Consider the following 288,358-nt stretch of genomic DNA (forward strand, 5'->3'; position numbering starts at 1 on the left):
ACACATGCACTCAGACACACACTTTTATTTGACAGAGTTTTATAGTTGCATAGCTTGTAGGTAAAATTAATAATATGAGAAAAGTAGGAATTGAACATGGATGTCATATAGTATAGAAAATATATGTAACTGAATATATGTTTCCTAGAGCTTTATTTAAAAAGACCAAATGGGTAGCTTAAAACAGCATAAATTTATTTTCACAATTCTGGAGAATACAAGTTTGAAGTCAAGGTGTCAGCAGGGCCATGCTTTCTTTGCATGCTCTAGAAAAGAGTCTCTTCCTTGCCTCTACCTAGCTTCTGTTCATAAAGGACTATTCTCAACATCCCTTGGCTAGTAGCAGTTATCCTCCAATTTCTGCCTCTGTCTTCATATATTACAGCTGCCTTTCCTGTGTGTGTGTCTCTGTGTAAAAATTCCTCTCTTCTTATGAAAGCATCAGTCACTGGATTTAAGACCCACCCTAATCCAGTTAAGATGAGGTTATGTGCTTGTTTAAATGAGAGTACATTTATTTCCTTTAGGAAATGGACATGTAATAAAGAGTGAATCCTTACTTACTATCTTACTCTTCAGACTAGTGTTTATTTCAGTGAATTACACTTTGCCCAAAGGCACAGAAATATAATTTTTACATAATTTTATTTGTTTTCTTGCTTCCATTCTTCCATCCTTCATTCATTTCCTTCCCTCACTAAGCATTTATCAATTAAAAGAAATTATGTGAAAGTGATGGTAAATAAAACTTTTTCCTCAAAGAAAGTACAGACACGAAAATTAAAGAAATGCTTACAAATGTTAAGATAGAATGTAAGACTTGTGATACAATAGAAAACTAAGTGCTATGAGACTGCAGAAAGTGTACCTTAGGTGGTGAGATGGAAATATTCCTGCAGGAAGTGATAACAGCTGAGTTTAAAAGAAAATGGGTAAAGGAATCAGCATCTGGAAAGACATAAACTTGTGAAATCACATTAAACAGTCAATAAACTATTTAGGCATTTTATAGGAGGTGAAATTATTGTGGGAGGTAAAAATTAGGTAGGTGCCGGATTTGGAAAGACTGCATTAATACTGCAAATGTACACTTTTCCTTTACTTGTATTAATCCAACACATTTCTTGCGCTTAAATAAACCAAAAAAAAAAAACATAATAAATTGTAGGAAGGTATTTGCTAAAAAGTTGGATGTATTTTCACAAGTGTCTATTTGTTGTCTAGCTGGCCTAATATATTGTCTATACAAGTCTAACCAAATCAGCTGTTTTTACATATTTTCATCATCACCTAAAGTCTTTGTTTTTTATTTTTGACTATTCATATTCATTTTCAAAATCCCCAGCTTGTGTGTTTTTAATCAAATTTACATTTATTTTACTTTTTTATTATACTTTAAGTTCTGGGATACATGTCCAGAATGTGCAAGTTTGTTACATAGGTATGTATACGCGTGCCATGGTGGCTTGATGAATCTATCAACCTGTTACCTACATTAGGTATTTCCCCTAATGCTATGCCTTCGCTTGCCCCTCGCAACACCTGACAGGCTTCAGCGTGTGATATTCCCCTCCCTGTGTCCATGGGTTCTCATTGTTCAACTCCCACTTATGAGTGAGAACATGTGGTGTTTCGTGTTCTGTTCCTGTGTTATTTTGCTGAGAATGAAGGTTTCCACCTTCATCCATTTCTCTGCAAAGAACATGAACTCATTCTTTTTTATGGCTGCATAGTATTCCATGGTGTATATGTGCCACATTTTCTTTATTCAATCTATCATTGATGGGCATTTGGTCTTTGCTATGTGAATAGTGCTGCAATAAACATACATATGCCTGTGTCTTTATAGTAGAATGATTTACGATCCTTTGGATATATACCCAGTAACAGGATTACTGGGTCAAATGCTGTCTCTGGTTCTAGATCATTGAGGACTTGCCATACTCTCTTCCACAATGGTCAGACTAATTTACACTCCCACCAACAGTGTAAAAGTGTTCCTATTTCTCCATATCCTCTCCAGCATCTGTTGTTTCTTGACCTTTTAATGCTCACCATTCCAACTGGAGTGAGATGGTATCTTATTGTGGTTTCGATGTGCATTTCTCTAATGACCAGTGATGATGAGCTTTTCTTCATATGTTCATTGGCTGCATAAATGTCTTCTTTTGAGAAGTGTCTGTTCATATACTTTGCCCACTTTTTGATGAGGTTGTTTTATTCTTGTAAAATTGTTTAAGTTCCTTGTAGATTCTGGTTACTAGGTCTTTGTCAGATGTATAGATTGCAAACATTTTCTCTCATTCTTTAGGTTGCCTGTTCACTCTGATGATAGTTTCTTTTGCTGTGAAGGAGCTCCTTAGTTTAATTAGATCCCATTTGTCAATTTTGGCTTTTGCTGCAATTGCTTTTGGTGTTTTAGTCATGAAGTGTTTGCCCAAGCCTATGTCCTCAATGGTATTGCCTAGGTTTTCTCCTAGGGTTTTGTTTGTTTGTTTGTTTGTTTGTTTATGGTTTTATGTCTTACGTTGAAGTCTTTAATCCAACTTGAGTTAATTTTTGTATAAGGTGTAAGGATGGGGTCCAGTTTCAGTTTTCTGCATATGGCTAGCCAGTTTTCCCAACACTATTTATTAAATAGGGAATCCTTTCCCCATTGCTTGTTTTCATCAGGTTTCTCAAAATCAGATGGTTGTGGATGTGTGGTGTTACTTCTGAGGCCTCTGTTCTGTTCCATTGGTCTATATATCTGTTTTGGTACCAGTACCATGCTGTTTTGGTTACCGTAGCTTTGTAGTATAGTTAGCTATACAACTTTATCACATGATTCTGTGCATTTTTCTTCTGAACAAAAACACTTTTTAAAGAACAAAGTTCAGCAATAGTTTAATTTACGTGAAACTCATTACTTTTACAATGCTTTTTATCACCCAGAAGAAGCAGGTCTTACTACTGAAAACTTAGTGATCAAGTTGGGTGACAAAGCAGTGGCTCTATTTTACAATCTGGTATATGATTTTAAAGTGTCAAACAATATATGATGCTGTTTCTCCCATAACCAAAATACACCAGACAGTGAAAGCATGTTTTTGTTTATTATTTCTAGAAATATAAGGTTTTCCAGTTTAAAAGTGTTGATTAAAAAATAAAAGAAGGAATATTATAGATGTTGACAAAGAACAATTTTTATTAAATTGGAAATTGAAACTATAATAATTTGGATACATTGATGCTGTTTAACCAGCAAGAAAAGAGGGGTGTTTCTATACAGGTCAAAGTAATGGACCATACGACTGAGGTGGCTAATTGATATACTCAAAGTTTGAGGGAGACAAAGAAGAAAGGAAATAACCAGAAGCTAGCTAAGTTTCCTCTTAGTACTCAGAACTTCTATGTATAATAGTAACATTAAAAAAAAAAAAAAAAATATATATATATATATATATATATATATATATATAAATTAAAGTCTAGAAAATTTAGTAATGAAAGTTTGGGTTATTTCCAAAAATAAAAAGTTATTATAATTTAGTATTTTTATGTCTTTTTATCTTTTTTGACATTATCTTATAAAATACTACCTCTTTTTCAACCCCCTTCTGTACTCTGCTACTCAAGGTGAAAATATGTGTATGTCTCTTTATATGTTATGTCTAATAATTTCCTTATGTGGTTTTCAAATTTTTCCCTTCCTAGACTTCCTTTGAATTATTTATTTTGGTCATTCATCCATATCCAATTTACTAATTCTTTTATTTTGCTACAAAAATTATTATCTGAAGAGATGACTTCCAGAATGTCAATGTACAGCAAGAAAAGTGTCTTTGAAAGGGATCAGACATCAAACTTTATAGGCAAAGATTTTAAAGCATCTGTTATATATATGTTCAAATAACTAAGGAAATTTATGCTTTTAAAAGTAAAGGAAGGTATAATGACAATGACACTTGAAATAGAAAATAAATAAGAAAAGAGAGAAATTACAGGAAACACCAAATGTTTTCTAAAGGTGAAAAATACAACAATTGAAATTTAAAAATGACTGAATAGGCATCACAGTATATTTGAATTTGCAGAAGAAAGATCTAAACTTCGCAGCCAGATCAAATGAGATTATATAATTAAAAGAACAAAGAAAAATGATGAAGAAAAATGAACAAAAAGCCTTCAAAGTATAAGATACCATTAATACCAATGTATATGTTCAGTGGGAATGTCTGGTGGGAATATCAGAAGTAGAAGAAATAGACAAAGGAGCAGAAATATTTTTTAAATATAAAAGTTGATAAAAATAATTAAATGAAAAACAAAAGGAAACTACACATTCAAGAAGCTTATTAAGTTCCAAGTAGGATAAATACATACAAAGATATCCACACTCCAAAACATTATTTTTTAAAAGTTGATAGCCAAAAACAACAGAATAATCTTGAAAGTGGCAAGAGAAAATTGACCCATATAATGAAACTCCAAGATTAGCAGTCACGTCTCATTTTAAGTAATGGAATGTAGAAGGCAGAGGCAGTAGAGTTATTGTAGGAAAAAAAAAGGTTTTTTGTAGCACAACCAGGAAACATTAAGCAGGCAGGCACTTTGAAGGGTGAGGGGAATAGAATTTATTGGGTGAAAAGGAAACTAGAAAAAAACCTCTCAACAAAGTGAGACAAGTTCCTATTAACAGACCCCCAACTTACAGATTGAATCCCAGGTCACCACGCAGGAACAGGAGAGGACAGGTTCCTCGCGCTGCAAACGACATGAACTTCCTGTGGCTCCACCCTGTTCTCCCAGTGTGCAGACCAGTGGGAGATTCTCCAGGGACACTCCCCCTTATCTTCTTCCTGCATCTGTCAGAATGACACATTCAATGCATCAAAGGAAAAAAAGAAAAGTTCTATGAAGTAGAGTCTTATATGCAGCAAAATTGTCTTTCAAAAATGAAGCCTAAAAATCTAACAACAAGTACTTATTTATAATTTTAAGTAATTGTTACTAGCTGTTTTATTCATTGTCAATAACAATTAGTTGTTGCTAATATTTCTTTTTAATAACATAAATAGGAAGTTCTTCAGACTGAAAGCATGTGATCTCAAACAATAAGTTCACACAGTAAATAAAAATAATCATAAAGTTAATTACATAATTATGAAATACATTATTTATGCACATATTCTTTCCATTCTTTTCATAAGTGAAAAGTACTCTTTTAGGAATTATTGCATTAAGGCCCAGGACTGCTCACTTGAGATATGTGGTCTAAGCTTAGATCATCTTGTCCTCTCCTTTTAGCTTCTTAAGCCTACCTTTAAATTGTTCATTAAATGTTTTGACCACACTGTGGCTGGGGTGTGATATGAAACATGGAGAGTCCATGATTACATTCACTGCCTGTGCCACAAATATGGAACCATTGTTAGTCACAATCTGTTCAAGGAAGCCAAACAGGAAAACAAATGAGATATTTTAGGGCCTCAGTCGTGTAGCTAGGGTTAGTGGAAAGTATAGGGACCAAGTCAAATCAGCAGAAAGTGTCAACTCCAGTCAAGATCCAGCAGAACCCTCTGGATTGGATAAGGGACCCAGAATAATCCATCTGCCAAGAATGTCTTATGGGCCCAGAAGGCAACTTGTCACACATGTCCTTGCTCTGAGTGGAGAGCAATCCAGTCTCTGCATTTAGCTAAAAAGTATGATATTCTCATTTATTACCTTGCCCTTTCTTAGCACAGGAGACATTCTGATGATCATCTACATGGGTAAAAAGAAACTTATTAGAAGCACAACAGATTTTTATCCATATGTTTTGTTCCCATAAAAGTGCTTATTTTATATGCCAGTCCAAGGCTTGCTAATGGTCCAACCAAACAGATCAACCTTTAGTCACAGCTACGAGTCAGTAAAAATATTGTATGCTCATTTACTGCAGTACCCTGGATGGTAATATGACATGAAGAGTGGCCTGTTGTGCTGTGCATGCTTTATTATTCTTGGTAGGGACAGGTTTCTGAGGCTGGACGGTATTTGCATCCCATTCCATCTTGATAAAAGTTAACTGAAAGGAGCCATAAGTGATAGTCTCACTAGGTGCCTACATTCAGGTTGGTTTGCAGGATTTCACATGACCCAAAAGATGGTCTCAACTTCAAAGATTCCTGTCAGAGACTGGGGGCAAAGAAAATAAGAAATTCCCATAGACAATATGTATCAATGATGTGTTTGGTAATAAGAGCCATAACAATGGAGATTTGTAGGGGCCTAAATGGGCCCACCCGTAGTCTACCCTGGACAAAAATCCTGCTAATGGTAATCTCAGAACAAACACTGAAGAACATTAATTTCTTCCTCTCATCTTGGTACAAGGAGTTGTGGAAATTATGGTCACCTATGTACTGGTATTCAAAAGGCAAATTCAATTTCTCTCCATCTCCCCATTACATTCCTAGGAAAGTCCTTGTCATAGGACACATATCTCCCTGTGAGGAAAGAGGAACCATACCATAACCCATAGTCTTGCTTATTTTTGAAAATTTGCATGTTCAGGTCAGGGAAAGGTTGGTGGGGTTCTCCAATTTCTTTTCAGATTTGCTGAATGGGTGAAGGGGATAACCACTGTATCAGCCATAGTAGCTGTCATTGGAAGCTGTTTCAGGGCCTGATATCTGGAAATGAGTTTTTTGTGGGGGAGGGGAAAGGAGACAAACAAAGCCACAGGCCAAGGGTTAGCAGTTATCCCCCATCCAGGACTTATAGAGGTGGTGTTTTATTTTCAACTAATGTTTGGTAAATAAATACTTAAAACGTGAAGATAAAAACTAAAGATTACAATGAGTTAACTTCTTTAACCTTAAGAAAGGACAATAAGCTTGCAGCAATATATTTTTTTGTTTTATTTCTTTCAAATCCATTTTTTTGCCCTTTAGCAAAGAGCAGAGTATACCTTCCCTCACTGTGTGTTTTGACTTCCCAGGGCACCCATGAAGATTTCCTCCAAATGTGGCCAATGCTGAGATTCTTAAAATAGTCATAAATGCAAGCCATCAAATGATTATGTTTGAGAGTTGGAAATACTCCCATTTGACTCTCAGTTTCTTATTAAAATTGAACATTATATATATATATAAGTTATTACATATATCAATAATATGAAATATATAAATATATTCTTATTAAAATCAATTTTAATAAGAAACAACATTAACTAGAAATATTTATATATTATATATATTTTTTTTTCCAGGGCATGTGGTGTTTCAGCAGTACTGCTGTCTTGTTGAAATATAGCATAAATAAGTTTTTCTTACTTATAATACATTTAATATCATAAGCAATTTTAGTTATCTTAATAAATTGTTATATTATGCAATTTTAGTTACGTTAATAAAAGAAAAACCCAAACTCACATGTAATATCCAATTAAGTAGGTCATTAATAAAGTAATACTGTGTCATTTTTCTGAAGAAGGAAAACCTAAGAAAAATATTAGTTTATAAAAATTGAAATGATGTTTATTAACTTTAATGAGCATTTTTATATACCTTGAAAGAGTATTTATATGACTTTTACATAAGCCAATCCAATTTATTTTTTTGTTTCATACCTTTAAATATCTTACCCAGTAAAGAGATACAGAAAATAGATCTGACCAAATCTTCAGAATTAAAAATCTCCTTCTGTAAATATAAATCTCTTTTTACCTAATTTATTTTAATTGTGTATTATTTACAGTATGGGGAAAAATAATACAGGCCCAATTGACCAGGCTTGGGAAGTAAACCAAAAATGTGATTGTAAAGGTAGATAGGACCGATTGTGTAAAATGGTAGTGAAATTTTGTATTAGTGTGCCAGGGCTGCAATGACAAAATATCAAAGACTGGATGGCTTAAAAAACAGAAAGATATTTTCTCTGAATTCTGGGGTCTAGAAGTTCCACATCAAAGCTTTGGTAGGATTGGTTTCTCCTAAGGACTCTTGCTTTGACTTGAAAATGACCACCTATTTTCTGTGACATTTTATGGTCACCCTTTCGTGTGTGTTGTCTATGTCCTAAGTACCACTTTTTATAAGGACACCAGTCATATCGAATTAGGACCTATACATGTAGCTACATTTTACTTTAATTACCTCATTAATACTCCTACCTCCAAAAATAATCACATTCTGAGCTACTGGGAATAAAGACTTCAACATGTAAGTTTTGGAGGGATACAATTTAGTCAAAATGAAATTCTGAATAAAATTTAGAAAGTTATGTTGGTGGTAAATGTAGAAATATATGTACCAATCACTTTAAATGTAGTATTTTCCAATAATAAAATAAATACAGACTTTTGTATAAATTATACTAAAATAGACTAGTTAAAAAGACAAGATACTACTTATTTAATATTAAATATGAATTAAGAATAACTTTAATTCATGATGTTTTTATGAGCCATGTAATTACTCATGATGTTGGAAAATGCCTAACAAAGTAAAGTCATGAAGAAGAAAAGCTATCTTGAAATGGAAACTTAAGGACTGCAATTTTTTTTTTTTTTTGACATTTGATCCAGAACAAGTATCTCCATAAACTTCAAAACATTTATTTGTTTTTGATGGCTACTTTAAATCTATAATCAATAGACTCTGAGCTTCGAACAACTAATGAAACATACCCATCCCTGTCATAGCCAATTTGGGCCAAGGCATCAGGGCAGAGATGGAAGTTGCAGGAGTGGCAGGAGTTGATGAGCTCACCTGGGGCCTTTGCAGAGTAAGGAGAGAGCTCACAGCTGTGAACAAAGCTCCTGGGAAGTTGATTGACATGGTTTGGCCAGAGATAGGACATGCTATAACAGAAACTTCAGGCCTGGTAATCTACAAAATAATAAAAATAAAAATAAAATAAATGTATGGCTTGTAGTTCTGGGGGCTTGAAAATCCAAAATAAAAGCATTAATAGATTCAGTGTCTGTTGAGGACCTGTTTCTCACAGACGAGACCTTCTGTGTCCTCACATGGTAGAAGTGCAAACTGGCCCCCTTTTATAAGGGAATTAATACTATTCGTGAGATCTTCACTCTCATGATCTAATCGACTTCTAAATGTCCTGCCTCTTAATACTATTGCATGGGGGATTAAGTTTCAAGGTATAAATTTTGAGGGGGCACCAACAATTAAGCCATGCCTAAATAGAGCACCCTCTGTTTGTTATTTTAAAGACAATCTCTTCTTAAATAACATATTTTATTGATTAGTTACAGTAAGAATAGAAGAGAGAATAAAAACATTTTATACAACAATTAAGTTTTGATTTGTACATGCTTTGGGTTTGTTTGGAAAACTAATATTTTATACAATAAATAACAAACAAAAAATTCAGTGTTGTATATAAGCCATGTCTTAGTCCATTTCTGCTGCTATAAGAAAATACCAGTGACTGGGTAACAGAAATTAATTGGCTCACAGTTCTGGAGTCTGGAGAGTCAAAAATCAAGAGGTCAGCATCTGCTTAGAGTTTTCGTGATGCATCTTTCCAAAGGTGAAAGAGAAAATCCACTCCCAAAAGCTGTTTTATAAAAGCGTTAAATCGTCTCTTAAAGTGCCCCGTCATAATAATGTCATAATGGCAATCAAATTGCAACATGTGTTTCTGAGAGAAGACTCGTAAGTGGAAAGACAAAAAATTTGTAGAAAAACTGAAAGTGACAAGGGTTAGAATAGTAATAAATGTTGTTAGACTATAGGTGGAATTTGAATAAATCATAAGGGATATTCTTAAAAATTGGGGGTGACAGAATTCTCGAATGACCTAAAAGCATAAACCATCTTTGCTTAGCCTCTTGCCCATTGTGATTCAGGCTGTCCCTTTCGATAACAGACTGACTTGATTGTGACTGCTAAATATCATTGCTCTGCATGCAAAATTTTAAGCAATAAGCAATAACCTCATCTTATATGAAGACCATAGAATAAAACAAAGAATATTATGAGTTTTGAATTCTTGTACTTACATTTTATTGTTTAGTCCCATCGTGGACAGCAACTATCATAGTATCCAAATAGTTCATGTATTAATGATGAGACAAGTAATTTGAGTTTTAATTTGAGAGCTCCATTTCCACTGTAGCATATTGAAAGTAGTCACTCATTTTCAAATAGCAGCTGCTGACATCTCAGTAAGAATGTGAAAAATTTTATTTAGAAACCAACGTGCTTACACATAACTTATGTAAGTTGTTTCCCTCATTCTTTATTGCAGAGGATATCTGCATAAAAATGGAATACTTATTTCTTCGGAATTCATCTGTGATAGCAGTTTTGCCACCTAAAATGGTAATTTTCTCTCTGTGGCATCAAAACTGATAGCTTTGGAAAGATCGAGACTTGCAAAAATGCTTTTATTTTTACACAAATAATATATACTTTCTCATTATAAGTTTTTCCAAGATATTTTTGGAAGTAATACTGCCATGATAGTGTTATAACATTTCTCAATAATATTAATTTGGAGAAGTTTTATCTTTGTTTCTGCTCAACATTTAATTGTAATAGTTGATTTCCCTTATAACGTACATTATAACAGGTAATTAAATATGCCATAATTTTAGAAATATTACAGAACATTTGTCATGTATCTCTCTTTTGGTCTTCTCATAAACTTCATGTGAAAGGTGTTATTTCATTACTGATGAATAGATTAAGGTATTAACATCCATCTATTAATGGAAGTTAAACTTTGACCATCCCAAAGGAAATGTTAACATATGCAAGATATTGCTTCTTTGGACATTTTAAAATTAAAGAAATGTAATAAAAAAGACAAATGATGCAAAAAGCTATAGTCTTTTTTTTTTCACATTGGTTGCAATTTACTTGATGAAAGAAACTGTATTCATGGTGTGATGCACACTTCCTTTAATTAAATGTAAGTGTCATATGTGTTTTGTTTTTTAGAAGGTTTAGGGTATATGCTGTATAAACTGTTCTCAGATGATGATAGTCAAGTGTTATCAATATTAAATGATAAAAACTACAGTTCAATAAAAATATTCTATTCAATTTATAGTAAAATAATGCTGTTCTCAGATGATGATAATCAAGTGTCATCAATATTAAATGATAAAAACTACAGTTCAATAAAAATATTCTATTCAATTTATAATAAAATATTGTGTGTAAGTATAAGCTCAACTAAAATTGTGCTAAAAACAATGTAAAAATCAGGACTTGTAAATCTTCAATAGCAATGAAATCTAACACAAATGCTGCATATTACTCTTTCATTTTGTGCAACTTGTTAGGTAACTTTTAAGGAAACTATGATTGTGAATCAAACTACTATTTTTAAAGGTGTCTAATAGAGATATTCTCAAAATCCATAAAGTACATGTATTACATTAATTATTGAAATTCCTACTTAATGATAATTGAAATCATGGAATTTAATTATAGTGCCTTTTGCATGGAATAACATGAATAATGCTGAGCACCATGAGCTGGATATAATGCAGCAGGTGCTGAGTAACTGTGTGGTGTTACAAGCCCCTTGGGAACAGTGACTGTTACCATGGCTACTCTGTAAGTTGTTAGAATGATGCATTTTTTGATTTGGGTAAAGTTTTGTTAAAGTGTTAAATTTGCAACATTATTTTTCTGTGGAGTTAGGATTTATAAACATATATATTTGCAACCTAAATAAACAGAGAAAAACTCTCAAAAAGGAAATGATATTTATTCAGGAAAAGGGCATTGCAATGAAAATATGCATACCATAGTAAACTATGCACATATTTAAGAAGGTAAAGGAAGTCAAAGTTTTTAAAGAAAAAAAATTAGGAGGATTGCATTATAATTTTGAGATAATGATCCTTGCCTTCAAAGATCAATAACAAGGATAGCATCAGTCTAAGGTTGTGCTAGAACTTGCTGGGTAGATTATCTTGAAGTATTTTTTGTTTAAGATTGTAATGGCTTTTGTTTAAGGTTGTGGCTTTTAGAGTCTTTATGATAATTCTTACTGTCAGGCATTTGTGCATGAGAACTCTCTCTTCAAAGCCATCTCTGGGTTTATTAATCAGTTTTTGTTTTTTTGTTTTTTTTTTTCTCAACACCAGTGATATGGTTTTGCTCTGTGTCCTTATGCAAATCTCATGTAGAATTATAATCCCCACATCTCAGGGGAGGTGCCTGGTGGGGCTTAATTGGATCATGGGGACAGATTTCCCTATTGCTGTTCTCACGATAGTGAACAACTTCTCATGAGAGCTGATGGTTTAAAAGTGTATGACATTTCCCTTCAGTCTCACTCCCTCTCCTGCTCTGCCATCATAAATATGTCCTTGCTTCCCCTTTGCCTCCTGCCATGATTGTAAGTTTCCTGAGGCTTCTCAGTCATGCTTCTGCTATAGCCTATAGAACTGTGAATCAAACCTCTTTTCTTCATAAATTACCCAGTCTCAGGTAGTACTTTATGGCAGTGTGAGAATAAAGTAATACAACCAGTAACTCCTTTTGTTTTCTTCTTTTTATTACTTTAAATTTTCATGAGTATATAGTAGGTGTAAATATTTTAGGGATACACTAGATATTTTGATACAGGTATGCAATGTGTAATGATCACGTTAAGGTAAAAGGGGTATCTATGACCTCAAGCATTTATCCTTATTTATTTATTGTTTTTACAAACAATCCAATTACAATATTCAACTATTTTAAAATGTACAATAAATTATTGTTGACTGTAGTCACTCTCTTGTGCAATCAAATATTAGATCATATTGTTTCTGACTATAGTTTTGTACTCACTAAAAATCTCTACCCTTTCACCCCTAACCACCCAGGTACATTCTCTGTGTTTTATCATAAAAAGATGTTGAAATTTATCAAATGATATTCAGTAGCAATTGAAATGATCATATGGTGTGTGTAAATGCTCATTCTGTTGATATAATGTATCACATTGATTGATTCACACATATTGAACCACCCTTGCATTCCTGTGATAAATCCCACTTCGTAACAATGGGTGATCTTTTTAATATGTTGTTGGATTTGGTTTGCTTGTATTTTGTTGAGAATTTTTGAATCAATGTTCCTCAGGGATATTGGCATGCAGTTTTCTTTCTTTCTTTCTTTCTTACTTTTTTTTTTTTTTTTTTTTTTGTATCTTTGTCTGGTTTTGGCATCAGGATAATTCTAGCCTCATAGAATGGGTTTGGAACTATTCCCTCCTCTTCTATTTTTCAGAATAGTTTGAGTAGGATTGTTATTAGTTCTTTTTTTAAATGTTTGGTAAACTTCAGCATTAAAGCCATCAGTTCCCAATATTTTCTGTGCTAGGAGGTGTCTATTACCATTTCAATCTCATTTCTTGTTATATCTCTATTTATGTTTTGGATTTCTTCATGATTTAATCTTGGTAGGTTGCATGTGTCTAGGAATTTATCCATTTCTTCTAGGTTCTCCAGTTTTTTTTTTTGTTGTTGTTTGTTTGTTTGTTTTTTGGAAAATAGCTTTCAGAGTAGCCTCTATTGATCCTTCAAATTCTGTGGTATTAATTATAACGCCTACTTTTTAATCTCTGATTTTATTTTTTTGATCTTCATTGCATTTTTTCTTAATTAGGTTGGCTAAAGTTTTGTCTATTTTGTTTATCTTCTTAGAAAAAAAAATTTTTGCATTTCACTGATCTTTTGTATTATTTTCTTCATTTGAATTTCATTTAATTCTGCTCTGATGTTTATATGTTTTCTTCTACTGATTTTGAGGCTGATTTTGCTCCTGTTGTTCTAAGTCTTTAGGAGATATTGTTAAAATATGTATTTATTTGCCTATTTTTTTTCACTTTTTTGGTGTAGCTACTTACTGCTATAAACCTTTCTGTTAGTATTGCTATGGCTGTATCCCACATAATTTGGTATGTTATGTTTTTATTTTCATTTGTTTCAAGAAACTTCCAAATTATTTTCTTAATCTCTACATTTACCCACTGCTCATTCAGGACCATATTGTTTAATTTCCATATGTTTTTATAGTTTCTAAAGTTTCTTTAATTATTGGGTGCTAGGTTTATTCCACTGTGGTCAGAGAAGACACTGGATTTCTTTTTTTATTTGAATTTTTTAAAGCTTTATTTTATGGCCTTGCATATGGTCTTTCTTTGAGAATGATCCACATGCAGAGAAAAAAAATGTATATTCTGCAGTTGTTCGGTGAAATGTTGTGTAAATATTTATTTGGTTAATTTATCCTACAGTGCTGATTTAGTTTGATATTTATTTTGTTGATTTTCTGTCTGGATTATCTGTACCATGCTGAAAGATGGGTGTTGATGTCTCCATCTAGTATTGGGGTCTATACCAACACTATAGTGCTAACAATATTTGCTTTTTATATATTTGTGTGGCTCCAGTGTAGGTTGCCTACATGCACACACACATATACACACACAATACATATATCATAATAAATATACACAATACATAATAATAAATATTCTAATTCAGCATGAGGAGATAACACTTGTGTATGTACACAATAAAGGTCATATACACAAGTGATAATACCTCTGACTGAATTGGAATATTTATTATTATGTAATAAACCCCATTATCTCTTCTTATATTTTTGTCTTCAAAACTATTTTGTCTGATATACGTATAGCTCTGCTCTTTCTTGTTTTCCACTGGCATGAAATACCTTTTTTTCTCCCTTTGTTTTCAGTCTACGTGTGTATTTATAGGTAATGTGTGCTTCATGTAGGCAACAGATCATTGAATTTTTTATTATTATTATTATACTTTAAGTTCTAGGGTACATGTGCACAACGTGCAGGTTTGTTACATATGTATGCATGTGCCATGTTGGTGTGCTGCACTCATTAACTTGTCATTTACATTAGGTATATCTCCTAATGCTATCCCTCCTCCTCACCCCTCCCCAAAATAGGACCTGGTGTGTGATGTTACCCTTTCTGTGTCCAAGTGATCTCATTGTTCATGCATGAGTGAGAACATGTGGTATTTGGTTTTCTGTTCTTGTGATAGTTTGCTGAGAATGATGGTTTCCAGCTGCATCTATGTTCCTACAAAAGACACGAACTCATCCTTTTTTATGGTTGCATAGTATTCCGTGGTACATATGTGCCACATTTTCTTAATCCAGTCTGTCACTGATGGACTTTTTGGTTGATTCCAAGTCTTTCCTATTGTGAATAGTGCCTCAATAAACATACATGTGCATGTGTCTTTAAAGCAGCATGACTTATAATCCTTTTGGTATATCCCCAGTAAAGGGATGGCTGGGTCAAATGGTATTTCTAGTTCCAGATCCTTGAGGAATCACCACACTGTCTTCCACGATGGTTCAACTAGTTTACAGTCCCATCAACAGTATAAAAGTGTTCCTGTTTCTCCACATCTTCTCCAGCACCTGTTGTTTCCTGACTTGTTAATGATCACCATTCTAACTGGTGTGAGATGGTATCTCATTGTGGTTTTGATTTGTGTTTCTCTGATGGCGAGTGATGATGAGCATTGTTTCAGTGTCTGTTGCCTGCATAAATGCCTTCTTTTGAGAAGTGTCCGTTCATATACTTCACCCACTTTTTGATGGGGTTGTTTGTTTTATTCTTGTAAATTTGTTTGAGTTCTTTGTAGGTTCTCGATATTAGCCCTTTGTCAGATGAGTAGATTGATGACTGTAGTTGTGTGGTATGATTTCTGAGGGCTCTGTTCTGTTCCATTGGCCTATATCTCTGCTTTGGTACCAGTATCATGCTGTTTTGTTTACTGTAGCCTCGTAGTATAGTTTGAAATCAGGTAACGTGATGCCTCCAGCTTTGTTCTTTTGGCTTAGGATTGTCTTGGCAATGAGGGGGTCTTTTTTGCTTCCGTATGAACTTTAAAGCAGTTTTTTCCAAATCTGTGAAGAAAGTCATTGATAGGTTAATGGGGATGGCATTGAATCTATAAATTCCCTTGGGCAGTATGAACAGTTTCACAATATTGATTCTTCCTATCCATGAGCATGGTATGTTCTTCCATTTGTTTGTGTCCTCTTTGATTCCACTGAGCAGTGGTTTGTAGTTCTCCTTGAAGAGGTCCTTTACATCCCTTGTAAGTTGGATTCCTAGGTATTTTATTCTCTTTGAAGCAATTGGGATGGAAGTTCATTCATGATTTGGCTCTCTGTTTGTCTGTTACTGGTGTATAAGAATGCTTGTGATTTTTGCACATTAATTTTGTATCCTGAGACTTTGCTGAAGTTGCTTATCAGCTTAAGGAGATTTTAGGCTGAAACAATGGGGTTTTCTAAATATACAATCATGTCATCTGCAAACAGGGACAATTTGACTTCTTCTTTCCCTGACTGAATACCCTTTATTTCTTTGTCTTGCCTGATTTCCCTAGCCAGAACTTCCAACACTATGTTGAATAGGAGTGGTGAGAGAGGGCATCTCTGTCTTGTGCCAGTTTTCAAAGGGAATGCTTCCAGTTTTTGCCTATTCAATAAGATATTGGCTGTGGGTTTGTCATACATAGCTCTAATTATTTTGAGATATGTTCCATCAATACCAAATTTATTGAGGGTTTTTAGCATAAAGGGCTGTTGAATTTTGCCAAAGGCCTTTTCTGCATCTATTGAGATAATCATGTGTTTTTTGTCTTTGGTTCTATTTATATGCTGGATTACGTTTATTGATTTACGTATGTTGAACCAGCCTTGCATCCTAGGGATGAAGCCCACTTGATCATGGTGGATCAGCTTTTTGATGTGCTGCTGGATTCGGTTTGCCAGTATTTTATTGAAGATTTTTGCATCGATGTTCATGAGGAATATTGGTCTAAAATTCTCTTTTTGTGTTGTATCTCTGTCAGGCTTTGGTATCGGGATGATGTTGGCCTTGTAAAATGAGTTAGGGAGGATTCCCTCGTTTTCTATTGATTGGAATAGTTTCAGAAGGACTGGTACCAACTCCTCCTTGTACCTCTGGTAGAATTCAGCTGTGAATCCGTCTGTTCCTAGACTTTTTTTCGTTGGTAGGCTATTAAGTGTTGCCTCAATTTCAAAGCCTGCTATTGGTCTATTCAGGGATTCAACTTCTTCCTGGTGAAGTCTTGGGAGAGTGTAAGTGTTCAGGAAATTTTCCATTACTTCTAGGTTTTCTAGTTTATTTGTGTAGAGGTGTTTATAGTATTCTCTGATGGTAGTTTGTATTTCTGTGGCGTTGGTGGTGATATCCCCTTTATCATTTTTTATTGCATCTATTTAATTCTTCTCTCTTTTCTTCATTAGTCTTGCTAGTGGTCTATCAATTTTGTTGATCTTTTCAAGAAACCAGCTCCTGGATTCGTTGATTTTTTGGAGGAATTTTGTGTCTCTATCTCCTTCAGTTCTTCTCTGATCTTAGTTATTTCTTACCTTCTGCTAGCTTTTGAATGTGTTTGCTGTTGCTTCTCTAGTTCTTTTGATTGCGATGCTAGGGTGTCAATTTTAGATCTTTCCTGCTTTCTCTTGTGGGCATATAGTGCTATAAATTTCCCTCTACACACTACTTTAAATGTATCCCAGAGATTCTGTTATGTTATATCTTTGTTATCATTGGTTTCAAAGAACATCTTTATTTCTGCCTTCATTTTGTTGTATACCCAGTGGTCATTCAGGAGCAGGGTGTTCAATTTCCATGTAGTTGAGTGGTTTTGATTGAGTTTCCTAGTCCTGAGTTCTAGTTTGATTGCACTGTGGTCTGAGAGACAGTTTGTTATAATTTCTGTTCTTTTACATTTGTTGAGGAGTGCTTTACTTCCAACTATGTAGTCAATTTTCAAATAAGTGTGATGTGGTGCTGAGAAGAATGTATATTCTGTTGATTTGGGGTGGAGAGTTCTGTAGATGTCTATTAGGTCTGCTTGGTGCAGAGTTGAGTTGAATTCCTGGATACCCTTGTTGACCTGCTGTCTTGTTGATCTGTGTAATGTTGACAGTGGGGTGTTAAAGTCTCCCATTATCATTGTATGGGAGTCTAAGTCTCTTTGTAAGTCTCCAAGGACTTACTTTATGAATCTGGGTGCTCCTGTATTGGTTGCATATACATTTAGGTTAGCTCTTCCTGTTTGACCCCTTTACCATTACGTAATGGCCTTCTTTGTCTCTTTTGATCTTTGATGGTTTAAAGTCTGTTTTATCAGAGACTAGGAATGCAACCCTTGCTTTTGTTTTATTTTCCATTTGCTTGGTGGATCTTCCTACATCTCTTTATTTTGATCCTATGTGTGTCTCTGCATGTGAGATGGGTCTCCTGAATACAGCAAACTGATTGGTCTTGACTATCCATTTTGCCAGTCTGTGTCTTTTAATTGGACGATTGTGTCCATTTACATTTAAGGATAATATTGTTATGTGTGATCTTGATCCTGTCATTATGATATTAGCTGGTTATTTTGCTTGCTAGTTGATGCAGTTTCTTCCTAGCATTGATGGACTTTACATTTGACATGTTTTTGCAATAGCTGGTACCTGTTGTTCCTTTCCATGTTTAGTGCTTCCTTCAGGATCTCTGGTAGGGCCGGCCTGGTGGTGACAAAATCTCTAAGAATTTGCTTGTCTGTAGAGGATTTTATTTCTCCTTCACTTATGAAACTTAGTTTGGCTGGATATGAAATTCTGGGTTGAAAATTATTTTCTTCAAGAATGTTGAATATTGGCCCCCACTCTCTTCTGGTTTGGAGAGTTTCTGCCGAGATATCTGCTGTTATTCTGATGGGCTTCCTTTTGTGGGTAACCCGACCTTTCTCTCTGGCCGCTCTTTTTTTTTTTTTTTTTTTTATTATTATTATTATACTTTAAGTTCTAGGGTACATGTGCATAACGTGCAGGTTTGTTACATATGTATATTTGTGCCATGTTGGTGTGCTGCACCCATCAACTCGTCAGCACCCATCAATTCATCATTTATATCATGTATAACATTTCTCAAAAGAAGACATTCATACAGCCAACAGACACATGAAAAAATGCTCATCATCACTCGCCATCAGAGAAATGCAAATCAAAACCACAATGAGATACCATCTCACACCAGTTAGAATGGCAATCATTAAAAAATCAGGAAACAACAGGTGCTGGAGAGGATGTGGAGAAATAGGAACACTTTTACACTGTGGTGGGATTGTAAACTAGTTCAACCATTATGGACAACAGTATGGCGGTTCCTCAAGGATCTAGAACTAGATGTACCATATGACCCAGCCATCCCACTACTGGGTATATAACCAAAGGATTATAAATTATTCTACTACAAAGACACATGCACACGTATGTTTATTGCAGCACTATTCACAATAGCAAAGACTTGGAATCAACCCAAATGTCCATCTGTGACAGACTGGATTAAGAAAATGTGGCACATATACACCATGGAATACTATGCAGCCATAAAAAAGGATGAGTTTGCGTCCTTTGTAGGGACGTGGATGCAGCTGGAAACCATTGCTCTGGCTGCTCTTAACATTTTTTCCTTCATTTCAACTTTGTTGAAGCTGACAATTGTGTGTCTTGGAGTCACTCTTCTTGAGGAGTATCTTTGTGATATTCTCTGTATTTCCTGAATTTGAATGTTGGCCTGCCTTACTAGGTTGGGGAAGTTCTCCTGGATGATATCCTGCAGAATGTTTTCCAAGTTGATTCCATTTTCCTCGTCACTTTCAGGTACACCAGTCAGACGTAGATTTGGTCTTTTCACATAATGCCATGTTTCTTGGAGGCTTTGTTCATTTCTTTTTACTTTTTTTTCTCTACACTTAATTTCTCACTTCATTTCATTCAGTTGATCTTCAATCACTGATACTCTTTCTTCCAGATGATTGAGTTGGTTACTGAAGTTTGTGCATTTTTCACGTAGTTCTCGTGCTATGGTTTTCATCTCTATCGGTTCTTTTAAGGACTTCTCTACATTGATTATTCTAGTTAGCCATTTGTCAAATCTTTTTTCAAGGTTTTTAGTTTCTTTGAGCTGGTTACATAGTTCCTTCTTTAGCTCTGAGAAATTTGATCAACTGAAGCCTTCTTCTCTCGACTCATCAAAGTCATTCTCTATCCAGCTTTGTTCTGTTGCTGGCAATGAGCTGTGTTCATTTGGAGGGGGAGATGCACTCTGATTTTTTGAATTTCCAGCTTTTCTGCACTGCTTTTTCCCCATCTTTGTGGTTCTACCTTTGGTCTTTGATGATGGTGACATACTGATGGGGTTTTGGTGTGGGTGTCCTTTTTGGTTTTTAGTTTTCCTTCCAACAATCAGGAGCCTTAGCTGTAGGTCTGTTGGAGTTTGCTTGAGGTCCACTCCAGACCCTATTTGCCTGGGTATCAGCAGTGGTGGCTACAGAAGATATAATATTGCTGAACAGTGAGTGTTGCTGTCTGATTCTTGCTCTGGAAGCTTCATATCGGGGGTGTACCCTGCCGTGTGAGGTGTGAGGTGTCGGTCTGCATCTAATGGGGGATGTCTCCCAGTTAGGCTACTTAGGGGTCAGGGACCCACTTGAGCAGGCAGTCTGTCTGTTCTCTGATCTGAACCTCCATGCTGGGAGATCCATTGCTCCCTTCAAAGCTGTCAGACAGGGGAATTTACCTCTGCTGAGATTTCTGCTGCTTTTTGTTTAGCTGTGACCTGTCTCCAGAGGAGGAGTCTACAGAGGAAGGCCAGCCTCCTTGAGCTGTGGTGGGCTCCACCCAATTCGAGCTTCCCGGTGGCTTTGTTTACCTAGTTAAGCCTCAGCAATGGCAGCCCCCACCCCCCAGCCTCGCTGCCACCTTGCAGTTAGATCTCAGGCAGCTGTGCTAGCAATGAGGGAGGCTCCATGGGCGTGGGACCCTTTGGGTCAGGTGTGGGATATAATCTCCTGGTGCGCCATTTGCTCAGACCCTTGGTAAAGCACAGTATGAGGGTGGGAATTACCCAATTTTCCAAGTGTTGTATTTCTCAATATCCTTTGGCTAGGAAAAGGAATTCTCTTCCCCCTTGCCTTTCCCAGGTGAGGCAATGCCTCACCCTGCTTCATCTCTTGCTGGCTGGGCTGCACCTGCAGACCAGTGTCAACTGTGCAACACGCCCCAGTGAGATGAACCCAGTACCTCAGTTGAAAATGCAGAAATCACCTGTCTTCCGTGTCACTCATGCTGGGAGCTGGAAGCTGGAGTTGTTCCTATTTGGCCATCTTGGGCACGCCCCCCCCAGATTTTTGGTTTTATTCTTCAGCCATTCTATTTATTTTGACGTGACTGTTTAGTGCATTTACATACCATGTTTTTTAGAGATAAAGAAAGCATTATTCCTTCCATTTTGTCATGTTATTTTCTAGTGGATTTTTCAACTTCTTTTCACCCTTTTCTCCTTGCCTTTTACTTATGATGCATTTCACTGGTGGTATGCTTTGATTTTTTGCATTTTACTTTTTGTGGATCTGTTGTATGGTTTTTGGTTTGATGTTACCATGAGGATTGGGATAGAAATGTATCTTTCTACTCATAACTTTCTTCACATCTGTCTCTCTCTCCTACTTATTGGTTTCTTTTTGACTTGCTTCTATTTTCTTCATAAATCTATTCTTTGAAACAACTTTTAAATAACTTCTGAATTAGACAAATTATTACTTTTCTCAACAAAAAACACATTTTTATGTTTTTTATTATAGATTTTTAAGAACAGAAAACCAAACACCGCATGTTCTCACTCATAGGTGGGAACTGAACAATGAGATCACTTGGACTTGGGAAGGGGAACATCACACACCGGGGCCTATCATGGGGAGGGGGGAGGAGGGAGTGGGGAGGGATTGCATTGGGAGTTATACCTGATATAAATGATGAGTTGATGGGTGCTGACGAGTTGATGGGTGCAGCACACCAACATGGCACAAGTATACATATGTAACAAACCTGCATGTTATGCACATGTACCCTAGAACTTAAAGTATAACAATAATAATAAAAAATACAGCTTATATTTTTGGTACACTTTCTATATAAATTAGAACTTTAATTATTAGTAACCTTAATTTTTAGTAAAAACTGAGGAAGAAAGCAATTTTTAACATTTGTCAAACACCAGTATTTTATAGATAAAAATAATTTTATAATTTTAGAAATATGTTTCTTCATAACATGATTTGTAGATATACTAATAGTCTCAGATATATTTAGTATTTCTATAAAATGTTAAAAGTCAAGGAAAACATTTGCTTTCAACAATTTCTTTTAGTTTTCAACATCTTATGCATCTTATATGGAAATGATTCAGACATTAATGAATATTTATCACTTAATTTACCTTAAAATATACATGGAATTTCAAATTACATGAAAAGTTTACTTATAAATTTCAGTGTTATTTACCATACCCAGATTACTTATGAAAATTGAGACACTGGACAAATCTAGTCATCTTTTCAAGTTATTTCCCTAATAATCACTTTTACAGCCAGTGATGATCAATCGTTCATCTATGTAAGAACTCTACATTTAAATACATAGTTACTTTGCTGATAACTCAGTTTATACAGATATTTTTATTAAACAAATAATATTAAATTAATACTATGTGTGAAAGAGTTAAACAAAGATAATTTTATTTTAGCTGGGTTTATAGTTTTATACCTTTAAAATATCTATCAGAGACAAATACTATCTTATCTGAGCAGTAAATTCAGGCAAACATGTATGCTGACAATTTTTACGATATTTCTGTTTTTATTTTCTCAGTAATTTAAAAATCAGCATATTTATCAGAGATTCACTTAAGTCACATAAATTAAAATGCATTTGGGTTAATTAGTATATATTTTTATATGAGCATTTATTTACCTAAGCACATCTGAATCAAATTTCTTAATTACTTCTGGCTGGCTATACCAGATTTTACCCTGTAGACACAATATACAACATAATACACGCAAATATGTGTAAACATGCCTAAATTCATATGTGCACAAAAAATCTTATAGCTTTCAATTTAGGTTTTTAGTCATGACATAGTAGCACAAACATAATGGTTTATAAAAAGTAGGTGAATCCAAATTACAATTCTGACTAAATGAGACATCTGTTCACATCGCTACTGTTTTTTTTTTTTTTTTTTTTTTTTTCTTTTTTGCCCTGATAGGTAAGCTAATGAAGGTTGTGTATTAAAGTTTTGGGTAAAAGGGTTTGGCTTAAAAATCTCCTTCACATTTTATCCTCCTTTTTCAGTTTCAAATGAGTTTAAGGTTAAATTTTCAATTTTGACATTTTAGCTAGGACTGGCAGAATTCTATAAGAAAAAACAACATCTCCAAGTACCCTTGAACTAGTAATAAATCAATTTTTTGTTTGCCAAATAGTTGTTTGACTAGTTAATGCAGTCAGGAAAGCATTTTAGTTTTTTTACTTTGTTTTATTTTGCTTGTTGGTTTTTATGTGGCTTGCATGACAGAAAAACCAAAAGTTTTACGCTGAACACAGATATTTTAATTGTTGTTCTGGGCTTAAAATTTTAATCGGTTTCATCTGAGAAAACTTCTATAAGCATTTCTTTAGTTATTTTTAGTTTAGACTATTAACATTTCAATGAACTGTTCCCTCTCCCCCATATAATTATTAGCCAGGAAAACCTAAATATACCTTTCCAAAAGGTATTTAGGTTGTTACAATTTGGAACGTCATTGATTTGAAAATGCCTCAAAAATGCCCTTTTTTTATTTTTGTATATTGGCTGGAATGCCATGAGCAGTAAGTTTTATCTCAACATCTGGAGAAGAGTCAGCAAATTCAAAGTAAGCAGACAAATCAACAACAACAACAAAACAGAGAAAACTTAGAAGGCTCTACATATTAATTTATAGTTGTATTCTCTTAATTGGATAGTGAGAATAAAAAAGCTTGGGGAGTTGAAGTGATCCCCAAGATGGCCATTGACACAAAATGTACACAAGACAAATCTACATAGCTTGGCATATCTTCATGTTTTAAAATCTCATTACTTTTTTTTTTTTTTTTTTTGAGACGGAGTCCCGCTCTGTTGCCCAGGCTGGAGTGCGGTGGCCGGATCTCAGCTCACTGCAAACTCCGCCTCCAGGGTTTACGCCATTCTCCTGCCTCAGCCTCCAGAGTAGCTGGGACTACAGGCACCCGCCACCATGCCCCGCTACTTTTTTGTATTTTTTTTATTAGAGATGCGGTTTTACTGCGTTAGCCAGGCTGGTCTCCATCTCCTGAGCTCGTGATCCTCCCGTCTTGGCCTCCCAAAGTGCTGGGATTACAGGCTTGAGCCACCACACGTCTGGCCCTCATTACATTTTATATTAATTGCTTGAGAGCAAAGAAAATTATATAAACTCTGTCACCGAACTTCAGAAGTTTGAACCAGTTTGTAGATGATGGCACTGTCCTACTGGCTTTTAAGGAGCCAACCTGGGTCCACCAATTAGAATGCTCATTTTTGCTCTCAGATTTTCAGAAACTGGCAAGGAAAAAGAGCTGAATACTTTACAGATGCTTGCAGTCAGATCAAAATGAAACTAAAATCAGAGTGCTCACACAAAATGTAACCCGGACATAAAGATCAAACAAAATATTAAATTAAGCATGCAAAAAGAAGCACAAGTAAATTCACCACAAAAGATATGCCTCATAAAATGCAAATTCTGTGGAAACTAGAGTACTCAAACGAAAAGGACACTTGTCTTTACACAAGAAAGAACTTTCCAGGAAGGATAAAATATCTTTTATTATCTTAGGAGGGATGTAAGGTCCTTCATCAAAGGTAGCCTTATAATCAAAACAAATCCCGAACAAAGTTAAAAAAAAAAAAAAAAAAAAAAAATTCTAACAAAAAGAAGAAGTCTTTCTTTCCCTGAGAATAGACTCACCAGGGCAAAAAGGGCAATCTGTGGAAGTGGAGAGCTGTACGGGCTCATGTGGGCACTGCCCAAGAGCCCCAGTAATTGCTGATTCCTCTTGAGCATGATCGTGCTTCATGTCCTGCTTCTGTACACTATATACGTCAATCTAAATAACAAAGGGAAAGAAGCTCTCTAAGATAGGATAATATTTATTTGAGGATAGGGCATTTCAATAGGAATATGTGTGTCATAGTAAACTATGCATATAATCAGGGAGGTAAAGGAAGACAAAGATTTTTAACAATGAGGAGGATAACAATTGTTTTAGATAAAGAGCTTCAGTGATAGGTATCACTAATAAGTGTGGTGCTAATCTGAGGTTGGACCCACAGTTGTTGGGCAGATGTCTTTACAGAAGTACTTTTTGGTGTAAGACTGTGATGGCTTTTGTGCAAGGTGCAGTTTTTGAAATATTTTACGATCGCTTTTGTTATCAGGTATTTGTGCATGAGAACTCCTTTTTTTATCACCTTCCCAGCTCTATTTGTCAAGGATTTTGTTTTTACATTTTTTAAACACAAGCAACTCCATTTGGATTCTGATAACTTTCGCAATATGTTACATATCAATAAAAGTTTTCATAGTACTCATACATGTTACCATTTTTAAAGTTTGAAAAAATCACACAGTAAGTATCAAAACATTTGTCAGGATTTTTCATTAGATATTTGTGGTACTATTATTATTATATCTCCCATTTTTATATTTACTTTATTCTCCCATTTTGTTCCAGTATAATAAATAAGAATATTAAACTAAAATAAATACGTTTATTTTATGTTTTATTTGTAAAATATACTTTTTTTTTTTTTTACAAAATTAGCCCATAATTCATAATGAAATATAAACACATGTATATTTCCTTCTACTTTAGTAGGTTTTCCTTTTGTGGTCTTTCACTGAACTGTGAAAAGTTGGATATGAAAAAGCACAGATACATAGAGAGAAATATAATTATTTTTTGCTTCATGATCTTATGTTGTGATGTAACATTTAAAAAAAGGTTATGCTTAATCCTGAAAATTTCATTTTTTCTTTCCTTCAAAAATGTATTGCTTAAATGTTCTTGTTTATTGTCATTTTTGAGATGTAGTCTATTTGGTCACACTGAATGCATTGAATCTAGTATTCATCATAGTAAAAATGTCAGAAACTCACTGTTAGCAGAATCTTCCAACATTCAGCCATTTTCAGTTTTTACTGTTTAAGAAAAACAGAATCTGAATTAGTTCCCCAAATTTAAAAGTCAAGGGATTTGGTATACATATCTGGACTTGTTTTCTAAAACATTTTGAACATACCTTGACACTCCCAAATTTTGCTTAACCCGAATTATGTATGTTTTTCCCATTAAGCTGTGCTGTCATTATAGCCCTTGTCATGCACCAGTAACTATTTTGATTAACTTAATATTTCCCTTTGCTCATTTATATTAGTTCCCTACCTGTAAGAATATGACATTGTATGTCAGAGACTATACACATAATTACATTAATCTGCTTAGTCTTCCATAACAAAATACCAGGTGGCATAAGCAACAGAAATTTGTTTTCTCAATTCTGGAAGGTAGAAGTTCATGATGAAATTGCCAGAAAATTTGCTTTCTGGCAAGGACTCTCTTTTTGGCTTACAGATGGCTCTTTTTTTTCTGTGTCTTCATGTGGCCTTTCTTTTATGCATGTGGACAGAGTGATCCCTGACATCACTTCTTTTTTTATAAGGACACTGCTTCTGTGAAATCATATTCAAATCTTTATTACTTCATTTAGCTTAATTACCTCTAACAGATCTGATATGATTAGGCTTTGTGTCCTCACCCAAATCTCATCTTGAACCCTAATCCCCAGGTGTTGAGGGAGAGACCTGGTGGATGGTGATTGGATCATAGAGTTGGTTCCCCTCATACTGTTCTGTTGATAGTGAGTGTGTTCTCACAAGGTCTGATGGTTTGATAAGGCAGTTTTCCCTACTCTTGCACGCTTTCTCTTTCCTTCTACCATGTGAAGAAGGTCTTTGCTTCCCCTTCACATTCTGCCATGATTATGTTTCCTGAGGCCTCCCCAGTCATGTGGAACTATGAGTCAGTTAAACCTCCTTCCCTTATAAATTGTGGGGGTTGAAGTATTTCTTTATAGCAGTGTGAAAATGCACTAATATAATACCCTATCTACAAATGCAGTTATAGTGGGGGTTGAAGCTTCAACATATCAACATATAAATTGTGGGGGTTGGGGGGAACAATTTAGTACATAACATTTATATTTTGTTGTATAATTATAACAGAATTGATCCTTATTGAAGGACCACTTAGTATAGTCCCCCAGTGACCTCTTGGTTGAGTATATTCAATGCTCATTGGCATTTTACATAACATTTTCTAGACATCTCTTGGCTCAACAAATATTTATTGTACTGCTTAATGTTCAAGTACTATTCTGTAAGTTGAAAAATCTCATGAATAAAATGGGAGAAAAAGCCTGCTCAGAAATTTATTGCTTTCTGGTGAGTAGGTGGACACAATGAGTAAACTAAAAATAGTATATAACATGGTAAAGATAGTAAGTACTGTGGTAATAAATATATTATCAAAAATAAACGAAAGGGGTTAGAGAGTAAAAAACGAAGAGTCATAGAATGCAATTTAAAATAGAGCTACATGGAAAATTATCTTTGGAAATGTGGCCTTGAACAGAATTAAAGGAGGTGAAGGATTAAGTCATGTGGATATTTGGAGGAATAATATTTCAGACAGGGAATTGCAATGACAAAAGCTGTAATGCAGAAGCATTTCTGACATGCTTACAGAAAAGCTGAGTCCAGTGGGGTTGGAGCTAAATGAGTGGTTAAGAGGTAGTAGGAAAAATATTACAGAGGTATCACAAGGGCCATGTAGGCCATATGGGATTTATGTTTACTCCCTATTACTTTACTAGGACCTGAGAAAAAGAGTCAATGACTCTTATATGGTTAAAACTGATTTTGTCATGATAATTTTATTAAACCCAAGTGTTCCTAGGTATAAAATGATTTGGTAACACTTTTCTTCAAGATATTTGCAAATTTTATTTTATTATATTCCATTGTAGAATTTTCCTACAGAAAAGTTGGATGTTCCATTTCTTCACCTTTTGAATAGTTTATTTTACCAGATTTTTCCAAAAAAAAATTTTTATTTGTAAAATATACTTTTCTTTTAGATTTTAAAACACAATGTGCCATTTTAATGGTACATTAAGACTTCTATTTAAATTTGAATTTTTTAAATTTTATTTTTGTTTTGTTATTTTGACAGTTTCCTTTTGGGGCATATGTTGAAGCGTCTTTAGACATTTAAAATATAGATAGTTGGTTTCTAATTATTTTTAACTCCTCATTGAGACATCGTTTTGTTTAATTTACTCATTTGTATTTTTATAGTGCCTCATCTATTTGGAAAATTATTCTGCCTCTTTTAGCATATAATTTTACTTTCATTTGCATTATGACTCTTTTATTTGTATTATGACTATATTGTTTACCTGTTCTTGGAGCTCTTTTCATTTATACTAGATTTCCTCCTTTTTGCCATGAGATTTGTTACATGAGCTATTGTAACTTTGCTTTGTATGCTTGCCTCATAGAGGCAACTGCTTTACTGTGTGTTTGTGTATATGGGGATGAAGTGGTATGTGTCAGGGTGACTGTCTTTATGTTTTTGGACAATTATTTGGCTACAATATTTTCAAATTATTTGTAATTATTTTTCTAGTGATTGTCTTTGCTTTTAAATGTTCGCATGCATTTTTCAGCTTTTTATAGTTTTCAGGATTATCATAGGTCTCATAAATACTTCCATTTCTCAAAATAGTTATTTATAAATATAAATAGTTTATATGTAAGTTTCTGTTGCAGGAGTTGATTGCTGTGCAAGATATTTTGAGTCATTTAGAAAAATTTAAATATATAAAAAGGTTTGAGTATATATTCAATATTACCTTCAAAACATCTCAGCCAAGCATATAAAGATATTTGGGACACAGTGCAAATACCTCGTGCAACAACTAAGACCCAGAAAGTTTCACTTTCTGAAAAAATGGCTTGACTGTGATATTACTTGTTAAGCCTCTAATCCTTTGGTCATTAAAGCAAAAGTATGTATTTTCCTCTTTTGGAAACAAGGGATTTTGCCTTGTACCTGAGGAGGCGCCAGTTAAGTTTGAAATATGGGACTTAGATTTTGATACCTGTTGATATGGGTTCTTCTTTACTCTTCTCGAATTTATCTCAGCTCTATTTTATTGCTTTGAAAATTCTTTGTATCATTTTATAGTTTTGAGGGTTTTTGGGGATTGGTTTTTATATTTATCTCTGTTTTTGCCAAATGTAATTTTATGTATTTTTTTGCCCCCTGCTGCTGTTAGGTGATATATTTTTTTAAAAAACTAGTATGTGCCTGTGGGATGCAACATTTGATCTAAGTTATATTTTTTCAATATTTACTGCTCACTCTTTTAATTGGAGTTTTTTTTTTTTTTTCTTTTTTGACAAACAGTTTTTTGTTTGCTAACAATTTATTCTGGACAGGCTCATTGAAACTAGATTTTCTACATGTTGACATGTAGAAAATATGTGAATCTGTTGCCTTTCTATAAAAAGAAAGTTTGATAGGACTTAAACATTTAAAACCTTTGTTTTTTTTACCTCAAGGCCATGACAGACATTGCTACAGTATGTTCACACAGTGCACATCCTTGTAGAGACATTTCCCCTAGATTATTGCTGGGTCCTATTCAAGAGGATAACTTACAATAGATTATGATTCCCATTTTAATCACAATACACTTGATATTTTAGGAAGACTTATGTGTACAGTCAGTCACATGTGCAATATGTTTATAAACCAGAGTTTTACAGTATCTATTGCAAATAACAGAATAATAAAAATCAAATCCAGGAGTTACCATTTTTTTATACTATGTTTTTAATACTGATGCTTCTAAGCATCTTTTGCTTGATTTTCAGAAATTGTGTAAGTTTGTCATTCAATAAAACATTATTCAAAATTAAATTCCAAAATTTTAGATAGAATATATTAATGTTACTTATATTAGTAGCTCAAATTTCATCACATCAGAGTATTTCATTACATTTATTATTACTATGCTCTTAAGTTTATGTCTGTTTGGATGGTGAGAATACTACAACTATGATGCATCTATTCCAAATTGTGCATTCTATGATAATACATTGCTAACATGAAACCAGTCACAACTGGAATATTTGCACATTGAAATAGGGGAAACTAAAAAACAGGTCTTGGTTTATTTTGTTGTTTCTTTTGTACACACATAAGTGACACAGAATTTGTTAATATTGTAGATTAAATATCTGGTTCAGGAAATAAGTCACACATCAATAACAAATGACTGAAGTTTTGACAGAGAGCTAAAGCTGAAAGTTTTGAGTTTAATGAATTTAATCTGTATGATGGTGAGAAATAGCTTTAGAGTTCATCACATATCAATTTTAATGGGAATAACTTTATTGGGATATTGAAACTGGATGATTGACAAGGGAATATAAACATGATAATTTGATTCTCTGAACTTTAAAGAATTTCATTCAGAAGAAGAAAATATTCTTCTAACTGCCTCAGTAAATCATACTAATAAGCTGTGTGGTATTTAGTTTTTTTCTCTTTTCACTAATCCACCAATTACATCTCTTAAGGTATTTCAAGAAGTTCAGTTGTCCACATTTCATGTAATGGCTGCTATCATTGTTAAAAAAACATAAATTTTTATAAGAACTCAGTGAATACACTTAGCAAGACGACCATGCTTTTCAGTCAAGGGCTCTTATTTTCTCAATTTGGATTGGGAGATGGAGACATGAGGTAGATTTACTCAATCTAGTATTCTATTAGCAAATAGCCTCAAGGAATTAAATTCAGAAAGCCCTTTAACTCTTAAGATAAAAAAATTAAGAAGCAATTCAAGATTAATCTCGATTTGTGTGATACTTAAAGCATTTCATTTATATCACAAATAATAAATTGATTAAATAAAAAGAGATAAAATGTCTTAATTTTAAAACTATAAATGTTATCTTAAATGGAATCCACATAGTCAAATATTAGTAGAGGAACAAATATGAAAACAAAATTAAAAAATATATATGTATTTTATATATATATATATATATATATATATATATATATATATATATATATATGTTTCACTGATATCAGTTCAGCTTATTCGATACTCCCACATTCCCCCAAATCTGAAACGTCAATCTTTATAGATACATTTGAAAATACATTTATTATAGGAGTATAAAAGCTTCTCCCAAAATAAATACTGACTTAAATGCTGACAACCAACAATGTATTTTATTGTTTGTTGCTTGCTCTATGATGATATAAAGTGCAAAGGCCATTATATGTATTTTGTTCTTTCATATTTACAATGAGAGTAACATTTGATTACATTTCATATATCTTTTTAATACTTTCTAAAAGTTATTTTTATAATAATATATTAGTTCTTGTGTTGAAATATGTGTGTGTATGTGTACAACATTAACAATGCACATTAATATTGATGATAAAGGAACTTCTTACTTTGTGCATAGAAAAAAGATTAAGTCCTTATTTTATAATATTGCTTAAGACATGTTAATGATACTGAGTAAAGTTTTCATGAGGTGAACATTGCTAAAATTTACAAAGGATCTGGTGGTAGGAGTTATATATTTTAATCCAAAGCACCTTCTAACTAAAAACTGAAGTCATTGCACAAAATCGTTAAAATATACTTCCACAGATTCTGAGAATCAAATAAAAATTATTTCTTTAATTGTATATCTTCAGTATTTGTAATATTACCCTACTCCATAATTAATCAATAAATGTCAAAGAAAATATACACACAGAGTACTCAAATCTGAGTTTTTCTACTTTCTGCCCATCTCTACCCTCTATCCTTTATCATCATCTAGACACCCATCATTTAACTAGGGTAAAATAAAAATATATGTTTTCTTGGCCGGGCGCAGTGGCTCAAGCCTGTAATCCCAGCACTTTGGGAGGCTGAGACGGGCGGATCACGAGGTCAGGAGATCGAGACCATCCTGGCTAACACGGTGAAACCCCGTCTCCACTAAAAAAAAAATACATTTGCTCCAGTCAACGTAACGACTGAAGTAAAATCTGTCGAAATGCACCATGAAGCTTTGAGTGAAGCTCTTCCTGGGGACAACGTGGGCTTTAATGTCAAGAATGTGTCTGTCAAGGATGTTCGTCGTGGCAACGTTGCTGGTGACAGCAAAAACGACCCACCAATGGAAGCAGCTGGCTTCACTGCTCAGGTGATTATCCTGAACCATCCAGGCCAAATAAGTGCTGGCTATGCCCCTGTGTTGGATTGCCACATGGCTCACATTGCATGCAAGTTTGCTGAGCTGAAGGAAAAGATTGATCGCCGTTCTGGTAAAAAACTGGAAGATGGCCCTAAATTCTTGAAGTCTGGTGATGCTGCCATTGTTGATATGGTTCCTGGCAAGCCTATGTGTGTTGAGAGCTTCTCAGACTATCCACCTTTGGGTCACTTTGCTGTTCGTGATATGAGGCAGACAGTTGCGGTGGGTGTCATCAAAGCAGTGGACAAGAAGGCTGCTGGAGCTGGCAAGGTCACCAAGTCTGCCCAGAAAGCTCAGAAGGCTAAATGAATATTATCCCTAATACCTGCCACCCCACTCTTAATCAGTGGTGGAAGAACGGTCTCAGAACTGTTTGTTTCAATTGGCCATTTAAGTTTAGTAGTAAAAGACTGGTTAATGATAACAATGCATCGTAAAACCTTCAGAAGGAAAGGAGAATGTTTTGTGGACCACTTTGGTTTTCTTTTTTGCGTGTGGCAGTTTTAAGTTATTAGTTTTTAAAATCAGTACTTTTTAATGGAAACAACTTGACCAAAAATTTGTCACAGAATTTTGAGACCCATTAAAAAAGTTTAATGAGAAAAAAAAAAAAAAAAAAAATACAAAAAGCTAGCCAGGCGAGGTGGCGGGCGCCTGTAGTCACAGCTACTCGGGAGGCGGAGGCAGGAGAATGGCCTAACCCGGGAGGCGGAGCTTGCAGTGAGCAGAGATCCGGCCACTGCACTCCAGCCTGGGCGACAAAGCAAGACTCTGTCTCAAAAAAAAAAAAAATATATATATATATATATTAATATATATATATGTTTTCTTATTCATTATGGTAAATGTACTAAGTTATGCTTTAGTGAGCATGCAGTACTTAAACAGAAGAGAGCTTAAAATCCAAGACTGAGATATTAAAATCCAAACATTGCAGCCAGAAAGAATAATTAATAAGATTATCGATAATAGAGACACTCTATATCTGTTCATTATTTAAGCTATTTTCGGCTCAGGTTTCAATAAGAAAATTACTCTTCTTAGTAGAGCTTTTGAAATATAGCAGTTATTATTGGTGAAATGATGTTCAGTAGAGAACCTTCAACTATCAAACTTTGAACAAGAAGACTAACCAGGTCTCAGAAAACACAATCAGAAAAAGTCATCATTTACAGAGAAGGCAATTTTAAAAGGTATATGGGAAACAAAGCAAAACGACCTTTCACCAAATATCGATAGTGATACTTTTATTTGAAAACTGAAATAAAGCAAGCAATCGCAGAAATATTAGATAAATTTCATTGCAATTTTCATAACATGGAAAAAGGAGATTGTGGGAGAGACAAGCATGGGTTAAATACCTCACTAAATATAGAATGCAAGAGCATTATAATGTGGGCCATGAAAAGAGAACATTTGAAACCTAAGGCCTACCATTGTTGTGGCTGTTTTCACCACTTCCTTAGCAAAGAGTTACCGTATAGATAAAATAAAATACATTCGTAAAACTTTTACAGTCTGTTTTAATCAAATTTACCTCTACATAATCCTCATTCTATAAGTTCAGTTATCAACAAACTCCTTCATAAAAATCCCTTCCTGAATTCTTAGAGTGTATTGGTAGTGATTCTAGATTCAAGAATGAAAAATAAAACAAAACAAACAATTAGAAAGAGCCTTTTACAAAATATTTTATTTATAAGACCTATTTTTTGTTGGGGTTTTAGACTAATGCAATTATGGTAAATTAAAGTTTTCATGTTTTATATGTATATATTACAAGTCACATATTCTACAAACTCATTTTGAAATAGCAGAATGCTGTGCGCCGTGGCTCATGCCTGTAATACCAGCACTTTTGGAGGACAAGACAGGCAGATCATTTGAGCCCAGGAGTTTGAGACCAGCCTGGGCAATATGGTGAACTTCACTTCTACCAAAAATACAAAAAGAAAAAACAAATTAGCCAGTTATGGTGGTGAGTGTCTATAGTCCCAGCTACTAGGGAGGCTGAGGAAGTAGAATCCCTTGAACTCAGGAGGCGGAAGTTGCTGTGAGCCAAGGTGATACCACTTCACTCCAGTCTGGGTAACAGAGGGAGATCCTCTCTCAATAAGAAAAAAGAAAAAGTGTAAAACATCCAAACAATGTAAAGTGTTAAAATAGAAGCTGTTAAGACAGCAAATATGCACAGAGATAGACGGTAGATGCATTGTGTTATCAACCACAAAACTTTTAAAGAAATTTATAATTGACACATCATACAAATTTATGGGGTATAATATGATGGTTTAACACATTTATACATAGTATAATGGTTAAATAAGGGTAATTATTATATCCAACATTGAAAGCATGTATTTCTTTATGGTGAAAACATTCAAAATCTTCTCTTCTAACTATTTTGAAATATTCACTTGTTCTTAATTGGCATAGTCACCCTACTATGTAACAGAACATGTAAAGCAAATATCAAGTACACAAAATATCAAGTACATCTGTTTTCTCTTCCTTCAACATTCCAGTCAAATTTTAGCTATTTATTTATTACCTTGTTTTCTCTTGTGGCAGAGACTAAAGCAATGCATCTCTAGTCAGCCATCTTGCTGACATCACTCCTATATTGACTTTTTTTTTTGTTTTTTTTTGAGACGTAGTCTCGCTCTGTCGCCCAGGCTGGAGTGCAGTGGCCGGATCTCAGCTCACTGCAAGCTCCGCCTCCCGGGTTCATGCCATTCTCCTGCCTCAGCCTCCCGAGTAGCTGGGACTACAGGCGCCCGCCACCTCACCCGGCTAGATTTTTGTATTTTTTCGTAGAGACGGGGTTTCACCGTGTTAGCCAGGATGGTCTCGATCTCCTGACCTCGTGATCCGCCCGTCTCGGCCGCCCAAAGTGCTGGGATTACAGGCTTGAGCCACAGCGCCCGGCCCCTATATTGACTTTTAAACTGAATACTGACGAAAGTAATTATGGACGCTACTACTGTTCTTTACAATACAACCCTAACTGGTTACTGCTACCAAGGGCTATCTATTGCTTACATTATGACTAATTATATTTTGTTTAATTAGCAATCAGGGACATTAATGTAAACACAAGCACAACTACTAGAGGGCTCTTATAAAACATATAGAGGGCTCATATTGAACATAATATAATGTTCATAATGTGTGACCTGTAATAAAGTAGTAATAATGGCTATCATTTATTAACATGTTTTTATACATTATGAGAGCTTTAAACGAGGTATGTAATCAAAGTTATTTTAATAGCTTTTCAAAACAATTAGCAGTATCAAATTCAATCAAGAAGCTGCACCACATACTAAGATGTTTGTCTTCTACATTTAATTTGCTAAGATTGTTTTTTAATCATGTGTGTGGATATTGAATTTTTAATAAGCATTTATTTTGACAACACTGAGAAGACCCTATGCGTATTTTCCTATAATTAATTAAGATGATGAAACATGTTAGTCAAGTCTCTAATATTAACTTAGCACAGCTTTCCTGGAAATTTTTTAAATGATTCACTAAAATCTTATTATATATTCTAGTGTAATTTATTGAGTTGAAAATATATTTATATCTATATTTTGTCAGAGACTGATACTTTTCTCCCGGAATCTTTTCTCTCTTTCTTCCTTTGAGATATTAAAACATAAATTGTTTTCCCACAAGCTGTCCAACCTGGTAGAGTTTAATGGCTCTCTTGGCTACTTAGTAGACCACATAGCTTGGTTTTTCTTGATATTAGAAGTAAGATGTAGAATGTAAAGCAAACGATATATGCATTTTCCATGACCTGTACTTAAGAGCAGCTGCTTATCTAACAATTTGTTACTTTTTCTGTGAGTTAGTGTACAAATGTGATAGCAGTAAGCCAGATTAATCCATATTCATGAGATAAATGCCCTAGAAATGATGGAGCCTGAGTATTGGTTTCACCTTATAGGTCAGAGCTTCCAACCAGCCGTTCCTTATCTATTTTTATACTTTTATATGCAAGATAAATAAAATCGTATCTTACTGACACCACTGCCTTTGATGTTCCTCTGTTACGATAACTCAGTCTATGTCTTAACTAACACATATTGTCTCACATGAGATTAGTGTATAATATTTATTTTCTTTTAGAGCACACCTGGTTTAGTATCAATATTACACTAGCCTTCTAAAGTATACATAGCAGTGTTACCACAATTTCTATTTTCTTCAAGAGTTTCATTAAGATCCAAGATATCTATTCCTTTACTCTCTGCTTATGTTTATCTTTAAAGCTTTCTGGGCCTAATTTATTTATTGTAAAATATTATTAATTATACTTATATTTTGTTTAATGACCACAAGATTATTTGGATAGGGTGGTTATTTTATTTTATTTTATTTTTTTAAGTTCTCCCCAGTTTATTGCCATTAGAGCATACCTTTTGTCCTCCAATCATGCTTCTCCAGAACTGTCCACTCTTCATCAAACCTAAGCATAAAAATACACAAGCTTACCTGTTTCTTTGGGTCTTCATTTCCTTATGAAGGCTCCCATATCACGGAAATCTTAAATAAATTTGTATGCTTTTCTCTTGTTAATCTGTCTTTTGTTATAGGGGCCTCAGCCATAAACCTAACAATGGGTGAAGAAAGGAAATCATTCTTTCCCTATGCAGCATACTACAAACACATTTTGCATCTTGCTATCTTCACTTATATCTTGGAGGTCATTTCATATCAATACATAGAATGTTGCCTAGTTCTTAATAGCTTCATAGATTCCGTTATTGGACTATAATTTATTAATCTGTTCCTTATTAATGGATATTTACATATTTAGACTTTCAGTTTTTTGCTGTTACCAACAATGCTATAGTGAATATTCTGTATATGTATATGTTACTTTGCACAAATGTGAGCATGTGATAAGGCCCTGAACCAAAGCAGTGGCAAACGGAAGGGAGAGGAGGTGATGAGAGAGCATGAGGGAGACACAAGCATGCAAGGAGACAGAATTTATCAAATGTGGCAACTGATTGCATATAATAGATGGAGAGGGAGAAGTTTGTATTGCTGTGCATTTCCAGTCCCTAGCAGAGGGCAGGTGCGTAACAAATATTTTCAAAATGCACCCACAAGAATAGCTTAAAAGTTTCTAGTATAAATTATGGGTTGTGGTAAATGAACCATTCTCATACCCACACTTGTTATGATTTCCATGACCTCTTTCCCTTGGCATTCCTGGAGGACTTTGGCTTGACAGTTTACTGACAAGCCGTCAATGACTTTTATTGAACAATGCATTGTATGACTCTTGGTTCTTTGTGTTGTAGATTATGGGCAGTGCAGCAATTAATAAATAATTGCAAATCTGATTGTGGCATGTCAGTGTTCTTGAATAGAGTGAGTGTTTTATGAATCAGAACAAACATTATATTTAGGCTTCCATTTAATCTTGATGTTAATGATATTTAACAAAATTGAAAATTATACTACATAGTGCTTTTGATCAGTGTTAAGAAAAAATTTGCTGCTTTCTCCATCTCTTTATACCATGGAATATTTAGTATCTTGTCTCCCTTCAGGAACCTAAAATTGTTTCTTCTCAGAATTTCCTTAAAATATCTTTTTTCCCTAATTGAACTATGATTTAAAGGCATGGTAAGATTATAATTAAGATAGTTTTGACACCTACACAACACATACTCAGAATCTCAGTATATTCTTAATTTATGATGTGATTATTCAACATTAGTGATTGATATAATCAAATTACCATACTAACTATGATATTTGTGTTTAGGAAAATTTGCAACTGCAAACTTAAAAATTGTGGAGAGCCTTATTTCATGCTTATATTTGATTCTTTACACTCCCATAATCAGAAACAAATCTTATAGTGGTTAGTGTAAACTTGCCTATATGCACCTAAATGTCTGCTGTCTGTCTCTCTCTGTTTTCCATATTCTATCATCCAGTTGCTTTTGGCAGCAAAGTGTACAATTTCTACTTGTGTGGTTTTTATTAACCTCTCTTAGGCCTTTTGAAATTATTTGATTTAGACATGGTGAGCCAGATTTAATTTTATGAAAAATTGTCTTCCAGCAGCCTAGCAACTCTTTGGCTACTATGTAAGTAGAAATATAAGTGTTAGAGTTTTTATAGGTAAACCTTATGGTTAAGGAGATTTCCTGTTATAAGACATCTGAAGTAAAACTTTGAATAAAGAAATAAAATTGTCTTGCCTCCTGCCATACTGATTAGCACATTATGTATTTGAGTTGCCCAGAAACCTTTATTAATAGCTTGAAGTCATCAAAACAGTTCCTCAGGAAGCACTGCTGAAAATCCCCTGTAAACTGACTCAGGCTCCTTCACCTTTCCTTTCTCCTTTCCTTTAATAGATACTGTTAAGGCATTCTCACATAGAGTGTATAAATTTCTTTTTTTTTTTATTATAATTTAAGTTCTACGGTACATGTGCATAACGTGCAGGTTTGTTACATATGTATACTTATGCCATGTTGGTGTGCTGCACCCATCAACTCGTCAGCACCCATCAATTCATCATTTATATCATGTATAACTCCCCAATGGAATCCCTCCCCCCTCCCCCCTACCCCTCCCCATGATAGGCCCCAGTGCGTGATGATCCCCTTCCCGAGACCAAGTGATCTCATTGTTCAGTTCCCACCTATGAGTGAGAACATGCGGTGTTTGGTTTTCTGTTCTTGTGATAGTTCGCTAAGAATGATGGTTTCCAGCTGCATCCATGTCCCTACAAAGGACGCAAACTCATCCTTTGTTATGGCTGCATAGTATTCCATGGTGTATAGGTGCCACATTTTCTTAATCCAGTCTGTCACAGATGGACATTTGGGTTGATTCCAAGTCTTTGCTATTGTGAAGAGTGCCGCAATAAACATACGTGTACATGTGTCTTTGTAGTAGAATAATTTATAATCCTTTGGGTATATACCCAGTAGTGGGATGGCTGTGTCATATGGTACATCTAGTTCTAGATCCTTGAGGAATTGCCATACTGTTTTCCATAATGGTTGAACTAGTTTACAATCCCACCAACAGTGTAAAAGTGTTCCTATTTCTCCACATCCTCTCCAACACCTGTTGTTTCCTGACTTCTTAATGATTGCCATTCTAACTGGTGTGAGATGGTATCTCATTGTGGTTTTGATTTGCATTTCTCTGATGGCCAGTGATGATGAGCATATTTTCATGTGTCTGTTGGCTGTATGAATATCTTCTTTTGAGAAATGTCTGTTCATATCCTTTCCCCACTTTTTGATGAGGTTGTTTGTTTTTTTCTCGTATATTTGTTTGAGTTCTTTGTAGATTCTGGATATTAGCCCTTTGTCAGATGAGTAGGTTGCAAAAATTTTCTCCCATTCTGTAGGTTGCCTGTTCACTCTGATGGTAGTTTCTTTTGCTGTGCAAAAGCTCTTTAGTTTAATTAGATCCCATTTGTCAATTTTGGCTTTTGCTGCCATTGCTTTTGGTGTTTTAGACATGAAGTCCTTGCCCATGCCTATGTCCTGAATGGTACTACCTAGATTTTCTTCTAGGGTTTTTATGGTATTAGTTCTAACATTTAAGTCTCTAATCCATCTTGAATTAATCTTTGTATAAGGGGTAAGGAAAGGATCCAGTTTCAGCTTTCTACTTATGGCTAGCCAATTTTCCCAGCACCATTTATTAAATAGGGAATCCTTTCCCCATTTCTTGTTTCTCTCAGGTTTGTCAAAGATCAGATGGCTGTAGATGTGCGGTATTATTTCTGAGGACTCTGTTCTGTTCCATTGGTCTATATCTCTGTTTTGGTACCAGTACCATGCTGTTTTGGTTACTGTAGCCTTGCAGTATAGTTTGAAGTCAGGTAGCCTGACGCCTCCAGCTTTGTCCTTTTGACTTAGGATTCTCTTGGCAATGCGGGCTCTTTTTTGGTTCCATATGAACTTTAAAGCCGTTTTTTCCAATTCTGTGAAGAAACTCATTGGTAGCTTGATGGGGATGGCGTTGAATCTATAAATAACCTTGGGGAGTATGGCCATTTTCACGATATTGATTCTTCCTATCCATGAGCATGGTATGTTCTTCCATTTGTTTGTGTCCTCTTTTATTTCACTGAGCAGTGGTTTGTAGTTCTCCTTGAAGAGGTCCTTTACATCCCTTGTAAGCTGGATTCCTAGGTATTTTATTCTCTTTGAAGCAATTGTGAATGGAAGTTCATTCCTGATTTGGCTCTCTGCTTGTCTGTTGCTGGGGTATAAGAATGCTTGTGATTTTTGCACATTAATTTTGTATCCTGAGACTTTGCTGAAGTTGCTTATCAGCTTAAGGAGATTTTGGGCTGAGACGATGGGGTTTTCTAAATATACAATCATGTCATCTGCAAACAGGGACAATTTGACTTCTTCTTTTCCTAACTGGATACCCTTGATTTCTTTCTCTTTCCTGATTGCCCTAGCCAGAACTTCCAACACTGTGTTTAATAGGAGTGGTGAGAGAGGGCATCCCTGTCTTGTGCCAGTTTTCAAAGGGAATTTTTCCAGTTTTTGCCCATTCAGTATGATATTAGCTGTGGGTTTGTCATAAATAGCTCTTATTATTTTGAGGTACGTTCCATCAATACCGAATTTATTGAGCGTTTTTAGCATGAAGGGCTGTTGAATTTTGTCAAAAGCCTTTTCTGCATCTATTGAGACAATCATGTGGTTCTTGTCTTTGGTTCTGTTTATATGCTGGATTACGTTTATTGATTTGCGAATATTGAACCAGCCTTGCATCCCAGGGATGAAGCCCACTTGATCATGGTGGATAAGCTTTTTGATGTGCTGCTGAATCCGGTTTGCCAGTATTTTATTGAGAATTTTTGCATCAATGTTCATCAGGGATATTGGTCTAAAATTCTCTTTTTTTGTGTGTCTCTGCCAGGCTTTGGTATCAGGATGATGTTGGCCTCATAAAATGAGTTAGGGAGGATTCCCTCTTTTTCAATTGATTGGAATAGTTTCAGAAGGAATGGTACCAGCTCCTCCTTGTACCTCTGGTAGAATTCAGCTGTGAATCCATCTGGTCCTGGACTTTTTTTGGTGGGTAGGCTATTAATTGTTGCCTCAATTTCAGAGCCTGCTATTGGTCTATTCAGGGATTCAATTTCTTCCTGGTTTAGCCTTGGGAGAGTGTAAGTGTCCAGGAAATTATCCATTTCTTCTAGATTGTCTAGTTGATTTGCGTAGAGGCGTTTATAGTATTCTCTGATGGTAGTTTGTATTTCTGTGGGGTCAGTGGTGATATCCCCTTTATTATTTTTTATTGCATCTATTTGATTCCTCTCTCTTTTCTTCTTTATTAGCCTTGCTAGCGGTCTGTCAATTTTGTTGATCTTTTCAAAAAACCAACTCCTGGATTCATTGATTTTTGGGAGGGTTTTTTGTGTCTCTATCTCCTTCAGTTCGGCTCTGATCTTAGTTATTTCTTGCCTCCTGCTAGCTTTTGAATGTGATTGCTCTTGCCTCTCTAGTTCTTTCAATTGTGATGTTAGGGTATCAATTTTAGATCTTTCCTGCTTTCTCTTGTGGGCATTTAGTGCTATAAATTTCCCTCTACACACTGCTTTAAATGTGTCCCAGAGATTCTGGTATGTTTTATCTTTGTTCTCATTGGTTTCAAAGAACATCTTTATTTCCGCTTTCATTTCGTTATGTACCCAGTAGTCATTCAGGAGCAGGTTGTTCAGTTTCCATGTAGTTGAGCGGTTTTGATTGAGTTTCTTAGTCCTGAGTTCTAGTTTGATTGCACTGTGTTCTGAGAGACAGTTTGTTATAATTTCTGTTCTTTTACATTTGCTGAGGAGTGCTTTACTTCCAATTATGTGGTCAATTTTGGAATAAGTGCGATATGGTGCTGAGAAGAATGTATATTCTGTTGATTTGGGCTGGAGAGTTCTATAGATGTCTATTAGGTCCGCTTGGTGCAGAGATGAGTTCAATTCCTGGATATCCTTGTTAACTTTCTGTCTCATTGATCTGTCTAATGTTGACAGTGGAGTGTTGAAGTCTCCCATTATTATTGTATGGGAGTCTAAGTCTCTTTGTAAGTCTCTAAGGACTTGCTTTATGAATCTGGGTGCTCCTGTATTGGGTGCATATATATTTAGGAGAGTTAGCTCTTCCTGTTGAATTGATCCCTTTACCATTATGTAATGGCCTTCTTTGTCTCTTTTCATCTTTGATGGTTTAAAGTCTGTTTTATCAGAGACTAGGATTGCAACCCCTGCTTTTTTTTTTGTTCTCTATTTGCTTGGTAGATCTTCCTCCATCCCTTTATTTTGAGCCTATGTATGTCTCTGCATGTGAGATGGGTCTCCTGAATACAGCAGACTGATGGGTCTTGACTCTTTATTCAGTTTGCCAGTCTGTGTCTTTTAATTGGAGCATTTAGTCCATTAACATTTAAGGTTAATATTGTTATGTGTGAACTTGATCCTGCCATTATGATATTAACTGGTTATTTTGCTCGTTAGTTGATGCAGTTTCTTCCTAGCCTCGATGGTCTTTACATTTTGGCATGTTTTTGCGATGGCTGGTACTGGTTGTTCCTTTCCATGTTTAGGGCTTCCTTCAGGGTCTCTTGTAAGGCAGGCCTGGTGGTGACAAAATCTCTAAGCATTTGCTTATCTGTAAAGGATTTTATTTCTCCTTCACTTATGAAACTTAGTTTGGCTGGATATGAAATTCTGGGTTTAAAATTCTTTTCTTTAAGAACGTTGAATATTGTCCCCCACTCTCTTCTGGCTTGTAGAGTTTCTGCTGAGAGATCTGCTGTTAGTCTGATGGGCTTCCCTTTGTGGGTAACCCGACCTTTCTCTCTGGCTGCCCCTAAGATTTTTTCCTTCATTTCAACTTTGGTGAATCTGGCAATTATGTGTCTTGGAGTTGCTCTTCTGCAGGAGTATCTTTGTGGCGTTCTCTGTATTTCCTGAATTTGAATGTTGGCCTGCACTACTAGGTTGGGGAAGTTCTCCTGGATGATATCCTGAAGAGTGTTTTCCAACTTGGTTCCATTTTCCCCCTCACTTTCAGGCACCCCAATCAGACGTAGATTTGGTCTTTTTACGTAATCCCATACTTCTTGCAGGCTTTGCTCATTTCTTTTTCTTCTTTTTTCTTTTGGTTTCTCTTCTCGCTTCATTTCATTCATTTGATCTTCAATCGCTGATACTCTTTCTTCCAGTTGATCGAGTCGTTTACTGAAGCTTGTGCATTTGTCACGTAGTTCTCGTGTGATGGTTTTCATCTCTGTCATTTCGTTTATGATCTTCTCTGCATTAATTAGTCTAGCTGTCAATTCTTCCACTCTTTTTTCAAGATTTTTAGTTTCTTTGTGCTGGGTATGTAATTCCTCCTTTAGCTCTGATAAGTTTGATGGACTGAAGCCTTCTTCTCTCCTCTCGTCCAAGTCATTCTCTGACCAGCTTTGATCCGTTGCTGGCGATGGGCTGCGCTCCTTCGCAGGGGGAGATGCGCTCTTATTTTTTGAATTTCCAGCTTTTCTGACCTGCTTCTTCCCCATCTTTGTGGTTTTATCTGTCTCTGGTCTTTGATGGTGGTGATGTACTGATGGGGTTTTGGTATAGGTGTCCTTCCTGTTTGATAGTTTTCCTTCTGACAGTCAGAAGGACTGTCTGTTGGTCTGTTGGAGATTGCTTGAGGTCCACTCCAGACCCTGTTTGCCTGGGTATCAGCAGCAGAGGTTGCCGAAGATAGAATATTGCTGAACAGCGAGTGTACCTGTCTGATTCTTCCTTTGGAAGTTTCCTCTCAGGGGTGTACTCCACCCTGTGAGGTGTGGGGTGTCAGACTGCCCCTAGTGGGGGATTTCTCCCAGCTAGGCTACTCAGGGGTCAGGGACCCACCTGAGCAGGCAGTCTGTCCGTTCTCAGTTCTCAACCTCCGCGTTGGGAGATCCGCGGCTCTCCCCAAAGCTGTCAGACAGAGTCGTTCACGTCTGCACCAGCTCCCGCTTCTTCCCCTGTTGGTCTTCAGCTGTGCGCTGTCCCCAGAGGTGGAGACTACAGAGACAGGCAGGCTTCCTTGAGCTGCTGTGAGCTCCACCCAGTTCGAGCTTCCCAGCGGCTTTGTTTACCTACTTAAGCCTCAGCAATGGCGGGCGTCCCTCCCCCAGCCTCGCTGCTGCCTTGCGGATAGATCGTGGCAGACTGCTGTGTTAGCAGTGAGGGAGGCTTCGTGGGCGTGGGACCCTCCCGGCCAGGTGTGGGATATATTCTCCTGGTGTGCCTGTATGCTTACAGCGCAGTATTGGGGTGGGAGTTACCCGATTTTCCAGGTGTTGTGTGTCTCAGTTCCCCTGGCTAGGAAAACGGATCCCCTTCCCCCTTGCGCTTCCAGGTGAGGCGATGCCTCGCCCTGCTTCAGCTCTCGCTGGTCAGGCTGCAGCAGCTGACCAGCACCGATTGTCTGGCACTCCCTAGTGAGATGACCCCAGTACCTCAGTTGAAAATGCAGAAATCACCGGTCTTCTGTGTCGCTCGCGCTGGGAGTTGGAGACTGGAGCTGTTCCTATTCGGCCAAGGGTGGTTATTTTTATGCTGCTTTGACATTACTAGAATTTGTTTAACTGAGTTTTGAACTGAATGTTTTTAATACAATCCCTAACTAGATAATCTCTTACAGTATCCATACTTACGTAGCATCATTGCTTCTTAATATTGTTCAATGATGCCTTCTGATTTTCTTCAAGATTGCTCCTCTTAGAGATTTATTTTTATTCACTCTTCCAAAAAATGTTGCTTTTTGTCTTCAGGATTTTTCACTGCATGTATTTTTTCTTAAATTAACACTTTGTTAAACTTCATTGCTTTCTAGTATCTCTCTATGTATTTTTAAAGAAAAAACTTGGCTGTTAATTTGAACTACTTGTCGTTAGTAACAAAAGCACTTAAAATTATTAATGTCAATCTAATTATCACCTTAGCTGAATTCCATAGTTTTTACTCTATTAAATATTTTTTATATTTTGGTCAATTATTTGTTTGAGAGTATAAATAAACATTTTCAAATGTAGGAAGGACTTTTAGCTTATTTTGTCATTAATTTCCAGCTCAATTATGACCAGAGTGGTGTGAACAAAGTTCTTGAAATTTATTGTGTAGCATCTGATAAGTTTTCATAGATATTTGTACTTAAAAAGATGAAACATCCTCCACATTTAGAGTATAATTTACTACACATATCTGACGAATTAACTTTATTACGTATTTGTGTTAAGTATTATTCTTGTTTTGATGGCTAGCTGATCTACTGTTTAATGAGAGATCTATATTCAAATTTTTAGCTTGCTGTAATATTTTCTATTCTCTTTGTAGTTCCATTAATTTTTGTTATTAGTATTATTTATACTGTTATTAGGTATTTAGAATTAAAACATGTTTAAAATATGTGTGTGTATTTTTCTTAAATTGGATACTATATAGTTAGTAAGCAAAACTGCTTACTTTTTTGGGAGGGGTAGCCATCCCTTCAAGCATTTATCTTTTTTTTTTTTTTATTATTACAATCAGTCCCACTATACTCTTTTAGTTATTGCACAATGTATAATAAATTATCATTGACTGTAGTCATCCTGTTGTGCTATCAAATACTTTATTCATTCTAACTAACTATATTTTTGTACTTATTGATCCTCTCTATTTTCTCAACCCCTTATACCCTTTGCAACTCCTGGAAGCCATCCTTCCATACTCTATCTTTATAAGTAAAATTGTTTTAATTTTTTTAATTCCCACAAATGAGTGAGAATATGTGAAGTTTGTTTCTCTGTGGTGTGCTTATTTTACTTAACAATATGTTCCTCCAGTTCCATTCATGTTGCTGCAAATGGAATAATTTTATTTTCTTAATGCCTTCATAGCACTCCATTGTGTATATATACCACATTTTCTTTATTCATTCACCTGCTGATGAACACTTAGGTTGCCTCCAAATCTTGACATTTGGAAGCCAATCTTGGCATATTGTGAATAGTGCTGCATTAAATATAAAAGCATAAATATATCTTTGATACACTGATTTCTTTATTTTGGGTATATACCTAGCAATGTAATTCATGAATCATATAAAAGCTCTATTTTTAGTTTTTTGAGGAACCTCCAAACAGTTGTCTATAGTACTAATTTACATTCCCACCAACAGTGTATGAGGTTTCCCTTTTCTCCAGATCACCACCAGCATGTGTTACTGTCTGTCTTTCAGATACAAGCCATTACACCTGGGATAAAATGATACCATTGTAGTTTAGCTTGCATTTCTCTGATAATCAGCAATATTGAATACTTTTTTAGTATATATACTTGTCATTTGTTGGTCTTCTCCTCAGAAATGTCTACTTAGAGCATTTGCCCATTTGATAGAGTAGTAGATTTCTTCCCTACTGAGTTGTTTGACCTCCATATACATTCTGGTTACTAATCTCTTGTCAGATGTATAGTTTGCAAATATATTTTTCCATTCTGTGGGCTGTCCCTTCACTTTGTTGATTGTTTCCTTTAATATGACAAAGCTTTTTAACTTGATGTGACTTCATTTGTCCATTTTTGCTTTGGTTGCATGTGCTTGTGGGATATTGCTCAAGAAAGTTTTGCCCACACCAATGTCCTGGAGAGTTTCTCCAGGGTTTTCATTTAGTAGAGCCATAGTTTGAGGTGTTACATTTAAGTCTTTAATCCATTTTAATTTGATTATTATACATGACAAGAGATAAGGGTTTAATTTATTCTTCTTCATATAGATGCACAGTTTTCCCAGCATCGTTTATTGAAGACATTGTACTTCCCCGAATGTATGTTTTTGGCAACTTTGGAAAACATGAGTTCGCAGGTAGATGTATGGAGTTATTTCTGGGTTGTTTATTCTGTTCCATTTGTCTATGTGTATGTTTTTATGCCAACACCATGTTGTTTCAGTTACTATACATCTGTAATATAATCTGAAGTTATGTAATGTGTTCCCCCTTTTTTTTTTTTTTTTTTCTTTCTCTCTCTCTCAAGATAGCTTTGACTATGCTGGGTCTTTTGTGGATTCATATAAATTTTCAGATTGTCTTTTTCTATTTCTGTGAAGACTGTCATTGATATTTTTATAGGGTTTTCATTGAATCTATAGGGTTTTCATTGAATTGCTTTGGACAGTATGGACATTTTAACAATATTGACTCTTCCAATCCATGAACATGAATATCTTTCTTTTTTTTTATCCTCTTCAATTTCTTTTAATCACAGATATGTGGTTTTTATTGCAGAGATCTTACATTTCTTTGGTTAAGTTTATTCCCAGGTATTTTATTTTATTTTATTTTATTTTATTTGTAGCTATTGTAAATGGGATTACTTTCTTAATTTCTTTCTCAGATTATTCACTGTTGGCAGATAGAAATGTCACTGATTTTTGAATCTTATATTTTTACATCAGTTCTATTTTGTTTTGGGGGGTGAAGTCTTTAGGATTTTCCAAATGTTATGTTAGATCATCTGCAAAAAAGAGAATATTTTGACTTTTTCTTTTCCAGTTTGAATATCCTTTGTTTTATCCTCTTGTCTGATTGCTCTAGCTAAAATTTCCAGTACTATGTTGAATAACAATGATAAAATAGGACATCTTTGTCGTGTTTCAGATTTTAGAGAAAAGACTTTCATTTGTTTCCCATTCAGTATGATACCAGCTGTGAGTCTGTTGCATGCAACTTTTACTATAGTGTGATATGATCCTTCTATACCTAGTTTTATTTTTTTGAGAGTTTTTTTTTTTTTTTATCATGGAAAGACATAGAATTTTATTGGATGTCTTTTCAACATTAATTGTAATGATCATATGGTTTTTGTCTTTCATTCTGTTAATATGATTTTTCACATTGATTGACTTGTGTATGGCGAGCAATCCTTGAATCTCTGGAAAAAATCTCACTTAATCATGATGAAAGATGTTTAAAGTGTTGTTGGAAATTTTGCATCAATATTTATCAATGACATTGCCCTCTGGTTTTCTTTTTGTGTGTTACTTTTCCTGATTTTGCACTCACTGCAAAACTGGCCATGTAGAATGGGTTTGGAAGTATACTCTCTTCCTCTCTTTTTCAGAGAAATTTGAGTAGGATTGGAATTCACTCTCTTTAAGCACTTGGTAATTTTCAACAGCGAAGCCTTGGAGTACCGCATTTTTTTTGCTGGGAGATTTTTTTGTTACACCTTCAATCTCACAATTTATTGGTCTGTTCACGTTTTGAATTTCTTTTTAGTTCAATCTTAATAGGTTGTATGTGTCTAAAAGTTTATTCACTTCTAGATTTTCCTATTCATTGGCATATAGATGTGTATAGTAGCCTCTAATAACCCTTTGTGTGCACTATCGGTTGTAATATTTCTTTTTATATGTCTGATTTTATTTGTTGGGTTTCTATATCTTTTTCTTTATTAACCTGGCTAAAATTTTGTTTATGTTTTTAAAAAGTCTATTTTCTATTTTATTAATCTTTTTCATATTTCATTTTGATTTCATTTATTTCTGCTATGATATTTATTATTTTTTTTCTTCTACTAATTTTGGGTTTGACTTGCTCCTGCTTTTCCAATGTGTTAAGGTGCATCATTGAGTTGATTATTTGAAGGTTTTCTACTTTCTTAATGCAGGCACTTATTTTTATAAACTTCACTTAGTATTGCTTTTGCTGTATTTCACGGGTTTTTGTACACAGTATTTCCTTTGTCATTTATTTAAAGAAATTTTTCAATTTCCTTCTTATTTTCTTCATTGATCCACTGTTCTTTTTTTTTTTTTTTTTTTTTTTTTTTTTTTTTTGAGACGGAGTCTCGCTCTGTCGCCCGGGCTGGAGTGCAGTGGCCGGATCTCAGCTCACTGCAAGCTCCGCCTCCCGGGTTCACGCCATTCTCCTGCCTCAGCCTCCCGAGTAGCTGGGACTACAGGCGCCCGCCACCTCGCCCGGCTAGTTTTTTGTATTTTTTAGTAGAGACGGGGTTTCACCGTGTTAGCCAGGATGGTCTCGATCTCCTGACCTTGTGATCCGCCCGTCTCGGCCTCCCAAAGTGCTGGGATTACAGGCTTGAGCCACCGCGCCCGGCCTTGATCCACTGTTCTTAAAGCAACATATTCTTCAACGTCCATGTGTTTGTATAGCTTCCACTTGCTCATGTTCTGTTATACTTCTGAGAATATTTTGACTGATAGTATTATAATATATCAGCATTATATGGCTTAGTATTTCCAAAGTATAACTTTAGTAAAACTTTGACTTTCAAATATTTTGGGTGTTTATATTCCAGGTATATTGCATAAACTTCATATAACTGTTTTATTTATTAATCCATTCTGATAATTTTTGTCCCACAGTTACAAGTTTGAGTTATTTACATTTATTGAAATTAATGTTATTAGCCTTCACAGAAATTTGATGCTAGCTCTCTTAATTCTCCACATTGTATTAATTATTCATTTGAATTATTTTTATCTTAAAGACTATTAATTTGTTTATTTTCCAGTACCTTTGTATTTTAATAAGATTATTTACTGTAGGCCGGGCGCGGTGGCTCAAGCCTGTAATCCCAGCACTTTGGGAGGCCGAGACAGGCGGATCACAAGGTCAGGAGATCAAGACCATCCTGGCTAACACGGTGAAACCCTGTCTCTACTAAAAACTATAAAAAACTAGCCGGGCGAGGTGGCAGGCGCCTGTAGTCCCAGCTACTCGGGAGGCTGAGGCAGGAGAATGGCGTGAGCCCGGGAAGCAGAGCTTGCAGTGAGCTGAGATCCGGCCACTGCACTCCAGCCTGGGCGACAGAGCGAGACTCCGTCACCAAAAAAAAAAAAAAAAAAAAAAAAAAAAAAAAGATTATTTACTGTAGTTCGTCTTATAGAAGGGCTTAAATGTATCACTTTATTTTACACTTTCTATTTTTTCTTCCTGTTATGTTTTTTCTTTTTTAATCTTCCACATTTATTTTATTATTTCCCTCTGTGTTTTCATATTACATGTTGAGCATTCTTATACCAAACACATCTGATATCCAGGAAGCGCCAAAATCTGAAATTTTTGAGTGCCCACATGATTCTAGTAGTGGAACCTAACACTTTTGCTTTCTGATGGTTCAATGTATACAAGCTTTGTTTCACGCAGAAAATGATTTAAAATATTATATAAAATTATCCCCCAATTATGTGTATAAGATTTATTTGCAACATAAATTATCTATTTAAACCTGGATATTTTCTTCAAAATTTTTCATTTTCCATATGCAAATGTGTCTAAATCTAAAAAAGAAAAAATAGCATGTGAAACATTTCTGGTTTCAAGAATATTGAATAAAACGTACTCAACCTCTAGTACTTTGGAAGATACAATCATTTATTTTTTATTATTTTATAATTACGTATGAAATAATATTATTAATTATATTATCTAAAATCTAAAACTAATTAAACATTAACTGTCCTTATCAGTCTAAGCTAAGGACTACAAAGCACTGTAAGTCTATCTCCATACCTAAAACCTGTGCGTTAGTAATATTGTCTTATACAGTCTATGGTTATTTATATTTAATTTTGTTTTCCACTTGTTTTTCATCTTCTTGCTGCTCAGCCTTTGCATTTAGAAAATGTAATTTTGCCTGTAGTATTTTTAATACTTTAAACTGTTTACTCATGATAAACTCTCTCAATATTTTTTCTCCTTCTTTCTCTTGATTTTTTATCTTGCTCCTGCTATTCTCCTTCTTCTTCCTATTTTGTTTATTTATATTTTTTCTTATTTTAATGTGTCATTTTAAAATCTGCATTCTCTGGATATTGTATTTGAGGTTGGTGGTGATTTTTTTTTTTTGAAATTGTACCATCCAACATTCTTCTGTCATGGTTAGTGTTAATAATTTAGCTGTCCATCTAATTGCCAATATGTTTAAGGTAATCTGTATTTTCTCCCCCGCCATCTGAGTACGTTTTAGATTTCCTCCTATTTCTTGTTGTTCTACTGTTTCACCATGATGTATTAGAATTTCAAAATCATTTCTTCATCTTTCTTTATATTGATTTGAATTGATATTTTCATTATTTTAAAATAGCTGAATTTCTCAAAATTTGAGGTGAGAACAAAAAATCTACAGTTTTTATCAATTTTTAAGACTACAATGCATTGCTATAAACTAGTCACCATACTATACAATAGATACCTTAAAATTATTCTTTCTTTCTAACTTAAATCTAGTATTTTTGATCAACATAACCTAAATCCTTCTTGCCCCTCATCCCTATTAACCTCTATTCTACTCTCTACTTGTATGTGTTCAATTATTTTTAGATACTGCATGTCAAAGAGATCATGAAGTATTTGTGTTTCTTTGGCTTATTTCACCTAATGTAATGTCCTCCTGATTCAACCATGTTTTTGCAAATAACAACATTTCCGTCTATTATAAGGTTGAATAGTAAGTATGCCATTGTGTAGATATAACATGTTTTCTTCATTCATTTTATGATGGACACTTAGATTGATTCCATGTTCTAGCTATTGTGAATAATTTTCCAACGAATATGAGAGTACAGATATCTCTTCGACATATTGATTTTACTTTCTTTGAATATATTCTCAGTTGTGTAATTGATGAATAAAAAAATAGAGATTTTTTTTAGCATAGAATGTATTGTTGTGTATACTACGGTGAATAAGAACATACCTTTTACAAGCCTGTCACTAATGTTTGCTTCTTAATCATACTCTTTATTTTAACTTACTACCTGCTATGATTTCTCTTACTAATGATATAAGATCTAACATGTACATATTTTTATTTGTAATTACCTTTGTAATTTCATTATGCTTATTTAAATCTAAGTTCAAATTTTGAGGTAGCATAAATGGCCCTATTCGTGTGAATATCAGATGAAAATTCTTCAAAATAGCTCTTTATTATCTGGTTCATCAATCCCTGCATTTGTATAAATGTGTATTCTTATCTTAAATTTAAAGAAGAGTGCTTTATTAGTCTTCCCAAAAGTCAAGGGTCCTAGTTGTTTTATAGCCTGTGGTGAATCATAGCATACCTTTTATAAGAGGGATCTTGTAGACTTCTGCTTACCATGAGTAGTGCTTTTATTATAATTAGATTTGTGTTCCATGTTTATGAATTGAAAGAATCAATATTGTTAAAATTGCACCCAAAGCAATCTACAGATTCAATGCAATTCCTATAAAAATGCCAACGATATTCTTTTTCAGAAACACGAGGTCAGGAGATCGAGACCATCCTGGCTAATATGGTGAAACCCTGTCTCTACTAAAAAATACAAAAAACTAGCCGGGCGACGAGGCGAGCGCCTGTAGTCCCAGCTACTCCGGAGGCTGAGACAGGAGAATGGCTTGAACCCGGGAGGCGGAGCTTGCAGTGAGCTGAGAGCCGGCCACTGGACTCCATCCTGGGCGGCAGAGCAAGACTCCATCTCAAAAAAAAAAAAAAAAAAAAAAAAAAAATTCCTAAAATGTATGTGGAACCACAAAAGACTCAGAATAGCCACAGGTATCCTAAGCAAAAAGAACACTGAAGGAATCACATTACCTGACTTCCAATTATATTAGTAACTAAAATGACATGGTGCTGGTATAAAAACAAACACATAGGCCAATGGGACAGGATTGACAGTCCAGAAAAAAATCCAAGCAACTACAGCAGACTCAGTTTTGACAAAGGTGCGAAGACCTTATACAGAGGGAGAGAGTCCGTTCAATACATGGTTCTGGGAAAATTAGATATTCATATGGAGAAGAGTTAAACTAGACCCCTATCTCTCACCATGAACAAAAATCCAATGAAAATGTATTAAAGCCTTAAATGTAACATCTCAAATTATGAAACTACTAAAAGCAAACTTTGGTGAAAATCTGCAGAACATGGGTTTGGACAAAAAATTCATGAGCAATATCCCACAAGTACAGACAACAAAAGGCAAAAATGACAAATGTAATCACATCAAGTTAAAACATTTCTGCACAGCAAAAGAGTTTGAAGATTCCAGAAAAAACTAAAAGTTGAGTTACCATATGATCCAGCAATTCTACTGCTACAGTAGGTTTCTTTTGGTACATATTCCTCCCTCCCCCAAAAAATCAGTATGATGAAGACATACCTGCACTCTTATATTTGTTGCAGCACTGTTTACAATAGTAAAGATTTGGAAGCAACTTATGTGTTCTTCAATAGATGAAAAGATAAAGAAAATGTGATACATATACACAATGGAATATCATTTGGTGAAAAAAAGAATGAGATCCAGTCATTTGCAGCAACATAGATGAAACTGGAGATTGTCATGTTAAATGAAATAAACCAGGCATAGAAAGGCAAAGATCACATGTTCTCACTTATTTGTGGTATCTAAAAACCAAAATCATTGAATTCATGGACATAAGAAAGTAGAAGCATGTTTGCCAGAGGCTGGTAATGGTAGCAGGGAATTGGATTGGTGGGGAATTGAGATTAATTAATGGACCCACAAGAAAATGGAAAGAATGAATAAGACCTACTGTATAATAGCATGACAGGACAACTTCAGTCAATCGTAACTTAGTAGTACATTTTAAGATAATTTATAGAGTATAAATGAATTGTAAGTAACTCAAAGGTTAAGTGCTTGAGGGTATGGATATCCCATTCTCCATGGTGTGCTTATGTTACATTGCATGCCTGTTTCACAACATCTCATGTACCTCAGGAATACATACACTTACCATGTACTCAAAAATTAAAAATAAAAGGAGAAGAAAATTAACAGTATTAGATTTTGTTTACTAAATCTGAAAACCCTAAAATTCGAAACCATGTAGTATAGTTTGAAGTCAGGTAGCGTGACGCCTCCAGCTTTGTCCTTTTGACTTAGGATTGTCTTGGCAATGCGGGCTCTTTTTTGGTTCCATATGAACTTTAAAGCAGGTTTTTCCAAATTCTGTGAAGAAACTCATTGGTAGCTTGATGGGTATGGCATTGAATCTATAAATAACCTTGGGCAGTATGGCCATTTTCACGATATTGATTCTTCCTATCCATGAGCATGGTATGTTCTTCCATTTGTTTGTGTCCTCTTTTATTTCACCGAGCACTGGTTTGTAGTTCTCCTTGAAGAGGTCCTTTACATCCCTTGTAAGCTGGATTCCTAGGTATTTTATTCTCTTTGAAGCAATTGTGAATGGAAGTTCATTCCTGATTTGGCTCTCTGCTTGTCTGTTACTGGTGTATAAGAATGCTTGTGATTTTTGCACATTAATTTTGTATCCTGAGACTTTGCTGAACTGGTACCAAAACAGAGCTATAGACCAATGGAACAGAACAGAGTCCTCAGAAATAATACCGCACATCTACAGCCATCTGATCTTTGACAAACCTGAGAGAAACAAGAAATGGGGAAAGGATTCCCTATTTAATAAATGGTGCTGGGAAAATTGGCTAGCCGTAAGTAGAAAGCTGAAACTGGATCCTTTCCTTACCCCTTATACGAAGATTAATTCAAGATGGATTAGAGACTTAAATGTTAGACCTATTACCATAAAAACCCTAGAAGAAAATCTAGGTAGTACCATTCAGGACATAGGCATGGGCAAGGACTTCATGTCTAAAACACCAAAAGCAACGGCAGCAAAAGCAAAAATTGACAAATGGGATCTAATTAAACTAAAGAGCTTTTGCACAGCAAAAGAAACTACCATCAGAGTGAACAGGCAACCTACAGAATGGGAGAAAATTTTTGCAACCTACTCATCTGACAAAGGGCTAATATCCAGAATCTACAAAGAACTCAAACAAATATACGAGAAAAAAACAAACAACCCCATCAAAAAGTGGGGAAAGGATATGAACAGACATTTCTCAAAAGAAGATATTCATACAGCCAACAGACACATGAAAAAATGCTCATCGTCACTCGCCATCAGAGAAATGCAAATCAAAACCACAATGAGATACCATCTCACACCAGTTAGAATGGCAATCATTAAGAAGTCAGGAAACAACAGGTGTTGGAGAGGATGTGGAGAAATAGGAACACTTTTACACTGTTGGTGGGATTGTAAACTAGTTCAACCATTATGGAAAACAGTATGGCAATTCCTCAAGGATCTAGAACTAGATGTACCATATGACCCAGCCATCCCACTACTGGGTATATACCCAAAGGATTATAAATTATTCTACTACAAAGACACATGCACACGTATGTTTATTGCGGCACTATTCACAATAGCAAAGACTTGGAATCAACCCAAATGTCCATCTGTGACAGACTGGATTAAGAAAATGTGGCACATATACACCATGGAATACTATGCAGCCATAAAAAAGGATGAGTTTGCGTCCTTTGTAGGGACATGGATGCAGCTGGAAACCATCATTCTTAGCAAACTATCACAAGAAGAGAAAACCAAACACCGCATGTTCTCACTCATAGGTGGGAACTGAACAATGAGATCACTTGGACTCGGGAAGGGGAACATCACACACTGGGGCCTATCATGGGGAGGGGGGAGGGGGGAGGAGGGAGGGATTCCATTGGGGAGTTATACATGATATAAATGATGAATTGATGGGTGCTGACGAGTTGATGGGTGCAGCACACCAACATGGCATAAGTATACATATGTAACAAACCTGCACGTTATGCACATGTACCCTAGAACTTAAAGTATAATAAAAAAAAAAAAAAAAATTCGAAACCAGAAACCAAGTAAAAATTTATTTTCTCTTAATAAAATAAATCTTAATATTGGCAGTTCAGAGCAGTTATGATGCTCAAAGATACCAAAACAGGATTTTCATCCCATAGTTGATGCTTCATATAACATGGCATAATGTGTATTCAGAGAATTATTTTAAGACATTAATATTTTCTGGAGACCCTGCCATCATAACAGCTTCTTATAAATAAAGCATGACAACATAGAAAGTAGAAAAATGGCAGTAGCAGTCTCCATTCCTATATCTTTCTGGAGAGTCCATCTCCCAAACACTGTCTTGAACTTAGTCGTCTTATTACATAACTATTGCTAACCCTGAGGAATATCAGAAGAAAGTCTTTACCCAGGGTTAATGTCACCACCAATGACTTAGAGTTTCTATCAGAAAGGCGGTAACAAAGTTAGAGATGACTAGACATGTCTGCTACCAATAGTCTAAAGAAAAGCTCCTTTTTTACATTTTTTAATTGCTCTCGGGTTTGTCAAGATTGATAAAAAACTTCACAACTTTGAAATACAATTTTAATTACTTTTTTTTTCTTTTTCTTTGAGATGGAGTTTCACTCTGTCATCCAGGCTGGAGTGCAGTGATGCAATCTCTGCTCATTGCAACCTCCGCCTCCAGGGTTCAAGCAATTCTCCTGCCTCAGCCTCATGAGTAGCTGGAATTACAGGCACCTACCACCAGACCTGGCTAATTTATTTGTTTTAGTAGAGATGGGGTTTCACCATGTTAGCCAAGATGGTCTCAAACTCTTGGCCTCAAGTATCTGCCCATCTTGGCCTCCCAAATTGCTGGGATTACAGGTGTGACCTACCAGGCCAGGTCACATATTAAAAATATTTTAACTATTGTTTATAGATATATTTTAATGAATAATTAGAGATACATATCAATCAGTATTGGTTGTTAGTGGGTTAATAACTTTTCAATACTATGCACACTAATGATTTGAAAATTGCAAAGTTAGAAAATTATGCCTTAGGTAAAAATCTCATAGCCAGCTCAAGTTTTTCACCAAAAGTGCCAATTTAAAATGACTTACCTTGACAGGTGATGAATAAAATTGTATTAGAAAAAAATCAAATACGTCACTCCTGCATTATTCTGATCTGAGCTATACTTTTCTCATTATAGTGAATATTTCAAAAATGTGTCATAGAATCCTGAAAATTTTAAATAAATATGTAAGAAAACATCATTCTTCAACTTATAAAGCATTGTTGTCTTTACTATGGTGACATTTTTTGCAATGAAGTAATGGTCAGAGTTACTAAATCAGTTATTCTTCCTATTTTCATCATTTATACTTGCTTTCTTACAAAATAAGTGTGACTCAAGGATATCTTAAAAGTAATAGGTTTCTCTTTGACTCTCTCTGTTTTGATCTAGTAATGTTTTATAATTGAACATTGAGAGGTAAAAAAATTAAATTGAATCAATGATTGCAACTCAAAAAATAACAAAGCATTGTTACAGAATTGACCCAACCTTTTTGATGAAGTCATGTTTCTATATGGGGTAAATCTAAGGTATACTAATACTATTTCTCAATGAATATTATAATGTAGGAATGGTGATTACAATTCCCAAAGACCCATAAACTGAAAATATGCTACATTATGACATTTCATTGACAATTACATGATTAAATAATTTAATAAGAGAAGACATTAGGAAATATTAAAATTTGAATAAATGGGAATCTGTAATGATCAAATCAGAAAAACTGAGATATATATAACCTCAAACATTTATATTTTTGTGTATGAGGATCATTTCCATTTTTCTCTCATAGTTGTTTTGAAAAATAATGAATTATTGTCAACTATAATTTTCTACTGTACCGTCAAATACTAGAACTTATTCCTTCTATAAAACTGTATTTTTTTACACATTACCTAACTTCTCTTCTGTTCTTCACTTGCTTTTCTTCCATGGGATCCACTTTTAGCTCCCATATATGACTGACAACACTTGAAGGTTGTCTTTCTCTGCCTGGACTACTTTATTTAACATAATACCTCTACTTCTATCTATGTTACCTCAAATAACAGGATTTAATTCCTTTTTATGACCAAATAATAATCCATTACATATAAGTACCACTTTTTAAATCTATTCATCCATAATGGACACAAGTTGATTTCAAATCTTGGCTATTAATAATAGTGCTACAATAAATATGGGAGTGCAGATATCTTTTCAATATACTGATTTCCTTTCTTTTGTGTATGTATGTAACAGTGGGATTGTGGGATGACATGGTAGTTTTATTTTTCGTTTGTGAGGAACCTCCATATTGTTTTCCATGATGGTTGTACTACTTCACATTTCCACTAACAGTATGTAAGCATGTTTTTCTTTTTGATTAAAGTCATTTTGACTGGAGTGAGATAATAGCTCATTGTGGCTTCATTTGCATTTCCCTGATAATCAGTAAAATTGAATAATTTTAAGCATATCTGTTGGGCATTTGCATGTTGTTAGAGAAATGTCCATTCAATAATTTGCCCATTTTTGATCGATTATTTGTTTTATTTGCTAATGCTTTCATCATAAAAATGTTAAATATTTGAGATGATTAATATGTCAATTAGCTCAATTTAATCTTTGCACATTATCTTCAAAATAGTAACATTATTTCCCTATATAGCTACAGGTATAATTTGTCAATATGTAATTTATAAAACTAACTTGATTATGTTCATAAAGCTTTTAATTGTTAGAATCTGGACTCAAATACAGCCTGAATATCTGTAGGGTTCATATTGCTATATTAGATTTTAAAAATAAACAAAAAGTCATTCAATACCAAATATCATTTCCTTTAATTAGTATCATCCTAATTATGCTCAACACCCATTAATTTTTTAAAACGTGCAGTTTGGGGAGCAGAGAGTGAGAAAGAGAAAGGATGGGTAAGAAGGGTTAAGAGAAAGGGGAAGGGGGCATTATAATTAAGCATGATTTCATTAGACTTAGTCATCTTAATGCCTACATTGATAAATTACTTACTTTACAAACAAGACTTGACATCAAGTGATAGCTTCGGAGGATAAAAATTTACAGACATTAAAGAAGTGTGAAATTATCCTGTACATTAATCCCAAAAACAGTATTTGAAGCTGTTTGAATAATAATTTCTTGATTCTTCCAATTGTGTTATATCTCACTTTATATGGCTGTAAAGAAAAACTCTGCTTTGAATCTCTTTGTTGGAGCAATTTTAATTATTCATTTTATTTAATCTTGACACAACAGATATTCCCTACATATGAGCAATATATAAGTTAATAGCCTAAAGAGAATGATAGCCATAAGTCACATGAATACTAATAGGGTAGAATATAGGAATATAAACAATTATAAAGTAGATAACTTAAAATAAAGAAAAGCATATGAAAAGCTTATAACTGTATAATCTAAGTTATACACCATCCATAAATTTTACTTTATTTCTCTGCAAAATAGATCTCATTATAGCACTTAACACATAAGCTTATTATCAGGAAAAATGTCAGTATATAAAAAATGCATGGAACAGAGCACAGCACATAATATGTGCTTATATAGCAGAGACTATCTTCATTATTATACTCTAATAATGAAATTATAAGGTATATATTAATAGCAATTTGATCATGATAGTATGGGAAATGGATTGTGTAGAGGAATGGTGACTTTCCCTCTACTCTGAAAATTCAATAATTTGAGTCTATAAAAAATATTAGGCAGATTAGCAGGATAAAAAATTAGGAGTATTAGTATGTACACTGTATGTCATTAGGAAACCTCAATGAAAGGTAACTCAAAGTAATGGCATAGAATTCTGGCTTATATAACATCTTTAACAAAGAACAGTAAATTTTAGAGAAGTGATAAGACAAAGAAAAGTAGGTTTAGGATTCCAGATGCAGGAAACTATAGAAAGGTAAAATTATTTAAAAGGAAACAAATGGAGTAAAGTTTCTAGATTTCTCTGGTGCCATCTCTGAGCTGATAAAAGTTGTCTCATGCAAAGGATAATTAGTATTTTGATTTTTAAGCAGAAATGGGAGTTATAGAGATTTTTCTGCATTTACTGCTTCTCAGTTAGCCTTACCTAAAATATATTTATGTAAAAGAGGAATATTTTAGTATGACATATTCTGGTTTTCTTCAATACGAATGGATAAATGTTGAGTCACAGAAATGAATTAGGAGACATGGCAGTAATCCAGTCAATATATTGTATACAAGAAGTGGAGGATTTCTGAGAAACAAAGGTGAATATCAGAGTTGGTCTCAAGAAGAACAATAGAGATGTCCCAACCAATTGAGATAGAAGAGACTACTACCTGAGAGAGGTTTAGGATAGAAGATTATTGATAAATAAACTAGGAAGGAGAGTTTTTGCTGTGCCTGTGTTGTCCACCTTAAAGTCTGTTTACAGCTTCAGTGGCATCTAAAGAAAATATTGTTAATCATAGCCAAGTGGAAGGGCTTCATTTGTAGGGTTTGGTAAAAAGACTATAATTCATTTGATCAGTTGTGTGTACACAGCCCAAATTTTATGAACCATTATGAGATTTAAGACTTCCAGTCATTCTATACTGGTGAAGAGAAAAGACTACCTTGTAGTCTGTTGTCTCTTTGGTTATTTAGAGATATTGAATTAATTTAAAGTTATAATACCAAAGAACAACAGTCTTGACACAAAAGAAAAATAAATAAAATTTTCATTACATTAAACTCTTTTTTAACTATTTGAAATTATATAAAGTGTTTGATGAACAAAAAATTATACAGAAGTAGATATATGCATAATTCCTTTTATTGTACTACACTTTATTGCAGGTTGCAGATATTATGTGTTTTAAAATTGAAGGTTTGTGGTGATCTGCACCAAGCAAATTTATTGGCATTGTTTTTCCGAAAGCACGTATTCATTTCGTGTCTATCTGTCATGTCTTGATAATTATTACCAGTTTAAACCTTTTTATTATATTATATCTGTTATGGTAATCTGTGCTGAGTGATTTTTGATATCACTATAATAATTTTTGGGGGTTGCCACAAACCACACCCTTATAAGATGTTGAACTTAGTTGATAAGTGTTGTGTGTGTTCTAACTGCTCCAATGAACGGCTATAACCCAGTCTCTCTCCCTCTCCAGGTGCCTCCCAATTCCCTTTGACACAACAATATTTAAATTAGGTCAGTTCATAACCCTACTATGGTCTCTAAACATTTAAATGAAAGAAAGAGTCACAGTCACATTATCTGTCAGTTTAAATTAAAAACTGAAAAATGATTTAGCTTAGTGAAGAAGGCATGTAGAAAGCTGAGAGAGGCTGAAAGCTAGGCCTCCTGTACCCAACTTAGCCAGGTTGTGAATGCAAAAGAAAGGTTATTGAAGGACATTAAAAGTGTAATTCACTCCAGTGAACACATAAATGACAAGCAAGGAAAATAATAGAGTTGCTGATTTGAAAAACATTTTTAGTGGTCTGAAGCTCAAACCAGTCACAACTTTCCCTTAAGACAAAGTGTAATCAAAAACAAGGTTCTAACTCTCATTCTAGGAATATTCCAAAAAAATGAGAAAGCTGCAAAAGAAAAATCGGAAGCTAGCAGTTAGGTTTATGAGGATTAAGGGTAAAAAAAACAAAAACAAAAACCTTTCTCCATAACATAAAAGTGAACCAGCAAGTGCTAATGAGAAGCTACAGTACATAATCCCAATCTAGCGAAGATAACTGATTAATGTGTCTATAATCTAAATACCAGATGCAATACCCTTATATTGTAAGAAAATCCCATTTATGACTTTCATAACTATAAAGGAAACATCAATGCCTGGTTCCAAAGTTTCAAAGGGACAGGCTGACTCTCATAGAACTAGCTAATGCAGCTGATGTTAAGTTGAAGCCAAAGCTCATTACTATTCTGAAAATACCGGGGCCTTAAAAATTATGCTAAATCTACTCTATGTGTACTTGATAAGTAGAACAACAAAGCCTGGGTGACAGCACATCTGTTTATATGTTGGTTTACTGAATATTTAAAGCCCACTGTTGAGACCTACTGCTCATAAAGATTCCTTTCAAAATATTAATGCTTATTGACAATGTATCTTGTCATCCTAGACTTCTGATGGAAATATACAAGGAGATTAATGTTGTTTTGATGTTTTCTAATACAAAGAGTAATTTTTTTTCAAGTCTTATTATTTAAGAAACACATTTCCTAAAACTATAACTGTGATAGGTAGTGATTTCTCTGACAGATCTGGGCCAAGTAAATTTAAAATATTCTGGAAAAGATTCACCATTCTAGATGCCATTAAAAGGAATTGTGGTTCATCGGTGGAGGTTACAATGTCAACATTAACAAGAGTTTGGAAGAAGTTGATTCCAACCTGTTGGGTACAGACTCCCCAAAATCTGGCCATAAACTGGCCCCAAAACTGGCCATAAACAAAATATCTGCAGCACTGTGACATGTTCGTGATGGCCATCATGCCCACGTGGGAAGGTTGTGGGTTTACCAAAATGAGGGCAAGGAACACTTGGCCCACCAAGGGTGGTAAACCACTTTAAAGGTGTTCTTAAACCACAAACAATAGCATGAGTGATCTGTGCCTTAAGGACATTCTCCTGCTGCAGATAACTATCGATTTATTTCGGCCCATCCCTTTGTTTCCTATAAGGAATGCTTTTAGTTAATTGTATAATCTATAGAAACAATGCTTATCACTGGCTTGCTGTCAATAAATATGTAGTTAATCTCTGTTCAAGGATCTCAGCTCTGAAGGCTGTGAGACCCCTGATTTCCCACTCCACACCCGTATATTTCTGTGTGTGTGTCTGTAATTCCTCTAGTGCCACTGGGTTAGGATCTCCCCAACCAAGCTGGTCTTGGCATAACCCCAATGGAGACCTTTGAGAAGGTCAAGACTTCAGTGGAGGAAGCAACTGCAGATATGTTAGAAATAGCAAGACCACTAGAAATAGAATTGGAGAATAAAGAAGTGACTAAACTTCTACAATCTCATGACAAAACTTGAACCAGTGAAGACTTGCTTGCTTCTCATGTAAATGAGTAAAAAATGTGTGGGTTTTTTCCAATGCAATCTTCTCTTGGTGAAGATGCTGTGAACATTGTTGAAATGATAACAAAGTATTTAGAATAATACACAGACTTAGTTGATAAAGCAGCAGCAAACTTGAGAAAACTGATACAATTTTGAAAGAAGTTCTACACTGGGCAAAATACTATGTCAGCATTGAATTTTACAGAAAAAAAAATTTTATGAAAGAGTCAATTGGTGCAGCAAATGTTATTGTTGCCTTATTTTAAGAAATTGCCACACCCACCCCAATCTTTAGCAAATAAAATCCTGATAAGTCAGCAGCCATCAACATGAAGACAAAACCCTTCACCAACAAAAAGATTATAACTTGCTAATGGCTCAGATGATTGTTAACATTTTTAGCAATTAAGCACTTTTAAAACAACATTTGTACATTGTGTTATTAGATATAATACTATTGCATACTTAGACTAGAGTGTAAAAATAACTTTTATATGCACTGGGAAACTAAAATATTTTTATGACTCACTTCATTTCCGTAGTCTAAAATTAAACCCACAATACTTCCAAAGTCTGGATGCATAGATAGTTACAAAAGGAAGAAAACAAACCTAGGGCCTCTAAGCAAACTGTTTAAGACTAAGAACTTTGTTAATAATATTGAAAGCTCATGTATGTGATTAACTATTTTCTTACCTGCCACATATATACAGCCTATTGAATACAATCTGACTAAAGTCTTATTGATAGATTTGTTTCTGCAGCACCTAGAAGAGTACTTTATTTATGGATGATTTTCAGTATATATTTTTTAGTTGAACATAATCCAGGCAAAAGACGGCATGCAGTAATAAAAGAAAATACAAGAAAAGTTGTTTTTCAGGAACTGAAAATTAAGGTATGTGTATATTTGCTTTCTAAGTGTAAATATTTAATACAATTTATGAAACATTGGATTTCAAATGCTAGTGGTGATGGCATCAGCCACTCCAGATGGCCTGCCACTGCTATCATACCAGCTGTATCTGTTGAGATGTGCACAGGGCTGCACACTCCATGGAGCCAGTGGGAGCAGGGGACAAGCAGAAACCCTGCCCCTTCTGAGTTGGAGAGGGAGCTCCCTGGGTGATACTGCTGATGCCCAAACTGTGTCTGAAGACTCAGGCATCCCTGCACTCTCAAGGACACAGGAAGGACCCCCTTCCCTGGCAAGCTCAGAAGTGCCTGCTCCTGCTGCCTGGCTTCTCCCTGCTATCGGTGCCCACTCTGCTCTTGGATCAAAGCCGAGGCTGATCCTAGGTGCCATGATAGGCAGCAGGCGACAGACAGGCTTCTGTGTAAAAGGGGGCAAGTTTCTGATGAGACTCCACCTACAGGCCAGGGACGGCCTGAAGGTCGGGCTCTTAGTCCCACAGACTGAAGTGGGAACTTGTGGTGCCTTTTCTGGGGCCCACCCATGGCCACCCATGGACCAATCAGGGTGCATTTTCTCCCCTCTGAGGCCCATTAAAACCCTGGACTTAGCCAGAGTGAGCAGATGGCAGAACCACCAGCTGCAAAGAGGAGCTATCCTCTCTGCCAAGAGCTTCAGAGACCTGTAGAGAGATCGGTACTACCAGCTTCAAAGTGGAGCAACCCATTTCAGTGTCTCCTCTCTGCTAGGAGCTGGGCAGATATCAGGATGACCAGCTGCAGAGTGAAGCTACCCTCTCTAGGGCCTCCTCTCTGATGAGAGCTGCAGAGACAATGAGATGACCTGCCTGCAGAGAGGAGCTACCCACTCCTGGTCTCCTCTGAGCTGTTCTAACACTCAGTAAAGATCCTCTTTATTTTGCCTGCCACCCACTTGTCCACATACCTCATTCTTACCGGATGCAGGACAAGAACTCAGGCAAATGTGCAACCAGCCACAGAGGTATCCAGCCAGAAAAGTGACACCCCAAAGATCCCATAACAGTAGGTCAATAGAGGATTTAGGAATAAATCCTGCTGACCTCCTATGCATCCGTCTCTTTACCATTTTTCTCAATTCTTTTCTGATTGATTACTCTTGATTTGGTACAGAATTCTAATGTGAAAGTGTTGCTTCCTCTCCATTGTTTTTTGTTTGTTTGTTTGCTTGCTTGTTTGTTTTTTGAGATGTAGTCTTGCCCTGTCTCCCAGGCTGGAGTGCAGTGGCACCATCTCGGCTCACTGTAAGCTCCACCTCCTGGGTTCACACCATTCTCCTGCCTCAGCCTCCCAAGTAGCTGGGACTACAGGTGCCCACCACCAAGCCCGGATAATTTTTTTTTTTTTTTTTTGTATTTTTAGTAGAGACGGGGTTTCACCGTGTTGGCCAGGATGGTCTCGATCTCCTGACCTCCTAATCTGCCCGCCTCAACCTCCCAAAGTGCTGGGATTACAGGCGTGAGCCACCATGCCCGGCCACTTCCTCCCCATTGTTTAATGATGGACACAATTTTGTTGTTGTTGTTGTTCTTACATTATTTTTCAAAGTGCATCTTCCTTTAGCTGAAAAAAAAAAAAAAATTGCATAATTCCTCCTTTGCAGCTTGGCAATCAAACTAAAAAAATTGAAAGCAATATAGTCTCAGAAATGAGAAGACATTATTTCACTGTTTTCTTATGATCAATTGCTACTAAAAATGGGAAGATAAGTATATTCAGTACTGTAAATGTAATTATTTAAAAAAATAAATTTGGAGAATGGGGAGTGGAGGTAGGGAGTTGAGACATTACTAGAAAATATCCTTTGTAATGAACACTTGCACCTTACTTTTGTTTAGTGGAGGAATGATTAATAAACATGATAGATATGATAGAATTCACTAATTGAGTTGGGCTATTTCCTCTAGACAAATAAATAACCTAGAAAAACTAAATATATCCTCTGCACTGGAATAGGCACAAAATTGGTTACCCTTTTGTACCTTGGTCTTGTTGTTATCTGAAATAAGATGCCATTTCCATCTTGAAAGTCCAGATTATTATTTGTTTACAGGGTCTAGACACTGGAAAGAGAGTTTGTGGTCACTAGAATATTCTCACCTTTACAATACTTAAAGGTAATTTTATTTTTTTAACTCAAAATTGTATAATACCAACAGCAATATTAATTAAATATAATGCAACCAGTTTGAGGGAATGGAGAATAATCACATAGCAGAAATAGTCCCAAATAATTTTGAACCAAATAATTTTTGTTCTAAAATGCCATTGCTTATACTAGTATCCTCATTTTATTTATTTTTAATTTTAGAAATCTTTATCAATTTAATGCATTCACAAAGATCAAACTATATTAAATAATTCTGGAAATTTACAATAATAATAGTTTTAAAATACCCTGAAGTGTCATGTCTAACTCTCATAACTGCTCCCAAGAAATATGGACTTTTAACAATTTCAGGCTAGTTATTTATTCTGATAATTATGGTTACATAATGTGTTATAATATGCTCTTACAGCAGTATATATTAATTTTATTCTATGGCATTTGAGTATTTCACACTTATTTAAAAAAATTTGACTTCAACTTTTTCTTCTTCTCTGCACCCATCTTTCTAGTAGCAATGTATCACAGTATTTGTTTAAATTAGTGGGCACTACATTTCATTTTGAATACAAAATAATAAAAAAAGTATTATTTGCACATGACATTCTTACCTTTTATTTCTATTTTATAGATGTTATTCACCTCCTTAATTTTTACATTTTATTTTATATTTTCAAATGCTCACTAGATTTATCATATACCCAATGATAGCATTTCCAATATTGTGACATAAGATAATTTTTAAATTGTATTATGCTTTTCCTGGTGACCTTCTATGTATCCATCCTTTTACCATCTTTCTCAATTTTTTTTTTCCAATAACTCTACATTTGGTGAAATTCTACTAAAAAGTATCTCTTCCTCCCCATTTGTTAATGGATACCACACCATTTCTTTTTGTTCTTATGTTATTTTTCAAGGTGTATCTTCTATTTGTGGAAAAAAAAAAAAAAAAAAAACAGATGTATGGTTCCTCCTTCACAGCTTGGCAATCAAAATGCAAAATTAAAAGTAGTATAGTCTCAGAAGTGTACAGGCATTATTTTACTGTTTTCTTAAGATCGATTGCTACTGCTGAGAAATCTGATACCAGTCTCATTCAAATCTCACTTCATGTGATTTTTCTTTTTAACTCTGAAATCTCTGAGTTTCTACCTATTATTTCACACTGCAATTTTTAGTGTTGTAACCAATATGCATGTGTGTGTGGGGGGGGGAGGGTATGTGTGATATAAATATATGTGTGAGTAATTTTTTTGTTGTAGTGAACACTTGGTAGTTGTTTTTTAGTCTTGAAACTCAAATCATGTATATTCTGTGAAATTTGAATTATTCAAATAAAAATGAAGATGTTCCTATCCTTTCTCTTCTCTTTTTATGATAACATAATGTTTTCTATGAATATAGAACCCAATAATAAGCTAATTTAATGTTCTATATTTTTTAAAAAATGTATGTCATTTACCATCTCTTCTCTTCTCTGTGCTTTTCTCAACTTCGTGTTCTAATCTTCTTATTGAATTTTTGCATTTCCTTGTCATGCTTCTTATTTTCTAAAAGTTTTCTTTTTCAATCAATTCTTTTATTTTTGCATTATTTCAATTCTATAGCAATCTTTTGTTTTAGATGTAAACTCTTATAGATTCAGTGATAAGGGATCATGGCGTGGCTTCTCTGCCTTGTTTAAGTGGAAGCCTCCTTTATTATAGTGGTAAGATTATCATTCCCTATCTCATTATTCAATGATCATCTTGGGAATTTCAAGTCATTCGTGTTTAATTTCTAACAAAAATTTACTTCCTCTGGTTTTGTTTTTGCCAAGTTGTCTGCTATTACACAATTATTGCAAGAATTATCTCCTTATGAGAATGGGCAACATTATACAGCTAGCCAATTATTTTCAAATACATATTCCAAATTCCAATTGTAGGATGGATGGATAGCCACATTTTATATTATTTTATTCTTTTTTCTTCTTTCTATTTTTAATTAAAAAACAACAATTTCAATATAAAGGGCTAAATAAGAAAACAAAGATTACTATGAGAAATATATTGATTTTTTAACCTTTGTTTCTTGCATCTTGGAAAAAATGGTTTACAAGTCTAAAAAAAACATATATTTGTTAAAAAAAAAAACCGTAGTATTTCACCTCTTATAAGCTACCTATATTTGCTTTGCAAATAACATATTCAATTTTTTTTTATTTTTTGTTATTTAATGTAGTTATGGTATGAAATAATTTATTTAATAATTGACCTATACTGTATGAAACAAAACATACAACTTAAATTTTGAATTGGAAGTGTGACTTTTAATATGTAAAATAATAAAAGTTGTATATGAACATCATTGTTATGAGTAAGGAAAAGAATACACTTTCTTTATAGTCTCTTTTTTTTCTAACCACAAAGTTAAATATATTTGTTTTATTTATTTATTTTATTTGTTCTAAGATAATCATTAAGATAGAATTTCATAAAAATTGGAATTAGAAAAGAAAGAAGTGTAATTATTTTAATCTAATTTTCTAGGCTTCCTCAGTATTGAAGATTCTTAAGCAGTTTAGAAAGACTTGCTTTTACTTTGTTTAGTTTTAACTTTAAAAATGTCAGCAATCCAAGGAGTATGTCATTTTTTTCCATTATATCTTCCTTTTCAAAAATTAATTAAAAACTTCTTTCTAGGTCAGTATAAAAAAACTTTAACTTAATCTGAAATGCCTAATTGTATCTATATGTCTTTTCACAAGAAAGCAGACAGAATTCTGGCTCTTTGAAATGTTTGCCTTTAATGGTTTACTTTGTAGACCATGTCTACTTCTGTTTTAAAAACCCCTGGACATAGTTTTCATGGCCTACATAAACCATTATGTACAAAGGATCTTTCTATACCAGGTTCCCGCAGAAGATGTCTGAGCATAAATAAAGACTTCATTTCCATTTTAACTCTTCAAGAGAAAGGTTTGAAGGAATCCTGAGCTGGTAAAAGGCAAAATGAAGGAGGGAGTACAGCCCAAGTAGAACCTTGACATTGATATGAAAGTAGTTTTGATGGAAAGACCTTTAGATTGACATTCTTCTGATATCCAATGGATCTTGATTTCAGTATCTAAATAGCATACCTCATCATTCCATTGAAATGGAAGTTTTTTTTTTTTTTTTAATAAAGTGTACCGTTTACTCTATAATGAAAATGAGTGATATCTGAAGAACCAATATTTATACATTACAATATTTGAAAGGTTTCTAGATGGTAAAGTAAGACAAAAGTTTGAGAAATATTAATAAATTTGGGTTTGAAGCTTAGCTTCACCACTTGACAAAAGTGTAAACATGCAATTCATTTAGAGTAGATATCTACTTCCTTCTTTATCTATGACAAGGGGGCTTCTACTAGGTATCAGGGCTAAATATTAGGAGTGTATAAATTAGCTCAGCCTGCTAAAAAACACCAATCAAATGGTATGGCAAAGAGAGAGTGCTGGTCTCTCTCTTCTTCTTTGGGTAACGATATTCACCCTTGTCAGGGAAGTTCTACCTTCACAGCCTCATCTAAACCGAATTACTGGTGAAAACCCTACCTCCAAATATCATTATATTAAGGATTAGGGATTCAACATGTGAATTTTGGGAAGATACAAACATTTATTCCATAACTAAAGAAATATTGTATGGAACTACTTAGAGAGGGAACCAGGTGTAAAATGGAAATAAAGTCAGCTTCTTAGAAAGTACAAACATTCCTATACACCAGTAACAGACAAATAGAGAGCCAAATCATGAATGAACTTCCATTCCCAATTGCTTCAAAGAGAATAAAATACCTAGGAATCCAACTTACAAGGGATGTAAAGGACCTCTTCAAGGAGAACTACAAACCACTGCTCAGTGGAATAAAAGAGGACACAAACAAATGGAAGAACATACCATGCTCATGGATAGGAAGAATCACTATTGTGAAAATGGCCATACTGCCCAAGGTAATTTACAGATTCAATGCCATCTCCATCAAGCTACCAATGAGTTTCTTCACAGAATTGGAAAAAATGGCTTTAAAGTTCATATGGAACCAAAACAGAGCCTGCATTGCCAAGACAATCCTAAGTCAAAAGAACAAAGCTGGAGGCATCACACTCCCTGACTTCAAACTATACTACAAGGCTACAGTAAACAAAACAGCATGGTACTGGTACCAAAACAGAGATATAGACCAATGGAACAGAACAGAGTTCTCAGAAATAATACCACACATCTACAGCCATCTGATCTTTGATAAACCTGAGAGAAACAAGAAATGGGGAAAGGATTCCCTATTTAATAAATGGTGCTGGGAAAATTGGCTAGCCATAAGTAGAAAGCTGAAACTGGATCCTTTCCTTACTCCTTATATGAAAATTAATTCAAGATGGATTAGAGGCTAAAATGTTAGACTAATACCATAAAATCCCTAGAAGAAAACCTAGGTAATACCATTCAGGACATAGGCATGGGCAAGGACTTCATGTCTAAAACACCAAAAGCAATGGCAACAAAAGCCAAAATTGACAAATGGGATCTAATTAAGCTAAAGAGCTTCTGCACAGCAAAAGAAACTACCATCAGAGTGAACAGGCAACCTACAGAATGGAAGAACATTTTGGCAACCTACTCATCTGACAAAGGGCTAATATCCAGAACCTACAAAGAACTCAAACAAATTTACAAGAAAAAAACAAACAACCCCATCGAAAAGTGGGCAAAGGATATGAACAGACATTTCTCGAAAGAAGACATTCATACAGCCAACAGACACATGAAAAAATGCTCATCATCACTGGCCATCAGAGAAATGCAAATCAAAACCACAATGAGATACCATCTCACACCAGTTAGAATGGCAATCATTAAAAAGTGAGGAAACAACAGGTGTTGGAGAGGATGTGGAGAAATAGGAACACTTTTACACTATTGGTGGGATTGTAAACTAGTTCAACCATTATGGAAAACAGTATGGCAATTCCTCAAGGATCTAGAACTAGAAATACCATATGACCCAGCCACCCCATTACTGGGTATATACCCAAAGGATTATAAATCATGCTGCTGTAAAGACACATGCACACGTATGTTTATTGCGGCACTATTCACAATAGCAAAGACTTGGAATCAACCCAAATGTCCATCTGTGACAGACTGGATTAAGAAAATGTGGCACATATACACCATGGAATACTATGCAGCCATAACAAAGGATGAGTTTGTGTCCTTTGTAGGGACATGGATGCAGCTGGAAACCATCATTCTCAGCAAACTATTGCAAGAACAGAAAACCAAACACCGTGTGTTCTCACTCATAGGTGGGAACTGATCAATGAGCTCACTTGGACTCGGGAAGGGGAACATCACACACCGGGTCCTATTGTGGTGAGGGGGGAGGCGGGAGGGATTGCATTGGGAGTTATACCTGATGTAAATGATGAGTTGATGGGTGCTGACGAGTTGATGGGTACAGCACACCAAAATGGCAGAAGTGTACATATGTAACAAACCTGCATGTTATGCACATGTACCCTAGAACATAAATAATATAAATATATTAATATATAATATTATATATTATATAGTATAATAAATAAATAATAATAATAAATATATAAAGTATAATAAAAAAAGAAAGAAAGAAAGAAAGAAAGAAAGAAAGAAAGAAAGAAAGAAAGAAAGAAAGAAAGAAAGAAAGAAAGAAAGAAAGAAAGAAAGAAAGAAAGTACACTGCTGTGAACTGGGAAAGTGAAATAAAGGAACAATCAATTGACATACAGTTGATGTATGATTTCTGAGTTGGAGCTGGCTACAGAGCCCTGTTTATTATGTGTAGGAGGCAATAAAGAAATTCAGAAAACAATCATCGTGTTCTTCAAGTCCCAATAGCCCTAGGTAGTCCACTTTCTTCTGTCTACCTTCCCAAACTTTCCTATGCTTGTTTTTTTTTTTTTTTTTTTTTTTTCTTAGGTAAAGCACTTTATTCTTGCAAAACTTTAGAACATTGGTTTTGTATGTTCTTGGCCTCCATGGCTGCTTTACTAAAACCTGAAAATCTTCCTTGCTTCTTCTAAAGATTTTGCATCTGAGGGAGGTTTCCTTGGGCTGCCAGGCTGTAGAAACTTCTTCACCGTGGGCAGGTTGCTGATTCTGGTTTTCAGGGCCTTCAGCAGAGGGAAGCTGGACATAAGGCTGGAGTCAAGCTCTTCCACATAGTAGAGAAGTTCCACCAGGTGAATGTCAGCCCGGCTCAGCTTGTTGCCCACAGGGTAATCTTGTCCATGGCTCTTTAAGACTTTTTCAAAGGCAGAGAAATAGCGATTTTTTGTTTTCTCTTTGATCAAGGCAAGTTTGGCATCTTTTTCCTCAGGATGACAAAAGGGCAGAAGAAGGATCATTTCACCCAAATCTGCTATACCTTCTGTATACATATCAATCAGGGCTCTCTCCTTTATGTCTTTTCCGTAGAGTTTGTATTTGCTGGCAATGTAGTTGAGAATGGCTCTGGTCTGCACCAGCTTCATCACGTCAATCTCAACCATTGGCACTTGCTGGAACATCAAACATCCATCATTTCTTAACTTGTCCAAATCTTCTGCAGATTTTAGAAATTTCTCTTCAAACTCTACTCCAGCTGCAGCCAGGAGCCACCGGATGGACTCCATTCTGCCCCGTGCATTGTAGTAGTGGAGCTTGGGTTTCTCTCCCATGATAGCAGTCTTCTGGAGGTTTCTCTAAGCTTTCTCTAAGCTGTCACTGTCGTGGTTCGACAACTGAATTCCAGGTCCCAATGTATTCATAAGCTTGTTGTTCCTTTCGATAGTTCCCTCCCACTGAAAGAAGGGTCAAGTTATGGAAAAGTGTCTCCCACACATTTCATGGCCAAGGGGCCACCTACTGGATTCAACTCATCAGCACCCATCAATTCATCATTTATATCATGTATAACTCCCAAATGCAATCCCTCCCTCCTCCCCCCTCCCCATGATAGGCCCCAGTGTGTGATGCTCCCCTTCCCGAGTCCAAGTGATCTCACTGATCAGTTCCCACCTATGAGTGAGAACATGCAGTGTTTGGTTTTCTCTTCTTGTGATAGTTTGCTAAGAATGATGGTTTCCAGCTGCATCCATGTCCCTACAAAGGACGCAAACTCATCCCTTGTTATGGCTGCATAGTATTCCATGGTGTATATGTGCCACATTTTCTTAATCCAGTCTGTCACAGATGGACATTTGGGTTGATTCCAAGTGTTTGCTATTGTAAATAGTGCCACAATAAACATACGTGTGCATGTGTCTTTGTAGTAGAATAATTTATAATCCTTTGGGTATATACCCAGTAGTGGGATGGCTGGGTCATATGGTACATCTAGTTCTAGATCCTTGAGGAATTGCCATACTGTTTTCCATAATGGTTGAACTAGTTTACAATCCCACCAACAGTGTAAAAGTGTTCCTATTTCTCCACATCCTCTCCAACACCTGTTGTTTCCTGACTTCTTAATGATTGCCATTCTAACTGGTGTGAGATGGTATCTCATTGTGGTTTTGATTTGCATTTCTCTGATGGCGAGTGATAATGAGCATTTTTTCATGTGTCTGTTGGCTGTATGAATATCTTCTTTTGAGAAATGTCTGTTCATATCCTTTGCCCACTTTTTGATGGGGTTGTTTGTTTTTTTCTTGTATATTTGTTTGAGTTCTTTGTAGATTCTGGATATTAGCCCTTTGTCAGATGAGTAGGCTGCAAAAATTTTCTCCCATTCTGTAGGTTGCCTGTTCACTCTGATGGTAGTTTCTTTTGCTGTGCAAAAGCTCTTTAGTTTAATTAGATCCCATTTGTCAATTTTGGCTTTTGCTGCTGTTGCTTTTGGTGTTTTAGACATGAAGTCCTTGCCCATGCCTATGTCCTGAATGGTACTACCTAGATTTTCTTCTAGGGTTTTTATGGTATTAGGTCTAACATTTAAGTCTCTAATCCATCTTGAATTAATCTTCGTATAAGGGGTAAGGAAAGGATCCAGTTTCAGCTTTCTACTTATGGCTAGCCAATTTTCCCAGCACCATTTATTAAATAGGGAATCCTTTCCCCATTTCTTGTTTCTCTCAGGTTTGTCAAAGATCAGATGGCTGTAGATGTGCGGTATTATTTCTGAGGACTCTGTTCTGTTCCATTGGTCTATATCTCTGTTTTGGTACCAGCACCATGCTGTTTTGGTTACTGTAGCCTTGTAGTATAGTTTGAAGTCAGGTAGCCTGACGCCTCCAACTCTGTCCTTTTGACTTAGGATTGTCTTGGCAATGCGGGCTCTTTTTTGGTTCCATATGAACTTTAAAGCAGTTTTTTCCAATTCTGTGAAGAAACTCATTGGTAGCTTGATGCGGATGGCACTGAATCTATAAATAACCTTGGGGAGTATGGCCATTTTCACGATATTGATTCTTCCTATCCATGAGCATGGTATGTTCTTCCATTTGTTTGTGTCCTCTTTCATTTCACTGAGCAGTGGTTTGTAGTTCTCCTTGAAGAGGTCCTTTACATCCCTTGTAAGCTGGATTCCTAGGTATTTTATTGTCTTTGAAGCAATTGTGAATGGAAGTTCATTCCTGATTTGGCTCTCTGCTTGTCTGTTGCTGGTGTATAAGAATGCTTGTGATTTTTGCACATTAATTTTGTATCCTGAGACTTTGCTGAAGTTGCTTATCAGCTTAAGGAGATTTTGGGCTGAGACGATGGGGTTTTCTAAATATACAATCATGTCATCTGCAAACAGGGACAATTTGACTTCTTCTTTTCCTAACTGGATACCCTTGATTTCTTTCTCTTGTCTGATTGCCCTAGCCAGAACTTCCAACACTACGTTGAATAGGAGTGGTGAGAGAGGGCATCCCTGTCTTGTGCCAGTTTTCAAAGGGAATTTTTCCAGTTTTTGCCCCTTCAGAATGATATTAGCTGTGGGTTTGTCATAAATAGCTCTTATTATTTTGAGGTACGTTCCATCAATACCGAATTTATTGAGCGTTTTTAGCATGAAGGGCTGTTGAATTTTGTCAAAAGCCTTTTCTGCATCTATTGAGATAATCATGTGTTCTTGTCTTTGGTTCTGTTTATATGCTGGATTATGTTTATTGATTTGCGAATGTTGAACCAGCCTTGCATCCCAGGGACAAAGCCCACTTCATCATGGTGGATAAGCTTTTTGATGTGGTGCTGAATCCGGTTTGCCAGTATTTTATTGAGAATTTTTGCATCGATGTTCATCAGGGATGTTGGTCTAAAATTCTCTTTTTTTGTTGTGTCTCTGCCAGGCTTTGGTATCAGGATGATGTTGGCCTCATAAAATGAGTTAGGGAGGATTCCCTCTTTTTCAATTGATTGGAATAGTTTCAGAAGGAATGGTACCAGCTCCTCCTTGTACCTCTGGTAGAATTCAGCTGTGAATCCATCTGGTCCTGGACTTTTTTTGGTGGGTAGGCTATTAATTGTTGCCTCAATTTCAGAGCCTGCTATTGGTCTATTCAGGGATTCAACTTTTTCCTGGTTTAGCCTTGGGAGAGTGTAAGTGTCCAGGAAATTATCCATTTCTTCTAGATTTTCTAGTTGATTTGCGTAGAGGCGTTTATAGTATTCTCTGATGGTTGTTTGTATTTCTGTGGGGTCAGTGGTGATATCCCCTTTATCATTTTTTATTGCATCTATTTGATTCCTCTCTCTTTTCTTCTTTATTAGCCTTGCTAGCGGTCTGTCAATTTTGTTGATCTTTTCATAAAACCAACTCCTGAATTCATTGATTTGCTTGCTTGTTTTATTAGGTCAAGAGCTTTATAGTCGTAAGAGGGATGACCTTTAAGCAATAAGGCTATACCATCTGGTGAGAACCAAATATTTTAACTTATGTAATAACCAGATTTTTATTGGTTACTATGATGAAATATGTTGATCACCATTTAAAGTTACTTTATTAAGAATGGCATAATTTTAAAATGGGCATATCATGTGGAATATGCTTTTTGAATTCAATCTTTGTACATTAACAAACTTTTCAAGTTGGCCAATTTGTTTAGTTTATTTCATCGCTATTATTTTAATAAAAATGAGTAGCTTTAAATATTTTCATGCATTTTTCACACACACATTTTAAGATTACTGAACTCTTAGTCGAGATTAGAGTACAATCCAAGTCAATTCCAGATTTTTCACATAACTTCGTCTGACTGGTACTTCTAATTTTTAGTGTAATTCACCTCACATTTGAAAAAGAGAGAAAAGGCTTTTAGCCTGTAGTGGGAAGAGCACAGGCTGATTAAATTGAGAAACTATGAGAGACATTGAAGTAAAAGTATTAATTTTTAAATATTTCAGTTTAAGAATAACCTTTCGTTATTACATAAGTTTTTTGTTGTCCTATATGTGATAATATATATTCAGAAAATATATTTAGAAGTTAAATAAGAGGTATTTTCCTACATGCCTAGTTAGTATGGAAATACAATCTTGTCAGTGTTAATTTTCATTGGAAATACTAATTCATTTATTATAAGTGAGGCAAAATCTCAAATTATTAGATGTATTATTTTATGTAGTTCTCACAACAGTAGACTTTTAATGAATTTACTAAATTTATTTATGAATTTTGAACCAATTTTAAGCATTTATTCTAAGTAAAAAAAATAAAAAACTCATTGTTTAATTGTGGTTTTCAACTCAATTCTAATAAATGTATTGCAAAAATTAACTGGACACCCAATATTATTTGTAGAAATTATTTTGCACATTCCTGTTATGATCAGAAAAACAATTTAAGTACTTTTTAAAACTAAAGTATTTAATATAAAACTGTCAATTTTATGTAACTAAAATATAGAACACTTATTTCACTTATTAAAATGCACAATGTGACAGAAATTTAATATTAAAAATAATACATGTAGAATTATATAACGTTTATAAGATCACATAAACATATACAAACAACAAATTTTAATCCAGGCTATGGCATTAAAATTTTTAGATTTAATTTTCTCAGTGTATATCTACATGTAGTTTCTCATTTCTCTCTCTAGACTCTATTTGAGATAAATTTCTTAGTAGAAATATATAATATTCTAATTTTATTTTAAATGTGCTCATTAGAATTTGTGCAGTTTAGTTATAAGATTTTAAACTCTGATAACCAACTTTTAAGTTTCTCACCAATACCCTTCTTCATCTTTTCTCATTAACATTTCTGTTTTGTTTTACAATTTTGCATGTCTTTGAATGTCCTGTACATACATATTATAAAGTTTTCAGAAGATTATTCAATCAAATCATTGTCATAAGGGGGTAGTTTTAAAAATGTATTTCTGTATTTGTCTATACTTCTTCACTCATAATTTCTTAGTATACTTTAGGATATTAGTTTAAACTCTCAACTTATATGACAGCCTCTCTCTCTCTACTTTGCTCTCTCTTTCTCTTAGAGGAGTTAGAAGTTACTTGCTGATGTGGTCATGCATGGGATGTTACAGAGCCAGCCACAGAAATAATTGACAACTGAACCCAGTTCCTGTTTATAAGGTAAGACCTGCTCTTCCATTTTTCTTATTCTGTTTTCTAGAGTCTGTGGAGACTTCATTATTTGGGAAGAGTTTTTCAGAACTTTAATTTGTATCGTGAGAATGAGTTGGCAGGGAGAGTACGAGTCCCTGGATTGAAGCATCGGTTAGCCATGTGCAGAGCTCCTCAGAGGCACAACCCCAGCTGAAAGTTTCAGCTCTGGAGAAGGGCAGACCCATGGCTTTATCCAGAATCGATTTCCAATAAAATAGAAATATAAATTAGCTTGGATTTAGCACAGTTATACATTTATGTTACTTACTTTAAGAATTTGTTCCTTCACTTGGTAGACAATAGTCATTTATCAAAGCATAAACTCACTCATTTATCTTAATCTAGAAATAAATTTCTTTTGTAGTAAGGAGAAAGTTAAATAAAGTTAGAGATCAAAAGATCATTTTGAGACTTATCTACCATCATATTATTATGAAGTTTCAGATGTAATTTATTTTATGAAGCAAGGAATCCACTATTTACTTGCTTTCTTTGATTGCGCAAGAACTAATTATGTAAATGGTCACAGATCTGAAAATAATTACTGTCAACACATTTTTCAGAACTGTCACTTTGACAACACTGTATCTAATGATATACTAAGTCAAAGGATTATAAAATATAATAACTACAAAGATTATATTTTGATAATGCCATGCATAATTATAATTGATACAGTCTTTCCATAGAATGTTATCCAAGTAAAATACATCCAAAGGTAATATAAAATTAATTTCAAAATAAATATTTTTTTATTGACATTAAAGTCTGTTTAGATAAGGAATTGCTTCAACTTCAAATATCAGGGAAACATAGCAACATTGGTTTAAATGTATTTATAGTTCTTTTTTTTTTTTCAGTTTTAATTCAGAGGTATATGTGCAGGATGTGCAGATTTGTTACATAGGTCTAACGTATGTTATAGGGGTTTGTTGTACAGATTATTTTGTCACCCAGGTATTAAGCCTTGTATCCACTAGTTAGCTTCCCTGATCTCCCACCTCCAGTAGGCCCCAGTAGGCATTATTCCCCTTTATGTGTCCATGTATTCTCACAATTTACCTCCCTCTTATAAGTGAGAACACACAGTATTTGGTTTTCTGTTACTGCATTCGACTAACTAAGGATAATGGTCTCCAGTATCGTCTATTTCCCTACAGAGGACATGAACTCATTCTTTTTTATGGCTGCACAGTATTCCATGGTGTAGGTGTACCACATTTACTTTATCTAGTCTATTATTGATCGACATTTAGGTTGATTCCATGTAAAATATTTGCTATTGTTAACAGTGCTGCAATCAACATATGCATGCATGTGTCTTTATAACAGAATGATTTATATGCCTTGAAGTCTATATCCAGTAATGGGATTGGTGGGTCACATGATATTTCTTTTATTATTATTATTATTATACTTTAAGTTCTAAGGTACATGTATACAACTTGCAGGTTTGTTACATATGTATACATGTGCCATATTGGTGTGCTGCACCGATGAACTCATCATTTATATTAGGTATATCTCCTAATGCTATCCCTCCCACCTCCTTCCACTCCACAACAGGCCCAAGTTGTGATGTCCCCCTTCCTGTGTCCAAGTGTTCTCATTGTTCTATTCCCACCTGTGAGTGATAACATGCGGTGTTTGGTTTATTGTCCTTGCAATAGTTTGCTGAGAATGGTGGTTTCTAGGTTTATCCATGTCCCTACAAAGGACGTGAACTCATCTTTTTTTATGGCTGCATAGTATTCCATGGTGTATATGTGCCACATTTTCTTAATGCAGTCTTTCCTATTGTGAATAGTGCCACAATAAATATACGTATGCATGTGTTTTTATAGCAGCATAATTTATAATCCTTTGGGTATATACCCAGTAATGGGATGGCTGGGTCAAATAGTATTTCTAGTTCTAGATCCTTGAGGAACCACCACACTGTCTTCCACAATGGTTGAACTAGTTTACAGTCCCACCAACAGTGTAAAAGTGTTCCTATTTCTCCACATCCTCTCCAGCATCTGTTGTTTCCTGACTTTTTAATGATTGCCATTCTAACTGGTGTGAGATGGTATCTCATTGTGGTTTTGATTTCTTTCTTTAGGTCTTTGAGGAATCACCACAGAGTCTTCTGCAATGGTTAAACTAATTTGTACTCTCACCAACAGTGTAAGGGTGTTCCTTTTTCTCTACAACCTCACCAGCATCAGTTACTTTTTTACTTTTTAATATTAATCATTCTAACTGGTGTGAGTTGGTATCTCATTGTGGTTTTGATTTGCATTTCTCTAATGACCAGTGATATTGAGCTTTTTCCATATGATTATCAGCCACATGTATGTCTTCTTTTGAAAAGTGTCTTTCATTTCCTTTGCCCATTTTTTAAGAGTTGCCTATTTTCTTGTAATTTTGTTTAAGATCTTTATAGATGCTGTATATTAGACCTTTGCCGGTTGTATAGTTTGCAAAATTGTTCTTACATTCTATAGGTTATCTGTTTATTCTGTTGATAACTTTATTTGCTGTGCAGAAGCTTTTTGGTTTAATTAGATCCCATTTGTCAATTTTTGCTTTGGTTGGCATTTATGGTTCTTAAGAATATTTACAGCATCTAGTGCTCAATTAAATAACAGTAAATACAGGTTTATTATTAGCTTTACTATTACTTTTGCTCTATACACCTTAGAATGTCATTTTCTTGTTTCTACTCATATGTGTGTGTGTGTGTATCTTCTAACGAGTTTGTCTTCTAATGTCAAAGTCAAGGTAGACGGCAGAAATGAGGGCAAAAAAAACCTTTATTTTAAAAATTGTCTTGTTTGTCCCATTAATTAAGTATCAGCCGTTTCATTTTGTTTTAGAAGTCTTCAATTCTTACTTGCCAAAACTCAGTCAAATGTCTTTATTTGGCTATAAGTCAGACCATGATGATTTTACCATGTATCTGTAGCTGTTAAATGTAAAATAACTATGAGAATCAGATTTCTATCTAATTAAAATATTTCTTCCAACTAGTCATTGTCACAGTTTGTGACTAGTTTGACAGGCTACTATCTTTTCTGTATAGCAACTACACATATTTGTTTAACATTAAACTATGCTTTTGTGATTTTTTACATATTTGAGAGATTGAAAAGAATATAAAATTTCCAGTGAGGCTTTACTGAGGAGATAATTCAAAGTAATAAAAATCTTCTAACAATCTTTCAAATTGATTGTCAATTAATGAGTTGTTATTCCTGAAAAATAATCAACAACTTAATTTTTTAAACATCACTGACCATATCTTATCAATGCTATCAATCAGATATTAAAATTCAACAGGTTAAATAAAATATAAAGCCATTGCTATATAAATATGAATTAAGGTAGCATTTCTGAGATAATTTTTTTAAAACTAACAATATTGACATACAGATATAATTCTGTATAATGATTTGAAGATTCAGTGACAGTGTTTATTATAAAATAAACAGTTTTGTACAGGATTGTTGGAGTAATACACTAGCTATATTTTAAATATTGTAATTGAATGATCATTTTACCACGTAATTGTTATTCAGATGGGAAGTTGAGGATATAAAACAAACACAAGGGCAACACAGTATTAAAAATGATATTAATTTATGAATACCAAATGGTGTGTTTGTAATGGATCAAAAACAAGTACTCAGAAAATAAATAAACAAATCATTATTAAAAGTAATTTAGGCTGACTTCAGTATTTCACTACATATAATTCATTTGTGCATAAAATACACTTAAAATTATAAATTGAATATACAGTTATCAAAGTTCGATAAGGAAAACAACAAAAACAAAAGTTCAGATATTTTCAGCAGAAATATAGAGAAATAAGTACTCACCAATTGTTGGAAGTACAGGAGAAACAGATGTCAAGCAAGGATGTTACCTCCAAATAAGAAAACATCAGGAGGCTGCAGATGAACCCAGGGTGATCTACATATTTGAGACCAGATAATAAAAATGGATTATGAAATCTGAGGAACTTGTAAGAATCCTGGGTTAATTTGCAGCCAGTGTCTTCCAAATCCCACCCAAATACCTTTTAGTAGAGGCATCTAAAGAAGAGACACACTGGGAATGGATTGCAGAAAATGTATTTAGTCTTTCCATCACTTGAATACATGCAGGGGAATGTGAGGATAAACTGCATGACAATGTACCATAATTGGCACAAAAGCACGACATGTTTAAACTCATCAAGATACTGTATGACTTAAAGATTTGCTATGTGTTTTATTTCTTTTATTTTAAATTAACCTATAACCTAACTATAATATGCTAGGGCTTATTATAATATAATGTGGAGTGGCAAATCAAGTGAGTAAAATATTATTTTAAAAGCATAGCACATTTATTAAAATGTATAGCATATCAATCTTATAAATCTACAGAATCGTGAAACACAGATAATAGATGGAGGTTCCATGTGTAGAAAAGTATGTTTCTTAAATTGGGTTCTGGAAGAATGAACGTACCTTTCTATAAATTATGGTATAAATTGAAAGGACATTGTTAAAAATATTTTTATCTTGTTGAAACCTTGAATTTCCTTGAGCTTTTCAATTTTATATGAGAAAATATAACAATCTTGTGATAAAAATGTAAAATTCCTACAGGATATAAAGATATATCTGCTATCACAGTTTCAAAAGAGAGGTAAAAGAAAGTTGACAATAACTTTGAAAGGCATTTATTATTATAACACTGAGAATTGTAAAGCTCTTTAGCTGGCTGTGTTGAATTTAACGATGAAAGGAGTTACATGTTTGTTCTCTTTATCAGGGCCGAGGGAGTAGTATGTTTTAAAATAATATGTTATTTTGTGTAAGTAAAGGTTTGGGTAGAAGTTCTTCACATCTATTAAGGTGATGTTGACACATTTTTTTCTTTAGAGGAAGTGTAGCAATTCTGGGCTTCTTTTAAAGTATAAAATAAGTTGTAAAAACATCAAATCCCAACAAATCTTTAATCATACATACATCATTATATTTATATATTACATGTAATTATATAGCACATATAATCTATAAAATGTATATCATATAATAATATATAGTATTGCATATGAATATATATGCATATATATATATTAATATATATAATGATGACTTGTAAAACTTGCAAAACATGCTTTCTCCCCTTAGGCTTGTCAAAATAAAATGGAAATTATCAGTGTACAATACTATGCTCAGAAATATTATTTTTCATAGGCCATTTCAAAATCATAAAATGAAGTATGCATCTGGCAAGGAAGTATTAAGAGACACTCCAAAAACTCTCCCTGGTGCCAGACACAGTCCTCTTGCCCTCATTGTCTAGTAGCACCTGAATTTCCCCTTTGTAATTTGATCACTCTATCCCTTAGAGCCCCTCCTTTTTCTGTTTGTTGGTTTGGTGTTATAGGAGTGAAGAAATGCAAAAATTCTGCAAATATCTACCAGTGAGAAGAACCACTTCCTGTGTTATTAGATAGTAGCAGAATTCTACTCTTTGAGTTCCAGATCTACATATCCTGGATATGGTGGAGACAGCATCAATCACAGTAGTCCCTGCTTATAGGTAGGGAATGAATTCTAAGACACCCAGTGGATGACTGAAACCGTGGATTGTAACAAACCCTATATATGTCATTTTTCTTATGCCTACATACCTATGATAAAGTTAATTTATAAATTAGGCACAGTAAAAAATTTACAACAATAATAAATAATAAACAGTAATAAAATAGAAGAAGTATACATGGTCATGAAGAAGTATACATGGTCATGAAGGTTATGTGAATGTAGACTCTCTCTGAAAATGCTGTAATATTTTCAGACAATGTTTGATTGTGGATAACTGAAATTGTAGAAAGTGAAACCACAAATAAGGGGGACTACTGTAATAATGTTAATTACGTTATATATAATTATATATGTTAATTATATAAAAATAAAATTATATATTATAATTATATATATAATTACATATTATATATAATATTATATATTATATAATTACAATTTTACATTATATATATAGTGCAGCTACAAGACAATATCCCAGTTTTTTCAGGTAGTTATCTTCCAATTGGTACTGTAACTGAGTCTTCAGGAAGCAATTTCACCTTTCAATTAGGTAATTGAATGTCTATGTTGTTGAGGTCATGTGTAGCCTTCATGTCTGCCACCATGGCCAGTGTATTTATGCATCCATTGACCAAGCACAGGAATGACCAAGAAAAGACTTATGACATCCACAGAACATGGCATTTTGTCCACCTCATTATTAAAAACCTTCTCTATTATGGATCCTATGTGTCCCCAATCATATGTGACATAAACATCTTCACAGTGCAGGCTTATTCTGGAAGTTTCATTATAATACTTCTTTCACTTATAACTAATCTTCCAATCCTGTTTCATCCAAACAAACCATAGTACCTTCCCTAAATCAATGCAAATCTGTGTTTCCAGTCACCTATCACTTCATACGTAATAGGCCTCCAAATGTACTATTCAAAGTTCTGCTTACTAGAAGTTATGTTCTTTCATCACTATCCTTCAAGGTAACCTGTGAGAGTGTGTAGTGTTATATTTGTCCACTTTCAGATGGTTTCAGCATGTCAGACATAACCACATATAAATCAGGCTCAAGATTTTCTTTTCCCTCAATCAACTGTTCAAGAAGAGTACCCTAGCAGTACATAAACATGGATTTAGGGAGGGAGGGCAATGCAACAGGAGTTGCTGTTGATGTGGTCTGAGCCCCCTGCTTATGCAACTTACTTATACCTTCCAGATCTACCCCTGCTTAATATCTTATTTATCATTTTTATTTACTAATATATTGCTATTGCACATGCAGAAATGTATGGCTAGATTGTTGAGACAATATTAATTTTATTATGAGACCTTAAGCTGAATGGTCACCTGCTGCCCTGACTCCACAGGAGGATGTGCAAAGGGATAGAAGTGTTGGACATAGGGTTGGGGATTCATTAACAAAAAGTATTGGTCATATTCGATCAAATTATGGGAAATATTCTGGTGAAATGTTGATGGCTTTCAATATGTTATAGACATATAATGGTTACTGAGTAAATATTTCTTACTACATGATTCTGGCATATCAGCATGACTTTTATATATTAGGAAAAGTATACTTTTAAAAAATTATCAAAATGTTCAAATTTCAAGTTTACACAAAACCAAAAATATCAATATATCTTGGTTTTGTTTAAGGGCCAAATAATTAGGTCATTAACATATGAACACATCAGTTTCTCCCCAGATTAAACCCATAATATTCTCCAAAATTCAATGATAATTATATGTACTCTGAATAATTTTTAAAACATGGGTATTTATGGACTTGTTTAGTCATTGAATATGATGGACTAAGTAACAATCTATTGTTTGAATTGCTTTACTTAAATAGCTATGATATAGATATTACAATTTTATGTTATTTAAACAGCTATTGTAGATACTGAAATTTTTAATATTTGAAAGAATAAACTACAGTAAACTCAACCATTAATCTTTTTCAAAAATTTTAATTAAGAATTTCAAACAGAAAGTAAAAATGTCCATAAAACAATCTGATACAAATGGTCAGACTGGACCCTATAGCATAATGAATAAACTAGCACAAATAAGATTTATATAACGATGTGCAAATACTTCAAATATAATATAATTAAGGGAAAGGCTTCTGCAACCTCAATACAAAATAAGTTTTCTGCGAATTTCTGAACTCTGAGTAGTTTACTACCAAATGGTTTAGAAAGGTCAACTCAGGTGTGCAATTTCAAATTGTTTGGGAAAATAAAATAGATGGATGTTGCACTCTGTGCCATATATTTATATATATACATATATATGAAAAAAGCATCTCAGAAATTATAAAGTACTCAAAATAATTTTACCTCATTCTCTATGATTTATGGGCAATATAGGCATTCTTCTAATCAACAAGAATGCATGTGATATGGTTTGGCTGTTTCCTCATCCAACTCTCATCTTGACTTATAGTTCCCATAATCCTCACATGTCCTGGGATGGACCTGGTGAGAGGTCAGCGAATCTTGCTCATGCTGTTCTTGTGATACTGAATAAGCCTCACAAGATCTGTTGGTTTTATAAAGGGCAGTTCCCCTGCACATGCCCTCTTGCCTACTGGCATGTAAGACATGCCTTTGCTCCTCTTTCACCTTCTGTTGTGATTGTGAGGCTTCCTCAGTCACGTTGAACTGCGAGTCAACTAAACCTCTTTTCTTTTTAAATTACGCAGTCTGAGGAATGTTTGTATTAGCAGCATGAGAACGGACTGATACATCATGCCATATAAAAATTTAAACACTGTCAAAATACAACAGCAAACCTTACTATAAAGGATGCATTTTAGTAAGAAAATTTAACTAAACGTATAGTCATTTTGATTGAGGGAGAAAGGAAAGGAAGTTATCCAAGGACTTACATTTTTAACAAATGATTCCAAATGAAGAAAATAAAAATAGTAAGAATGTTATGTTTATCTTTGTAAATCAATGAATTTTGGAGTGATATGGCACATGGTTGACAACTAGAACCATTCCTCTCCTTTATCCCAGTATTTTAAATAATTTGGGATTTTATCTCAACACATGATCAGGTGTTGTCCGCAGGTTAACTGTTGTATTTAGTCAGCTCAGGTTTTCCTAACAAAATACCACACACAGGATGGCTTAAACATAGAAATTTACTGTCTCCCAGCTGTTGAGGTGTGATGTCCAAGATCAAGACGTTGACAGATTGGACAGTATTGGTGTCTTCCGAAGCCTCGAGCCTTGCGTTGCAGAGGAGTCCTTCTCTCTGTGTCTCACATGGTCTTTTCTCCATGTGTATGCATCTTGGTGTCTCTTTATGTGTCTTAATGTCTTCTTCATGTAAAGATACCAGTCAGATTGGTTCAAGGTCCAATCTAATGGCTTCATTTTTAACTTTATGGCCTCATTAAATAATTTATATACAAATACAATTTCAATCTGAGGTACTGGGGATTAGGGCTTCAACATACAAATTTTAGGAAGACACAATTCAGCTCATAAAATCTGTGAAATTTGAAACCTCCCTCAGAAGCAAGGCTGTGGGTTGTTTGAGATTTAAGACCCAGGCGTAGAGTTGAGGAAAGGGTCAGGTTTGAAAAAGACAGGAGAGAGTGAAAAATTTGTCACCACAAATCTTTCCTCATTTCCCCTTCCCTTTTATCTTTTTGTGGCAAAATTTTATCTATGTATCTTTCTATTTGTCTATCTACCATACTAAGTGTTAATATTTCTTCCCTTTCACTTTTTTCCTTCTATATCTTTTCTTCCTTATCCCTTGGTTTTGCCTACTTATGAATACAACATACAAACACACATTCAAGTCCTGTGTATACAAACATATGTTATCACTGGATGCCAAGTTTTTTGTCTCATTTTGTTTTTTGTTTTTTTGCTTCTTTTTTTGAATCAAACAAAGAGAAAACATGGCAGGCAATACTATTTAAACTGCCAAACTTTTAAAAAGCAGACTGAGATATATTCTAATAAGGAAATGTCTCATTATATTCTGGAATTGCAAAATGTGTGAGTAAAATAACTTAGGTTTAATTTTAACTTCCTTATACCAGAAGACTTTGAAGATGAAAAGCTTATTGTAGTCTGGATGAAGCTGGGTTACTTAAATTTATTTTGCAGAATATTGGAGGTTTTATGAATTGGGAGCACACATCTTGCTATAATCTCTAAAATATACAGGGAACCTCTGAAAATGTAGTTCATATGGACATCAAATGTTTAACCTTGATGGGTGATGCAAAGAAAAAGGTAGAATGTGAACTCTTAGTCATCCATTTGGCTGACAACATGCAGTATGTCTGAAAGAGGTCAGACAGCCTTTTCTAAGTCATAATTGTATAAGGGCTGATTCTTACTGAGTTGGTGGTTACTTTTCACCACATCTTAGTTGAAATTGGCAATTGGGGAGTATTCTCAGTTGATACATTAAACTTTAAAACTACTTAGAGAAATTGTTTACCTTGAGAATTTATTCAGACTCCTTTTATGGGAAGATGCAAAAACCTGCGCTATAGAATACTAAGGAAATATAGTTTGTTCTATAGTTTGTTGAACTTAAGCATATACTGAACAGGAAGGGTTTCCTCTGGGGAGATTTTTGTCTTGTGTCAGTTTAGTCAACATTAATTTTCCATATTGTTCAATATTAGTTAGACTGTAACCCAGTATATATAGTAGAGTACTAGAAATTAAAAAATGAAAAGCTAAACCTATTAAAAACAGTCAAATCTGGACAAGATTTAACTTTCTGATTTCCTAGTTCAAAGTTCTAAAAAAGGAACCCTTTGATTTCTCACTTATCAGTAGAATCGCAAGCATACCCTTACTTCTGTAGAACGGTTCTGCTTTTGTTGCTCTGATTTTTGCTCAGATTTATGTACATAATTTTTATAGCAGGGATGATCTCGTGATGCCCAGATTTTTGCAAGGAAAAGTAACCACAAGACTGACTCTAAACTCAAACGACTATTCTGTTACGCAGATATTCTAGAAATTATCTTAACTCCTGTTTGCATTTTCAATAACTTTCAAACTGCAGCTTGCCAGAATTTCACAATTTATCAAGCACATACTGTCTATGCAAAGTGTAAAGAGGCAGTGGAATACGTAGAATGCATTGCCACTTTATATCTCTGGTGATTTTCCCAGGAACCAGAAGAAATATGGGTTTGTCATTTTCACTTATCCCCAGTCCATTTTCATCAGCCCTTTTTTATTAAAAAATAAAAATAAATAAATATGGAACACTTCACGGATTTGCATGTTATCAGTCGCGGATCACGAGTTCAGGAGATCGAGACCATCCTGGTTAACCCAGTGAAACCCGGTCTCTACTAAAAAATACAAAAAACTAGCCGGGCGAGGTGGCGGTGCCTGTAGTCCCAGCTACTCGGAAGGCTGAGGCAGGAGAATGGCTTAAACCCGGGAGGCGGAGCTTGCAGTGAGCTGAGATCCGGCCACTGCACTCCATCCAGCCTGGGCCATAGAGCAAGACTCCATCTAAAAAAAAAAAAAAAAAAAAAAAAAAAAAAAAACTACCTGTATCCTTGAAGAATGCAGTTCAGTCACTGGAGATGTTGAGAATATTTTTCTTCAACAAAAGAAAATAATTGATTTATTTTGGGAAAATAATCTATGACTCATAATTTCTAATCATATTAAATCAATGGGTTAAAGTACACAAATAATATAGTCACACTTGTTTATTTTTCCATTCTTTTCCTTTCAAACATGTAAATACTAAATATAAAAACTGTTTTAGAATGTAATATTTATAAACCTTGCTACCTATTGGGATACGTAGAGTATTCAATTGATAACCAAAGCTGTGACACAAATATAAAAAAAAAAATATGTAAATTCTGGCAAACAATATGTTATTTACCAGATAGGCAAAAACATATATTAGGTCTGGACATTTACATTTTAATTTTACTTACATTTCCATTTCACATTTACACTTACACCTTGGTGAGAAGTGGAAAGTTAAATTTTTTTGCCATTTGGATAGAGGACTGGAGGTAAGGAAGAATGTTTCTGGAGATGGCTACTATTCAGTCTAAGATTTTCTGTATGGCTTAATGTTTTTGACATGTGTATTCTGATAAAAATAAAAGGAAATTGACAAACCACTGAAACATAAGCATTGAACAAATAAATATAAAATGAATAAAAAGCATAGATGTTCAAGCCATATATAATTTTGGAGAGAGTACATAGGCTTTTATGTCTGAAGTCAATTTTATTGTTGTTCAGATTGTTTACATCCTCTCCCTGGAGCCTCTTCCCTAAGCATGAGTATACCTTCTACTACACTGATGTCAATGTTGCCTGTCCAGTGAACTTTGTTCAGTAATATATGATGGGAAGTGATGTGAAGCATTTCTGTGCAGAATATTTAAGCCCAGATAATGTCTTCTTCTTCAGCCAGATTCCCCAGATGAGGACAAGACTAGGGCTTCAGCTAACTCAGAAAATATATGTATTGTGAACCAAAAAAAAGCATTGGCTTTTGTTAAATTACTGAGGTTCTGCAGTTATTGTTCTCCCAACACTGTAGCGAATAATCTGACTGTTGTATTCAGAGAGTACCTAGTTTATTTTTTTTTTCTGTTCTGCTATTTCACTTACTGTCTTTATACGTTGTAGGTAATCTTGTCTTTTCTATTATTTTACATACATTCACTGTCTCTAAATCCACATCTCTATCTCATACTTCTGTCCTATACATTACAATATTTTAGTTTGCCTACCTGTCATATCCATTTCATTGTCATATATGTGTCTGCTCCATGTACAGAGGGGGATTCTTGATTGTCCTCACTTTATCAGCCTCCTGCTCTTCTATCTCGTCTTTTTCATCAAAGGAAATTACACTACTATTTGTCAAGCCTTCCAAGCTACATCTGGAGATTACTCTTTGATCCCTCCCTTTCTTTTACCTAATAAATTCAAACTATCAACACATTCTATACATTTTAATTTGAAAATATTTTGCAAATCCATTGACTTCTCTTTATATTTATGGCTGCAACTCTAGTCCAGGCTTCACAATCTTTCACTTATACTTCAGTGACATTGTCTTCCTTTTTCCATTTTTGTTTTCCTAGATATTGTTTCCACAGTGAGCTTCTGAAATATAACCGATGAAATTACTTCTTGCTTAACAACAACAACAAACCCTCACTTTTATCTTTTATCTCTCTACATTTACACAGAACTCAAAAAGTCTCCCTCTTCCCCAAGGCTGTGCCTTATAGGACCCCTCTCAGCCCCACTTATGCTCCTTATATCCTTGGCTCACCATGATGCAGCCACACTGGATTTCTCGTGGTTCCTAGAACAGGCCTCCTGATTCTTTCCCAACTCAGAGCTCTGTGCAAACTGTTTTCAATTCCTGGAAGAATTTCTCTCTTTAGTTTATTTGAGCGACTCTTTCATTTTCAGGGATTCAAATTAAATAACAAATTCTTTAAGAGGTTTTAAACTACTCACCTAATTAAAGTAACTCACTCCCTCTATTTTTCCCTATCTCTTTTAAGAGATGGATAATACTTCTCTGCTCTGAGTATTTCCTTCATTGTAACTAACACAATTTGTTAAAGTTTATTTGTTTCCTTTGTTCCTTTGTTTCTCGATCCATGTCCTCCCCCACCCCAAAGACTGCAAGTCTATGGCAGCAGTTGTGACAGTGGTAGGGCTCATTAAATAGAGAAATGATATATTGTAGAGTCGAATGGTAGGAAAGATAACTGTACTGTTGTTTTAAAAATCATTTATTAATGTATGATTTAAATTATTTTCTTAATGTTGCCAAAAATCAATTTTGTATGGTGATTTTTGGAGTTAAAAAATTTTTTTAAAGTTAAATTAAATATTTGCTGAAACTTAATATTAATTTTAAAAAACAAATATTTAAGATAATTGTCAAGAAATACTTTTTCACCTACCGTAGTTACCTACATATAAAGATATATTATAATCCCATAAGATCCCTGGCTTTTAATGCTACAATATGGAATATGGCAATATTCCTACTGAAATAGTCCATCAAATTGAGACATTTAAATTTTAACTAAAGTTTGTTAGTTTTAGTGTGTTTATACATTATGTTATACATACATATATACATATGTAACAAATATATAAACACATTAAAGCACACATATTTTTATATATGTATATATGTATGTGTTTATATGTATATGTGTGTGTATATGTGTATATGTATGTGTGAGTGTGTTGTGTTCTCTTTGTTGTACCAAATAACATTTATACAGGGATTATTTCCTACTTCAAACAGTTTATTAATATTTTTCATTAAGTCAAATTGTATATGTGTCAGAGAGCTTTCGATAACTGTGGGAAGAGATAAACAAAAAATACATAGGGTCCTTAGGAATCTAACATTCATATTCTAATCATAGGAATAATTTGGAATCAAGTTGAGGTCTACATAGATTAAATTAATTACTCAAGTTCACAGAAATTGTCAGAAGTAAAACCAGAAATTTATAGAAAGGAAATGAAATAAAGGGTATTACAATTAATGAAGAATGTCTTGGTCAATGACTGTCTGAGACTAGCATGTGGGTGGTAAAGGGCTTTACCAAGACAGTAATGAGTTTAGAAAGATAAATTTATTTAGGGAAAAGGCAGAGATACGTTGCAAGAGAGCAAAAGGAATGACAGCAGAGGGAAGGCTGTCTGCTGTCTGCAAAGGGGCAGGGGCTGGAAGGGAGTTTTATAGGATTGTGCTGCTTAGTCTGAATGCTTGTAGACTGGGTAGGCTGTGAGTTAAGTGCCTGTAACCTTTTGTGGTGGACTCCATTTCTTGAAACATTCTCTCCTCTCTACCTCTGTTTATTTTCCTACTGGCTAAGTCCCTTTTTCAATTTTCTTTTAACTCATTAGACTTCACATTTTCCCCTGACAGAATAACAAAGACAAATCTTTGGCCTTTGAGTGGAGGTCTCATCTTTCAACTACTTCCTGCTGGCCTGGGTTATGGAACTGACCATAACTATGGTTGTCAGTTTGTAAGCAAATTTCTGAACATTATAGTACATAATATGGAAATATACATCTTGAAATATTCCATCAAATTGGCACGTTAAAGTTTTTGTTAAAAGTTTTTTAGTTTTAATGTGGTTATATGATACACACACACACACACACACACACACGGTGTATGTGTGTGTGTGTATTTCTGAGTGTGTGTTCTCTATATTGTACCTTATGGGCTGTGGGTCTTATATTATGGGACATAAAATGTTGGACACGGCTGAAGAATGGAACTTCAGGAGAAAGAGCATGTCCCTGCAGAACTGATGTCCAGTTGAGTCTAAACAAGATTTGTGGGGATCTCTGGGGACAATTGGCTGATCCCCTTGCATTCTTAGAAGCTTAGTGTGGAATTGCTGCATTCTGGGAGAAATAAATTTACCAGTAAGGTAAAGAGACGAGGGAATTAGTGTAGGAACTAAGACAGTCTGAATGGGGAGCCTGGCGACTGTTTTTGCTTATTTATCACCCCAGTTGTTCATGATAGAGATTTTACCATTGTTCCTCTGATGGGCTTTGCAATGAATGATAACTACATGTGTGGGAAGCATCATTGCCTCCAACAAGATCATAATTTCAGGAGCATTCTTAATTGGAATATTTGGGGTGGTTAAAAGTCCTCTTTCCTACCGAATGGCTGCATGGGCATGAACTACATGAAAGGCATAGGCTAACTCTTTGCTAGTGCTAAGCCTCATGCCTGCTTCCAATTGTAAGGTAAGAGCAGAGTTCTCTCTCTGGACTGAGGTGATGTTGCCTGGTAGAGGTTCTGATTCCGTTTCTTTAGTGAGGCTAATGATAGCGTACTTTGATAATCAGGTCATCTCTAGCATGAAGCTGCTGCCATATGTGTACCATGTGGACTCTGGATTTGTGAGGAGAGTATCCCAGAGATTTAGAGTGTGCTACAAGATAAATCTATGGGTTCTCAGCATAAGTATTCAAGTGATCCTTCTTCATTTGGTTCTAGTAACAGGGTGGCAGGATTGAGGGTATGGTATGGTTTGATACTTTATTGTGATGACTGTAGAAGGTGTGTTTGATAATTGCTAGTTTGGCTATTTGAGATCCAGTGGAAAGCCTTTGAGTTTTGGATATTCATTACCTCATCTAGGATGTATTCCGTGGCCAGAGTTAGCTGGGAGGCCTCCACAACCAAGAAGGCCACAGATTCTAGGCCCTAGAGGCATCCAGGCCATCACTGTGCTACCAGGTCAGGGATTTTTGATATGTAAGTGATAGGTCCCTGGGAGGGTTTTAATGGCTGGGCTAGGACTCTAATGATAATACCCCTTCTTTCATGTAGAAATAGATAAAAAGGTTTTCTAACATCTGGCAAGGCCAGAGCTGAGGCAGCAGTGAGGACTCATTTAAGGGTTTCTAGGGCATTGTCCATTTCAGAGTTTCAGTAAAGAGTCTCCTCCCCTGGTCCTTGTAGCACCTCATAAACAGGTTTTGCTATGAGTCCAAGTTGGGGCATCCAAGTGCAACCAAAACTTGCCATTCTTGGGAAAGAGTGTAACTGCTGTTTAGTGGATGGAGTGTCCATGTTCAGGATAAGATTTTTGCAGTTCTCAGAGAGACCTTTGAACCTGGTGGTGAGTGTGAATCCCAAAAATTGAAACTTCTGGGTGGGGATTTGAGCCTTAGGAGGACAAACTTTGCAGCTTATTTTTGGAGAGTTTTAACAGTATTTAAATCTGAAACATTTTCAGTTGGGCTGAAAATAAGCAATTATCAACATATTAAAGCAGTGCACTACAGGAGAGATTTGGAAGGAGGACAGGTGTATTAGTCCATTTTCACTGCTGATAAAGACATAACTGAGACTGGGTATTTTACAAAAGAAGGAGGTTTAATGGAACTTATACTTCCACATGGCTGGGGAAGCCTCACAATCACAGTGGAAGTCAAGGAGGTGCAAGTCACACCTTACATGGATGGCAGCAGACAGAAAGAGAGCTTGTGCAGGGGAACTACTCCTTATAAAGCCATCAGATCTCATGAGATTTATGCACTACCAGGAGAACAGCACAGGAAATACTGTCCCCATGATTCAATCACTTCCCACTGAGTCCCTCCCACAACACATGGGAATTCAAGATGAGATTTGGGTGGAGACACAGCCAAACCATATCAACAGGTCTTTAGTTGCTAAATCCCTGAGGGAAGACTGTTCAGGTTAATTATGAGAAACATGGATAGAGGGATTTTTGCCATTCAAAGGTAACTAAAAATTGGTAGTTTGGAGGTACTGGAATGCAAAAGAAGGCATCTTTAAATCTAATTATCTGAACCATAAGATACCAGAGGGAATCAGGCCTAAAAGGGTATAGGGATTGGGAATGATGGAGTATATAGGGATTACTGCCTTGTTGATAACCCTTATGTCTTAGACCATTCTGTACGTGCTGGTTGACTTTCTGATTGCTATGATTAGGAAGTAGCATGGTGATTTGCAAGGGCATAATAATCCCATGCTCAAGTACTTTTTCATTAAGCGTTCTAGGCCCATTTGGGCTTCAGGCTTTAAGGGATTTTGGGGCTGGGAATACCTTCAGGTTATCAAGATGGATTTTTACAGGATCTGCAAAGAAAGAACATCCTGCAATGGAGGTATCCCATACTTATAGAGGAACTTATTGTAAGATGTAGGATTTTAGGAGACTGTAGCTTTTGGTGGGAGGAGCTAGTAATGCTAATACTGGGCAGGCATGCTTAGGGAACTGAAAGCTAGTTTAGAGTTTTGTCACTTTACCTTTTCCAAGTAGGGAGATAGCACAGCTTGACAGAACCAGGAAATAGTAAGTAAAAACATTTTTTCTTCAGAGTGCACAGTAAAGAGGAGGTGAGGAGTTCCTGCTGTAGCTTCCTGCCTATGCCAATGAGGATGATTGAGAACCAATAGGTAGCTCTGGAAAAAGTAGTTAATGCTCAATAAGTAGCCTCTGTGTTGATGAAAAACTCAGTTTGATTCCCTGCCGCATGTAGAGTTATCCAAACCTCAGCTATAGAGATTGTAAATGAAGAAGCCTGGGTGGTTTCTCGTTTTGTCTGTGAGCAGAGTTAGGGGCATTTGCTGTTGTCATCCTCCCAAATTGGCCCATAATGGGAGCTGTTCCTCTCACATGAGGAAGAGGTCCCTTCTCCAATGCCCCACTTGTTTGCAGTGTGCACAGGGGCCACCTGGTGGCCTATGAGGAGCAGCAGATGTTTGGGGAGGGTTTGGGAAGTTCCAGCTAATATCTCCCGGTTGATTATAGCAATAGCAAATAGTGGGCTCCTTAGTGGTCATTAGGGTCCAACCTGATGGATGACTTGGGGTCCTTGGTATGGACAGAGAATTTGCAATGGCAGCAGCCTTGTAGTGAGCCTGCCACTCATCTCTTTCTCAATCCTTCCCACCTCGTTTCACCTGCAACATTTCCTCCAGATTATTAAAGACCTGAGGGCTGTGTCCAGCTGAGTGAGGAAAATAGTTTTTGTTTCTTGGTCTAGTTTCTGGAGTTTGTGCCTAACACCTGGAGAGGCTTGGCTGAGAAAATGAACAGCCAGAATATTGAGGGCTTCTTAGGTTTCATATTAGTATATTTTCTTATGGCTTTGGCCAGCCTGGAGCAAAATATAGTTGAGTTTTTATTTGACCACTATGTTACCTCTCTTAGTTTGGGGTAGTTGCCTGATTTATGACAGCCTTTTCCATGCCTTTAATTATAGAAGTAATCATATAATTACAACATTACCTGCCAGCATTTTACTCATGGTAACCCCATATAGGATTGACATCAGGGACTGTCATTCTCCCTGGGCCAGACTCCTGAGGGTTCTGGGTATGAACCTCATCTGCCCATTGTTGAGCTAGAGACAGAATTAAAGTCTTCTCTCATGTACACAATAGGTGGTAAGGTTAATATAAATGTCATGCCATTTGAGATTAAAGAAAATGTAAGTCCTCTGAATTCCTTTGTGAAATCAAAGAGTCCTGGTTACAGGAGCTAAACTTAGCTTCTTTCTGAGAGAGGACTCTGATGGTGCCTAGATCCCCATTTGCCCCTTCTCCGTGTAGCAGAACATTTTCTGGGCCCAAAATGTAATTATAACACCCTGACCTAGTATGTGAAGTGGAGAAGGGTCCCTTAATGAGGAGGCACTGGAAAATGACATACAAGTTTGAGATGATGAAGAGAAAGTGAGGGAGAAGGAGCAGGTAGAGTAGGTATAGTTGAACGTGTAGGTGACTTGTCAGGGGAAGAAGATGCAGGGGTGTTCTCAACTGGTCTATCTAGATGGAAAAAGTGGAAAAGGGGAAAGGAAGGGTCACCTAGAATGTAACAGGAGTCAGAGGGTTAGAAAATTTAGCTAAGCACATTCAATAGTTTTGGCAGAGATCAGGATCCTGAGAGAGAGTCATGAAAGCCTAGATATAATGAACTTCAGGTCATTTAGAAATGTTGTGACAGAGCACATCAAGTTGCAAAAGAGCATTATAATCCATAGTCTTTTTCAGAGACCAGGTTAATTGATCTGGGAGGCCAAACTACATAACTCAGAAAATTAGGCATTTTGAGAGTCTGGGGGCCAAATCTGTCCCAATGTTTTAGGTTGCAACCCAGAGGTGAGTCTGAAGGAATAGATGGAGTTTGCTCTATGCTGGGACTTAAAAATGTTCTGCTGCTTGGAGCTAATGTCGACTGGAGACACAAACTGCATTTTCACTTGGGCATCCTGCCAAGCAAAAGGGTTCCACTCACATCTGCTAAGGGACTCTGAGACACATTTTCCAAAGAGGAGTCTCAACTGTTGTAAGAATCTTCTGGCACTGGGGCCAGTGGCACTGGGGCATTTTGCTGGATGGCCAGTCCAGCATGAAGAATGAGGGGGAAGGGAGAACTCAGCCTGAAACCAGCTAAGGAGAGGGAACGACATTGGGAGATTCATTACTCTGAAGCCACTTGAGATCACATGATCTGAGAACCTCTGAAGCAGGCAGCAAGTTGTCTTCATGAGAGAATTAGACCAAGTGAAAAAGAGGGTCTAAGTCTCCTAAAATGTTTGTGGCTCCACGCAAAGGCATCGGGGACCTCTGACCAGAGAGGAAAAGAGAGTCTTCCTCCATTACGAGCAAGGCAGCCAGCCCTGTTTACCCCTTGGCCTTCAGGTAACACGAGGGGGTCGCCCTGGCCAGGTACCATCAACTACCAGAGAGCTGCTATAAGCTGACTGCTGGAAGGCTGAAAAAGAAAAATTAACCTAGGTCCCTCACCTGAGCAGGTGGTGGTGGTCACACATTTCTGCATGGAAACCCTTCAGTTTCATCAGAGTGTAGCCCTGACTAGACACCTTCAGTTGTCTCCATACTCAGACACTGACCTCCAAGGGTCTTGAGTAGAAGGGGAGAAAGGGAGAGGAGAGAGAGTCCCGCATATGGAGAGATTTCCCATAGAGAGAGAGTTTCGGTAGGGAGAAAGGTCCCCGTAGGGGCTACCAAAATGTTGTTGTCAAAAAATGCCTGAATCTGGTATGTGGGTTAATTAAGTGATGGAGTAAAGTGCAGAGATATGATGTAAGGGAGCAACAGGCAAGATGGCAGAGGGAAGCTTGTCTGCTGTCTGCAAAGAGGATATTTTCCTATCGTCTTATCTATAAGCCCCGTTCAAATCCTTTTCCAAATTTTCTATTAGATTGTCTGATAGATTTTAGTTTTGAAGTAATGTTGAATATAAGATCTTTATCATATGTGTGCATGTGTATATGTATATATGAAATAAATTTTAGTATTTTATTCTATTCTATGGTATAATTTTTTGCATTCTAAATAATATTTTAGATAATATAATTCATAATTTAACTATACTCCACATTATCAAATTTTTGATTTGATAATGCAGGGGTGGTTTATAAGGTCATGCTACCTAGGCTGAAAGATTGCAGAGAGGATGCTGGGTGCAGGTGGGCTGTGAGCTGAGCATCCATTAACAGGATGCTTGGGTGCTGGTGGACCTTTTGTGGTTGACTCCATTTGTTGGAATATTCTCCCTGTTTCTATTTTTGTCAGCTAAGCACATGTTTCAATTTCTTTTAACTCCTTAGATCTCCACAATGAGTAAATATAGGCTCATTTACTCATTGCAGAGTTTACGGAGGTTAATCAGTATGTGGTACCGTAGCAAGAAGTTCAAAAATATCTAATAGTCAAAGTCTGACTTCCTGATTGAGTATATATTCCTTTTGTATTTGTTCAACATGATGGTTTTCTCATATTTTCTGTTTTTCTTTTACTAAACTGTAAGTCAGTCTCTAAAATACACACATACAAAACACACATCTGTATGCATAGATCTACATACAAACATGTATTTTAAATCTAAATATACATTATCATGAGCAATGATAAAGTTTTATAATATAGCTTTACCCTTCATGAAATATTGAAGAGAGGAGAATAAAGGAGTTGATAACATCAACAGATAGATGTGCATGTGTTACATCAATGGGCTTCATGCTAAAGGTTTATATGATGGTAAGTTTTTACAAGCTCTAATTTGCTATACTTCTTGCAACAATCATAACTTTGAAAAACATTTCTGAATTTTTTTCTGTTTTTGGTAATATTGTTTTTGTTACAAATATAATAAAGATTGATTAGACAATCAAGTCATTATTCAAGACCATGAGGCATATGTTTAACATATTTGTCTTACTGAGTATGAATATATAAGTATGCTTGTATATATTTTTTGGATGTATGTATATCTGAAAGTACTAAACAAAGTTTTTTTTTTTTCATTTCATCCTCTTAAAATGTATTCTGCTGAAGCTGTTTTGACAACAGTTTGTTAAAGAATGGGTCTAAAGGAAAGTAGAGCTACCTTTAGAAGAAGAACCCATGCCATTTAATTCCAAACACCCACAGGTTGTGTGTGTGTGTGTGTGTGTGTGTATGTTCTGTGTATATTGGGTTGCAATATAAAATTTACTTCTATCTTCTTCTTGTAGTAAAAAAAGTTTGAAAGTCATTGTGGTAATTTACATAATCCTCTCTCCCTTCATCTTTTGGGGTAGAGAGCAATATACACTTATTTAAGCATTTTTTCAAAGGAAACTTGTATGGGCTGAAGAAAAGATTTAAATTGTCGAATTAACAAATTCACACATAGAGCCATCTGACTCCGGACAAAGTGACATTGTGGAATGGAGAAACTACAGTGGAATGCAGTGGAAGAATGGCCTTTTGAAAATGATGTTAGGTCAATTAAATATACAAAGAAGGAAAAAAGCTTCCTCACATTCTACACAAAAAACAATTTCAGAGAGAATGTATATAAATCTAAAAAGTACAAAAGTAAGTCTATCAGAATAAAATATAGGGAAATAATTGTCTTTCACTTCAGTAAAGATATCTGAAAAGGAGTGCAAAAATTGCTACTATAAAGGAAAAAATTGATAATGTGTAGTATATTTAAATTATAAATTATTAATCTAATATATTATTCAGTATGTGAAAAATGTGACATGGAATGGCAAAAATATTTTAAATTTAATTCATATGTACATATACATACACACATATATGATAAAGGTGTTACATTCAACCTTGCTTCAAAGCTAAAATCAGTAAGACAATCTAATAGAAAATTTGGAAAAAGATTTGAACAGGCCTTATAGATAAGAAGATATTAAAATATCCAAAAAATACGAGAAAAAAGTTCTAACTCATCAAGCAATAGTAAAATGCAAAACAAACTCAGAATGAGATGCTATACAACACAACACTCACCAGAAGAGCTAAATGAAAAATGCTGACAAGAACTATTATTGGCAAGAATGTAAAGAAAACAGACCTCTTACATTGCTGGTGGGAGTGTCAGTGTGTGTATCTATTTTGGTACTGTCTTTGGAAAACTCTTTCAGAATGTGTCTAAGAGCTCATGATAGGCATTCTCTATTAGCAACAATTCAGGTTTAAGGCATAAAGCCAATATAAACAGATAGAGTAACGTAGTCATGCTCGGCATAACCACACTTCAGTCAGTGATGGATCACATATTCAACAATGGTTCAGGAAGGATATAATGGAGCTATAAATTTTCTATTGACTAGTGACATAGTAACATTGTATCACAAGGCACTCCTCACGTTTGTGGTGATGTTGGTATAAACAAATCTACTGCTCTGCCAGTCATACAAAATGATAGAAAATACAATATGTACAATACAGAACATTTAATACATAATATAATATGTACAGTAGAGAATACACAATAATTAATGGTAATCAATAAACAGCAATGTTACTTGTTTATGTATTTACTATCCTACATTTTTATTGTTATTTTAGAGGATACTCCTCTAATTATATTTAAAAAGTTGACTGTAAAGCAACCTCAGGTAGGTCCTTCAGGAGATATTACAGAGGAAGCTATCGTTGTCATAGGAGATGACAGCTTCATGTGTGTTATTGCCTCTGGAGACTTTTCAGTGGGATAAGATGTGGAGGTGGAAGACAGTGATATTGATTATCCTGACCCTGTGTAGGCCAGGCTAATGTGTGTGGTTGGGTCTTTATTTTTAATAAAAATATTAAAACAATCAACAAGTTAGAAATATAAAAAAACTTGTAGAAGAAGGATATAAAGAAGGTAAATATTTTGTGCAGCTGCACACATATTTGTATTTTAAGCTGTTAGCACAAAAGGATCAACAGTTAAAAAATTAAATTTATAAAGTAAAAAAAAAAAAGTGACCATAAACTAAGATTAACTTATTGTAGAAAAAGTTTTTAATGACTTTAAAGTATACTAAGTTTGCAGTTTTATGAAGTCTAAAGTAGTGTACAATTATGTTCCGGACCTTCAGTTTTACTCACCACTCACTCAGTGACTCACACAGACTACGTCTAGGCCGGCAAGTTCTATTCATGGTAACTGCCTTAGACACACATACCATTTTTTATCTCTTATACCATACTGTATTGTGCTTTTTCTATGTTTAAATACACAAACATTTACCAAAGTGTTACAATTGCCTGCGTATTTAGTATAGTAACATATTGTTCAGGTTTTAGTGTACTTTACAGGCTGGCTACATCATATATCCCAGGTATGTAGTAAGGTTTGCGTAAGGTTTCTATGTATACACTGTGACATTTGCACAACAAGAAATTACCTAATGATGCATTTCTGAGAATATATCCCCATTATTAAGCAATACATGACTATAAAAATATGTTTACCAAAAGAAATATACAAGAATATTTATGGTGGCGAAATTGTAATACCCAAATCTTGGAAGCAGCCCAGATATATATCCAGGATAGAATGGATTAGGGATTTTGGTAGAATTGTACTTTTGTATGACAACAAGAATTCATGGGCTACAACTACACATAACTATTTAAATGACTCTTGCATACACAGTGCTAATCAAAAGAGATTTTATACTCTTTTAATTCTTTTTTTTTCCAGATGGAGTCTCACTCTTGTCAACCAGGTTGGAGTACAGTGATGTGATCTCAGCTCACTGCAACCTTCGTTTCCCAGGTTCAGGTGATTCTCTTGTCTCAGCCTCCCGAGCAGTTGGGATTACAGGTGGATGTTACCACTCCCAGCTAATTTTTGTATTTTTAGTAGAGATGGGGTTTCATCATGTTGGCCAGACTGGTCTCAAACCCCTGACCACAGGTGATCTACCCTCCTTGACCTCCCAAAATGCTGGGATTACAGGCGTGAGCCACGCCACCTGGTCTTTTAATTCATTTTTATATATTGTAGAATGGGCATAATTAAGCATAATTAATGGTAGTCAAAGTTGTACACTTTTTACCTCTGGACGAGGTGAGTAGTGAAGGATGTTGACACGTTAAGTCCCTTGTAGTGTGATAACACTTTATTTCTCTTTCTAAATTTTCACACAAATGTACTCAGTTTGTTAAAATTTATCAAAATGGATATTCAGGATTTGTGCATGCCTTTACTGTATATGTTTCAATAAAAAGTTTACTTAAAACATTCTTATTTTAAGTTACATTTAATTGATTGTATTGTTTAATTAAAGTTAATTTTCCCCAAACCAAGTGGTAGGGAATTTGTGGAGAATAACAGATCAGATATTGAAAATGTAGAAAGTGTAGTGTCATGTGTAATTTTTTTATAGTAATATATGCAAATATTCATAGGTAGCCGAAACCTGAAGAAAAAACATTGTATTAAGACTAACTGTATTGTGAATTCCAGCTTGATCAGTTACAAACCCTGTGACTGAAGGTGCACAAATTGTCAAAGTTCTATTTGTTCATCCTTAAAAAGGGGTACTACCTACCATAGATTTATGTGGGATTTTATTGAAATAGTATCACTGAAAGACAAGATGCATAGTAAGCCCTTTATAAATGCTATTTATCTTCCCTTTTGTTGTTTACAATTATTTGAGGTTGCTTATATTCTATTAATGCTCCCTTCCTAAATTTTCATTTGAATCAAATTGGATGAAAACATTATCAAATATTTTTCAAACCATTAAAATCCCCCATTATATACAAGGAAAAAGAAAACTCCTCTCTAATTATGTTGGCTACCAAGACACTGTTAATCAGCAGTTTGGTCCAGCTATCTCTGGCAGGGGAAGCAGTTGTGGTAACAACTGGGTCACCTTCTTAACAAATTTATTATACAGTAGTTCATGTATTTTCTTGTTGACAGATTTAGAGCACTTTGTGAAAGCAATAATTGTACTGGGACTACGGCTGACAGGTTTCCTTACTGAAAAAGAAGTCGAATGAAGTGGCTATACTTTTAACTGTTAAAAGGCAAATGAAGCACTCTGTGTAGTTTTATCAAGGAATTACACTGGCTCTAACATTGAAACTAATTAAAATTGTTTTGAATAGAAAATAGTGAATATGTGCAACGTCTTCCCGAGAATAAGTTCGTGAATTCCTCATAAAAGTGCTGTTTTGGGTTACCAGCACCAGAGGGATGTTTTGAACACAAGTAAAGGAGCCATAAAATGAATTGTTTGGGTGTGTTTAGTTCATTGAAATACGTCTTTCAAATAAAACAAGACAAAACTTCCAAAACTTTTATGTAAATGACATTAAAAGGTGTTTCATTTCTATTAGAAATGAATAGAAATATTCATTTCTAATATTTTTTTCTTACTGTAGTTAGTATACTGTAAATTGATCATTATTTTTAAATAAACATTATGTGCACAAAGATGCAAGGTCTCTTCTTACACAAATCTAGCTGGGTGTGTTTTGTGATGAATAAAACCTTATTCTCCACAACAATTATTTGTCACCTAGTCATGAATGATTTATCATTCTCTTCTTTAGGGAAATCCATGTACTGCATAATTCAATATTTATTTTTAAATGCTTACTTTCTTAAGAGAATGAAAATATGGTCAAATGTGCAAAAATTATACATATTTGAAATCCTATTCTTTCCTGAGAGGATATTGGTATAGAGGAAATGTCCGTATTCTCTAAAAGTATCAGGAGAGGAGAGAAGAAAATGCAAATATGACAGATTTGGCATAACAAAATTGACTAATTTCAGGAGTGGACCAGCAAATTTTATAAATTTTCTAAAAATTGACATGTCATAATAACATTTAATTTTCAAATGCAGTACATAGTATTTAATATGTATATGTTGAAAATACACTAAAAGACTGAATTGTCAAGACATTATGTTTAAATAATCTGTCATTTTATAATCTCCAGAGTGAAACTACATCAAACGAATGCAATAGGAACATGCTCTCCAAGAAGGTTTATTATAAATGTACACAAATAAAAAATACATTTTAAAATTTGACACACAAATTTATAGTTTTATTAACCACTAAGGCTTCCACAATACTAAAGCATTCAATCAATTTAGTGTGTATATGGGAGGATTCACTTTTATACTATTGCACTCTTTTGCATTTTTTTTTTTTTTTTTTTTGACACAGTGTCTCACTTTGTCACCCAGGTTGCAGTGCAGTGGCGCAATCTCAGCTCACTGCAGCCTTCGCCTCCTGAATTCAAGTGATTCTTATGCCTTAGCCTCCGGAGTGGCTGGAATTACAAGTGTGTACCATCACATCCGGGTAACTTTTTGTATTTTTAGTAGAGGCAGAGTTTCACTCTGTTGGCCAGGCTGGTGTGAAACTCTTGGTCTCAAGTGATCCACCTGCTTTGGCCTCACAAAGTGCTGGGATTACAGGAGTGAACTGCTACACCCGTCCCCTCTTTTGCATTTTAAATGTCCTGTATATTTTAAGGTTATTTGAAATCAATAACATTAGGTTTATCTCCCATGTTAAATTATGAAAAATGTTATGTTGTAGTATATTATATTGCAACAGATTTTTGTTGTTTGAGATAGTGCCCAGAGTTTTTTGTTTTACCTCCAAGAAAATTAAGGAGTGCAGACATAAAGGTGAAGTTGGAGTCAAAGTTTAATAAGCAAAAGAAGAAAGTTCTCTGCCAGCAGAGACAGGGTCCTGAATAAGAGTACCCCCTATGAGGTTGGGGTGCAGAGGTTTTATAGGCTGGGAAGGGGAAGGAACGTGCTTAGTTCACTGCGTGTCTTGGACAGCACGTGACTCAGTTTGGCACAGGGTCTTGGTCTAGAACCAGTCAGGGGTTGACTTGATGATTTATAGAAGATGCTTAGTTTGGCCCAGAACTTATCAGGGGCTGAAGTGAAAGCTTGGCCCAGGACCTTGGCCTAAAGATATATATATATATATATATATATATATATATATATATATATATATATCTCCTGAAGAAGACTGGACATCATTCTGGCAATTCTATGTACATCAACATGTTAAGTAATCTTGTTTATCTCTCTTCTGGATGCCCAAGGGACCCTCTGCATCACTCAAAACCAGACATCAGGAATGACAACCTTGAAACTGAAATTTGATTTGGGAAAGTTTGTTGAATATGTTAGAGGTTTAAAACACTTGATATTCTGAAATAGAATTTCAGATTACCTTAAGTCACCTGTTTTGCCAAAATGATGACTGGAAAATTTGAAAAAGCAAAACACTTTCATTAGGCCATATTATTATATGAAAATCCTATTCAAGAGAGAGAAAGCTAAATTTCACCCTTGCATTAGTTTTCTATTAATATTAACCACAATTTTAATGAAATTTTATAGACAATTTTACTTGATTTTAACAAGTTTTACCATGAGATGAGATTTTCACAAACTTTTTATAACCCTCTACAAATTTTGCTGGAAGAGTAAATTCTCATTGCAAGAAAACGTTGTGATGGAGCGAGACTCCATCTCAAACAAACAAACAGACAAAGAGATAGAAGATATGATATCTGGGAGAATAAAGAAGGAAATGCAGTATAAAAAGACTGGAAGTCCTTGTGCCAACACCCTGATTGGCTGTCAGTGACTGGAGTTAGTCTAAGGACATTCAGACAACACTGAGGGATAGCCCCAACCAGAATCTTCAGTTTCCCTGGACTTCCTTCCAATCCCACACAATGGCTAGGTTCTCCATGAAAGGAAACTAGATTGAAATAGACAAGAAGCCTCAGAAATGAAAGTGAAGCGTTAAAGATTCACTCTTACTTACCCTTCTGATGAGTTCCCTTCTTCCTGACCCAGGCACCAACATGTAACACCTGGAGATTTTTGTCCTACTGACAAAAAAATTAAGGAGCACAGACATAAAAGTGAAGTTGGAGTGAAAGTTTAATAAGCAAAAGAAGAAAGTTATTTGTCAGCAGAGAGGGGTTCCCAAACGGGAGTATTCCCTATGAGGCTTGAGTCCAGGGATTTTATGGACTGGGAAAGGGAAGAAATTTGGCCATGGGCTGTCTGGAGAATGCATTGCTAAGCTTGGCTCAAGTCCTTGGCCTGGTACCAATCAGGGGCTGAAGTGATGGTTCATAGGGGCCGGACTTACAGTCTAACAAAGGAAAATAGAGTGCCCACCAGAACCCACTGGAACCCACTGTGACCATGTCCTCAAATGGAGAAAAACCTTTTCCTGGGAGCCCACTGACTATACAAGGACAAATAGGCCAGGTCTTGTTTCTAGGTCAGGGCTCGTTCCTTTATCTGAGTGAGCTGGAGATTTGTGTAAGTTTTTATCCAAATGGGTTGGAGGATTTCTATCTGTGTAGCCGTGAGCATGTCTTCCGGCACAACAGCCTGTGCTAGTTCCCTTATCGATGCCTGCAGCTTAAATTTTTCCTCAGGCTGCTTATTATGTTATGTGACGATGAGGTACTGAGCAATGGGCCATGATTTCACAAGGAACCTTCCCTGGCTGTCCACCTAAGGCAAACTAACCAATTCCTTTCAATATTATATTAGTGTTGCCTAACAACTTTCAAAGCATATTTCTGCATATCCCAGAAATCTAGTACTGTTAAAGCAATATCATTTTCATTCAGATTTTTTTTTATATTTACCAATGTGAAAACATACTAGAAATACACATCTCTGGTAAATTTAGCTTGCTAAAAAAGAGACTTTTATAACTTTAAGGTGATAATGGAAGGAGGTTTGAACAAGTATTATTTTTTAAATACCTAAGGAGTCATTTCTGTGTTTTACAGACCATCTGAAAGACTAACTTAGATAAGAAGCATTAGCCAATTTTACAGTAGAATAGTGGTTATTTTTACATTAGTTAGTGTGTCTGCATAACAATTATAAGTCTCCTCTATAGATCACAAGAATATTCCTAAAAACATGTGATAACCTAAAGTGAAACAAGAGAACAGCTTTTCTAATGTCCTTATTTTATCTGATATATAAAAGTCATCAAAGTAAAATAGGATACATTCATATATTTAGATTCTGGATAATTATAGAATATGATAAATAACCACATTCTTTAATATAAGTGTATGATTTGTTTATGTATTATCAGTAATAAATGTACAAAATTTCACACTGAACCATAACTCTAGAGCTACTGCTGTACTGCAGATAATTGTAAAAAAGAAATAGCCCTAAGAGATTATGGTTCATGAAACGAGATGCAAACAGAAACTAATCTATAATATCATACATGTGAATTAACAGATTTTATAAATATTGATTTCACTAACTTGGAATGCATAATAATTCTGATTCTTTTTTAGAAAATTAATTTTATCTTTGGTTTGCTTAAAAAAAATCAATTAGGGAATTTCTTCTTCCACTCTAAATAAAGTAACAGGATTTATATTTTCCCTCTCAACTAAAACAACCAAAAATGAGAACAGATAAAATGTGTGAAACAGAAGTTGTCAAAACACTGGACTCAGAAAATGAAGGGCAGTGATTCATGAGAAAAAAAGAAAAGAAAAACAAGGTCATCCTTACAACCTTACAATTAACTTTTCTTACTGCTTTGAGGTAATTTTCAGCCTGTGGTTTACTGAGAGGGAACTCAGACAGAGCCCAATAGCCATAGTTCAGAGTACAGGAAGGCAAAAGTAACATAACTCAGAAGATCACTGTATTAGTCAGGGTTCTCTAGAGGAACAGAAATAATGGAATATATACATACATGTATGTGTGTGTGTGTGAGTGTGTGTGTGTATATATATGTATACACATATACATGCATATAATATATATATATACACACACACACACATATAGATATCAAAGGAATTCAGTGGAGAAAAGATAATCATTTCAACAACTGATGCTGCAACTATACACACACATACACACATATATATATATATATATACACATGCACACACACACACACACAGGATTTTATTATGTTAACTCACACAATCACAAGGTCACACAATAGGCCATCTGCAGGCTGAAGAGCAAGGAGAGCCAGTCCAAGTTCCAAAACTGAAGAACTTGGAATCCGATGTTTGAAGGCAGGAAGCATCCAGCAGAGGAAAAGGGTGTAAGCTGGGATGCTAGGCCAGTCTCTCATTTCACAATTTTCTGCCTGCTTATATTCTAGCCCTGTTGTGAGCTGATTAAATTGTGCCCACCCAGATTAAGGGTGGGTTTGCCTCTCCCAGCCCACTGACTCAAATGTTAATCTCCTTTGGCTACACCCTGACAGACACACCTAGGATGACTATTTTGTATTCTTCAATACACTCAGCATTAATTATCAGAATCACATATTGGAAAGAAGATATCACCAGTGACATGGAGAGCCCCTTCTCCCAAGGGTTTAGCCTTACCCCAAGACCAGGAAAAAGACAAGACTATCTACTTCCACCACTTCTGTTCATCATTGTATTAGTGGTTCCAGCCAGTACAATTAGGCAACAAGAAGAAATAAAATGTCTTACTTTAGAGAAATAAAATCTTTATAAACAAATGACATAATAGCTTATGCAGAAAATTCTATGGAATCTATAAAATAGTACTAGAACCAAGAAGTGAGGTTACTAAGGTTGTAGAATACACAATCAACATTTTTTTACAAAATTCTTTTTTATGTTAGTAATAAACACCAAAAACTTGAAATGAAATCTACCATAGCATCAAAAGTGTAAAATATTTACAGATAAATTTTACAAATATGAGAAAGACACACACCCAAATATAAAAAACATTGCCCAGAAAAAAATAAAAAAATTTAATTAATGGAGACATATATGATGTTCCTCGATAGGAAAATCAATATTTTTAAGATTTAACTCTTTCCAACTTGATTTTTACATTCAATAAATTGTATTCAAAATTCCAGTAGGCTTTTTTTTTAGAAACTGAAAATCTGACTCTAAAGTTGGTAAATAAATCTGAAACTTAAAATAACTGAAACAGCTTTGAAAAGAACACATCTGGAAGATTAATACAAAAAGATTTGAGACATAATCAAAATCATTTGGAACTAGATTACTATATAGAAATAATAAATAAATATAGAAAAATAGATAAATATAACTGATTAAAGAGTTGAGAAATAGACCCAAACATACCTGAACAATAGATTTTGGAGATTTTTCAAAGCAATTCAGTGGGGAAAAGATAATAATTTCAACAACTGATGCTGCAACAATTAGATATTGATATGCAAATAAGTTAATTTCAATCTGTAATTTACACCATATATGAAAATTATCTCAAAAAGGATCATAGTACTAATTGCAAAAAACTACAATTATAAAACTTCTAGAATAGTTGGGAAAAATTGTGGCTTTGGTTTACAAAGATATCTTAGATATAATTCAAAATAATTATCTGTGAAAAAATGAATAAAATTGAACGTCATCAAAATTAAAATCTCTATCTCATCAAAAGGTACTTTTAACAAAATTAAAAGAAAAACAATAAACTGTGAGAAAGTATTTGCAAAGCACATACTGGTTGCATTTAGAATATATAAGGAACTCTCAAAACTGAAAACAAATTGGAGGTAGAGGAACAAAGTAACACTACAAAAATGAGCAAAAATATTTTAGCAATAATTTTACCATAGAAAATACACAGATAACAAATAATTTCATAATTAAGTGTCAACATAATCAGTTGGAAAATAAAAGTTAAGGCTACAGTGAGATCTCTCTATGCCCATATTAAAATGTCTAAAATTAAAATGTTAAAACATACCAAGTATTGACAAAGATGTGGAAGAACTGGAATACTTATAAATTTTAGGTGTTGAAAATTTTTACTTATACAACCACTTTGAAAATATTTTGGCAAGGATAAACACAAATATATTATAAGATCCACGCATTTCACGTCTAGGAATTTGCCCAAAATAGAAGAAATTTTATAACTTACAATGATCAATTTGTGCATGAATGTTCACAGCAGCTTTATCTGTAGTAGCTCAAAACTTGAATTCACTGAAATATCAATTAACACATAAATGGATTCACGATTTGTAATATATCCAGAGACAATGATATAGTATATAGCAATACAGAGAAACTATTGATACACCAAACAAAATATATAGATCTTAAAAATCACTATAAATGAAAAGAATTAGATAAAAAGTATACATAACATAAGTCCCTTTTATATAAACCTACAGAAAATGTGAACATTCTAGAAGATCACTAACTAGAAGTAGTTAGTGTGCACCACTCTCATGGAAAGAAATAAAAGAGAGAAATGAATACCACATCTTCAACTGAAATATTCAGATGCACAAACTGGGATTTATCAAGAAAACAACATAACTCACGGAATGTAGAGAGGAGCAATACAGGATGGCTACCCACCTGGGAGCAACAGAGAGCCAGCAATAGCTTCCCCTTCCAGGGAAACAGTGAGTGAGAGACCCCAGGACCCACCCTTCTTCCATGGATCTTTGCAATCCTAGAGTCAGAAGATTCCCTTTGAATCCACTCCACCAGGGCCTTCAGTCTGACATACAGAGTTACCTGTAGTCCTGGGAGAGCTATCACCCAGATACACTCTGAGTCCCAGAAGCCTTTGATCCTTGGGCATCTTGGCAATAATGGCTGCAGCTCTATCAAAGGGGGAGATCAGCCTCCCTTACCCACCCATAGGAAAGGAACTGAGTCCAGGGGTCTGGGCAGCGATGGTTTGCAGTCTCGCTTCCATGGCACCTCACAGGACAAAACCCATTTAACTGGGATTCCAGCCTCCTATGGCCTGTACACTTTGACCAGCACCAATGCTCCAAATCTGTGATACTGGGATTCCAGATGGAAGGGCAGGCTACCATGTTTGCTGTTTTCCAGCCTTCCCTGATGCTGCCTTCAGGCTCTATAGAGTCTGAGGGGACTGAGAGCTGGAGTGGACCCTCAGTGCAGCATGACTTCCCTGTGGAGAAGTGGCTAGTTTTTTGCATGGGTCTCTACTGATCCCATTTCTTATCCCTTGACAAGACCTTCTGACTAGGAGCTCCAGCCACACCTGCTGCAGTTCACTGGCTAGCAAGGACTGCATCTCCCTGAAACAGAGTATCCAGAGAGAGGAGCAGGCCAGCATTTTGCTGTTTTGTAGCCTTCACAGCTACTGCCTTCAGGCTCTGGGGAGTCCAAGGTAACCAGTGCCTGAAGCAGATTGCCAGCACAGCACAGCCACCCTATGGAAAGACAGTCAGACCATTTTACACAGGTTCCCAATCCTATTTCTCCTCATTGGGCAGGACCCTAGAGCTGTGGTGTGCAGTGTCAAGCTTTGATCTGCAGCTCTCAAGTGGGAGAGGAACCAACATTTTCAGAACACTGAGAGGGAGCACAGCTACAACTGCGAGAAAAAAAAAAAAAAAAAAAAAAAAAGCATGTGACTAAACAATAGTCTACCTACTGACAATTAAACTTAGATACTTACTAGAATGAGAGCCCACCTACTGAGCCCTACTAACTGGCAATTACACTTAAACACTTACTAGAATGACAGCCCACCTAATGGAATGAGAGCCCACCTACTAACCTACTGTATTCTACCCACAAAATTCAACACCAAAAGTACTTTGCTAACATACCCTGCTGTGAAACAAAAGAAAAGAAGTCAGCTGCAAACAAAGATGCTGCATGAAACCTTGGACCTCTGGGAACATCCAGAAAAAAATTCTACTGACTGTACTCTGTCTACATCACAGTTAAAGAAACATTTACACACAGAGATGAGAAAGAACCAGTGCAATAATTCCAGTGACTCAAATGGTCAGAGTCTTCTGTCCTCCAAATGACTACACTAATTCTCTAATAAGGCCTCTTAACTCGGCTGAAATAGCTGAAATGACAAAAACAGAATTCAGAATATGGATAAAAATGAAGATCATTGAGATTGAGGAAAATGTCAAAACCCAATTATAGGAAGCTAAGATTCACAATAAAATGATATGAGAGGTGACAAATGACATAGCCAGCATACAAAAGAACCTAACTGAATTAATATAACTGAGAATCATACTACAAGAATTTGATAAAGCAATTGCAAGTATTAACAGCAAAATAGGCTGAGCTGAGAAAAGAATCTAAGAGCATGAAGGTTGTCCCTCTGAGATAGACAGTCAGACAAAAATAAAGATAATTAAAAGGAAGGAACAAAACCATCAGGAAACAGTGAATTATGTAAAAAGGTCAAATTAATGAATCATTGGTATCCCTGAAAGAAATGGGGAGAAAGCAAGCCACTTGGAAAACATATTTCAAAACATTATTCACGAAAATGTCCAAAAACTTGCTAGACAAGTGGCCATCCGCTGAATTTAAGAAATGCAAAGAATTCCCTGCAAGATAATACAATAGACCATCATACCCAGGAAACATAATTATCACATTTTCCAGGGTCCAAATGAAAGACAAGTATGTTAAAAGCAGCTAGAGAGAAAGGCCAGATAACCTGCCAAGAGAACCCCATCAGGCTAACAGCAGACTTTTCAGCAGAAACCCTATAGGCTAGAAGAGATTGGGTGCCAATATTCAACATTCTTAGAGCAAAATTTCTCAAACCAAGAATTTCATATTTAGTGAAACTAAACTTCAGAGGTGAAAGAGAAATAAGATCCTTCTCAGAGAAGCAAATGCTGAGAGAATTATTTATCACCCGACTTGCCTTGTAAGAGGTCCATAAAGGAACACTAAATATGGAAAGTAATGTCAATGACCAGCCAATACAAAAACATTCTTCAGTACATAGACCTGTGACACTATAATGCAACCACAGAAACAAGTCTGTACAACAATTACCTAACACAATGACAGGATAAAATCCACACATATTTATACTAACCTTGAATGAAAACACACTGAATGTCCCAATTAAAAGTCACAGAGTGTTATGTTGGATAAAGAAACAAGACACAATGTATTCTGTCTTCAAGAGGGCTATCTTGCATTCAATGACACCCATAATCTCAAAATAAAGGAATGGAGAAAAATGAACCTAGCAAGTGGAAAACAGAAAAAAACAAGGGTTGCAAACCTAACGTAGACAAAACTGGCTTTCAAACTATGAATACAAAAAAAAAAAAAAAAAAAAAAAAAAGACCTGAAAATGGCATTATGTATGGTAAAGGGGTCAATTCACTTTAAAATAAACTAACTATCCTAAATATATATGAACCCAACACAAGAACACCCAGATTCATAAATTAACTTCTTAGAGGCTTAGGAAGATACTTGGACTCCCATAAAATAATAGTGGGAGACTTCCACACCACACTTACTGTATTAGACTGACATCAAGGCAGACAATTAACAAAGATATTCAGGCCTTGAACTCAATACTTGACCAAACAGACCTAACAGGCATCTGCAGAATGCTCCATCTGTAAACAACAGAATATACAATTATCTCATTACCACATAGCATATACTCTAAAACTGACTGCAGAATCAGACATAAAACAATTGTCAGCAAATTAAAAAATAATAATACCATCTACACTCTTGTACCACAGTTTAATACAAATAGAATTTAATAAAAAGATAATTGCTCAAAACCATACTTTAACAAGGAAATTAAACAACCTGTGCCTAAACAACTTTTGGGCAAATAATGAAATTAAGGGAAAAATCAAGAAGTTCTTTGAAATTAATGAGAAGAAAGGTATAACATACCAGAATCTCTGGGACATAGCTAAGGGAATTTTAAGAGGGAAATTTATAACACCAATACCCCACATAAAAAAGTTAGGAATATCTCAAACTAACTACATAGCATTACAATTAGGAAAACAAAAGAAACAGGAGCAAACCAACCCCAAAACTAGCAGACTGCAGGAAATCACCAAAATCTGAGCTAAACTGCAGGAAATGGAGACACAAAATACTATTCAAAAGAATAACAAATCCAACAGTAGATTATTCGAAAAATCAATACTATTCTTAATTAATAAATAAGACTAGACTAATAAAGAAGAAGGGAGAGAAAATCCAAACAAACACAATTAGAAATGACTAAAGGGATGTTACCATTGACCCCGCTGGAATACAAATAATCATCAGCAACTATATGAAGATCTCTAGCCACACAAACTAGAAAATCTAGAAGAAATGGAAAAATTCCTGGACACATAAACCTTCCCAAGATTGAACCAGGAAGAAATGGAATCCCTGAATAGGCCAATTATTATTCAGAGATCGTTATTGAATGAGCTCTGAAATTGAATCAGTAGTGAACAGTCTATCAACCAGAAGCAGCCCAGGATCAGATGGATTCACAGCTGAATTCTACCATATATACAAAGAAGAGATGATACCATTCCTACTGATTTTTTTTTGTTTTCGGTTGAGGAGAAGGATCACCTCGCTAACTCATTCTATGAAGCAAGCATCATTCTGATACAAAAATTTGGTAGAGATGAAAATGAAAAATTAAGGTCACTATCCTTAATGAACAAAGATGCAAAAATCCTCAACAAACCATGAACAATATGAATCCAACAGCACATCAAAAAACTAATCCATCATGATCAAGTAGGATTTATCCCTGGGATGCAAGGTTGGTTCAATAACTGGAAACCAACACGTGTGATTCATCCCTTTAAAAAGTGGGCAAAGGACATGAACAGACACTTTTCAAAAGAAAATATACATGCAGTCAACAAGCATAAAAAAACAAAAAGCTAAATATCACTGATCATTAGAGAATTACAAATCAAAAGCACAATGAGGTACCATCTCACACAAGTTAGAATGGTTATTAATAAAACATCAAAAAATAACAGTTGTTGATGAGGTTGAGGAGAAAGGGAAATGCTTATACACTGATGATGGGGGTGTAAATTAGTTCAACCATTGTGGAAAGCAGAGTGGTGACTTTTCCAAGAACCAGAAACAGAACTACCATTTTAACCCAGCGATCTCAATACTGGATATATATCCAAAGGAATATTAATCATTCTACACAAAAGCACCTGCAAGCATATGTTCATTTTGGCACTATTCACAATAACCAATACATGGACTCAACCCAAATCCCCATCAATGACAGACTGGATAAAGAAAATCTGGTACATATATACTATGGAGTACAATGCAGACATAAAAAAAGAACAAGACGATGTCCTTTGTAGGAACATAGATGGAGCTGGAGGCCATTATTCTCAGCAAACTAACACAGAAATGGACAACAAAGCACCCCATGTTTGCAATGATAAATGGGAGCTAAATAATGTAAAATAATGGACATAAAAAGGGTGACTATAGACACTGGGATCTACTTGAGGGAGGAAGGTGGAAGAAGGAAAAACATCGGGAATAGTAACTATCAAGTGCCATGCTTAGTACCTAGTTGATGAAATGGCCTGTACACAAAACTCCCATGATATGAGTTTGACATTTTAACAAACCTGCACATGTACCTTCAAAGTTTAGTGAGGAGAAACAAATCAGAAGTTGAACACTCGGTCTGGGAGGGCCAGGGAGGAAGGATGTTAAAGGGGCATGAGGAAAATTTCAGAAGTAATAGATAAGCTTACTATTGTAACTTTTTTATTTCATTGATGTATACATACGTTAAAACTTATCAAATTGCACACTTCAAGTACATACAGTTTATTGTGTGATAATCATATCTGAAAACATCTGTTAAATACATTGATGAGTTAAGCAAGAGGAAGAAGCATTCACATGTACAAGAGGTCTAACTAGCTAATATCAGTATAAAAATATTTATTACCTGAGTGTTCACACAGTGACAAAAGACATGATTGTACCTTTTGATTAGTTTGTTTAATATGGTAACTATATGTAATGAAATAATGAAACAACATGAAAACAAAGTGTTCATCAGGTGACATTTTGTAGTCACATAATAAGTATATTTTAAAGTAACAATTTTAGAAATGTTGTTTCTAAAAAACTTGTTTCATTCTAAGAAACCTGATATTGTCTTCTCATCCAGTGGCATATGATGTATAACTTGACTATCGGTAAAAAAGAATATATGGGGAAATCATGAGGTTAAAAAATGGCTAGCTCTTTTTTCTTAGCAAATTCTATTATCTCTTGCAACCAGTTTCTGCTATCACCAGTGAAAATTAAATAATCTCTTTCTGGGGAAGGTTGTACTTTCATGTTTTGTGATCATAATGTACCAAAATATACATATAAAGGTAGAAATGTGCCTAAAGTGATTCCTTGTCTTTTTAGTCAACATTAAACAACATGGTAGACAAATGTCTACTCTGCTTCTTCCTTCTTTTTTTTAAGGTTGAATTTACTTTTTTATTTTTTTAATTTTTATTATATTATATTTTATTTTATTTTTTATTATACTTTAAGTTCTAGGGTACATGTGCACAATGTGCAGGTTTGTTACATATATATACATGTACCATGCTGATGTGCTGCACTCATTGACTCATCATTTACATTAGGTATATCTGCTAATGCTATCCCTCCCAACTACCCCCTCCCCACAATAGGACCCAGTGTGTGATGTTCCCCTTCCTGTGTCCAAGTGATCTCATTGTTCAATTCCCACCTATGAGTGAGAAAATGCTGTATTTGGTTTTCTGTTCTTGCGATAGTTTGCTGAGAATGATGGTTTCCAGCTGCATCCATCTCCCTACAAAGGACATAAACTCATCCTTTTTTATGGCTGCATAGTATTCTATGGTGTATATGTGTCACATTTTCTTAATCCAGTCTGTCACTGATGGATACTTGGGTTGATTTCAAGTCTTTGCTATTGTGAATAGTGCCGCAATAAACATATGTGTGCATGTGTCTTTACTTATAATCCTTTGGGTATATCCCCAGTAATGGGATGGCTGGGTCATATGGTATTTTCTACTTCTAGATCCTTGAGGAATCGTCACACTGTTTTCCACAATGGTTGAACTAGTTTGCAGTCCTACCAATAGTGTAAAAGTGTTCCTATTTCTCCACATCCTCTCCAGCACCTGTTGTTTCCTGACTTTTTAATGATTGCCATTCTAACTGGTGTGAGATGGTATCTCATTGTGTTTTTAATTTGCATTTCTCTGATGGTGAGTGATGACGAGCATTTTCTCATGTGTCTGTTGGCTGTATGAATGTCTTCTTTTGAGAAGTGTCTGTTCATATCCTTTGCCCACTTTTTGATGGGGTTATTTGCTTTTTTCTTATAAATTTGATTGAGTTCTTTATAGATTCTGGATATTAGCCCTTTGTTAGATGAGTAGATTGCAAAAACTTTCTCCCATTCTGTAGGTTGCTTGTTCACTCTGATGGTAGTTTCTTTTGCTGTGCAGAAGTCTTTAGTTTAATGAGATCCCATTTGTCAACTTTGGCTTTTGTTGCCATTGCTTTTGGTGTTTTAGACATGAAATCCTTGTCCGTGCCTTTGTCCTGAATGGTATTACCTAGGTTTTTTTCTAGGATTTTTATGGTTTTAGGTCTAACATTTAAGTCTCTAATCCATCTTGAATTAATTTTCATATAAGGAGTAAGGAAAGGATCCAGTTTCAGCTTTCTACTTATGGCTTGCCAATTTTCCCAGCACCATTTATTAAATAGGGAATCCTTTCTCCATTTCTTCTTTTTGTTAGGTTTGTCAAATATCAGATGGCTGTAGATGTGTGGTATTATTTCTGAGGGCTCTGGACTGTTCCATTGGTCTATATCTCTGTTTCAGTACCAGTATCATGCTGCTTTGGTTAGTCATCTTGTAGTATAGTTCGAAGTCAATATCCCTGATGAACATCGCTACAAAAATCCTCAACAAAATACTGGCAAACTGAATCCAGCAGCACATCAAAAAGCTTATCCACCATGATCAAATGGGCTTCATCCCTGGAATGCAAGGCTGGTTCAACATACACAAATCAATAAATGTAATCCAGCATATAAACAGAACCAAAGACAAAAAACACATGATTACCTCAATAGATGCAGAAAAGGCCTTTGACAAAATTCAACAGCCCTTTCATGTTAAAAACTCTCAATAAATTTGTTATTGATGGAACATATCTCAAAATAATAAGAGCTATTTATGACAAACCCACAACCAATATCATACTGAATGGGCAAAAACTAGAAGCATTCCCTTTGAAAACTGGCACAAGACAGGGATGCCCTCTCTCACCATTCCTATTCAACATAGTGTTAGAAGTTCTGGCTAGGGCAATCAGGAAAGAGAAAGAAATCAAGGGTATTCAGTTAGGAAAAGAAGAAGTCAAGTTGTCTCTGTTTGCAGATGACATGATTGTGTATTTAGAAAACCCCATTGTCTCAGCCCACAATCTACTTGAGCTGATAAGCAACTTCAGAAAAGCCTCAGGATACAAAATCAATGTGCAAAAATCACGAGCATTCTTATACACCAGTAATAGGCAAACAGAGAGTCAAATCATGAATGAACTCCCATTCACAATAGCTTCAAAGAGAATGAAATACCTAGGAATCCAACTTACAAGGGATGTCAAGGACCACTTCAAGGAGAACTACAAACCACTGCTCAGTGAAATGAAAGAGGACACAAACAAATGGAAGAACATACCATGCTCATGGATAGGAAGAATCAATATTGTGAAAATGGCCATACTGCCCAAGGTAATTTATAGATTCAATGCCATCCCCATCAAGCTACCAATGACTTACTTCACAGAATTGGAAAAAAAAAAACTGCTTTAAAGTTCATATGGAACCAAAAAAGAGCCTGCATTGCCAAGACAATCCTAAGCCAAAAGAACAAACCTGGAGGCATCATGCTTCTTCCTTCTTAATAGTAAATTGATTACTAGTCTGAATACTGTATATATATATATATAGCTTCCTGAGCAAAATACATGAAATTCAATGCAGACTTTTTTTGTTTTATTTTTGCCTATATATGCAGTTATTTTATTAAAATGTTTTAATCTAATGGATTTATAATTTATTATTAAAATATTATCTAAATTACCCTCTGTCAAAAAATAAATGTATTATAAAAAACAGACGCTCTCATTTATTCTTGATGAAAATGTAAATTTTTAAACTCTTTTTCAAGGCAATCTTTTAATACTTACTTAAATTTTCAGTAAGCAAACCCTGTAATTGTATATTATATACATGTGAGTTATACATATATAAAAAGACACAAATAATTATCTATTTATTTATTGACACATGTTTTGTAATTGCAATCCACATACCTTTTAATAGACAAATGGCTAAACAACATGGTCATAAAGTGTTAGCTATATGTTAGTTAAAACTAATTAGGCAGATTTAGCAGTTTAGCAATCTACCTCCCTCACTTTCAATAGATACACTTTTTTAATAGAATGAGCTCTTTCATAAGAAAGAATTAGGAAACAAATGATATACAAGGGTCTACATACTAACCTTTGTTTTATAAAAAGCTTAAGCACATTCACAAATAATATTTAGTGTAAAATATATAAAATAAGACAGATATTGTGGTTACTTTTGAAGAAAAAAACATTTGTGGAATTGAATTGGAGGACTTACTTTTAAATCTGCGTTATTTTGTACTCATTGAATTTCTTTTACCTTATGTGTGTATATGTATTTGTATAAATATGTGATTATGTGTGTGTTTGTATGTGTATACACGCATTTCCTAATTAATACCTCATAACTTACAAATCAAATAGAATTATTTGAGAAACATAAAGACATAAAAAATAAATTAAAGAAACTGAAAGTCAAATAAATAAAACCACTAAGAATTCCCACTCTAAAAATACTTTTCCTTAGTAGCTTGGTCAGCAAATTCACCTGTCATCAAGGATGAGTTCAATTTCAGAAGCTATAGACAACTGTTTAAGTAGAAAATATCAATCACTACAGAGGGAAATATAGTAAAAGATTACTTGTTGGTGTTACTTCGGGATTTATGTCTAAATGGAGAAAATATATGCATTACCTGTGTTCCAGATCTCAAGGGCCTATATAACCTCCTCATGCTAGGATCGAAATGCTCTTAAATAACCAGTTTAAAATTGAGTTTATTGTTTTGAAAGTACTGAATTCACTCAATAATTATCATAGCACGAGAACTATTTTTTTTTTTTTTTTTTTTTTTTTTTTTTTTTTTTTTTTTTTTTTTTTTTTTACTACCAAGGGAAACTTCTTAACTGAATTTGGTGTTCTTTAATTTTATATTTCTAAGCTAAGTTTGAAAATACACCTGAGATAATAGGGACAAGCAGGATTGTTAAGGACATTTTTTAATACAGTAACTCAGGTAGCAGCTCTGTCTGACCTTGGGCATATTTACCTGTTTTGTTCCTGCAGATGTTTATCTCACATAGGTCATAATTAACTGTCCATAGTCAGTAACTACACTTATTTTTTCCCCATAAGATATAAGAATTAAGTTTAGCCTAATAATAAGGTAAGAATGAAGATCAGCTTACCAGATGCTCTAGTCTTCCTGAGTGACTTGTCTCATTCTAAGAAACCTGATACTGTCTTCTCATCCAATGGCATGTGATGTATGACTTGACTATCGGTAAAAAAGAAAATATGGGGAAATCATGAGGTTAAAAAAATGGCTAGCTCTTTGTTCTTAGCAAATTCTATTATCTCTTGCAACCAGTTTCTGCTATCACTAGTGAAAATTAAATAATCTCTTCATGGGGAAGGTCGTACTTTAATGTTTTGTGATCATAATATACCAAAATATACATATAAAGGTAGAAATGTGCCTAAAGTGATTCCTTGTCTTTTTAGTCAACATTAAACAACATCGTAGACAAATGTCTACTCTGCTTCTTCCTTCTTAATAGTAAATTGATTACTACCATGAATAACCCAGGACATTACTGCAGATCATATGGCAGCATGTGCATTAAAAGAAATGATTGTCCACAATCTGCTAATGAGAGCTAATTCCAAATCAAAAAGTAAAAGCTGTTTAATCACTTTTATTTTGCTATTTGTCATAGAAATTTTTGGTTAATTGCAATATTTATCACATTCACTTATTTAGGACATCAAGATTATTATTATTGTTATTATTTTAAATATGTGAAAAATTAATGTTCACAATTTCTAAACAAATAATTATAATTGCAGAAGTTTTGTTTTTTCCTTTTTGCTAACATCCTTGGAACAGCACCATCATTTGCTCTGTTCTTCTTATGACAAACACTGTGTTATAACAGTGTTTTAATTATATAATTCATTAAACTTATTATATAAAAATAAACAACTGTACTCCCCCCTTATCCATAGTTTTACTTTTCACAGTTTTAGCTACTCATGGTCAATTTTGGTCTGAAAATGTTAAATGGAAAATTGCAGAAATAAACAATTTAGAAATTTTAATTTATGCATTATGCTGAAATAGTGTACTAAAATAATGAGCTGCCCTGTTCCATCCCAAACAGGACATAAATCTTCCTTTTGTCTATTATGCCCCTGCTGTCTACGCTACCCACTCCTTAATTCCTTAGTAGCCTTCTGGCTTATCAAATAGGCCACCATAGTATCACAGAGCTTGTTTTCAAGTAACTGTTATTTTTCTTAATAATGGCCCCAAGCACAAAGTAGTCATACCGACAATTCGCGTATGACCAAAAAATAACCTCATAAAGTGCTTTCCTAAAGTGAAAAAGTAAAATTTCTAGACTTAATGTAGAATGAAAAAATATTTTATGATGACATTTTATCACCATTATGGTTTAGGTGACAGAAGCCAAGGGTTGGAAATAATGTTAGTTCCATCTACAGAATTTGACATTTTATGCCAGAGAAAGAACTTGTAGTAAGAAGTCTCCTAGAGGCTCCCTACATCTTCATCTGTTGGTATTCACACCCTTGTTTAATATCCTTCCTTTAAGTATGAACTGGGCCAAGTAACTCACTTCTAATGACTAAAATAAGACAAAAATTACAAATGTCACTTCTAATGTTAGTGATAAAATGACAATGACTTTCAGCTTGGACTCTTATTGTATTGCTTGCTGACACTGAGGAAAGTAAGTTCCCCTTCAGTGAGTTGTTCTAAGAAGTAAACTATATGACAAGGATCTGATATCTCTGTCCCTCAGCCATATGAGTTAAACTGATGATGAATCATATCTGGAGTGAGCCCTGAGAGGAACACAGACTTGGCAATAACCTCAACTGTAGTCTTCTGAGAAATCCTAAGCTAGATGAATGCAGCTAAATTGCATCAGGATTTTTGATCCACAGAAACTACGAGGTAACAAACGTTTTCTGCTTTAAGCAGCTAGGTTTTGGGTAATTTGCTACTCAGGAACAGGAAACAAATGCTGATTTGTAGCTATTGATTTCCAGATAGAGACAGAAAAGTCTTGAGGAATCTATACAGAAAAAAAAAAATCTCTAAAAATTGCATATTCAATGTTTTATAATTTGCTGATCGTTTTAGTAAAAGTATTTCACTTATGAAATAAAGATATTTACAATTCACAGCTATAAATTATTAAAATTTAGAAATCTAAAGAAAATTTATAATCTCACATACAGAGTATGGTTTTTTAAATCTTTAACATACACTATTAAGAATAAGAGCCAAAGAAAATCATTTTGCTTTTTAGTGCAATTATAACTTTAGGAATTCCTGTGGAACAAATGCAGCCATAATGGAATAAAGATAGAATTGAGAAAATACTCTCATTCTGCAGTTTGCAGAATCACACCAAACTGAGACAAAGTAAAACCAACAAAACAAACAAAATAAAAAAACAAAAAATGATGAAATAGAAACATCACCAAACACTTTCTCCATATGAATTCTTACCACTGTCATTTATCAAGATTTAAAACCTGACTTTTCTATGCAATCTTATAAGAAATAATCCTCATATTGATTCCTCACATCAATTGGTCTTGAGTTTAGAATTTCCATTATTTATTCTTCAATTTGTTTTCCTTTAGCTATCAAAAATGTTTATTCCTTCAAAATGTGTGTGTTAGTTCATTAGAGATGTTTCAATTTTTATTCAGTTACATAGCATCTATTTAGTAAATCATTGTTTTATTAACTTTTTTGTGAAAATAGGCTTAAAAAGTGAACAAATACTTGTTTAAAATTCTTATGATTGTCAGATAATGCAAACAGAGTAAAATATTAGAGCAAACAAAATCAAGGTGATTAAAAATAATAATGGAAAAACCATTTGCATAAAAATTACCTAATATCCAGTATACTCAAAAGTACAAAACTGAAAATAATTGTAATCTTTTAAAGAAGGGCAACAGGTAACCTCAAGCCAAGCAACATACAATGTGTAAACAAAAAAATAAAAAGTAGTAATTAAATCATACTAACAGATAAAATTACCTTCACTAGAGGAAGACAAGAAGTAAAGAAAGAAGGAATAGAAGACCACAAAACAGCCAGAAAGCAAATGACAAAATGGAAAGAGTAAGTTCTTACTTATTAATAACAATGAATTTAAATGCACTAAACTCTCCAACCAAAAGACATACAGTGGCTGGGCACATTGGGACATGCCTGTAATCACTTTGGGAGGCCAAGATGGGAGGAACACTTGAGGTCAAGAGTTCAAGACCAGCCTGGCCAACATAGTGAATCCTTGTCTCTACTAAAAACACAAGAATTAGCTGGGTGTGGTAGTGTGTGCCTATAATCTCAGCTACTCAGGAGGCTGAGGCTTGAGAATCTCTTTAACTGGGAAGGTAGAGATTGCAGAAAGCCAAAATCATGCCACTGCACTCCAGCATGGATGCCAGAGTGAGATTCTATCTCAAACAACAATAAAAACAACAGCAACGACAAAAACCAAAAGAAACAAAACACTACCTGAATGGGTTAAAAAAAGAAAAAAACAAAAACAAACAAACAAACAAAATACCCATCTGATGGCAGCAGAGTCCATCTGGAGCAACCTGTGTGGAATTCTAGCTCCAGTGGGGGAGGTGTGTTAGAGGCTGCACACTCCACGTTGTCAATGGGGTCTAGGAACAGGCTAGAGCCTTGACCCCTAACAAGTTGGTGGGACAGGAGCTCTGTACTCCTGGGTGAAGCTGCAGCTGCCCAGCCACAGCTTTGTGCCTGTGGCCTGTGACTGGATCCCATGCTTGCTCACTCACATACCTCTTGCTGCTCTATGCCTAGCTTACCCTTGGCAAGCATGGGATCTGGGTCTGTAGTGAAAACCAAGCATAGCCTGCTGGGCTGAGTGGATGAAATGAGCCCAATGAGCACAAGCAAAACCCAAGAAGAGGAGCCAATGGCCACAGAGGTTTCTGGTTGGTGAAGCAATACCCTAAGAATCCCATGACACATTGATCTGTTGCCTATAAAACACACACTTCACCTATAACACACACAGACTGAAAATAAAGTGATGAAACATTCCATTCCAGGGGAAACAAACAACAACAACAACAACAAAAGCAGGAGTAACTATAGTTATAACAGAAAAAATATATATATTTCAATTCCAAAATTATAAGATGAGAAAAAGAAGGTCACTAGTATAATGATAAAGGGGTCAATTAAGAAAGACAATAGAGCAATTTTAAACATACATGCACCCAATGCTAGAGCACCCAGATATTTAAAAAATATATTATTAAAGCTAAAGACAGCAATATGCCCCAATGCAATAATAGCTGGAGACTTCAACAACCACTTTGAGCATTGGACAGATCTTCTAGACAGAAAATTGACAAAGAAGCATCAGACTTAGTCTGCCCTGGAGACTAAATGGATGTAATAGATGTTTACAGAATATTTCATCCAAGGTCTGCAGAATACCTTCTCTTCTTCAGCGTATAGATCATTCTCAAGAAGAGATCACATGTTAAGTCACAAAACAAGTCTTAAAGGTTAAAAAAATTGAAAAAATATCAAGCATCTTCTTTGATCACAATGGAATAAAACTGGAAATCAATAACAGGAGGAATTTTAGAATCTATACAAATACGTGAAAATTAAACAGTATGCTATTGAAAGACTAGTGAGTCAAAGAAGAAATTAAGAATGAAATTGAAACATTTATTTAAACAAATAATAATGGAAACACAACACACCAAAACCTGCTGGATAAAGCAAAAGCAGTACTCACAGGGAAGCATATAACTATAAGTGCCTACATTTAAAAAGAGAAAAAATCTTCAAATAAATAAACTAACAATGCATGCTAATGAGTTAGAAAGCAAGAGTAAACCAAACCCAGCATTATTAGAAACAAAAGAAATTATAAAGATCAGAGCAGAAATAAATGAAATTGAAATGAAAAAATGCAAACTAGCAATGAAACAAAAGTTTGCTTTTTGAAAAGTTAAACAAAATTGACAAATCTTTAGCCAGATTAACTATGAAAATGAAAGAAGATAGCCAAATAAATAAAATCAGAAATGAACAGGGTGACTTATTGGCTTATACTGAAGACGTTCAAAGGTTATTCATGGCTACCCTGAGCAGCTATGCTCACAGAAATCCAAGAAAATCTAGAAGATATGGACATATTCATAGATACATTTCACCTCCCAAAATTGAACCTGAAAGAAATCCAAATCTGACCAGTCTAATAACAAGTGAAGTGTTTGAAGGCATAATTAAAAGTCTCCCAGTAAAGAAAATCCCAGGAACTGATGACTTCATTGCTGATTTCTACGAAACATTTTAAGAAGAACTAATAGCAATCTTACTTAAACTTTTCAGAAAAACAGAAGAGGGAATACTTTCAAATCTATTCTGTGGTGACAACATTACTATAATTATCAAACCAGAGAAAGACACATTTAAAATAAAACTACAGGCCAATATCTCAGGTGAATATTGATGCAAAAACCCTCGACAAAATACTAGCAAACTGAATTCACCAGTACATTGGAAAGATTATTCATCCGGACCAAGTGGGATTTATCCCTGGGATGCAAGGATGGTTTAACACAAGAAAACCAATCTACATGATACATCAACAGAATGAAGAATAAAAGCACATGATAATTTCAACTGATGAGTAAAAGCATTTGATAAAATTAAACACATTTCCGTGATGGAAACTCACAAAAAAAAACCTGGGTTTATAAAGAATATGTCTCAACATAATAAAAGTAATATATAACAGACTCACAGCTAATATATTGAATAGGGGAAAACTGAAAGTGTTTCCCCTTCTAATATCTGAAATATAAAAAGGATGCCCACTGTCACCACTGTTATTCAATATAGGACTGGAATATAGCTAGAGCAAAAAGACAAGACAACATTATAAAGGGCATCTAAATAGGAAAGAAAAGTCAAATTATTGTTGTTTGCTGATTATATGATTTTATATTTGGAGAAAACCTAAAGACTCCACAAGGAAACTGTTAGAACTGATAAACAAATTCAATAAAGTTTCAGGGTACAAATCAACATACAAAAGTAAGTAGCATTTCCATATGCCAACAGTGCACAATATTTAAAATATCCCATTTACAGTAGCATCAGATAAAATTAAATACCTAGAAATTAATTTAATCAAAGAAGTTAAAGATCTCCAAAATTAAAACTATAAAACACTGATGAAGAAAATTGAAGAAGATTCCAAATTTCAGAGAATATTTTCTGCTCATGTATTGTAATAATCAATATTTTTAAAATGTCCATACTATCCAAATAAATGTACAGATTAAATGCAATCCTTATAAAAATGTCAAAGACTTCCTCACAGAAATAGAAAAAAAATAAATAAAAATTTGTATGCAACCACCAAAGACTCAGAATAGCCAAAGCTATTGTAAGCAAGAAAAACAAAAAATAAAATAAAAATAAATAAGCTGGAAGACTCACATTAACCAACTTCAAATTATACTACAGAGTTATACTAACCAAAACAGCATGGTGCTGGCATAAAAACAGCCACATAGACTAATGAAACATAGTAGAGACTCCAGAAACAAATCCAAACAATTACAGTAAGTTCATTTTTGAAAAAGTTGCCAAGAACATACAATGGAGAAAAGATAGCCTCTTCGGTAAATGTCTTCAGTAAATGGTGCTGGGAAAACTGGATATCTGAATGCAGAAGAATGAAACTAGAGCCCTGTCTCTTGCCATATAAAAAATCAAATAGAAATGGATTAAAGACTGAAATTTAGGACCTCAAACTATTAAACTACTACAAGAAAACATTGGGGAAACTCTCCAGAACATTGGACTGGGCAAAAATTACTTGAGCAACACTCCACAAACTCAGGCAACCAAAGCAAAAATGGACAAATGGGATTTCATAAAGTTACAAAGCTTCTGCATAGCAAAGGACACAGTCAATAAAGTAAAGAGACAACTCACAGAATGGTGGAAAATATTTACAAACTTCCCTTACGACAAGGGATTAATGACCAGAATATATAAGAAGCCCAAACCACTCTATAGGAAAGAGTATAATAATCTGATTTTAAAATGGGGAAATATTTGAATTGACATTCCTAAAAAGAAGACATACAAATGGTAAACAGCTATAATCAAAGATGTTCAACATCATTGATCATCAGGGAAATGCAAATCAAAAAGACAATGAGATATCAACTCACCCCAGTTAAAATGGCTTATATTCAAAACAGGCATTAACAAATGTTGGTGAGGATATGAGAATAGGGAACACCCATATTCTGTTGATGAGAATGGAAATTAATACAACCACTCTGGAGAACAGTTTGGAGGGTCCTCAGAAAACTAAAACTTGATCTACCATATGATCTGTCAATCTCAGTGCTGTGTATATACCTAAAAGAAAGGAAATTCATATATTGAAGAGATATCTACCTTCCTATATTTGCTGCACCACTGTTAACAATAGCTAAGATTTGGAAACAACCTAAGTGTCCACCAACAGATTAATGGATAAAGAAAATGTGGTACATATACAGAATGGGGTACTGTTAAGCCACGAAAAAGAATGAAATCCAGTCATTTGCAGCAACATGGATAGAACTGGAAATCATTATGTTAAGTGAAATAAGCAATGCACAGAAAGGGAAAGAATCTATGTTCTCACTTATCTGTGGAATCTAAAAATCAAATCTATTGAATTCAGGGACATGGAGATTAGAAGGAGGGTTACTAGAGTTTGGGAAGAGTTGTGGGGTGTAAGGGGACAGACAGGGATCATTAATGGGTACCAAAAAGATGAAAAATGAATAAAACCTACTATTTGATAGCATAATAGAGTAGCTATAGTCAATAATAACTTAACTGTGTATTTTACAATAACTTAAAAAATGTAAATGGATTCTTTCTAACTCAAAGGATAAATGCTTGAGGGCATAGATACCGCTTTCTTCATGATGTGATTATTTCACATTGTATATGTTCATCAAAACATCTGACATATCCCATGAATATACATATCTACTAGGTACCCAAAATATTTTATAAGAAAAAAACAAAAAAAAGGACAAAATAACAGAAAAATAAAACAAGGACAACTTTTAAAGATTACATGATAATCAATATTCCAATTGATTAATTTACATCTATTTAGAAATTATGAAGAGTCAAATACTATGGGAGATTCAAGAGTTTAACTTGCTTTATATATTTAACACTTATGTGGAACAATAAATATATATATTTATAAATGATACCTAAATTGCATACAATACATAAAATACAGTAATGAAGTCATTATATTCAGTACTGTTTACTTTCTTTAGTGCAATGCCAATTATAGTTTCCCTAGGGCTGCTGCACTTAAACCAGTTTATTTAAGTCTTTCAACCGACTGTGTAATATGCTACCATATTTTTAGCCTATTTTCTCCCTGTCATAAGTAAGCAAGCATACGCTGTCAAAAAGGGAATTTTTATCCAAGTCTAAAATGCCATAACTAATTATGAGATGAATAACAATTTCCTAAAATGTTGCCTGACACCACATTTTCCAGTGTAAATGAAAACAGAAAAAATCATATAGTCACTAAAGAAATTAAGAAATCTTGGATAAAGCCAGTCAGGTAAATGTATCCACCTCTTATACTGATTAAATTTGAAAGTGAGTAGACATCTAACTGGAACAAAAAAATTCTTCTCTCAATGGTTTATTTTGGTCCTTTTTGAGTCCTGTAAGGAGAAATAAAACACTTTACAGACAAGCAAATGCTTAGAGATTTTATCACCACCTGGCCTGCCCTACAAGAGACCCTGAAGGAAGCACTAAACATGGAAAGCAACAACCAGTACCAGCTATTGCAAAAACATGCCAAAATGTAAAGACCATCGATGCTAGGAAAAAACTGCGTCAACTAATGAGCAAAATAACCAGCTAATATCACAATGACAGGATCAAGTTCACACAAAACAATATTAACTTTAAATGCAAATGGACTAAATGGTCCAATTAAAAGTCACAGACTGGCAAACTGGATAAAGAGTCAAAACCAATCAGTTTGCTGTATTGAGGAGACCCATCTCACATTCAGAGCACACATAGGCTCAAAATAAAGGGATGGAGGAAGATCTACCAAGCAAATGGAGAACAAAAAAAAGCAGGGGTTGCAATCCTAGTCTCTGACAAAACAGACTGTAAGCCATCAAAGATCAAAAGAGACAAAGAAGACCATTACATAATTGTAAAGGGGTCAATTCAATAAGAAGAGCTAACTATCCTAAATATATATGCACCCAATACAGGAGCACCCAGATTCATAAAGCAAGTCCTTAGATACTTACAAAGAGACTTTGACTCACATACAATAATAATGGGAGATTTCAACACCCCACTGTCAACATTAGACAGATCATCGAGACAGAAAGTTAACAAGAATATTCAGGAATTGAACTCAACTATGCGCCGAGCGGACCTAATAGACATTTACAGAACTCTCCACCCCAAATCAACAGAATATACATTCTTCTCAGCATCACATCGCACTTATTCCAAAATGGACCATATAGTTTGAAGTAAAGCACTCCTCAGCAAATGTAAAAGAACAGAAATTATAACAAACTGTCTCTCAGACCACAGTGCAATCAAACTAGAACTCAGGACAAAGAAACTCAATCAAAACCGCTCAACTACATGGAAACTGAACAACCTGCTCCTAAATGACTACTGGGTACATAACAAAATGAAGACAGAAATAAAGATGTTCTTTGAAACCAATGAGAACAATGATACAACATACCAGAATCTCTGGCACACATTTAAAGCAGTGTGTAGAGGGAAATTTATAGCACTAAATGTCCACAAGAGAAAGCTAGAAAGATGTAAAATTGACACACTAGCATCATAATTAAAAGAACTAAAGTAGCAAGAGCAAACACATTCAAAAGCTAGCAGAAGGCAAGAAATAACTAAGATCAGAGTGGAACTGAAGGAGATAGAGACACAAAAAACCCTCCAAAAAATCAATGAATCCAGGAGCTGCTTTTCTGAAAAGCGCAACAAAATTGATAGACTGCTAGCAAGACTAAGAAAGAAGAAAAGAGAGAAGAATCAAATAGACGCAATAAAAAATGATAAAGGGGATATCACCACTGACCCTACAGAAATACAGACTACCATCAGAGAATACTATAAACACCTCTACACAAACTAGAAAACCTAGAAGAAATGGAAAATTTCCTGGACACTTACACTCTCCCAAGACTAAACCAGGAAGAAGTTGAATCCCTGAATAGACCAATAGTAGGCTCTGAAATTCAGGCAATAATTAATAGCCTATCAACCAAAAATAGTCCAGGACCAGACAGATTCACAGCCGAATTCCACCACAGGTACAATGAGGAGCTGGTACCATTCCTTCTGAAACTATTCCAATCAACAGAAAAAGAGGGAATCCTCCCTAACTCATTTTGAGAAGCCAACATCATCCTGATACCAAAACCTGGCAGAGACACAACAAAAAAAGAGAATTTTAGACCAATATCCCTGAAGAACATCGATGCAAAAATCCTCAATAAAACACTGGCAAACCGAATCCAGCAGCGCATCAAAAAGCTTATCCACCATGATCAAGTGGGCTTCATCCCTGGGATTCAAGGCTGGTTCAACATACGCAAACCAAAAAAAGTAATCCAGCATATAAACAGAACCAAAGACAAAAACCACATGATTATCTCAATAGATGCAGAAAAGGCTTTTGACAAAATTCAACAGCCCTTCATGCTAAAAACTCTCAGTAAATTAGGTTTTGATAGAAGGTATCTCAAAATAATAAGAGCTATTTATGACAAACCTACAGGCAATATCATACTGAATGGGCAAATACTGGAAGCATTCCCTTTGAAAACTGGCATAAGACAGGGATGCCATCTCTCACCACTCTTATTTAACATAGTGTTAGAAGTTCTGGCTAGGGAAATCAGGCAAGAGAAAGAAATAAAGGTATTCAGTTAGGAAAAGAAGAAGTCAAATTGTCTGTTTGCAGATGGCATGATTGCATATTTAGAAAATCCCATCATCTCAGCCCAAAATCTTCTTAAGCTGATAAACAACTTCAGAAAAGTCTCAGGATACAAAATTAATGTGCAAAAATCACAAGCATTCTTATACACCAGTAATAGACAAACAGAGAGCCAAATCATGAATGAACTTCCATTCACAATTGCTTCAAAGAGAATAAAATACCTAGGAATCCAACTTACAAGGGATGTAAAGGACCTCTTCAAGGAGAACTACAAACCACTGCTCAGTGAAATAAAAGAGGACACAAACAAATGGAAGAACATACCATGCTCATGGATAGGAAGAATCAATATCATGAAAATGGCCATATTGCCCAAGGTAATTTATAGATTCAATGTCATCCCCATCAAGCTACCAATGATTTTCTTCACAGAATTGGAATAAAACTACTTTAAAGCTCATATGGAACCAAAAAAGAGCCTGCATTGCCAAGACAATCCTAAGTCGAAAGAACAAAGTTGGAGACATCACACTACCTGACTTCAAAGTAATACTGCAAGGCTACAAAAAACAAAACAGCATGGTACTGGTACCAAAACAGAGATATAGACCAATGGAATATAGCAGAGCCCTTAGAAATAATACCACACATCTACAGTCATCCGATCTTTGACAAACCTGAGAAAAACAAGAAATGGAGAAAGGATTCCCTATTTAACAAGTGGTGCTGGGAAAATTGGCTAGCCATAAGCAGAAAGCTGAAACTGGATCTTTTCCTTACTCTTTATACAAAAATTAATTCAAGATGGATTAGAGACTTAAATGTTAGACCTAAAACCATAAAAACTCTAGAAGAAAACCTAGATAATACCATTCAGGACATAGGCATGGGTAAGGACTTCATGTCTAAAATACCAAAAGCAACGGCAACAAAAGCCAAAATTGACAAATGGGATCTCATTAAACTAAGGAGCTTCTGCACAGCAAAAGAAACTGTCATCAGAGTGAACAGGCAACCTACAGAATGGGAGAATATTTTTGCAATCTCCTCATCTGACAAAGGTCTGATATCCAGAACCTACAAAGAATTCAAACAAATTCACAAGAAAAAAAAAAAAACAAACAACTCCATCAAAAAGTGGGCAAAGGATATGAACAGACATTTCTCAAAAAAAGACATTCATACAGCCAACAGACACATGAAAAAAGGCTCGTCATCACTGGCCTTCAGAGAAATGCAAATCTAAACCACAATGAGATACCATCTCACACCAGTCAGAATGGCAATCATTAAAAAGTCAGTAAGCAACAGGTGCTGGAGACGATGTGGAGAAATGGGAGCACTTTTACACTGTTGGTGGGATTGTAAACTAGTTCAACCATTGTGGAAAACAGTATGGCGATTCCTCAAAGATCTAGAACTAGAAATACCATATGACCCAGCCATCCCATTACTGGGTATATACCCAAATGATTATAAATCATGCTACTATAAAGACACATGCACACGTATGTTTATGGTGGCACTATTCATAATAGCAAAGACCTGGAATCAACCCAAATGTCCATCAATGACAGACTGGTTTAAGAAAATGTGGCACAAACACACCATGGAATATTATGCAGCCATAAAAAAGGATGAGATCTTGTCCTTTGTAGGGACATGGGTGTAGCTGGAAACCATCATTGTCAGCAAACTTCCGCAAGAACAGAAAACCAAACGCCTCTTGTTCTCGCTCATAGGTGGGAACTGAACAATGAGATCACTTGGATGTGGGAAGGGGAACATTACACACCAGGGCCTATTATGGGGAGCAGGGAGGGGAGAAGGATGGCATTGGGAGTTATAACTGATGTAAATGATGAGTTGATGGGTGCTGACGAGTTGATGGGTGCAGCACACCAACAAAGCACATGTATACATATGTAACAAACCTGCACATTGTGCACATGTACCCTAGAACTTAAAGTATAATTTAAAGAAAAGAAGAGATCACCACTGATCCCACAGAAATACAAACTAACATCAGAGAATATTATAAACACCTCTATGCAAATAAACCAGAAAATCTAGAAGAAATGGATAAATTTATGGACACATACACTCTCCCAAGACTAAACCAGGAAGAAGTCAAATTCCTGAATAGACCAATTACAAGCTCTGAAATTGAGGCAGTAATTAATATCCCACCAACCAAAAAAAGCCCAGAATCAGGAGGATTCATAGCCAAATTCCACCAGAAGTCCAAGGAGGAGCTGGTACCATTCCTTCTGAAACTATTTCAAACACTAGCAAAAGAGGGGTGCCTCCCTAACTCATTTTATGAGGCCAGCATCATCCTGATACCAAAACATGGCAGAGATACAGCAACAGCAGAAAATTTCAGGCTAATATTCCTAATGAACATCAATGTGAAAATCCTCAATAAAATACTGGTAAATCAAATCCAGCAGCCCACTAAACAGCTTATCCACCACAATCACATCAGCTTCATCTATGGGATGCAAGGCTGCTTCAACATACACAAATCAATAAATGTAATCCATCATATAAATCAGAACTGGTGACAAAAACCACACGATTATCTCTATAGATGCAGACAAGGTATTCAGTAAAATTCAACACACCTTCATGCTAAAAACACTCAATAAACTAGGTATTGATGGACCGTATCTCAAAATTATAAAAGCTTTTCATGACAAACCCACAGTCAATATCAGAATGAATAGGCAGAAGCTGGAAGCATCCCCTTTGAAAACCGGCATAAGACAAGGATATTCTCTGTCACCACTCCTATTCAACGTAGTATTGGAAGTTTTGACTAGGGCAATCAGGCAAGAGAAAGAAATAAAGTGTATTCAAGTAAGAAGAGAGGAAGTCAAATTAACTCTGTTTGCAGATGACATGATTGTATATTTAGAAAATCCCATCGTCTTAGCCCCAAAACTTCTTAGGATGATAAGCAACTTCAGCAAAATCTCAGGATACAAAATCAGTGTCAAAAATCACAAGCATTCCTACACAGCAAAAATAGACAAACAGAAAGCCTAATCATGAATGAACTCCCGTTCACAATTGCTACACAGAGAGTAAAGTACCTAGGAATATAACTTACAAGGGATGTGAAGGACCACTTTAAGGAGTACTACAAACCACTGCTCAAGAAAAGTAAGAGAGAACACAAAAAAAAGGGAGAAACATTACATACTCATGGATAGGAACAATCAATATTGTGAAAATGGCCATACTGCCGAAAGTAATTTATAGATTAAATGTTATTCCCATCAAGATACCATTGACTTTCTTCACAGAATTAGAAAAAAACTACTGTAAACTTCATATGAAACTAAAAAGGAGCCAAGAAAATCCTAAGCAAAAGAATAAAGCTGGAGGCATCACATTACCTGACTTCAAATATAGTACAAGTAACAAAAACAACATGATACTGACACCAAAACAGATATATAGACCAATGGAATAGAACAGAGGCCTCAGAAAAATCACCACACATCTACAACCATCTGATCTTTGACAAACCTGACAAAAACAAGCAATAGGGAAAGGATTCTTTATTTAATATTGTGTTGGGAAAACTGGCTAGCCATATGCAGAAAACTGAAACTGGATCACTTCCTTACATCTCATACAAACATTAACTCAAGTTGGATTAAGAGTTAAAGGTACAATCTAAAGCCACAAAAACCTGAGAAGAAAGTCTAGGCAATACCATTCAGGACATAGGCATGATCAAAGACTTTATGACTAAAACACCAAAAGCAAGGGCAACAAAACCCAAAATTGGTAAATTGGATGTGATAAAACTAAAGAGCTTCTGCACAGCAAAACAAACTATCATCAGAGTTAACAGACAACCTACAGAATCACAGAAAATGTTTTCAGTCTATCCATCTGACAAAGGGCTAATATCCAGAATCTACTAAGAATTTAAACAAATTTACAAGAAAAAGCAAATGACCCTATAAAAAATGGGCAAAAGATATGAATAGACCCTTTTCAAAAGACATTTATGCAGCCAATAAACATGAAAAAAGTTTATCATCACTGGTAATTAGAGAAATGCAAATCAAAACCACAATGAGATACCATCTCACGCCAGTAGAATGGTAATCATTTACAAGTCAGGAACAACAGATGCTGTAGAGGATGTGGAAAGATAGGAATGCTTACACACTGTTGGTGGGGTTTGAATTAGCTCAACCATTGAGGAAGACAGTGTGGTAATTCCTCAAGGATCTAGAACTAGAAATGCTATTTGATCCAGCAATCCCATTACAGGTATATACACAAAGGATTATAAATCATTCTACTATAAAAACATGTGCACATACATGTTTATTGAAGCACTATTTACAATCTCTAAGACTTGGAGCCAATCAAAATGCCCATCAATGATAGAATGGATAAAGAAAATGTGGCACATATATACCATGGAATACTATGCAGCCATAAAAAAGAATAAGTTCATGTCCTTTGCAGGGACATGGATGAAGTTGGTAACCATCATTCTCAGCAAACGAACACAGGGACAGAAAACCAAACACTACATGTTCTCATTCATAAGTGATAGCTGAACAATTACAACATATGGGCACAGTGTGGGGAACATCACACACCAGAGCATGTCAGGAGTTGTGGGGGCAAGGGTAGGGATAGCATTAGGAGAAATACCTAATGTAGATGATGGTTTGATGAGTGCATCAAACCACCAATGCGCATGTATACCTATGTAACAAACCTGCACTTTCTGCACATGTATCCCAAGACTTAAAATATAAAGAAAATAAATAAATAACTATGATTAAAATAAATAAACTATTGCTTAAAAAAAGTTATAATTGTTGTTATCTATTAGATTTCATGGGATTTAGTGTGTAGAATAGTGGAAATAATTTTCTGTCCTATATTGTTTAATAAAATTTTGTTTGCCTTGTACAATTCTTTTTCTCTCATAGGCATTGGAAATTATGATATTAGCAAGGTTCCTTTTCCTCTCAACCATACTTTATTTGGCCACTTTAGAAAGCTTAGTGTAAAATCGCTTGTCCTGTATCTCTCACCCTGGCTTTACTCTCACCCAATGTTGTTTTCTTCACTCTAGCATCTAATTTACTGATGTTTTTCAAGTTGAAAATTGATAAAATGATGTCTCTCTGATGCTAATATACATTTCTTATTAACAGATACAGATGAACAACTTTTAATGTCTTAAAATTCATTAATGCTTCTTATTTATTGAAAAATTTATTTCAGTATTTCACAAATACAATTGTGGCTTCTTCCCCTATTTCTCTTAAAGATCTCTCATATATTAGATAAATTACTTGTCTCTTAGTCATATATATCAAAAATTATATTATTCTATTTTTCTTTTTATTCAATTTTCTTTAGCACATTTGTTGAATGTTTATCAAAGAAAATCTTATTAATAATGTGTAAATGTTATTAATATTTTTATTTTGTACCAAATATCTTTTCTTTTAATATTATTGCTTAATACTAATTTATTCCTGTATTTTCATTAGAATGTTTCTTTTGTTGACAACATAAAATTGGATTTTGTTTTTCTATGAATTCCAATAATCTTATTTTTATTGAAAGACCTTGTCCATTTAAATTTAATGTAAATATAGTATGATTAAATTTATCTGTGCTTTTTTTGCTATCTGTTTTATAATTCTCTCATCTAATTGTATTTGTCATAGTGGTTCTTCTTTTTTTTAAATTTCTATATTCCTGTCTTCTTTTCTGTTAAGTATGTTTAATATTCCATATCAATGCTTAAATTCACTTTCCAGTTACAATAATTGGCATTATTTTTAAATTGTTAATATCTTGATTAAAATATTCACTTTATCATTACAATTTATGTAAAGTTAGTATTGTTTAAATATATAAATTTAACAAGAATAGATATTTTTCTTTGGTGTCTTCATGATTTTCTTTTCATCCTTGACTCTCAGAAATGTTACTATAATAAGCTTAGTTATGTTTTATTTAATAATGGTTGATTATTTGGATTACTACAAGCTAATGCTAGCCATCTTATTTAAATGTTTTAGGTTATTATTTATGAAAATAAATTTTCTGTCTCTCAGCTCATTTTTGATCTTGGATTTATCTGAGACAAATTATGTGTTTGACAATTTATTTTTTTCTCTCATATCTCTCAGGCTCTGTTTATATATCTTCAAACATTTCTTTGTATTATTCAACATAAATGTTTATCTTAAGCAATTAACAAATTCTCTGATTTTTTCTTCTGTTATCAGCAATCCGCTTTTGTCAATATAATGAAGTTTTAAAAAAGGTAATTATTGTATATTTTAATGTTGGAATTTTTATTTGGCTATTTTTTTAAAGTTTGTATTTTTTTGTCTTTTTTTTCTGTCCACTTACTCATTAAGACTCTATTTTCCTTTAATGCTTTGAAAATATTTCTCTTTAGTTATTTAAATATAATCACAATAGCCAATTTAAGTTATTTGTCTGCCACAATAAGTACATGAAGTTAATTTCTATTTTGTTGCCCCCTTTCCTTTTTTTTTCCTGATTGTGGTTATATTTTCTGTTTGTATTCATGTACAACGAATTTTATTTGAAAACTGGACTCAGGGATTAATGTAATTTAATAGCTTTTAAATGTTCAGGTGTCCATTGTTTTGTTTTGTTTTGTTTTAGTAAGGTAATTTAGTACAAATTGCAAAATTGGTATCCTAATTGGTGACTAACAATTGATATGCCTGCTCAGTTATTTCAGTTTCCAGCCCCTATTTTCCTTTCATGACCTCCTTTACAATTTATGATCATTACCATGCTAGTTTAAGATATTAGAGAATGGAGTTTAAGGCTGATAGAGCCCCAGAATTAAAGTGGAAATTTAGCCATTTTAATTTTTTTGAATTACATGATTACAGAACAATGTTTAACACTTTTTAAAAAATTGTTTTTGGACTTAGCACATGCCTCAATAGTTTTATTCTGTCAAGTTCCTTCTGTGATTACTCTACTAACAAGAGTTACACAAGATCAATTTGTTCAATTTTGTTTTCCATTTTAAAAGACTGATATTTAAATTTTGTTTAAATCTACATTTATGTAATGCATCACCTCAATCTAAATCTATACAACAAAGTGCATTGAGAGAAATCCCTGGTGTCTGTCTTACTTTGTGGTTTATCTCTTCTTAAATGTTAATATTCATTGTATTATTTATTTAAAAATGAAATTATTTATGTATTATGGTCATTTTGGCACAGTACATTTACACATAAATAAACAGAAAATTAATGTTTTCATTTTGTTTTGAATCTGCAAAGAAAAGCCTCAACAACTCCCCCCAAATCTATATACTATTTTACATTAATTTTGTTTTAGTATAATAATATAATCAGAACTCAATGACTGATTCTAATTATATATTTTAAAATTGTTGAGTCTTGTGTAAAGGTCCAGAATGTAGTATATATTTGGCATGGCAAATATTTCATAATATCTTGAAAAATGCATATTATACTTTTCTGAATATGGTGCCCAATAAGTGTCAATTATATTCTATTGAGTGTTTTGCTTCACATATGTTAGTAGCTCTAGTGTTCGGTGCATACACATTTAGAATTGCTGCACCATCTTGGTTTACTGATCCTATAATTATTTCATATTGCTCTCTCTTTCTGTTAAGTTTATTTGCTCTGAACTCTACTTTATCAAATATTAATAAAATAAACCTTGCTTTCCTATGGTTAATGTTTACAAGACACCTCTCTTTTCATCCTTTGACTTTCAACATATTTATAAGATATTTGAAGCAAATTCATTGTGCACAGTATATAATGGTCCCACTAACGGACTCTGATAATATCCTCCCTTTAGTTGGTATATTTAGAGCTGTTATATTTAGTGTAATTATTAATATGCTAGTGCTAAAGTCTGCCCCTCTCTCTCTCTCTCTACATGTATATATATATACACACACACATATATGCCACCTCATTCATATATATATATATATTTATTTATTTATTTATTTATTTTTTGTTTTGCTGTTTTTATTTTTTCTGTTTTTTCTTGGGATATGATACTTGAACTCTGATTTTTATTTATCTGTAAGTATATTGAAGTATATTTCCATGTCTAAAGAATGTTGAATTTGAGTCATTTTCTTAAATTTGGTGCTGATTTTGTGTATTTTCTGTCTTCTTTTGACCAACATACTATGAAAAACATACTAAAAATTATTTACTTCATTAATGTTGAAAGAAAAGTAATATTTACCTATTTAAAATGCCATCTATCTATCATTTGTCTATCATCTATCTGTATATATGTATTATTATGTATTATATATGTATTATATTAATAGTTTTGCTGTCACATGTAGTATTTTTACATCATATCTTAATGTAACTGCATCTATTTTCTCATGTATAAACTTATTTTAGTTTTTGGTTAAAATATTTTTTGGCTTTATAAGCAAGGTATTTTTATATCTTTAAATTTGAGAATATACCTACTTTTTAAATGTTAGTAGAACACTTAAAAATGTTTACATATTAGGGCCAAGAGTGGTGACTCACACCTGTAATCCTAGTACTTTGAGAGTCCAATGTGGGTGGATTGCTTGAGCTCAGTAATTGAAAAACGGACTGGGCAACACAGCAATACCCCATATCTGCTAAAAATGCAAAAAATTTACCCTGATATAGTGATATGCATCTGTAGTCCCAGCTATTTGCAGGGCTGAGGTGGGAGGATGACTTAATCCCGGGAGGAGGAGGTTGCGGTGGGCCAAGATCATGCCACAGCACTCCAGTCTGAGTGATAGAGTAAGACCCTGTCTCAAAAATAAATAAATAAGCAAATAAATACAAATAAAAAATTGACATATTAAACTACTAAATCCTTAACAAATTTGGAAATAAGTTACATTTAACTTGATGTTAATACAGTAAACATAACAGTAAGTTTGAATTTATGTTAAAGCATAAAAACTAAGATAAAAACAGAAATATGCAGCATATTAAATTATTTGTAGAAATCACATAAACATATTATGTTAAAGAATGTTGGGTTAGCTTCAAAATATTAAAGACGAAAACATTTTTCTGAAGTCTTGAAATTTTGTTAAAGAAATAGCTTACATTAAAGATCATATAATTAAGGCTATGTTAATAAAAAAGATGAAATAAACTGAACATTTATGTAAACAATCTAATAAATGGGACTAAGAATGAGGATAGCATGCATAGAAGAAAATGACTTTACTCATACTATTTTTAATTTTACAATAAGTATTCTTCACATACTACTAAATACAAAAAAAAAAAAACAAGAAAGATACAACAATTCAATACAAAGGAAAGCAGTTCAATAAAGACAAATTTTAGAATGAGTAAATTAGAAAGCAGAAATGTAGTTGAGTTCTTTAATGAGCATAAAACATATTTTTAAAGAAAAATAAACAATTTGTTCTTCTAATCTAAAAGCTTATCAGTGACCATTATGTAAAATTTGAAATAAAGTTGGGAAAATTTTTTATTATGCAAAATTTTGCTTTATTTAAAACTTTTTATAGAAAATATCTAATAAAATAACTTATTTTGGGGGTGTTTAATTGTATAAATTTAAGGCAGTTCCTCAACATCTGTTTAAAATAATAATTTTTAAAAATCTGTAAATGATTCACACATGTTACTTGAGGACCATTAATATACATCACCTTATAAATTTTTGAACTTCCATCTGTGCTTAGTTTATATGGACCACCTTCATTTTTGTTTATTTTTACCACCTTCACTTTTGTTTATTTTTACACTAACTAGGAATCATGTAAATTCTAATCCTACAATACATTACTTTTTGCCCTGGAACAGACACGCACACACACACACACATGCACACACTCATATTAATACACACAGTCCTCTTCTCTTCAATTCTTCTTCTGCATAATATATATATTTGTGTATGATTACATTTTCTTTTTTTTGAAAAAAGTTTTGCAATGAGTAAAAACATTGAGGCAGCCTATCGAAGAAACTACAAGATATGAATTAAGATCTTTGATTTAGTGTGTGAAAGTAGTGTTCAGCAATCAAAATATGTGCATTTGATAAATGAGTTACTAGTACTATGCAAATAATTCTGCACCTTGTATGAGATGAGATTTCATTATGAATTGGATCTCTTTAGATGAGCACGCCTGCATCTTATTGCAGTGTTAGGTGAACACAAGTTTTATCAACTGCTTAAGGTGTTTTCCAATTTAGAATCAAAGCAGATTCTTGGAAACTTTCAAAATATACTGTCCAGCAATAGCTCATTGATACTGAATAACATCCAAAATGATTTATTCATCCTAATTCAGTTTGATTCCTTCTTGAAAGACCTTTACTATAGTCTCTGAAAAACTGAACAATTAAAAAAGTTAACTATCAGGTACATGAAAGCTCTCCTGGAAAGCATTCATCACCCTTTTTCACTGTGAATAAAAGCAATGTCTATTGTGACCTTTGAATGTGTTTTAGTAAAGAGAGAAAAATATGTTTTCTAGAGGAAGTAAGCGGTAACAAATTGTGCAAAGAAATATTATAAGATATCTTTAAAGAGTTCTCATGTGAAAGCCCATTCTACTTTAGTAAGGAGTTTGGTGGAAAGATGGAAAGCAAATGAGTACCATCAATAACATTAATTACCTACTGCCTCTGCAGATGTGTGTATTAAGACATCAGGCCAGACAGATTTTACTAAAGCAAGACAAACCCCTGAATCATATAGCCATGAAGGGCAAGTTGTGTTATAGAATCAGTTAAAGCTAACTTTATCACTGAAATAGACTTTTTATCAGTTTAAAAATGCAAAGGATGCCACCAAACCTTGAACACTAGACAAGACAATGCACAGTACCATAGAGAAGCAAATCTCTAGTTTGTAGAATGCTTCATGCATTTTGGAAACAATGCAGAGGACAATACAATTAATGATTGACAACTACTCATTTTATACTTTATCACACTCAGTGACACTGTATATCTAATAGATTTCCCAAAGGTTTTGCAATACTCTTCCTAACTTCTTTGCTACTCATGTTAATCATTTTTGTTGTTAAATTCAGTGGAAATACAAAGAGGCAATGCATTGTATTGACTTAGAGAAATACATCAATTTAGATAGAAAATACATTGGTTAAAAACTATTAGAATTTTGGAAAACATATTCATTCTTTCATGTAAAAACATAACAAACACATACAAACTAAGAACATGAAAAAAGTGATAGCATCGCATTTTGGGCATCTACCAAGGAGACAGCTGATTGGTTACTGCATAAGTAAACCAGCAAGAGTAGTATCAATCCGTTCATGGGGAAAATACATTAAGAAGCCTGAGGATATGTGCAGTTGCACCTTAGGATTCCATGTGCCATCTACCTTTGAAAGTATGGATACAGGTTGTCCTAAATAACAATGAATATTTAAAAAGCGTGAGTAGCAATTTAGTATCAGTCCATTCTTGGGGAAAATACATTAAGAAGCCTGAGGATATGTGCAGTTGCAGCTTAGGATTCCATGTGCCATCTACCTTTAAAAGTATGGATACAGGTTGTCCTAAATAACAATGAATATTTAAAAAGTGTGAGTAGCAATTTAGTGTAATGGTGAAGAGAAGTATCTTGGGCTAAACTTCTTGAGGTTTTCAAAAACTGTGTTACCTTAGACAAGTTGGTTAATCTGTCTCTACCTCAATTTTTTCAATAAGATTACCTAACACAAGGGTTTGTTGAGAGAATTAAAGGAATTAATAAGCATATGGTCCTTGAGCAAGTGGCATGTAGTAATGACTCTATAGGTGTTGATATGATTATTATTTATATAGGTTGCATACAAAACAGTTACTAAAACACTAGATTCAGTTTTTAATCCTGCCCCAACAAGGCAGCTGTGCCAGATGACATAAAGTTATATTCTTTCCAGAGAATGTGACATAGAAAGGCTCCCCCTAAAACATGTAATTGAAGGTGAAGAAATATGCCTTAATGAAAAGATGGGGATTAAGTAGAAGCCTACACAGTAAAGTAGATGACTTTAGCTATTTTAAATATCAGCTCCTTAAATACTAGCAATAAACTTTTTACTTCATAATCAGAAAAATGAAAAATTTATCTTTAGTTAAAACGATTCATTAAAAAGAAAAGGTCTAATAAAAGACTTGTTGGGAGAAGCTTGAAATACAAAGAAAAACAAACAAAAACACATTAATGGCTTTGTGATACAACAATATTCTAAACACCACACTATCATTTTTGGCTGATTTTGCCTTTCAATTTTAGTGAGTTTCAATGGTTAGTTGAGAATATGATGTGTTTTATCTCATGAACAGAAATTTTACAAATTTGGCAAGGAAGAAAAAAACTAAGTAATCAATAAAGCATGGCAATTAATGACTGCTGATACAACAAAGAATAATACATAAAAAATACATTTAGAGGATAATGCAGGTGCATGGCTTGTCCATACTAATATGTCCTCCCTCAAATCCCTAGGAACCCTGCCTTTTTTACTGTCTCTGTGGTTTTCCCTTTTCCAGAATGCCATACAGTAAGAATAGTACAATATAAAGCCCTCTCGGAGGGCTTTTCTTCCCCAATGTACCAATACACATGGAAGGGTTCTACATGTCTTTTGGCAATTTGGCAACTCATATAGTTTTATCATTAAATAATATTTCTATGTATAGATGTACCACAGAGTATCTATTTACATATCTGTGGACATAATTGTTTCCAGTTTTTGTCTATAATGAATAAAACTTCTGTAAACCTTGACGTGTGCATAATTCTGTGTGGACATATATTTTCAACTGAATCCGGTAAATACCTAGAAGTGTGATTGCTAGATATGTGATAAGACTGTGTTTAGCCTCAAAAGAAATTGCTAAACTGTGCTCCAAAGTTGCTGTATCATTATGAATTCCCACTAGAAATGGATTGGAGTTTCTAGGGCGTTGAATTCTCAATAGCATTTGGTGTTGTCAGTATTTTGGATTTTAGCCATTCTAACAAATATTCAGTGATATCTTGTTTTAATTGATAATTATCTAATGATGTGTGATCTTGAGTACCTTTTCAAATTTGTATTTGTCATCTTTATAACACCTTTGGTGAAATGCATGCTCAGATAATTGCCCCATTATATAATTGAGTTGTTTGTGTTATTACGGTTGAGACTAAAGAGTGTTTTGTATATTTTGGATATAAATCTTTTATTAGATATATGTGTAGCAAACATGTTAGCTTGCATTTTTATTCTCTCTCTACCATTCTTCGACTTTATTTCTCTGTATTCATAGGCCTATTCAGGTTTTGGGGTAGGAACTTGCCCTGCGACATCAACTCTCTGATAGATTTGAAAATAGTTGTTTATTTTCCGTTTGTTCAGCTCATTATTGTTTTGATGAATACTGTAGTGATTATTTCCAAGTTCTTTACTTGTCAGGACTAATACCATCTTGCAGATAACAGACTGTGGAACTTCTCAGCCTCCCTAATCATGTGACCCAATTCCTAAAAACAGATTATGTATATGAAAAATATATTTCCCATTGGTTCAGTTTCTCTGGAGAACCCTGACTAATACAGTAGACTTAATTACATTTGCAAGTCCCTCCATTGTGTAAAGTGACATTTTTATGGACATGAAAACTCATAATATTCAAAGTTTTTGGCAGTAGTGTGGAAAATTGTTTGTAGGAAGGAACATTCTCAGAATTTTGCCTAGAACACCTAAAAATGAGACATACTTATTTCTTTGAAACAATGGAATTCTAAGCAATATTCTAAAATCTGTTATCTATTCATAATTTATAAATCTATTTTGTTTATAACTTAATCTTTTATTTACTTATATATACAGATATATATTAAAATGTTTTCTAAATGTTAATAAAAATAACTTTAATTGAGAAATAAATTTAAATGTTTTTTCCTTCACCATGTATAAAGTATCTATTACTAGCATGTAAACACCTCCAATATTTAAGGATAACATCATTAGGAAGATAAAGAAGTTCAATTATTTTCCATAATAAGCAACTTCCAACTTAAAATTGAAGAGCAGAAAACTGATTACATAGCACTTTTTTAATTTTTTTTTGTTTTTGTAGAGTACTTATTTCACTACTTTTCAGTAAACGTTTATTTTTGGTCCCCACATGCCCGACCCTTGGTTTCTATATCAATCTCTAATTAAATTCCTGGAAGAAACTGTATATCCAGAGGTTGGATTATTATTGTATAGGATGGTACAGCACAAGAGCAGACACTCCAGCCAGGTTTGGGAATTTTGTTCCACTGGGAGATAGAAAATGCCTCTCTAGTTCATGTAACTTCCTCCTGGCAAGACTCTGAGTGAATGCTTGTATTGATTGATTGATTGATTGATTGTAGACAAGATCTCACTTTGTTGCCTACAGAGAAGTGCAGTGGTTCAATCACAGTTCATTGCAACGTCAAACCCCTGGCCTCATGTGATCCTCCCAAGGTAGGCTTCCCAAAGTGCTAGGATTACAGGTATGAGCCACTGCATGCAGCCGAATATTCATTAATGCTTTGTGCTTAACTTGCAACTGAGTACTTGCCCTAATTTACTTAATTAGACTTGGTTTCCTATTTTCTTTTTTCTTTTTTTTTTTTTTTTTTTAACAGGGAGCTATCAGAATCAGTTTTATTTTATTTTTTATTTTTTATTTATTTATTTTTTATTATACTTTAAGTTCTAGGGTACATGTGCATAACGTGCAGGTTTGTTACATATGTATACTTGTGCCATGTTGGTGTGCTGCACCCATCAACTCGTCAGCACCCATCAATTCGTCATTTATATCAGGTATAACTCCCAATGCAATCCCTCTCCCCTGCCCTCTCCCCATGATAGGCGCCGATGTGTGATGTTCCCCTTCCCGAGTCCAAGTGATCTCATTTTTCAGTTCCCACCTATGAGTGAGAACATGCGGTGTTTGGTTTTCTCTTCTTGTGATAGTTTGCTAAGAATGATGGTTTCCAGCTGCATCCATGTCCCTACAAAGGACACAAACTCATCCTTTTTTATGGCTGCATAATATTCCATGGTGTATATGTGCCACATTTTCTTAATCCAGTCTGTCACAGATGGACATTTGGGTTGATTCCAAGTCTTTGCTATTGTGAATAGTGCACGAGTTTGCCTTTCTTGATTATTATCATAGTGCACTTGCCATTGCTTGGTCTTAGGCCACAGCTTTTAGTTTTTAATTATTTGAATCAGAATTTCGCAAGGCTTTTGAACTTAAAGCACTGCTTTTTTAGATTTGCAGATTTTTTTTATTACACTTTAAGTTGTAGGGTACATGTGCACAACATGCAGGTTTGTTACATATGTATATGTGTGCCATGTTGGTGTGCTGCACCCATTAACTCGTCATTTACTTTAGGTATATCTCCTAATGTTATCCCTCCCCCGTCCTCGCACCCCGTGACAGGCCCCGGTGTGTGATGTTCCCCATCCTGTGTCCAAATGTTCTCATTGTTTACATTCAGTACCTTGAGCTATCAGCATGTTTCATTAGTGAAACATTTTGAAATTATTTTATTTCCAGTTGTTAGGATCCCAGTTTATTGACTGTCAGCAAACACCCTTCAACATGAATTAATATACTATGTCACTCAAGAGTAATTTCAAACCCATATCTGACTATTTTCTAGTTATTGTTACTTCAATACATATTTCAATTATTTTGTCTTTAATTCTCTACTGACAGTTATCTCCCTATACGACAGATATGCACAATATGAAGCACAACATTAACCTCTTGAACTATAAAAAATGATATTCTCAGTCTCCAGCTAAAACTGTAGAAGGTCCACATCCAAGCTGATTGAGGGAGAAACACAAATTTAATAGAAATAGCTGTTTTCCCTCATTTCCTTAGTCCTCTTCCCACTTTGGTCTGGGTATTAGAGACATGTAAGGCAGATAAATCATGAAGTTCATTGTCTAATCTCCAAGAAGGTTACAGCCAATGAAGAATGCTTAAGTCACTAAACTAGGTGGTGTAATTTTTCAGTATAAACCCAGTTAAAAATAGCAATGTATTTTAATATTCTTCACACAACTGTGATGACGAATATCTACTAGACATTTTGAGCTTTGAGTAGACATATTCATCTTAGGGCTGGGTGGTTTATATCAGATGACAAATATAAATGATAATGATCACTACCTGCAGCATCTAGCAGGGTCTATTAGATGAAAGATGTGGCAGCAGAAGGACTTGCCATGTGTTGTGGTAACACAGGATTAAGCAATTTTTGTGCTGATAAATGCTATTCAAGGTGCCCAATTGTTAAATGAAAAATGAAACTGTTTATTTTGTTTAGCTTTCAATTTATTATTATCAGAATATGTAGAAGATGGCCGAATAGGAACAGCTCCAGTCTCCAACTCCCAGCACGAGCGACACAGAAGACCGGTGATTTCATTTTCAACTGAGGTACTGGGGTCATCTCACTAGGGAGTGCCGGACAATCAGTGCTGGTCAGCTGCTGCAGCCTGACCAGCGAGAGCTGAAGCAGGGCGAGGCATCGCCTCACCTGGAAGTGCAAGGGGGAAGGGGATCCATTTTCCTAGCCAGGGGAACTGAGACACACAACACCTGGAAAATCGGGTAACTCCCACCCCAATACTGCGCTGTAAGCATAAAGGCACACCAGGAGAATATATCACATACCTGGCCGGGAGGGTCCCACGCCCACGAAGCCTCCCTCACTGCTAACACAGCAGTCTGCCGCGATCTCTCCGCAAGGCAGCAGTGAGGCTGGGGGAGGGGCGCCCGCCATTGCTGAGGCTTAAGTAGGTAAACAAAGCCGCTGGGAAGCTCGAACTGGGTGGAGCTCACAGCAGCTCAAGGAAGCCTGCCTGTCTCTGTAGTCTCCACCTCTGGGGACAGCGCACAGCTGAAGACCAGCAGGGGAAGTAGCGGGAGCCGGTGCAGACGCGAACGACTCTGTCTGACAGCTTTGGGGAGAGCCGTGGATCTCCCAACGCGGAGGTTGAGATCTGAGAACGGACAGACTGCCTGCTCAGGTGTGTCCCTGACCCCTGAGTAGCCTAGCTGGGAGAAATCCCCCACTAGGGGCAATCTGACACAAGCAGAGAGCCAAATCAGGAATGAACTTCCATTCACAATTGCTTCAAAGAGAATAAAATACCTAGGAATCCAGCTTACAAGGGATGTAAAGGACCTCTTCAAGGAGAACTACAAACCACTGCTCAGTGAAATAAAAGAGGACACAAACAAATGGAAGAACATACCATGCTCATGGATAGGAAGAATCAATATCGTGAAAATGGCCATACTGCCCAAGGTTATTTATAGATTCAATGCCATCCCCATCAAGCTACCAATGAGTTTCTTCACAGAATTGGAAAAAACGGCTTTAAAGTTCATATGGAACCAAAAAAGAGCCCGCATTGCCAAGACAATCCTAAGTCAAAAGGACAAAGCTGGAGGCGTCACGCTACCTGACTTCAAACTATACTACAAGGCTACAGTAACCAAAACAGCATGGTACTGGTACCAAAACAGAGATATAGACCAATGGAACAGAACAGAGTCCTCAGAAATAATACCGCACATCTACACCCATCTGATCTTTGACAAACCTGAGAGAAACAAGAAATGGGGAAAGGATTCCCTATTTAATAAATGGTGCTGGGAAAATTGGCTAGCCATAAGTAGAAAGCTGAAACTGGATCCTTTCCTTACCCCTTATACGAAGATTAATTCAAGATGGATTAGAGACTTAAATGTTAGACCTAATACCATAAAAACCCTAGAAGAAAATCTAGGTAGTACCATTCAGGACATAGGCATGGGCAAGGACTTCATGTCTAAAACACCAAAAGCAATGGCAGCAAAAGCCAAAATTGACAAATGGGATCTAATTAAACTAAAGAGCTTTCGCACAGCAAAAGAAACTACCATCAGAGTGAACAGGCAACCTACAGAATGGGAGAAAATTTTTGCAATCTACTCATCTGACAAAGGGCTAATATCCAGAATCTACAAAGAACTCAAACAAATATACAAGAAAAAAACAAACAACCCCATCAAAAAGTGGGGAAAGGATATGAACAGACATTTCTCAAAGGAAGATATTCATACAGCCAACAGACACATGAAAAAATGCTCATCATCACTCGCCATCAGAGAAATGCAAATCAAAACCACAATGAGATACCATCTCACACCAGTTAGAATGGCAATCATTAAGAAGTCAGGAAACAACAGGTGTTGGAGAGGATGTGGAGAAATAGGAACACTTTTACACTGTTGGTGGGGTTGTAAACTAGTTCAACCATTATGGAAAACAGTATGGCAATTCCTCAAGGATCTAGAACTAGATGTACCATATGACACAGCCATCCCACTACTGGGTATATACCCAAAGGATTATAAATTATTCTACTACAAAGACACATGCACACGTATGTTTATTGCGGCACTATTCACAATAGCAAAGAGTTGGAATCAACCCAAATGTCCATCTGTGACAGACTGGATTAAGAAAATGTGGCACATATACACCATGGAATACTATGCAGCCATAAAAAAGGATGAGTTTGCGTCCTTTGTAGGGACATGGATGCAGCTGGAAACCATCATTCTTAGCAAACTATCACAAGAAGAGAAAACCAAACACCGCATGTTCTCACTCATAGGTGGGAACTGAACAATGAGATCACTTGGACTCGGGAAGGGGAACATCACGCACTGGGGCCTATCATGGGGAGGGGGGAGGGGGGAGGAGGGAGGGATTGCGTTGGGGAGTTATACATGATATAAATGATGAATTGATGGGTGCTGACGAGTTGATGGGTGCAGCACACCAACATGGCATAAGTATACATATGTAACAAACCTGCACGTTATGCACATGTACCCTAGAACTTAAAGTATAATAATAAAAAAAAAGAATATGTATATACTTTTCATTTGAAATTTTTAAAGATGGAGAGAAAAAAAGATTAAGTAATGTGAACTAAATTTTTGTAGTAGGATTTGTGATAAGTTTTATATACAGTTTCTAATTTAATTGCAAAATATTTGCTTGTGAATAGCTTATCTAAATTTTATTTATAAAGAACTTCAGTTCGAAGAGGATTATATCATTTTCCCATAGTCCTTATTGGGGATAAATAGATACCTCATCAAATCTGAACAGAAGGTCTTTGAAACTATTTTATAATAAGAATCCACATTCAATTTCTGTTGAGTAAAATAAAAGTATTATAATTCAAATTCAACAGTGCATGCAAAAATAATATTTTGTATACTTGGTAAAGAATGAGAAAATGATTTCACTCTCTTAATATTTTCGTGTATTTTATTGAGTAAAACACATACCAAGAAAGTGTGAAATCCTGTAATTTAAGATGTTCACAAACTGAACATATCCGTTAAACTACATCCACAACAAGAAGTAGAACATAATCAGCAACTGAGAATCTCAATCATCTCTTCTTCCATTCACAATTCGTCCCATAAACTAACCACTATCTTGATTCTTACAACATAGATTAGTTTGTTGATTTTTAACTTTGTATAAATAAAATCATTTTGCATTTACCCTTTCACATGTGACAACTTTCACTCAAAATAATGCATGTGACAGTCATTCACGTTGTTGCTGTAGTTGTGATTTGTTCATTTTCATGGTCATATGCTTTAGATTATTTTATTATGCTATAATTTTATTCCCACTGCACAGCTAGAAAATATTTCTATTGTTTCTAATTTTTGACTTACAAATAGAGCTAGTCTTCATTCTTGTACTTTGGGCAGATATGTGTTAGCACTTCTCTTGGATAAATACCTTGGAGAAGAATTGCTGATTCATACGGAATGGTTCTCAGCTTTAGTAAATAGTATCAAACAATTTTACAAAAGAGCTGTTCATTGTAACAACTTATACTTCCATTAGCAATGTATGTGGGTTTTGTTTGCTTGACATTCTTGACAGTTACTGGTTTGCTTCCCCCTATTTTAATCACTATAATATATCTATTGTGTTCTTGCTTTGGTTTATATATGCATTTAGCTGATAAAAAATAAAGTTGACTATCTTAATGATTTTATTTCCTATTTTTAAATCATTTGTGATTTTTCCATTTGTATTAGTTTGTTCTCACGATGCTAAGAAACACATAGCTGAGACTGGGTAAGTTATAAAAGAAAGAGATGTAATGGACTCACAGCTCTAGGTGACTGGGAAGGCCTCACAATCATGGCAGAAGATAAAGGAAAAGGTAAGGAATCTTACATGACAGCACGCAATAGAGAGCATGTGCAGGGGAATTCCCCATTACAAAACCATCAGATTTCATGAGATTTATTCACTATCATAAGAACAGCACAGGAAAGACCCGCCCCCATGATTCAATTGCCTTCCACTGGGTCCCTCCCATGACTCATGAAAATTATGGGAGCTACAATTCAGGATGTGATTTGGGTGGGGACACAGCCAAACCATATCACCATTTAAATTATTTGTCAAATGTTATTGCCTGTTTGTTTGTTTGTTTGTTTGCTTTTTGAGATGGAGTCTCTGTTGCCCAGGCTGGAGTTCAATGGTGCAGAAATTTCTGTCTCCCGAGTTCAACCAATATTCCTGCCTCAGCCTCCCAAGTGGCTGGGATTAGATGTGCCAACCACCACGCCCAGCTAATTTTTGTATTTTTAGTAGAGACGGGGTTGCACCACGCTGGTCATGCTTATCCGGAACTCCTGACTTCAGGTGATCCACCCGCCTCGGCCTCCCAAAGTGTTGAGATTACAGGCATGAGCCACTGCTCTCGGCCTATTGTCTGTTTTTTCTTTCCAACTTTTCTTTTGGGTTCAGGAAGTACATGCACAGATTGGTTACATGGGTAAATTGCATGTATTGGGGGTTTGGTGTACATATTATTATTTCATCACCCAGATAATGAGCACAGTCCTCAGTAGGTATTCAATCCTTACCCTCCTCCTACTATCCACCATCAAGTAAGTACAAGTGTCTGTTGTTCCCTTCCCTGTTTCCATTTGCACTCAATGTCCAGCTTCCACTTAGAGGTAAGAACAGGCAGCATGTCACTTTCTGTTCCTGTGTTAATTCGTTTAGGATAATGGACTCTGGCTCCATCCACGTTGCTGCAAGGACATGATTTTTTTTTTTAATGCCTGCATAATATTCCACGGTGTATATATATATGCCTATCATATTTTCTTTATCCAGTCCACTGATGATGAGCATTTAGGTTGATTCCATATCTTTTCTATTGTGAATAGTGCTTTGATGAAAAAACATGCTTCTGTCTTTATGGTAGAACTATTTATATTCCTTGGGGTATATAACCAGTAATGGGATTACTGGGTCAAATGGCAGTTCTGAGTTCTTTGAGAAATCTCCAAACTGCTTTCCACAGTGGCTGAACTAACTGACATTCACATCAACAGTGTGTAAGCATTCCCTTTTCTCTGCTACCTCACCTGCATCTGCACATTTTTGACTGTTTAATAGGAGCCATTTTACTGGCAAGAGATGGTATCTCATTGTGGTTTCAATTTACATTTCTCTAATGACTAGTGATCTGAGCAGTTTTTATATGCCTGTTGGCTATGAGTATGTCTTCTTTACAGAAGCTTCTGTTCATGGTATTTGCCTATTCTTAATGGAGTTATTTGGGTTTTGTTTGTTAATTTGTTTAAGTTCCTAATATATTCTGGATATTAGACCTCTGTCATATGCATAAGTTGCAAGTATTTTCTCCTATTTTCTAGGTTGTCTGTTGACTCTGTTCATAGTTTCTTTTCATGTGCAGAAACTTATTAATTTGTAAGTCCCACCTGTCAATTCTCGTTTTTGTTGCAATTGCTTTTGGAGTCTTCATCATGAAATCTTTGACAGGGCCTATATTCAGCACAAAATGATAGTATTTTATAGGTTTTCTTCTAGAGATTTCACAGTTTAAGATTTTACCTTAGCAAACTATCACAAGAACAGAAAACCAAACACCGCATGTTCTCACTCATAGGTGGGAACTGAACAATGAGATCACTTGGACTCGGGAAGGGGAACATCACACACTGGGGCCTATGATGGGGAGCGGGGAGGGGGGAGGAGGGAGGGATTGCATTGGGGAGTTATACATGATATAAATGACGAATTGATGGGTGCTGACGAGTTGATGGGTGCAGCACACCAACATGGCACAAGTATACATATGTAACAAACCTGCACGTTAGGCACATGTACCCTAGAACTTAAAGTATAATAAAAATAAATAAATAAATAAATAAATAAATAAATAAATAAATAAATATAAAAATAAAAAAATAAAAAAAGGAAAAAAAAAAGATTTTACGCTTAAGCTCTTAACCCATCTCAAGTTGATTTTTGTGTATGGTGAAAGGAAGGTGCCCAGTTTCAATCTTCTACATATGGTTAGACAGTTATGCCAACACAATTTATTGAATAGGCAGTCCTGTCTCCATTGCTTTTTTTTGTCAATTTTGTTGAAGATCACATGGTTGTAGGTGTACAGCTTTATTTCTTGGTTTTCTAACTTGTTCCATTGGTCTATGTGTCTGTTTTTGTGCCAGTGCTATGCTATTTTGGTTACTGTAGCCCTTTAGTATAGTTTGAAATCAGGTAATGTGATGCCTCTAGCTTCATTTTCCTTTTTTCTTAGAATTACCTTGGCTATCCAAGCTCTTTTGGTTCCATATACATTTTAAAATAGTATTTTCAAGTTCTGTGAAGAATGTCATTAATCGTTTGATAGGAATATTATTGCATCTGTAAGTTGCTCTGAGCAGCATGGTCATTTGAACAATATTGGTTATTTCTATCCATGAGCATGGAATATTTTTTATTTGTTTCTGTCATCTCTTATTTCTTTGAGCAGTGTTTTGTAATTCCCATTGCAGAGATAATTTCACTTCCCTGCTTAGCTGTATGTCTAGGTATTTTATTATTATTTTTGGCTATGGCATTGCAGTTTTTTTTTTTTTTTTTTTTTTTTTGGCTTTCTGCATGGACATTGTTGGTGTATAGAAATGCTACTGACTTTTGTACATTGATTTTGTATACTGAAACTGCTGAAGTTGTTTATTAGATCAAGGAGCTTTCAGGCAGAGACTATAGAGTTTTCTAGGTATAGAATCTTATTATTTGTGAAAAAAGATAGTTTTACTTCCTTACTTCCTACTTGCATGTCTTTTATTTGTTTTTTTCTCTTGTCTGATTGCTCTGGCTAGGGCTTTCAATACTTTATTGAATAGGAGTGATGAGAGTGGGCAACCTCATTTTGTTCTGGTTCAAAAGAGAAATACTTGTAGCTTTTCCGTGTTTCATATGATGTTAGCTGTGGTTTTATCATAGATGACTCTTAATATTTTGATGCATGCGTCTTAGATGCCTAGTCATTTTAGAGTATTTAGCATGAAGAAATACTGAATTTTATCACAAGCCTTTTCTGCATCTATTGACAAGATCATGTGGATTTTCTTTTTTCTTTCTTAGTTTTGTTGATCTGATGAATCATATGTATTGATATTGATTTGTCTATGTTGGACCAACCTTGTATCCCAAGAATAAATCCTCCTTGATTGTGGTGTGTTAGCTTTTTAATGTGTGGCTGGATTTGTTTTGCTAGTATTTTGTTGAGTAATTTTGCATCGGTGTTCATCAGGGATTATCAAGGGAACACACCCCCAATGGTTAACGTGGGTTCTTTTCTATTCCCTAAGCATCTCGGCTGGTTTGAGATATAAAGGGAAAGAGCACAGGAGAGAGAAATTTTAAAGCTGAGTGTCCAGGGGAGACATCACATATTGGCAGGTTCCGTGATGCTCCCTGAGCCATAAAACCAGCAAGTTTTATTGGTGATTTTCAAAAGGGGAGGGAGTGCATGAGTAGGGTGTGGGTCACAGAGATCACATACTTCACAAGGTAATAAAATATCCCAAAGCAATGGAGGTAGGGCGAGATCACAGGACCACAGGATGGGACAAAATTAAAATTGCTAATGAAGTTTTAGGCACACATTGTCATTCATAACATATTATCAGGAGACAGAGTTTGAGAGCAGACAACCTGTGTAACCAAAATTTATTAGGCAGGAATTTCCTCATCCTAATAAGCCTGGGAGCGTTACTGGAGACTGGGGATTATTTCATCCCTTCAGCTTCGACTGTAAAAGGCAGCCACCTCAAGGGGGCCATTTATAGACCTACCCTCAGGGTGCACTCTCTTTCTCAGGGATGTTCCTTGCTGAGAAAAAGAGTTCAGTAATATTTCTCCTATTTGTTTTTGAAAGAAGAGAAATATGGCTCTGTTCCATCCGGCTCACCAGCAGTCAGACTCCAAGTCTGTTCCCTGAAGATTGCTGTTATCCTGTTCTTTTTTCAAGGTGCCCAGATTTCATATTGTTCAAACACACATGTTGTACAAACAACTTGTGCAGTTAATGCAATCATCACAGGGTACTGAGGTGGCATTCATCCTCCTCAGCTTATGAAGATGATGGGATTAGGAGATTAAAGTAAAGACAGGCATAGGAAATCATAAGGGTATTGATTGGGGAAGTGATAAGTGTCCAGGAAATTTTCACAATTTATGTTCAGAGATTACAGTAAAAACAGGCGTAAGAAATTATAAAAGTATTAATTTGGGGAACTAAGAAATGTCCATGAGATCTTCACAATTTATGTTCTTCTGCAGCGGCTTCAGCTGGTCCCTCCGTTCAGGGTCCCTGACTTCCCACAACAAGCGATAATGGCCTGAAGTTTTTAATTTTTTCTCCCATTGTATCTCTGCCAGGTTTTGGTATCAGAATGATGCTGGTCTCATATAATGAATTAGAAAGGAGGCCCTTCTTTTTTTTAATTTTTTTTTAAGTTTCAGTGGGATTTGTACCAGCTCTTCTCTATACTTCTCTAGAACTTGGCTGTGAATTTATCTGGTCTAGGGCTTCTTCTGGTTACTAGGCTTTTTACTATTGATTCAGTTTCAGAACTCATTATTGGTTTGTTCAGGGTTTCAATTTCTTCCTGGTTCAATCTTGGGGGGTGGTACATTTCCACATTTTTATGTTTGTGTACAGAAAAGTATTCATAATAATCTCTGAAGTTTTTGATTTATATTTTTGTGGGGTCGTCTAGAGTAATGTCTCCTTTATCAATCCTCATTGTGTTAATTTGGATTTTCTCTCTCTATTAGTGTAGCTTGTAGTCTGTTTATCTTATTTATTCTTTCAAAAAAAAAAAAAAACCCCGTTTTTTTCATTGACCTTTTGTACCTTTTTTCTTTGTCTCTGCTCTGCCCAGTTCAGTTACGATTTTGATTACTTATTTTATCCTGCTATTTTGGGGATTTATTTGCTAGGTTTACTAGTTACTCTAGGAGTGATGTTAAGTTGTTAATTTGAGATCTTTCTCACTTTTTTGATGTGGGTGTTTAGCTCTATAAACTTTCCTCTGAATACAGCTTTAGTTATGTCCCAAAAATTCTGGTGTGTTTAATGTTTGTTTTCATTAGTTTAAAATAATTTCTTAATTCCTGCCTTAATTTTATTGCTTTCCCAAAAGTCATACAGGAACAAGTTGCTTAATTACCATTTGATATTATGGTTTTGAGAGATCTTGGTACTGAGTTCTTTTATTGGACCATGTCCCAAGAATGTGGTTGGCATGATTTTGGTTTTCTTGAATTTGTTGAGAATTGCTTTATGGATGGGTGTGCTGTTGATTTTAAAATATGTGCTATGTAGAAATGAGAAGAATGTATATTCTGATTTTTTTTGAGTGGAGTGTTCTGTAGATATCTCTTAGATCCATTTTTTTCAGGTGTTGTGCTTAGGTCTCAGATATCTCTGTTAGTTTTCTGCCTTGATGATCTGTTTTATATTTTCAGTGGAATGTTGAATTCTCCCACTACTATTGTATGGTTTTACAAGTCTCTGAGAACTTATTTTATGAATCTGGGTGCTCTAGTTTTGGGTGCATATATATTTACAACAGTTATTAGAAAGTTTTTTTTTAAATATATAAATTGAATGTTTTGTCAGTATGTAATGTCCTTCTTTGTCCTTTTGAATTGTTATAAGTTTAAAGTCCATTTTATGAGAAAAAAGAATAGCAACTATAGCTTTTTTTTTTCCCCCATTTGCCTGATATATTGTCTTTTGTTTCTTTACTTTTGGCTTAAAGGTGTTTTCGCAAGTAAAATGGGTCTCTTGAAGACAGGATACCATTGGTTGTTGCTTCTTTATCCAACTTGCCACTCTGTGACTTTTAAGTATGGCATTTAGCCCATTGACATTCAAAGTTAATATTGCTATGTGAGTATTTTTTCCTGTCATCATGTGGTTAGCTACTTGTTTTGTGGACTTAATTTATAGTAGCTTTGCTGTGTCAATGATCTATGTACTGAAGTGCATTTTTATGGTGGCTTGCAGCAGTCTTTTATTTCCATATTTTTCACTCCCTTAAATACCTCTTGTAAGGCATGTCCAGTGGCAATGAATTGCCTTAGCATTTGCTTATCTGAAAAGTATTTTATTTCTCATTAGCTTAGGAAGCTTAGGTTGACGGTATATTAAATTCTTGATTGACATTTCTTTCTTTGAAAATGCTGAATAGAAGCCCATAATCTCTTCTGGCTTATAAGGTTTCTACTGAAAGGTCCAATGACAGCCTGATGTATTTCCCATTGTACATAACCTACTCTTTCTCTCATGCTAGCCTTGGAGAATCTCATGACTATGTGTCCCAGGGATGGTTGTCTTGTATTGTATCTTGCAAGGATTCTCTGAATTTCCTGAATTAGAATGTCAACCTCTCTAGTGAGGTCAAGGAAATTTTAATATATAATATACTCAAATATGTTTTCCAGTTTGCTTACTGTCTTTCCTGATGAGTCACAGGTTTGGTCTCTTCACATAATCCCATCATATTTCTTAGATTTTTTTCACTGCTTTTTATTATTTTTTCCTTATCTTTGTCTGAGTAAATTGATTCAAAGAACTCATTTTTGAGCTCTGAGATTCTTTCCTCCGCTTGGTCTATTCTGCTGTTAATACATCCAAGACCATCATGAAATTCTTATGATTAGTTTTTTTATCACAAGTTTTTATATTAGTTTTCTGTCTAGTTGGCTCTATTAGATAAGTTTGCTTTTTCTTAAAATAGCTATTTCATCTTTCAGCTCTCGTATCATTTTACTTGAAGGAATTCTTATATTCCTTTGTTTCAGTTTCAACCTTCTCTTGAATCTCAGTGATCTTCATTACTGTCTAGATTCTGGATTCCAAGTCTGTCATTTCAGTCACTTCAGCCTGGTTAAGATCCATTGCTGAGGACTAGTGTGGCAATTTGGAGGTAACAGGCCTTTCCATATCTTTCAGTTTCCTGAGTTCTTCTCCTTGTTCTTTCTCATCTGTGTGAACTGATTGTTATTTAATCTTTGATGCTGCTGTCTTTGGATGAGGATTTTTGCTTTTGTATACTTTGATTTCTTAGAGGTTTTGACTGTGGTATAAGTTGCAGTCAGTTGACTGGCTTTGTTTCTGTATTATTTCAGGGGGCCATAGCTCAACTCAGTGCTCCTGGACTATGTGCTATAACACAGGAAGCTAGGACCAGTCCCACTGCTTTGTTCTCGAGACCCTTGGGGTTAAACACCTGCTGCACTGGAGGAACCAATTCCCAGTTCACTAGCTACAGCACTCGATGTGGGGTGCCAACAAAAGTGCTTTATTAAGACAGTGGCAGTGAAGTCCACATGTGCACTCACAAGCAGCAGCACAGCAGTAAGGTCCACGTGTATGCACACAGAAAAAGCAATCAGTAGAGATCGCAGATGAATTTGTTCTGGTGGACATCTGTCTGCAGAAGTTATTTGATGGTTAGGAAGGGTCTGTTGGTGAAAGAGCTGTGGTGGCGGTCTCTAGGAGGCATTCTGTTTGGGTATCTGGGGCTACACTCCAAGTAGGTACATCCAGAAAGGGACACTGGGAGAGGCCAGCAGACAGTGGGGCCCTCAAATTAAGCTGACCCTGTCGACAGGCAAAACATACCTGATCTGTTCAGATTCAATAGTTAACATAGGCCAAAGCCACCTAAAGAAGTGTAGTGAGACTGAGGGGATGGGCATCCGTGGTCATGCTCCGCTGCTGCTCTTCCCAAACCAAAACCTCTGGATTCTGCACGGGCTGGACTTCTCTCCCTCCTAACTCCCCAAATAGTTTCTCCTGCCAGTCCAAATATCTGTGGGGGTTGTGAGGTCTCCTGCAGCTGTGATTCCAGAGGTCTGTGGTATGTGGGGGCCACTCTATAGCTATTTAACTTACTCTTTCCCCAGGAGTTTTTCATGGCCGGAAATAAGTTCTGGGATTCAGCAACATTGTGCAGTGTTCCCAACTTCCTCCACATTCAAACCAGGACCTGCATTCTTCCTCTGTCCATTCTCAACGCCTTTCTTCTGAAAATCTTCATGGACTGTGCCAGTCTTCTTGATGGTCTGGATCTCTCAGTGGGAATTCTTCATGTATTCTAGACTCAGATAGAATACATCAATTCCAAATATCTTTCTCCAGTCTATATATTTGCCTTTTGACTCTCTTAATAGTATCTTTGGAAAATAGCGTTTCTTAATTTTAATATTGTCTAAATTACACATTATTTTCCATTATGGTTTCCTTTTTTCTGGTCTTTTTCTTTCCTGCTAATGATCACAAAGATATTTAGATTTTTTCCAAAACCCGTGTTGTTTATCATTTCACATTTATTCCTGTGTTTTTTTCTGGGATAAACTTCCATGTATACTCTGAAGGTTATTATTGTTAAAATTGTTGAATTAAGATGATTTATTTGGATATATATCTATCACAGTACTGTTATTAAAATGACCATTCTCTCTTCACCCAAACTGCAAGTTTACCTTTGTCCTAAACTAATTCATTGCATGTGTAGGTCTGATTTGAGAATCTATACCCTGTCCAAAAATATCATTAAATGACACTTCTTTAGCATTTTTATGATTATAAATGTAATATATTTATAAAGCAAATACTAAAAATTATATACATTTTAATACTCAGTATTAATGTAACATATAGATATATTGCTTCTAATCAGCAAAATACAAATATGCACAATCACATACACACACACACACAACTTTTTTTCTCTAAACCTTTTGTAAGCTCTAAACCAAAATTAATTTGACACAATTTGATGTTTTTCATTAATATATTTATATTTTTTGACTTCCTAGTTTACCCTTTGATTTGAAAAAAAGAAGTATTATCACTTTTTTTAGTAAATGCTTTTCTTATAATTTTATTTTATTTATAATGGAATCTTGCTTATAAACCCTATTTCAAGGAAATTTGATGCGAGTTTAAGTATTTGAAAATATATAAAGAATGCTACAAAATTTTGGCATCAGGAAATCCAACCTGAATGGCGTTTAAAAGTGAAAACAGTAAACTGTACTTATACAGAAAATCTTATAAAGCACTATCTCTCAATTCTGGCACTAATGATATTTTGGCCAGAATAATTCTTAGCTGTGTGAGACTGTCTTGGACATTTTAGGGGATGTAGTAGAATCCCTGCCCTTTACCCACTAGATGCTAATAATACTCCCCAGTTGTGATAGCAAAAATTGTTTTAGACATTGTCGACTGTATCCCAGAAAAAGAGAAGAATTGTCCTAGCTTGAGAAACATTATTTTGATGAAAGTCTGTAAATTGCTTTGGTTATAGGATGATGCAGTCAGTCTTCCATGTATATCAGTTCTTATGGGTCAATTGAATGTTGCCAGCTGACAATCTGAAAAGGCATTGGAGGTTTTCTTAGGAGAGAACAGAGTGAGGCTTGCACACACATGATCTTTTTCTGAGACTTAAAGAATGTCTCTAATAAACCCATCAGTCCATAACCACTAAACATGACAAGAATATATGGTACATCCTAAAACTAGGTTGACAGTAATTTATAGTAGTAGATAGTACAATAAAATTTTGCATCTAAGTGAATTTCCAATTGTAGAGTGTCCTATATCCTGCCACTTTGAGAGACTTAATTAAAATTGTGTTAAAAGCCTCCATCATGGAGAAGTAATACATGAATATCTAGTGATCATACAGATGAATAGAGTGCTCGTATGGGCATACAACTGAAGATACTTGGGGAACACTGGTTTCTACTTGCCTGTCTCACTTCCCTTCAGCACATGAATACTGTCAGGGACTACTGACAGACCTGAGGGTAGGATGGAAATAATTGATTTTCACAATACGTATAACAATTGTTACAGGTTTTGCTGAGAAATCAGGTTTTATTGGTTACAGTATCCTGCAGAATCAGGGCTACATGGCCGGACTGCAAGTCTCAGCTGTCATCACACTTAGTATGAGAAAAACACCTTGCCTTATTCAGCTGCAGATCATAATTCTGGCAACAACACCATTGAGAAGTAGAAACACTCTGTGAAATGGGAAACAGGAACTTTCAGGGAACTGATGCTGCCAATTTAACTCTATGAAGCAACAATAATAAACATGAATAAGGTATCTTAGCTCAATAATCAACCTCCCAAGTTTTTGCTGAATGAAACAAGGTATTACAACTTGACTCTTTGCCTGGATTAAACCCTGGCATACTCTGTTTTTTCTAAGTGATGAAATTGTGTAGGGAGGTGTCAGTTGAGATATAATACAGGTTTCTTATAACTTATAAACTACGATTCCAGAATCATTTAATTTGCACTTTAAATTAAGTGAAAACACATTTGACTACTGAACTAATTGATGGGGTTGGATAAAACAGTTACACTAATATATGCCAGATAAAAATAATAAGGTGGTTAAACATTTACAGACTTTTCTCTACTTAAATCTCTAAATTCAAGTGGAAGAGATTTTTGAATTTATTTATGGTGAGGTTATAAAATACAATAAAATATGATGAAAGCATCCTCACTTTGCATAATCTTTACCCTTTCTCTTTTATAAGATTGCTTTATCCCTTTTAATAGCATTAGAGATTTCAAGTCAAATGCTATCTGTTATGTAATTCCTACCAGGACAGCCAGTTGCAGCATTTGGAATTCTCTGGTAATTAAGTGAAAGACCTTCTATCCTGGATTGGCCCATATATTTTTTGTTATAACTTTGCTGGTATTATCTGTCTCTCTCAGAATTGAATTTTGAAGTCTGGATAGATAGTATAGTGTTTGTTTTAGGTTGTGTTTCTGTCTGTAGGGGTGTATGTGTGCATATTTGCATGTGCATGTGTGTCTGATTTAATGATTATGAATCAATTTGCAACACAAAAATGAAATGAAGCATTGTTACTTCATTACCTCGAATAGTTCTACACACTACATTAGTGCCAGTTTTAGACTGGAGTTAGGCATATCTATTTTTGCTTCAGTTGAATTATCTTCTTTACCGCTGTTTTTTAAGTTTCAATTTTTTTCTTCGTCTTAATTGCAGAACTTCAAGTTGAAAATTTTAGCTCTACATTTTTAGATTTGGTTTCATATATTTCAGGTTCAGTTCATGGCTAACTATATCTGTAAAGATCAATCTATATGGACTGGATAATTATTGGCTGTTTTTCTCTATCAATTTATCTATTGTTTGTTGTATTAGAGTTCTCCAGAGAAATAGAAACATAGGATGTGGAGATGACAGATAGATAGATAGATAGATAGATAGATAGATAGATAGATAGATAATATCAGAGGGGATTTATTATGACAATTGGCTCACACAGTATATAGCCTATATTGCATACAGGCTATATACCTTGTATGCTATTGTTTATTTTGGATAAACATAGAAATTGACCTTTCTGATCTTAAAGCTTAAAACTGATATTTATTTTATCTGAGTTCCTTCCTTAGGAAATGACCTTCTGTCCTCTAAAAAAGAGTATCAAAGAACTGAAACTCATCAGATCACGACAACCAGACTACAAGATTTTGAACCCCTCATTCATCATGATTGCTCCCTTGACCGTCCACAGTTCCTTATTTCTTACACATTTTTACATGCCTTTCCTAGTACATAAACTGCTAGTTTTAGTCATCCATGGAGATGGAGTTGAGACTGAGCTCCCATCTCCTCAACTGCAGTACCCAATTAAAGCCTTCTTCCTGGGCAATACTCATCATCTCAGCGATTGGTTTTCTGTGAGATGAGCAGCAGGACTTAAACCAAACCCCTAGTGTTCTGGTCACAGTTCCACTATTGCCGTACTTATATTGCCTAATTGCTAGTTAAAAGTAGATCAGATTGGCTGGGTGCAGTGGCTCACGTCTGTAATCCTAGCAAGTTGGGAGACCAAGGTGGATGGATCACCTGCAGTCAGGAGTTCGAGACCAGCCTGGCCAACATGGTGACACCCCGTCTCTACTAAAAATATAAAAACTCGCTGGGTGTGGTGGTGGGCACCTGTAATCCCAGCTATTCAGGAGGCTGAGGCACGAGAATTGCTTGAACCTAGGAGATGGAGGTTGCAGTGAGCTGACAAGGGGCCACTGCATTCCAGCCTTGGTGACAGAGTGAGACTCCATCTCAAAAAACAAAAAACAAAAAACAACAACAAAAAAAGGTAGAACAAATTAATTCCAGGGTTGGAGTAACAGCAATTATAACTGAAAGAAACATAGAGAAGAAACTGTAGATGATGCTAACAAAAGGCACCGTAGATATGTCTCCTATAATATTGCTACCCCTTCTTCTTTCCATATGTAGTCCTTGCTTTAGACACAAATAAGAAACTACTTTTTTGATAAAGATGTATTTTTAAATTAATTCTTCTACACATAATTCTACCTGGCTTAATCACCTTTCTTTATGAAAAACTCACCTCCTGGTAATTAGCACCATACAATTTTAAAATTGTTTATCAGATTAAGAACTATTTGATTGTTAGAAAATGACTTAAACAGGCTTGATTAAGAAACATAATTTGTTAATCTATGTAACAAGAAAGTCCAGAGGTATAGTTAAATTTAAACATGGTTTGACTCCAACGTTATACATAACAAAGAATTCTAATTCTCTAGAACATTTCTAGATTTTCCACTTTCCACATATGGATCTGGCCTGAGGATGACCTCCCAAAAAATGGCAGAAGCAATTTCAGATATCTAATCAAAAATGAGTGTTTTTGCTTTTGTATGGATTATTTTGAAAGTATTACTTTCAAAGAAAAAAGCTTCCCCTTTTCCATTCTGATTATATACCCTGAGCTTTACTATGAACCAGTTTAGGTAAATTTCCTGTAAGGGTAATAGTGATTTTTATGAGTCAGTCAAGGTCTATCCTTATAGATCAGGGTGATTTTTAACTACATCAAAACCTACACAGCATTGTAGTAGAATAAACTAAAACAGAAAAATCTGGAAGTTCCGGGGAAAAGGCTGAACAACAACACTAACAAAAAACAAGCTCACTGAGTGTTCAGATTTAATTGGTTTCACTTGACTAGATTTTAAATTCAACACTAGGGAACTGTGATTTAATTGATAAAAAAAAGAAGCCTAAATTTATGTAAAAAAAAAGAATATACATGCAACCGAAATTGTCATATTATAAGACACTGTAAGTCAATTCTGAAATTTAAATTGGAATAATATGGAGTATGGAAGACTTAGAAACACTGGACAAACTATAAAATACTTTTTAACATGCTGCACATCTCTAAAGCTTATGATTCAAACAGATTTTGTAAATAATTTAACATTATTAATATTTTCCAGGATATATTTGCTACTTGAGGCTTGATGTGATTGTTTAAATGCTAAAAGGGGAAAAATGGCAGATAGGAGGCAGGACAAATGTACAACTTCCACTTGGAGGAACAGAAGAGCATGTGGAGACTCACACCATGAACTTTTGCCTTAAGAACCACTGCAGGAATGTGCCAGGAAGAGCACTTCACAGGTCTTGTGGAAGATGCAGTTTGCCTCCACAAGCTCTGTGAGACTGCTTCAAATTTGAGTTTCCAAAGTGTGAGAGGGAAAACCCTGCCTCCAAACACACATCCCTACTGAGGAACTTGAAAATCCGGATCACAGGAGAAGGATTTAAACTTACCTAGAGCTGAAACAGATTTGGGGAGCTGAACAAAATATTAAAGTAGGAGAAGCAGTGGAAGGAGTGCTGGAGGCACTCCTAGCCCTCAGCTCAAGCCCAGGGAAGCCATCCCTGACTTGATCTCACAGGGGTTTTTGGGGAAGGCAGCCAGCAGAACTAGGGAGGAGTCACAGGATAAATGAAGCTTACAACGGGACTTTGTAATAATTTCAACTGAGCATGAATTTTCTTGAATAGAATTTGGTGGCTCAGGGAAGCGCAGGAGCTGTGGCCAATGGCATTGGCAGGTAAGGAGGGCGAAGTCTGAAAGCCATGCTTGCTTTCTCAGTGAGGAGGTTTGTAGCCTGGAGCAAATTCTGAACCCTGCACACAGGCTGCTTGTCTATAAACTTGACACCGTTGGTGGTTCATAATGGAAATAAGACAGGCTTTGCTGGCCGCATGGGTGAGGTTGTCACTGCTGGCTTCCTCCCACCTTCCTGGTGACCTGTATGATGCAACACAAGAAACCATAATCCCCCTTTGAACATAATTATATTAGCCTGAGAACCACCCCTGCATTCCCCACAGTGTCTGCAGCAAGCCCTGCCCAAGGAACCCCTGAGCTCAGACTCTGCCCCGACCTGATGGTTTTTCACTGCCCACCCTGGTTGCCGAACACAAAAGACATATAAACACTTGAGGGTTTTATGTATCTGCCCATCACCTGAGAAACTCCAATACTTATCTTGGCCAACTTAGGGCAAACTTATATCCCCCTTCTGTTACCACAGCTGGTGCTCTCTTGTAAGTGCCACCTTCTGACTGGAGGCCAACCAACTCAAGCTATTATAGCAACTTATGACAGAATAACTCTGTTTTAAGGAAAGAGAAAATGACAGTTAACTCCACTGCCTGTAACATTTTGGCTAAGCAGAGGTCCTGAGTTCAGACTAGCCAACATGGTGAGATCCTATGTCTACTAAAAATACAAAAATTAGGTAAGCACGGTGTCACACACCTGTAAATCCCAGCTACTCTGGAGACTGAGGCACGAGAATCGCTTGAGCCCAGGAGGAGGAGGTTGTGGTGCACCGAGATCATGACCCTGCACTCCAGCCTGGGTGACAGAGTCAGACTCTGTCTCAGGAAAAAAATAAATAAACAAAAATAAAAATAAATTCAACAATGGACTTAAATTATTCCTTAGAACAAATGAATTTAACAAATATTTAAAGAACATTGTACCCAACCCAACAAACACAGAATATACATTATTTTCACCAACACATCAAACATTCTCCAAAATACAGCATATGATAGGCCACAAAACAAATATCAACAAATTTAAGAAAATAAAAGTTACATCAAGAACCCTCTCAGAACACAGTGAAATAAAATTGGAAATTAACTGCAAGGGGAACCCTCAAAATGATACAAATAGATGGACACTAAATAGTCTGCTCTGGAATGATCTTTGAGTGAACAATGAAATCAAGATGGAAATTAAAAACTACTTTAAACTGAATGACAATAGTGACGCAACCTACAAAAATCCTCTGGGATAAAACAAAAGTGGTGCTAAAAGTTCACAGCATTAAATGCCTACATATGAAAAGTTAGAAAGAGCACAAATGGACAATCTAAGGTCACACCTTGAGGAACTAGAGAAAGAAGAACAAACTAAACCCAAACCTGGCAGAAGAAAAGACATAGCAAATATCAGAAAAGAATTAAATAAAATTGAAACAAAAAAATAGAAAAGGTAAATGAAACAAAACAGGATTTTGAAAAGATAAATTTATAGACCATTCGCAAGATTAACCAAGAAGAGAGAAGATCCAAATAAGCTAGATTAGAAATGAAATGGGAGATATTACAACTGACACCACAGAAACAAAAAAGATCATTCAAAGTTACTACGAACACTTTCATACTCACAAACTAGAAAACCCACAGGAGATGGAAAAATTCCTGGAAATGTACAACCCTCTTAGGTTAAACAAAAAAGAAATAGACACCCCAAACAGGCCCACAGCAAGTAGAGAGATTAAAAGAGTAATAAAAAAAACCTACCAACAAAACAGTCCAGCTGAATTCTAAGAGATGTTCAAAAAACAATTAGTACCAATATTACTGAAACTATGTCAACAGATAGACAAAGAGATAATCTTTTCTAAATTATCCTATGGAGCAAGTATCACCCTAATACCAAAACCAAGAAAGAACAACTATAGGACAATATCCCTGTTGAACATAGATGCAAAAATCCTCAACAAAATATTAGATTCGTGCAAATGTAATTGCAGTTTTTGTCATTAAATGTAATGGCAAAATCTGAAATTACATTTGCACCAACATAATAGCAACCAACCAAATCCAACAGCATATCAAAAAAATAACCCACTATATCAAGTGGGTTTTATACCAGGGATACAGGGGTGGTTTAACATACACAATTTAATAAATGTGATGCATCACAAAAATATAATTAAAAACAAAAGTCATGTGATTATCTAAATAGACACAGCAAAAGCATTTGACAGAATCCAGCATTACTTTATCATTAAAACCCTCATAGAAATTAGCATAGAAGGGAAATACATTAAAGTAATAAAAGCCATCTATGCCAAACCCACAACCAACATTATACTGATGGGAAAAGGTTAAAAGCATTCCCCCTGAGACCTAGAACAAGACAAGGATGCCCACTCTCACCACTACTATGCAATACAGTACTGGAAGTCCTAGCCAAAGTGATCAGACAAGAGAAAGAAATAAAGGACATCCAAATTGGTAAAGAGGAAATCAAATTGTCTGTGTTTGTCAATCACATGATTGTATATTTTAAAAATCCTAAAGCCTTCGCCAAAAAGCTCTTAGAACTGGTAAATGAATTCAGTAAAGTTTCAGGATACAAAATTAATGTACACAAGTCAGTATCCATAGTCTAAATCAACAGAACCCAAGATGAGAATCAAATAAAAAACACAACTCCTTTTACAATAGCTGCAAAAACAGTAACAAAAACAAAAAATAAAAAGACACTTTGAAATACACATAACAAGGAGGTGAAAGACCTCTACAAGGAAAACTAAAAAAAAAAAAAAAATGCTGAAAGAAATGATAGAAAACACAAATTGAAAAACATCCCATACTCATAGATCGGTAGAATCAATATTGTGAAAAATGACCATACTGCCAAAAGCAATCTACAAATTCAATGCAATTCTTATCAAACTACTACCATCCTTCATCACAAAACTAGAAAAAAAAATTCTAAAATATATACAAACCAGTAAGGAGCCTGCATAACCAAAGTAAGACTAAGCAAAAAGAACAAATCTGGAGGCATCACATTACCTGACTTCAAACTATACTATAAGGGCCATAGTCACGAAAAAGAGCATAATGCTGGTATATAAAACAGGCATATCAACCAAGGTAACAGAATAGAAAACCCAGAAATAAAGCCAAATACTTTACAGTAAACTCACCTTTCACAGAGCAATTAAAAAAAAAAAAAAAAAAGAAAGAAAGAAAGAAAAAAAAAACATGATATGAGGAAAGGACACCCTATTCAACAACTGTTGTTGGGATAATTGGGAAGCCACATGTAGGAGGAAGAAAACTGGATCCTTATCTCTCAATTCACAAAAATCAACTCAAGATGAATCAAAGACTTAAATCTAAGGCCTGAAAACATAAAAATTAGGGAAGAAAACATCAGAAAAACCCTTTGAGACACTGGCTTAGGCAAAGAGTTCATGATCAAGAACCAAAAGGCAAATGCAAGAAAAACAAAGATAAAAAATGTGCTATAATTATACAAAAATGCTTCTGCACAACAACCAAAATAATCAGAAAAGTAAACAGGTAACACACAGAGTGGAGGAAAATATTCACAAAACATTCATCAAATGAAGATTATTAACCCAAATCTACAAGGAACTCAAAAAAGTCAGCAAAATAAAAACAAATAATCTCATCAAAAAGTGAGCCAAGGATATGAATAGACAATTCTCAAAAGAAAAATATACAAATGGCCAACAGACATATAAAGAATGCTTAACATCACTGATTATCGGGGAATGCAAATCAAGACCACAGTAAAATACCACCTTGCTCCTTAAGAATGGCCATAAATGCAAAATCATAAAACAGTAGATGTTTGTGTGGATATGGCATAAAGGGAACAAGTTTACAGTTTTGGTGAGAAGGCAAACCAGTACAACTACTATGAAAAACAGTAAGGAGATTTCTTAAAGAACTAAAAGTAGAATTACTATTTGATACAGTAGTCCTACCACTGGGTATCTACTCAGAGGAACAAAAGTTATTGTATTTAAAATACACTTGCACACACATGTTTATAGCAGAACAATTTGTAATTGCAAAAATATGGAACCAGCCTAAATGCCATCAACCAGAGTGGACAAAAAATGTGTTCTCTCTCTCTCTCTCTCTCTCTCTATATATATATATATATATGTATATATTATATGCATATGTATAATATATATAATATATGTATATATTATATGCATATATATAAAATATATACATACACACACATATTTACCATGGACTAATACTTAGCTATTAAAAGCAATGGTGGTAGTTGCACATTGTATGAGACCTCGAGAACAATAAAATACATTAGCTGTATTGAAAACCTCCATAAAAACTGCATGCAAAATGAATAAAAATTTTTAAGGATGGTTTAAAACTCTGCCAAGAACCTAGATAAATTTTAGGATCATGCACATAGTTATTATTCTGTGCAGTGATTATTTCCAAGATAAGTTTAAATTAGCTCATATCATAAATATACATATAGTAGAAAAACTATGAAAACCTGAAGAAAAGTTAATAATTCTAAATAGTTTTAAATTTATTTATATTCTTCAGTGATGATGGAATCATTATTTTTAAATACAATAGCTCTATAAATGCAGGAATGCACATAGGAACAAGAAGAGGGAAATAACAGCTTTAATAATAAAATATCTTAAAATTACTTAGTAGTACATAGAAGGTCCCTAAGTATTTACTCGAAAATCTAGGGCTCAAAGTTGAGAAGAAATAATAGAAACCTTCTGCTTTCTCCTAGGCACAAAGTAGGACAAAAGCTCATTGACTTTTACATGTATGACTGTTGAGAAAGCCAGAAAGAAAGAAATGAAAATTCTTGCAAAGCTTTTTATTTTTATTTTTATTTTTTTATTTTTTGGGGGCTCAAGTGAAAAACTGAAAAGGTTCTTGAGGACCTTGCTAGAATTTAAGTTCCTATATATGGTATTTACAAATATCACAGAGAATCTCAAGACTTGAAAAAATATTAGAAATTATTTACGTAATGTTTTATTCAATTCTGAAGTTATTTCATTTGATTAAATAAGCAAATTTTTAAATTATCTGCCAAACTGTTATATAATCTCTAACATTAAATTTCTTTGGTAGGTAAGATAATTTTAACCTTTTGAAGTACATCTGTTGTGTAAACACTATGAGCTAACAGTGGGAACACTTTGTGTCATTTAGTGAAATGAGTAATCAACAGCAAGATGTCAATGTTTTTATGAGACTAGTACTGTGAGTAATTACTGCTTGGCTATAATATCTTGAAAATATGAAGCATTTCATATACAAATAAAATTGCAAATTTTATATTCATTTACAGAATCTCTTTAACATTTTCAGCTCATGCTACAACAGATATCAGAGATGAAAGAATAGACAAAAAAGATAAAATAAAAAATCTTTCAAAACCTTTTCAAATGTCAAGTTCACTTGGACATGCTTAAGAAATTGTTTTGTTTTCTTAGTGGGATTGATCAGGGCAGTTCTATGTGGAACTAATAGATTCCAACCTATACAGTTATTTTTCTAAATAATATTTTTGTGTGTTTATGTAAAAATGTCTCCAATAATTTACAATGTACTAATTATGTTTTATAAAAAACATAGAATAAACTCTTCAGAAAAGGTTCATTTACTAATTGCTCTACATTACCATCAGATGGCTGAAAAGAGTTGATCAACACTATTCAAAGCATTTTACCTAAAACAAGTAACATTTTTCTAAGTAACACATACTGAAATTAATTTAGTTTTATTTTAAGCATGGTAAAGTATATTCATTTTTTAGGTATTTGCTGAATTACTAATTTCTACTTTTATAAAAAAGCCAATATCATTCAGATTATATAAAACAGCAAGGAAAAGTTCTAGAACTAAATGCTAAAACATAACAGTCATTTAGAAATGTTATTATACCCATTAATATTATTATTATTTTCAGGAGCTGCATTTATCCCTATCATAATACGGAAGCCAAAATTTTGCTATCTACTTGCCTATCAAGTGTTTCCTTTCTATAATCATGGAAAAATGTAGAAAATTTGCCCAATGTTTTATGTGCACATTAATTCAACACATATTTATTTCACATGCATGTATGTCAAGTGTCTACTTGCTATTAGTCCAAGATGAAGTAAATACAGTTTTTACCTTCAAATGACTCACAATTTAGTGGAACTAATACTGTGGAAAATTACAATTAAAATATAAGCAAAGTTACTTTGGGCAAGTGAAGGATGCTTTCAAAGCCCAGAGTGTAATTATCTTGAAGGCTTTCTGAAGGACTAAGAATTTAATTGAAAGATAAATAAAAATAGGAGTTAGACTAAACAAGAGGAATGAGGTAACATATCAAGTCACAGGTATGGGGCAGTTACAGTTAAAGCAAAGAGATGAGATAGATCATGAAACATTCAGAGATTTGTGAGTTACTATGTAGAGTTGGAATGTTGAAGCACTGAGGAAGGCAAGACTCACTATGCTGAAAGTCTTGTCACTTCAAAATTATGCCTTTTATATAATAAAAGCATGGTGAAGTGTTCTAAAAAATTGAGTTGTATATTAAGAGCATGCAGATGTATTAATATCTTGAAATAATGCTTATTTAGAAAAAGAATAATAATAATTAGTGGAAAAAAACTGTTGCGAAAATGACATTTAGGAAAATATGCTATTATTTGGTGCAAGAGGATGATGTCTTGAATTGGGGTTGGTTACCAGGTGGATATATACAATTAGATAATTTAGAAAGAAATAAAAGACAGAATTTACATGTCCTAGCAATACGATATCAACTCTCTAGTTTCTGTCATAAGCTAGGGAATGAATGTGGCTAATCGAGAACAATGCCCCCACCACCAAAAGAAGAAAAGATTTGTGGACAAAGATAAGGAGGTCATATTTATCATCTCTGCTTTTCTCAAAGTTACAATGAATGATCCTTTCTATGAATATTCCCTTTGCTATTATCTGCTTTCTCTTTCCATAACTGTTATTATTTGGATGTCATCTTCCTTGGCTGATTTTTAAATTTAATATCTGGCCTACTTCTTAATATTTTATATTTGTAACACTTTATGATAAGTATACAACCTATTCGATATAATAAAACAATATTTATTTGATGCTGTTTCTGGAAAAAAAACAAAAAGGACTGTATACTTCACATAAAGCCAACATAACTACATAAAATAATTTCTTGTTAGAAAGTGTTGTGCAAAGAATACTTACTGCTTGATCTTCAGATCATGGTTAAAATAATCTGATTTCATTATTTGTTATATTTTCCTTGGACGTAGTGTCTTTTATGGTTCATATCCAAAAAAGTATAAAGCATTTTATGTTATACAAACAAAATGGTAGTTTATAAGAATTGATAAAATAAAAATTACAACTCAACAAACTAAAACGTTAGATACTCTGCCTGAAAAATATTTTCAATTCCAAATTATTTACTCATTCAGAAATTAAAATAACATTTTAATTTTATTTTAAAATTTAAACAAAAATTTATCTACTATGAAACCTGACTAAATGTCCACTTTACCTCGTGTTGGGCTGCAGAAGAAATAAATAATTAAACTGTGAAATAAATCACAGAATTCAGGAATTGAAAGATAATTGTTCTAAACAGAGTTCTACAGGTTTCTACATAAATGGGAACCACAGTAAACCTTAGGATGAGATATCAAGGAATTTCCTTATGGCAGCTGAGCAGTGATCCAACAGGGTTGATACAAGCAGGTAGATGGAGCTTGCAAACTAAAGAGTCTCTGAAGAAAAAACAGAACTGATATGCCTATGAATACAGAAAATGTTATTGATAGAATTTATATTCAACAAAGAAGTAGAGAAGTTGCGGAGAAAATGAGATAATCTCTAAGATAATTTGACATATGGAACAAAAAGACAATTTAATGTTTTCAGTAAATCAATAAACTAAAATAGATAATAAAAATTAATTGACTAAACTTTAGCTTGCAAAGGGGAAGTATACATGATTATCAGTATTTTACCCAGTGACATCTCAATACAATCTTTCTTCTTATATTCTGCAGAAGGTAGTTATTTAGTTTTGGCCTTAGCTCCGCAGTTAGCAAACTGCTGTCTCTGGCAACCAGGTTCTGCTGTCTAACCTTTTCCCTTCCACAAATATAGATGTCTCAACTGAAATCAATATATCATCTAAAGAAGTCAATTTCCCTTTTTCTGAGAATTTGAGTGAGACCCAGAGAATGTAGAATTAAGTCTTGTATCAGATCAATGGCAGAACTTCTCAACTTTATAGCTATCTCTCAATTTCCCTGCATTTAAAAAAAATCCTATTTTCCAGAACACTATTTATTCCCTCACACTGAATAATAGAAGATACACCAGGATCCTTCCAATGTATTCTCATTTTTGCTTAAAATTTTTGGACGTTCTAGACAATAATACTCAGAATTGTTTCTTTCAAAGGATTCTGTCATTACTCAGAGGAACTGAAGAGGATTGAAAAGACAGCCTTGGGTAGAAAAGACCATCTTGTGTCATCGACACCACCCTTCTACCACCCCTGACAGCATCTGTGCAGAGAGAAAATCTGTGTATCTGTGGAAGAGAGAGAGAACAGTTATTATGGGACTTTTCTTTGGAACTCAGTGCTGTACTATTATAGTAGAAAGCAACATAGGGCAGAACTTACCCAGTAACCATGAAAGGAACACTTAGACCAGCCCTAGGCAGAGGGGAACCCTCCATTCTAGTTGTCAGAACCTGAGTATCAGCAAGCCACACCACCCTGGGCTAAAGTGCCATGGGGTTCTCAATCAACTTGACAGGCAGTCTAAACAACAAGGACTACAATTCCTGGGTAATTCCTAGTGCTGTGCTGGGGTCAGAGCCAATAGACTTAGGGTACACATGACCAAGTGAGATATCAACCAGGACAGATAAGCGAGTGCTTGCATCACACCTTCTCTAACCCCAGACAGTGAAGCTCAGAGTTCCAGAAGAGACTCATTCCATCTACTTGAGGAGAAGAGAGAAGGGGAGAGAAGACTAGAGGGGAGATTAAAGAGGATTTTGTCTTGCAAATTAGTTACAAGCTCAGCCATAGTAGAATAGCATACCAGGCAGAGTCCTGAGGTACCCATTCCAAACTTACCTCCTGAACAACATTTTTAAACATCTCTAGGCCAGAAGGGAACCCATTGCCTTGAAGGGAAGGACTTCATCCTGACAGAATGTATTACCTGCTGATTATAGAGCCCATGGACCCTCAATAATCAGCAGTGGTTGCCGGGCAGTACTGGTTGTAAGACTTTGGTAAGAATCAGAGCAGTGCTGGTTTCAGTGGTGATTCAGCACATTCCTAGCTGTGATGACTTCAGGAAAAGACCCCTTCTGATTCAGAAAAGGAGATGGAGGACTAAAATGAATTTTGTCTTGTAGTTTGAGTACCAACTCTCCCACAGTGGGTTTGAGCACCAAGTGAGCTCCTGGGGTCCTTGATTCCAGGTCTTTGCTTCTTAATGGCATTTTTAGACATGCCCTGGGTCAGAGGGAAGCCCAGTCCCCTAAAGGGAGGGAATCACGACTGGCAGCATTCACTACAAGCTGACTGAAGAACCACTGTGTCTTGAGCAAACATCGGCAGTAGCCAGGCAGTACTTACCATAGGCCTTGAGTATGGTGGCCACGGGGAAGACTTGTCTGCCTTAGGAAAGGGGAGGAATTATTGGGAAGAACTTTGTCTTGTGGTTTGAGTGCCAGCTTAGCCACAGTAGAATTGAGCACCAGGTAGATTCCTAAGGTTTTTGACTCCAAGCCTGGCTCCTGGACAGCATCTTCAGACCCTCCAGGCTGGTAGAATCTTGCTATACTAAAGGAAGGACAAAAGCATGATTTATTTAGCCACTTGCTGATTGTAGAGCCTTTAGAATTTGAGTAAACATAGGCAGTAGCCAGGCAGTGGTCACTGTGGACATTAGACATGACCCAGTGCTGTTCTGGCTTCAGGTATAACAACAGTCCTAGTGCTGATGGCCACAAGGGTGGTTGTGCCACCCATTTTCCCACTCTGGAGAGCTCAGAACACACAGCAGATCTGTCTGGGGGAAGGTAAGTAAAGGAAGAGAACAAGAATCTTTGCATGGCAATCAAGAGAATTATTTCATATTCTAACCGATACCACCTAGGTGGTACTTCTATGAATCTGCAATACAACATTACCAGACTTAGGGTAAAAACTAGAGAAAATGAACCTGTAGTGACTAAAAAATGAAATCACCCACTCAAGTCTCTTTGAATATTGGAAAGCCTTCCCAAGAAGAATGGATCCAAACAAGTCCAGACTGTGAAGACTACAGGTAATACCTAACTCCTCAATGCCCAGACACCAACAAACATCAAGACCATGCAGAAAAACATGACCTCACCATATGAATTTAATAATGTACAAATGACAAAATCTGGAGGGTGGGGGTCAGAAATATGTGACATTTCAGACAGAGAACTCAAGATAACTGATTTGAGGAAGCTCAATGAAATTCAAAATAATACTTTGAGCTGAAGCAGAAATTACCAAGCAGAAGAAAGAATTAAAGAGCTTGAAGATACACTGATGAAAAATACATAGTAAGAGGAAAGAAAAGTACTAAGGAGAAACAAAAGCATAAAGAAGTAAAAAGAGTGAAACATGCTTACTGTCTAGAAAATATCTTACACAGGGAAAATCTAAGAGGTACTGACCTTAAAGAGGAAGTAGAGATAGAAATTGAAGTATTAATACCTTGTTAAAAGAAAGGCAGAAAGAAAGGAAAATGGGAAGAAGAGACCACAAAACCCGGAAAACAAATAACAAAATGGTAGGAATGAGTCCTTGCTTATCAATAACAATGATTGTAAATAGACTAAGCTCTTTCATCAAAAGACATAGAGTGATTAAATGGATAAAAAACAAGACCCAGTGATATGTTACCTACAAGAAACACTTTATAAAGACACACATACACTGAAAATAAAGAGATAGAAAGAGATAGTCCATGCAAATGGAAACCAAAAGAGGGTAGGAGTATGTATACTTACATCAGACAAAATAGATTTCAAGACAGAAAATATAAAAACGGAAAAAACGTTATTGTGTAATTATAAAGTGGCAAATTCAGCAAGATAATATAACAATTGGAAGTACCTATGCTCTCAATGATGGAACACCCAGATACAGAAAACAAATATTATTAGAGTTAAAGAGAGAAATAGACACCAATTCAATAATAGCTGTAGATTTTAATCAGCAGGTACAGATCATCCAGACAGAAAATCAACAAAGACACATGGGACTTAGTCTACACTGCAGAACAAATGGACATAAGGAATATTTACAGAACATTTTTACCATTGGCTGCAAAATACACATTCTTCTCCTGAAGACATGAATCATTCTGAAGGATAGCCAAAATGTTAGACCAACAAACAAATCCTTAAAAAAATAAAATAATAAAATCACATCCAAATATCTTATCTGGTAATAATAAAATAAAGCTAGGAATAAATAACAAAGTAAGTTTGAAACTATACAAACAAATGGAAATTAAATGAGAAGTTCATGAATGACAATGGGCCTATGAGGAAATTAAGATAAAAATATAACATGCTTGAATCAAATGGTAGTATAAACAAACAAACAAACAAAAGAAACCCCTATGGAATACCTATGGAATATAGCAAAAGTCTATGGAATATAGAAAAAGCAGTACTAAGACGAAAGTTTATAGCTATAATTACCTACATCTAAAAGTACAGGAAAACATCAAATAATCTAATAATGCATCTAATAATGTAACTAGAAAAGTGAAAGAAATCCAAACCTAATGTTAGAAGAAAAGTAACTGTAAAGATCAGACCAGAAATAAACAAAATCAAAACGTAAATATTATAATACATAAGATCAATGAAATGAAAATATAAACAAAATCATGTTTTTTTGAAAAGATAAACAAAATCGACATGTCTTTACTAGACCAAAAAAAAAAAAAAAATAGTAAACCCAAATTAATAAAACTCAGAAATAAAAAAGGAGATATTACAACCAATACCACAGAAATTCAAAAGTTTATTAAAGGTACTATGAACAACAATATTTCAAAAAATTGTAAAACCTAGACAAAATAGATGAATTCCTAGTCATATACAATGTAACAATATTAAACCATGAAGAAATTTAAAAAAAGAAAATTGAACATATCAATAAAAGTAACAAGATCAAAGCTGTCAAAAAAAATTCCCAGTAAAAAAAAAAAAAAAAAGCAAAATAAAAAAATCAACATACAAAAATCAGTAGAATTTCTATATGCTACCAGTGAAAAAAATAACCAAATTTTAAAATTTCCATTTACAATGGCTACAAATAAAATAAAATATTTAGGAATAAATTTAACTAAAGTAAAAGATCTCCACAATAAAAGCACAAAACTCTGATACAAGAAATTGAAGAGGACACAAAAAATTGGAAAAGTATTCCATGTTAATATACTGAACAATTCAATATTGTTAAAATGTCTATACTACCTAAAGCAATCTACAGATTCTATGCCACTCCTATCAAAATATTAATGACAGCTTCACAGAAATACACAAAATATTCCTAAAATGTATATGGAACCACAAAAGGCCAAAAATAAGAAAAGTTATTCTGAGCAAAAAGAACAAACCTGGAGGAATCACATTACCTGACTTCAAATTGTACTACACAGCTATAGCAACCAAAGCAACATGGTTCTGGCATAATAGCAGGCAAACAGACCAATAGAGCAGAATAGAGAACCCCAAAATAACTCCATGCATTGAGAAAAAAAACAATCTTTTCAATAAAGGGTGCTGGGAAAACTGTATATCTGTATGAAAAAGAATGAAACAAATCCCCTATTTCCTGCAATAATCAAAAGTCAAGTCAAAATAGATTAAACACTTAAATCTAAGACCTCATACTATGAAATTACAACAAGAAAACTTTTGGAAAATTTTCCAGGATAGTGGTCTGTGCAAAGATTTCTTGAGCAACACCTTGCAAACATAGGAAACCAAAGCAAATATTGACAAGAGATTGCATCGAGTTAAAAAGCTTCTGCAGGGGGTGGAGCAAGATGGCTGAATAGGAACAGCTCCAGTCTCCAACTCCCAGCGCGAGCAACACAGAAGACCAGTGATTTCTGCATTTTCAACTGAGGTACTGGGGTCATCTCACTAGGGAGTGCCGAACAATCGGTGCTGGTCAGCTGCTGCAGCCTGACCAGCGAGAGCTGAAGCAGGGCGAGGCATCGCCTCACCTGGAAGTGCAAGGGGGAAGGGAATCCGTTTTCCTAGCCAGGGGAACTGAGACACACAACACCTGGAAAATCGGGTAACTCCCACCCCAATACTGCGCTTTAAGCAAACAGGCACACCAGGAGAATATATCCCACACCTGGCCGGGAGGGTCCCATGCCCACGGAGCCTCCCTCACTGCTAACACAGCAGTCTGCGGCGATCTATCAGCAAGGCAGCAGCGAGGCTGAGGGAAGGGGCGCCCGCCATTGCTGAGGCTTAGGTAGGTAAACAAAGCCGCTGGGAAGCTCGAACTGGGTGGAGCTCACAGCAGCTCAAGGAAGCCTGCCTGTCTCTATAGACTCCACTTCTCGGGACAGCGCACAGCTGAAGACCAACAGGGGAAGCAGCAGGGGCGGTGCAGACGCGAACGACTCTGTCTGACAGCTTTGGGGAGAGCCGTGGATCTCCCAGCGCGGAGGTTGAGATCTGAGAATGGACAGACTGCCTGCTCAGGTGGGTCCCTGACCACTGAGTAGCCTAGCTGGGAGACATCCCCCACTAGGGGCAGTCTGACACCCCACACCTCACAGGGTGAAGTACATCCCTGAGAGGAAACTTCCAAAGGAAGAATCAGACAGGTACACTAGCTGTTCAGCAATATTCTATCTTCGGCAACCTCTGCTGCTGATACCCAGGCAAACAGGGTCTGGAGTGGACCTCAAGCAATCTCCAACAAACCAACAGACAGTCCTTCTGACTGTCAGAAGGAAAACTATCAAACAGGAAGGACACCTATACCAAAACCCCATCAGTACATCACCATCATCAAAGACCAGAGGCAGATAAAACCACAAAGATGGGGAAGAAGCAGGGCAGAAAAGCTGGAAATTCAAAAAATAAGAGCGCATCTCCCCCTGCGAAGGAGCGCAGCCCGTCACCAGCAACGGATCAAAGCTGGTCAGAGAATGACTTTAACGAGATGAGAGAAGAAGGCTTCAGTCCATCAAACTTCTCAGAGCTAAAGGAGGAATTACGTACCCAGCGCAAAGAAACTAAAAATCTTGAAAAAAAAAGTGGAAGAATTGACAGCTAGACTAATTAATGCAGAGATGATCATAAACGAAATGACAGAGATGAAAACCATGACACGAGAAATACGTGACAAATGCACAAGCTTCAGTAACCGACTCAATCAACTGGAAGAAAGAGTATCAGCGATTGAAGATCAAATGAATGAAATGAAGTGAGAAGAGAAACCAAAAGAAAAAAGAAGAAAAAGAAATGAACAAAGCCTGCAAGAAGTATGGGATTACATAAAAAGACCAAATCTGCGTCTGATTGGGGTGCCTGAAAGTGAGGGGGAAAATGGAACCAAGTTGGAAAACACTCTTCAGGAAATCATCCAGGAGAACTTCCCCAACCTAGTAGGGCAGGCCAACATTCAAATTCAGGAAATACAGAGAACGCCACAAAGATATTCCTCCAGAAGAGCAACTCCAAGACACATAATTGTCAGATTCACCAAAGTTGAAATGAAGGAAAAAATCTTAAGGGCAGCCAGAGAGAAAGGTCGGGTTACCCACAAAGGGAAGCCCATCAGACTAACAGCAGATCTCTCGGCAGAAACTCTACAAGCCAGAAGAGAGTGGGGGCCAATATTCAAAGTTCTTGAAGAAAGGAATTTTAAACCCAGAATTTCATATCCAGCCAAACTAAGTTTCATAAGTGAAAGAGAAATAAAATCCTTTACAGATAAACAAATGCTTAGAGATTTTGTCACCACCAGGCCTGCCTTACAAGAGACCCTGAAGGAAGCCCTAAACATGGAAAGGAACAACCGGTACCAGCCATTGCAAAAACATGCCAAAATGTAAAGACCATCGAGGCTAGGAAGAAACTGCATCAACTGATGAGCAAAATAACCAGTTAATATCATAAAGGCAGGATCATGTTCACACATAACAATATTAACCTTAAATGTTAATGGACTAAATGCTCCAATTAAAAGACACAGACTGGCAAACTGGATAAAAAGTCAAGACCCATCAATCTGTTGCATTCAGGAGACCCATCTCACATGCAGGTACATACATAGGCTCAAAATAAAGGGATGGAGGAAGATCTACCAAGCAAATGGAGAACAAAAAAAAGCAGGGGTTGCAATCCTAGTCTCTGATAAAACAGACTTTAAACCATCAAAGGTCAAAAGCAACAAAGAAGGCCATTACATAATGGTAAAGGGATCAATTCAACAGGAAGAGCTAACTCTCCTAAATATATATGCACCCAATACAGGAGCACCCAGATTCATAAAGCAAGTCCTTAGAGACTTACAAAGAGACTTAGACTCCCATACAATAATAATGGGAGACTTCAACACTCCGCTGTCAACATTAGACAGATCAATGAGACAGAAAGTTAACAAGGATATCCAGGAATTGAACTCATCTCTGCACCAAGCGGACCTAATAGACATCTATAGAACTCTCCACCCCAAATCAACAGAATATACATTCTTCTCAGCACCACATAGCACTTATTCCAAAATTGACCACATAATTGGAAGTAAAGCACTCTTCAGCAAATGTAAAAGAACAGAAATTATAACAAACTCTCAGACCACAGTGCAATCAAACTAGAACTCAGGACTAAGAAACTCAATCAAAACCGCTCAACTACATGGAAACTGAACAACCTGCTCCTGAATGACTACTGGGTACATAACGAAATGAAAGCGGAAATAAAGATGTTCTTTGAAACCAATGAGAACAAAGATACAACATACCAGAATCTCTGGGACACATTTAAAGCAGTGTGTTGAGGGAAATTTATAGCTCTAAATGCCCACAAGAGAAAGCAGGAAAGATCTAAAATTGACACTCTAACATCACAATTAAAAGAACTAGAGAGGCAAGAGCAAACACATTCAAAAGCTAGCAGAAGGCAAGAAATAACTAAGATCAGAGCTGAACTGAAGGAGATAGAGACACAAAAAACCCTCCAAAAAATCAATGAATCCAGGAGTTGGTTTTTTGAAAAGATCAACAAAATTGACAGACCGCTCGCAAGACTAATAAAGAAGAAAAGAGAGAGGAATCAAATAGATGTAATAAAAAATGATAAAGGGGATATCACCACTGACCCCACAGAAATACAAACAACCATCAGAGAATACTATAAACACCTCTACGCAAATAAACTAGAAAATCTAGAAGAAATGGATAATTTCCTGGACACTTACACTCAACCAGGAAGAAGTTGAATCCCTGAATAGACCAATAGCAGGCTCTGAAATTGAGGCAACAATTAATAGCCTACCCACCAAAAAAAAGTCCAGGACCAGATGGATTCACAGCTGAATTCGACCAGAGGTACAAGGAGGAGCTGGTACCATTCCTTCTGAAACTATTCCAATCAATAGAAAAAGAGGGAATCCTCCCTAACTCATTTTATGAGGCCAACATCATCCTGATACCAAAGCCTGGCAGAGACACAACAAAAAAAGGGAATCTTAGACCAATATCCCTGATGAACATCAGTGCAAAAATCCTCAATAAAATACTGGCAAACCGGATTCAGCAGCACATCAAAAAGCTTATCCACCATGATCAAGTGGGCTTCATCCCTGGGATGCAAGGCTGGTTCAACATTCGCAAATCAATAAACATAATCCAGCATATAAACAGAACCAAAGACAAGAACCCCATGATTATCTCAATAGATGCAGAAAAGGCTTTTGACAAAATTCAACAGCCCTTCATGCTAAAAACGCTCAATAAATTTGGTATTGATGGAACGTACCTCAAAATAATAAGAGCTATTTATGACAAACCCACAGCTAATATCATTCTGAATGGGCAAAAACTGGAAAAATTCCCTTTGAAAACTGGCACAAGACAGGGATGCCCTCTCTCACCACTCCTATGCAACATAGTGTTGGAAGTTCTGGCTAGGGCAATCAGGCAAGGCAAAGAAATCAAGGGTATCCAGTTAGGAAAAGAAGAAGTCAAATTGTCCCTGTTTGCAGATGACATGATTGTATATTTAGAAATTCCCATCGTCTCAGCCCAAAATCTCCTTAAGCTGATAAGCAACTTCAGCAAAATCTCAGGATACAAAATTAATGTGCAAAAATCACAAGCATTCTTATGCACCAGTAACAGACAAGCAGAGAGCCAAATCAGGAATGAACTTCCATTCACAATTGCTTCAAAGAGAATAAAATACATAGGAATCCAGCTTACAAGGGATCTAAAGGACCTCTTCAAGGAGAACTACAAACCACTGCTCAGTGAAATAAAAGAGGACACAAACAAATGGAAGAACATACCATGCTCATGGATAGGAAGAATCAATATCGTGAAAATGGCCATACTGCCCAAGGTTATTTATAGATTCAATGCCATCCCCATCAAGCTACCAATGAGTTTCTTCACAGAATTGGATAAAACGGCTTTAAAGTTCATATGGAACCAAAAAAGAGCCCGCATTGCCAATACAATCTTAAGTCAAAAGGACAAAGCTGGAGGCGTCAGTCTACCTGACTTCAAACTATACTACAAGGCTTCAGTAACCAAAACAGCGTGGTACTGGTACCAAAACAGAGATATAGACCAATGGAACAGAACAGAGTCCTCAGAAATAATACCACACATCTACAGCCATCTGATCTTTGACAAACCTGAGAGAAACAAGAAATGGGGAAAGGATTCCCTATTTAATAAATGGTGCTGGGAAAATTGGCTAGCCATAAGTAGAAAGCTGAAACTGGATCCTTTCCTTACCCCTTATACGAGGATTAATTCAAGATGGATTAGAGACTTAAATGTTAGACCTAATACCATAAAAACCCTAGCAGAAAATCTAGGTAGTACCATTCAGGACATAGGCATGGGCAAGGACTTCATGTCTAAAACACCAAAAGCAACGGCAGCAAAAGCCAACATTGACAAATGGGATCTAATTAAACTAAAGAGCTTTTGCACAGCAAAAGAAACTACCATCAGAGTGAACAGGCAACCTACAGAATGGGAGAAAATTTTTGCAACCTACTCATCTGACAAAGGGCTAATATCCAGAATCTACAAAGAACTCAAACAAATATACAAGAAAAAAACAAACAACCCCATCAAAAAGTGGGGAAAGGATATGAACAGACATTTCTCAAAAGAAGATATTCATACAGCCAACAGACACATGAAAAAATGCTCATCACTCGCCATCAGAGAAATGCAAATCAAAACCATAATGAGATACCATCTCACACCAGTTAGAATGGCAATCATTAAGAAGTCAGGAAACAACAGGTGTTGGAGAGGATGTGGAGAAATAGGAACACTTTTACACTGTTGGTGGGGTTGTAAACTAGTTCAACCATTATGGAAAACAGTATGGCAATTCCTCAAGGATCTAGAACTAGATGTACCATATGACACAGCCATCCCACTATTGGGTATATACCCAAAGGATTATAAATTATTCTGCTACAAAGACACATGCACACGTATGTTTATTGCAGCACTATTCACAATAGCAAAGACTTGGAATCAACCCAAATGTCCATCTGTGACAGACTGGATTAAGAAAATGTGGCACCTATACACCATGGAATACTATGCAGCCATAACAAACGATGAGTTTGCGTCCTTTGTAGGGACATGGATGCAGCTGGAAACCATCATTCTTAGCAAACTATCACAAGAAGAGAAAACCAAACACCGCATGTTCTCACTCATAGGTGGGAACTGAACAATGAGATCACTTGGACTCGGGAAGGGGAACATCACACACTGGGGCCTATCATGGGGAGGGGGGAGGAGGGAGGGATTGCATTGGGGAGTTATACATGATATAAATGATGATTTGATGGGTGCTGACGAGTTGATGGGTGCAGCACACCAACATGGCACAAGTATACATATGTAACAAACCTGCACGTTATGCACATGTACGCTAGAACTTAAAGTATAATAAAAAAATAAATAAATAAAAATAAATAAATAAAAAAATAAAAATAAATAAAAATAAAAAATAATAAAATAATAAAAAAATTAAAAAAAAGCTTCTGCACAGTAAAGGATACAATTAACAAAGTGAAGAGAAAACCCACAGGAAGAGAAAATATATGCAAGTTACAAATCTTGACAAAATATTAATGTCTGAAATAAATAAGGAGCTCAAACAACTAGGCAAAATTCCAGTAATTCAATAAAAAATGGGCAAATCATTTGAATACGCATTTCTCAAAAGAAGATGTTACAAATGTCAAACTGGCATGTAAAAAGGTGCTCAACATCATTGATCAGACAGATGCAAATCAAAACTACATTGAGAGATGATCTCACACCATTTAAAATGGCTTTCATCCAAAAGACAGGCAATAACAAATGCTGACGAGGGTGTGGAGAAAAGAGAACCCTTGTACACTGTTGTTTGGGGTATAAATTAGTACAGCCATTATGGAGAAGAGTTTGGAGGTTTTTCAGAAAACTAAAAATAGAGCTACCATATAAGCCAGCAATCTCACTACTACACATAAGCTCAAAAAAAAAAAAAAAAAAAAAAAAAAAAACAGAAATCGGTGTATCAGTATGTAAAAGAGATATCTGCACTCCCATGCTATTGCAGCACTATTTTCAATGACCAAAATTTGGAATCACCCTAAGTTTCCTTCAACAGATGAATGGATAAAGAAAATATGGTATATATGCAGCCATTAAAAAAAAACGAAATACTGTCCTTTGCAACAACAAGGATAGAAATGGAGGATGTTATGTTAGGTGAAATAAGCCAGGTACAGAAAGACAAACTTTGCATGTTCTCACTTATTTGTGGGAGCTAAAAAAAAAAAAAAAAAAAAAAAAAAAAAAAAAAAAAAAAAAAAAAAAAAAAAAAAGGCAATTTTACTCATGAAGATATAAAGATGGAATGTAGAAGGATGGTTAACAGAGGCTGAAAAGAATGGTAGCGGGTGAGGAAATAGGGATGCTTAATTGGTATAATGATATAGTTATATTGAATGAATATGATCTGGTATTTGATAGTACAACAGGGTGACTACGGTCAACAATAATTTATTGTATATTTTTATTTATTTATTTAATTTATTTATTTATTTTACTTTAAGTTCTGAGATACATGTGAAGAATGTGCAGGTTTGTTACATAAGTATACATGTGCCATGGTGGTTTGCTGCACCCATCAACCCATCATCTAGATTTTAAGCCCCACATGCATTAGGTAATTTTCCTAATGCTCTCTCTTCTACTGTACACTTTGAAATAAACAATAGAGTAGAATTGGATTGGTTATAACACAAATAAAAAATATTTGAGGTGACGTATACCTTATTCTGTCTGTTATTTTTATGCATTGTATGTCTGTATCAAAATAATTCATGTAGCTCATAAATATATACACCTACTATGTACCCACAATAATGAAAAATATCAAAAAGAGGATCAAATAAAATAACATGTAGAATAATCCCACTTTAAATATAAACAACTTAAAAGTGAAAAATATCTATGCAAACAGTAAGCATAACACTACAGTGGTAAGCATGTTTGAAATGAGCATTGAAACAAAAGTTTCTAGTCAAGAAAGATACTAGTTTGTAAGGAGGGGTAGTATCTCTTATCACATTCATCTTGTTTTCTCATCCACATCACCCACAATTCAAGGGTAGATTTATCATGTAGGATTATTCACTGTGGTAAACTATTTAAGAACCACAATTTATATGTGTGTTCAGCCCACTAGGGAGTAGAGAAAAGAATGAACTTTAGATTTAATATGAAATATATTTTATAATATTAGATAATGTTTATATATAAATTAGTATATAATGCCTATATTAATAATAAATAATTTTTATACAAGTATTATGTAAACCTTACTATCACACCTATTCAGTAGAATGATTTTTAAACACTGAATGATTTTCATAATAAATTTACACTAACATTTTATAAATGATGAATTTTTAGGCTTTTTAAAAAATACATTGAACCTGGAATAAAGATCCTTGGGTGTCCTTTAATGTGAAAATTTTGTACTATTTTTCTGTAATAAATTTGTGGCACTAGAATTACAGGTTCAAAAAATATGAATATTTTAGGAGTTTTGATACATATCTATTTTTTCAAAAACTTGCTAACTCAATATTATCTACTTTTATTAGCCTATGATTTTTGAAATAGCATAATAAATATCTTTTAAAGTTTGTTTCTGTGCTTCTGTACATAAATAAAGTTGATTATTTTGGCACACACAAATTAGTAAATTTGGGAATTGATATTTCATGCCCAAATTTCTATTTTTTTAAACCAAAGTTTCAATTCAAGATTTTGGTTATATGTGAGTATACACTACCTTATGGATACATTTTGACTTTGTCATCAAATATTATTCTCAGGCTGTTTTCTGTCATTTAATTTTGCTTCTGTGTTCTTTGACTGAAGTATGTAAAAGTATATAATCAAGAATACAAATCACTTATGTGTATGTTATGTAACACTTTAAAAGACTATCCTCAAAATATGAATATGTACAAAATATCCATTCTTAAATTAAAAATTTCATCCAAGTTTTGAGAACTCTGCATTTTAGTCTCGATATTTTACTAGTTAACCATTTATTAAATAATCCGTAATTTCAAAACTAATTAAAAAGCTACTTTCACTCTTTAGTATTTAGAAAGAAAATACATTTCATATTAGGATATGTCATTGTATTTATAAATTATAATATCAATTACATATTTTTATCTATAACAGATTTATGGTATATATCAATATCTAATATAAAATTTACTATATTTATAAATATGTACAGTCATTTCCCATATAAAAATATTATTTCTTAGACCAAAATAAAATAAAACATATTAGGCATTGCATAAATTGTATAAAGTTCACAAATAAATTTGGAGAAATAACCATGATAAAATATATTTCTTTTTCAGACATTATGGATTCAAATAAATCAATATGTATTTAAATTTCTTTTATGGAGTTTACTAGATTTTTGTAATTTTCTTTAATAACATATTCAGACATCTTGTTAGGTGGATTCTCTTGATTTCTTGTATTTGTTTTTATATTATCCATGACATAGCTTTTCTGAATATATTTTAAACTTTTTTCTTCAATTTATATTTTTTATTATTTAGAAAAGCCCAATTTTTTTATGTTAGTCATAACATCTCATTTGATGACTTTTTGAACCTCAAAATCACATTACCTGAAAATGTTCAAAGTAATTGTCTTTAATTTGTATTCCTCCATTTTTTTCTTAACTAATTTATCTTCTAGAATGATAGTAAGTAAAATAAAATCAATTCTGCCTGTGCTGTTATTTATGGAAATATCGTTTGTGGAACTTTTATGGTATAAAGTTTAATAATGGTAAGAGACATAGGCAATTACAAATGAGAAATTACCAGTGACATGAATCTTGGTGTACCATGAACTGTGCCTTGTTTCTACAATTTAGGTATAATTTTTTGTGTAAATAAAGATAGAAAAAGTTTTTTGCTATTTTAGTGTCAACATGACACTATTATTAATTAAGGGAGTTTGTGTCATGCATGGTAAGTACCTTGCTATCTTCATCCCTTGTACACTAGGGTTTGAGATGACTATTGCAGTATCACAGAGCATGGGTTAAGCAGCATAATTTAATAGAAAAGGGAATTCATGGACCTTTCCTTTCTCCATCATTACTCAGAAAGCCTTGCCAGGGTCAGGAAATTCTGCAGGACTCCAACGTGTGTTTCTGTTTTTGCAGAGATGCTCCAATTCCTATTTTCCCTTGTATAGGGAAAATTTGTGAAAGCAGCTTAGTTAATTGAAAAATGCACACTTTCTTTGCCTTTCTGTAGTCTGTACTTGTGCTGTCAATTATTTCGATAAGTTATCCGAGAAGTTCAGCTACTCTTCCCTTGGTAACTCGGGGACTATGGATTGTTGCAATCTATTGTGTTTTAAGGATGGGGAAGGTTGAAGAGTACAAGTTGAGATGGCAAGCCACCAGCTCTAGAGAAAGCTAAACTTTACTCCCATTAAAAGGAAAACACATTTCTCTGGTCGCAACTGATTTGCTGTCTGGGAAAACCAAAATATATTACTTTAGAAAAAAGTTCTGCTCATGGCATTTCCAATAGAATTTGAACCAGGAAACCTACTCTTTGATTCATTAGATGTTAGCTTACAATGCCCCAAAAATAGTAATTAATAGATGGCAGAACCACTTGGCATAACTACTGCAGGATCCTGTAGCAGAATCTTTCGGGTGTTGCTTTTCCAGGCAGAAACCTCTGTGGCTGGTGGCGCCTTTGCTTGAATTTTGCTCATGACTGCTGTGCTCATTCTACCCACCCAGGCGGGCAGACTGCTCTCTGCTTGCTCTACTGGCTGGATCCTATACCTGCCAAAGATAATCTAGACACAGAGAGGCAAGAGTTGTGAGAGTGAGGGCAGGTCCAAACACTGCACACAGCCAGGCATGCTAGCTGTGGCAGGGCAAGGAGCTCCAGGCAATGGCACAGGTGCCAGCTCTGTGAGAGCCTGTAGCTGGACCAGGTGATGCACAAGCGGCTTCCACTCCAGTCAATGGGGAAATGTGGTGGCACCCAGAAGCTTGGAGACACCAGGTACCATAGAGACCCAAAGAGAGTATCACAAACTTGGCTTGGAGAGCCCCTAGTTCTGGGATTCCCAAAACGTCACAGCTCTCCTCTCCTTATTCCCCACAACATGGCAAGCAAGGGGTATGTTTCAGATCTGTTTATGTTACAGTTCTTTCAGTCCCATTATTTGGAGAGTCCTGAGTTCTTATTCTGTGTCCAGGAAGAATGAGGTACATGGACAACTGGAAGGTGAACAAGGAGGAGAGGTGCTTCATTGAGTGACAGAACAGCTCTCACTACTCACAAAGTGGGTAGTGCCTTTCAGCAGGCAGGTTGTTCCAAGTCAAGAAGATCTGAAGTGAATAGTTCCCTCGCACAGCTGATGGTCCCAACGAAAAGAACCATACATTCTCACTCCAGGATGCAGACTCCACCTGGAACTGACAGTTCAGTGTCCATACTTCAGGCAATCCCTGGCTTGAAGGTGGGGTTTCACTGGGAACCTGCTCATTTCTGCCCAGACCACCCTCTGCCTCCTGCTGCTATCAATCATGTAATCCATGGCACACAGACTGTTCATGTCAAGGGGTGCCTGCAGGCACACGCCAAACTGCCCTCAGACCCCTCAGCCTCTCTCCTGTGCTATCCCTAATCACCTTCCTATCCTTTCCCCTGAGTCCCCAAATTCCATTGCATTATTCTGATGCCTTTGTGTTGTCATAGTTTAGCACCCACATATGAGTGAGAACATATGACATACAATGTTTGGTTTTTCATTCCTAAATTGCTTCACTTAAAGTAATGCTCTCCAGTTCCTTCCAGGTTGCTGCAAATGCCATTATTTCCATCCTTTCAAATCCTTTCAATGGCTGAGAAGTATTTCATGATATATCATATATCTATATACATCATAGTTTTTAATCCACTCATTGATTGATGGACATTTGGGCTGGTTCAATAGTTTTGCAATTGAGAATTGGACTACTATAAACATGAGAGTGCAAGTATCTATTTTGTACAATAACTTATGTTCCTCTGGGTAGATTCCCAGGAGTGGGATTGCTGGATCAAATGGTAGTTATATGTTTAGTTCCTTAAGGAATGTTCACACTGTTTACCAAATGGTTGTACTATTTTACACTCCCACCAACAGTGTAAAAGTGTTCCTGTTTCAGCACATTCGTGCCAACATCTTATGTTTTTTTTATTTTTCAATTATAGCATTTCTTGCAGGAGGAAGATGGTATCGCATTGTGGTTTCAATTTGCCTTTCCTTGATCATTAGTGATATTGAAATTTTTTTCATATGTTTGTTGGCCATTTGTATAGAGAGCTGTCTATTCATATGCTCAGCCCAATTTTTGATGGGATTATTTGTTTTTTTCTTGCTGATTTGTTTTAGTTCCATGTAGATTCTGGATATTAGTTCTTTGTTGGATGTATAGATTGTGAAGATTTTCTCCTATACTATGGGTTGTCTGTTTACTCTGCTGATTATTTCTTTTGCTGTGCAGAGCTTTTTAGTTTAATTAAATCCCACCTACTTATCTTTGTTTTGATTGTGTTTGCTTTTGTGTCTTTAGTCATGAAGTCTTTGCCTAAGCCAATGTCTCCAAGGATTTTTCCAATGTTATCCTCCAGAATTTTTAAGTTTTCAGGTCTTATATTTAAGCATTTGATATGTTTTGAGTTTATTTTTGTATAAGGTGAGAGATGAGGATCCAGTTTCATTCTTCTACATGTGGCTTTCCAATAATCTCTACTCCATTTGTTGAATAGGATGTCCTTTCCCCACTTTATGTTTTTGTTTTTTTGGTCAAAGATCAGTTGATTGTAAGTACTTGGCTTTAATTATGGGTTCTCTAACCTATTTCATTGGTCTATATACCTGTTTTTATATACTATATACCAACAGTACCATGCTGTTTGGGTGACTATGGCTTTATAGTATAGTTTGAATTCAGGTGATGTGATGCCTCTAGATTTATTGATTTTACTTAGTCTTTCTTTGGCTATGTGGGCTACTTTTTGGTTCTGTATGAATTTTAGAATTTTTTTCTAGTTGTGTGAAGAATTATGGTAGTATTTGATAAGAATTGCATTGAATTTGTAGATTGCTTTTGGCAGTATTGTCTACCCAACCATGAGAATGGGATATTTTTGTATTTGTTTGTGTTTTCTATGATTTTTTTCAGCACTGTTTTTCAGTTTTCCTTGTAGAGGTCTTTCACCTCCTTGGTTATGAGTATTTCTAGGTATTTTATTTTATTTTATTTTTTGCAACTATTTTAAGAAGGGTTTGTAGGGAGCCAAAAACCTGTGGTTCATGAACAGCTCAGCATTTCACTGGAGGCTGCATGATCAAACAGCAAACTGTTTATCGTGAAAGCAGGATGTGGGCAAACTCACAGCTGCACCTGCCACCAGAACGTTTGCTATGGGCAATCACTCCCTCGTGCTGTGCTCCTTGAGGTTATCTACTGGAACATCTGGAGACTACTGTTCAAAGAATGCAGTCATGCAGGCCTGTACTGAGTCGAGCAGGTGACCACAACCACCCTCTTCTCCCTATCTCCTTTACTCAATAAATATGAAGAGCTATCAAAGTTCAGGGCCCTTGTTCACCAGAAGCAAGAAGCCCCCTGACTCCTTGTTCCAAATATACTCTTTTGTCTTTGTCTTTATTCCTGCATTTGTCCTCCTTTGTTCAGTCCAATAGGGTCCACAGCAGGGGTTGAGTTCTTGATTTGATTCTCATCTTAGTTGCTGTTGGTGTAGAGCAGGGCTACTTATTTGTGTACATTATTTTTGCATACTGAAACTTTACTGAATTCATTTACCAGCTTTAGAAGCTTTTGGACAAGTCTTTAGAATTTCTTAACTATACAATCAAGTCATCAGCAAACAATGACAGTTAGATTTCATTTTTACCAATCTGGATGTATTTATTTCTTTCTTTTGTCTGATTGCTTTGGCTAGGACTTCTAGTACTACGTTGAATATAAGTAGTGAGAGTGAGCATTCTTGTCTTAACATATGAACCTTCTCTGGCAATTTTGCTGAGCGTTTTAATAATAACGGAATACTGGGTTTTGTTAAATGCTTTTTCTGGGTCTATTGAGATGATCATGTGATTTTTGGTTTCAATTCTGTTTATGTGGTATATCACATTTGTTGACTTTTGAATGTTAAAACATCCCTACATTTCTGGTGTAAAACCCACTAAACAGGTGAATTATCTTTTTGATTTCCTGTTGGATTCAGTTAGCTAGTATTTTGTTGAGGATATTTGAATCTATGTTAATCAGGGATGTTGGTCTATAGTTTACTTTTTTCCTTATGTTTTCTCCTGCTTTGGGTATTAGGATGATACTGGCTTTATAGAATGATTTAGGAAGGTTTGCCACTTTCTCTATATTTTGGAATAGTGTAAATAGGATCGGTACTAATTCTTCTTTGAATATCTAATAGAAATCAGCTCTGTATCTATTTGATCCTGAACTCTTTTTTTGGTAATTTTTTAATTACCATTTCAATATCACTGCTTGTTATTATTTTCAGCATTTCTGTGTCTTGCTGGTTTAATCCAAGAAGGTTGTGTATTTTCAGGAATTTACTCATCTCCTCTAGGTTTTCTAGTTTTTATAAAAGTAAAGGTGTTCATAGTATCCTTGAATGATATTTTGTATTTCTGTGGTATCAGTTGTAATATCTCCCATTTCATTTCTAATTGAGCTTATTTTTTATCTTTTCTTTTCTATTTTTGGTTAATCTCACTATCCGTCTAGAAACAAGAAGAAACCCAAACCACGCAGAAAAACAGAAATAACCAAGATCAAAACAGAGCTAAATGAAATTGAAATGAAAAAATACAAAGATAAATGAAACAAAAACCTGGTTTATTGAAAAGGTAAATAGCATTGATAATTCAATGGTTTTTAGTTGGAAAATTATATTTGTGTACACATCTAATGAACCCTCCCATCATGTTCCTAAGCATATCAAGACACATTAAAATACCTATGTAAAAGCAACATTCATATTTGGATGTAAAATGCTTAAAACATTACTCTTTGTTAACAAACTATTTGCCATTACATCCTTTATACATTGAAATTATATTTATTATTATTTGCTTTATTATCCATGTTAATAACACTTGGCCAGATTTTGAAGGTCAATTTTTAAAAACTGTACAAAAACAAGAGCTAAATACAAAAATCCCTTAAAGAAATATCTTTGGACAAATATGTAGTAGCACTGCCAAGGATGCTCTGATGCCTTTCTCAGTTTTAGGAAAATGTCAAACATGCATCTTCATTGTTGATTTTTGACATATTTTTCATAATACCTACTTGTGAACTTGATATTCTGCAATTACTTGTAAAATATAGCTCAATTTTTCTTGCCTGTTTGATATGGTATGGCTATGTCTCCACATAATTCTTATCTTTAATTCCCACGTGTCATGGCAGGGAACCACTGGGGGTGGGTCTTTCTCATGGTATTCTCGTGATAGTGAATAAGTCTCATGAGATCTGATGGTTCTAAAAATGGGAGTTTCCCTGCAGAACCACTCTTCTCTTGTCTGCCACCATGTGAGACATGACTTTCACCTTCTGTCATGATTGTGAGGCCTCCCCAGCCTCATGAAACTGTAAGTCCATTAAACCTTTTTCTTTTGTCAATTGCCTAGTCTCAGGGATGTCTTTATCAGCAGTGTGAAAATGGACAAATGCAGTAAATCGGTACCAGTAGAATGGGGCATTACTGAAAGATACCCAAAAATGTGGAAGCGAATTAGGTGATATTAACTGAAAGATATCCAAAAATGTGGAAGTGAATCAGGTGAAATTAGTGAGTTAAGTGAAAGATACCCAAAAATGTGAAAGTTATTTAGGACCTGGGTGGCAGACAGAGGTTGGAACAATTTTGAGGGCTCTGACTCAAAATTGTGAGTCAGGAAAATGTGAGAAAGTTCATAAATCCCTAGAGGCTTGTTGAACGGACAATGAAATCCAGAGAGAGGTGGTCTCAGATAGACATGAGAAACTTGTTTGGAATTGGAGCGAGGGTGATTCTTGTTATGTTTTAGCAGAGACTGGTGGCATTTTGCCCCTGCTCTACACATCTGTGGAACTTTGAACTTGAGAAAAATGATTTAAGGTATCTGGCAGAAGAAATTTCTAAGCAGCAAAGCATTCAAGAGGTGATTTGGGTGCCATTAAAGGCATTCAGTTTTAAAAGGGAAACACACCATACAACGTTTGGAAAATTTGCAGCCTTACAATGTGATAGAAAAGGAAATCCTATTTTCTGTGAAGAAATTCAAGGCAGCTACAGAAATTTGCATAAGTAACAAAGAACCAAATGTTAATTCCCAAAACAATAGGGAAAGTGTCCCCAGGGCATGTCAGAGCTTTACACTTCAGCTCTTACCATCACAGGCCCAAAGGCCTAGGAGGAAAAAATGGTTTCATGGGCCAAGCCTAGAGCTCCCATGCTGTGTGCAGCCTAGGGAATTGGTATCCTGTATCCCAGCCACGCCAACCATGACTGAAAAGAGCCAATATAGAGCTCAGGCCTTGGCCTCAGAGGGTGAAAGCTCCACACCTTTGCAGCTTCTATGTGATATTGAGCCTGCAGGAGCACAAAAATCAAGTATTGGTGTTTGGGATCCTCCATCTAGATTTCAAAAGACGTATGGAAAGGCCTGAATGCCCAGGCAGAAGTTTGCTACAGGGGCAGGGCCCTCACAAAGAACCTTTGCTGGGACAGTGCTGAAGGGAAATGTTGGGTCAGAGTCCCCACACAGAGTCACTACTGGGCCACTGCCTAGTGGATCTGTGAGAAGATTGTCACCATCTTTTAGACCCCAAGTGATAGATCCACCAATAGCTTTCCCTGTGCACCTGGAAAAGTCAAGGGCACTGAACACCAGGCCATGAAAACAGCCAGGAAGGGTGCTATAACCTTCAAAGCCTCAGGAGTGAATCTGCCCTAAGTTGTGGAAGCCCACTTCTTGCATCAGTGAGATCTGGATGTATGTTTCAAGACTGTGTCAGAAGGACAAGCAGAGCACTTAAGTGGGAGGGAGGAGAAAGCTAAAATTTTATTACGTTAATCAGAGATTACAATAAACACAGCCTTATAATAAGAGAAGATAAAATGTAACCAAAGCTCAATAAAATGTAACCAAAAGCTCATTAGACTGCAGGAGAAGTAATCGTAGAGTCAGAAGGCAGATGCCTGGGATCCTGCAGAGTTGTAAGCAAATATCATAGCAAAAGCAGCCTTAAGTAGGTTTTTGAAAAACTGACAAAAAAAAAAAAAAAAAAAAAAATGCAACCAAAGCTCACCAGACCACAGGAGGAGTCATCACTGGAGTCGGAAGGCAGATTCTGGGGATCCTGGAATTGGAATTGGGGTGACCCCCACACATGACAGCAGTAACCTTTGATCCTCCTTTGTGTAAGCTCCTTTTATTAAGTCCTATAGTTATCTTGGGAGCTTTCTGTTGTTTGCTCAGGATGGCCCTTCCCGAACAAACAACATTGAAACAATTGTTCCTGGAGCAGTGTTTCAGGAGCAGCATTTTGGAACGCACACTCCAGGACTTTAACAATAGTTCCAGAAGCGGTATTCGGGATGTGTTCTGGGACTTGGGTTAATTTCTGGGCTTTTAACCAAATCTTACACAAGGTGTCTTTTGCTTTTCACCTAGGTGCCCCTACTTCTTATAGATGGAGGCATATTTTAAAATGGCATTATTGTGGTGATTTTTTCCCCTTCCTGCAATGTGAGATATGGAGTCAAAGAAGATCATTTTGGAGTTTTAAGATTTGACTCTCCCACTGGATTTCAAACTTGCATGTGGACTGCAGCCCTTTTTTTTTTGGCTAATATCTCCCATTTGGAATGGCTGTCTTTACCAAATGCCTGTACCCCCACTGCATCTGATAAGTCACTAACTTGCTTTTGATTTTGCAGACTCATAGGCAGAAGGAACTTTCCTTTTCTTGGATGAGACTTTGGATCACAGACTTTGAGTTAATACTGAAATGAGTTAAAACTTTGTGGGAATGCTGGGAAGGCATGATTGGTTTTGAAATATGAATATATGAGATTTTGGAGGGGCTAGGAGCAGAATGATATGGCTTGGCTGTGTCCCCACCCTAATCTTATCTTGAATTCCCAAGTGTGGTGGGAGGGACCCAATGGGAGGTAATTGACTCAAGGGGGTGGGTCTTTCCTGTGCTATTCTCATGATAGTGAATAAGTCTCAGGAGATCTGATGGTTTTAAAAAGAGGAGTTTCCCTGCACAAGTCATCTTCTCTTGACTGCCACCCTGCGAGACACGCCTTTCACCTTCCGCCATGATTGTGTGGCCTCCCTAGCCACTGAGAAATATAAGTCCATTAAACCTTTCCTTATTTGTTTTTTAAATTACCCAGTCTCAGGTATGTCTTTATCAGCAGTGTGAAAAAAGAATAATATACTGTTATTGTTTGATTTGTGGTATATTAAGTTTGGAGAAATTGTAATTTTTCTCTGTGTATCCATTGGCTAAAAATCATTCATTGGAAAATACTTAAATTCTGTAATGTAACTCTACTCAAAAATTTAATATGTGTAATTTATCTGTAGGGATGAACATTTGACAGGTGAATTCTGAACAATTAATAGATACAAAATATTTGCATATTACTCTTTGAGAAACAATGTTTTCTCTGAAACTATTTCAATTGGGATCCAATATGATGTTTCAGGTTTTCTAACTTAATTCCCCATATTTCATTTTTCCTTAACCTTTAAGGGTAATCTGTTGCCATGCTATCCTACTCAAGACTCTTTATTTCACTGCCTTATGCATACTTCCAAGAGTATGCAGTTTTACAAAGTATCATAATGATCTGGTGTATTTTAAATGTGCTCAATAAACACAGATAAACATTTGTTTTGAAAGTTCATCGGCAAAATGCGTTAGTAATAATCACTTCATATACTTGAGGTGAGGTTTAAATTATATAATGTATTATATTGATATCAAGATCTGACCAGGGTGTTATCATAAAAGACAAATGCAGAAAAATATTCCTCATGAATATAGACTTAAAAATCTTGAATGAAATATTAACAAATAAAATCCAGCAATATATAAAAATACATACATTTTTACTAACTTGAATGTGGCCCAGAAATGTCAGCAAGGTTGAAGGAATATCAGTACAATTCACTATGTAAGCAGAAGGAAAATGGGGGAAAACATTCATCTAAAAAAATCTATACTCATGTTTTTGATGCAACAATAGCATTTGCCTAAATTTAACATCTATTAGTGATAAAAATGCACAGAAAAGTGGAGTAGAAACTTTCTAAAAAAAAGAACATCAACAAAAACATCTAGAGGTAACTTCATACTTAATATTGAAAGCTTAAATGCCTTCCTGAGATCAGAACAAGACAAAGATTTCCAGTCTCACTTCTATCCAATAATATACTGGTAGTTCAATTTATTTAGGCAGGAATAATAAATAAAAGTCATAGAGATTGTAAATTTTTAAAAAAGTCAGACAAGGTAATTATATACATACAAAATCCTAAATATTTTGCCAATAAAATTACTAGAAGAAGTAGTAAAATTATCCATGTTAAATAATAGAACATATAAACAAATCTTCTACACACTGGCAAAAAATACTTAGAAAACTGAAGTTTAAAAATGTAATACTTCTAAATAGCTTAAAATAAAATACTTAGGTATAATAAAATATTTTTAAGGCATGTATATTAAAATTCATTAGTAAGACAAGTAAATGAAGATATATGGTATGTTTGTAGATATGTAGAGTAAAATTTTAATATCCTTTATTTAAATTTGTATATAGTATCAGTACAACATCATTACAATCTCAATAAGCTATTTTATAGTAATTAACAAATTAATTCTATATAGGGACATCCAAGAAACCTTGAGTGGGTAAAATGTTTAAAAAACAAATAAAACATTGAGGACCTCCAACTACCCCTTTTCAAGACTAAGTAGGGTACTCAGGTACTGGAATAAGAAAAGTTATAGAGAATAACAGAATGAAGTATATAAAATAAACTCATATGTATTTTTTCATTGATTTCAATGCTAAGGTATTTAATAATGGCAGAAAGAATATTTTTGTAATAAATAATGAAGAAGCAAGGGGATATCCATATTAAATACAATGAATCTAAATGTGTACATTAATTGAACTCTCCGAACTTCATAAGGAATTCATTCATAAATAAACATACAAAAAAGTCAAACAATTACATTTGAGAGTTCTATGAATCAGACAGAGATAACTAAGTGTTCAACTCTGCAAAGATTCTCATCAACCATAAGGCTGATGGGACTCTGATAAAGAGCAGTGATTAAAATATGACAGATAAGATGTCTATTTCAAGAGAGATGCCTTCTTCCTTAAAGAAAGAGAGAAAGATATCTTTTTAATTTCTATTCTTTTTGGCCTGGATCAAACTCTCAAATGATTTCCCATAACAGCAGGAATGTTTCTTTCAAGGTTATAAAGGCAATGTCTCTCTTATTTTTTGTGTGTTTGTTCAAATATAACTAATTACAGAAAACAGCACAATAGAAAGAGAATGTACATTGTAGTGCTTATATTCTGGGAAGTGTAGCCCCACAGGGTACAATCACCAATTTACAGAAGAGTGAACAATTGATCACAAACCTGAGTATAAACTAAAATTCTTGTTCCCGCTACCTTTTTTTTTGTTAATAATACCAACATACACACTGCTCTGCCTATTGAGTAGCCATTCTTTTATTCCTTTGCTTTCTTAATAAATAAGCATGCTTTCACTTAAAAAATGTATGGAATTCATTCCACCAACACTTACTCAAAATTTCCAATATAAAGCAAAATTAGTAGTTGTCTGAAACCAGTTCTTAGGAGCTGTCAGACAGATGTTTTCACATAACCCAAAATGCGGTTAATGACATTTTATTCCCAGGCGAATTTTGGGAAATACACAAAATATGGAGCCTAAGGCTGTGTTTTTAACCTGGATTTATGTTTGATGATTGTACTTAAATAAAAAACTTAGGCACTTTTAAGAAAAATGTGTCTTCCCTCTTCCTGACATTTTCTTTCTCAGGCCCTAAAAGAGATTTTGACCTCTTTCCTTTGATTTGTAACCTTTTTTTCCAGTCTTACAAAAAAAATTACAAAAATTCTGTTTCTGATAATGCTGCTTTTTCTCCCTAATCTTCTTTCTACTTTTGATTATTATTGTAGGCTGCTAAAGTTTTATTGTTCTTTTTTCTGCGGGGGAGGGCGTGTGTGTGTTTAACTTTTTGTTTGAGCTTAGTCTCAGAGTTTCCCCTTCAATATGTTAAACACTATGCAAAAGACAGTCACTTCACTAATTTGTGCTAATTTTAGACACTTTAGAAAAATTGCAAACCACTGAAGTCCTTCACCCTGTTTCCTCAAATGTTAATATCTTCTGTAACCATAAGATAGCTATTAGGTATAACAAACATTGGTATAATATTATTAAACAAACCACAAATATTATGAAGTTTTACCATTTTGTTTCTTTTGTTGTTGTTGTTTCAAGAACCTAACCAGGATTCTACATGGCTGTTAGTTATTTTTCTTTAGTCTCCTCCAGACTGTAGCAATTCTACATTCCTTTCATGTCATCTCATGATTTTCAAGACACTTTTGATGAGTGCTAATGAATTATTTTGCAAAATGGCCCTCAATTTATATTTACCTTATGTTTATAGATTTTTTACAAGACTATCACAACAGTGAGGTTTGTCCTTCTCAGCACATCTTTTCAATTGGTCCACGATGTTAGTATGCCTTCTTAGTGGTGAATTTTACCTTGATCGTTTAACTAAACTGCTGTCTTCTGGGTTTCTCTACTGTAAAGTGACTGTCTTTTCCATACTACTTAATACATTGAAGGAGAAACTCTGAGACTAAGTAAACTTTGAAACTCTTCAAACTTTCAACTATGCGTTCTCCTTGATTTGAATAGTACTATAAATTTACCGTATAAAATGAGATATTTCTCTCTGTAATTTTAAAGAAATTTCATAATGGAGAAGTACAAGCCTGGGTTCTGAAATTTTCTATCTGAACTTTTAGGAGACATTTTAATGTTTTATTTACGTTTTAACTTCGATGGTGATAAGCAACCATAAAAAAGGCATCAGTTTATAAAATAGGAAACATTCCACAGAATATCATTTTTAAAATATTTGCTCTATGTAAAGGAGAACTTCTAAAAATTCATGATATATGGAGCTTTTGCGTAGTAAAAATAGTTTGGTTTGAAATAAATATAAATCCAAGATAATTTTGTAATAAATACAAGCAAGCTTAAGACAAAGTTTTAAGTCTACTTGCTATTGGTGTTTATCTCCCTAAGTAGGACAATGCAATTGAGCATGTAGTGATTAGAATTTCTCAACAAGTCTTAGAGGAAAATAAAACAAAGGGGGCAAATCACTAATTCAGAGATAAAAAGCTGGGCAACACAGGTAGGTAAAACATGGCCCAGCTTCTGATGGCCTATTTTATTTTCTGTATTTTCTATATATATTATAGCAAGCTTAAACTACTTTTAGGAGAGAAAAAAAACATTGTAAATGAGTGCTGGTGTTAGCCTTCAAAAGTAAATATCCCTAAATCAGTAAACACAAAACCGAGTATGAAATATACGGTACGCATGGCTGTGATTACTTCTCAGATGTAACCCTCCTGATATATACGTGTGAATTTATTTATCAAGGTCTAATTTTAGAACTTAAATTTCCCTTATTTGATGTTTATCACTTATTATTTTAAAATAAATAATTTAACTTTACTCAAAATGTAGTCAATTTAAAAAGTTTTATTACACTGCTTTTTGTTCCCCATTTTGCATATGTCTGCCATTAACGGTTGATCATGTATGAACATAAGGCCATGAAAAATAAGAAAACACGTTTTAGCTCACTTAATTTTACAGTAGAAAATGAAACTATGTTATAACAGGAATGCTTCACTGTATTGTGTTTCACTTTGTTACATCTTGCAGATACTGTATTTTTAACCAATTGAAGGTTTATGGCAACCCTGCCTGGAGAAAGCAGGTGCTCATTTAGTGTCTCTGTGTCACATTTTGGTAATTCTCATAATATTTAAAACATTTTCATTATTATTATGTCTGTTATGGTGATCTATCATCAGGCATTTTTGATGTTACCATTTACAATTGTTTTTCAGGCAGAATTAACTATGCCTGTATAAGATGCAAGCTTATTATTTTTTTAAGATAAATCACTTAAAGTTCTCCTTTCTATACTGAATCCTCCATACTGACTTTCATCTGTTATTTCATTGTTTCTTAATATAATATTATATCAGCCATATCACATAAATTGGCCTAGTGAATTATCTTAACCTAAATATTTAGCCACTTGTTTTAGTTATCTATTTTGACTCTTTTTTAATCCTAGTTTCTGATGTGCAATATAACATATTCCTGATTCGTAACCTTCATTAGATAATTTAGACTTGTACTAATTGTAGTAAAGGCTTTAAATATTAGCTTATTGAATATTTTATGTTGATAATGATAAAAATAGAAATAAAACTCATAAAATATACTTTGGTTTTCCTATTTCACACATATTCATGAATATGAATAGTTTATCTGTAAATCATATTAACATTGACATTGCAAGTAGCTCTTTAGGATTTACATTTTAGGATTAACCTTAATCTTTTAAGAATAAGTTTATGGGCCGGGCGCGATGGCTCACACCTGTAATCCCAGCACTTTGGGAGGCCGAGGCGGGCGCATCACGAGGTCAGGAGATCGAGACCATACTGGCTAACACGGTGAAACCCCGTCTCTACTAAAAATACAAAAATTTAGCCGGGCGTGGTGGCGGGTGCCTGTAGTCCCAGCTACTGGGAGGCTGAGGCAGGAGAATGGCATGAACTCGGGAGGCGGAGCTTGCAGTGAGCCGAGATCGCGCCACCGCACTCCAGCCTGGGGGACAAAGCAAGACTCCGTCTCAAAAAAAAAAAAAAAAAAAAAAAAAAAAGAATAAGTTTATGGACCAAGTTAAACAAATAAACAAATCAGATACATAAATATTAAGTATAACATAAACTTTCAGTTAGGTAGACCAACTATAGGTAATTTTACATAATGCAATTTAGTGATTATTTGATCAAATCAAATGATTTAAATAGTATGATTTTATTTTTGAATAATGTAATTTGATAAATGCTATAAATATTAAGAAGTTCTTCGACATTACTTTAACCACAGTAGGGAAGTAAATACACCAAGATCTTCCTTTAGACCTATTATCCTGCTTCACACTCTTTGCCTGTTTTGTATGTGAGATGACAAAAGTAAAGACACTTATGCATGACAGACGTATTATCATGCATAACACACTATCCAAAGCTAAATTTTAATGGATTACAGAAAGAATGCATATAAATATCATGTGTGTAGATATTAAAAAACCAGGGTATTACAATTTGAGGTTAAAAAAGCTAATTCAAGAAGGTAAAAGCATAATAAACCTCATGATAGATTTAGAGTCAGGCAACAGAAACAGTGGATCAGTTTTGTTTCTTGGTTTGATTGGTTGGTTTCTTTTTGTTGAAGCTACAAAATCAAATTACTCTGTGTATTTTTTGAGAAGTCGCTATAATCATTTATACTTTTCAAACAAAACGTTTTTGTTATAGAAATATAAACATATTGTATCAAAAATTTACTAAATTTCCGAAACATAATTTAATGAGGCTTATTTTTCTTGCAAAATCTACAAATTCAGTGTTGAACTGTATTTGACCAACGTACATACGACTGTACTTACAGAACAGTCTTACTGTATAGCCAATGTTCTCTGACATTGTAATTTTTAAAATATTTGCATAAAACTAAACAAACACTTAAGAACGGAAGACAAATGTAAACACAGTATTTTTTCCCCCTTATTCCTTGGTTGTACAACTCAACCTTTTTCATAATTAATTTAAAATATTGTAAGTGTGGAACGTGTTCCCTCTTTCCAGCTACATTTTCGACTTTACTTAGTGTCAGACAATCTCTCATCATGAACACTAAAAGCCTTAGAGGGTACATTTCGAAATAAAAGAACTAGTTACTGTTGAACATTAAGTTACTTTTTCAGTTCTGCCACATGCAATACTTTTTGAACAAAATCTGGTTGGCCTCATTCTCTTTGGTTACATTTGAACCAGAACATCTCCCAAAGAAGTGTAAAAATCTAATTTGATGGCACATTAAATTTTAAACCTATTTAAGACATTAAACGTCTGACGGTACCAAAGTTTTCATTTTTATTTTCTTTCTTTCAAATTTTAGGATGCTTCTTCTATTACTCCAAGGAGGAAATATGACAAAGGCAATTTTTCTTTGTTACTTGCCCTATATAGGTGTTCTATTATATTATGGGTCTGTATGCCACCGTACACCAAATGCTGTCGTACATGACAGACATTGAGGATTTCATTTTAATGTAACTGGGGTCACAAACTGAAACAAAATTATTTCAGCAGTTTAAGACAGAAAGGATCTTGGTAAATTAAAAAAATACAATGCTATCCAGGTGAGTTAAATTTTTCTTGGTTTCATTCCTAAGTCAAATACTATCCTCACCTCCAATTACTCATTAAAGAGAGAAGGACTGGATTAATAAACATGTAAATCAATGAACTTATTGGTCATATTCTGATGAATTCCAAAGTCACACAAGATTTAACCATAGGCTCCGTTTGTCAATATTAGCATAAATTTAATTTTCTGTAAACAGGTGTATTTTTTTTCTCAAAATAAACTTTTATTATAAAATTGTTTCATAAACCCTCATAACTAATAACTTTAAAATGATAAAAAATCTGACTATCTTCCATGTCATTTATGAATAACTATCTTTTATGTGACCACATGGACAGTCTTGTAAACACTGGTTAAGAGCTATGAAGATTATGAATCCTAAGGTTTCTAAAACATTTCCACTCAGTACAGAGAAGTAAAGATAATTTTTCTTTGAACCATAAACCAAATAAATAAAATTCTAGATCTTATAATAAATTTAGTATTTAATATCTATGCAACATTGAGAAAGCTACTCTTTCTCAAATTATTTTTCTCCTCCTCTTCTTCTTAGGTAAGGTTAGTGATAATTGGTAATTCATTGGCGTGTTGTGAGGGTTCAGAAACTGTATAGTTATCAGGATTCTTCATACATGTTAAACACTTAAGAAACTCTAGCTAATTTTTTGAGGTTTGATCTTATTTAGTTGTTACTTTAAAAAAAAAAAAAAAAAACTTGTTTTTGTCTGAACTAAGATTTAGAAGTAGAAGGTCTCAGATGACAGTCCGTGTGTCTTGGCAAACTGGTCCTGGTGAGCTGTTTTGTCTTTCTTTATTCTCTTGAATATTAGCATATTCTGTGGACTCTTCCTTAGTTGTCTTGATACACAGTTTTTTTGAGAACAATACACCAGAGTTTGTGTTGCAGGACATGTGGAGTAACAAGATGTTGAATCTTGGGAGCTTTGATCCTGGGTTTCTTACCTTATTTGTTTAAGGGCTTTCTTACAACATATTGGTAGATACTAGCATCTTTAAAGAGATTTAAATGATTGGTGGGTTTTTCTAGCTCTTTTGGGCCCCAGGTGATCAGGCACTGTGGTATCAGTCAGTCCACAAATGATCTTCTCTACTGTATTATTTTCTTACAATTATTTTTATAACCAAGTTGAGTTCAGACAGATTGGCATCCAAAATGCAACTCAAAACATTTTCACATTCTGTTTTCTAGTTCCCCTTTGTCTATAACAAGAATTCCGCTTGTTCCGTAGGGAGAGGACTAAGCCATGGTTCAAGTCATCCTGCTTCATCGGGAAACCTTCTTTGTCATTACCAGCATTGATCTGTACCACAAAACCCTTCTGTTCTTTACCCAGAGCATTAGTAGTGATTTCTATGGTCATATGCTTTTTAAAAAAGTACGAAGTAAACATTCATCACCCACTTCAATGAGATTCTGGCAGCCAGTAGCTGGAAAGAACATATTCAGCTTCACCTTGAAGTATCTGATTGCATATAAGATGTCACAAAAAAAGAGTTATTGCTAATTTTAGAAAAATGTATGGCATTCACAATATGGGCCAAAGTTTCTAAATAGGAAAGTTGAATATGGAAGGTAAATTATTATCTTTGTAAATTATAGAATCTAATTTGTGTTTTGTGTAACGGACAGAACTTGTATAGACAAAAATAAAATCGACAGGAGATAATTCAAAGTTGAAGTAAAATACAAAATCCACGCTAGTCAAGTAACTTACATAGCAAGCCGAGGGCAAGAAAATGTAGTACAAGATATCTAAACCCTAACAGAAATAAAATGAGAAATATATTTTAAGAGTTATAGCAAAAGTAAGGAAGAACTTGCAAGTAAAACATCAAATTTTATACCTTACAGCACTGAACTAAGCACATGAATTTATCAACCAGAAAAATTATAGCTGGTAGTGAAAAGCAGAATGAAAGAATAGACAAGTGCGGAAGTAGAGAGACTATCTTATAGCAGCCACAGAAGTAAATTAAGTGTAAACTGTTAGGACTCTGGATCTAAGTACATAAAGAGCAAGTAGAAAAGAAAAGTGAGCCCAATAATCATACTGGAATAAAACAAGATACCACTTGAACACATATTCTAAAGGTTTAAATATAAGAGACTAAAACAACGTAATATAGTGAAATTAAGTAGTTCAAATTTTAGTTTCTGCATTCCCTGCTGTGTGCCTTGATAGGGCAAAGTAAATAACCAACTAAATGTGTTTCCTTCTCTATATAATGTAGATGACATACTATGGATATAATAATGCCTATTTAAATTATTACAGGGGAATGGGTGTGGTGTCTCATGCTTGTAATCCCAGCACTTTGGGAGGCCAAGGCAGGTGGATCACCCGAGTTCAGGAGTTCAAGACCAGCCTGGCCAACGTAGTGAAACCTGGTCTGTACTAAATGGACAAAACTTACCCAGACGAGGTGGCACAGGCTGATAGTCCCAGGTACTTGAGAGGCTGAGGCTGGAGAATCACTTGAACCTGGGAGGCATAGGTTGTAGTGAGCTGATATCACTCCACTGCACCCCAGCCTGGGTGACAGAGAGAGAGAGAGTCTATCTCAAAAACTAATAAACAAATAAATAAATACAGCAGAAAATACCTCTGGTATGTAGCATGACACCTACCTATTGTAGAGATTCAATAAATGATACTAGCATTATGAACATTAAGAAAATAACATAATAAAAGATGTTTTCAGAAACCATCATGTGCATGAATTAGAAGACTACATTATAATTCATAGGAATGTTGAGATCTTGTTTAGGGCTGGGGTTGGTAGGTAGAGGAAAATTATCATACAATACAGTATGCATCTAGTTAAAGAATATGTGTGTGATACATCCAATTGAAGTTAAGAGTAAAACTTACACGAGCATACTGTTCCTACTAAAGAGATAGTTTTGTTTATCTGTGAGTTACTAATTTTCAAATGTCATTATTTCACTTTGTTTTAATTTCTTAAATATTTTCCCAGTGGTAATAGTAGTTAATATAACACAGCCCATTTAAATCCAACATACTGATAAAATGGATTATGTTACACCGTGTGGAACTCTGACCAAATTCTCTAACTCTGCTTGCCCAAGAGATTATATTTATAAGCATTTCTTCAGTCATTATCCAAATTACAAATTAGAAGTAAACTTTTATAGAAACATAGTTTGAAAGCGGGTGGTGTTTTGATTATTTGCAACTGAACATTCTAATGAAGCCATGAGAAGTGAATAGATGGTAATTTATTGAAAGAATTGGAAAGGGTGTTTTTAGCTGAACCCTCAGAGTGAAAAGAATGGTTCATGAATTCACCAAGTATAACGTTTAAATTCTCCTGCTGAGTTAAATATGCCTTGACAATGTCAACAAACTTGGAGAAAAATGGCAAATTACTATTACATGATCAGGATTCTGAAAGTCATGCTGTTAGCTATTGTAAATATTGCAGGATGCTACTGAAAAGCAGGTTTTATATTTATCCTCATTATTTGTGCGAAATATTTTACCCTTTACACTGCTATAAACTACAGCTGAGCTCAGAAAATATATAATAAAGGCTTATACAGTTTTTTCCCACTTAAACAAAATAGCAGTACATAGTAGTGTTCTCTTTTTAAATGGTATTTCATGTTTTAATCTTAGTTATTACCTATAAAAATTGTAAACTCCCTTATCATCCATATGCCTTCAAATATATATGTCAACTTTTAGAAAATGTTCTCACTCTTACTGCTGAACATGCAGTCATAGAGTACAGTAAAATTTGAAACTGTCCAATTGTATCAGAAAGTTTTTCATTTCTATTGGAAATAAAACTATGACAAGAGCCAGAAAAAAATATTGACAAGTAACATATAAAACCAAAACAAATTTTTGATGTTCTCTTTTCCAATTATCACATTGAAGGAAATGTTCTTTAAAATTCTGAAGCCTATAGAAATCATTTCTATTTTTAAACATTAGACATTGGTGGGAATGTAAATTAGTTCAACCATTGTGGAGGACAGTATAACAATTCCTCAAAGATCTAGAACCAGAAATACCATTTGATCTAGCAATCCCATTACACGGTATATAGCCAAATAAATATATATTATTCTACTATAAAGACACATGCACACATATGTTTATTGCAGCACCATTCACAATAGTGAAGACATGGAACTAACCCAAATGCCCATCAATGATAGACTGTATAAAGAAAATGTGCTACATATACACCATGGAATACTAGGCAGCCATAAAAAGGAATGAAATAATTTCCTTTTAAAGGACATGGATGAAGCTGGAAGACATCATTCTTAGCAAACTAACACAAGAACAGAAAACCAAGCACCACATGTTCTCACTCATAAGTGGGAGTTGAACATTGAGAATACATGGACACAGAGAGGGGAACAACATATACCAAGGCCTGTTGGGGACAAGGTGAGGGGAAAAAACTTAGAGGATGCATCATTAGGTGCAGCAAATGACTGTGGCATGCATATACCTATATCAAACCTGCACATTCTGCAACTTGTATCCCATTTTTATTTGGAAGAAATAAAGAAAAAAAGTATTTTGATAAGCATAGTTTTAAAAACACAAAAGACAGCCTGATCTGTATTATGTGAATTGATCATTACTATCTATTAACTTTTACATAACAGAGGTAAAAGTAATTACCGAATGTATCAATAGTCATAGCTGTACTTTTATAAGAACAAAAATTTTGATATACAATCATGTTTAATGCTGTCGTTATTTAACTTTGATTATTAAAGTAGAAAATTTGGTGTCATAATTCATTGCTCTCTGTCTCTCTGTTTCCCGTGCCTAATCACCAGTTGTTATTAATAAAATACAGTAGTATCTCTTAAAATTGGCACTTTTTTCTATCCTTCACATCCCTGAATGTACACTATCATCTTCACTCATTTGATTTTTTTTGTTTTGTTTTGTTTTTTTTTTTTTTTTTTGAGACAGAGTCTCACTCTGTAACCAAGCTGAAGTGCAGTGGTGAGAGCTCGGCTCACTGCAACCTCCACCTTCCGGGTTCAAGCAGCTCTCCTGCTTCAGCCTCCTGAGTGGCTGGGATTACAGGTGCCCAACTAATGTTTACCACACCCAACTAATGTTTGTGTTTTTTTAGTACAGATGGGGTTTCACCATGTTGGCCAGGAAGGTCCCAATCTCTTGAACTCATGATCCGCCAACCTTGGCCTCCCAAAGTGCTGGGATTACGGAAGTGAGCCACTGCGCCCGGCCTGAACAGTTTTAAGTCTTCATCTTGTTTCATTTTCACCAGAATTTCCTTTTTAATCAATCCTAAAAATGACTTCTAGAATTATTTTCTAAGAAGAGAGCAATAACATTAGTCCTCTTTTCATTAACCTATTTTGTTTATGCAATTCATAGGGTCTAAAAACAATTTTGTTATTTTGGCCCTCACAATCTGGACCAAAATCATTCTACCAGTATTCTTCCAGTTTATCAGTTCTCACAGAAAATACATTATCCCATGATTTTTTATGAGTTACTGTATTTGTGAGAGATATTTTTCCTTCTGCCAAAACTGACAAAATCTTTTTTAAAAAATTAATTTTATTCTGGAAATTCTACACAGCCTCCAAGACTTACTTTAAATGTTGCCATAACAGTGAAATCTTCCCTGATGTCTTTGTAAATATTTGATTTCTCTGTCTGTGATGTTTTTAACTCTTAATTCTCAATTCTTTAATAAAACTGACCACATTGTGTACATATTCATTTTTTAAGTCCTTTGTGTTCTCAAATGAATCATAAAGGCTTCTAAGACCTTTATACACAAAGAGAGATTGTTGGAACAGATTGGGGACTTGTACGAAATGCAGGAACTCTGAATCAAAATCTGTATTTTAAGTAAGATTTTTATGTGATCATTGTGAATATTGAAGTTTACATAACACTGATGTAGAATACACACACACACACACACACACACACACATATAAAAACCATCCCTCTTTGGGTCAACTATAAAGCTCAATTAAAAGTTACTAAATGAAGAAAAATTTAAGCTTGAACTTACTACTATGAATTTTACTAATGAAGCTGATTGTTTTATTTTAGTTCCTGGATATAGACTAGTGAATTCTAGTCTGCGAGTCACTCTGTGTGAACTTGTTGAGAGAGTTTTAGTAAAACTCATGCTGCTCTTCTGACCTACCAGTGAGTAAAATAGCAGGGCCTGTTGCAAGAAAATATGCAGAAGAGAAATTCAGAATTAATGCAAGCTCATTTCATTTAAGACAATGACATTCCTCAATAAATTATCATAATATAATTCATTTTATGTCACACTCTTATAAGACTGAAGAAACATGTCCTTGTGAGATGCAGGTTAAAAACTATAAGATAAATAATAAAATCCCTCTGTATGGCCTCTGAAAAATACCAGTAGCTGCCAGTGCTAAATGCTGTTCTCTCCACTTTTTAAAAAACTAAATCTTTAGCACAGTAGGAATATTAGTTGTTGACAAAAGGATTAATGACTCAATATATTTGTTCTGTAAGTGGGGGCTGGAATTGACAATTAATAAGCCGAAACTTTTCCACTTTTGGAACATGGATATATTTGAGAGAATATATGTATTGTTTCATTTTGACTTTTTATTTATATGATCTTTAGATATAAAATGTAAAATTGAAGTTATATATTTTGATACTGACTCTATTCACATTTCTGTCTCTTAGATAATGAAGATATTATTCCATTATACGCTCTTGAATCTGTCTCATTGTGACTTGGCCAAGAGACAGTGAATCTGCCAAAAAGTAGAACAGCTGTGAAGATGCCAACATAATTGAGTACTCCATCTCTATATATTTCTAAATATGGCAATTTATTGGACACTTATGAGCATGGAATGACAATGGGGTCAATTGAACCATACGGCAATGCTGAGACACCTTCATTATGACCTTTCCCTGGTATAAGTTATGTGATAATGAATGCATTTTTAGTCACACACTGTAGGTACAGATGGGGAAAAAAGAAAGCATAAAATATAAAACATGATGTCCAGGTTTCAAATAAGAATTCTAAAATGTTATTTAATCAATGAAATGAAAATACTTTACTTTAGAAAAAGAATATTGAATTTCTTTGATGCATAAAATGAATATTTCAAATTAAAAATTCAAAAGAAACAAATTAGATGTAATTAATTTTGTTCTTAAATACTCTTGATGAGTGCACAATTCTTTCCGTCTTCAAATTTAGTCAAACTCAAATGTCAAACTTCACCTGTCTTCAGGCTAAAAGCTGACCATATGGCAAAATGAAGCTCATCATACTGCAGAGATCTACTTGGTGTCTCATTTTCATCATTATAATCCAAAATTTTCCTTCAAAGACAAAAAGACAAAACAGTTGATAAAGTCTTCCATAAGATTATTATGATGGTCTCTTTAAATTCCTTCGTCTGGGTCAAACAAATATTCTGTAGACCAACTTCATTTCATATCAAGGTGAGATAATTTTTGAATTCTGCTCCAAAAAGTCATGTTTAATTATAAACACTTTTTTATGTATTAATTAATTAACACATTTAACAAAAATGCATTCAGTGCTATACAGCAACCATTGTGCCAAAACTGAAATATCCTTCCCCCACAAATCAAAAACTATATTATAAATAGTCATGAGAGTTTCAACTCTAGCCCCCAAAAGGCTATTCATCCCAAAATAAAATCATTCCATTATTTCACTTAAGGCTTCTGAGTTGTTTTGAAAAGTTTTATCAATTCTGGAGTGACGAGTAATGTATTTAAGGGAGTTAAAAGAAGTACTTACCATTTACTGACTAGTCATACGCTAGGTTATTTTATTATGGCAAATCACTTACATGTAAAGTTGTAACATAAATTGAACAATTTCCAAAATTAAGTACTTTCTCAGTTTTGGGACAAGATTCTACTGTCCTATCTCTCCTTTCAAAATACCTCCCTTTCAAGTCAAAGTAAATATTTCCCAAGTTAATTTCAACTAGATTCTTGTGCCATGAAACAACATTTTGGTTAACAACTGATTGCATATACAATGGTGATCCTGTAAGGTTACAATGAAGCCAAAAAAAATTCTTGTAGCCTAGTGACATTATCATCATCACAATGTCATAACAAAATGTGTTACTCACATGTTTGCGTTGATGCTTGTGCAAACAAACTCACTGCACTGCCATTCATATAAAAGGGTAGCATATACAATTATATAGAATACATAATAATTGATAATGGGCCGGGCGCGGTGGCTCACGCCTGTAATCCCAGCACTTTGGGAGGCCGAGATGGGCGGATCACGAGGTCAGGAGATCAAGACCATCCTGACTAACACAGTGAAACCCTGTCTCTACTAAAAATACAAAAATTAGCCGGGCGTGGTGGCGGGTGCCTGTAGTCCCAGCTACACGGGAGGCTGAGGCAGGAGAATGGTGTGAACCCGGGAGGCGGAGCTTGCAGTGAGTGGAGATCGCGCCACCGCACTCCAGCCTGGGTGACAGAGCGAGACTCCGTCTCAAAAAAAAACAAACAAACAAAAAAAAATAATTGATAATGATAGTGACATGCTAGGGCTCTGTGTCCCCATCCAAATCTCATCTTGAATAATTCCCACATGTGGAGGGAGGGACCTGGTAGAAGGTGATTGGATCATGGGGCAGTTGCTCCCATCCTGTTCTTGTGATAGTGAGTGAGTTCTCATGAGATCTGATGGTTTTATAAAGGGCTCTTTCCTCTTTGTGTGCCACACTCTGTCTTGGCCACTGTCATGTAAGCCATGCCTGCTTCCACTTCCTCTGTAATTGTAAGTTTCCCGAGGTCTCCCAGCCATGTGGAATTGTGAGTCAATTAAAACTCTTTCCTTTATAAATTACCCAGTCTTGGGTATACCTTTATAGCAATGTGAAAACAGACTCAGTGAATTGGCACTTCAGAGAGTGGGGCACTGCTATAAGGATACTCGAAAATGTGGAAGTAACTTGTAACTTTGGACCTGGGTAACAAGCAGAGGTAGAACAGTTTGGAGGGCTCAAAAGAAGACAGGAAGATGTGGGAGAGATTGGAACATCCTAGAGACTTGTTGAATGGTTTTGACCCAAATGCTGATAAGTGATGTGAACAGTGAAGTACAGACTGAGGTGATCTCAGATGGAGATGAGGAACTTATTGGGAACTGGAATAAACATCACTCATGTTATGCTCTAGCACAAAGACTGGCAGCATTTTGCCCTGTCCTAGAGATCTGTAGAATTTTAGGCTTGAGAGAGATGATCTGAAATTGAAACTTATTTTTAAAAAGAAAGAGAGCATAAAAGTTTGAACAATTTGCTGCCTGTCAATTCAGTAGCAAAGAAAAACCCATTTTCTGAGGAGAAATTCAAACTAGCTGCAGAAATTTGCATAAGTAACAAGGAGTCAGAAGACAATGGGGAAAAAATCTCCAGGGCATGTTGGAGACCTTCACAACAGCCCCTCCCATCACAGACCCAAAGGACTAGGAGGGAAAAATGGTTTTGTGTGCAGAACCCAGGGGCCCACTGTTGCTCTGTGCAGCCTTAGAACTTGGTGCCCTGCATCCCAACCATGTCTAAAAGGAGCCAATGTACAACTCAGGCCACTGCTTCAGAAGTTTCAAGCCCCATGATTTGGCAACTTCCACATGGTGTTTTGCTTGCAGGTGCACAGAAGTAAATAACTGAAATTTGTGAACCTTGGCCTAGATTTCATGGGATGTATGGAAACAACTGGATGTCCAGGCAGATGTTTGCTGCAGATATGAAGCCTTCATGAAGAACCTCTCCTAGGGGAGTACAAAAGGGAAATGTGGGATTGAAGCTCCCACACAGAGTCCCCATTGGAGAACTGCCTAGTGGAGCTGTGAAAACAGGGCCACAGTGCTCCAGAACCCAGAATTGTAGATCTACTAACATCTTTCCCTATGCTCTTGAAAAAGCCCCAGAGACTCAATGCCAGCCCAGGTAAACAGCCAGGAAGGAAGCTGTACTCTGCAAAGTCATGGGGGTGTAACTGTTCAAGACCATAGGAGCCAAACTCTTGCACCAGTGTGTCTGGATGTGAGATATGGAGTCAAAAGCTATTATTTTGGAGCTTTAAGATTTGACTGCCTTGCTGGATTTCAGGCTTCCATGGGGCCTGTAGCCTTTGTGTTTTGTCCAATTTCTCCCATTTGAAATGAGAGCATTTATTCAATGTCTGGATGATTATTGTATCTTGGAATTAGCTAACTTGCTTTTGATTTTACTGGCTCCTAGGAGAAGGGACTTGCCTTGTCTCAGATGAGACTTTGGACTATGGACTTTAGAGTTAATGCTGAAATGAGTAAAGACTTTGTGGAATGGTTGAAAAGCCATGACTGGTTTTGAAATGTGAGGAGATGAGATTTGGGAGGGATCAGAGCAGATTCATATAGTTAGGATATAAGTCCCACCAAAATCTCATCTTGAATTGTAATTCTCAGGTATTGAGGAAGAGACCTGGTGAGTGGTGACTGGATCAAGGTAACGGTTTCCTCCATTCTATTCTCATGATAGCAAGTCAGTTATCATGAGATCTTCTGTTTTCATAAGGGGCTCTTCTCTCTTCATTTCCCACATATGCTTTCTTGCCTGTCACCATATAAGTTGTGACTGCTTCCACTTCCACCATGATTGTAAGTTTCCTGTTGCCTCTCTAGTCTTTTGGAACTCCAAGTCAATTAAACCTCTTTCTTTTATAAATTACCAAGTCTTGAGTATTTCTTTATAGCAGGGTGAAAGCAGACTAATACAGATAGCAAACAACTATGATAATGGTTTATGAACTTACTATACTGCTTTCCACTAGAGTGTAATCCTCCTACATATATATATGTTTTAAAGTTAACTTTTTAAAACAGCCTCAGGCAGGCCTCTCAGGAGGCATTCCAGAAGAAGACAATGTTGTGGCAGGAAATGACCTCTCCATGCTTCCTTTTGCTCCTAAAGACCTTTCAGTGGGATGAGATGTGGAGGTGGAAGATAATGATATTAATGATTTTGACCCTGTGTAGGCCTAGGCTAATGTGTGTGTTGTTCTATAGTTTTTAACAAAAAAGTTTGAAAAGTAAAAAATGTAATAATAATAAAACTACAGAAAAGCTTATAAAATAAACATATAAAGAAAATATTTTTGCATAGCTGTACTATATGACTGTGTTTTAAGCTGAGTTACTACTACAGTAAAAAAGTTAAAATAACTTAAAAGTGTATAAAGTAAAAATGTGACAGTAGGCTAAGAGTAATTCATTGAAGATAAGATAATTTTTTATAAATTTAGTGTAACCTACATTTACAGTGTTTATAAAATGTACAGTAAATATTTTTGTCCATCTGTACAGTATGTGTGGGTTTTAAGTTGTTGTTATAAAAGAATCAAAAGTTTAAAAAATTAAGTTTATAAAGTAAAAATGTGACAGCTAAGGTTAATTTATTATTGTATAAAAAAGTTTAATAAAAGTAATGTACACTAAGTTTAGATCATAAAGTCTACAGTAGTGTACAATAATGTCCTTTGCCTTCAAATTTACTCACCATTCACTAAGTGACTCACATAAACTTCTAGCCCTTCAAGCACCATTCATGGTTAATATCCTATAAATGTGTATCATTTGTAATCTTTTATACCATATTTTTACTACCATTTCTATGTTTAGCAATGTTTAGTATACAGTTACTATAGCATTAAATTTTCCTGCAGCATTCAGTAAGGTAACATGCTGCACAGGTTTGTAGCCTAGGAACCATAAACTATATGCCATATAGCCTAGGAACCATTGGCTATATACCCTATAACCTAGGTATGTAGCAGGCTATAACACCTAGATTTGTGTAAGCAACAGGTTTGTGCTTACACAAAGCTAGATGTTAGCACAGTTACAAAATTACTGTAGACATGTTTCTCAGAATGTTTCCTCATTGTTAGGAAACAAAGGGTTGTACTTGGAATAAATTAAAAATAACCATCTTAATTACAATGAAATATAAATATAGAAACAATATTTCAATTTTTAAAATTTCTCAATTTTTAAATTTCTAAACCTATTAAAATATTAGTGCTCATAAAATAAGAATTCTTCAACGTCACTGCTTCTATCCTTAATTTTGTACTTAAAAACACATTTTTGAAGTAAAATGAAGAGGAAGATTGAGAGAAAAAAGGAAGGAAGAAGGCAAGAAAGGAGGGAAGGAAGGAAGGAAAGAAGGAAGGGAGGGAGGAAGGGAGGAAGGAAGGAAGGAAGGTAGGTAGGAAAAAGAAGAAAAGCTATTTTATGAATTTTAGTTAAATCTGAAGGAAAAGTGTAATATTTATTCAATAAATAAAATACTTTTTACTATTGCATACACTCAAGCATCTGCACGATATTTACTCTCCAATCAGATGTCTTAGTACAACACATGTATAGTAGAATTATAAGCAGATGCAAAACGTAATTTTTATCAATATGCGAAGAAAACTTGGTAAGAATATCATGACATTTTAAAAACACAAAATCGTTGAAATTTATGACAAAAAGGGCAATGGGGTTACATTTTAATCTTCCAAATTGTCGTTCAACAATTTACTTAGTTTTTTTCAAATAAATAATATGATATTTATTTGTTGGCACTGATTTTAAAATGATACCATAAAAGAATATGTGTTTAAATTGTGCTATTCAAACCTCCAATAGTTTTTCATTATGTAAATAAGCAAATAGTATTAGAATGTGATCAAATTTCCTCAAGGCCAAATGATACATACTTTGGCATTTCTATTGCATAATTAATTACCTTTAAGTTAGATTTCCACAGTATTTTGAAGTTACAAGTTTATTATTTATGTGAGGCAAATCCAAATTAGATGATCAGACCATCCTTAGGGACATTTATAAAATTCTCCACCATTTAATTAAAGGAAAGTAAGACAGTTTACTTTAACTCTTACTTACATTGTGTGTATGTTTAAAGGGCTGAAAAAATGACTAAAGTCAAGTCTATTTAGAATGTCTTGTTTTAAAATGATTAGTGCTAAAAATAGGGTGAAGATAATGCAAACTAGATTTGATTATTTTTTGGAAGATAATTACAATTGGGTTTTTATAAAAGTTTAGTAGCATATTAGTAGACGGTTTAATCTAGACTAACAGGAAAATGCCATAATGAATGTATCTTTATTTTCCAACTTTCTGATTGGCAATGTCAAGGTAATTAATGATATTAATCAATTTACCTCAGTGATGTTGATGAGTAAGTTGCTTTTCAAGTATTTACCCTTGTCTGTTTTTTCAATCAAAAGCAGATTTCAAGATTTAAGCAGTCTTTTTTTAAAACTGCCACTGTCTTTCCATTTTTCCATCTGATTCAGAATTCAGATAAAAGGGAGAGCAAACCCTACTGCCAACACATGTAAATTCACATGCACATACACATACACATATGAGGGGAGGTAGAAATGCAGATAGATTTATTTCCGCTCTTAGCTATAACCCTAGGCCTGATGCAGGAACATGTGGATTATGAGTGAAACTAAACTGAGAGTTCTAGAATGAAAATGGGTTCTTTAATTTTTTTTCTCAATTATTTGTACCACGGATTTTTATTTCTTTGAAAGAGCCATTGACTCTAGAATTGGACAGGGGCCTGTAGCAGGAATTAAGATATTATCTGCCTACAGCTTATTACAGTCTGTGGGCTTGGAGATAATATAAAAGTTCAGTTCAGTCAGGTAATAATTATCGATGATTACACAAATTTCTGAAGTTCCTCTTTGCTACACAAAGTTGAGAACATGAGCATTGTGGATGCCACACAAATGGTGAGGAATGGGATATCAAGGAGATATAATTAGAAAGCAAAACAGAACAAAACAAAACAAAAAGGATATCAAAACACATTTCAGAAATTGCTTTGAGTTAAAAAAAAAAAAAAACACAATTTGGATTACGTAAATTGATCACTAACTTCCTTTCCTTATTGCCAATGAACACAAATAAACAAACAAAAAATATATGCGATGGTTAATTTTATTTTTCAATTTGACTGGGCTAGATAGCTGATAAAACATTATTGCTGAGTGTTTCCATGGGGATAGTTACAGAAGAGTTTAGCATTTGGATCAGCAGATGGGTAAAGAAGAATCGTCCTCTACAATGTGGGAGGGGTATCATCAAATCCATGGGAAGATCAAATAGAACAAAGAGGTGGATTAAGAGAAAATTATCTCTCTCTTTTCTTGAGCTGAGACATATATCTTCTCCTACACTGAGATATCAGAGCTCTTAGCTTTTGGACATTCACACTCCAAGACATACAGCAGCAACCTTCTTGGTTCTGAGGCTTTCAGAATCAGACTGAATTATACAACCACCTTTCCTAGTTACCCAGTTTGAAAATGACAATAATGAAACTTCTTAAGTAAAAACATATTTTGATAAATACTTTTGTAAGGGGTTTCAATTAGTTTGGCAAAATATGTTCCACATCTCAAAATAATTTATCAAAATACATGTTTCAACAAAGGTTTCTGTTAAAATCACATGAAACATCAAACTATAAAACTTTTCAGCAAATTACTGGCTAAAAGCCTTAGGTTTTGGAATAAGTGTTTAATAATTTTGGATAGGCCTTTTTGTATAGCAGATTAGATTATTTTCTAAATTATGAAGCAAGAATGATAGTACTTATTATGAGATGTTAAAGTATGAGCCATGGTTTAGTTTGGATTTAAAAGATATGAAGTATTGCCATGGCCAGTTGTACATTATCTGTTCTATTATATAACATTTGAATTGAAAATAATTAAACATTATAAACAAAAACGTAAATGCAATACATTGCCTAGACTTATATTACTATGTGTACACCTACAGTGTTCTTAGATGCAGTCTTGATTAACATTGTAGTATAGTTTTTGTAACTTATTAAAATATTTATTTTATTATTAAAGATTTGTTAATAGAAGATGAAGTGGGAAAATTGGGTGATATTTGTTAAATGTGTCTCAGCTCTCATTCTTTTCTAGGCTAAGCAGCATGATTGCCAACTATTTTTATGTCTGTTATATTCAGAGCTAAATCATAAAATAAATCTTTGTTTCTTTTTCATTTTTTTCAGCAAATTGATAAATTTTATGTGTGTTTAATTTTCTTTATTTTTATTTTTTGTGGGTACAGAGTTGGTGTATATATTTATGGGATGTTGTGGGAAGTCAGGGACCCCAAACAGAGGGACCGGCCGAAGCCACGGCAGAAGAACAAAAATTGTGAAGATTTCATGCACATTTATTAGTTCCCCAAATTAATACTTTTATAATTTCTTACACCTGTCTTTACTGAAATCTCTGAACATAAATTGTGAAAATTTCATGGACACTTATCACTTCCTCTGTTATGCCCAGACCGTTTATTCCCCGAAGAAGACCACCAGAGTCCAGAGTCAAAGCGGCAAGGATCTTTACTGCAAGTTCGAACTTGGTCCCTCCGTTCCACAACATACAAGAGGGCCCGGAACAATGCGTGTGCTCGCTTTTTATAGCCCGATGTAAATAGGACTTGTAAGGTTACAGAGGAACAAGGGAATTCTTTAGGTTACAGCATTACAATTGGTTAACATATTAAGTTATACATTTAGCAGTGATCTATTGGTTCCCGTGCTTTCAGTAAAACTACAAACAGCTGTGTCATTATCAGGGACTTTTTCCAGGTGGTGTTTTTCTAAAGTTGAGATATATGGTGGGACGTGTTTGTACTGGGCTCAGGAAGTTGAGAGATATGAGAGATATATGGTGTTTGTACTGGGCCCAGGAAATTGAGAGATATATGTTGTTTGTACTGGGCCCAGGACTGAGGAATGTGCCTGATTTCTTTCACCCCAATGAATATCCTTGTGATTTCCTATGCCTGTCTTTACTTTAACCTCTTAACCCTGTCATCTTCTTTGTAAGCTGAGGAGGATGAATGTCACCTCAGGACCTTGTGATTGTATCAACTGCACAAATTGTTTATAGAGCATGTGTGTTTGAATATGAAATCTGGGCATCTCAAAAAAAAAAAAAAAAAAAAAAAAAAGAACAGAATAACAGCGATGTTCAGGGAAAAAGAGAGGTAACTTCGAATTGGCCACCAGTGAGCAGGATGGAACAGAGCTATATTCCTCCTCTTTCATAAGCAAATAGGAGAAATATCGCTGAATTCTTTTTCTCAGCAAGGAACATCCCTGAGAAAGAGAATGCGCCCTCAAGGTAGGCCTATAGATGGCCCCTTTTTAAGGTGTCCCATCTTTTATGGTCGAAGCTGAAGGGATGAAATAAGCCAATAAACCCCGGTCTCCTATAGTGCTCCCAGGCTTATTAGGATGGGAAAATTCCCACCTAATAAATTGTGGTCAGACAGGTTACCTGTTCTCAAACCGTGTTTCCTGATAAGATGTTATCAATGACAATGGGAGCCTGAAACTTCATTAGCAATTTTAATTTCACCTTATCTGGTGGTCCTGTGATCTCTCCCTGCCTCCATTTGCTTTGTGATATTTTATTACCTTTTGAAGTATGTGATCTCTGTGACCCACACCCTATTTGTGCACTCACTCCCCTTTTGAAAATTGCTGATAAAAACTTGCTGGTTTTAAGGCTCGGGGAACATCACAGATCCTACCAACATGTGATGCCTCCCTTGGACACCCAGCTTTAAATTTCTCTCTTATGCTCTTTCCCTTTATTTCTCAACCCATCCGAGACACTCGGGAAATAGAAAAGAACTCATGTTAAACATCAGGAGCAGGTTCTCCCAATAATGGGGTACTTGAGATGTTTTGATACAGGCATGTAGTGTGAAATAAACATATCATGGACAATGGGGTATCCATCTCCTCAAACATTTTACCTTAGAGTTATAAACAATCCAATTACACTCTTTAAGTTATTTTTAAATGTACAATTATTATTGACTATAATCACCCTGTTGTGCTATCAAGTAGTTGATCTTGTTCATTATTTCTGTTTTTTGTACCCATTAACCATCTCCAACTCCTCCCCAGCCCACAACCAGTCTGTGCTTCTAAAAATCGTCCTTCTACTGTCTATATCCATGAGTTTGTTTTGGTTATTAGATTCCACAAATGAGTGAGAACATGTGATATTTGTCTTCCTGTGGCTGGCTTACTTCACTTAACATGATGATCTCCAGTTCTATTCATGTTTCTCAAATGACTGCATTTCATTCCTTTTTATGGCTGAGTAGCACTACACAGTGAATATGTACCACATTTTTTCTACAAATTCATCTGTTGATGGACATGTAAATTGCTTGCAAATCTTTGCCCTTGTGAACACTGTGGCAGTAATCATAGGAGTGCAGATATCTTTTTGGTATAATTATTTCCTTTCTTTGAGGTATATACCTAGAATTGGGATGTTGGATCATATGGTAGCTCAATTTTTAATTTTTTGAGGAACCTCCAAACTGTTCTCCATAGTGATTGTACTGATTTACATTCCCACTAACAGTATGTAAGCGTTCCTTTTTTTCCACGTCCTTGATAGCTTTTGTTATTGCCTGTATTTTGAATATAAGCCATTTTAACTGGAGTGGGATGATAATAATTTCATTGTAGTTTTGATTTACATTGCTCAATAATATTGAGTATGTTTTTATATGTCTGTTTGCCATTTTTATGTATTCTTTTGAAAAAATGTTGATTAAAATCATTTGCCCATATTTTGATTGGATTATTAGATTTTTTTCCTATATAATTATTTGAGTGCTTTATATATTTTGGTTATTATTCCCTTGCCAGATGAGGAGATTGCAAATAAATTCTCCCATTCTGTGGTTTGTCTTTTTAGTTAATTGATTGTATTGTTTTCTGTGCAGAAGTTTTTTAACTTAATGTGGTCCCATCTGTCTATTTTTGTTTTGGATCCCTGTGTTTGTAGAGATCTTTGCCCAGAATAATGTAATGCAGACTTTCCTCAAAGTTTTTTTGAAGAAATTTTATAGTTTGAGGTATTTGATTTGTCTTTAATTCAATTTGATTTGATCTTTCTATATATAGAGAGATAAGGATCTAGTTTTGTTCTTCTGCATATGGACGTACTATTTTCCTAGTGCAATTTATATGAGAGACTGTCCTTCCACAGTATATGTTCTTGGCAATTTTTTCAAAAATGGATTTACTGTCAGTGTGTGAATGTGTTTCTTGGTTCTCTATTCTGTTCCATTGATAAATATGTCTGGTTTTTATCCCAGTACCATGCTGTTTTGTTTACTATAGCTCTTAGTACAACTCAATTTGAAGTCAGGTAATGTGATTCCTCCAGTTTTGGTCTTTTTGCTCAAGATAGCTTTGGCTTTTCTGGGTCTTTTTTAGTACTATATAAATTTTAGGATTTTTTTTCTATTTCTGTAAAGAAGGTTTGTATTTTAATGGTGATTGTATGGAATCTGTAGATTGCTTTGGGTATGTATGGACATTTGGCATTAGTGATAATTCCAATATATTAAAATGAAATATCTTTTAATTTTTTGGTGTTCTTTTCAAAATTTTTGGTCAATGATTCATAGTTTTTATTTTAGAGATCTTTTATTTGGTTAAGTTACTTTCTAGGTATTTAATTTTATATATGGCTTTTGTAAATTGGATTATGTTTTTTTATTTTTTTGTTTGCATTGTTCTCTGTTGGAATATAGAAATACTACTGATTTTTATATGCTGATTTTATATCCTGCAACTTTACTGAATTTTTTATCAATGTTATTAGGTTCATTCACAGTATCTTTAAATTTGTCCAAATATCATGCTATCTAGAAACAAGGATAAATTGACTACTTTCATTCCAATTTGGTTGTCTTTTATATCTTTCTCTTGTGTGATTGCTCTAGCTAGAACTTCCAGTACTATGTTGAATGATAGTGGTGACAGTTGGCTTTCTTATCATGTTCCAGATCTTAGATAAAATGCTTTCACTTTTTTCCATATTCAGTATGATATTATCTCTGGGTCAAATGTTTTTTCAGCACCAATTGAAATGATCATATGGTTATCATTTTTCATTCTATTGATGTGATGTATCACATTGATTGATTTGCTCATGTGGAACCATGCTTGTATCCCAGGGATAAATTCCACTTTGTCATGATGGAGTGATCTTTTTTAATGTGTTGTTCAATCCAGATTGCTGGTATTTCAATGAGATTTTTACATGAGTATTCATTAGAGATATTAGCCTATAGTTTTCTGTTTTGTATGCATCTTTGTCTGGTTTTGGTATCATGGTTATACTGGCCTGGTAGAATGACTAGTTCCACCTCCCCTATTTTTCAGAATAGATTGAGTAGGGTTGGTATTAATTCTTCTTTGAATGTTTGGTAGAATTCAGCCATGAAGCCATTGGGTCCTGGAGTATTGTTGTTGCTGTTGTTTGTACTGTAAGTTTTTTTTTATTATTATTATTACAAATTAAACCTTGTTAATGGTTATCTAATTTTGGTAGGTTGTATGTTTCTAGGAATTTGCTCATTTCTTCTAGGTTGGTTTTCAGTTTGAGGTTCCCATGAGGCTTGCAAATATGATCTTATAACCCATTATTTTAAACGAATATCACCTTAGTTCTGTTTATATAAACATACAAGAAAAAAAATTAATAAAAAGTCTTCACCTTAATTATATAACTGCCCCACCTCCCACTTTAAATGTTTTTGTTGTTTCTTTTTGTATCATATTGTATTAACTATGTCTTGAAAAGTTGTAGTTATGTTTTGATTGGATCATCAATTAGAGTTTCTACCTAGAATAGGAGTAGTTTAAACACCACAATTACAGTGTTAGAAGATTCTGTGTTTTCCTGCATACTTACTATCACCAGTGAATTTAGAACCTTCAGGTGATTACTTTTTGCTAATTAATGACCTTTTCTGAATTGAAATACTCAAAGTACTCCCTTTTCCATTTCTTTTAAGACAGGCCTGGGGGGCGGAGCAAGATGGCCGAATAGGAACAGCTCCAGTCTCCAACTCCCAGCGCGAGCGACACAGAAGACCGGTGATTTCTGCATTTTCAACTGAGGTACTGGGGTCATCTCACTAGCGAGTGCCGGACAATCGGTGCTGGTCAGCTGCTGCAGCCTGACCAGCGAGAGCTGAAGCAGGGCGAGGCATCGCCTCACCTGGAAGCGCAAGGGGGAAGGGGATTCATTTTCCTAGCCAGGGGAACTGAGACACACAACACCTGGAAAATCGGGTAACTCCCACCCCAATACTGCGCTGTAAGCATACAGGCACACCAGAATATATCCCACACCTGGCCGGGAGGGTCCCACGCCCACGAAGCCTCCCTCACTGCTAACACAGCAGTCTGCCGCGATCTATCCGCAAGGCAGCAGCGAGGCTGGGGGAGGGGCGCCCGCCATTGCTGAGGCTTAAGTAGGTAAACAAAGCCGCTGGGAAGCTCGAACTGGGTGGAGCTCACAGCAGCTCAAGGAAGCCTGCCTGTCTCTGTAGTCTCCACCTCTGGGGACAGCGCACAGCTGAAGACCAACAGGGGAAGTAGCAGGAGCCGGTGCAGATGCGAACGACTCTGTCTGACAGCTTTGGGGAGAGCCGTGGATCTCCCAACGCGGAGGTTGAGATCTGAGAATGGACAGACTGCCTGCTCAGGTGTGTCCCTGACCCCTGAGTAGCCTAGCTGGGAGAAATCCCCCACTAGGGGCAGTCTGACACCCCACACCTCACAGGGTGGAGTACACCCCTGAGAGGAAACTTCCAAAGGAAGAATCAGACAGGTACACTCACTGTTCAGCAATATTCTATCTTCGGCAACCTCTGCTGCTGATACCCAGGCAAACAGGGTCTGGAGTGGACCTCAAGCAATCTCCAACAGACCAACAGACAGTCCTTCTGACTGTCAGAAGGAAAACTATCAAACAGGAAGGACACCTATACCAAAACCGCATCAGTACGTCACCACCATCAAAGACCAGAGACAGATAAAACCACAAAGATGGGGAAGAAGCAGGGCAGAAAAGCTGGAAATTCAAAAAATAAGAGCGCATCTCCCCCTGCAAAGGAGCGCAGCCCATCGCCAGCAACGGATCAAAGCTGGTCAGAGAATGACTTGGACGAGAGGAGAGAAGAAGGCTTCAGTCCATCAAACTTATCAGAGCTAAAGGAGGAATTACGTACCCAGCGCAAAGAAACTAAAAATCTTGAAAAAAGAGTGGAAGAATTGACAGCTAGACTAATTAATGCAGAGAAGATCATAAGCGAAATGACAGAGATGAAAACCATGACACGAGAAATACGTGACAAATGCACAAGCTTCAGTAACCGACTCGATCAACTGGAAGAAAGAGTATCAGCGATTGAAGATCAAATGAATGAAATGAAGCAAGAAGAGAAACCAAAAGAAAAAAGAAGAAAAAGAAATGAAAAAAGCCTGCAAGAAGTATGGGATTACGTAAAAAGACCAAATCTACGCCTGATTGGGGTGCCTGAAAGTGAGGGGGAAAATGGAACCAAGTTGGAAAACACTCTTCAGGAAATCATACAGGAGAACTTCCCCAACCTAGTAGGGCAGGCCAACATCCAAATTCAGGAAATACAGAGAATGCCACAAAGATACTCCTCCAGAAGAGCAACTCCAAGACACATCATTGCCAGATTCACCAAAGTTGAAATGAAGGAAAAAATCTTAAGGGCAGCCAGAGAGAAAGGTCGGGTTACCCACAAAGGGAAGCCCATCAGACTAACAGCAGATCTCTCAGCAGAAACTCTACAAGCCAGAAGAGAGTGGGGGCCAATATTCAACGTTCTTAAAGAAAAGAATTTTAAACCCAGAATTTCATATCCAGCCAAACTAAGTTTCATAAGTGAAGGAGAAATAAAATCCTTTACAGATAAGCAAATGCTTAGAGATTTTGTCACCACCAGGCCTGCCTTACAAGAGACCCTGAAGGAAGCCCTAAACATGGAAAGGAACAACCGGTACCAGCCATCGCAAAAACATGCCAAAATGTAAAGACCATCGAGGCTAGGAAGAAACTGCATCAACTAACGAGCAAAATAACCAGTTAATATCTAATGGCAGGATCAAGTTCACACATAACAATATTAACCTTAAATGTTAATGGACTAAATGCTCCAATTAAAAGACACAGACTGGCAAACTGGATAAAAAGTCAAGACCCATCAATCTGTTGCATTCAGGAGACCCATCTCACATGCAGGTACATACATAGGCTCAAAATAAAGGGATGGAGGAAGATCTACCAAGCAAATGGAGAACACAAAAAAGCAGGGGTTGCAATCCTTGTCTCTGATAAAACAGACTTTAAACCATCAAAGATCAAAAGAGACAAAGAAGGCCATTACATAATGGTAAAGGGATCAATTCAACAGGAAGAGCTAACTCTCCTAAATATATATGCACCCAATACAGGAGCACCCAGATTCATAAAGCAAGTCCTTAGGGACTTACAAAGAGACTTAGACTCCCATACAATAATAATGGGAGACTTCAACACTCCGCTGTCAACATTAGACAGATCAACGAGACAGAAAGTTAACAAGGATATCCAGGAATTGAACTCATCTCTGCACCAAGCGGACCTAATAGACATCTATAGAACTCTCCACCCCAAATCAACAGAATATACATTCTTCTCAGCACCACATCGCACTTATTCCAAAATTGACCACATAATTGGAAGTAAAGCACTCCTCAGCAAATGTAAAAGAACAGAAATTATAACAAACTGTCTCTCAGACCACAGTGCAATCAAACTAGAACTCAGGACTAAGAAACTCAATCAAAACCGCTCAACTACATGGAAACTGAACAACCTCCTCCTGAATGACTACTGGGTACATAACGAAATGAAAGCAGAAATAAAGATGTTCTTTGAAACCAATGAGAACAAAGATACAACATACCAGAATCTCTGGGACACATTTAAAGCAGTGTGTAGAGGGAAATTTATAGCACTAAATGCCCACAAGAGAAAGCAGGAAAGATCTAAAATTGACACTCTAACATCACAATTAAAAGAACTAGAGAGGCAAGAGCAAACACATTCAAAAGCTAGCAGAAGGCAAGAAATATCTAAGATCAGAGCCGAACTGAAGGAGATAGAGACACAAAAAACCCTCCAAAAAATCAATGAATCCAGGAGTTGGTTTTTTGAAAAGATCAACAAAATTGACAGACCGCTAGCAAGGCTAATAAAGAAGAAAAGAGAGAGGAATCAAATCGATGCAATAAAAAACGATAAAGGGGATATCACCACTGACCCCACAGAAATACAAACTACCATCAGAGAATATTATAAACACCTCTATGCAAATTAACTAGAAAATCTAGAAGAAATGGATAATTTCCTGGACACTTACACTCTCCCAAGGCTAAACCAGGAAGAAGTTGAATCCCTGAATAGACCAATAGCAGGCTCTGAAATTGAGGCAACAATTAATAGCCTACCCACCAAAAAAAGTCCAGGACCAGATGGATTCACAGCTGAATTCTACCAGAGGTACAAGGAGGAGCTGGTACCATTCCTTCTGAAACTATTCCAATCAATAGAAAAAGAGGGAATCCTCCCTAACTCATTTTATGAGGCCAACATCATCCTGATACCAAAGCCTGGCAGAGACACAACAAAAAAAGAGAATTTTAGACCAATATCCCTGATGAACATTGATGCAAAAATTCTCAATAAAATACTGGCAAACCGGATTCAGCAGCACATCAAAAAGCTTATCCACCATGATCAAGTGGGCTTCATCCCGGGGATGCAAGGCTGGTTCAACATTCGCAAATCAATAAACGTAATCCAGCATATAAACAGAACCAAAGACAAGAACCACATGATTGTCTCAATAGATGCAGAAAAGGCTTTTGACAAAATTCAACAGCCCTTCATGCTAAAAACGCTCAATAAATTCGGTATTGATGGAACGTATCTCAAAATAATAAGAGCCATTTATGACAAACCCACAGCTAATATCATACTGAATGGGCAAAAACTGGAAAAATTCCCTTTGAAAACTGGCACAAGACAGGGAGGCCCTCTCTCACCACTCCTATTCAACATAGTGTTGGAAGTTCTGGCTAGGGCAATCAGGCAGGAGAAAGAAATCAAGGGTATCAAGTTAGGAAAAGAAGAAGTCAAATTATCCCTGTTTGCAGATGACATGACTGTATATTTAGAAAACCCCATCGTCTCAGCCCAAAATCTCCTTAAGCTGATAAGCAACTTCAGCAAAGTCTCAGGATACAAAATTAATGTGCAAAAATCACAAGCATTCTTATACACCAGTAACAGACAAGCAGAGAGCCAAATCAGGAATGAACTTCCATTCACAATTGCTTCAAAGAGAATAAAATACCTAGGAATCCAGCTTACAAGGGATGTAAAGGACCTCTTCAAGGAGAACTACAAACCACTGCTCAGTGAAATCAAAGAGGACACAAACAAATGGAAGAACATACCATGCTCATGGATAGGAAGAATCAATATTGTGAAAATGGCCATACTGCCCAAGGTTATTTATAGATTCAGTGCCATCCCCATCAAGCTACCAATGAGTTTCTTCACAGAATTGGAAAAAACTGCTTTAAAGTTCATATGGAACCAAAAAAGAGCCCGCATTGCCAAGACAATCCTAAGTCAAAAGGACAAAGCTGGAGGCGTCACGCTACCTGACTTCAAACTATACTACAAGGCTGCAGTAACCAAAACAGCATGGTACTGGTACCAAAACAGAGATATAGACCAATGGAACAGAACAGAGTCCTCAGAAATAATACCGCACATCTACACCCATCTGATCTTTGACAAACCTGAGAGAAACAAGAAATGGGGAAAGGATTCCCTATTTAATAAATGGTGCTGGGAAAATTGGCTAGCCATAAGTAGAAAGCTGAAACTGGATCCTTTCCTTACCCCTTATACGAAGATTAATTCAAGATGGATTAGAGACTTAAATGTTAGACCTAATACCATAAAAACCCTAGAAGAAAATCTAGGTAGTACCATTCAGGACATAGGCATGGGCAAGGACTTCATGTCTAAAACACCAAAAGCAACGGCAGCAAAAGCAAAAATTGACAAATGGGATCTCATTAAACTAAAGAGCTTTTGCACAGCAAAAGAAACTACCATCAGAGTGAACAGGCAACCTACAGAATGGGAGAAAATTTTTGCAACCTACTCATCTGACAAAGGGCTAATATCCAGAATCTACAAAGAACTCAAACAAATATACGAGAAAAAAACAAACAACCCCATCAAAAAGTGGGGAAAGGATATGAACAGACATTTCTCAAAAGAAGATATTCATACAGCCAACAGACACATGAAAAAATGCTCATCGTCACTCGCCATCAGAGAAATGCAAATCAAAACCACAATGAGATACCATCTCACACCAGTTAGAATGGCAATCATTAAGAAGTCAGGAAACAACAGGTGTTGGAGAGGATGTGGAGAAATAGGAACACTTTTACACTGTTGGTGGGATTGTAAACTAGTTCAACCATTATGGAAAACAGTATGGCAATTCCTCAAGGATCTAGAACTAGATGTACCATATGACCCAGCCATCCCACTACTGGGTATATACCCAAAGGATTATAAATTATTCTACTACAAAGACACATGCACACGTATGTTTATTGCGGCACTATTCACAATAGCAAAGACTTGGAATCAACCCAAATGTCCATCTGTGACAGACTGGATTAAGAAAATGTGGCACATATACACCATGGAATACTATGCAGCCATAAAAAAGGATGAGTTTGCGTCCTTTGTAGGGACATGGATGCAGCTGGAAACCATCATTCTTAGCAAACTATCACAAGAAGAGAAAACCAAACACCGCATGTTCTCACTCATAGGTGGGAACTGAACAATGAGATCACTTGGACTCGGGAAGGGGAACATCACGCACTGGGGCCTATCATGGGGAGGGGGGAGGGGGGAGGAGGGAGGGATTACATTGGGGAGTTATACATGATATAAATGATGAATTGATGGGTGCTGACGAGTTGATGGGTGCAGCACACCAACATGGCATAAGTATACATATGTAACAAACCTGCACGTTATGCACATGTATCCTAGAACTTAAAGTATAATAAAAAAAAAAAAAAAAAAAAAAAAAAAAAGACAGGCCTGGTGTTAATGAATTCCCTCAGCTTTTATCTGTCTGTGATTTTTTTTTATTTCTAATTCATGTTTGAAGGATACTTTCAGCAGATATACTATTCTAGGATAAAAGTATTTTTCCTTTAACACTTTAAATATGTCATGGCACTCTCTACTGACCTATAAGATTTGCAGAGAAAAGTCTGCTGCCAGAGTCATTGGAGTTTCAGTGTACTTTATTATTTATTTTTTTATTTATTTACTTATTTAGGTCTTGCTGATTTTAGAATCTCTTCTTTATCCTTCACCTTTAGGAGTTTGATTATTAAGTCCTTTGAAGTAGTCTTCTTTGGGTTAAATCTGCTTGGTATTCTATTACCTTCTATTTGACTATTGATATCTTTCTCCAAGTTTCTGAAATTTTCTGTTATTATCCCTTTGAATAATCTTTCTACCCTTAACTCTTTCTCTACCTCTCTTTAAGGCCAATATTTTCTAATTTGTTTGTTTATTTGTTTGTCTTTGAGGCCATCTTCTAGATGTTGTAGGTGTTCTCACCTCTTTTTCTTCTTTTTTTTTTTTTTTGTCTTCTCCAACTATGTATTTTCAAATATGCTGTCTTCAGCCTCCCAATTTTTTTCCACTTAATCAATTCTGTTATTAAAGGACTCTGATGGATTCTTCCGTATGCCAATTACATGTTTTAGCTCCAAAATTTCTGATTATTTCTTTTTAATTTCTTCAATCTCTTTGTCAAATTTATCTGATGGAATTCTGAATTCATTTTCTGTGTTATCTTGAATTTCTTTGAGTTTCCGCAACACAGCTCTTTTGAATTCTCTATCTGAAAGGTCACATATCCCTGTTTCTCCAGGATTGGTCTCTGATCTGTTAATTAGTTCATTTGGTGTACTCATATTTTCCTGAATGGTGTTGATGCTAGTAGATGTTCTTCAGTATCTGGGCATTGAAGAGTTAGGTATTTATTGTAGTCTGGACTGTAGGACTTGTTTTGCAGCCATCTGTCTTGGGAAGAGTTTCTAGATATGTGAAAAGGCTTGGGTGATATAATCTCAGCTATATCTCATTTATGGTGAATCCCAAGGGAAGTAATGTTGTAGTTCTTGCAGACTTACAGAGATACTGCTTTGTTGGTTTGGACAAGTTCTGGGAAAATTCTCTGAATTTCCAGGCAGAGACTCGTGTTCTCTTCCCTTACTTTCTACTAAACAAACAGAGTTTTCTCTCTCTGTTCTGACCCACCTAAAGCTTGGGGTGGAGTGACATACATGTCCTTGTGGCCACCATCACTTTGAGTGCACTGGGTCAGACCTGAAGCCAGCACAGCACTTGATCTCACCCAAGGCCTGTTGTAACCACTACCTGGCTGCTGCCTATGTTTGCTCAAGGCCCTGGGGCTCTATAATTAATCAGTTCTAAATAAAAATCAGATCTTTGTTATTCCTGTCAGGGTGCCAGGTACCCTAGGCCCCAGAGGGGTCCAGAGTTGCTGCCTATCAGTCAAGAGCTACAAATAAAAACCTTAGAAGTCTGCCTGGTAGTCTGTTGTACTGCTGGAGGGCTGGCACTCTAACGACAACATGCAATCCTTCCCAGTCTTTCCTTTTCTTTCTAAAGGCAGAGGAGGCTTACCCCTTAGCCACTGCCACCCCAGGCCATAAGGAATATTGCCAAACTATAGGTAACGTTCCCTTAAAGCCAAAGGTCTCTTAAGTCAGCTTTTGTTGAATGCTGCCTGTCCTGGGACTCACCTTTCAGGGCAGTGAGCTTCCCTCTGGCCCAGCACCAGTCAAGGTATGCCATCCAGGAGTCAAGTACTGGAATTAAGAATGCCAAGAGCCTGCTAGGTGCTGTAAACCCCTGTGGCTGTGATGGTACCTAGAGTTCAAGACCAAGTCCGCTCTACTATTCCTTTACTCTTCTCAAATAGAAGGAGTTGTGCCCATCACTACTGCAGCTGGTAATGTGCTGAGTCTCCCCTGAATCCAGCAAGTCTCAGAATCTCACCCAAGGCACTCCACATAATACCTTGATATTGTTGCTAGTTATTCAAACCCCAAAGGCTCTTCAGTTAGCAGATGACAAATGTTGTCAGAAATTGGCTTTTTTCTTTAAAGCAGCAAGTTCTCGTCTTGCCTATGGTTTGTCTAAAAATGTCATCTGAGTGCTAAGACCTGCAAGGCAGTGGCTCAAAACTCTGACCAGTGCCCTATCTTCCCATGGTTGAGCTGGTATCCAAGGTGCAAGACAAAGTCCTTCTCAATCTTCTCTCTCCTCTCTTCAAGTAGAAGGAAAAGGTCTCCTTTGCAGGCAGGAGCTGTTTAATCTGGGGTTAGAAGAAGTGGGGATGCCACCACTTCCTTAGCTGTCCTGACTGCTGTCTCAGTATGACATGTGTCCTCACAATGCACTATCTCTGGGCCTAGTTCAGCAAGACTTGCCTAAAAGTTGCTGACCTTATGGTCTAGACTGCCTTTTGTGCTTACTTAGATACAAATATCTGCCTTTCATGTTTACTTAGAGACAAAGAGAACTGTAGCCCTTGAGGGCTATTTTTGTGGGAACTCAAGTTTCAAGTTCCACTCCCAGTGATCCACAATTCCGCTCTGGGTAGTCCTAGTTTAAATGCTCCCTCTGTGGGCAAGCATCAGTCATTGGTCTGTTTTTCAACACGGAGTTTAGGTTCTGACAATTTCTGTGTTCTCTCCCCTACAGCATTCAGTGATGATCACCACAGCACTTTGCTGTTGCTGGGGGTGGGTGAGGAATGACATCTCATTTCATGACTGTGTTTTCTTTCTCTTCAATGCCTCTTTCAGGGATATGAAGTTAAAACCAGATACTATGAGTCTTCACCAGATTATTGATTATTATATAGTTGTTTTCTTCTGTGTAGATAGTGGTTAATTTAATGTTCTTTGTTGGGGGACAATCCATGAAGCCTTCCATTTCTGCCATCGTGTTCCAACTCTCTGAACTGTTCATTAAAACTTTCTAATGTGTCATTTGAGGTCTAAGACTACTTAAACATGAAGAAAAAACAGCTGGATTGTTGCACCTGGACCAGAATTTTATTATAGCATAGGAACGTCTTTGATCTTTACATGAGGTACATTTCTTAGTGTGTAATTTAAAAGAAAAACAGGTTTTTTGAGAATCATACTAAGCCCTGTGTGTAATTTAATCCTGCTCTTTATGGAAAATATCTGTACCTTTAGATAATTAGAGGTGGTTATAGGCTGTATCTTTCTTCTTTTATATTCCTGTCAGGCAGTTTGTAACAGAGCAAGTTTCATTGTTCATGTAGAAATTATTTCACATAAGCAAACCTTTTTCTTTTTCATTTTTAACAAGCAGGCAGAGTCTTTCTTGTAAATTTAGTGAACTTCTATCACTGCTTACATGAAAGATGTCTGAAGGTAAATTAAATTTCACAATAAGAAGTAATCCAATTTCTCAGTCATGTTGGAAAACAGAATAGGAAGACATAAAGTGATATTCTTTTTTTTTTTTTTTTTTTTTTTTTTTTTTTTTTTTTTTTATTATACTTTAAGTTCTAGGGTACATGTGCATAACGTGCAGGTTTGTTACATATGTATACTTATGCCATGTTGGTGTGCTGCACCCATCAACTCGTCAGCACCCATCAATTCATCATTTATATCATGTATAACTCCCCAATGCAATCCCTCCCTCCTCCCCCCTCCCCCCTCCCCATGATAGACCCCAGTGTGTGATGTTCCCCTTCCCGAGTCCAAGTGATCTCATTGTTCAGTTCCCACCTATGAGTGAGAACATGCGGTGTTTGGTTTTCTCTTCTTGTGATAGTTTGCTAAGAATGATGGTTTCCAGCTGCATCCATGTCCCTACAAAGGACGCAAACTCATCCTTTTTTATGGCTGCATAGTATTCCATGGTGTATATGTGCCACATTTTCTTAATCCAGTCTGTCACAGATGGACATTTGGGTTGATTCCAAGTCTTTGCTATTGTGAATAGTGCCGCAATAAACATACGTGTACATGTGTCTTTGTAGTAGACTAATTTATAATCCTTTGGGTATATACCCAGTAGTGGGATGGCTGGGTCATATGGTACATCTAGTTCTAGATCCTTGAGGAATTGCCATACTGTTTTCCATAATGGTTGAACTAGTTTACAATCCCACCAACAGTGTAAAAGTGTTCCTATTTCTCCACATCCTCTCCAACACCTGTTGTTTCCTGACTTCTTAATGATTGCCATTCTAACTGGTGTGAGATGGTATCTCATTGTGGTTTTGATTTGCATTTCTCTGATGGCCAGTGATGATGAGCATTTTTTCATGTGTCTGTTGGCTGTATGAATATCTTCTTTTGAGAAATGTCTGTTCATATCCTTTCCCCACTTTTTGATGGGGTTGTTTGTTTTTTTCTCGTATATTTGTTTGAGTTCTTTGTAGATTCTGGAAATTAGCCCTTTGTCAGATGAGTAGGTTGCAAAAATTTTCTCCCATTCTGTAGGTTGCCTGTTCACTCTGATGGTAGTTTCTTTTGCTGTGCAAAAGCTCTTTAGTTTAATTAGATCCCATTTGTCAATTATGGCTTTTGCTGCCGTTGCTTTTGGTGTTTTAGACATGAAGTCCTTGCCCATGCCTATGTCCTGAATGGTACTACCTAGATTTTCTTCTAGGGTTTTTATGGTATTAGGTCTAACATTTAAGTCTCTAATCCATCTTGAATTAATCTTCGTATAAGGGGTAAGGAAAGGATCCAGTTTCAGCTTTCTACTTATGGCTAGCCAATTTTCCCAGCACCATTTATTAAATAGGGAATCCTTTCCCCATTTCTTGTTTCTCTCAGGTTTGTCAAAGATCAGATGGCTGTAGATGTGCGGTATTATTTCTGAGGACTCTGTTCTGTTCCATTGGTCTATATCTCTGTTTTGGTACCAGTACCATGCTGTTTTGGTTACTGTAGCCTTGTAGTATAGTTTGAAGTCAGGTAGCGTGACGCCTCCAGCTTTGTCCTTTTGACTTAGGATTGTCTTGGCAATGCGGGCCCTTTTTTGGTTCCATATGAACTTTAAAGCAGTTTTTTCCAATTCTGTGAAGAAAGTCATTGGTAGCTTGATGGGGATGGCATTGAATCTATAAATAACCTTGGGGAGTATGGCCATTTTCACGATATTGATTCTTCCTATCCATGAGCATGGTATGTTCTTCCATTTGTTTGTGTCCTCTTTGATTTCACTGAGCAGTGGTTTGTAGTTCTCCTTGAAGAGGTCCTTTACATCCCTTGTAAGCTGGATTCCTAGGTATTTGATTCTCTTTGAAGCAATTGTGAATGGAAGTTCATTCCTGATTTGGCTCTCTGCTTGTCTGTTGCTGGTGTATAAGAATGCTTGTGATTTTTGCACATTAATTTTGTATCCTGAGACTTTGCTGAAGTTGCTTATCAGCTTAAGGAGATTTTGGGCTGAGACGATGGGGTTTTCTAAATATACAATCATGTCATCTGCAAACAGGGACAATTTGACTTCTTCTTTTCCTAACTGGATACCCTTGATTTCTTTCTCTTGCCTGATTGCCCTAGCCAGAACTTCCAACACTATGTTGAATAGGAGTGGTGAGAGAGGGCATCCCTGTCTTGTGCCAGTTTTCAAAGGGAATTTTTCCAGTTTTTGCCCATTCAGTATGATATTAGCTGTGGGTTTGTCATAAATAGCTCTTATTATTTTGAGGTACGTTCCATCAATACCGAATTTATTGAGCGTTTTTAGCATGAAGGGCTGTTGAATTTTGTCAAAAGCCTTTTCTGCATCTATTGAGACAATCATGTGGTTCTTGTCTTTGGTTCTGTTTATATGCTGGATTACGTTTATTGATTTGCGAATGTTGAACCAGCCTTGCATCCCAGGGATGAAGCCCACTTGATCATGGTGGATAAGCTTTTTGATGTGCTGCTGAATCCGGTTTGCCAGTATTTTATTGAGGATTTTTGCATCAATGTTCATCAGGGATATTGGTCTAAAATTCTCTTTTTTTGTTGTGTCTCTGCCAGGCTTTGGTATCAGGATGATGTTGGCCTCATAAAATGAGTTAGGGAGGATTCCCTCTTTTTCTATTGATTGGAATAGTTTCAGAAGGAATGGTACCAGCTCCTCCTTGTACCTCTGGTAGAATTCAGCTGTGAATCCATCTGGTCCTGGACTTTTTTTGGTGGGTAGGCTATTAATTGTTGCCTCAATTTCAGAGCCTGCTATTGGTCTATTCAGGGATTCAACTTCTTCCTGGTTTAGCCTTGGGAGAGTGTAAGTGTCCAGGAAATTATCCATTTCTTCTAGATTTTCTAGTTGATTTGCGTAGAGGTGTTTATAGTATTCTCTGATGGTAGTTTGTATTTCTGTGGGGTCAGTGGTGATATCCCCTTTATCATTTTTTATTGCATCTATTTGATTCCTCTCTCTTTTTTTCTTTATTAGCCTTGCTAGCGGTCTGTCAATTTTGTTGATCTTTTCAAAAAACCAACTCCTGGATTCATTGATTTTTTGGAGGGTTTTTTGTGTCTCTATCTCCTTCAGTTCTGCTCTGATCTTAGTTATTTCTTGCCTTCTGCTAGCTTTTGAATGTGATTGCTCTTGCCTCTCTAGTTCTTTTAATTGTGATGTTAGAGTGTCAATTTTAGATCTTTCCTGCTTTCTCTTGTGGGCATTTAGTGCTATAAATTTCCCTCTACACACTGCTTTAAATGTGTCCCAGAGATTCTGGTATGTTGTATCTTTGTTCTCATTGGTATCAAAGAACATCTTTATTTCCGCTTCCATTTCGTTATGTACCCAATAGTCATTCAGGAGCAGGTTGTTCAGTTTCCATGTAGTTGAGCGGTTTTGATTGAGTTTCTTAGTCCTGAGTTCTAGTTTGATTGCACTGTGGTCTGAGAGACAGTTTGTTATAATTTCTGTTCTTTTACATTTGCTGAGGAGTGCTTTACTTCCAATTATGTGGTCAATTTTGGAATAAGTGCGATGTGGTGCTGAGAAGAATATATATTCTGTTGATTTGGGGTGGAGAGTTCTATAGATGTCTATGAGGTCCGCTTGGTGCAGAGATGAGTTCAATTCCTGGATATCCTTGTTAACTTTCTGTCTCGTTGATCTGTCTAATGTTGACAGCGGAGTGTTGAAGTCTCCCATTATTATTGTATGGGAGTCTAAGTCTCTTTGTAAGTCTCTAAGGACTTGCTTTATGAATCTGGGTGCTCCTGTATTGGGTGCATATATATTTAGGAGAGTTAGCTCTTCCTGTTGAATTGATCCCTTTACCATTATGTAATGGCCTTCTTTGTCTCTTTTGATCTTTGATGGTTTAAAGTCTGTTTTATCAGAGACTAGGATTGCAACCCCTGCTTTTTTTTGTTCTCCATTTGCTTGGTAGATCTTCCTCCATCCCTTTATTTTGAGCCTATGTCTGTCTCTGCATGTGAGATGGGTCTCCTGAATACAGCAGACTGATGGGTCTTGACTCTTTATCCAGTTTGCCAGTCTTTGTCTTTTAATTGGAGCATTTAGTCCATTAACATTTAAGGTTAATATTGTTATGTGTGAACTTGATCCTGCCATTATGATATTAACTGGTTATTTTGCTCGTTAGTTGATGCAGTTTCTTCCTAGCCTCGATGGTCTTTACATTTTGCCAAGTTTTTGCGATGGCTGGTACCGGTTGTTCCTTTCCATGTTTAGGGCTTCCTTCAGGGTCTCTTGTAAGGCAGGCCTGGTGGTGACAAAATCTCTAAGCATTTGCTTATCTGTAAAGGATTTTATTTCTCCTTCACTTATGAAACTTAGTTTGGCTGGATATGAAATTCTGGGTTGAAAATTCTTTTCTTTAAGAACGTTGAATATTGGCCCCCACTCTCTTCTGGCTTGTAGAGTTTCTGCCGAGAGATCTGCTGTTAGTCTGATGGGCTTCCCTTTGTGGGTGACCCGACCTTTCTCTCTGGCTGCCCTTAAGATTTTTTCCTTCATTTCAACTTTGGTGAATCTGGCAATGATGTGTCTTGGAGTTGCTCTTCTGGAGGAGTATCTTTGTGGCGTTCTCTGTATTTCCTGAATTTGAATGTTGGCCTGCCCTACTAGGTTGGGGAAGTTCTCCTGGATGATATCCTGAAGAGTGTTTTCCAACTTGGTTCCATTTTCCCCCTCACTTTCAGGCACCCCAATCAGACGTAGATTTGGTCTTTTTACGTAATCCCATACTTCTTGCAGGCTTTGCTCATTTCTTTTTCTTCTTTTTTCTTTTGGTTTCTCTTCTCGCTTCATTTCATTCATTTGATCTTCAATCGCTGATACTCTTTCTTCCAGTTGATCGAGTCGGTTACTGAAGCTTGTGCATTTGTCACGTATTTCTCGTGTCATGGTTTTCATCTCTGTCATTTCGTTTATGATCTTCTCTGCATTAATGAGTCTAGCTGTCAATTCTTCCACTCTTTTTTCAAGATTTTTAGTTTCTTTGCGCTGGGTACGTAATTCCTCCTTTAGCTCTGATAAGTTTGATGGACTGAAGCCTTCTTCTCTCCTCTCGTCCAAGTCATTCTCTGACCAGCTTTGATCCGTTGCTGGTGATGGGCTGCGCTCCTTTGCAGGGGGAGATGCGCTCTTATTTTTTGAATTTCCAGCTTTTCTGCCCTGCTTCTTCCCCATCTTTGTGGTTTTATCTGTCTCTGGTCTTTGATGGTGGTGACGAACTGATGGGGTTTTGGTATAGGTGTCCTTCCTGTTTGATAGTTTTCCTTCTGACAGTCAGAAGGACTCTCTGTTGGTCTGTTGGAGATTGCTTGAGGTCCACTCCAGACCCTGTTTGCCTGGGTATCAGCAGCAGAGGTTGCCGAAGATAGAATATTGTTGAACAGCGAGTGTACCTGTCTGATTCTTCCTTTGGAAGTGTCCTCTCAGGGGTGTACTCCACCCTGTGAGGTGTGGGGTGTCAGACTGCCCCTAGTGGGGGATTTCTCCCAGCTAGGCTACTCAGGGGTCAGGGACACACCTGAGCAGGCAGTCTGTCCGTTCTCAGATCTCAACCTCCGCGTTGGGAGATCCGCGGCTCTCCACAAAGCTGTCAGACAGAGTCGTTCGCGTCTGCACCGGCTCCCGCTACTTCCCCTGTTGGTCTTCAGCTGTGCGCTGTCCCCAGAGGTGGAGACTACAGAGACAGGCAGGCTTCCTTGAGCTGCTGTGAGCTCCACCCAGTTCGAGCTTCCCAGCGGCTTTGTTTACCTACTTAAGCCTCAGCAATGGCGGGCGCCCCTCCCCCAGCCTCGCTGCTGCCTTGCGGATAGATCGCGGCAGACTGCTGTGTTAGCAGTGAGGGAGGCTTCGTGGGCGTGGGACCCTCCCGGCCAGGTGTGGGATATATTCTCCTGGAATGCCTGTATGCTTACAGCGCAGTATTGGGGTGGGAGTTACCCGATTTTCCAGGTGTTGTGTGTCTCAGTTCCCCTGGCTAGGAAAACGGATCCCCCTTCCCCCTTGCGCTTCCAGGTGAGGCGATGCCTCGCCCTGCTTCAGCTCTCGCTGGTCAGGCTGCAGCAGCTGACCAGCACCGATTGTCCGGCACTCCCTAGTGAGATGACCCCAGTACCTCAGTTGAAAATGCAGAAATCACCGGTCTTCTGTGTCGCTCGCGCTGGGAGTTGGAGACTGGAGTTGTTCCTATTCGGCCATCTTGCTCCGCCCCTCCAAAGTGATATTCTTAACCTGCAGTTACTTTCTTAGGTTCAAATCCAGCTATGGTCCCCTGATGCAGTTTGACATAGATAATTCAAAGTCAAAAGTTACTCTCATATAGAATAAAATATTTTTTCAGCAATTTTCTTATTTACTAATTTTTTCTGGTTATAAAAATCTCAAAAATTAAAAGAAATTCTGACTTATCAAAATCATAGTTAATGTGCTGAAAACAAAGAAATTTGCATTAGAAACTTTCTCTAGCTTTATAATATTGATTTGAAATTTGAGTTTCTGACTTTCAGTCCCTTTTCTTTTTACTCACTTAAAAAATATCACTTTAAAGCATTTCCCCCAAATATATATATATATATACACATATATACATACATATATACATATATACATATATATACATATATATATATATGTTTTTTAATACTTTAAGTTCTGGGATACATGTGCAGAACCTGCAGGTTTGTTACATAGGTATACACGTGCCATGGTGGTTTGCTGCATCCATCAACTTGTCATCTACATTACGTATTTCTCCTAATGTTACCCCTCTCCTACCCACCCCACCCCACCCAACAGGCCCTAGTGTGTGATGTTCCCCTCCCTGTGCTCATGTGTTCTCATTGTCCAACTTCCACTTATGAGTGAGAACATGTGGTGTTTGGTTTTCTGTTCCTGTATTAGTTTGCTGAGAATGATGGTTTCCAGCTTCATCCATGTCCCTGCAAAGGACATGAACTCATCCTTTTGTATGGCTGCATAGTATTCCATGGAGTATATGTGCCACATTTTCTCTATCCAGTATAACATTGACGGGCATTTAGGTTGGTTCCAAGTCTTTCCCATTGTGAATAGTGCTGCAATAAACATGTGTGCGCATGTGTCTTTATAGTAGAATGATTTATAATTTTGGGGGTATATACTCAGTAATGGGATTGCTGGGTCAAATGGGATTTCTGGTTCTAGATGATTGAGAAATTGCCACACTGTCTTCCACAATGGTTAAACTAATTTACACTCCTGCCAACAGTGTAAAAGTGTTTCAATTTCTCCACATGCTCTCCAGCATTTGTTGTTTCCTGACTTGTTAATGATTGCCATTCTAACTGGTGTGAGATGGTATCTGTATGTGGTTTTAATTTGCATTTCTCTAATGACCAATGATGATGAGCTTTTTTAAGATTATTGTTGGCCACATAAATGTCTCTTTTGAGAAGTGTCTGTTGATCCTTTGCCCACTTTGTGATGAGATTGTTTGCTTTGTTCTTGTAAAATTGTTTAAGTTCCTTGTAGATTCTGGATATTAGCCCTTTGTCACATGGATAGATTGCAAAAATTTTATCCCATTCTGTAAGTTGCCAGTTCACTCTTAAGATAGTTTCTTTTGCTGTGCAGAAGCTCTTTAGTTTAATTAGATCCCCTTTGTCAATTTTGGCCCTTGTTGCCATTGCTTTGGTGTTTTAGTCATGAAGTCTTTGCCCATGCCTATGACCTCAATGGTATTACCTAGGTTTTCTTCTAGGGTTTTTACGGTTTTATGTCTTATGTTTAAGTCTTTAATCCATCTTGTGTTAATTTTTGTATAAGGTGCAAGGAAGTGGTCCAGTTTCAGTTTTCTGCATATGGCCAGCCAGTTTTCCCAACACCATTTATTAAATAGGGAGTCTTTTACCCATTGCTTGTTTTTGTCAGGTTTGTCAAAGATCAGATGGTTGTAGATGTGTGGTGTTATTTCTGAGGTTTCTGTTTTGTTCCATTGGTCTATATATCTGTTTTGGTACCAGTACCATGCTGTTTTGGTTACTGTAGCCTTGTAATATAGTTTGAAGCCAGGTAGGGTGATGCCTACAGCTTTGTCCTTTTTGATTCAGATTGTCTTGGAAATATAGGCTTCATTTTGAATCCATGTGAAATGTAAAGTAATTTTTTCTAATTCTGTGAAAAAAGTCAGTGGTAGATTGATGGACAGTATTGAATCTATAAATCATTTTAGGTAGTATGGTCATTTTCAAAATATTAATTCTTCCTATCTATGAGCATGGAATATTTTTCCAATTGTTTGTGTCCTTGCTTATTTCTTTGAGCAGTGGTTTGTAGTTCTCCTTGAAGAGGTCCTTCACATCTCTTGTAGGTTGTATTCCTAGATATTTTATTCTCTGTGTAGCAATTGTGAATGGGAGTTCATTCATGATTGAGATCACCCTTTTGTCTATTATTGGTGTATAGCAATGCTTGGATTTTTGCACATTGATTTTGTATCCTGAGACTTTGCTGAAGTTGCTTATCAGCTTAAGGAGATTTTGGGCTGAGACGATTGGTTTTTCTGAATATACAATCATGACAACTGCAAACAGAGAAAATTTGACTTCTTCTCTTCATATTTGAATATGCTTTTTTTTTTCTCTTGCCTGATTGCCCTGGCCAGAACTTCCGATACTATGTCTAATAGGAGCAGCAAGAGAGGATATCCTTGTCTGTCTTGGTTTTCAAAGGGAATGCTTCCAGCTTTTGCCATATCATTATGATACTGCCTGTGGGTTTGTCATAAATAGCCCTTATTATTTTCATATATGTTCCATCAATACCTAGCTTATTAAGGGATTTTTGCACGAAGAGGTGTTGAATTTTATTGAAGGCCTCTTCTGCTTCTATTGAGAAAATCATGTGGTTTTGTCATTGGTTCTATTTATGTGATAAATTACGTTTTTTGATTTGCATATGCTGAATCAGCCTTGCATCCCAGGTGTGAAGCCAACTTGATCATGGTGTGTAAGCTTTTGGATGTGCTGCTGGATTTGGTTTGCCTGTATTTTTTTTTTTTTTATTATTATTATACTTTAAGTTCTAGGGTACATGTGCATAACGTGCAGGTTTGTTACATATGTATATTTGTGCCATGTTGGTGTGCTGCACCCATTAACTCGTCAGCACCCATCAATTCATCATTTATATCATGTATAACTCCCCAATGCAATCCCTCCCCCCTCCCCCATCCCCATGATAGGCCCCGGTGTGTCAGGTTTGCCTGTATTTTAATGGGTATTTTCATGTCGACGTTCATCAGGGATATTGGTCTGAAATTTTTTTTTTTTTTTTTTTTTTTTTTTTTTTTTTTTTTTGCTTTGTCTCTGCCAGCTTTGGGTATCACGATGATGCTGGCCTTAGAAAATGAGATAGAGAGGAGTCTCTCTTTTTCTATTGTTGGGATAGTTTCAGAAGTAATGGTGTCAGCTCCTTTTTGTACCTCTGGTAGAATTTGGGTGTGAGTCCTCTGGTTCTGGGCTTTTTTGGTTTGGAGGCTATTAATTACTGCCTCAATTTCAGAACTTGTTATTGGTCTATTCAGGGATTTGATTTCTTTCTTGTTTAGTCTTGGAGGGTGTTTGTGTCCAGGAATTTATTCATTTCTCCTAGATTTCCTAGTTTATTTGTGTAGAGATGTTTATAGTATTCTCTGATGGTAGTTTGTATGTCTGTGGAATCAATTGTGATATCCCCTTTATCATTTTATATTTTGTCTATTTGATTCTTCTCTCTTTTCGTCTTTATTAGTCTAGTTAGCAGTTTATCTATTTTGTTAATGTTTTCAAAAAACTAGCTCCTGGAATCATTGATTTTTGAAGGGCTTTTTGTGTCTCTATATCTTTCAATTCTGCTCTGATCTTAGTTATTTCTTGTATTCTGCTAGCTTTTGAATTTGTTATTTTATTCGTTATTTTAATTGTGATGTTAGGGTGATGATTTTAGATCTTTCCGTCTTTCTCCTGTGGTTATTTAGTGGTATAAATTTTTCTGTACACACTGATTTAGCTGTGTCCCAGAGATTCTGGTATGTTGTGTCTTTGTTCTGATCGGTTTCAAAAAACTCCTTTAATTCTGCCTTAATTTTGTTATTTACCCAGTAGTTATTCCAGAGCAGGTCGTTTAGTTTCCATGTAGCTGTGTGTTTTTGAGTGTGTTTTTTAAACCTGAGTTCTAATTTGATTGCACTGTGGTCTGAGAGACTGTTATGATTTTCTCCAGAGCTGAGTTCAAATCCTGAATACGCTTCTTAATTTTCTGTCTCATTGATCTGTCTAATATTGACAGTGGGGTGTTAAGATCTTCCATTATTATTGTATGGGAGTCTAAGTCTCTTTGTAGTCCTTTAAGAACTTGCTTTATGAATCTGGGTGCTCCTGCATTTAAATATAGGACAGTTAACTCTTCTTGTTGCATTGACCCCTTTACCATTAAGTAATGTCCTTCTTTCTCATTTTTTGTCTTTGTTGGTTTAAAGTCTGTTTTACTAACAGTGTAAAAGTGTTCCTATTTCTCCATATCCTCTCCAACACCTGTTGTTTCCTCACTTTTTAATGATTGCCATTCTAACCGATGTGACATGGTATCTCATTGTGGTTTTCATTTGCATTTCTCTGATGGCCAGTGATGATGAGCATTTTTTCATGTGTCTGTTGGCTATATGAATGTCTTCTTTTGAGAAATTTCTGTTCTATCCTTTGCCCACTTTTTGATGGGGTTGTTTGTTTTTTTCTTGTAAATTTGTTTGAGTTCTTTGTAGATTCTGGATATTAGCCCTTTGTCAGATGAGTAGATTGCAAAAATTTTCTCCCATTCTGTAGGTTGCCTGTTCACTCTGATGGTAGTTTCTTTTGCTGTGCAGAAGCTCTTTAGTTTAATTAGATCCCATTTGTCAATTTTCGCTGTTGTTGCTGTTGCTTTTGCTATTTTAGACATGAAGTCCTTGCCCATGCCTATGTCCTGAATGGTATTACCTAGGTTTTCTTCTAGGGTTTTTATGGTATTAGGTCTAGCATCTAAGTCTCTAATCCATCTTGAATTAATTTTCATATAAAGAGTAAGGAAAGGATCCAGTTTCAGCTTTCTACTTATGGCTAGCCAATTTTCCCAGCACCATTTATTAAATAGGGAATCCTTTCCCCATTTCTTGTTTTTCTCAGGTTTGTCAAAGATCAGCTGGCTGTAGATGTGTGATATTATTTCTGAGGGCTCTGATCTGTTCCATTGGTCTATATCTCTGTTTTGGTACCAGTACCATGCTGTTTTGGTTACTGTAGCCTTGTAGTATAGTTTGAAGTCAGGGAGCGTGATGCCTCCAGCTTTGTTCTTTTGACTTAGGATTGTCTTGGCAATGCAGACTCTTTTTTGGTTCCATATGAACTTTAAAGCAGTTTTCTCCAATTCTGCTTGAAGAATGGTTGAAGAAACTCATTCAACCATTATGGAAAACAGTATGGTGATTCCTCAAGGATCTAGAACTAGAAGTACCATGTGACTCAGCCATCCCATTACTGGGTATATACCCAAATGATTATAAATCATGCTGCTATAAAGACACATGCACACGTATGTTTATTGCGGCACTATTCACAATAGCAAAGACTTGGAATCAACCCAAATGTCCATCTGTGACAGACTGGATTAAGAAAATGTGACACATATACACCATGGAATACTATGAAGCCATAACAAAGGATGAGTTTGTGTCCTTTGTAGGGACATGGATGCAGCTGGAAACCATCATTCTTAGCAAACTATCACAAGAACAGAAAACCATACACTGCATGTTCTCACTCATAGGTGGGAACTGAACAATGAGATCACTTGGACTCGGGAAGGGGAACATCACACACCAGGGCCTATCATGGGGAGGGGGGGGGGGAGGGATTGCATTGGGAGTTATACCTGATATAAATGACGAGTTAATGGGTGCTGATGAGTTGATGCGTGCTGACGAGTTGATGGGTGCAGCACACCAACATGGCACAAGTATACATATGTAACAAACCTGCACATTATGTACATATACCCTAGAACTTAAAGTATAATAATAATAAAATAAAATAAAGAAAAGAAAGGAATGTAGGGGAAAAAAGTACCAACTATACTCCTAGTATATTTATCTTTAAGATTTTAAGAAGATATGTGAAGAGTCAGAATATATGCTTCTTTTAAAAAAAGTCACAATCATACACTACTATATCTATATCATAGGACATATTTGTAAAAATTCATGTAACTTAGATGAGTTATGTCTGTAAACTTTGATACAAATGGAAGAGAAAACACTAATCTTCACAAGAAGTGATTGCTTTTCTCTATAGCATACAACATGAAACCTGTCTTACACTGGCTCTCTGATCCTAGCGTGAAAGACAAAGAGCCTTGTCCCTCTATGAGAATTCTTCTCATCAGTGCAGATACTAGAGCCCCTTCAATACAGACTAGACCATGAGTTTCATGAGAGTAGGATGTGTGTTCATAGCTGACCTAGCACCTAGAACAATGCTTACTGAATGAATAAAGCAATGACTGAACAAATGAAAAAAATAATAATAATAATAATAAAGTCTGTTTTATCAGAGACTAGGATTACAACCCCTGTTTGTTTTGTTTTGTTTTGTTTTGTTTTTTTGTGCGTGTGTGTGCGTGTGTGTGCTTTCCATTTGCTTGGTAAACATTTCTCCGTCCCCTCATTTCAAGCCTGTGTATGTCTTTGCACATGAGATGTGTCTCCTGAATACAGCACACCAATGGGTCTTGACTCTATCCAATTCATCTGTCTGTGTCTTTTAATTGGGGCATTTACCTTTAAATGTAAATGGGCATAACCCATTGGTTATGCGTTATGCCCATTTACATTTAAGGTTAATATCACTGTGTATGAATTTGATCCTATCCTTATGATGCTAACTGGTTATTTCGCGCATTAGTTGATGCAGTTTCTTGACAGTGTCAATGGTCTTTACAATTTGGTATGTCTTTGCAGTGGCTGGTACCAGTTATTTCTTTCCAAATTTAGTGCTTCCTTCAGGAGCTCTTGTAAGGCATGCCTGGTGGTGACAAAGTCTCTCAGCATTTGCTTGTCTGTAAAGGATTTTATTTCTCCTTCACTTATGAAGCTTAGTTTGGCTGGATATGAGATTCTGGGTTGAAAGTTCTTTTCTTTAAGAATGGTGAATAGTGACTCCCCACTCACTTCTGGTTTGTAGGGTTTCTGCAGAGACATCGTTTTTAGTCTGATGGGCTTCCCTTTGTGGGTAACCTGACCTTTCTCTCTGGCTGCCCTTAGTATTTTTCTTTCATTTCAACCTTAGTGAATCTGATGATTATGTGTCTTGAGCTTGCTTTTCTCAAGGAGTATCTTTGTGGTGTTCTCTGTATTTCCTGAATTTGAATGTTGGCCTGTCTTTCTAGGTTGGGATGTTCTCCTGGATCATATCCTGAAGAGTGTTTTCCAACTTGCTTCTATGCTCCCTTTCACTTTCAGATACACCAATTGAATGTAGGTTTGGTCTTTTCACATAGTCTCATATTTCTTAGAGGTTTTCTTCATTCCTTTTCATTCCTTTTCTCTCTAATCTTGTCTTGATGCTTTACTTTATTAAGTTGATCTTCAATCTCTGATATCCTTTCTATCACTTGATCAATTTGGCTACTGATACTTGTGTATGCTTCACAAAGTTCTTGTACTGTGTTTTCCAGCTCCATCAGGTCATTTATGTTCCTCTCTAAACTGATTATTCTAGATGGCAATTCCTCTAACCATTTTTTCAGCATTCTTAGCTTCCTTGCTTTGGGTTAGAACATGTTTCATTAGTTTGGAGGAGTTTGTTATTACTCACCTTCTGAAGCCTACTTTGTCAATTCGTCAAACTCATTCTCTGTCCAGTTTGTTCCCTTGCTGGCGAGGAGTTGTGATCCTTTGGAGGAGAAGAGGTATTACGGTTTTGGGAGTTTTGGACCCTTTTGCACTTTTTTTGTAATCTTTGTGGATTTATCTACCTTTGGTCTTTGATGCTGGTGACTTTCGAATGGGATTTTTGTGTGGACGTCCTTTTTGTTGATGCTGATGCTATTGATTTCTGTTTGTTAGTTTTCCTTCAACAGTCAGGCCCTTCTGCTGAATGTCTGCAGGAGTTTGCTGGAGATCCACTCCAGATCCTCTTTGCCTGGGTATCACCAGTGGAGGCTACAGAACAGTAATGATTGCTGCCTGTCTCTTCCTCTGGAAGCTTCATCCCAGAGGGCCACTTGCCAGAAGCTAGCCAGATCTCTGCTATATGAGAAGTCTGTCAATTCCTGCTGGGGGTTGTCCCCCCAATCAGGAGGCACAGGGGTCAGTGATCTACTTGAGGAGGTATACTCTCCCTTAGCAGAGCTCGAGTGCTGTCCTGGGAGATCTGCTGCTCTCAGAGCTGGCAAGCAGAAACATTTAAGTCTGCACACACAGCCACTCCTTCCCCCAGGTGCTCTGTCCCAGGGAGATGAGTTTTATCTATAAGCCTCTGCCTGGGGCTGCTGCCTTTCTTTCAGACATTCCCTGTCCTAAAAGGAGGAATCTAGAGAGGTTGCTTGGCTACAGCAGCTGACTGGCAAGATGGCCGAATAGGAAGAGCTCTGGTCTGCTGCTCTCAGTAAGATCACTGCAGAAGGTGGGTGATTTTTGGATTTCCAAATGAGGCACCCGGCTCATCTCATTGGGACTGGTTAGACAGTGAGTGCAGCTCAGGTAAGGCGAGCTGAAGCAGGATGGGGTGTCGTCTCATCCCGGAAGCCTAAAGGATCAGGGACTTCCCTCCGCTAGTCAAGGGAAGCTGTGAGGGACTGTGCCATAAGCATCATGCATTCTGGCCCAGATGCTTCTCTTTTCTCACAGTCTTTGCAACTCTCAGATGAGGAGATTACTTTGGGTGCCTACACCACCAGGGCTCTGAGTTTCAAGCACAAAACTGGGCAGCCATTTTGCAGACACTGATAAAGCTGTGGGAGTTTTTTGTTTTTTGTTTCTTTGTTTGTTTGTTTTTTCCATACCCCAGTGGCACTTGGAATGTCAGTGAGACAGAACCATTCACTCCCCTGGAAAGGGCCTGAAGTCAGGGAACCAAGTGGTCTAGCTCAGTGGATCCCAACCCTATGTAGCCCAACAAGATAATATCCACTGGCTTGAAATTCTTGCTGCCAGCACAGCAGTGTGAAGTCTACCTGGGACACTGGAGCTTGGTGTGGGAAGGGGCATCCACCATTACTTAGTCTGAGTAGGTGGTTTTCCCCTCACAGTGTAAACAAAGCTGCTGGGAGTTGAGACTGGGTTGAACCCACTGCAGCTCAGCAAAAATAAATTTTTAACAATTAAAAAACACTGGTAGCAAGTGCAATTTTGGAAGAAATATGACTATCTAAAATATAATAATAAAACGAGAGAAGGAATACAGGTCTAGGATGATTACTTCGTGGTCACTATAATTTTTGTTACTATTTTATTATTATTAAAATAATAAAATAGAGGGTAGCTCTTTAATACTACAAAAAATTTCTAAAAACTATTATTAATTTAGAAGGAAAATTGCCCATGGAATTATAGATGAATCAGAAGGATTCACAGGAGAGAAAACTGTTCATGATAGAGCATAACTATTAGATAACTTTTCCTGAGAATGCAAAACAAATAGCACTATGAGTATACAGGGATGTCGTGTTAGCCTTGGTAGGGAAGAAAGTATTGTTCTTCGTCTGACAACGTCAGGAAACAGGCAATAATGCATATTATTTTAGGAACATTTTCAGATATAGGGTTGGGAAATTGGGCAGTTTATGTCATACAGTCACTGTTTAACTTAGGATGACATGATAATGTCATCACTTGAGATCATAGAAGATTCATATTGAGAAAAGGTGTTAAAAGTTAGAATAATTTTTATAGAAATGGAACATTTAGCTAACTCTGGGTGAGTATAGGAATTCATAGCTAGCTTCAGTGCTTTGACTTAAGATTTTTAAAAATATTAAATGTGTTACAGAGAGGAGCCAAAAAATATGTTATATATAATCTTGCTGACACTATTCAACAGACTGATAAAGTGCAACTACAGATTACTTTTTAAGTGTAGGAAGTGCACACAATAGGTGAGAAAATTATACTAATTTTAAAACAGGGAACTCTTACAGCCAAAGTTAACACCTTTACTTAATGAGTGGCAATTGTATGCACAATCATTTGGAGCTAATCGAGCCCATGAAGTCACATGAAAGATGCTCTGTCACAGCTTCAGTGCCTGGCAGACAGTTATGGAAACACACAGATAGTGAATTGATGTTGATAGTAGCACTTGGGAATTACGTGCTGAAATTCTACCACTTCATAATTGGATTGTAGCACCTCCTCTTAATCTCCTCTGGATAAAATATAGCACTAGTAGCAAGTGGCATACTACAGTGTTACTTGGAGCTTTGTTAAGTAGCAAATTGCTGCTGACACTACTGGTATTTTTAGTACTTAGGGAAATGCACAATAAAATTGAGATTAAAACAAATAGGGTTAACCTAAAATGTGGCAAAAAGAAAAAAAAGTCTTTCTAGTAGGAAACTATTAATAACTGGATTTTGCCATTTGTAGCAAATAATCTATTATGTTGAAAGCTATTTAATAATGGATTTTATATTGGAACTTTGTTGTTATTGCTTCTGTAGTTTCAAATGAAAAGTGAATAATAGTAACTTTAGTTCTTTCATATATTAGTAAAACAACCAAGAAGTACATATTAGTAACATATTTCAGAAATACCTTGCCAAAGGTCAAGATGTTAAATAAAGATCAGGCTGCATGCAGCTATTTCTTTCTGGCTGTGGTCAGAACTACTTAAGGCTATAGAGCAAAAAGGAGCTAGCCTGTCTCTATTTATTCATGAAGCCCTGAGGCTATTTGTGAAGCATAGAAGAGTGGCTCTAAACCTTTACTTTAGGTGGATGTTAGATGGGTTGACTAAGGATTATGACCCTGAAGTCAAGTGTTGAGTGGCAGTACGCATAGGGTGATAAAGAATTTAAACTCAGAGGGTGTGATTATTTAATATTATTCGTAACATATTTAAACCATCTTGCCTCATGATTTGTGTGTCACTGATACACTCAACATTAAATTCTTAATCAATTTTAGAATGATGTTCTTCTGCTGAGTTATGATATTTACAATGTATTTTATAATAGGTTGACATACAACAGGATTTGGGGGATAATTACTTTTTTTGAGACAGAATCTTGCTCTGTGAGGGACACATTTTAAAGTTCTACATAAAGTTCTTAACTTCATTTTTAATAGGATGCTTTACCTCAAATTTTAGTCAACCATTTATAATAATGGATGCTCAGAGCTTCTCTAAGTGGCGTTTATCAGAAACTCTTCTTCCAAAATATTTTCTTATAGCTATGATGAGAGGAAAGATGGCAAGTGTCATAGAAAAACCCATCAACTGTGCTGTTGGTTCTTAATTTATTGCATGCTTTCAAATTAAAAAAGGTACAGTTGCTAGGTCATGGCATTTATAATGAAATTAAACAAATTTACAAGAGAATAGCAAACAACCGCCTTGAAAAGTGGGCAAAGGATGTGAACAAATACTTTTCAAAACAAAACATACCTGTGGCCAAGGAGCACATGAAAAAAATTAAAAAGCTCAATGTCATTGACCATTACAGAAATGCAAGTTAGAACCACAATGAGATACCATCTCATACCAGTCAGAATGGATATTACTAAAAATTAAAAAAAATAACATGCTGGAGAGGGAAATAAAAATGGAGCTGGAGGCCATTATCCTTTGCCAACTAACACAGGAACAGTAAAACACATACCACGCATTCTCACTTACAAGTGGGAGCTAAATGATGAGAACTCATTAACAGAAAGAAGGAAACAACAGACACTGGAGTCTACCTCAGGGTGGAGAGTGGGATGAGGGAGAGGAGCAGAAAATACAACTATTGGGCACTGAGCTTGCTTAACACTTAGGTGATAAAATAATCTGTACGACAAACCCACATGATACTACGTTACCTATAAAAGAAACTTCACATGTTCCTAAAATAAAACCTAAAATTAAAAAAAAAAAGAAAAAGAAAAAGAAAATAGCTATTGCCAGACCTGTAACTAGATTATTAAAATGGCAACTTTTCTCTGTGATAACCCACAATGGAAAATGAGCAAAATATTATCCAGATTTTGGCAAGTTTCAGAATCAATTCTCCACCAAATATCCTCCACTGAATCCCAACACAACAGTAAATAGAAGGCAAAAGACTTCAAAATGTAAAACTGGGACTCTTTCAGAGGTTCTTTATACATTTGGAGAGAAAATAAAACATTTACAGAAGTCAGTTATAGTTAATTTATTTTCCAATGGGACATCTTCATAAAAATATGTATTTTTATTTAAATATATGGTAACTAAACAAGACATGAGAATCTAAAAATAATTAAATGAACTTTTAAATAGATTGTATATATAATATACAGCAAGACAGAGACAAATTTTTATAGTCCAAGAGTATGAACGTTGCTGAATTTCAGCTTGTTTTGGTAGTTCATCACATTATTGCAAAAATAACAGCAATTATGTTAATAGCCCTCTTCATAACAACTGTAGTTGATAAATGACATCAATTTCGTGGTGTCCAGACAAGAATTAAAGTTTCTTTTTTGGGGTTCCATAATTCAGACCACAGTGAAATTCTGACATTTTTGCCTCTATTAATATTGTTGTTTTCTGACTCTTCCTGGGCATCTAGCTAGCTGTATCTGTTAAATATTGTGGAAAGCACTTTGTTAATGGCTTTTTATAATTGTTCAGTTTTCAGTTGAATTATCTTCTCCGCAAGGATGTCTTCCTACAATCACATGTCGAAAAATATCCCAATTATTCTCTCTATATCACTATAAAGATGAAAAGAAGTCCATCTATAAATTTTTATTTTCCTATAAATTACTTATTTTGCTCACTGAAGAATCCACTGATTTTTAAAATGCCTTTAAACTCTGCATATTATGTATTTGCTATCGACCTGTTTATAAAAGTTGTTTTCTACATTCATATATTTTGGTTTTGTTTGTTTCTTTCTTTCTTTCTTTCTTTCTTTCTTTCTTTCTTTTTTTTTTTTTTTTTTTCATGTTACGCCATGTGCTGAAGTCCTAAGCTTTGAGGGAGGCACATCTCATACATGAGCATTAAAAGTCATATATCACACGAACCACAAAAGTACCTCATCTTTTAATTGTCTATTTATGTCAATGATTTTAACTTTAGAAATTGATTTATCAGGATCTATGAATGAAGCTTCTAACTGATTTTTTTGTTGTTGTTTCACTTGCCCCATCAAAATGAATTTTATCCACAATAACAACAATCTCCTATGAAAAAATAAGCAAATACCACTTAGTATTGCTTTCATTCTCTTATACTAAACCCCAACTCCACAGCATTTACTACAGTGCACTGTGTGATGTGGCCCCCACCAACTTGTTGACAATATACTTTATTGCAATCAAGACATATGGACCTACTTTCTGATTATAAAAATAGTAAATTCATTCTTATGTTTGAAATTTCCAATTGCCCGTTCCTTTGTCTACATCTACATCTTTACATGACAAGCTTCTTCTCATAATTTAGTTTTAGCTGAAATAATTATATCTTCTTTTGTGTCCTCACTGAAATACTTTCCAAAGTAAAATGTGCCCCATTTTCGGGAATACTCTCTGTCAAAATCCTCTTTGTGTTTCACTGTTACACAATCATATTTAACTGAATTTGCCATTACATATTTAGAAGGTGCACCTTGCTCTCCTTATTCCCTATTATATTCCCAGTAAAGGGAATACTGTATTACAAGTCTCATTAAATATTTGGTGAATGCTCTTTCTTTCTTCTTGGATAGCATGAATAAAAACACTAACTTTATTCTTAAATACAGATTTATATAAGCTCACTTTATTTCTTTAGAAATAAATGTCTACAACGAGTAAAATGTCATTATCATTCATGGAAAGCCTAAGAGTGACAAGCTAAAAATGCAACATCTTGTGTTTAATTTTCATCAGAGCCCTATGATAAAGGCATTGCCATTTCATTTTAACAAATTGGGTACATGATGCGGAGAGAAATTAAGTAAGTCTAAATTCATAAATTTCCTCAAGATCTGTTTCAAAATTTGATATGTTTGTTACACAATTCTAATTCTGTCTATGGAAAAGTCAGTATCATGATTATTTTTAATATTCTGTAGCATATACAGCAAAACAGAGATTATAAGAGTCATTGTTCATATATAATTTTGTGACAACAGAAAGCAGTATAATCAAATGTAAGAATATCATTTCATAAGGAATATTTGTGTTTATCCATTTTAGAAGTAATATAATCTGCTTAGCTACAAGGTCATTATTAGAAAGTTCTATATTTTAAAGTGAAATCATTAGTTGGCTAGAACTACACAAAGCATGTTAATGACTTCTACTTATTTGAGAAGTTCAGTGACATAATCCATAATACCCATTTATATTCTGCTAAAACCTTCTAGTTATTTAGTTGTACAAATACTGACATACTCGTAGTATAGTAAAATTTTATAGTAAAAACAGTCACTACAATTCGTTTTCCAAAAAACTAGTTTTCAAAAAATATTATATTTTATATAATATTATATTTTACAAAAAATTAAATCATGTTGATGATTTAATTTACAAGAACAATGCTGGAGTCTTACACACCTTTCAAACTCATAAAGTGTAAAAATGCACCTGTAATAACAAGTGATGAAAAAAAGACAAGTGGGGAAATCAAACAAACAAACAAAAACAACAGCAAACTGAAAATAATTTGTTGTGTTTTGGGGCTGAATTATTGGACAAATTTCTGAAGTACCATAAAATTATTGGACATATATAAAGTGTATTGTGAGTGATCAGATTTAAATTGATATGCTCATGTGTTAGTTGAGCAATGCATTGTGCTTCAGAGATGTTTCTCCTTATTCTCTGTGGCATACAGTCTGTTATTCCATTTATTGGAATAGAAAACTTACTTCTTGCAACAAAAGACTTTAGTTGAGAAACTGTAATCTCCTCAATATCACTCAATAACGTTTCATCTTACTAGGTTCTTAGAATTTCTAGATTTGCTCCTTCATTTGTTGGATACTAGTCAGAACATCTTCCTGGAAGATTTTGTCCTGAAAGGTAATTGTCATATCTCTTTTAAGAGGTCTCCTTTAGACTTTCTTCCAAAGACAATTCCATGGTCTCTGGAATTGTCTTTGGAAGAAAGACAATAATTATAATTATAAATAATTATAATAATTATAATTATAATAATACAAATTTATTATTATTATTATTATTTTACCAAAACTTCCCCATTGTATTTTACAGCTTATGTGGATATTTTTCCTTCCCTAAATTTTTGCAGAGCTCTAATTCAGACAGAAGTGCAATTCTGAAATGTGCATATCTGGAGATACTTCTAATACTTACTGTAGAATTATGTACAGTGAATGACTCTAATTCATTTAGTCACTCCATAAAAAATGATTGAGCACCTAATGCATTGCAAACACAGTGTTAAGGACTATGAATTCTAAAGTCAGTTTTATTTAGTTCTGGCTATCTTGGAGCTTCAGCTGGGAGGGGAAACAAACTAGTATTTTATCTACTATGAGGAAGTGTTTGGCATGTTGTATTTAAAGAACTCAAAGAGGACAACAAAATGTAAGCAATGACTAAAAATTTAATTAATTTTATTTTTTCCTGACTGATTACCAAATTATAAAGAAAAATCATACCTAAACCAATTAATTTATCATTTCAATGTATTTGAAATGTTCTACAATGGTTTTTTATTCAGTAAAAGCTCATTAAATATTTTCTTCAAATAAAGTATAATTATAAAGCAGACAGTATTCATTTATTGAAGCTGTAAATATGAATGTTAGTTAATATAGTTAATTATGACTGAAGGTGAGTTATTTTTCCACCATCTGTTCTTACCACCTCACCCCTCACTTATTGGAGTCTCAGAAGTGGGAATAGAATTTGGGAAATTCTGACCCAGGAGATTGTTTCTGGAATTTCCCTCAGACAAAATAATATAACACAATAAACACACTATAACAAGCCTATTTAGTTTGTTGTTCCTTTTAATCTTGCAGTTTTTTTTTTTTTAATTAGGAGTCAAAGTTGACAATTATACGATATTTCCATGCCTTATATGTAGGCAAAATAAATTAAGTTATTGATTAATAGTCTATAAGGTCTGGTTTTCTTTTCACTCACCAATTTGATAGTTCAATTTGAGATCTGATTTTAGCTATTGCCTCCTTTCAAAATGGTCAGTTTTATTCTTTTAGGACCAGGCTCAAACTGGGTATAAGTATTAGGAACCCACAGAATGCTTTAGTGTTTTTTTGTTCCTGTATGGGAGAAGAAGGAGAAGAGAATAAGTAGTTGTGTTTTTAGCATGTGGGTATAGTAAAAATAGCTTCCTTAAACTGGGAAGTAGAGAGGAATGGTGAGAGACCCCAGAAAGACAATATTGAGTTCAGGATAAAATATTTGAAATGCTAGCTTTCCTGAGACTTTGAGTTTAATTTGTGGCTACTGTACCTGATGGTAAACACAGCCATATGGTAGAGGGTGACTGAAGAGAATGACCTAGGTTTGGACTGGAAAGCAGGAAGGCTGTTTTAGAAATAATCTTTATTTTTCTGCTACATTACCAAGAAGAAAATGGTAGATTATATTTAAGAGAACATGTCTGTAGGTATTAAAGAAAAAATCAGCTTCACAGCATCTGAATACCAAGTTATGTGAAGGGAGGAATTACTATTCTATTGTATAGTCTATCTCAGTGAAGAGATACTTATTTTTAACAAACCGTCTTCTTCAATAATGGGAATATATTAATTACAATATTTCAACATCTGCCGGTCTCATATTTGAATATTTTAAAAGTACACATTTTTTATTAGCTAGGTTATTTATTTGGTTGCCTTACTAAACAACAAACAATAGTGCCTTAAATAAGAGAAAACCCTCATTTTCTCAATTATGCAAAAGTTTAAGCTAATAGGTGACCCACAGGATAGGGCACGTGAACTACCAGAGGTCACACAGGTACAGTTTCCTTCTACCTTCTTCCTTCATCATTTTCATCTGCAAGGCCAAGGCTGGTCCATTAGCACCCCTTCTCATACTAGTGATTAGGATGGGGAGGAGAGAAAAGCTTCCCCTGAAGGACGTGATTGAGAAATTTTACATATCATTTTCCCTCATATCTCATTGAGTAGTGCTAAATTACACATTAAGCCTTTCCGGCAAGAGGAATTGTTTTTGCTAGCAAGGTAGCACTAAGCACAGCATAATTTGTTCTTCCCTTAGTAAATGAAAAGAGGAAAAATGAATATTGAGCTAAAACTACATATGTCTATGCTACTTCCATGAAATTAGAAAAAAAATTAGGCCTGTGATATTATTTGGTATATTTAACCTCGTTAATCAAAGGGAGAAAGACACAAAAATGCATACTACTCTTCTAAGGAATGCAGTTTTAGAATTACTAAAAAATCCTTATTTTAAAAAATCTGGTGTTTGTCAATAAATTTATTACTAAATAATTAATAAACATGATATAATATTCCCATACTGCTATTAAAGCTATTTGTAGTTCAATTTTAATTATAATAAAAATAAATGGCAAAAAATGTAGTTAGCTTGCCAAAAAGCATGTAAGATTCTGAGACAGGATGATACCTAGTATACTGATATGTAATCTCTTTATTTTCAGGTTATTTCAGAACACAAAATTCCCAACTATCTATGTAGCAAGTTATATTTGTGAACTTATAAGGGTTCAGACATTTAAAAAAATTGTTCTTATAAAACTGACACAAATCTAAGGAAAAACTAATAACACAGTAAAAAATTAAAAGTAGCATGCTTTTATCTTTTCTTTTATATTTTACACAGGAAGATGTACAAATGTCACTTCCTTTTCACATTCAATAGAAAAGTGGCTAAAGGTAATAAAAAATGCATCGTTAAAGCATGATAAAAACATGCAATAAAAACAACTGTATTATTAGAAAGAAACTATTATAGTATGATTATATATTTAAAAAATCCGGAATTTCTTATTGATCAGTTATGCTCCTAATCTGCACTTCATAGAGTAAATATAATTGCTTTGTATTAGAAATATTTTTAAGCCTATCAACTAATGTACTTGAAACATAAGCATTTTTCTCTAATATGTATATTTTAAAACCTGTTGTCTAGTGTTTTTCTTATACATACAGCTTAACATACACACACACATATGCCACACATATAGTTTGTATTATATAAAACATAATAAAATTAAACATATTACTTAACTGAATTCTCAATAGTGTATCTTTAAATTATTTTATTCTTGCTTTCCAGATATATGGAGCACAGTTCTTTCTTATGGGAGAGATTGAAATGGAAGAAATGAGGAAAAATAAATTATTTATTGACGTTGCTTTAAATTCAGGTTCTCAAACATAAATATTAATTGGCCTTGTTGAATTATTTCCAGACTGTTCTAGTTATGTTTAATATTATCCAGGGAACTAATATGTCCAGGTAGTTTACCCTCCTACTCTTACTACCTCTTTCATTAGTTCTAGCATTAGTTCCTCTTTTTTCACAATCAGAAAATAAAATACAAATGGATAAATTTATCTGTACATTCATCCACATCTTACTCCAACTATAACAGATATTATTCCTCTTGTGTTGAAAAGTTAATGTTGTTGATTAATCTTATTTCCCTTGTATTTTCAAATTTCTCTCTCAAATTATCTGCATGACATCAGCATTAAAAAAAAAGGTTCTTCAAAGCTTCAAAATAAAGTTAAGAATTTTGTTTTTAAGAAAGTATGCTTAGTTTTGCTTTTTATTACTTGCTTTATTAACTTGTCATAATTTTGCAATTTTTCCTAATACGTACCAATGAAGAAAGAAACATGTTCTAATAACATATTCTCAAAGTTCACAGTTAAAGAATTTAAAATAATAACTATTGCCTGTCATAGAAGAGCCAATTATTTCAAATGCACACCCACAAGACAACTTTAAAAATGTTTTTTCTTCACTTCAACTCTCCTATGCTTTTGAACACACTTTCTTTTGCCCTATATAAAAATAGAACAATTCTATAATGCTCTCTCGTACATTGCATTATGTTTCTTTAAACACATTAATACTTACACATTTCTCTATTTTCTACCTTTCCATCCACAATCAAATGTGAGTAACCTGAGAAAAAGAACTTGATGCATTTATTCCCTTAGCATAAATTTGTTTTGCATGTAACTGCTTGATATTTATTTGCCAAATAAATGAATAAAAATAAATGAAGTGTATTCTTTTCCTCTTGTCAGGTAAATGATAGTGTTAAGTGATATTAAAATGAAAAAGGTTCTCAGAAATCATTTAGTAATATTGCCAATGCCATACAAGTAAATTCATGATCAGGGAAGCTAAGGAAATTGCTAATATTTAAGTTTTAGTGGGTTTTAATGATAAAGAGTTTAATAATTTTAATATATTTTCTGAATGACCTTGAAGTTAAATTCTCAATTCCTTCTAACTGAATGTGATTTCCTCCAATTTTATTTGTAAATCACATTTCAAATCCTGAATTAATATGCATGTTAATAGTAAGAATATATTTGTGTAATATGTAAGAATCCTGACTATCATCAAGGTTTTCATTAAATTTGATCTATCTGTCAATTATCTCTTCCAGTTCATATTTGCTTGAACTATTTGTATTTATATTTCTATTTTTATAAACTATTGAGTAAATTTCTATTACAGTATCCAATCTATAAACAGGAAAATGGGAAATAAGTTGTATCTTTTATCTCAGTAAAATTCTGGATTATAGGATTTACATTTTTTATTTCACTGAATTTCAATCAGCTTGCATGTAGCAACTGTTGGTTGACCTGAATAAAGTGAACCTCTGAACAACTTGATTTATGTCTACTTTGCTGCTACAAAAGATTTTAAAATATGTGCTATTTTAGACAACCATCTGGACCCCTAAATTCAAAACTTTACGTGACTGCAGTCTTAGGAAACAAACTTTTTGTTTCTAATTAAATCATGTTTTACTCTGTTGCATATAAAACTTGCAGTGTGGCAAGTATTTTTTGCTTTCAACTTATGTGAATAATTTTTTGTCATGAATCTTACCTGAAGTAAGCACACAGAACAGTTAGTAGGAAATCAATCATAATGAATAACAGGGCTTGGATTTCTCAGAGTGTTAAAAAGTAAGAAGGAAGGAAGGAAGGAAGGAAGGAAGGAAGGAAGGAAGGAAGGAAGGAAGGAAGGAAGGAAGGAAGGAAGGGATTTAGTGTAGTGTATTCTAAGTCAGTGGCAAATTCTCTGTTAAAATGTGAAAAATGACTAATTCAAGATTTCTATAAATTACTAATGCTGTAATTACTAGTTACTACCTTTTTGGGCCTCTGATCTCATGAAGTTTCTTTTAATGAAGTTTAGTGAAAATACTGATATTTTTGTTATTCTCTCAATGACAAGGACAATTCTTTTCAGCATTGAAGAGACAACTGAAGGCTGCTGAACAATCATGGCACTGCAATAGGAGATATACCATATTATGCTTCCAATGGTTTTGTTTGGTGGTGACTTATATTAATGCTTTCAGTAAAACACTTGGAACATTTTTTGAAGGCTTTTATGTATTCCAAAAGTATTTATAAACTGCATATTGTGGCATGGCATATATCAGAAGTTAGAAGTACAGAGTTAAATGAGATTAACATAGTATTTGTTCTCAGGAAAGAGTCTACTTGATGAAAGAGCAGTTTCTGGTTCAACTTTTAAATTCAGTAACTATTCAGTAGCTTTTAAACTCAATACCTATTATTCCATTTTCACACTGCTATAAAGAACTGCCCAAGACTGAGTAATTTATGAAGGCAAAAGGTTTAATTCACTTACAGTTCCACATGGCTAGGGATGCCTCAGGAAACTTACGATCATGGTGGAAGGCAAAGGGAAAGCAGGGACTTTCTTCACATGGTGACAGGAGAGAGAAGAGTGAAGGGGTAAGAGATCTTTATAAAACCATCAGATCTCATGAGAGCACAATCACTATCACAAGAACATTATGGGGAAAACCACCTCTATGATCCAATCACCTCCTTCCCTTGATAAGTGGAGATTATGACTCAAGATGAGATTTGGGTGGAGACACAAAGCCTAACTTATCATTCCGCCCCTGGCCCCCCCAAATCACATGCCACTTTCACATTTCAAAAACAGTCATCCATTTCCAACAGTACCCCAAAATCTTAATTCATTTCAGCATTAACCCAAAAGTCCAAGTCCAAAGTCTCATCAGAGAAAAGAAAAATCCCCTTTGCATAGGAGCCTTTAAAGTCAAAAGCAAATTAGTTACTTCTGAAATAAAGTTAGAGTACAGGCACTCAATAAATGTTCCCATTTCAAATGGAATAAATTGGCCAGAATTGAGAGGTTACAGGCCCCATGCAAGTCTGAAATCCAGTGAGACATTCATTAAATATTAAAGCTCTGAAATAATCTCCTATGACTCTATGTCTCATATCCAGGTAAAGCTGATGCAAGAGGTTGGGAAGTTCGGCCTCTGTGGCCTTGCAGTGGAAGGGGACACATCCTGTTTGTTTCACAGGCTGGTGTGGAGTATATGTGGTTCTTCCAGGTGCATGGTGCAAGTTTTCGGTAGATTTACCTTTCTGGAATCTGGAGGATGATGGCCCTCTTCTCAAAGCTCCACTAGGCCGTGTCCCAGTAGAGACTTGTGGGGGTTCCAACCCCACATTTTCTTTCTGCACTGCCCTAGCAGAGTTTCTCCATGGATGTCCCACTGCTGCAGCAAACTTCTACCTGGACATCTAGTCATTTCCTCTGAAATCTAAGCAGGAGTTCCCAAGATCAATTCTTGTCTTCTGAGCAACTGAAAGACCAAAACCATGTAGAAGCTTCCAACGCTTGGGGCTTACACCCTCTGAAGCAACAGTCTGAGCAGTACCTTGGCCCCTTTTAGCCATGTCTGGAGCAACTGGGAGGCAGGGCACCAAGTCATAAGACTGCACACAGCAGGGAGGTCCTGGACCCATCCCATGTAACCATTTTTCCCTCCTCATGACTTTCATGACTTCTCATGACTTTCACAAATTTCTGCAGCCAACTTGAATTTCTTCCTCCATAATGGGTTTTTCTTTTCTATCACATGGTCAGGCTGCAAATTTTCCAAACTTTTACACACTCTCACTGCTTGAATGCTTTCTTTCTTAGAAATTTCTTCAACCAGATATCCTAAATCATCTCTCTCAAATTCAAAGTTCCACAGATCTCTAAGCGAGGCAAAATTCCACCAGTCTCATGGCTAAAGCATAGTCAGAGTGACCTTTGCTCCAGTTCCCAAGAAGTTCCTCATCTCCATCTGAGACAACAGCCTAGACTTCATTGTTCACATCATTATCAGCATTTTAGTCAAAAACATGTAACAAGTCTCTGGGAAGTTCCAAACTTTTCCAGGGCTTCCTGTCTTTTTCTAAGCCCTCCAAACTCTTCCAACCTCTGCTGGTTGGAGAGTTACCCAGTTCTAAAATTGCTTCTACATTTTCAAGTATCTTTACAGCAGTGCCTCACTCTCTGTGGTATCAATTTACTGTATTAATATATTTTCACACTACTATAAAGAATTGCCTGAGACTGCATAATTTATGATGAAAAAATATTTAATTGACTCACCATTCCATGTGACTGGGGAGGCCTCAGGGAACTTACAATCATGGTGGAAGGGGAAAGGAAAGCCAGCACCTTCTACACATGGAGGCAGGAGAGAGAAAAGAGAGTAAATGGGAAGAACTCCTCATGAAACCATCAGATTGAATGAGAATTCACTCAATATCATGAGAAAATTTTGGGGGAAAACTGTTTCATGATATATATTTATATACATATATAAAAATCCCCCTTTCATATATTGTCTGACATACTGTCATATATCACCTCATGCCTCTGTCAGCGTCAGGGGAAATTTAGTTATTTCTAAACACATCCAGAGCATTTTGTTCTTTCTATCAAGGATTTTCCTTAAGAGATAACTTCTTAACCAGATCCTAATCTACTATAATTTTATTAGAGCCTAACAAACTAGGTGAGAATAAAAATACCTATCTCCTGCCTTTGCTAACCTTAACCATGGCAAAAGGAAAATACCTATCTTCATTATTCTCCAACCTCCCTGTCTCACTTAGGCGGGCAAAATGCATTTAATGAAGAAGCAATTGTGAAAGTTACAGCCCAAGCACACAGGTTCCCTAAAGGGCTCAGATCTAATCATAGTACAATAGAATGCTTCCTCTTCCCCACATCTTACTACTACATCAATAGGGCTTTTACATAACAGGGAGAGTAATCTAGGATACCAGAATAAGGTTCATGTCTGACACCTATAGCTACAAGCAGTAAACACAGCCTAACCACTGCCAGATAAACATAGAACCTCACATTAAAGGCCAATTTATCTCAGTTCTTTTTTACCAGGCTTTCAAGTTTGGCTTGAACCAAAAAAAAAAAAAAAAAAAAAAAAAAAAAAAGACATACTAAACTATAGTAAATATTGGTGTGTTTTGGTTGTGTCTCCACCCAAATCTCACCTTGAATTTTAGTTCACATAATCCCCATGTGTCATAGCAGGGACCTGGTGGAGGAAATTGAATCCTGGGTGTGTTTGCCTTCATGCTGCTGTTCTTGTGATAGTGATTGAGTTCTTACAATATATGATGGTTTCATAAGAGTGTTTTCCCCATTTCGCTCTTCATTTTTCCATCCTGTCACCATGGAAAACATGCATTTGCTCCTCCTCTGCCTTCCACCATGATTGTGAGGCATCCTCATTCATGTGGAACAGAGTTTATTAAACATTGTTTCTTTATAAATTACCCAGTCTCAGTATGTCTTTGTAGCAGCGCGAGAAGGAACTAATACAGTAAATTGGCACCAGTAGAGTCGGGTTCTACTGTAAAGATGCCCCAAAATGTGGAAGTGACTTTGGAATTGAGTAATAGGCAGAGGTTGGAACAGTTAGTAGGGCTCAGAAGAAGAAAGGAAAATGTGTGACAGTTTGAAACATTCTAGAGATTTGTAAGGCTCAGAAGATAAGAAATGTAGGAATGTCACAATAGCTTCAAAGAGAATAAAATACCTAGGAATCCAACTTACAAGGGATCTAAAGGACCTCTTCAAGGAGAACTACAAACCACTGCTCAGTGTAATGAAAGAGGACACAAACAAATGGAAGAACATACCATGCTCATGGATAGGAAGAATCCTCTGCCCACTTTTTGATGGGGTTGTTTGTTTTTTTCTTGTATATTTGTTTGAGTTCTTTGTAGATTCTGGATATTAGCCCTTTGTCAGATGAGTAGGTTGCAAAAATTTTCTCCCATTCTGTAGGTTGCCTGTTCACTCTGATGGTAGTTTCTTTTGCTGTGCAAAAGCTCTTTAGTTTAATTAGATCCCATTTGTCAATTTTGGCTTTTGCTGCCGTTGCTTTTGGTGTTTTAGACATGTAGTCCTTGCCCATGCCTATGTCCTGAATGGTACTACCTAGATTTTCTTCTAGGGTTTTTATGGTATTAGGTCTTACATTTAAGTCTCTAATCCATCTTGAATTAATCTTCGTATAAGGGGTAAGGAAAGGATCCAGTTTCAGCTTTCTACTTATGGCTAGCCAATTTTCCCAGCACCATTTATTAAATAGGGAATCCTTTCCCCATTTCTTGTTTCTCTCAGGTTTGTCAAAGATCAGATGGTTGTAGATGTGTGGTATTATTTCTGAGGAATCTGTTCTGTTCCATTGGTCTATATCTCTGTTTTGGTACCAGTACCATGCTGTTTTGGTTACTGTAGAATTGTAGTATAGTTTGAAGTCAGGTAGTGTGACGCCTCCAGCTTTGTCCTTTTGACTTAGGATTGTCTTGGCAATGCGGGCTCTTTTTTGGTTCCATATGAACTTTAAAGCAGTTTTTTACAATTCTGTGAAGAAACTCATTGATAGCTTGATGGGTATGGCATTGAATCTATAAATAACCTTGGGCAGTATGGCCATTTTCACGATATTGATTCTTCCTATCCATGAGCATGGTATGTTCTTCCATTTGTTTGTGTCCTCTTTGATTTCACTGAGCAGTGGTTTGTAGATCTCCTTGAAGAGGTCCTTTAGATCCCTTGTAAGTTGGATTCCTATGTATTTTATTCTCTTTCAAGCAATTGTGAATGGAAGTTCATTCATGATTTGGCTCTCTGTTTGTCTGTTACCAGTGCATAAGAATGCTTGTGATTTTTGCACATTAATTTTGTATCCTGAGACTTTGCTGAAGTTGTTTATCAGCTTAAGGAGATTTTGGGCTGAGACAATAGGGTTTTCTAAATATGCAATCATGTCTTCTGCAAACAGGGACAATTTGACTTCTTCTTTTCCTAACTGGATACCCTTGATTTCTTTATCTTGCCTGATTGCCCTAGCCAGAACTTCTAACACTATGTTGAATAGGAGTGGTGAGAGAGGGCATCCCTGTCTTGTGCCAGTTTTCAAAGGAAATTTTTCCAGTTTTTGCCCATTCAGTATGATACTAGCTGTGTGTTTGTCATAAATAGTTCTTATTATTTTGAAGTACGTTCCATCAATATCGAATTTCTTGAGCATTTTTAGCATGAAGGGATGTTGAATTTTGTCAAAAGCCTTTTCTGCACATGTACCTAGAAACACGTAGAGGTGTTTATAGTATTCTCTGATGGTAGTTTGTCTTTCTGTGGGGTTGGTGGTGATATCCTCTTTATCATTTTTTATTGCATCTATTTGATTCCTCTCTCTTTTCTTCTTTATTAGTCTTGCTAGCAGTCTATCAATTTTGTGGATCTTTTCAAAAAACCACTCCTGGATTCATTGATTTTTTTGGAGGGTTTTTTATGTCTCTATCTCCTTCATTTCCACTCTGATCTTAGTGATTTCTTGCCTTCTGCTAGCTTTTGAATGTGTTTGCTCTTACCTCTCTAGTTCTTTTTTTTTTTTTTTTTATTTTTATTTTTTTATTATACTTTAAGTTCTAGGGTACATGTGCATAACGTGCAGGTTTGTTACATATGTATACTTATGCCATGTTGGTGTGCTGCACCCATCAACTCGTCAGCACCCATCAATTAATCATTTATATCATGTATAACTCCCCAATGCAATCCCTCCCTCCTCCTCCCTCCCCCCTCCCCATGAAAGGCCCCAGTGCGTGATGTTCCCCTTCCCGAGTCCAAGTGATCTCATTGTTCAGTTCCCACCTATGAGTGAGAACATGCGGTGTTTGGTTTTCTCTTCTTGTGATAATTTGCTGAGAATGATGGTTTCCAGCTGCATCCATGTCCCTACAAAGGACACAAACTCATCCTTTTTTATGGCTGCATAGTATTCCATGGTGTATATGTGCCACATTTTCTTAATCCAGTCTGTCACAGATGGACATTTGGGTTGATTCCAAGTCTTTGCTATTGTGAATAGTGCCGCAATAAACATACGTGTGCATGTGTCTTTGTAGTAGAATAATTTGTAATCCTTTGGGTATATACCCAGTAGTGGGATGGCTGGGTCATATGGTACATCTAGTTCTAGATCCTTGAGGAATTGCCATACTGTTTTCCATAATGGTTGAACTAGTTTACAATCCCACCAACAGTGTAAAAGTGTTCCTATTTCTCCACATCCTCTCCAACACCTGTTGTTTCCTGACTTCTTAATGATTGCCATTCTAACTGGTGTGAGATGGTATCTCATTGTGGTTTTGATTTGCATTTCTCTGATGGCGAGTGACGATGAGCATTTTTTCATGTGTCTGTTGGCTGTATGAATATCTTCTTTTGAGAAATGTCTGTTCATATCCTTTCCCCACTTTTTGATGGGGTTGTTTGTTTTTTTCTCGTATATTTGTTTGAGTTCTTTGTAGATTCTGGATATTAGCCCTTTGTCAGATGAGTAGGTTGCAAAAATTTTCTCCCATTCTGTAGGTTGCCTGTTCACTCTGATGGTAGTTTCTTTTGCTGTGCAAAAGCTCTTTAGTTTAATGAGATCCCATTTGTCAATTTTTGCTTTTGCTGCCGTTGCTTTTGGTGTTTTAGATATGAAGTCCTTGCCCATGCCTATGTCCTGAATGGTACTACCTAGATTTTCTTCTAGGTTTTTTATGGTATTAGGTCTAACATTTAAGTCTCTAATCCATCTTGAATTAATCTTCGTATAAGGGGTAAGGAAAGGATCCAGTTTCAGCTTTCTACTTATGGCTAGCCAATTTTCCCAGCACCATTTATTAAATAGGGAATCCTTTCCCCATTTCTTGTTTCTCTCAGGTTTGTCAAAGATCAGATGGGTGTAGATGTGCGGTATTATTTCTGAGGACTCTGTTCTGTTCCATTGGTCTATAGCTCTGTTTTGGTACCAGTACCATGCTGTTTTGGTTACTGTAGCCTTGTAGTATAGTTTGAAGTCAGGTAGCGTGACGCCTCCAGCTTTGTCCTTTTGACTTAGGATTGTCTTGGCAATGCGGGCTCTTTTTTGGTTCCATATGAACTTTAAAGCAGTTTTTTCCAATTCTGTGAAGAAACTCATTGGTAGCTTGATGGGGATGGCATTGAATCTATAAATAACCTTGGGCAGTATGGCCATTTTCACAATATTGATTCTTCCTATCCATGAGCATGGTATGTTCTTCCATTTGTTTGTGTCCTCTTTGATTTCACTGAGCAGTGGTTTGTAGTTCTCCTTGAAGAGGTCCTTTACATCCCTTGTAAGCTGGATTCCTAGGTATTTTATTCTCTTTGAAGCAATTGTGAATGGAAGTTCATTCCTGATTTGGCTCTCTGCTTGTCTGTTACTGGTGTATAAGAATGCTTGTGATTTTTGCACATTAATTTTGTATCCTGAGACTTTGCTGAAGTTGCTTATCAGCTTAAGGAGATTTTGGGCTGAGACGATGGGGTTTTCTAAATATACAGTCATATCATCTGCAAACAGGGATAATTTGACTTCTTCTTTTCCTAACTGGATACCCTTGATTTCTTTCTCCTGCCTGATTGCCCTAGCCAGAACTTCCAACACTATGTTGAATAGGAGTGGTGAGAGAGGGCATCCCTGTCTTGTGCCAGTTTTCAAAGGGAATTTTTCCAGTATTTGACCATTCAGTATGATATTAGCTGTGGGTTTGTCATAAATGGCTCTTATTATTTTGAGATACGTTCCATCAATACCGAATTTATTGAGCGTTTTTAGCATGAAGGGCTGTTGAATTTTGTCAAAAGCCTTTTCTGCATCTATTGAGACAATCATGTGGTTCTTGTCTTTGGTTCTGTTTATATGCTGGATTACGTTTATTGATTTGCGAATGTTGAACCAGCCTTGCATCCCAGGGATGAAGCCCACTTGATCATGGTGGATAAGCTTTTTGATGTGCTGCTGAATCCGGTTTGCCAGTAATTTATTGAGAATTTTTGCATCAATGTTCATCAGGGATATTGGTCTAAAATTCTCTTTTTTTGTTGTGTCTCTGCCAGGCTTTGGTATCAGGATGATGTTGGCCTCATAAAATGAGTTAGGGAGGATTCCCTCTTTTTCTATTGATTGGAATAGTTTCAGAAGGAATGGTACCAGCTCCTCCTTGTACCTCTGGTAGAATTCAGCTGTGAATCCATCTGGTCCTGGACTTTTTTTGGTGGGTAGGCTATTAATTGTTGCCTCAATTTCAGAGCCTGCTATTGGTCTATTCAGGGATTCAACTTCTTCCTGGTTTAGCCTTGGGAGAGTGTAAGTGTCCAGGAAATTATCCATTTCTTCTAGATTTTCTAGTTAATTTGCGTAGAGGTGTTTATAGTATTCTCTGATGGTAGTTTGTATTTCTGTGGGGTCAGTGGTGATATCCCCTTTATCGTTTTTTATTGCATCGATTTGATTCCTCTCTCTTTTCTTCTTTATTAGCCTTGCTAGCGGTCTGTCAATTTTGTTGATCTTTTCAAAAAACCAACTCCTGGATTCATTGATTTTTTGGAGGGTTTTTTGTGTCTCTATCTCCTTCAGTTCGGCTCTGATCTTAGTTATTTCTTGCCTTCTGCTAGCTTTTGAATGTGTTTGCTCTTGCCTCTCTAGTTCTTTTAATTGTGATGTTAGAGTGTCAATTTTAGATCTTTCCTGCTTTCTCTTGTGGGCATTTAGTGCTATAAATTTCCCTCTACACACTGCTTTAAATGTGTCCCAGAGATTCTGGTATGTTGTATCTTTGTTCTCATTGGTTTCAAAGAACATCTTTATTTCTGCTTTCATTTCGTTATGTACCCAGTAGTCATTCAGGAGGAGGTTGTTCAGTTTCCATGTAGTTGAGCGGTTTTGATTGAGTTTCTTAGTCCTGAGTTCTAGTTTGATTGCACTGTGGTCTGAGAGACAGTTTGTTATAATTTCTGTTCTTTTACATTTGCTGAGGAGTGCTTTACTTCCAATTATGTGGTCAATTTTGGAATAAGTGCGATGTGGTGCTGAGAAGAATGTATATTCTGTTGATTTGGGGTGGAGAGTTCTATAGATGTCTATTAGGTCCGCTTGGTGCAGAGATGAGTTCAATTCCTGGATATCCTTGTTAACTTTCTGTCTCGTTGATCTGTCTAATGTTGACAGCGGAGTGTTGAAGTCTCCCATTATTATTGTATGGGAGTCTAAGTCTCTGTAAGTCCCTAAGGACTTGCTTTATGAATCTGGGTGCTCCTGTATTGGGTGCATATATATTTAGGAGAGTTAGCTCTTCCTGTTGAATTGATCCCTTTACCATTATGTAATGGCCTTCTTTGTCTCTTTTGATCTTTGATGGTTTAAAGTCTGTTTTATCAGAGACAAGGATTGCAACCCCTGCTTTTTTGTGTTCTCCATTTGCTTGGTAGATCTTCCTCCATCCCTTTATTTTGAGCCTATGTATGTCTCTGCATGTGAGATGGGTCTCCTGAATACAGCAGACTGATGGGTCTTGACTCTTTATCCAGTTTGCCAGTCTTTGTCTTTTAATTGGAGCATTTAGTCCATTAACATTTAAGGTTAATATTGTTATGTGTGAACTTGATCCTGCCATTAGATATTAACTGGTTATTTTGCTCGTTAGTTGATGCAGTTTCTTCCTAGCCTCGATGGTCTTTACATTTTGGCATGTTTTTGCGATGGCTGGTACCGGTTGTTCCTTTCCATGTTTAGGGCTTCCTTCAGGGTCTCTTGTAAGGCAGGCCTGGTGGTGACAAAATCTCTAAGCATTTGCTCATCTGTAAAGGATTTTATTTCTCCTTCACTTATGAAACTTAGTTTGGCTGGATATGAAATTCTGGGTTTAAAATTCTTTTCTTTAAGAATGTTGAATATTGGCCCCCACTCTCTTCTGGCTTGTAGGGTTTCTGCTGAGAGATCTGCTGTTAGTCTGATGGGCTTCCCTTTGTGGGTAACCCGACCTTTCTCTCTGGCTGCCCTTAAGATTTTTTCCTTCATTTCAACTTTGGTGAATCTGGCAATGATGTGTCTTGGAGTTGCTCTTCTGGAGGAGTATCTTTGTGGTGTTCTCTGTATTTCCTGAATTTGGATGTTGGCCTGCCCTACTAGGTTGGGGAAGTTCTCCTGGATGATTTCCTGAAGAGTGTTTTCCAACTTGGTTCCATTTTCCACCTCACTTTCAGGCACCCCAATCAGGCGTAGATTTGGTCTTTTTACGTAATCCCATACTTCTTGCAGGCTTTGCTCATTTCTTTTTCTTCTTTTTTCTTTTGGTTTCTCTTCTCGCTTCATTTCATTCATTTGATCTTCAATCGCTGATACTCTTTCTTCCAGTTGATCGAGTCGGTTACTGAAGCTTGTGCATTTGTCACGTATTTCTCGTGTCATGGTTTTCATCTCTGTCATTTCGCTTATGATCTTCTCTGCATTAATGAGTCTAGCTGTCAATTCTTCCACTCTTTTTTCAAGATTTTTAGTTTCTTTGCGCTGGGTACGTAATTCCTCCTTTAGCTCTGATAAGTTTGATGGACTGAAGCCTTCTTCTCTCCTCTCGTCCAAGTCATTCTCTGACCAGCTTTGATCCGTTGCTGGCGATGGGCTGCGCTCCTTTGCAGGGGGAGATGCGCTCTTATTTTTTGAATTTCCAGCTTTTCTGCCCTGCTTCTTCCCCATCTTTGTGGTTTTATCTGTCTCTGGTCTTTGATGGTGGTGACGTACTGATGCGGTTTTGGTATAGGTGTCCTTCCTGTTTGATAGTTTTCCTTCTGACAGTCAGAAGGACTGTCTGTTGGTCTGTTGGAGATTGCTTGAGGTCCACTCCAGACCCTGTTTGCCTGGGTATCAGCAGCAGAGGTTGCCGAAGATAGAATATTGCTGAACAGCGAGTGTACCTGTCTGATTCTTCCTTTGGAAGTTTCCTCTCAGGGGTGTACTCCACCCTGTGAGGTGTGGGGTGTCAGACTGCCCCTAGTGGGGGATTTCTCCCAGCTAGGCTACTCGGGGGTCAGGGACACACCTGAGCAGGCAGTCTGTCCGTTCTCAGATCTCAACCTCCGCGTTGGGAGATCCACGGCTCTCCCCAAAGCTGTCAGACAGAGTCGTTCGCGTCTGCACCGGCTCCTGCTACTTCCCCTGTTGGTCTTCAGCTGTGCGCTGTCCCCAGAGGTGGAGACTACAGAGACAGGCAGGCTTCCTTGAGCTGCTGTGAGCTCCACCCAGTTCGAGCTTCCCAGCGGCTTTGTTTACCTACTTAAGCCTCAGCAATGGCGGGCGCCCCTCCCGCAGCCTCGCTGCTGCCTTGCGGATAGATCGCGGCAGACTGCTGTGTTAGCAGTGAGGGAGGCTTCGTGGGCGTGGGACCCTCCCGGCCAGGTGTGGGATATATTCTGGTGTGCCTGTATGCGTACAGCGCAGTATTGGGGTGGGAGTTACCCGATTTTCCAGGTGTTGTGTGTCTCAGTTCCCCTGGCTAGGAAAACGGATCCCCTTCCCCCTTGCGCTTCCAGGTGAGGCGATGCCTCGCCCTGCTTCAGCTCTCGCTGGTCAGGCTGCAGCAGCTGACCAGCACCGATTGTCCGGCAATCCCTAGTAAGATGACCCCAGTACCTCAGTTGAAAATGCAGAAATCACCGGTCTTCTGTGTCGCTCGCGCTGGGAGTTGGAGACTGGAGCTGTTCCTATTCGGCCATCTTGCTCCGCCCCCCTCTCTAGTTCTTTTAATTGTGATGTTAGAGTGTCCATTTTAGATCTGTCCAGCTTTCTCTTGTGGGCATTTAGTGCAATAAATTTCCCTCTACACACTGCTTTAAATGTGTCCCAGAGATTCTGGTATGTTGTATCTTTGTTCTCATTGGTTTCAAAGAACATCTTTATTTCTGCCTTCATTTCATTATGTACCGAGTAGTCATTCAGGAACAGGTTACTCAGTTTCCATGTAGTTGAGTGGTTTTGATTGAGTTTCTTAGTCCTTAGTTCTAGTTTGATTACACTGTGGTCTGAGAGACAGTTTGTTAAAATTTCTGTTCTTTTACCTTTGCTGAGGAGTGCTTTACTTCCAACTATGTGGTCCATTTTGGAATAAGTGCGATGTGATGCTGAGAAGAATGTATATTCTGTTGATTTGGGGTGGAGAGTTCTATAGATGTCTATTAGGTCCGCTTGGGGAAGAGATGAGTTCAATTCCTGGATATCCTTGTTAACTTTCTGTCTCGTTGATCTGTCTAACGTTGACAGTGGAGTGTTGAAATCTCCCATTATTATTGTATGGGAGTCTAAGTCTGTTTGTAAATCTCTAAGGACTTGCTTTATGAATCTGGGTGCTCCTGTATTGGGTGCATATATATTTAGGATAGTTAGCTCTTCCTGTTGAATTGATCCTTTTAACATTATGTAATGGCCTTCTTTGTCTCTTTTGATCTTTGATGGTTTAAAGTCTGTTTTATCAGAGACTAGGATTGCAACCCCTGCTTTTTTTTGTTCTCCATTTGCTTGGTAGATCTTCCTCCATCCCTTTATTTTGAGCCTATGTATGTCTCTGCCTGTGAGATGGGTCTCCTGAATACAGCAGACTGATGGGTCTTGACTCTTTATCCAGTTTGCCAGTCTGTGTCTTTTAATTGTGCCATTTAGTCCATTTACATTTAAGGTTAATATTGTTATGTGTGAACTTGATCCTGCCATTATGATATTAACTGGTTATTTTGCTGGTTTGTTGATGCAGTTTCTTCCTAGCCTCGATGGTCTTTACATTTTGGCATGTTTTTGCAATGGCTGGTACCGGTTGTTCCTTTCCATGGTTAGTGCTTCCTTCAGGGTCTCTTGTAAGGCAGGCCTGGTGGTGACAAAATCTCTAAGCATTTGCTTATCTGTAAAGGATTTTATTTCTCCTTCACTTATGCAACTTAGTTTGGCTGGATATGAAATTCTGGGTTTAAAATTCCTTTCTTTAAGAACGTTGAATATTGGCCCCCACTCTCTTCTGGCTTGTAGAGTTTCTGCCGAGAGGTCTGCTGTTAGTCTGATGGGCTTCCCTTTGTCGGTAACCCGACCTTTCTCTCTGGCTGTCCTTAAGATTTTTTCCTTCATTTCAACTTTCGTGAATCTGGCAGTTATATGTCTTGGAGTTGCTCTTCTGGAGGAGTATCTTTGTGGCGTTCTCTGTATTTCCTGAATTTGAAGATTGGCCTGCCCTACTAGGTTGGGGAAGTTCTCCTGGATGATATCCTGTAGAGTGTTTTCCAACTTGGTTGCATTTTCCCCTCATTTTCAGGCACCCCAATCAGACATAGATTTGGTCTTTTTACATAATCCCGTACTTCTTGCAGGCTTTGTTCATTTCTTTTTCTTCTTTTTCCTTTTGGTTTCTCTTCTCGCTTCATTTCATTCATTTGATCTTCAATCACTGATACTCTTTCTTCCAGTTGATCGAGTCAGTTACTGAGGCTTGTGCATTTCTCACGTATTTCTCGTGTCATGGTTTTCATCTCTGTCATTTCGTTTATGACCTTCTCTGCATTAATTAGTCTAGCTGTCAATTCCTCCACTCTTTTTTCAAGATTTTTAGTTTCTTTTCGCTGGGTACGTAATTCCTCCTTTAGCTCTGAGAAGTTTGATGGACTGAAGCCTTCTTCTCTCATCTCGTCCAAGTCATTCTCTGACCAGCTTTGATCCGTTGCTGGTGATGGGCTGCGCCCCTTTGCAAGGGGAGATGTGCTCTTATTTTTTTGAATTTCCAGCTTTTCTGCCCTGCTTTTTCCCCATCTTTTTGGTTTTATCTGCCTCTGGTCTTTGACGATGGTGACGTACTGATGGGGTTTTGGTATAGGTGTCCTTCCTGTTTGATAGTTTTCCTTCTAACAGTCAGGACCCTCAGCTGTAGGTCTGTTGGAGATTACTTGAGGTCCACTCCAGACCCTGTTTGCCTGGGTATCAGCAGCAGAGGTTGCAGAAGATAGAATATTGCTGAACAGCGAGTGTACTTGTCTGATTCTTACTTTGGAAGCTTCCTCTCAGGGGTGTACTCCACCCTGTGAGGTGTGGGGTGTCAGACTGCCCCTAGTGGAGGAGGTCTCCCAGTTAGGCTACTCAGGGGTCAGGGACCCACTTGAGCAGGCATTCTGTCCCTTCTCAGATCTCAACCTCCATGTTGGGAGATCCACTGCTCTCTTCAAAGCTGTCAGACAGAGTCATTTGCATCTGTAGAGGTTCCTGTTGCTTTTTTTGCTGTTGTTCTTTAGCTCTGCCCTGTCCCCAGAGGTGGAGTCTACAGAGACAGGCAGGTTTCCTTGAGCTGCTGTGAACTCCACCCAGTTCAAGCTTCCCAGTTGCTTTGTTTATCTACTTAAGCCTCAGCAATGGTGGGCACCCCTCCCCCAGCCTCGCTGCTGCCTTGCGGTTAGATCACAGACTGCTGTGTTAGCAATGAGGAATGATCTGTGGGCGTGGGACCCTCCCGGCCTGGTGTGGGATATATTCTCCTGGTGTGCCCGTTTGCTTAAAGTGCACTATTGGGGTGGGAGTGACCCGATTTTCCAGGTGTTGTGTGTCTCAGTTCCCCTGGCTAGGAAAAGGGATTCCCTTTCCCCTTGAGCTTCCCAGGTCAGGGGATGCCTCACCCTGCTTCCGCTCTCGCTGGTCGTGCTGCAGCAGCTGACCAGCACCAATTGTCCGGAACTCCCTAGGGAGATGACCCCAGTACCTCAGTTGAAAATGCAGAAGTCACCGGTCTTCTGTGTCGCTCACACTGGGAGTTGGAGACTGGAGTTGTTCCTATTCGGCCATCCTCCTCTGCCCCCCCGTTATACCGCTATTTAAAAAGCAATTTTGATTAATTGTAAATATATATTTCAAATGTTAGGGCAACTCATAAAAATGTAAAATAGAAGTATTAGAAGTATATTTGATGTAGTTAGAAAAGAAAAAATTAAATCATACAAAATAAATAAAAAATCAGTTAATGTAGAGAAAGAATGGAAGACAAAAAACATAAAAAGCAATGAATACAATAGAACAAAAACAAATATTATACTTATTAATCCAAAAATGTCAATAATCTCTTTAAATGTCAATGGATTAAATGTGACAGTTAAAAACATAGACCATCAGAGTAATTTAAGGAATAAAACTTACCCAACTCTATGTAATCTGCAGGAAATCCCCTTTAAATCCAAAAACACACATAAGTTTTTAAAGAGGGAGGGAAAGATATACCATGGAAACACTAATCAAGTGAAAGCTGAATTAGTTACATTAATGTCAGACAAAGTTGATTTTATATTGAGAAAATTTATCAGGTATAAAGAAGGGCATTACATAAAGATATAGGAGTCAATTTATAATGATTATTTCTGTGTATGCACCTAATAGCAGTGTTAATATACACAAGGAAAAAACTAATACAACTGAAAATTGAAATAGATAAATCTACTGTTACAACTTGCTAAATAAAATTTAGCCCAAACCTGTCTCCTTACACAGTTTAAGTTTGGCCTAATGGTTTCTCTGTGCATTGTGAACAAGTGGAGGTGTAAACAGATCATAGCTACACTTGTGCCAATCACCAATTTTTGGCCAATCAAATGTAGCCAACTGTTTGAACCTTACTCAAACTGGAACCAATCTCCCTGTTTCTGTACCTCACTTCCATTTTCTATATGTCGCTTTTCTTTTTTTTGTCCATAAATCTTCCACAACGTGGCTGTGCTGGAGTCATTCAGCCTATTCTGTCTTGGAAGGCTGCTTGATTCATGAATCATTCTTTGATCAATTAAACTCCTTTAAATTTAATTTGGCTGATGTTTTTGTTTTATCAAGCTGGTGTCTTCAACAGTATTCTATCAGTAATGGACAGTTCCAGCAGTTAGAAAATCAATAAGGACATCGCTGAATCAAATGGCACCATCAATCAAATAGCTCTAATTGACATTTATAAAATATACAGCAGTGTCAGAATATACACTCTTCTCAATCTCACATGGAATATTCACCAAGACAGATCACATTTGGGGCCATAAAATGCAACTCAATAAATTTAAAAGAATAGAAATCACACAGAATATTATCTCAGACATAATGAAAATAAACAAACATCAATAACAGAGAGATAGGTAAAAAAATTCCAAATACTTAAAAATTAAAATACTTTTAAACAACATATGGATCAAAATAAATTTCAAGGGAAATGCTAAAATATTTTGAACTACATGAAATTAAATGTATAACAACATTTGTGGGATCCAGCTATCTTTGGAATCTAGAAAAAAGCAAATTAAGCACAAAGTTAGCAGAATAATAGAAATAAAAATTAGAACAAAAACTAATGAAATCAAAAATAGCAAACTAATAAAATATCAACACAATCAACAGCTCAAAATATCAATAAAATAGAGAATAAACTAGTTACGCTACATACTAGAGGAGTAGTGTTCTAAACAGAGGGAACAATGTTAAGGTAATATATTTTAAAGGATTACCAGTTTTTAAAGAAAAGTAAAGAAGTTCATGTGTTTAGAAGCTTAGTGTGTATAATGAGAGTGTAGATCAGGAGTTAGGTCATGTACTGAATTGTAGGAAATGGTAAGGAGTTAGCATTCTGTAAGTTAACTGAAAAGACCTTTGAAAACTTTAAGTGATGACATCACTTGCTTTACATATTTTTACAATCTTTCTGACTATACAGTTACAAATGGTTGAAGAAGGACATGTTTAGGAGCAAAAGAGGGAAATAATTTGACTTTTGAGAAGGCTGGTTGAAAATGACAGGGTTGGATAAGATGGGTTGCTAGTCAAGGTAAAAAACAAGCTAATGTCTTAGAGATATTATGGAGAATATATTTCTACAAGCATACTGCTTGATTTTAAACTCTTAATTTAAAAAGTAACTATCAGATTATAATCCAAAAATTGTAAAATTATATTCCAACAAATAATGTGTGAATAATGGTTATCAATATTGATTATCATCTTGTTTTGTCTCTAATTTAACCTCAAAATTTAATGGCTCTATCTTCCACAGCAAGCAGTTAAAGATGAGTTTATTTAACTTGAGTGAAATCCTCCTATAGCCATCATGCCTGTCTTTTAGGTGTGTTTTCACACACCCCATAACTTCCATGGTCAACTTCTGTAATACTGTGCAGTGTCCTATATTTATGTCCTACAGATGCTACCATGAGAGCTTCTAAAAGTTAAATTATCTGAGTTTAATTCATCATCTGTAAAATTGTAGTGAAGAAGTTATACCTTGCCTATTTATAATGTGGTTCTAAGATATTGAAAGTAGTTTCTGACACATAGTAAGAGAAAAAAATAATAGAAAGTGTAATTATTTATACAATAATTTTAGAATAATAAGACCTTAGTTTTTAAATATTAACTTTATTGATATATAATCCTCTAATATACAAATCACTCATTTAAAATTTACATCTTAATGGTTTTTAATATGTTCAGATTTGTACAATACTTTACCCTCATTAACTTTAAAATATTTTCACGATGCCTCCACCCAAAGAAACTCATTGCCATTAGTAGTCAATCTCCCTCCATTTTCCTGAACATCATCGGTCCTAGGAAATAATTAACCTGCTCTATGCTTCTACTGATTTGCCTATTCTTTATAGATAGATAGATAGATAGATAGATAGATAGATAGATAGATAGATAGATTCTTGTAATATGTAGTTTTTTGTGACTAAATTATAAATTAAAAACATAAAATAATGTTTTTAAAATTTATACATGCTGTGTGTAGCATGAATCAGTGCTTAATTTCTTCTTATATGGTCAAATTGCATTTTATTGTATAAATATATCACATTTTATTTATTCATGAACTGATGAATATTCAGTTTGGTGACATTTTGGGCTTATATGAATAATGCTGCTATAAACATTTGTGCACATGTTTTTGTGTGGACTTTTGTTTTCCATTTAATTGGGTATATAGTAGAATGGGAATTGTTGGATTGTATGATAACTCCATGTATAAACTTTGGGGAACTGACAATTGTTTTCTAAAGTGGTTGCAAAATTTTACATGTCTGCTGGAAGTGTATGAGGGTTTTGATTTCTCTACATCCTCCTCAACACTTGGTAGTATTTGATTTTCAATTCTAGTAGGTGTGAGTTGGTATTTTGTTGTGGTTTTCGATTTGCATTTCCCTGGTGGCAACTGCTTACCACAAAACTTGAATTGTTTAGAATACCCTTATCTCTTTAACTTAACTCAGAGTGAAGTTACCCAAGTTTTACCTGTTTCAAATGAAATGATTTTCCTTAGGAAAAGCTTCATAGTGCTGTGTTTACATGACATGGCTGAGATCCCCACCTTGGGACCTCTCTTTCTCTATCTGAGAAAGAGAGTCCCAAAAATAATGATTATTCATTCTTGGAAGAGAACTTCTGCAACACAGAGCTGAGGTAGATGAGAAAAGCTAGAGGCCTGCCCACCTGATGAGATATTGTAGCCCTTGACAGGGAATTTGGGGAAAAGGAACACTATCTCCTTACTCTTATACACCCAATGTAAAGCTTTGACCATGCTGACTAAGGGAGGTAATAAAGGAAGCTGGTTACATCTCAAGTATTGTGGACTACTGCTGTTCTTATGGAGATTTAAAATTTCTAGTTTTTTTTTTTTTTTCCTTGTATTGCTTCAGGAAAATTTTCAGTGACTTTATATGTTTTCTTTGTCAGATGCATCTGTTAACTGTATGTGATTTTTTGATTTATTTTAAATAACATTATATAAACTGTAAGAAATATTTTAAAAGTTTATATATGTTGTATGGCTGAATAATTTATGAAAAAAAAACACAAAAACTTAGTAACCACTTCCTAGGATAAACATAGAAACATATATTTGTTCTAGATTTGAATATTTCAATGACCTGGATATACACTGATACAATTTTCGTAAAGTGTGGAGGTATGTAGAAAGCATTTTGCTTCATTTTATTTTGTCAGGTTTAAATAGACTTTTAAAGAATAACGGAAGCTATAGTTGAAAATATAAATATCTACTTTCATGTTTAGCACAAACATAGACACAGTTTGAAAGTTTTACACTGTTGGTGGGATTGTAAACTAGTTCAACCATTATGGAAAACAGTATGGCAATTCCTCAAGGATCTAGAACTAGATGTACCATATGACACAGCCATCCCACTACTGGGTATATACCCAAAGGATTATAAATTATTCTACTACAAAGACACATGCACACGTATGTTTATTGCGGCACTATTCACAATAGCAAAGAGTTGGAATCAACCCAAATGTCCATCTGTGACAGACTGGATTAAGAAAATGTGGCACATATACACCATGGAATACTATGCAGCCATAAAAAAGGATGAGTTTGTGTCCTTTGTAGGGACATGGATGCAGCTGGAAACCATCATTCTCAGCAAATTATCACAAGAAGAGAAAACCAAACACCGCATGTTCTCACTCATAGGTGGGAACTGAACAATGAGATCACTTGGACTCGGGAAGGGGAACATCACGCACTGGGGCCTATCATGGGGAGGGGGGAGGGGGGAGGAGGGAGGGATTGCATTGGGGAGTTATACATGATATAAATGATGAATTGATGGGTGCTGACGAGTTGATGGGTGCAGCACACCAACATGGCATAAGTATACATATGTAACAAACCTGCATGTTATGCACATGTACCCTAGAACTTAAAGTATAATAAAAAAAAAAAGAAAAGAAAGTTATAACTCTTGTATTATATCAAAAAATTAAAAAAAATAAAATCAATGTTTTGAACACTTCAGAAAAAAATGAGATAACAGGACACACTGCTACCTTAAAATGTAGAGAGATAAGTATATGCAGAAAGATGTGGCAATTAGTATCTGTTTATTTGAGGCAAAACCCTCTGTAACAATAAGCTAATAGGAACTCTGTTGGTTTGTTCTTTTTTTCTCTTTGTATTTCAGTTTATGAACCTCTTTTAATCTGTGTTCAAGCTCATGATTAGTTTCATAATTTTTTCAGTCTAATGAGGAACTCATCACAGACATTTTTCATTTCTATAGGTTTTTTTTTGTAATTTCTAGCATTGCCTTTGACTTTTTTTCTGAACACATCCATCTCCCTTATCATACTACCCATCTGTTCTTACATGTTTACTTTTTTCATTAGAACCCTTAATATATTAGCTGTAGTTATTTTTAATTACAGGTCTCATAAATTTAAAGTCAATGTTATATGTGAATCTGGCTCTGATGCTTCCTATGCATCTTCAGACTGTACTTGGCTTTTAGAATGACTTGTAATTTTACTGTTGAAAGCTGGTCATTTTGTATCAGTTAACAAGAACTGAGAAAATAAGCATTTTGTAAGGATTGATGTTACTGTGGCTAGGAGTTGACCTGTTTTCTGTAGCCATAGATGCCAGTGGTTTCAACTATTTTGAGTTGAGCTGTTTTCTGTAGTCATAGATGCCAGTGATTTCAACTATATGTATTTGTCTATCTTGCTGTCTTCGGGATTCACTAAGTACTTCCCTTAAGGGAGAGTATTGTTCCTGTAGCTCTCTTCTCTGTAATCCACTGTTATTATATTAGAAGCATCATAGTTAATGGTAAAGGGATGACTAAAGAGAATCATTCTATAATCTTAACACTAGATCCATTATTTAATGGCCTGTTCTCTGAGGCAGAGAACTCCACAGTGTTTCTTAGCTTCTTTTTACTGTTTTATGTAAAACAGAAAGGTTAAAAGGGGCTGCAGTCAGAACAATGTTTCTCCTTCATGTCAGATCTGGCTTTGTTAAAATGTTTTTCCCTGGAAAGTAGGCCTTTCTTGGGAAGAACACAAGGAGCATATTTCACAATGGTTAATGTTTCCTTTCTTCTTCCAGTGCCATGAGATCTTTCCTGATTCTTCACTTAGTGGAGTTTATCATGATAACATTCACTAACGAGTTGTGGGCATCCTAAGGAGGCAAGTTTCTCAGTCTCATATTAGTTCACACTCAGCCACTAGTAAACTTTAAAATGTCATTTAAATGTTTCTACCAGTTTGGGCCCTGCAAGATCTATTTCAGGTATGCAGATCTTGGCTGGGACTAAAGAATTTCTCTTTCTCCAAATACTAGGATGGTAGATTGCTCCGCAACCTTAGTTATGTGATGGGTTCAAAAAATGTAAATTTTTTTATTTGCTCAATTTTAAAATAATTAATTGAAATAACAACTTCAGAAGCTCTTTACATGTTGATGTTGATACTGAAATTCTTATTCTTATTATTATTATTATACTTTAAGTTCTAGGGTACATGCGCATAACATGCAGTTTTGTTACACATGTATACTTGTGCCATGTTGGTGTGCTGCACCCATCAACTCGTCAGCACCCATCAACTCGTCATTTACATCAGGTATAAGTCCCAATGCAATCCCTACCCCCTACCCCCTACCCCCTCCCCATGATAGGCCCTGGAGTGTGATGTTCCCCTTCCCGAGTCCAAGTGATCTCATTGTTCAGTTCCCACCTATGAGTGAGAACATGCGGTGTTTGGTTTTCTCTTCTTGTGATAATTTGCTGAGAATGATGGTTTCCAGCTGCATCCATGTCCCTACAAAGGACACAAACTCATCCTTTTTTATGGCTGCATAGTATTCCATGGTGTATATGTGCCACATTTTCTTAATCCAGTCTGTCACAGATGGACATTTGGGTTGATTCCAAGTCTTTGCTATTGTGAACAGTGCCGCAATAAACATACATGTGCATGTGTCTTTATAGCAGCATGATTTATAATCCTTTGGGTATATACCCAGTAATGCGATGGCTGGGTCATATGGTAGTTCTAGATCTAGATCCTTGAGGAATCGCCATACTGTTTTCCATAATGGTTGAACTAGTTTACAATCCCACCAATAGTGTAAAAGTGTCCCTATTTCTCCACATCCTCTCCAGCACCTGTTGTTTCCCAACTTTTTAATGATTGCCATTCTAACTGGTTTGAGATGGTATCTCACTGAGGTTTTGATTTGCATTTCTCTGATGGCGAGTGATGAGGAGCATTTTTTCATGTGTCTGTTGGCTGTATGAATGTCTTCCTTTGAGAAATGTCTGCTCATATCCTTTGCCCACTTTTTGATGGAGTTGTTTGTTTTCTTCTTGTAAATTTGTTTGAGTTCTTTGTAGGTTCTGGATATTAGCCCTTTTTCAGATGAGTAGACTGCAAATTTTTCTCCCATTCTGTAGGTTGCCTGTTCACTCTGATGGTAGTTTCTTTTGCTGTGCAGAAGCTCTTTAGTTTAATTAGTTCCCATTTGTCAGTTTTGGCTTTTGTTGCTGTTGCTTTTGGTGTTTTAGACATGAAGTCCTTGCCCATGCCTATGTCCTGAATGGTATTACCTGGGTTTTCTTCTAGGGTTTTTATGGTATTAGGTCTAACATTTAAGTCTCTAATCCATCTTGAACTAATCTTCATATAAGAGTAAGGAAAGGATCCAGTTACAGCTTTCTACTTATGGCTAGCCAATTTTACCAGCACCATTTATTGAATAGGAAATCCATGCCCCATTTCTTGTTTTTCTCAGGTTTGTCAAAGATCAGATGACTGTAGATGTGTGGTATTATTTCTGAGGGCTCTGCTCTATTCCATTGGTCTATATCTCTGTTTTGGTACCAGTACCATGCTGTTTCGGTTACTGTAGCCATGTAGTATAGTTTGAAGTAAGGTAGCGTGATGCCTCCACCTTTGTTCTTTCTCTTAGGATTAATAATCACTTTATATATAGTTGTGTAAGCATCCAAACAAAAGGATTATCAGAGTACAGAAGAAAATATAACTGTTGTTTTTATAAAAATTCATTTTAAATGCAAATACTCAGACAGATTAAAATTAGGATGATGAAAAACATACCATGCTAACAGTAATTAAAGAAAGCTAGAATAGCTATATAAATTTCAGAACAGATTTCAAATGAACTTAATCAAGAATAAAGAGCATGATGTTATTGGGGTCAATTGTCCAAGATGGCATGATGATTCAAGGTATCTCTGTTTTTAAAACAGCAATTATATATATATATATATATATATATATATATATATTTCAAAAAAATCTGCTAGTATTTAATGGAGAAATATAGAAATCCCTACGATAGTTGGAGACTTCCCTACCTTTTGTCTATAATTGATATAAAAAAATGGGCAGAACATCTTTGATTATACAGAAGAGACAAATAGCACTTTTTAAAAATTATTATTATTATTATTATACTTTAAGCTCTAGGGTACTTGTGCATAACGTGCAGGTTTGTTACATATATATACTTGTGCCATGTTGGTGTGCTGCACCTATCAACTAATCAGCACCCATCAACTCGTCATTTATATCAGGTATAACTCCCAATGCAATCCGTCCCCCCTCCCCCTCCCCATGATAGGCCCCAGTGTGTGATATTCCCCTTCCCGAGTCCAAGTGATCTCATTGTTCAGTTCTCACCTATGAGTGAGAATATGCAGTGTTTGGTTTTCTGTTCTTGTGATTCTTTGCTAAGAATGATGGTTTCCAGCTGCATCCATGTCCCTACAAAGGATGCAAACTCATCCTTTGTTATGGCTGCATAGTATTCCATGGTGTATATGTGCCACATTTTCTTAATCCAGTCTGTCACTGATGGACATTTGGGTTGATTCCAAGTCTTTGCTATTGTGAATAGTGCTGCAATAAACATACGTGTGCGTGTGTCTTTATAACAGCATGATTTATAATCCTTTGGGTATATACCCAGTAGTGGGATGACTGGGTCATATGGTACATCTAGTTCTAGATCCTTGAGGAATCGCCATACTGTTTTCCATAATGGTTGATATAATTGACATTTATAGATATTCAATCCAAAGCAGCAGAATATACATTTTTTCAAGCTCACATAGGACAATCACAAAGGTATAACACCTGAGATATTGAACACATCTTAAGAAATTTAAAAGAATAAAAATAATATAATGTATTTTTAAAACAGAAATTGTATTAAAAAGAAACCAAGAAGAGATCGTTGGAAAAGTTCCCAATATTTGGAAATAAACACATTTCTAAATAATTCAAGGGTTAAAAAGAAGTCTTAAGAGAAATACATACACACATACATATATAAATGAAGAACAAAATAAAATGTATTAAAATCTGTTGGATTCTATGAAAGCAGTACTGAAATGAAAATTATTAAATGAATATATTAGGAAGAAACATCTGCAATTAATAATCAAATCTTCTATTTTGGGATTCTAGGACCCAAATATGTTGGTAAATTATTATATCCTCTAGCCTAGCTTGGAAAAAAGGTCAATTTGAAGCAGCCAGAAAGTACTTTATAGCTTTATCTGCTACATTTAAACCTCAGATAGATGCAGAGATGAAGGAGAAAGACAAAAATCTCTGTCTTCAAATATATTACTAACTAGGTGAGGGTTAGTATGCAGTTATCTTCATGCCACATTCAGTCTTTAATCTGTTCCTGTTGTTGTTATTTGTTTGTTTGTTGTTTTAGCCCTATTTCATACTTTTAAAATCCGGTAAGTCACAAATCCTGTCACATACATTTGTTTCAGTGAATTTCACATTAAATTTTTATTTGTTGCTAGTTTCCATACAGTGGTTAAAAATGAAGTTGCCTGCCTGTGCTCTGAGATGGGTAGCAGCAATTGAATGATCATCCACAGGAGGTTTATAGTGAAACAGCAGCAGCAATCACTGAAAAAGTGCTTCCAATTTTACAAAAATAACTATAGCTGTTAAAGGTCATCTTTTCTAATAAAACCTTACAAATATATTACAAGTTCATTATTTACAATATAAATTATCTCCCTTAAAGATCTCTGTTAAGGGTTTCAAAATGGGTCAAGCCAATTTTTCTAACATAAACTATACAAAAAATTAATAATTATGCTAATTTACACACTTAGCCTATGATTTGAAACTCAAGTTATTTTATTTGTATTGAGTATAACAGATTTTTTAACTTAAAGTTAATTGCTAAATGGTTTAGAAAAATAAAAATAATGTATGTGTGAATTAGAATTTGTATGTAAAGCTTGAGAAATGTTTAAAATAGAAGAGCAAAAGGTTTCATAGAGGTAAGATTTGAAATAAAAAAGTTCCAACATTGAAAGTAGTATCAAGCTATACCGCTAGGACTGACGATATATATATTTTAAGGTTTAGAATGACAATAGAATTAAAGTGGTATAAAACTTCAAAAATAATCAGTAAATTTAAATATGTTAATTTTTGAAGAAAGCAAGATACTAATTGTTTCTCAAAAAAATGTCTAGCATGGCTGCTTTTGGGGGTTAATCCTTTAAAAAGCCCTATGCTAAATAAAACATTTAAGAAAATGAATAAGATAAGAAATAATTTATTATTCAGTCTAGCCTGTCAAATGCAATCTAAAAATAAATAAAATACTTATGAAAATAAGCTAAGCACCACACAAAATTATCAAATTGAAACAAAATTAAAATGGAAATATTAGCAATTTACAATACTGCTGGCAAACATTAAGAAACAATAAATCAGTATACATTACACTGATTAAGGTTTACATAATATTTTATGGTACATAGATAATGATTAACACAATGAAACAATAACCAGATAATCCTTAATTGGGAAAAAAAATTATAGAGGGCCTATGGATAACAGCTTTTATTGAGAATTTTTGCATCGATGTTCATCAGGGATATTGGTCTAAAATTCTCTTTTTTAGTTATGTGTCTGCCAGGCTTTGGTATCAAGATGATGTTGGCCTCATAAATGAGTTAAGGAGGATTCCCTCTTTTCCCATTGATTGGAATAGTTTCAGAAGGAACGGTACCAGCTCCTCCTTGTACCTCTGGTAGAATTCAGCTGTGAATCCATCTGGTCCTGGACTTTTTTTGGTGGGTAGGCTATTAATTGCTGCCTCAATTTCAGAGCCTGCTATTGGTCTATTCAGGGATTCAGTTTCTTCCTCGTTTAGTCTTGGAAGAGTGTAAGTGTCCAGGAAATTATCCATTTCTTCTAGATTTTCTAGTTTATTTGCATAGAGGTGTTTATAGTATTCTCTGATGGTAGTTTGTATTTCTGTGGGGTCGGTGGTGATATCCTCTTTATCATTTTTTATTGCGTCTATTTGATTCTTCTCTCTTTTCTTCTTTATTAGTCTTGCTAGCGGTCTATCACTTTTGTTGATCTTTTCAGAAAACAAACTCCTGGATTCATTGATTTTTTTGGAGGGTTTTTGTGTCTCTATCTCCTTCAGTTCTGCTCTGATCTTAGTTATTCCTTGCCTTCTGCTAGCTTTTGAATGTGTTTGCTCTTGCTTGTCTAGTTCTTTTAATTGTGATGTTAGAGTGTCCATTTTAGATCTTTCCTGCTTTCTCTTGTGGGCATTTAGTGCTATAAATTTCCCTCTACACACTGCTTTAAATGTGTCCCAGAGATTCTGGGATGTTGTTTTTTTGTTCTCATTGGTTTCAAAGAACATCTTTATTTCTGCTTTCATTTTGTTATGTACCCAGTAGTCATTCAGGAGCAGGTTGTTCAGTTTCCATGTAGTTGAGTGGTTTTGATTGAGTTTCTTAGTCCTGAGGTCAAGTTTGATTGCACTGTGGTCTGAGAGACAGTTTGTTATAATTTCTATTCTTGTACATTTGCTGAGGAGTGCTTTACTTAAAATCATGTGGTCAATTTTGGAATAAGTGTGATGTGGTGCTGAGAAGAATGTATATTCTGTGATTTGGGGTGAAGAGTTCTGTAGATGTCTATTAGGTCTGCTTGCTGCAGAGATGAATTCAATTCCTGGATATCCTTGTTAACTTTCTGTCTTGTTGGTCTGTCTAATGTTGACAGTGGGGTGTTGAAGTCTCCCATTATTATTGTATGGGAGTCTAAGTCTAAGTCTCTTTGTAAGTCTCTAAGGACTTGCTTTATGAATCTGGGTGCTCCTGTATTGGGTACATATATATTTAGGATTGTTAGCTCTTCCTGTTGAATTGATCCCTTTACCATTATGTAATGTCCTTGTCTGTCTCTTTTGATCTTTGATGGTTTAAAGTCTGTTTTATCAGAGACTAGAATTGCAACCCCTGCTTTTTTTTGTTCTCCATTTGCTTGGTAGAT

General features: G+C 35.5%; 2 pseudogenes across 2 annotated transcripts; one reads left to right on the forward strand and one right to left on the reverse strand.

The window, feature by feature from the left end:
- Positions 1 to 32,074: 32,074 nt before the first annotated feature.
- On the forward strand, positions 32,075 to 32,938 carry LOC104657706 (annotated as a pseudogene). Its single transcript, XR_747321.2, has one exon. The product of XR_747321.2 is annotated as an elongation factor 1-alpha 1 pseudogene (transcript).
- A 39,307-nt stretch (positions 32,939 to 72,245) lies between these two features.
- LOC104657850 lies at positions 72,246 to 73,106 on the reverse strand (annotated as a pseudogene). Its single transcript, XR_747345.2, has one exon. The product of XR_747345.2 is annotated as a glutathione S-transferase A1 pseudogene (transcript).
- Between the last annotated feature and the right edge of the window lie 215,252 nt (positions 73,107 to 288,358).

The sequence above is a fragment of the Rhinopithecus roxellana genome, chromosome 1 (assembly GCF_007565055.1).
Source record: "Rhinopithecus roxellana isolate Shanxi Qingling chromosome 1, ASM756505v1, whole genome shotgun sequence".
Lineage (NCBI taxonomy): Eukaryota > Metazoa > Chordata > Mammalia > Primates > Cercopithecidae > Rhinopithecus > Rhinopithecus roxellana.